General features: G+C 43.6%; 1 long non-coding RNA gene and 1 pseudogene across 1 annotated transcript; one reads left to right on the forward strand and one right to left on the reverse strand.

The window, feature by feature from the left end:
- Window positions 1-3,880: 3,880 nt before the first annotated feature.
- Window positions 3,881-140,329, reverse strand: LOC131397946 (elongation factor 2-like; annotated as a pseudogene).
- A 2,870-nt stretch (window positions 140,330-143,199) lies between these two features.
- On the forward strand, window positions 143,200-148,035 carry LOC131396714 (uncharacterized). The gene is made up of 2 exons (XR_009216673.1): window positions 143,200-143,712; window positions 146,829-148,035. It is a non-coding gene; the product is annotated as an uncharacterized LOC131396714 (long non-coding RNA).
- Window positions 148,036-288,358: the final 140,323 nt, after the last annotated feature.

The following is a 288,358-nucleotide window of genomic DNA, read 5'->3' on the forward strand; positions in this document are numbered from 1 at the left end:
CTGTCCCTTTCTTCTTCTGTTGTTCTCATCACTTGTGATTTGATGGATTTATTTTGTATTATGTTTGGGTTCCTTTCTCTTCATATTTTGTGTATTTATTGTAGATTTTTGGTTTGTGATTACCATGAGGTTCATATATAATAAGTTATGTAAATAGCAATGTATATTAAGTTAATGGTCTCTTAAGTTTGACCTCTTACTAAAAGCCCTACGCTTTTATACTCCCCCACATTTTATGTTTTTGATATCATATTTTACCTCTTTTTTGTGTGTTTTTAACCTCTTATCATGAAATGGACATTTTTAATACTTTAATCTTTTGACCTTCAAACTAGCTTTAGGAGTGGTTGATCCACTACCTTTACTGCATATTTGCCTTTACCAGTGACATTTTGTCTTTGATATTTTTCTTTTTCCTATTTGTGGTCTTTTCTTTTCCATTTAAATAAATCCTTTAACATTTCTTTTAAGGCCAGTTTATTGGTGATAAACTCCTGTAGTGTTTGCTTTTCTGGAAAACTCTTTATCTTTCCTTCCATTCTGAATTGTAACCTTGATGGGTAGACAATTCTTGACTGTAAAATTTTTCCTTTCAGCCCTTTCAATATATCATTCCACTCTCTTCTAGCCTGTAAGATTCTAGCTAGCTGAGAATTTAGCTGATAGCCTTATGGGGATTCCTTTGTATATAACGTTACTCCTCTCTTGCAGCTTTTAGGATTCTCTCTTTATCTTTAATTCTTGACATTTTAATTATGAGGTGCCTTGGTGTGGGCCTGTTGGGGTTCATCTTGTTTGGTGCTTCCTTTTTTTGTGTGTCTGTATATCTGTTTCCATCCTCAGGTTCAGTAAGTTTTCAGCTGTTGTTTCTTAGAATATGTTCTCTGCCCTTTAGTCTGTCTTCTCATTCTGGGACACCTATAATATGGATGTTAGTATGCTTGATGTTGTCCCAGAGGTCCCTTAGACTGTCCTCATTCTTTTAAATTCTTTTTCTGTTCAGTTTGAGTGATTTCCTCTACTCTCATCTAGATTGCCATCATCTACTCTGCTACTGATTCTCCCTAGTGAATTTTTCATTTCATATTGTATTCTTCAGTTCTGACTGGTTCTTTTTTTATGTTTTCAAATTCTTTGCTGAAGTTCTCACTGTGTTCATCTATTCTTCTCCCAAGATCAGAGAGCATCCTTATGACTATTAGTTTGTACTCTTTATTGGGTAGATTGTTTATCTCTGTTTCGTTTAGTTCTTTTTCTGAGGATTTGTTCTGTTCCCTTATTTGGAACATATTCGTTTGTTTCTTCATTTTGCCTATTTGTCTGTGCTTATATCTATGTATTAGGTAGATCAGCTATATCTATCAATCTTGGAAATGTGACGTTATATCAGAGATGCCTTATGGGGCCCAGCAATGTGCTCCCCTCTTGTCACCTGTGCCAATGATCTAGGAGTGTCCCGTGTGTGGGCTATGTGTGCCCTTCTGTTGTGGTGGTGTTGCCTTTGCTGCAGGCAATGCTGGCCCCCAGACCAGTTGGTCATAAGATTCAGCCATGCGTAGCTGTTACAGTCATTTTTTTGGGGGGGGGCAAGCCCCAGCACAACTGGCGGAGGGGTCTAACGGCACACAGCTATAGGTTTTTTGCTGCTAAGCAAGTCAGGCCCCAGTGTGCTGGTTGCTGGGCTCACAGTTGCTGCAGGCCTTTGGTGCAGCTCCCTGCAGTGTGGGGCTTATGTTGGCTCTCTCAGGAGCACAGATGTGTGGGGCCAGCCCTAGGCAGAGCATTGCACAATTGTTTCAGGCACTGCAAGGGGGAACAGATCCTCTGTGTGATTCTTTGAGATGGCCAGCAGTACAAGTCTGCTGTGCCAACACACCCCACTCCTCATGGTCTCACGTGATTTGCCAGTGCAGGCCTTCATGCACTGGGGCATTTCATGCCCCTTTGTTGTCGATCCACTTGCCCTGCTTCAGAGGTCTCACAAACCCTGCCTACATGGGCCCACAAGTTCACTGTGGGCTCATTGGTGGGCAGGGCCAGTCCAGAGGTGGGCTGCTTGCCTTGGCTGTGCTTGATTGCCTTGAGTGCTCTAGTGGGCAAGGCAGACTCCTGCACTAATAGGCTAGAGGAAAAAATCCAATAGCAGTTGCCAGTGTCTGTGTCAGCACGACTGAACTAGGTCACAATAATGGCTGCTGCCAGTGTCTCAGTCCATGGGGTGGGGGTGCCCAGCCGCCTCTTGCTTCTCCAGATGCACTCCAAGCTTAGTAAGAAAGTCTCTTTTACCGAAGGAATATGCATTTTTCTTTCTGGTGTTTTTATGTTGGTTTCTGCAGGGTGAATCTGTGTGTGGGCCCTGTAAGAGCAGGTTTTCCTTTCTTTCATTTCCTTTCTGAAATTCAGTAGTTTTTCTGTGTGGATTCCCTGTTGGTTTTCAAAGCCAGTAAAGCCAGCTATTATGGGATCTTGTCTCAGATGTGCTGAATCTAAGAGCTGGGATGCCTAGTGTGGCATAGATCCCTTGCTCCTCCAGAAAAAGCTCTATAGCTTTGAGACATGAAGCTCTGAGGCTAAGATGTGTTTTTTTCCTCAGCAAAGGTGCATGTATTTCTGCCTCCTCCACCCCGTCAGTGTTGTCCGTTGTTGCGGTTTTGTTAAATCCAGTTTCCAGATCTCTCTCTAGGGAAATTGTTCCACCCGTAGTTGTAGACTTGTTGTGTCCATGGGACGAGGTGAGTTCAGAGTCCTCATATGTCACTATCCTCTCCTACAATTGTTTTTAAATACTTCTCTACCTGCGTTACAGAAAGTCCACCACATTCATCACTGATATAGCGCTCTTCTCAACTAGCTAACAATAAGCATTCATACAAACGTCTTTTTTACAAGTGTTCTTAAATAATTTTCTACATGCTTTGCAGAATCTGTCCCATACATTCACTGGTATAACACTGTTTTCAGCTTAGCAAGCAAGCAGCATTCTTACAAATATCTTTTTTATAAATTGTATTAAACAGTTCTCTATAAGCATTACCGATGTCCCACACATCCCTTCACTGATATAACACTGTTTTTTCACATTGCAAGCAACTAGTATTCCTACAAACATTATTTACAAGTGTTCTTAAATACTTTTCTACATGCATTACAGAATAACCGTCACAACCACTCTTTGAAATAATGCTGTTCTCAGAGTAGCAAGGCAGTAGCATTTATAGAAACATGTATATTAAAATTCTAATTAAATTTCTCTGTATGTTTTACAGAATAACCATTACATCCATTCACCGATAGATCACTGTTGTCAAAGTAGTAAGCAAGTATCATTTTACAGACATCTTTATTATAATTGTTCTATACACTTCCCTACTTGCATTGCATCACGTCCCTTACATTCACTCACTGATAAAACACTTTTCTCAATTTTTATATCTCTTATTGTGTGTATTTTCAAAAACTCTGAACATTTGAGTCTTTCTGAAAATAAAAAATAAAAGTATTAGGTGTCCCATCTCCACTCCCTCACTCCCACTGGCCAAATAAATCCCTGCCAAGAGGGCTTTCTTCTGCATCTGAAATATTGAAATAAATATTTTTAAAAAAGTGCCATCAATTGTTAATGTTGAGTGCTGGCATGGTGTGGGCCCCAAAAACCTGTCAAGAAGAGCTCACTGTGTGTGGACACTGTCATGGTCTGTGATGAGAATATGAGGATATGTTACTATTGTCAAACATCTGCCAGCTGTGAGTGATGTGCTGAGTCATGCCCAGGGTGGAGGGTGCCTACAATTTGTCCAGGGCTAGGTTGCCATCCTTCAGTTCTTTACACTGTGGGTCTCTTCCTTGAACTGGCTGGAGTGGCTGGTACTTTGAAGGGGAATCAAGGCACGATCTGCCTGTGGTCAAATACACAGTGGAGGAAGGCCTAGTCACCCACGATGGACCTCAGATTTGCAGTTAAACCAAAAACTCATTGACTGGCAGATTGGCCTTCATGACAAACCTAGGGGAGCCGGCCACCTGGGACTACTAGCCCACTTCCTGTTCAGGACACCATAGATGCCACCAATGACTTGTTCGGGACACTGGATCTTCATAAAGCAGATGGGTTCCATGAGCCAGGGCTGGGCAGTCAGCACACTGGTGTAGAGGCAGTGTTAGGCCATGAGGATGATCTGGTTGTCCCCAGAGTGGATAATGTCCATGTGCAGTGTCACATCATAGACATTGAAGCACACATTCTGCATGTTCTCCTCACACAGTGCCCCCTCTTTGGTAGCCACTGGAAGCCAGCCACCACGCCGTACTTGATCTCATTAAGGTGATGTTTATGAAGATACAGGGCCCAAAGCACCAAATCTTGTGGGTCTCTGCCACATCCCATTCATACTTCTCAGCCAAGTAGCAAGCTCTCTACTGAGCTCCTAGCAGGCAAACACCTTGCCCTTGTCTATGTTCTTGGCCATGCCATTGGGGAAAGTTTGTGCCTTCATGTATGATCAAGATTTTGTTGTTCAATCATCTTCATACAAGAAGATGTTTGTTCTTTTTGGGGGACTTTGACAGGCAGAGCATGTTTGACTCTTTGCTGATGGTCTCACAGTATGAGATAATCAGGTCAGATTTCTTGATGGGAATGCAGGTGTGGTTCTCCTCCAGGTCCTTCAGGCAGGTCTCCAGGTGCAGCTTGCCAGCCTCCATGATGACATGCTCCTCTGACTCCTTGATGACGTACTGCACCATGGGGTCTGACTTGGACAGTTGTTTTAGCCCCTACACCTGCTTGGGCAGGCTGGCCAGGTTCTTGGCCTTCATGGCAACCCTAATGACAGAGTTCACGCTGAACATAACTACCAAGCATGTTATGGGTGGCAATGGTGCCTGTCTTCACTAGGAACTGGTTGACACCAACTAGGCCTATGGTGTACCCACAAGGCATGTCCTCTATGGGCTCCATGTAACAGCCTATAATCAAGGTTGTTCTTTGCATTGGTTTCAGGTACGGGTCCTACTTCTTCCTGGTTGTGTATTTAGGCCCCATAATCCTGACCTTCAAGCCAGTAGGCCCATCCCTGAAAAGACCCAGTTGAAGGCATAGAACTGACTCTTGTTAGAGGTCAGCCCCGTTTTGAAAATGTACATTGTAAGGGGGCCTTTGGAGTCACAGCTTTTAATGTCCATGGCAGCCTTATAATCCAGGGACCCTTCATACAGGAGCTCAAAGTGGTACTTCTGGGCCATCGCAAGAGAGGGCAGATGGATGGTGATCACATGCAGCAGGGCATCCCAGGTGACAGCCAGCAGCACACCACAGACTTTGGAAAAGTTTGCCTTCTTTATCCTTATCTTCACTGTCAAATCGATGTCCAGTTTTTCAATCAGTTTTGCCATCTCCTCTTTCCTGAAATTCAGATAGTATCAAAGGCTTGAAGATAAGGTCCAAGATGAACTAGTAGAACATCTGGGGCAGCTTCTTCCCCTCAGTGCTGGTGGTGGGCTTACTTAATTTGTCCTTGGCTGGATCAAAGTGCCAGACACCCCACAGCTTCTTTATCATGCCCTCAACTTTCTTGGCCTGCTCAGCAGGCCCAGCTGGCCCTTGCCCTTGGTGGTAAACTTGGCCATGTACATCTCAGCAAATTGCTTCAGGATGAAGGCACAACTGTGGAGGCCAGACCCAAAGCCGACAGTACTGAGAACAGGGTTAATTATGATGTTGCCAATGGGGCCACTCTTGCACTCCTTGTAGGTGGGTATGGTGATGTTGAAATTCTCCAGGATGCACTGAAGGTCTAGTAGAGCTCCTCAGTCTCCCTTGAGCAGGGTCCAATTCATCTGTTCATCATCAGCACAGGCTTGATCTGCTAAGCAAGGGCCTGCCACAGCACCATCTCCTTCTGCACGCACACACCTGACACACAGTCCACCACCACCAACACACTGTAGATAACGTGGAGGGTGGTTGTTACAACTGAGAAGTTCATGCACCCAGGGTAGTCGATAAGGTTGATGAGAAAGCCAGAGCCATCCTTACTTTGCTTGATAAAGTTCAAGTTATTTTCTGAGAGCTCACAGAAGAGGTAGATAGCCATTGACTTGATGGTGGTCCAGTGCTCCTGCTCACCCTTCCAAGTATCAGTAAATCATGTCTCCACTCCCAGGAAAGAGGCAGTAATATGGGCCTTTCACACTGGGGAGCTCATCTGCATGGACTTGCCATGGTCCATGTGTGTAATGACTGTGATGAGAAAACAGCTATTTTGAGTTGCTGCCTATATGTTTTACAGTATGATAACCTTGCTCACACCCAGAGTCTGGACATTTAGATAAGAATTCAAACTTAGGATTCCTGCCCAAGTTCTTGCTCTGCTTTTTCCAGGGCATCTTTTAAAATAAACACATAGAGTTGAGTCTGCAAAAAGTTAGTTACCACCACCCCAATCACCTTATAAGTAATAGGTGCTTGCTACCCCGCTGTCTATCTCTTGCTTGCTCATGACCTGGGACAGGAGACTACCCTTCCCCCGACTCTTGTGCTCTGTTTCTGAGGTATGTAAGTAATAAATCTTGTGACTTTACTTTCTTAGTGTGAGTGTATTGAAACTGCACCTCAATCAAAACAGCTGTGGGATTTTCATTTCCCCAAAGTGGAGCTTGGATGCTGAGGAAACTACCTGCCAACCCCGTGTTGATGGCATGTGCCCCCTCATTCAGCAGTTTATAACCTGCATATGTTTACTTTAACACACCAGCCACAGGCTCATCAACACAATGACAGACGTGTTTCAGATGCTGGCCTTCTTGTATATAATGGCCTCGATATGGTTGACTTTGAAGTTCTTTATGGTGAGAGATAGAAGTGGATTCCCCCTGGCAGCAATGAAGCCAGAGGACTGCAAGTAGCATTCTTAAAAACATCTTTTTCACAAATGTTCTTAGTCACATTTCTACATACATTACAGAACGTGCCTTACCTCAATCTACTGATATAACAGTTTTCAACATCACAAGCAAGTGGCGTTCTTACAAACATCTTTTTTACAAGTGCTCTTAAACAAGATGCATTACAGAATGTCCCTCAAAACATTCACTGATACAGTACTGTTCTCAAAGTAGCAAGCAAATAGCTTTTATAGAAACATCTATATTACAATTGTTCTTAAACACTACTATAGTTGCATTACAGAATGTCCCTCACATCCATTCACTCACATAACACTTTTCTCAATGTAGCAAGCAAGTAGTGTTTATAGAAACATCTATATTACATTTGTTCTTAAACATTTACTTTTGTTTCATTAGAGATTGCAAAGTGATGTTATTCTTTATTAATTAGCTGTAATATTTTAAAAGTAGTAACTTTCCATCATCAGCTATTTGGTTATCCTGAGGTATATTTCACATAGGAAGCAGGACAGATGATTGGTTCTTTGCATTTAGTTAATAATTTTTAGCATTATGTGTTGGTTCTTCGGCATCCCCTAATGGTGACCAATAAGCTGGTTTTTAATATTTTTTATTTTTAGAAACATTTAAAAACGTATATGATGGCTTTAGATATTATGAAAATATTAGTTGAATTTGATGCTCAAATTATTCTATCTTTAATTAGTTGAGAGTCCCTTCAAGTGGCTTTTCAGTTCTTTTGATACAACCCCAGCAGACTTTGATAATTTCTTTGATTTTCTGAAAGAAAAAATCTTGTACATTTATTGCCCCAGACCTAGAATCAGCAATTTCTCCTATATACCATAGTTTCCTATGGTTGTAAATGCCACTTGCAGACACTGGGAGGAATAAGGGTGCCTATTGCTATAGTATTGATCATTATTTCTAAATTCTTCTAAGGATAAAAGGAGGAAATGCACATTTTTATTTTTTCCAGTTTTATTGAGATATAATTGACATAGAGCACAGTATAAGTTAAAGACATACAGCATAATGACTTGACTTACATATATTGTGAAATGATTACCACAATAAGTTTGGTTAGCATCCATCATCATACATATGATATATGTGTGTGTGTATATATATATATGTGTGTGTGAGTGTGTGAGAAAAACGTTTTTTTCTTGTGGTAAAGTCAGCTGGATTTACTCTTTCATCAAGTTTCAAATATACCATAAGCAGTGTTAACTATAATCATCATATTGTGTATTGCATCCCTAATACTCATTTATCTTATAACTGGGAGTTTGTACCTTTTGACTACCTTCATCCAATCCCTCCATTGCCCACCTTCACCCCTGGTAACCACTCTTTTTCTATGAGATTGCTTTTTTTAAGATTCCACATGTACGTGAAATCATACAGTATTTGTCTTTCTCTGTCTGCCTTATTTCACTTAGCATAATGACCTCAATGTTGTCACAAATGGCAGAATTTCCTTCTTTTATGGAAGAATAATATTTCATTTCATATATATATATATATATATATATATATGTGGTATATATACCATATACCACAATTCTTTATCTATTCATCTGTCAATGGACACTTAGATTGCTTCCACATCTTGACTATTGTAGATAATGCTGCTATGAATATAGGGGTACAAATATTTTTTCAACATAGTGTTTTTGTTTCCTTCAAATATATTCCCAGAAGCAGAATTGTGAGATCATATGGTAGTATTATTTTTAACTTTTTGAGGTAATTCCATACTGTTTTCCAAAGTGGCTGTACCAATTTAACAGTGCATAAGGGTTCTCTTATCTCCATATCTTCACCAGTATTTGTTATCTCTAGTCTTTTTGATGATAGCCTTTCTAACAGACATGAAGTGGTATCTCATTGAGGTTTTAGTTTGCATTTCCTTAATGGTTAGTGAAGTTGAGCACCTTTTCGTGTGCCTAGTGGCCAATTATATATTTTCTTGGGAAAAATGTCTGTTCAGGCCCTCTGCCCATTTTTCCATTGGATTATTTATTTTTTTACTATTGAGATGTATGAATTCTTTATATATTTTGGAGATTAATCCCTTACCAGATATATGGTTTGAAAATATTTTTTCCCATTCCGTAGGTTTTTTCATTTTGTTAATGATTTCCTTTGTTGTGCGTATGCTGTCTAGTTTTCTGTAGTCCCACTTTTTTATTTTTGATTTTTTTGCTTGTGCTTTAGGTGTCATCACCATAAAGTCATTGCCAAAACCCTTATCAAGGAGCTTTTTTCCTATGTTTTCTTCTAAGAGTTTTATGATTTCCAGTCTTACATTTAAGTCTTTAATCCATTTTGAGTTAATGTTTGTAAGCAGTGTAAGATAGAGATCTAGTTTCTTTTTTTTTACCCGTGAATATTCAAATTTTCCAGCACTGTTTCTTGAAGAGACTGTCTTTTCTCCAATGAGTATTCTTGGTTCCCTTGTCAAATATTAGTTGACTGTATATCTATGGGTTTATTTCTGGGCTCTTGATTCTGTTCCATTGGTCTACAGGTATGTTTTTATGCCACTACCCTACTGTATTGATTAATATAGCTTTATAATAGAGCTTGAAATTAGAAAGTGCTATGCCTCCTGCTTTGTTCTTCTTTCTCAAGATTGTTTTGGCTATTCAGGGTCTTTTGTGGTTCCATATAATTTTAGGGTTTCTTTTCTAGGTCTCTAACAAAATACCGTTGGAATCATTATATTGAATCTATTATGTTGAATTTACACTGAATTTATAGACAGCTCTAGGTATTATGGATATTTTAACCATGTTAATTTTTCCAAATCCAGGAACATGAAAACCTGTTCATTTATTTGTAATTTCTTCAATATTGTTCATCACTGTCTTGTAGTTTCCAGTGTAGATATTTTATAGCTCCTTGGTTAAATTTATTCCTAAATATTTTACTGTTTTAAAAACTATTCTAAATGGGATCATTTTCTTTATTATCTTTTAGGATATACATTCTTAGTGTACAGAAATGCAACTATATTTTTTTATAATGCAAATTTACTGAATTTGTTTATAGTTACAACAGTGTTTTGGTAGAACCTTTAGAGTGTTCAGTGTATAATACCATTTTATCAACAAACAGAGATAGTTTTACTTTTTCTTTTTAGGTTGGAATGCCATTGATATCTTTTCCTCGCTAAATAACTCTGGATAGGAATTCCATCAATAAACTGAATAAAAGTGACAAGAGTGGACACCTTTCTGTTGTTTTTTATTTTAGACAAAAATCTTTTTGATAGCCTCTTATCCACATTAGCCTAAGTAGGTTCCATTCCTTTCTTCATCCCCTTCTATGTTTTTGTTGTCAAAGATTATTCTTTTGTATGTTGTGAGTTTGTGACTAAATTGAAGTGTTTATAGTTATTTTTTATGCTTTCTTTCCCTTTATCTTTTATGTTATAATTGTTAGCTAGCCTATTCTGATAGAAAGTTGCAATTTTCTGATTCTGTCTGTCTATTTATCCCCTTGCTTGAGGGCTCCCTTCATCATTTCTTTAAGGCAGGTCTAGTGGTGATCAACTCCCTCAGCTTTTGTTTGTCTGGGAAAGCTTTTACTTCTCTGTCATATCTGAAGGATAATTTTGCTGGATAGAGTATTCTTGGCTAATAGTTTTTGTCTTTCAGTATTTTGAATATTTCATTCTGTTCTCTCCTAGCCTGTAAGGTTTCTGCTGAGAAATCTGCCAAAAGAACATACAGTGGAGAAAGGAAATTCTCTTCAATAAATGGTGTTGGGAAAACGGGACAGCCGCATGCAAAAGAATGAAAGTAGACCACTATCTTACACCATACACAAAAATTAACTCAAAATGGATTAAAGACTTGAAAGTAAGACCTGAAACCATAAAAATCCTAGAAGAAAATATAGGCAGTACACTCTTTAACATTGGTCTTAATATTTTTTTGACTACCATGTCTACTAAGGCATGGGAAACAAAAGAAAAATTAACACATGGGACTACATCAGAATAAAAATCTTCTGAAAGGCAAAGGAAACCATGAACAAAATGGGAGAAAATATTTGCAAATCATATATACGACAAGGGATTAATTTCCAAAATAAATAAAGAACTCATACAACTCAACAACAAGAAATGAACAACTTGATCAAAAAATGGGCAGAGGATACAAATAAACATTTTTCTGAAGAATATATATGGATGACCAATAGGCACATGAAAAGATGTTCAACATCACTAATTATTAGAGACATGGAAATCAAAACTGCAATGAGATATCACCTCACACCTGTCAGAATGGCCATAACAAATAAGACAAGAATAACAAGTGTTGGAGAGGATGTGGAGAGAAGGAAACTCTTATACACTGCTGGTGGGAATGCAACTGGTGCAGCCACTATGAAAAACAGTATGGTGATTTCTCAAAAAACTAAAAATAGAACTACCATATGCTCCAGCTACTCCACTACTGGTTATTTATACAAAGAACATAAAATCAACAATACAAAGAGATTTATGCCCCCCTATATTCATTACAGGAGTATTCACAATAGCCAAGATATGGAAGCAACCCAAGTGCTCACCTATTGATGAACAGATAAAGAAGACATGGTATACATGTACAATGAAATACTACTCAGCCATAAAAAAGGCAAAATCATCCCATTTGCAACAACATGGATGGACCTTGAGAGTATTATATTAAGTGAGATAAGCCCGACTGAGAAAGACAAACACCATATGATTTCACTCATATGTGGAAGATAAACAAACACATGGATAAAGAGAACAGATTAGTGGTTTCCAGAGGGGAAGGGGGTTGGGGAGGGCAAAAGTGGTTAAGGGGTACATATGTAGAGCGACGGATAAATCTAGACTACTGGTGGTGAACACAATGCAGCCTACACAGAAACTGATATATAATGATGTACACCTGAAATTTATTCTTAATTTTTTGAGAAATCTCCATACTGTTTTCCATAGTGGCTGCACCACTTTGCACACCCACTGGCAGTATATGAGAGTTTCCTTCTCTCCACATCCTCTGCAACACTTATTGTTTCTTGTCTTGTTAGTTATAGCCATTCTGACAGGTGTGAGGTGATATCTCATTGCAGTTTTGATTTGCATTTCCCTAATAATTAGTGATGTTCAACATCTTTTCATATGTCTGTTGGCCATCTGTATATCTTCTTTTGAAAAATGTTTATTTGTATCCTCTGCCCATTTTTTGATCAAGTTGTTCATTTTGCTGTTGTTGAGTTCTATGTGTTCTTTATATATTTTGGAAATTAATCCCTTGTTGTATATATGATTTGCAAATATTTTCTACCATTTGATGGGCTGTCTTTTCATTTTGTTCATGGTTTCCTTTGCCTTGCAGAAGTTTTCAGTCTGATGTAATCCACACCCAGGATCCGAACCGGCAAACCCTGGGCCACTGAAACAGAATGCACGATCTTAACGTGCGCCACTGGGCCGGCCTCATCTTTAATCCATTTTAAATTAATTTTTGTGCATGGTGTACGATAATGGTCTACTTTCATTCTTTTGCATGTGGCTGTCCAGTTTTCCCAGCACCATTTATTGAGGAGAATTTCCTTTCTCTATTGTATGTTCTTGGCTCCTTTGTCAAAGATTTACTGTCCATAGATGTGTGGGTTTATTTCTTGGCTCTCATTTATGATCCGTTGATCTGTGTGCCAGTACCATGCCATTTTCATTACTATAGCTTTGTAATATATTTTGAAATCAGGGAGTGTGTGATATCTCCAGGTTTGTTTATTTCCTCTGGAATAGCTTTGGGATCTTTTGTTGTTCCATACAAATTTTAGAGTTCTTTGTTCTATTTTTACGAAAAATGTCTTTGGGGCTTTGATAGGGATTGCATTAAATCTGTAGATTGATTTAGAAAGCATGGACATTTTAACTATATTAACTTTTCCAATCCATGAGCACAGACTATCTTTCCATTTCTTTCTGTCTTCTTCAATTTCTTTCAACAATATTTAATATGTTTCAACATTTCTTGTAAAGTAGGTCTAGTGGTGATGAACTCTCTCAGCTTTTATTTGTCTGGGAAAACTTTTATTTCTCCATCAGATCTGAAGGAGAATTTGCTGGATAGAGTATTCTTAGCTGATAGTTTTTGTCTTTCAGTATTTTGAGTATATCGTTCCACTCTCTTCTAGCCTACAGGGTTTCTTTGAGAAATCCACTGTAAGCCTGATGGGGGTTTCTTTGTAGGTTATTTTCTCTTATCTGCTCTCCTTAATGTTTTTTCTTTGTCATTGACTTTTGACAGTTTTAATATTATATGCCTTGGAGAAGGTCTTTTTAAATTGAGGTAATTAGATCTATTAGCTTCATGTACTTGTAAGTCCAGTTCTTTCACCAGGTTTGGGAATTTCTCAGCTATTATTTCTTTGAAAAAGTTCTCTGCTCCCTTTTCCCTCTCTTCTCTTTCTGGGACACTTATAATCCTTACATTACTCTTCCTAATTGAGTTGAATATTTCTGAAAGAATTTCTTCACTTTTTAAGAATCTTAGTTCTCTCTCCGCCTCCACCTGAATCATTTCTAGATTTCTATCTTTGAGCTCACTAACTCTCTCCTCCATAAGGCCTGCTCTATTTTCAATGCTTTCTGAATTCTTTTTCATCTCATTAGTGGTGTTCTTCATCTCCAGAATTTCTGTTTGTTTTTTTTTCTTTTAGAGTTTCAATACATTTGGTGAAGCATTCCTGTTCATTAATTTTATTCCTAAGCTTATTGAACTGTCTTCTGAGTTTTCTTGTAACTCATCGAGTTTCTTTATGACAGCTATTGTGAATTCTCTGTCAGCTAGATTGTAATCTTTTGTGATTTCAAATTTGGTTTCTAGAGGGCTGTCCTTCTGCTCCCATTCTTCTGTGTTACTGTAGTGCTTCACGGTGTTTGATGAATTGATCCTATGCTGGTGCATTTATGGTAGTAACCACCTTTCTTATTTGGGTATGGCTTTGGTTACATTTGTTCTGAGCTGCTTCTGGTTCTATTTGAGAGCCTGCACTTTCCACCCTCCACTGCCTCTGCCAGAGGTGTGGTCAGTGCCCTCCTTGTGCCTCTGAGGTTGCTGGTGCCTTGCTTCTTACAACATCCCTGAAGTCTCAGGTCTCACAACAAGTGTTACCAGACTCAAGCACTTCTGCTGCTTACAGGGTTTCCTGGGTCTCATATTCTCCCACTGGCTGTCTATGGGCTCTCCACAGGCTTGGATGCTCCTGTCCTGTGCACCACCTGCACTGCTGCCCTGCGATGTCTGGGGTGCTGGTTGTGCTGCTGCTGGGTTCATGGGTGTCACTGTCACTGCTGGGGGCATCAGGACCTGGGAACCTGTGTCCAGCCCCTGCTGCTGGTGGAGCTGGTGTTAGGAGTGCCAGCACCAGGGGTACCTCTGGTCTCTGGTGCTGGCTGGTGTGTTTTGAGAACTCAGATCAGGGCACTTTGTCCCAACCAGGAAAATCCAAGTTTTGTATACTGTCCTCACTGTTGGAAAGACTTGGTCACTGCCGGGGGATATAGAGTAGGTGCTCACACTGAATCTGCTAGGAGATGGGCAGAAAGCAAGCTGCACCTGCCTTCTTTGCCCCTCCTGTGACTTGCAGGCTGGGTCCACTCACAGGCAGGCAGGGACCAAGCTGGACCCATCTTTTCTGCCCCTTCTCTGACCACTCGTGGGCATGTGGGCCAGTGTGTGGCTCTGTGCCCCAGATCGCTGCTGCCAGGGCAGGGTGGAGGGGACTGTTCCCCCAGTTCCACTGCCTCCTGGGGGTCCAGTCCACCCGCCATCAGATGTATAGATCATGGATCTCTTAGGCATCCTGTTGTGCTGTGTGGGGAATCGTCTGTTGGCCAACGGATGTCCAGCTGGTTGTAACTTAGAGGGGAGAGACAAAGGAACAACTCCCTCCGCCATGATGCTGGCGTCACTCTCTAATTTCTTCATGTGTGTTTATTGCTATAAACTTTCTTCTCAGAACTTCTTTTGCTGTTTCCCATAAGATTTGAAATATACTTTAATTTTCATTTATTTTGAGATTTTTTTATTTCTCTTGATTTCTTCTTTGAGCCATTTTGTGTTTAGAGGTGTGCTTTTTGGTTTCCACATATATGTAGATCTCACTTTCTTCTCGTTATTGATTTCTAGTTTCATACCACTGTGGTCAGAAAAGATAGATGGTATGACTTCAATCTTCTTAAATTTGCTAAGATTTGTTTTGTGTCCTATCATATAATTTATCCTGGAGTATGTTCTGTGTGCACTTCAGAAGAATGTGTATTCTGTAGCTGTTGGATGGAATATTCTATATATTTCTGTTAAGTCAACTTGTTCTAAAGGATTGTTCAATTCAATTTAAACATTTCCCTGTTGATTTTCTGCCTGAATGACATATCCATTGCTGATAGTGGGATATTGAAGTCCTCTACTATTATTTTATTGTTGTTTATATTTTCTGTAGGTTCTGTTAGTTATTGCTTAATATATTTCAATTATTGGGTGTTAGGAGTGTATATATTTATGATTACTATATATTCTTGATGCATATACCCCTTGATAATTATATAATGACTTTCTTTTTCTCTTGTTACCATTTTTGGATTGAATTCTATTTTGTCTGATATAAGTATGACTATGCCTGCCTTCTCTTGGTTTCCATTTGCTTGGACTTTTATCTTTCATTTCTTCATTGTGAGCTTGTGTGCATCTTTAGCACTGATTGAGTCTTCTGTAGGCAGCATGTAGTTGAATCTTGTTTTTTTTTTTTTTTTTTTTTTTTTTTTTTGTGAGGAGATCAGCCCTGAGCTAACATCCGCCAATCCTCCTCTTTTTTTGCTGAGGAAGACGGCCCTGGGCTAACATCGGTGCCTATCTTCCTCCACTTTATATGGGACGCCGCCACAGCATGGCTTGCCAAGCAGTGCGTCGGTGCGCGCCCGGGATCCGAACCAGCGAACCCCGGGCCGCCGCAGCGGAGCGCGCGCACCCAACCGCTTGCGCCACCCGGCCGGCCCCTGAATCTTGTTTTTTAATCCATCCAGTCATTCTGTGTCTTTTGATTGGTGAATTCAATCCATTTACATTTAGGTTGATTATTTATATGTAAGGACTTGATAGTGTCATTTTATCTTTTGCTTTCTGGCTATTTTGTATCTTCATTGATTCTTTTTCATTTTGTTATGTCTACCTTTGTAAACCGGTGGTTTTCCCTGGTTATTTGCTTTATCTCCCCTTTTTTATATTTTATGTCTAAGCTCTAGATTTTGGGGTAGAACTTTCAGTTACCAATATAGCAGTTTTGAATGCAACTTATAAGTGGCATTCTAAGAAACATCTTTATTACAAGTTTTCTTAAACATTTCAGTATAAAACGGGTATTACTTCCAATCACTGATATATTACTGTTTTCAATGTAGCTTAAAAGTAGTGTTCTTAGAGTCATATTTATTACAAGTTTTTGTATGCTTCACTAAAATGCATTTCATATTCAGTATAACTTACACTCAATGATATAACTGTTTTCAGCACAGGTGAAAATAGCTGTGTTTCTTAGAAACATCTTAATTACAAGAATTCTTAAACACTTTACTATATGTTTATAGAATGATTACTTTGACTCATTGATATAACACTCATTTTGTACTGAACTCTTATTTCAAGTAGTGTTCTTTTTTGTTGTTGGTGGTGAGGAAGATTGGCCCTGAGCTAACATCTGTCGCCAATCCTCCTCTTTTTGCTGAGGAAGATTGGCCCTGGGCTAACATCCGTGCCCATTTTCCTCTATTTTATTTGTGGGACACCTGCCCCAGCATCACTTGATAAGCGATGTGTAGGTCTACACCCAGGATCCAAACCCGTGAACCCTGGGCCGCCAAAGTGGAGCACGTGAACTTAACCACTATGCCACCAGGCCAGCCCCTGCAAGTAGTGTTCTTAGAAATCTCTTTATTACAAATATTCTCAAACAATTTACTATATGCATTACAGGATGAAGATCACTTCCATTTACTTATATAAACCTGTTACCAATGAAGCTCTAGGTAGCATTCTTAAAAACATCTCTACACAAGTGATGTATATATTTTACTACACGCATTACAGAATGAGTGTAATTTCTATTTATTTTTATGACAATATTCTCATTGCAGCTTGAGATTAGTGTTATTAGAAACATCATTATCATAAGTTCCCTTAATCACTTTACATGCATTCCAGATTGGGCATCACTTCAATTTACGTAGATAACCTTATTCTCAATGCTGCTTGAAAGTAATGTTCTTAGAAATCACTTTACTACAAGCATTTTAAAATACTTCGTGATATACATTACAGAACAGGTAGAACTTTTATTTACTATTGTAACTCTATACTAAATGCAGCATAAAAATATCATTCTTAGAAATATCTTTACTGTAAGTGTATATAAACACTTCACAATATGCATTACAGATTTATTATTTTCATTCACTAATATAACACTGTCCTTGAACCAGCTTCCAAATAGCATTCTTAGAACTTTTGTATTACAGGTGTTCTTAAACATTTGATTGCATGAATTACCAATTTAGTATGACCTCCATTCACTTTTATAAGATTTTTCTCAACACAGCATGTAAGTAGCTTTCCTAGAAACATTGTTATTACAAGTTTACTTGAAACTTCACTTCATGTGTTACTGAATGGGTATAACTACCATTCCTTGGTATAACAATGTCTTCAAATATTCTGTAAATAGAGATCTTTAAAACATCTTTATACAACTCTTCTTAAACACTTCAGAGCATAAATTACAGAATGGGTCTAGCTTTCATTCATTGATATAAAACTGTTCTCAATGCAGCTTCAAAGTAGACCTCTTAGAAATATATTAATTACAAGTGTTTGTAATCACATCAAAACATCCTTTAGAGAATGAGTATCATACTCATTCACTGATATAACACTGTCCTACAGGCAGCTTTCAGGTAGCAACTTGGAAATGCCTTTATTACAAGCATTCTTATACACTTCACTACATGCATTACAGGATGAGATTAACTTTCACACAGTGATATAAAACTGTTCTCAAGCCAGTTTGAAAATAATATTCTTAGAAACATCTTTATTACAATTTTCTTAGACAATTCACCACGTGCATTACAGAATGTGCATTACTTCCATTAACTGATAAAACGCTCTTCTCATTACAGATTGACAAAACAATCCTAGTACACCATTATTACAATTGTAAACACCACTACATGCATTACAGTAGGTCTATAACTTCCCTGCACTTACATAACACTGTTTTCAGTGCAGCTTCCAAATAGATTTCTCAAAAACCGTTTAATTAAAGTGTTCTTGAGTATTCTCTACAAGCATTAGAGAATGGATATAACATTCATTTACTGAGATAACAGACTTTTCATTGCAGATTGCAAGGAGTGGACTTAGAACATTATTATTCAAGTATTTTAAACATTTTATTACATACATTGCAAAATAAATATTAATTCCATTATTTGAACAAATCTGGTCTCAACTCAGCTTTCTAGTAATGTTCTTAAAAGCATCATTACCACATGTTCTTAAGCACTTCACTACATGCATTACAGAAAGAATATCACATCCATTTCCTTATGTAACACTATTACCAAAAAAGTTTGCAAGTAGTGTTGTTAGAATCTTCTCAGTTACAAATTTTATCAACTACTTCTTTATGTACCTTGTAAGTAGTTTTTACAAATAGCTTTTTCAAAGTTTTCTTAACCATTTCACCAAAGGCATTTCAGAATGTGCATAATATCTCTTCATTTATATAGCAATTCTCAGAAAGCAGCTTGCAAGTAGTCTCTTAGAAACATCTTTTTACTAGTGTTTTTAAACACTTCACTATATGCATTACAGAATGGATATTATTTCCATTCACTTACATGAACCTCTCCACAATGCAGCTTGCAAATAACATTCTTAGGAACATCTTTAGCACATGTGTCCTTAACAATTCACTACATGTTTCATAAAATGAGCATCAGTTCATTCACTGATATAACTTTTTTATTATTTTATTGGTGCCATATTGGTTTACAACATTGTGTAAATTTCAGGTGTACATCACTATATTTCAGTTTCTTTACAGACTGCGTCATACTCACCACTAACAATCCAGTTTTTATCCATCAACCATACATATGTGCCCTGTTACCCCTTTTGCCTTCTCCTCATCACTTTTTCCTCTGGTAACCACTAATAAATTCTCCTTATCTATGTGCCTCTTTGTTTATCTTCCATATAGGATTGAAATATAACATGATATTTGTCTTTCTCTGTCTGACTTATTTTGCTCAGCATAATACCCACAAGGTCCATCCATGTTGTGGCACAATTTTGTGTTTTTTATGGATGAGTAGTATTCCATGGTGTATATATGCCACATCTTATTTATCAATTCACCCATTAATAGGCCCTTGGTTGCTTCCACATCTTGGCTATTGTGAATAATGCTGCAGTGAACATAAGGGTGCATATATCTTTTGGAATTGTTGATTTCATGTTCTTTAGATAAGTACCCAGTAGTGGGATAGCTGGATCATATGGTATTTCTATTTTTAATTTTTTGAGAAGTCTCCATACTGTTTTCCACAGTGGCTGCACCAGTTTGCATTCCCATCAGTAGTGTATGATGGTTCCCTTTTTTGCACTTCCTCTCCAACACTTTTTATTTCTTGTCTTATTAATTATAGCTACATGGATTAAATACTTGAATGTAATCCTGAAACCATAAAGATCTTGGAAGAAAATATTGACAGTTCACTCTTTGACATTGATTTCAGCAGTATCTTTTCAAATACATGTCTACTCAGGCAAAGGAAACAAAAGAAAAAAATAAACAGGAATATATCAGACTAAAAAGCTTCTGCAAGGCAAAGGAAACCATCCACAAAATGAAACAACAACCCACCAAATAGGAGAAAATTTGTGCAAATTGATCTGGTGTCAAGATGGTGGCATAGGTGGACTCTGAACTCACTCACCTATTCCCACAGACACAACAAATTTACAACTACTCTTGGGACAGTTACCCCTGAGAGAGAACTGAAAACTGGATAAAGAGAACCCCTGCAATGCTGACTGAGGTAGAAGAGGCAGAAATTCATTCCTGGAGAGGAAAAAGGCACCTTCTAGCCATGGTGCTTTATGGCTGGCTGGGACAACATTAAGCTACGAAGGCTTTCCTGGAGGAGTGTGGGATCTGTGTGGGAGAGATTTACCACAATAAGTAGCTTTTGGACTCAGCATAACCCGGACAAGTGTCATAATATCTGGCTTTGCTATCTATTAACCATGACAGGGAATACCCCCAGAAAAGCTATCATACTGAAGGGGAAAAAAAGCCTGCTCCTAAAGAGCCCATGATTCACCTGTTTTGGAAAGCAACCTAAAATCATCAGAAAGAAAGGTGACAGAACTTTGCTGAAAAAAGGCTCACTTGATAGGCTCTGGGCACATCTCAGTGAGAGGTGAGACCTCCCCAGGGAGTAAGACAGCATCAGGCACTATTCTGACCTAATACAGGTGTGCTGACACAGATGCTGGCAGGTACCCTTGGAGTTCTTCCTTGGTCTGTTAGTGCAGGGTCTGCCCCACCCACTAGAGGACCAATTTAATCCAGCTCAGCCAGGTCAGGCAGCCTGCTCTAGGGATTGGCTCCACTTAACAACAATCCCTCAGGCAAATTGTGGGCCCACATAGGCAGGGTGCCTGGAACCTATGCAGAGGGGCGAGTGAGTCCACCTCTGTGGCCAGGGGGTGCATGAGGGGTGGGCCTGCATTGGTAGAGTGTGTGGGGCCTCTGTAGTGGGGGACTGGGTCTTCTTCAGTGGGTCAGGGCATGTGCATGGCACAGGAATATGTGGACAGTGGCTGTGGTCATGCAAGCAGTGGAGTTCATTAACTGCAGCAGACTGGTGCTTTTCAAACAGACTCATAAGAGATCAGCCCCACCTTCCAAAGTCTGAAACTATTGGGTACTCCCATGCCTGGGCTCAGCCTAATCCAACTGAACGATTGAAAACTGACAACAGACTTGCAGGTCAGAGACCGACAGCAATTTTAAGCCGCTTATTCTAGCAACCAGCCATGCTGGGGGCCTACTTACTTAACAGAAAAACTGCAACAGGAGTGCGCTATTAGACCTTGCAGCCAACTGTGCTGGGGCACCCTACACCCTATAAGGTGACTGAAGTGTCCATAACAACCACATGCAGCTGAGCATTACAACCAGCTGGCCAGGGTGACAGCTCAGCATCCCAGAGCATGTGCAACAATAGTAACCCTGCCACAACAGAAGGACACACATAGCCCACACAGGGGACACTCCTGGAACATTTGGAATTGGTGAGAAGAGGGAAGCACACTGCGGGGCTCATAAGGCATCTCTTATGTAGAAGATCTTTCCAAGACCAGGAGACGTAGCTGACCTACCTAATACATAGATAAATGCACAGAGAGAGAGGCAAAATGAACAGGCAAAGGAATATGTTCCAAGTAAAGGAACAAGACAAAAAACCCAGAAAAAGAACTAAATGAAACAGAGATTAACAATCTATCTGACAAAGAGTACAAACTAATAGTCATAAGGATGCTCACTGATCTGGGGAAAAGAATGGATGAATTCAGTGAGAACTTCAACAAAGAATTGAAAAATAAAATAAAGAACTGAAAAATTAAAAATGGAAATGAAGAATTCACTAGAGATACTCAATAGCAGAGTAGATGATACAGAAGAACAGATCAGCGAGCTGGATGAAACACTAGAGGAAATCACCCAAGCTGAACAGATAAAAGAAAGAAGAATTAGAAAGAAAGAATGTCCCAGAATCTAAAGGACCTCTGGGACAACATCGAGTGCACTAACATCCATGTTATCGGTGTCCCAGAAGGAGAAGAGAGAAATAAAGAGGCAAAGAATCTATTTGAAGAAATAATAGCTGAAAACTTTCCTAATCTAAGGAAGGAAACAGACATCCAGGTACAGGAAGCACAGAGAGCACTAAACAAGATAAACCCAAAGAGGCACACAGCAAGAGACATTAAAATTAAAATGTCAGGAAATAAGGATAAAGAGAGAATCCTAAAAGCTGCAAGAGAAAGGCAACAAGTTACATACAAAGGAAACCCCATAAGGCTGATAGCCATAAGGCTATCAGCTGACTTCTCAGCAGAAACTTTACAGGCAAGAAGGGAGTGGAATGATATATTTAAAGTGCCAAAAGGGAAAAACCTACAGCCAAGAACATTCTACCGAGCAAGGTTATCATTCAGAATGGAAGGAGAAATAAAGAGTTTTCCAGACAAGCAAAAATGAAAGGATTTTATCACCAAGAAACTACGCTTACAAGAAATGCTATAGGGACTTATTTAAGGGGGAAAGAAAGGACCACAAATAGGAATAAGAAAATTATCCAAAAAAAAAAAAAAACAATAAAAACACTGGTAAAGGCAAATATAGTAAACGTACCAGTTTAACCACCTATGAAGCTAACATGAATGTCAAAAGACAAAAGTACTAAAATTATCTATTTCCATGATAAGAGGGTAATGGATACCCATGCACAAAAAAGAGGTTAAATGTGATATCAAAAGCATAAAATGTGGGAGGATGGGAGTAAAAGAGTAAAGCTTTCAGCAAGAGGTCAAACTTAAGAGGCCTGCAACTTAATATAGATTGTTATTTAAGAAGGTTATTATATACGAACCTCATGGTAATCACAAACCAGAAACCTATCATAAATACAGAAAAAATTATGAGGAAGGAACCGAAACATAATACTAAAGAAAGCCATAAAACCACAAGGGAAGAGAGCAAGAGAAGGAGAAAGGAACAGAGAAGAACTACTAAAACACCCAGAAAGAAAGTAATACAATGACTATAAATACATTTTTATCCATAGCTAATTTAAATGCTAATGGACTAAACTCTCCAATCAAAAGGCATATGGTGGCTGATTGGATACAAAAACAAGACTGATATATATGCTGCATACAAGAGACACACTTCAGACCTAAAGCACTCACAAACTGAAAGTGAAGGGATGCGAAAAGATACTCCATGCAAATGATGATGAAAAGTAAGCTGTGGTAGCAATACTTATATCAGAGCAAATAGACTTTAAAACAAAAACTGTAACAGGAGACAGAGAAGGGCACTATATAATGAAAGGGAACAATCCAACAAGAGGATATAACACTTATAAATATCTATGCACCCAACATAGGAAGACCTAAATATATAGAGCAATTATTAACAGACAAAAAGAAGAAATAGACAGGGACACAATAATAGTAGGGGACTTTAACACTCCACTTACGCCAATCATCCAAACAGAAGATCAGTAAGGAAACATTGGCCTTAAATGACACATTAGACCAGATGGATTTAGTAGATGTATACAAAACGTTCCATCCATGAACCACAGAATACACATTCTTTTCTAATGCAAATGGAACAGTCTCCCAGATAGATCAGATAGAAGGCCACAAAACAAGTCTCAATAAATTTAAGATGATCGAAATAATACCAAGAACCTTTTCTGACCTCAATGGTACGAAACTAGAAACCACCTATGGGAAGAACATTGGAAAAGCACCAATATATAGAGATTAAACAAAATGCTATTGAAAAACCATTAGGTCAATCAAGAAATCACAGGAGGAATCAAAAAATACCTGGTGACAACTGAAAATGAAAATAAAACATGCCAAAATTTATGGGATACAGCAAAAGTAGTTCTAAGAGAGAAGTTTCTAGCAATATAAGCCTAGCTCAACAAACAAGAAAAATCTCAAATAAACAATATAACAGTCCACCTAAAGGAATTGGAAAAAGAAAAAATAAAGCCCAAAATTAGTAGAAGGAAGGACATAACAAAAATCAGAGCAAAAATAAATGAAATAGAGACTAAAACAACAATAGAAAATATCAATGAAACTAAGAGCTGACTCTTTGAAAATTAAAAAAAAAAAACTGACAATTTTTTTAGCTACAGTCACCAAGAAAAAAAGAGAGAAGGCTCAAATAAATAAAGTCAGAAATGAAAGAGGAGAAATTACAATGGACAACTCATAAATACAAAAGATTATAAGAGAATACTATGAAAAGCTATACGCCAACAAATTGGATAATCTAGAAGTAATGGATAAATTCTTAGACTCATACAACGTTCTAAAACTGAATCGAGAATAAATAGAGAATTTGAATAGACCAATCATCAGTTTGGAAATTGAAACAGTAATCAAAAATCTCCCGAAAAATAACAGTCCAGGACCAGACAGATTCCCTGGTGAAATCTACCAAACTTTCAAAGAAGACTTAATACCTATCCTTCTCAAAAACTTCCAAAAAAATTGAAGAGGAGGGGAAGCTTCCTAACTCATTCTACATGGCCAATATTACCCTGATACCAAAACAGGACAAGGACAACACACAAAAAGAAAATTACAGGCCAATATCACAGATGAACACCAATGCAAAAATCCTCAACAAATACTAGCAAATTGAATACAACAATACGTTAAAAAGATCATACAATATGATTAAGTGAGATTTATCCCAGGGATGCAGGGATGCTTCAACATCTGCATATCAATCAATGTGATACACCACATTAACAAAATGAAGGATAAAAACTGCATGATATCTTGATGCAGAGAAACCATTTGACAAGATACAGCATCTATTTATGATAAAAACTGAATAAAATGGGTAGAAGGAAAGTACCTCAACCTAATAAAGGCAATGTGTGATAAACCCACAGCTAATATCATACTCAATGTAGAAAAACTGAATGCTATCCCTTTAAGAACAGGAGCCAGACAAGGATGCCCACTTTTGTCACTCTTATTTATTGGTAGTCTTAGCCAGAGCAAGCAGGCAAGAAAAAGAAATAAAAATGATCCAAATTGGAAAGGAAGAAGTGAAACTATCACTTTTTTGGGGATGACATGATTTTATATATAGAAAACCCTAAAGAATCACCAAAAAACTTTTAGAAATAATAAATGAATATGGTAAAGTTGCAGCATTCAAAATCAACATACAAAAATCAGTTGCATTTCTGTACACTAACAACGAAGTAGAAGAAAGAGAAATTAAGAATACCATCCCATTTACAACGGCAACAAAAAGAATAAAATACCTAGAAATAAACTTAACCAAAGAAGTGAAAGACCTGTACACTGAAAACTATAAAATATTATTGAAAGAAATTGAAGAAGACACAAAGAAATGGAAAGATACTCTATGCTCTTGGATTGGAAGAATTATCATAGTTAAAATGTCCATACTTCCTAAAGTAATGTACAGATTCAATGCAATCCATATTAAATTTTCAACAATATTTTTCACAGAAATAGAACAAAGAATCCTAAAATTTATATGGAACAACAAAAGACCCTGAATAGCCAAAGGAATCCTGAGAAAAATGAACAAAGCTGGAGATCTCACACTCCCTGATTTCAACATATACTACAAAGCTATAGTAACCAAAACAGCATGGTACTGGCACAAAAACAGACACACAGATCAATGGAACAGAAATGAGAGCTCAGAAATAAACCCACACATCTATGGACAGCTAATTTGTGACAAGGGAGCCACGAGCATACAATGGAGAAAGGAGAGTCTCACCAATAAATGGTTTTGGGAAAACTGGACAGCCACATGCAAAAGAATGAAAGTAGACCATTATCTTACACCATAAACAAATATTAACTCCAAATGGATTAAAGACTTGAATGTAAGACCTGAAACCTTGAAATTTCTTAAGAAAATATAGGCAGTACGCTCTTTGACATCAGTCTTAGCAGCATATTTTCAAGTACCATGTCTGACCGGGCAAGAGAAACAATAGAAAAAATAAACAAATGGGTCTACATCAAACTAAAAAGCTTCTGCACAGGAAAGGAAACCATCAACAAAACAAAAAGACAACCTAACAATTGGGAGAAGATATTTGCAAACCATATATCTCATAAGGGGTTAATCTCCAAAATATATAAAGAACTCATACATCTCAACAACAAAAAAAACCAACCATCCAATTAAAAAATGGGCGAAAGATCTGAACAGACATTTCTCCAAAGAAGATATACAGATGGCCAACAGGCACATGAAAAGATATTCAGCATCATTAATTCTCAGGCAAATGCAAATCAGAACTACAGTGAGATATCACCTCACTCCTGTCAGGATGGCTATAATTAACAAGACAGGAAACAACAAGTGTTGGAGAGGCTGTGAAGAGAAAGGAACTCTCATACACTGCTGGTGGGAGTGCAAACTAGTGGAGCCACTATGCAAAACGGTATGGAGATTCATCAAAAAATTAAGAATAGAACGAGCATACAATATACCCATTCCACTTCTGGGTATTTACCCAAAGAACATGAAAACATGAATGAGTAAGATACATGCACCCCTATGTTCATTGCAGCCTTATTCACAATAGCCAAGACTTGGAAGCAACCTAGTTGCCTATCAAGGGACAAATGGGTAAAGAAGGCATGGTATATACACAATAGAATACTACTCAGCCATACAAAAATGATGAAATCTATCCATTTGTGACAACATGGATGGACCTTGAGGATATTATGCTAAGTGAAATATCAGATGGATAATGTCAAATACCACATGATCTCACTCATAAGTAGAAGATAAAAACAACAACAAACAATCACATAGAGACTGAGATTGGATTGGTGTTTACCAGAGGGGAAGCGGGGAGGGAGGAGAGCAAGAGGAATAATTAGGCACCTGTGTGTGGCGATAGATTATAATTAGTGAACAGATTGTATAGATTGTAAGTAGAGGTGAACATCATGTAATCTACACAGAAATTGAAATATAACGATGTACACCTGAAATTTATATAATCTTATAAACCAATGTTACTGCAATAAAAACAATAAAATAAAGATTCAAAAAAATACATTTCCAGCCAAAACAAAACAAAACAAAACAAACATTTGCTAGGTAAAGCCCTAGGGTGAGCTATGGTTCAACAAAAGAAAACAAGGGAACTGAAATATAGAAGTTTATTACTCACAGGTCTTGGGGGAGATACACAGAAAGCCTCGAGGGGCCACATGGTGAGGTCAAGGCATGGTGCAGGCAGAGAGAGCACAGCAGGGTCTGAGGCCCATGCCTTTATTAGGGTCCAAGGGTGGAGTGCTTTGGAGTTCCTGGGTGAAAGTTGGATTGGTCAATTCCAGCCCCAATAAGTGGGGTTTTCATAAGCTTTGCGGAAGTCTTATCTAAGGGGCACACAAGGAGAGGTCCCTGGGAGGCGAGGGAGAGTGATTATCACAAAGGCGGTTGAGGGAGTCATATAAGAAACTTACATTTGCTTGTGACTCTGTGGACTGTTATCTCAGGCTCATGCTCATGGGAGAAGCTAGTGTCAGTTCAAGACACCAGCAGGCTGCTTGGCCACACAAAACGGATGCCAAGGCGGCAATATGGATTAGTTTAGCTCAACTCGCAACACTATTGCACCAGTAGAACTCCTAGTGCTTGAGTCTTTACAGTATAACGTGTAGAGAACAGCGTGGTGAACACATCTGTCCACTGAAGGGACACTGTGCTCAACTTCATATGCAAGTAGCACTCTAAGAACCATCTACTATGCATCTGTCATTAAATACTGTCCTACATACAAAACTGTGTTGTGAATATGAACATTCACTGAAATGACGCTGTTCTCAATTTCCCATGCAAGAAGCACTCGGAGACATTTTGCATACAAGTGTCTCAATTTCTTCGTTTTTCATGCAGAAAACTGTGGTGGATACATTGTTCACTGAAATGACACTCTAAGAAACATGTTTTATACTTGTTTCTTTAACAATTTCTCACATGCAAAATAGTGTGTAGTGCAGATTCATTCACTGAAATAGCAATGTTTTCAACTTTGCACTCTTAAAATCATCATGTATATATGTGTGTTTCAACATTGTTTTATATAACACTGTTCTCAATATTTTGCCCATGAAGTACACTTAGAAACCTTAGTTATAAATACGTCCTTTAAAAGTGTCCTACATGCCAAATTGTGAAGATTATAATCATATCTTGAAATGACACTGTTTTCAATTTAGCATGCTAAGTGGTTCTCTATGAAACATCTTTTATGCAAGTGTGTTTAAACATTATTTTGCATGTAGGTACTCTGTGGTGGACACATTTATTCACAAAAAAGACAGTGTTTGTGTGCAAGTTACCTTCTTAGAAATATCTTTTAAATGTATATTTAAATGGTGTTATACACAGAGAACAGTGTATTGAATATATTCATTCACTGAAGCACAGTGTTCTGTGATTGATGTGCAGGTAGTATTATTAAAATTGTCTATTATGCAGTGACTGTAATTAGTAAATTACATTTAGAACATGTAGTGAACACATTCATTTACTGATTTAATGCTGTTTTCAACTTTTCATGCAAGAAGCACTCTTAAAAACATCTTTTAGACATGTGTCTTTAAACTGTTTTACCTAGAGAACAGTATGGTGGACATTCATTGAAATGGCAGTGTCTCCAGCATCTTGTGAAAGTAGCACTCTGAGAAACATCTTTTACCCAGGCGTTTTGAGACAGTGTCTTACATGTAGAACACGGTATCCATTCAAGGTCCACAGAAGTCAGCAAGCCTGTTATCTTAAGCATGGCACGCATAAGTCCTCCTGGGTCCCTTGGTAGATGGAGCTAGTGGCAGGACCAAGGTGAAAAATAGCTGTAGCAGAGTCCACAGAGGGTTGGGGCTGTTTCCAAGTCCATAGCTGGGATCACATTTAGTGAGCCTGCCACCTGGTTGCAGGCTTGCCTTCTCAAAATGGAACCCATCGTGCTCCACTTGGGTTTCACAACCTCCTACCTGGATCCAAAATCTCCCACAAAGGCACTTTTATTTGTAGCTGGCTGCCAAATTATTGTTGCTGTGAGGGGATATGAGCAGGGATCCACCTTTTCCACAATCCTGCTGACAAAGAATAAAAATTAAAATATAAAAGTATTAAAATAAGTATAGTTATAATCATTTATTACTGGATACACAATATAAAAATGTATAAAGTATTGCATCAATAGTATAAAATGTAAGTAGGGAGAAGTAAAAGCACAAAGTTTTTGTATGTAATTGAAGTTAAGTTGTTATCAGCTAAATAAACTGTTATTACAATAAGAAGCCTTATGTAAATTTCATAGTAACCACAAAAAAATTATGGTAGATACACAAAATATAAAGAGAAAGGAATCAAAACATATTAATATAAAAAATATTATCACTTTACATCTGATAGGATGGTTATTATCAAAAAGACAAGATATAACAAGTGTTGGCAAAGGAACGGAGAAAATGGAACGCTTGTACACTATTGACGGGAATGTAAATTGGCAGAGCCACTATGATAAACAGTATGGAGTTTCCTCAAAAAATTAAAAATAGAACTACCATATGATCCAGCAATCCCACTTCTTGGTACATATCCAAAGGAAATGAAATCAGTATCTCAAAGTGATGTCTTCATCTCCGTGTTTATTGCAGCATTATTCACAATAGCTGAGATATACAAACAATCTAAGTGTCTGTCATTGACTGAATGGATAAAGAATATGTTTTGGGGGCCGGCCCCGTGGCTTAGCAGTTAAGTGCGCGTGGTCCGCTACTGGCGGCCCGGGGTCGGATGCCAGGCACGCACCATGCACCACTTGTCTGGCCATGCTGAGGTGGCGTCCCACTTACAGCAACTAGCAGGATGTGCAAATACGACATACAACTATCTACTGGGGCTTTAGGGAGAAAAAAGGGAAAAAAAGGAGGAGGATCGGCAATAGATGTTAGCTCAGGGCTGGTCTTCCTCAGCAAAGAGAGGAGGATTGGTAATAGATGTCAGCTCAGGGCTGATCTTCCTCACAAAAAAGAAAAAATACTGGAACAAAGATGTAGCCAACTTTCTTCAGTCTTTTAAAAAAAAAAAGAAAATGTTTTGTATATATTTAAAAATATATAAATAAAATGGGACATTATCTAGTCATAAAAAAGTAAATTCTGGGATTAGCAACAATATGGATAAACTTGGAGACATTATGCTTCGTGAAAAAAGCCTAACATAAAAAAACAAATACGGTATTATCACACATATGTGGAATCTAACATAGTTGAACTCTTAGATTCAATGGAATCAGAGAGTAGAACAGTGGTTTCCAGGGACTATTGGGTGGCAAAAATAGGGAGATATTAGGCAATAGGTGCAAAATTTTAACCATAAGATGGAAAGTTTTGGGGATTTAATGTACCCATAGTTAATAATACTGTATTGTATACTTGAAATTTGCTAAGAGAGTAGATCTTAAGTGTTCTAACCACACACACACAAAAATAGTACCTAAGTGAGGTAATGATTGTGGTAACTAAATTTATTGTGATAATCATTTTACAATGTATACATATATTAAGACATCACATCACACACCTTAAAAATGAAAAATAAATGATTATGAAGACACATATAGACACATAGGCTCATATCTACACACCTATTACTATTGCCAAAAACTAGAATACTGACAACAGATCTACAGTAACACTAGATGACTTCAACACCCCTCTTTCCATAATGGATAGAAAAACAAGTCAGATGATAAATAGGGAAAGAAAACTTTAATAACACTGTAGACCACTTGGACCTCACAGACGCACAGAGGACAATGCACCTGACAACAACACAATACATATTTTTCTCCAGTTCACATGAATTTTCTCCAGGATAGGCCTAATGTAATGTTAGAACACAAAACTTAATTTGCCTCACAATCAAATAAATGCCACTAAAAACTGTATCTCTCACAAACGTAAACACAGTGTAACATATATCACGAAGCATGACGTCCTACACACAGCATCACACCATTAAACCCGGTGTCTTATACACAAACCACTAACCCAGTGTCTTAGGCACACACACCCAAACACCATGTTACATACTGATCAATAAACACAGTGCTGTGACACATGATCACACACCACTAACCACACTGTCTCCACCACATCAGTAACTGCAGCATACACATCCACAAATCACTAACCACTGAGCCACACACACACTCATGTGCTACACACAGCCTCACACACATATCACTACAAAATGTCACATGAACGTAATGGAACACAATGTCTTAAACACATATTCACAACACTAAATAAGCTGTATCTTGCACACAGCACTAAACAGTGTGACTCACACTACTCTGCCACAAACACAGGAGTAAGCACAGTGTCTCATATACGTTTCACTTATCAAGTGTGACACACACACACACCAATAAATACCGTGCATAAACACACTCGCTTCACTAACCAGACGTCTTACACATATCGCTAAATTCTGTGTTGTGTGAACATCACTAACACAGTGTGAAATGCTCGTCATGAGATACTGTCTTGTGTGTCTCCACCACTAAACACATTATATTGTACCGATCGTCAAAGAGAGGGCATCACATATTACACAGGGTCAAACAATTGCTGCACACACTCATCCACAGCATCAGTGTCTCATACCCCCATCACTAGTGTGCCTCACACACATCACTAACCACAGTTTCACCCATACATCATTAACACAGTCATGTAACACACTCAGTCTACAATCCACCATACCTTTCACATGTTACTAAACGTGCCACAGACACAACATTCAAATCAGTGTCATATGCACATCACTAAAGAGAAGATCTCAGAAAAACATTCCCATAACTAACCACAGTGCCTCATACATATCATCAAACAGGGGTAACACATATCACTACAGAGTCGTACACACATTACTAATACACACACTTACAAGGCACTAAACATACCCACAGCCAAAAAGAGAGTCTTACACACACATTACTAAACACAACGTCACGCACACACACACCTTTAACACAGTGTGGCACATACATCACTAGCCTACTGTCTCACACACAGCACTAAACACAGTGTCTCACACACCCATCACTAATCACAGTGTTGTCACACACACTCTCATACTACTAAACATGATGACTCAAACATATCACTAAACTGTATGTCACACACATTTAACTAAAGTGTATCACAAACACATCACTAAGTGCACTATCCCATGTGTATCAGTAAACACAGGGTCATTTACATATGAGTAAATACAATGTCTCAAAAATATGTCGTGATAAGTGTGGTCACACATGCCACTAAATACAGTACCTCATACACACACTGAAGACAGTGTCACGCAAGTCACCAAAATCATTGACATACATATTGCTAAAGTCAATTTCACTACATCACTAAAAACAGTGTTACACAAATAAGTAAACAGTATCTCATACAAAATCACCCTCGATATAGTCAGTCTCACACACATCACTAAACACAATGTACCTGACACATACACACCATTAAATATAGTTTGTCACACATGCATCACTAAACACACTGTCTCACATACATCAGTAAACAGTGTCCATCACACGAGTGAATACATTTGACACATAAACATATCTTAACACACTGACACACATGCCAGAAAACAGAGTGACCCATACACATACCTGAACCAGTTACATACACAGAACGTTAGCACTACTAAACACTGTGGTTCCCACACATATCTATAAAGACAATGTCAAAAACACAACATTAAAGAGAACTCCATACGGATGTTACTAAACATAAGACAACATCACACACACACATACTTGCACCACTAAACACATTGTTTCACAAGCACATGTCTATAGAAAATGTCCCAGACACAAATCACTAACAATAGTGATGCACACACATCACTAAACATAAGTTTGCAGCCATATCACTAAACACAGTTTTGCACACACACCCCATAAAAAATTACCAATCACATCATCACACCAATAAACTGTGTTTTACACACACATAAACAAAAATAGTGTCACATCAATGAAAAAACATCACTCAACAGTGTTTCACACATCGCTAAATTCAGGCTCACATACGTCGCAACACAGTAAACACACAAAATTCAGTTTCTCATACACATGTTTACACCTTTAAACACAACGTGTCACGTACACAACACTGTGGACAATATCAAACACATCACTATATGCAGTGTCTACCCCAAAATTCACACAACTTATAACCACTTTTCACAAAAGTATCACAAAATTAGTCTATCATACATCATTAAACAGTACCTTACACTAGCACGTTCATACTTCTAAGTTTGTCTCACACACCACACTAAAGTGTCACAAACACATCAATAAACACAGTGCCATGTGCACATCACATGTGCACAAACCCAGTGTCTCTCACACACATAAATAATACATTATTAAATATATATACAACTAAACACAATATCTTACACACACATCAATAAACCCTGTCACATACATGCACATCTCTAAATGTACTATCTCACAAACACTCACATCACTAAACAGTGATGCACACATCAGTAAAAATAGTGTCTCACAAATCATTAACACATAAACACATAAAACACTAAACACAATGTTTAAGAGTTTATGAGTGTCCACTGACAGACACTCTCAGCACCTAACTTGCATCTTAAAACACACACCAAAAAATACAGTGCCTCACACACTTATACCATTAGTCATAATGTCTCACAGACACATCAATAAACACAGTGTTATTTACACAAGAGTAAACACAATGACTTACACACAAACATCACCAAATCCATTGTGACACACACAAAGACAAACTTACACAAGTAAATAGAGGGTCACTCATATAACTAAACCTAGTGACATACACACAAACCTTAACACCAGTACAAACAGTGTCTCACAGATATATCATTAAAGATAGTATCACGAAATCATCACTAAAGACAATGTTACACATATCACTAAACACAATGTCTGATACACTCACACCACTAAACAGCATGACTCACACATCACTAAATACAATGGTACATGCTCATCACTAAACACAGTATCTCAGACACACATGCACAGCACTAAACCCAGTGCAGTACCCATCAATAAACACATATCACACACCTTAATGAGAGTCACATGTCATCCAACACAGTGTTTCTCACATACACTTTCCTTCCACTAAACCTAGTGTCTCACACATTCATCACTAAATGCAGCATTCAAGGAGAGGTTTCAGTGTGCACACATTGAGTGAGTTAGGAATGGGTATGAAGATGTGAATAACTGAGTGTGTAAGGAATAAAATTTGAATGATGTTGAGTTAGTGTTGTATGAAGGTAAATGCAATTGTAGAAATGATAGATCAATGGCACATGGTAAATGTGCATATGGTGGGACAAATGGTGTAAGAAAGTTGTGCAAAAAAAAAGAATATGAATAGAAAAGAGTTTCCATGAAGGAGAAAATTAGGATGGAAACAACTGTGTGTGTTAGAAATGGAGTTTAAATAGAACATTTCTGGTATGCATTAGGGTATATTTAAATGAACATAATGTGTATACAGGGAGTGGAAGACAGTAAACTAAAGACTGAGCACAGCATGCTTGAGCAAGGAGTTGAAGTTCAATTGTACAGTCAATGTGCACTGACTGTTGATTGGCATACAGTGGGTGTGTAAAGAGTAGAGGTTGGATGGTGCAAAATAATAATGCACAGTGTTTGTTGAATCACACTCAGTGCCTGTATATTTAATATACAGTATATATTAATATATTAATATACAATATTTAATGATACAGACATTAAATATAGTCATATTTAAATGGCATAGAGTGGTTGTACAATGAATAAATTTTAGATAATTTAGAATGAGTTAAGTTTTTGAAATTGGATCATAAATTGAACATAGAAGGATTGACGAGGATGGCACAGGCTCTTGCAAGAGAAAGTGAATGGTGCAAGAGGAATTTGCAATGTGTATTTGTTAGATATCACATAGTTGTTTTGCAAGAAGTGATAGTTGAATGGCACAAAGAGGATGTGTGAGGACTTAATTTGGATGCAATGAGAATGTGCAAAGATTGGGATTTAAATCTCACATTGAAGATGTGCAAGGAATGGTAGATAAATGACACAGAGCACGTATGCAATGAGTGGCAGTTGTTGCTAACTGGTTGAGCAAAAAGTGGTTGTTGAATTGCAGCCAGGGTTCACACAAAGTGTGATAGTTGAATGGCACAGAGTAGCTGTAAAAAAGTGTATGAGGAATAAAAGAAAATGGTTTTGCATGAAGTTCAAGTTAAAATGCACAAGTGGGTGAACACAAACTGATAGGTTCATGGCCTAAAGTGGACATGCCAAAAGCTGTATGTTGAATGGTACAAATTGGGTGAGCAAGGTGTTGAAGTTTAATCACATGAAGTATTTGTCCAAAGAGTGATATTTAGATGACAAAAAGTAGTGTTGCAGGAAGTAGAGGATGTTTACTGCAGAATGGGTGAACAAAGAGAATAAGTTGAACTGCACATAGTGAGTTCAAGGTGCACGTTCACAGGGTGCATGTGCAAGTCGTGGTAGCTGGGTGATGCAAAATGCATGTGCAAGAAGTGGTGGTTGAATAACACACAGTGCATGAAAAAGGAGTGATATTTGAATAGGAAAGAGTTTTGTGTAAAAAAAGAAATTGGAATGACGAAGTTAGAGTTGTGGAACAGGGATTGGAATCACACAAATTCATGTGCTAAGAATTACAGTAGAATGGCAAGGGCGAGTGTAAAGACTAGTAAATAGTACAGGGAATGTGTGCAAGGATTTGAGTTTGAATATTACAGATTGAGTATGTGAGGAATGAGTTAGGATAAAACTAAGTGAGAGTGCAAGAAGTGCAGTTTTATCACACATTATGGGTGGGCTATGAGGCATATATAAATGGTACAGAGTACGTGTAAAAGGCATGGGAATTGGATAGTGCAGAATCGTCAAGCAACAGTTGAAGTTCAATTGTGCAAAGTAGGTCTGCAAGAGGTAGAATTTGATGGCTTAGTGTGGTTTTTCAATGGGCTTCTGTTGAATAAAATAGAGATGACAAAATGTATCAAAGTTGAACAGAGCACATTAAATATACAGGGAGTGTAATTAGGGGACCACACAGTGGATGTTCAAGGAGCAGTTGGCATAGAATGAGTGTTCAAGGAGTGAAAGTTAGTGCAGAATGAGAGTGCATGGGTTGAAATTGAAATTCATACATGAAAAGACAAAGATTGTTAAGAGAATCACACAATCAGATGTATAAGGGATGAATTTATATGGTGAAGAAGAGATGTGCAAGGAGTAGTCACTGCATAATACATAATGACTATGCAATGAGTGTTAGTTGAATGACACAAAGTGGATGTGCAAGTGTGTGTTGAACTGTGCAGAATGGGTGCACCAAGGTCTGTGGTTGACTTACACACAGTGAGTGTATACTGAATGATTTAAGAATAATATAGAGCAAGTGAGTAATGATTAAAAGATGGATGGTGCTGAATGGGTGTATGAGGATGAGTTGTTGAGTGCACAAGTTGAGTGACTAGGAGGTTGTATTTGAGTTACATAAAGTGAGTGTGTGTAACAAATGAAATTTGACTGGCATAAAATAGGTGTAGGAAGGGAAGTTGAATTGCATCAATTGGTGTTGAGGGAGTGATACTTCAATGACACAGAAAGGGTTTGTAAGTGGTGGGCAAACTGCACAGGAAAGGTTTGGAAAAGGTGAAATCTGAATATAAGAGAGTGGCTGTGCAAGGAATGATTTAGGATTTAAAAAGTGCTGTGTGTGTAGGAAGTGGGATTTGAATGCCACACTTTTGGTGTGCAATGAAGAATAATTTAATGGAACAGACCATGTGTATAGTGAATGAAAAATGGATAGTGAGGAATAACTAAGCAAGAAGTTGAAGTCAGTTGTACAGAAAGTGTGTACACTGAGTGATCAATGAATGGCATACAGCAAGTGTACAATGAGTGAAAGTTGGATGGTGCAAAGTAGGTATGCAAATACTGTTTGGTAGATCACACACATGGCTGCTCAATGAGTCCTATTTGAACGACATACAGTAGTGTGAAAGGAATGAGATTTGGATGGTGCATAATGAGCGTGCAAATGCTTGGAATTTGCTTATACAGTTAGTCAATGAGTAATGACTGGATAATGTCATCAATTTGTGCAAAGAAGAAAATGTGAATTGCACAGAAGGGGTATTCATGGAGTGTTTGTTCAATGGCACACATTTGTTGCAGAAGGGTTAATATTGAATGGAGACAAATGTTTGTAAAGAGTTTCATTTGAATCTCACACTTTGGGAGTGCAAGAAGTGGTAGCTTAATAGCACAGATTGTGTGTAAAATTAGTGGCAAATGGATGTTGAAAAATAGGTTCACATGGAGTGGGTGTTGAATTTCAATGTCTTTTCAAAGTGTGATAATTGAGTAGCATAAAGTGGGTTTGCAGGGAATGTAGGAGGAATTGAGCAGAATGGTTAATCCTGAATTTGAAGTTGATTAGTACACAGTGGGTGTGCAAGGACTGAAAACTTAAAGGTCTAGTGTTGGTGTGCAACGAGTGTATGTTGCATAGTGCAGAATAAACAAACAAGGTGTTGATGTTGAATCAAATACAGTGGGTGTCCAAGAAGTGACAGCTGAATAGCACACAGTGGTTTTGCAGGAAGTGGAAGATGTTTGGAACACAATGGGTGAATAAGTAGATGAAGTTAAATTGCACTCATTGGTTCTTCACTGAGTGATTGCTGTAAGAGACAGCAGTGTGTGATGAGTGAAAGTTGGATGGCCAGAATGCATGCACAAAGAGAAGCCATTGAATCACACTCATCAAGTAAAAGAGGAATTATATTTGAATAGGACAGAGTGAGTGTGCAAGAATGGAATTTGAATGGTATAAAATGGGAGTTGTAGGAGGGAGATTCAACTTGGAGATTGGAGATTCAAATCTGTGTGAATCTGAATTACACAGGTTAGTGTACTAGGAGTGATAGTTGAAAAGTAAGGGTAGATATGTAAGAGGGTATGGAGAGCACAGAAATATGTGCAAAGAGTTGAATTTGAATACCAGATTGGATGTGAAATGAATTAGGATGGAACCAAATGAGAGTGCAAAGTATGGAGTTTGCATCACACACTCTGGGTAGGCAATGAGGGATATTTAAATGACACAGAGCATGTGCAAAATGCATGGCAATTGGATAATGCAGAATGATTGAATAAGAAGTTTAACTTTTTCATAGTGGGTGTGCAGAGCAATAGTTGTATGACACATAACTAGTGTTCAAAAAGTGTATGTGGAATGGTGCAGAATGGGTGAACAATGATTTGAATATGCTCACATACAGTGAGTATCTAAGAGGTGATAGTTGACTGGTGTACACTGAGTAATTGCAGAATGGCATAGAGAAGGTGTTCAAAGAATGAACCATTGGACAGTGAAAAAGGTATGCAAAAGTGTCTAATCTCACACAGTAACTGTACCAATAGTGACAGTACAATTTACAGAGTAAGTGTGCAAGGATGAATTCAGAGGTGGCTGAGTGTGTGCAGAGTATGATTTGAACATATCACTATGAGTTGAAGGGATTGATAGTTAAATGGCACAACATGTACATGAAAAGTGAGAATAAGAGGTTGCAGACTCGGTGTTTAAATACTTGTTGAATCACAACCAATGACTGTGCAAGGTGTGATACTGGAATGGCATGAGTGGCTTTGAAAGGAATTTGTGTGGAATCAAGTAGAATGATTAAGCATATAGTTGAAGTTGAATTGCGCAGAGTTAGTGTGTAAAGACTTATAGGATAATGGCCCAATGTGGGTGTGTAAGAAGTGTATGGTGAGTGATGTAAAATGGGTGAATAAGGATTTGTAGATGAATAATATACTGTGTATGTTCAAGGAGTCAAAGTCGAATAGCACAAAGAGGTTTTTGCAGAAAGTGAAAGATGTTTGGTGCAGAGTCAGTGAACAAAGAAAATAAGTTTAATTGCACACAGTGGGTGTGCACTAAGTAACTGCTAAATGGCACAGAGTGTGCAGTGATTGGAAGTTTCATGGTGCAGAATGAATGTGCGATGAGTGGCTATTAAATCACGCATAGTAAAAGAGAAAGAAATCTTAGTATTTTAATAACTGAGAGTGCATGTGCAAAGAATTGAATTTGAATGTCAGAGAGTTGCAGTTGTAGGAGGAGAATTTAATTAAACAGATTTTTGTGCTGGGAAGCATAATTGAATGTCATCAAGCATGTTTCCAAGAGGGGAGGTGAATGAAACAAGAAAAAATGTGTGCATGGAGTAAAATTTAAATAGCACAGAGTAGGAGTGCATAGATTGATTCAGGATGGAGCCACGTGAGAATGTAATTGAATCACACAATACGGATGGGCAATGAGGGATACTTGAATGGCACAGAGCATGTGAACAAGAGAGGATATTGTAGAATGTAGAGTGATTGAGCAAGGAGCTGAAATTCAATCGTACACAGTGGTTGAACAATGAGTGACAGTTGAATGAAAGTATGTGGTCAATAAGTGGAAATGAAAGACATGGAATGGATGCAATAGAGTGAAAATTGATGCAAAGTGGGTGTTATAGGAGTGGTTAATGTATCACATACAGTGAACAAGAAAGGATCAAAAGTTGAATAGCACAGCCAGATGTAGGAGGAGTGGAATTTAGATGATGTTGAAAAAATGTGCAAGGCATAGTTGTTGAATATCATAAAGATGGGTGTGCAAGCAGGCGATTGCAGAATGGTTGATCAAGGAGGCAAATTATATGTTACTGGCAGGTTATACAACAGGTGAGGTTGAATTTCACAACGTGGATGAACAAAGAGTGGAATTATAATCACACAGAGAGGGTAGGAGTATGTGGAAGTTGGATTGCACAGAGCTGTTTTGCAATGAATGAAAATAGAATGACAAGTAGTGGGTGCTAAAAGACTGGGAATTGAGTGGAACACAAAATGGGCACAGAGAATGAGTATACAAAGAATTTGATATGAATTATGCAGTGTTGATGTAGTAACCGGAAATCAGATTCACAAAAGTTGGTAAGCAAGAATTTGTAGGTGAATGGCACAGCCGGATTTTCAAGGGATAGAATTTGAATGATGCAGAATGCACGTGCCAGGACTGCTGGTTGACTCATATAAGTGGTTTGCAGAATTTCAGTGGTGAAAAATGGGCATGAATGAGTGGTTGATTGTACATATTAGAGTAGAAAGAGTAATAATTGAAAGACAGGTGGGTATGCAAGGAGGGTATGTTGAATACTGCAGAACGGGTGAACAGGGATTTGAAGTTGAATTGTACACAATGGTTGTACAGGAGTGATAACTGAATGTTACAGAGTGAGTGCACAAGAAGTGTATGTTCAATGGTGTACTTTGGTGGAACAAGGTAAAGAAGTTGAATCTCACAAGTTGGGTGTGCAAAGAAGAGAATTTTAATCACATTGAGTGGGCATGTAATAGGTTGGAGTTGAATAGCACAGGCCAGATGATTGTGCAAGGAGTGACAGGTGAATGGCACGGTGTGGGTGTGCATGGAGTGGAAGTTTAACAGTACAAAGTGAATGCAAAATGTGTGGGTGTTCAATCACAGAATATGAATGGCATTTAAAGGATATCCAAGCATTAGAGATTGACATGTTAAAGAGTGAGTGTCAAGGAATGTAATTCGAATGGCACAGAATGTGCCATTGAGTGGAAATTGAGTAATGCAGAGTTTTCATGGAGTGAAGGGTCAACTCTTGAATGGAGTTATAATTAAGAGACATGCAAATATAGCTCCTTTCCACCTATTCATTCCTATATCTTTCTCTCAGCTTTTCCTTACTTCTTGCACTTTTTCATTCTATCTTTCTCTCTTCCACTATTTTTCTTCACAACTTTCCCTTGCCTAACCAGTCCTCAACACTTGGGTAAAACCAGAAACTTAAACTGTTGACCTAAATACTTCTGTTGTCACAGGTGATTATTATAGTGGTTCAAAGACCGTCTTTTCCTACGGTAGGCAATACGAGACATGGCCAGGAGGAACAATGGCTGGCTGCTTCCACACTGATAGATCCAAGAGATTGTATTATGGAAGTATTATGGAAGATGACACCTCTCTTCTCATTATTTAACATGGTTTATCAAAAATCAAGAAAAATAAACCTTCCTGTTTCCATTAAATTATAAGTTTGAAGAGCATTTAAATTTTTTAAACTTTAATTAAAATCTGAGATTAAAAGCTTTCATGTCCCATAAATTGTTTCTTAGTCAATAATTATCTTAGTAGCATTAGCACCAACTACAGAAGGGAGAAAGCTTCAGAGGAATCAGCACTTTGGCAAGTCGTGGGCCAGACACCTTGAGTCAGAACAGCCGGCAGGACAATTCCTCTTGAGGCCGTAATATGACAACACGTACCTCTGTGCCTTTTTGTGTTAACCTCCACTGTGCTCTCTGTCAGCCTTCTCTCTCAAGCAAAGTGACAACTGGTAACTGACTTGCTTTGAAAAATAATCCCGTCAGCTTTGTCCAGGTGTCATAAGTGGGTCCACATCTGAGCACATGTAAACTGCAAAGAGCCATAAAATGTAAGATATGAGGTATTCCTTTGTCCACCAGGGCTTTCTAAGCAACTAGTGGGCCCTGGCCAAGAGTCAATCCAGAGGTGAATGCACTCCAGCTATCTGAGGCTTACAGACTAGAGAAAAATAAGATACAAATTTAATTCATATGTAAGAAAAAAAGTCTTCGACTCCTAAATGGATAGAGATGGAGGGTTTGGGGAGGTTAAAGAGAAAGAAGTGGTTCCATTTTTGAGAACATGTAAAGCTTCATTGAAAAGGGAGCATTTGATTCAGAGTCAAGATTAGTGATGATTAGAAATATATTATTATTTTATTAATTATAATATTAATAAAATATGGACAGTAGCATCCACAATTAGGTATTTAATCAGTTAACTATTTCATGCACAATACTAAGGGCTTAATATGCGTTTATTTCTCACAACAGTCCTGTCAAACAGTGCAATTATTATCCTTACTTTACACACAAGTCCACAAATTTCAGAGTAACTATCCCAGGCCAAACAGCCAGTAAGTGGCAGATATGTAAGGAGAGTCTAATTTGTATGGTTATAAAGTCTATGCCCTCTAATCATTTCAAGGTAGGCATTTATCTCCAGATCACACATTCCCATCTTAGAGGTGAAGAAAAAAAGTAGCTCATTCAAGGTCCCATGCTGGCAAGAAGCACAACCAGATTTTGAACCTGAGTCTGTTTGACTCCACAACCCATCCTCTTAACTGTTCTCATATGCTGTATTATTTGTGGTTATTGCTGTGAGTACAGTTAGAAAGGTGTCTATGGGGTCTCTGGACTAACCCAGGTCTCTAGGAGTCCCTGCTCTTCAGTAGAGAGAGTGGGCTCAATTGCTATTTTCATCGGTTCCCTGCAGGATCAGCCACATCTTTCAGAGCAGAGCCAGGATGGGCTGCTGCCAACAGGCCGGGCTTCCAGAGAGAGGAGAGAAATAGAAGCCCCATCTATAGGGTCTACTCATGTCCAGCCAGCTGTGGCCAAAATCATCTGACCACTGCAGGAGAGAGAACCAAAAAATGTTTCTGTGGCATTATTCCTCCCTGCCTTTGTCCAAAGAAGCTTGGATGGAGGGTAGGTAGGGGGAAGCCAAGGGCTTCTCTCTCCTGACCTTCCAGTGATTCTGTGGTTAATAAAGTGCCAGAAGTCCTTTCAGAATTATTTATTCCAACTGTTCAGGAGTGAGCGGGGATCTGAAGAGTAAAAGGGAGAGGGTGTCAGGAATTTACTCCCATGAGCAAGGCAGAATGGAGCCTGAGTACATCATTGAATTAACCTTCAGCCCCGGGAACAACTAGCTGGGAGCTGAAAGGTGTCAGGGTTTTTTCAGAGAATTACCTGGCTACTGTGACATGATTGGCCTCATTGTCCCTGAGAGAGGACTGGATATCCCAACCGATAAAGATAGAACTGGATAAAACTTTGTTTTGTTTGAAGGTCCTCCAGAAAAAGCCACTTTTTCCAGTCATTGTTGAAAATTATTCACGATCACTTTTTACTTTAGTTACCTCACTTATGGAGGTCTAATGGAAAGTTGTTGGATGCGGAAGGCCCTGGGGTTCTCAAATAGCCAGTCAATGAGAAAGTTTTAAGTTGAAACATGAAAAAGATACAGGAAATTGGGCTGCATAGACTCAGATACCAGAAGTTTGGGGAGTTTTCTAAATATAATTTAAAAAATAAATTTCTAGCTGAAAATTTATTTTAATATTTGCATCTTTCTGCAGTGTGTGTCTGTGTGTGTGTGTGGTGTGCATAAGAGGAAGCACCCACTTAATTGAGACTACTAGTTAATAGTGTACTTACTGTGCATCACAAAATTACACCTGCATCACGGACATTTTGGAAGTTAAATTACTCAGCCCAGTGGATAACACAGTGCCAGGCACAGAGAGATTAACAGATTAGGGCCCAGCACACTTCCTGACACACGCCTACTTCATCACAGAGTAGACTTCCCAGACTCACTTCACTTTTCTCTCCATCTGTTAGACGTGTGATGGTTAATTAGATGTTTGCTGTCTGAGATGGGGTCCTGAACCCACTCTTCAATTTGCCACAACAGCTACCCAGGCTTCGTCTCTATGCGCAGCTGAAGGAACAGCTATCAAGAGAGATAAGACATCCAGCTCTGACAATTATGCGGAAGCACAAAATGACATCTTCCTGACCAGGGGAGAGATTTCAGGAACTGAATACTGCCTGCCAGTTCTCAGCAAAATTGGACAGCACAAAATTGGTCTTAGACATCCTGCTTTGCAAAGCCCTCGACTCCCACATCCCTTTCTGTTCCAGAACGTCTCCCTTAACCCAAACATGACCATGGTCTTCAAAGGCAGGCAGCTCCACTTCACTATATATCAGAAAATTATTTTCACCAAAGTTCTGTTCCAATAGCCATTTTGCTCATCTTTGTAATATCTTGTAACTAGTAAATATAACATTAAAGCTATAACCTGAGTAGTGACGTCAGCATCATGGCAGAAGAAGTCAAAGTCATTCCTTTTTTCTCTCCCTTTTGATTTACAACTAATTGGACATCCATAACCAAATAAAAAGCACCTCTGTACAGCACAGCAAGACACGTGAGGGATTCATCCATCTGTGCCCCCAAAAGTGGGTGGATTGGACTTCAAAGGACACTGTGGAGCCAGGGAGAGATGGCGGAGGAAGTGGTGGCAGAGGCAGTGGCAGTCAGGGCATAGCGGGCCAGCACAACGTCGCTGGCAAAAGAGATGCAGAGTGAAGGTGGTAGGTGGGGGTCTATCTGGGCTGCCTGTCCTTCAGCTGGAGGGGCCTGTTGCTCTCTCTGAGGAGAGATCACAGTGACAGCAGGGAGGAAAAGAAAGTGAAAGCAGACAGAACTAAAAGAACATGTTTCCAGCTGTCTGCCCCAAGATTCTGGCAAGAGGACCACCCACAGACTCTAGGATCTCCCCAACTTGAGGATCCCCTACCAGGCTGTGGGCACACCCAAAGCCCCAAGTGCTCAGCACACACCTCTTCCCACTGCTGCCACTCTTTTTTCATATTTCTTTCCACCAGTTTTTTTTATGCACTCAATCTCAAACTTAGCAGTGAGTAAACTCTAGTAAGAGAAACCAAAAACTTGTGCTACAGTGCCACCTTCTGGAAAACCAAAGGAAGCCTCCTAATTACCAAGTGGTTGAACCTTTATTTCTTTCTTTTTTTTTTAATTGAGGTAACATTGGTTTATAACGTTATATAAATTTCAGGTGTACAGGTGTACATAATTATATTTTGATTTCTGTGTAGACTACGTCACGTTCACCACCTGAAGACTAATTACCAACCATCACCTTACACGTGTCCTGTCACCCCTTTTGCCCTCCTCCCTCCCCCTTCTCTTCTGTTAACCACTGATCTAATTTCTGTATCTATGTCTTAGTTAGTGGTGGTTGTTGTTGTTTTTATCTTCTACTTATGAGTGAGATCATACGGTATTTGACTTTCTCCATCTGACATTTCACTTAGCATAATACCATCAAGGTCCATCCATGTTGTCACAAATGGCAACATTTCATCTTTTTTATAGCTGAGTAGTATTCCATTGTGTATATATACCACACCTTCCTTATCGATTCATCCATTAACTGGCACTTAGGTTGTTGCCAAGTCTTGGCTATTGTAAATAATGCTGCAATGAACATAAGGGTGCTTATATCTTTATGTGTTCATGTTTTTGTGTTCTTTTGTGTTCTGGATCCAGCAATGGAATAGCTGGATCATATGGTAGTTCTATTCTTAATTTTTTGAGGACTCTTCATACTTTTTCCATAGTGGCTGCACTAGTTTACATTTCTACCAGCAGGATATGGGAGTTTTCTTTTCTCCACATCCTCTCCAATACTTGTTATTTCTTGTCTTGTTAATTATAGCCATTCTGACGGGTGTGAGGTGATATCTCATTGTGGTTTTGATTTGTGTTTCCCAATAATTAGTGATGTTGACCATCTTTTCATGTGCCTACTGACCATTTGTATATCTTCTTTGGAAAAACGTCTGTTCAGATCCTCTGCCGGCCCTGGTTGAGCTGGATTAAATTGATGCTGTAGTGGGTGGGACAAACCCCTGCACTAACAGGCCAGGGAAGAACTGCAATGGCATCTGCCAGTATCTGTGCCAGCACACCTGTACTAGGTCACAGTAATGGCTGCCGCCAGTGTCTCAGTCCCTGGGAAGGTGGTTCCAGCTGCCTCTTGCCTCTCTGAGATGCACTCGGAGCTTATCAAGCAAGTATCTTACCATAGGACTGTTCACCTTTCTTTCTGGTGATTTTGTGTTGGTTTCTGGAACAGATGAATTTGTGCATGGGCCTTTAAGAGCAGGCTTTTCTTTCTCTGAAGTTCGATAGCTTTTCTGGGGGTATTCACTGTTGGTTTTAATAGCCAGCAAAGCCGGATATTATGACACACATCTCAGTTGTGCTAAGTTCAAAAGCTGCTTATTGCGGCAAAGCTCTCCCACTCAAATCCCCCACTCCTCCAGGAAAAACTTCACATTAAGACTGCTCCTGACGGTGAAGTGCCACAGTGAGAATGTGGCCTTTTCTTCTCTAGAAAGATATTTCTGCATCTTCCACATCAGTCAGTGCTGTCCCTTGTGGTGGGGGTTCTTTTTATCCAGTTTCCAGTTCTCGCTCAGAGGTAATTGTTCCACAGGTAGTTGTAGATTTGTTGTGTCCATGGGAGGAAGGGAGTTCAGAGTCCTCCCATGCTGCCATCTTCCAGGCAATCCATTGAACCTTTAGAGTCAAAATAAACAAAGCCTTACCTAAATAAGAAAGGTGTTTTCTGCCTCAAATGTGGTGGCAGAGACAGTTTTTATCAAACGTTATGAAAAATCATGGCGATACAGTATCACAAAAGGAAATGACAATTTTCTAGCAACTGAACCCAAAGACACACAATATTTCAATCTAACAGATAAAAAATTCAAAATAGCTGTTGTGGAGAAATTCAACAAGCTACAAACTCAGAAAGGCAATGCAACAATCACAGGAATAAAATTAATGAACAGAGAGAGAGTACTTTACCAAAGAGATTGAAATTCTAAAAAAGAACCAAACTGAAATTCTGGAGCTGAAGAACTCAACAAATGACATAAAGAATGTACTAGAAAGTGTTAGAAATAGAGCAAATCAGATAGAAGAGAGAATAAGTGAGCTCGAGGATAGGAATATAGAAGTGTTTCAGGTGGAAGAGGAGAGAGAACTAAGATTTAGAAAGTGAAGAAATCCTACAAGAACTATCAGACTCCATTAGAAGAGCCAACATAAGATTAATGGGTATACCATAAGGAGAAGAGAGGGAGAAGGAAACAGAGAGAATATTTAAAGATATAATAGCTAAGAACTTCCTAAACCTGAGGAAGGACCTGGATATATAAGACCATAAAGCTAATGGAACACCTTATTATCTCAAAGCAAAAAGACCTTCTCCAAGACATATTAAAACTGTCAAAACTCAATGATAAACAAATAATTTTAAATGCAGCTAGGCAAAAAAATGACGGTAACCTACAAAGGAACTCTCGTTAGGCTATCAGCAAATTTCTCAGCAGATACACTACAGGTCAGGAAAAAGTGGAATGACATATTCAAAGTATTGAAAGATAAAATCGTCAGCCAAGAATACTCTAGTTATCAAAGTTAACCTTCAGAAATGAAGATAAATAAAGGCTTTCTCAGACAAACAAACCTGAGGGAGTTCACCACTAAGAAACAAAAAGGAGAAAGTGCGCAAAACTCTAATTAAGGTGATTAATACAGGCATCCCACACAGATATTGTGGTTTCAGTTCCAGACCACTGCAATAAAGTGAGTCATACAAATGTTTTGGTTTCCCAGTGCATATAAAAATTATATTTACACTACACTGTAGTCTATTAAGTGTGCAATAGCATTATGACTAAAAAAACAATGTACATACCTTAATTAAAAAATACTTCCAGAGCTAAGGAAGGGGTGTTGATCTTCATCACTCCTCCACATTAGATGGTCCTTTTTGCTGTTAGGGTTGAGTATCTTATTTAACTCTCAAAGCATACTGAAGATTGTGAGTCTGTGTCCATGCTTCTCAGCAGAAGAAATTCCACAAAAGAGCCCCCTCTCTGGCAAGGCTGATGGCCTGCAGGAGGTAAAGTAAGTCATTGAAGACCATGTAGTTGTAAACGAGGAAGCCAGGATGGGAACTGAGACAGTGTGATGACAGGGCCCAAACACTCAACCACAGAGCAGTGCCAACGCAGGCTGGATCTTGAATGTAAGGACTCTTAGCTGCATGCGAGAGGATTTAAAATACAGAATTTTAAATTCAGTGGTGTTTTTTGGTAGAATTCTGCTTTTTTATTTTCTTCTTTTAAAATGTTAAATTTTAGGGGTGATATCAGCATCATGGCAGAGTGAGTTGTTCCCTCTGTCTCTCCTCTCCAAGTTACAACTAAATGGACATTTATTAACCAGCAGAGGATTCCCTGCACAGCACAACAGGATGTCTGAGAGATCCACACAGCCATGCATCTGAAGGAGGGTAGAACTGGATCCCTGGGAGGTGGTGGAAATAGGTGAATGCCTCCCCAGCAGCAGTGATCTAGTTCACATGTCCTCACACAGCAGCTGGCACAACTGTAAGAGGAGACAGGGGCAACTCAGCCCACACAAATGCTTTTGAAGTTGTAGCACAGCTCGTGGAACACCCAATGTGCCATGGCAATCTCACCAGTGGAAACACTCTACACTGAGCGGTGGCAGCACAGCCCCTGTGAAGGCACCCACCTGCCAAGCACAGCACAGGCAAGAAGGCACCCTGCTGCTCAGAAGGCACCCTGCTTCTTGAGCACAGCAGCCCATGAGACCCACCAAGTTGTGGCTCAGCCCCCACGTAGGCATCCATGCCCCCTAGCGCAAAAGCTCAGCTGGTCCACTGCCAAGTGTAGTGACCAAACCTGTGCAAGAGTGACCTGTCTGCCAAGCACAGAGTCCCCACCTACAGTGTGTGACCAATCTGCCCAGTGCAGAGGCTCTGCCCACATGAGCACAACCTGCAGAGTGGCTGCAGCCAGCCCATGTAAATTCACAGCAGCACCAGCGACACAACCTCCAGCAGATGGGGAAGGATCAGAAAACACAGCTCCTGCTCTCCCCCAGCAGTGGCAGCTGGAATCTCTGACCTGATACTACCATAGATGCACCAGCAAAGTATCAATTCATCAAACACCATGAAGAACTACAGTAACACTTCAGAGCAGAAGGAAAATGACAAGTCTCCAGAAAGCAATCCTGGAGTCACAGAAATTTACAATCTAAATGACAGAGAACTCAAAATAGTTGTCATAAAGAAACTTAATGAGTTACATGAAACTCAGAAAGACAGTTCAATGAACTCAGGAATAAAATTAATGAGCAGAAGGAATACTTCACCAAAGAGATTGCAACTCTAAAAAATGAATAAATAAATAAACAGAAATTTTGGATATGAAGAACACAATTAATGAGATAAAAATAATCTAGGAAATGTAAAGAATAGAGCTGATGTTATGGAGGACAGAATTAGTGAATTAGAGGACAGAAATATAGAAATACTGTAGATAGAAGAGGGGAGAGAACTAAGATTTTTTTTAAAATGAAGAAATTCTTTGAGAAATATCCAACTGAGTTAGGAAAAGCAATATAAGTATTATAGGTATTCCAGAGAGAGAAGACAGTGAGAAAGTTGCAGAGAGCTTGTTTAAAGAAATAATAGCTGAGAACTTCTCAAACCTGGGAAAGGAACTGGACTTACAAGTATACAAAGCAAATAGAACTCCTAATTATATTAATGAAAAAAGACCCTCACCAATTTTAAAACTGGAAAAATTCAATGACAAAGAAAAAATATCAAGGGCAACAAGAGAGAAGAAAATAACCTACAAAGGAATTCCTATCAGTCTGTCAGAGGATTTCTGAGCTGAAACTTTACAGGCTAGGAGAGAATGATATTATATATTCAAAACACTGAAAGACAAAATCTTTCAGTGAAGAATACTCTATCTAGTGAAAATATCCTTCAGATATGATGGAGAAATAAAAGCTTTCCCAGATAAACAAAAGCTGAGGAGTTCATCACCACTACACATCCCTTACAAGAAATGATGAAGGAAGCCCTCCTACCTGAAACAAAAAGGCAAAAGTTTACAAAGATGTGAGTAAGGAGATACATAGACAGACAAAATCAGAAAATTTCAGCTCTCTACCAGAAAACAATTAATTAGCAAACACTTAATTATAACATAAAAGATAAAGTGAAGGAAAGCATAAAAATTAAATATAAACACTTCAATTTAGTTACAGACTTACAACACAAAAAATGAATTTGTGACAACAATAACTCAGAAGGGGAAGAAGGGATGGAACCTGCTTAGGCTAATGGAGATAAGAGGCTATCAGAAAATGGACCATATCATCTATGAGATACTTTATACAAACCTCATGGTAACCACTAAACAAAAAATCAGAGCAGAACCACAATTCATAAATAAAGAGTAAACTGAGAAAACCATCACAGAAAACCACCAAACTGAAATGGCATTCATAAATACAAGGGGAAAAAAAACAATGGGAATATGGAACACCCAGAGGGCAAGAGAAAAAATGGTAGTATTAAGACCTCATATATCAATAATCACTCTAAATGTAAATGGATTTAATTCTCCAATCAAAAGACAGAGTGTCTGGATCGATTAAAAAACAAGACCCAACAATATGCTGCCTCCAGGAAACACATCTCATCTCTGAAGACAAACATAGGCTCAGAGTGAATGGATGGAAGACTATACTCCAAGCAAATGGCAACCAAAACAAAGCAGATGTTGCCATACTTATATCAGACAAAGCAGACTTTAAGATAAAAAGGATAATGAGAGCCAAAGAGGGGCAGTTTATAATGATTAAAGGGACGTTCCACCAAGAAGAAGTAACATATATGAATATAGCCACCTAACACAAGAGCACCAAAGTATCTAAAGTAACTACTAACAGACCTAAAGGAAGAAATTGACAGCAACACAACAATAGTAGGGGACCTCAACACCCCGCTTACATCAGTGGATAGGTCATCCAGACAGAAAGTCAGCAAGGAAACAGTGGTGTTAAATGAAACACTAGATCACATTGATTTAATAGATATGTATAGAACACTCTATCCAAAAATAGCAAAATACACATTCTTCTCAAGCACATATGGAATATTCTCAAAGATAGACCATACGTTGGGAAAAAAGACAAGTCTGAATAAATTTAAGAAGATTGAAATCATATCAAGCATCCTTTCTGACCACAATACTATGAAACCAGAAATCAACAAGAAAAAAGCTGAGAAAGGCACAAATGTGTGAATATTAATCAACATGCTACTGAACAACCATGGATCAATGAAGAAATCAAAGGAGAAATAAAAAACTACCTGGAGACAAATGAAAATGAAAAAAAAATACCATCTTTTATGGAATGCAGAAAAAGCAGTGCCAGGAGGGAAATTTATAGCAATACAGGCCTACTCCAACAAATAAGAAAATTCTCAAAGAAGCAATCTTAAACTACACCTAACAGAACTAGAACAAGAAGAACAAATAAAGCCCAAAGTCAGCAAAAGGAGGGAAATAAAAAAAAATAGAGAAGAAATAAATGAAATACTGACTAAAAAAATAATAGAAAGTATCAATGAAACTAAGAGCTGATTCTTTGAGAAAATAAAGAAAATTGAAAACTGTTAGCCAGACTCACTAAGTGAAGAAGAGAGAAAGGGTAAATAAATAAAGTTAGAAATGAAAAAGGAGAAATTAAAATGGATATCACAAAAATATGAAGGATTATAAGAGAATACTATAAAAAATTATATGCCAACAAACTGGATAACCTAGAAGAAATGGACAAATTCTGAGACTCATACAAACTTCCCAAAACTGAGTCAAGAAGAAATAAAGAATCTGAATAGACCAATCACAAGTAAAGATATCAAAACGGTAATCAAAAACCTCCCAAAAAACAAAAGTCCTTGATCAGATGGCTTCTCTGGAGAATTCTACCAAACATTCAAAGAAGAGTTAATACCTAACCTTCTCAAACTGTTTTGAAAAATTGAGGAAGATGGAGTGCTTCCTAATCATTCTATGAGGTCAAGACAGAGATAACACAAGAAGGAAAATTAGGCCAATATCGTTGATAAACATAGATGCAAAAACCCTCAACAAAATATTGGCAAGTGGAACACAGCAATATACTGAAAGGATCATACATAATGATCAAGCGATATTTATACCAGGAATGCAGGGATGTTTCAACATCCACAAATGAATCAGTGTGATATATCACATTAATAAAATGACGAATAAAAATCACATGGTCATGTCAATAGATGCAGAGAAAGAATTTGACAAGACCCAACATCCATTTATGATAAAAACTGTAATAAAATTGCACATAGAAGGAAAGTACCTGAATCTAATAAAGGCCATATATAACAAACCTACAGCCAACATCATACTTAATGGTGAAAAACTAAAAGCCACCCCTCTGAGAACAGAGACAAGGGCGCAATCTCTTGCCACTCCTATTCAACAAAGTACTGGAATTTTTGGCCAGAACCATTAGGCAAGAAAAAGAAATTGGAAAGGAAAAAGGGAAATTCTTGCTGTTTGCAGATATAGAAAACCTTAAGGAATCCACCAGAAAACTCTTAGAACTAATCAACAACTATAACAAAATGGCAGGGTACAAAATCAACTTGCGAAAATCAGTAGCATTTCTGTATCCTAATAACAAAATAGCAGAAGGAGAAGTCAAGAATACAATCCCATTTACAATCACAACAAAAAGAATAAAATATCTAGGAATAAATTTAACCAAAGAGGTGAAAGACCTATACACTGAAAACAATAAGACATTATTGAAAGAAATTTAAGAAGATATAAAGAAGTGGAAATATATTCCATGCTCATGGATTGGAAGAATAATCATAGTTAAAATGTCCATACTATCTAAAGCAATCTATAGATTCAAGGCAATACCAATCAGAATCCCAATGACATTCTTCGTGGAAATAGAACAAAGAATCCTAAAATTTATATGGAACAAGAAAAGACCTTAAATAGCCAAAACAATCCTTAGAACAAAGAACAAAGCTGGAGACACCATAATCCCTGACTTCAATACATATTACAAAGCTATAGTCAAATCAGCATGGTACTGGCAGAAAAACAGATACACAGATCAATGGAGCAGAACTGAAAGCCCAGAAATAGAAACGCACATCTATGGACAGCTAATCTTTGACAAAGCAGTCAAGAGCATACAATGGAGAAAGGAAAGTCTCTTCAATAAATGGGGTGTTGGGAAAACTGGACAGCCACATACAAAACAATGAAAGTAGGCCATTATCTTACACCATACACAAAAATTAACTCAAAATAGATTAAAGACTTGGAGGAAAGACCTGAAATAAAACAATAAAACTTCTATAAGAAAAAAAAGGCAGTACACACTTTGATGTCAGTCTTAGAAGTATCTTTTTGAATACCGTGTCTACTCAGACAAGGGAAACAAAAGAAAAAATAAACTGATGAGACTACATCAGACTAAAAAGGCAAAGGAAACCATGAACAAAATGAAAACACAACCCACCAAATGGGAGAAAATATTTGCAAATTATGTCTGACAAGGGGTCAATTTCCAAAATATATAAAGAACACATACAACTCAACAAAAAAAAACCCAAACAAACCAATCCAAAAATGGGCAGAGGATATGAACAGACATTTCTCCAAAGAAGATATACAGATGGCCACAGGCACATAAAAAGATGTTCAATATTGCTAATAATTAGGGAAATGCAAATCAAAACCACAATGAGATATCACCTTACACATGTCAGAATGGCTATAATTAACAAGAAAAAAATAACAAATGTTGGAGAGGATGTGGAGAAAGCGAACCCTCATACACTGCTGGTGGAAATGCCAACTTGTGCAACCACTATGGAAAGAGTATGGGGATTTCTCAAGAAATTAAAATAGAAATACCATATGATCCAGCAATTCCCAATTCCACTACTGGGTCTTTAACCAAAGAACACGAAATCAGCAATAAAAAGAGATTTATGCACTCCTATGTTCATTTTAGCATTATTCACAATAGCCAAGATGTGGAAGCAACCCAAGTGCCCATCAACTGATGAGTGGATAAAGATGTTGTATGTATATACAATGGAATAATACTCAGCCATAAAGAAGACAAAATGGTCCCATTTGCAACAACATGGATGGACCTTGATGGTATTATTTTAAGCAAAATAATCCACACAGAGAAAGACAAATACTGTATGATTTCACTCGTATGTGGAAGATAAACAAACACAGGGATAAGCAGAACAGATTAGTGATTACTAGAGGGGAAGGGAGTGAGGGGTGGGCGAAAGGGGTAAAGCGGCACATATGTGTGGTAACGGATAAAAACTGTACTATTGGTGGTGACCACGATGTAGTCTATACAGAAACTGATAAGTAATAACGTACACCTGAAATTACACAGTGCTATAAACCATTATGACCTCAATAAAAGAATTTAAAAACATTAAAAAAACTTTATTGCTAAAAAATGTTAGCCATCATCTGAGCCTTCAGCAAGTCATAATCGTTTTGCTGGTGGAGGGTCTTGCCTTGATGTTGATGGTTGCTGACTGATCAGGGTGGTGGTTGCTGAAGGCTGGGGTGGCTGTGGCAATTTCTTAAAATAAGACAGTCATAGAGTTTGCCACTTGATCATCTCTCCGTTTCATGGACTATTCCTCTGTAGCATGCAATGATATTTGAGAGCACCCACAATAGAACATCTATCAAATTTGGAGTCAATCTTCTCAAACCCTGCCACTGCTTTATAAACTAAGTTTGTGTAATATTCTAAATCCTTTCCTGTCATTTCAACAATTTTCATGGCATTTTCATCAGAGTAGTTTCCGTTGTAAGAAACCACTTTCTTTCCTTATCCACAAGAAGCAGCTCCTCATCCATTAAAATTTTATCATGAGATTGCAGCAATTCAGTCAGATCTTCAGGATCTACTTCTAATTCTAGTCTCCATCTATAATTCTAGTTCTCTTGCTATTTCTACCACATCTGCATTTACTTCCTCCACTCAAGTCCTAAATCCCTCAAAGTCCTCCATGAGGGTTAAAATCAACTTCTTCCAAAAAAGAGCTGAAATAACCAGAAGACAAAAAATAAAATGGCAGTAGTAAATCTTTGCATATCAATAATGTCCCTAAATGTAAATCTCCACTAATCAAAAGGCACAGAGTGGCTGCATGGATTAAAAAAAAGAGCAAACTATGTGCTCCCCACGGGACACTTATTTCAGCTCTAAAGACATACATGTGCTCAAAATGAAAGAATAGAATATGATATTCCAAGCAAAAAGCAAACCAAAAGAAGGTGGGTGCAGCCATAATTATAACCAACAAAATAGACTGTAAGCCAAAAAGTATAACAAAAGACAAAGAAGGTCATCTTATAATGATAAAGAGTCAATGCATCAAAAAGGTATAGCAATTATAAATATATACACTGCCAACACCTGAGCACCAACATATGTTAAGCAAATACTAAGAGATCTTAAGTGAGATATAGACAACAATAAAATAATACTAGGGGATTTCAATACCCCACTATCAGCAATTCATAATTCATCAAGACAGAAAATCAACAAGGAAACTTTGGAATTAAAAAACACAGTAGAACAAATGGACTTAGCAGACATACAGAGAACATTCTGTCTAACAGCAACAAAATACACATTCTTCTCAAGTGCACATGGAACATTCTCCAGGGTAGATCATATGATAAGACACAAAAAAAAAATCTTAGCAAATTTAAGAAGAATCGAAATCTTGCCAGTTATCTTTTCTGACCATAATGATATGAAATTAGAAATCAACAAGAGGAAAGTGAAAAAATCTACAAATATGTGGAAACTAAACCTTACACTTCTAAACAACCAATGGGTCAAAGAAAAAATCAAAAGGGACATAAACTTTATCCCAAAACAAATTAAAATGAAAATACAACATATCAAATATTGTAGGATGCAGCAAAGCGTTTTTGAGAAGAAAGTTTGTAGCAATAAATGCATATATTAAGAAATTAGAAAGATCTCAAATAATGTAACTTTACACTTCAAGGAACTAGAAAAAAAAAGAACAAATTAAGCCCAAAGTTAGCAAAAGGAAGGAAATAGGAAAGATCAGAGTGAAAATAAGTGAAGAAGAGACCAGAAAAACAATAGAAAGGATCAATGAAACTAAGAGCTGGTGCTTCTAAAGATAAACAAATTTGATAAACCCTAAGCTAGACTAAGAAAAAAAAGAAAGAAGACTCAAATAAATAAAATTAGAAGTGAAAGAGACATTATAACTGATACTGCAGAAATATATAGAATCATAAGAGACTATTATGAACAATTATATGCCAATAAATTATGTAACCTAGAATAAATAAATAAATATCTAGAAACACACAACCTACCAAGACTGAATAAGGAAGAAATAGAAAATATTAGCAAATCAACAATGAGTAAAGAGATTGAATCAATAATCAAAAACCTCTCAACACAGAAAACCCTAGGACCAGACAGCTTCAATGGTAAATTCTACCAAACATTTAAAGAAGAATTATTGCCAGTTCTTCTCAAATTCTTCCAAATATTTAGATAATAGGGAACACTTCAAAATTCATTCCCTGAGATCAGCATTATCCTGATACCAAAGCCAGATAAGGACACTACAAAAAAAAGAAAATGATAGACAACATTCCTAATAAATATATATGCAAAATTTCTCAACAAAATATTAGCAAACCAAATTCAAGAACACATTAAAAGAATTATACATCATGGTCAAGTGAGATTTATCCCTGGGGTGCAAGGATGATTCAATATATACAAATCAATAAATGTAATACATCACATTAATAGAATGAAAGATAAAAATTATATGATCATCACAATAGATTAAGAAAAATCATTTGACAGAATATTACATCCTTTCATGATAAAAACCATTGACATATTTGGTATAGAAAAAACATGCCTAAACATAATAAAGACCACATATGACAATCCCACAGCTAACGTTATATTTAACTGAAAATTTTCCTTTCAGATCAGGAAAAAGACATAGATGCCCATTCTCTCCAATCCTATTTAAAATAGTACTGCTGTCCTAGCTAGAGCAATTTGACAAGACAAAGAAATAAAAGGCATCCAAACTGGAAAGAAAGAAGTGAAATTGTCATTATATGAGGATGATATGATTTTGTATATAGAAAATCCAAAAGACTAATTTCACTTAACATAATACCCTCCAGGTCCATCCATGTTGTTGCAAATATGACAATTTTGTCTTTTTTATGGTTAAGTAGTGTTCCATTGTATATATATATACCACATCTTCTTTATCCAATCATCAATCGAGGGACAAACTTAGGTTGCTTCCACATCTTGGCTATAGTGAATAATGCTGCAATGAATATAGGTGTGCATAAGCCTTTTTGGACTGTTGATTTCAGGCTCTTTGGATAGATACCCAGCAGAAATAGCTAGATCATATGGTTCTTCTATTTTTAATTTTTTGAGGAATCTCCATACTGTTTTCCATAGGGGCTGCACGAATCTGCATTCCTACCAGCAGTGAATAAGGGTTCTCTTTTCTCCACAACCTCTCCTACATTCATTATTTTTTGTCTTGTAAATTATAGCCATTCTAACGGGTGTAATATGATACCTTAGTGTTGTTTTGATTTGCATTTCCCTGAGGATTAGTGATGTTGAACATCTTTTCATGTACCTATTGGCCATCTGTGTACCTTCCTTGGAAAAATGTCTGTTCGTATCCTCTGCCCATTTTTTGATTGGGTTGTTTGCTTTTTGTTGTTCAGTTGTGTGACTTCTTTACATATTATGGGGAATAACCCCTTGTCAGGTATATGTTTTGCGAATACTTTCTGCCAGCTGGTGGGTTGTCTTTTCATTTTGATTCTGGTTTCATTTGCCTTGCAGAATCTCTTTAGTCTGATGAAGTCCCATTTGTTTAATTTTTCTTTTGTTTCCCTTGCCCGTGTAGGCATGGAATTCGAAAAGATTCCTCTATGACCAATGTCAAAGAGTGCACTGCCTATATTTTCTTCCAAGAGTTTTATAGTTTCAGGTCTTACCTTAAAGTCTTTGATCCATTTTGAGTTAATTTTTGTGTGTGGGGAAAGAAGATGGTCTACTTTCATGCTTTTGCGTGTGGCTGTCCAGTTTTCCCAGCACCGTTTATTGAATAGGCTTTCCTTTCTCCATTCTATGTTCTTAGCTCCTTTGTCAAAGATTAGCTGTCTGTAGATCTGTGGTTTTATTTCTCAGCTTTCAATTATGTTCCATTGATCTGTGTGTCTGTTTTCGTACCAGTACTATGCTGTTTTAATTATTATAGCTTTGTAGTATATTTTGAAGTCAGGGATTGTGATGCCTCTAGCTTTGTTCTTTTTTCTCAGGATTGCTTTTGGGCTATTTGGGGTCTTTTTTTTGGCCCATATGAATTTTATTATTCTTTGTTCTATTTATGTGAAGAATGTCATTGGGATTCTGATTGGGATTGCATTGAATTTGTAGATTGCTTTAGGTAGTATGGACATTTTAACTATGTTTATTTTTCCAATCCATGTGCATGGGATGTCTTTCCATTTCTTTATGACATCATCAATTTCTTTCAATAATGTCTTATAGTTTTGATTGCATAGTTCTTTCACTTCCTTGGTTATATATATTCCTAGATATTTTATTCTTTTGTTGCACTTGTAAATGGGATTCTCTTCTTGAGTTCTCTTTCTGTTAGTTTGTTATTAGGGTATAGAAATGCAACCGATTTTTCTAAGTTGATTCTGTACCATGCAACTTTGCTGTAGTTGTTGATTATTTCTAATAGTTTTCCAATGGATTCTTTAGGGTTTTCTACATATAAAATTATGTCATCTGCAAACATTGAGAGTTTCAATTCTTTGTTGCCTATTTGGATTCCTTTTATTCCTTTTTCTTGCCTAATTGCTCTGGCCAAAACCTCCAGTATGTTGAATGAGAGTGGCAACAGTGGGCACCCTTGTCTTGTTCCTGTTCTCAGAGGGATGGCTTTCAGTTTTTCCCTGTTGAGTACGATGTTGGCTGTGGGTTTGTCACATATAGCCTTTATTATGTTGAGGTATTTTCTTTCTAAACCCATTTTCTTGAGAGTTTTTATCAAAATGGATATTGTATCTTGCCAAATGCCTTCTCTGCATCTATTGAGATGATCATGTGGTTTTTATTCTTCATTTTGTTAATGTAGTGTATCACATTGTTTGATTTGTGGATGTTGAACCATCTCTGTGTCCCTGGTATAAATCCCACTTGATCATGGTGTATGATCTTTTTAATGTATTGCTGTATTAGGTTTGCCAATATTTTGTTGAGGATTTTTGCATCTATGTTCATCAGAAATATTGGCCTGTAATTTTCCTTCTTTGTATTGTCCATGTCTGGCTTTGGTATCAGGGTGATGTTGGTCTCATAGAATTCGTTAGGAAGTGTTCCGTCTTCCTCTATTTTTTGGAATAGTTTGATAAGGATAGATACTAAATCTTCTTTGAATGTTTGGTAAAATTCTCCAGAGAAGCCATCTGATCCTGGACTTTTATTTTTGGGGAGGTTTTTGATTACTGCTTCAATCTCTTTACTTGTGATTGGCCTATTCAGATTCTCTATTTCTTATTGATTCAATTTTGGGAGGTTGTATGAGTCTAAGAATTTATCCATTTCTTCTAGATTGTCCAATTTGTTAGCATATAGTTTTTTAGAGTATTCTCTTATAATCCTTTGTATTTCTGTAGTGTCCATTCTAATTTCTCCTCTTTCATTTCTAATTTTATTTATTTGAGCATTCGCTCTTTTTTTTCTTAGTGAGTCTGGCCAAAAGTTTGTCAATTTTGTTTATCTTCTCAAAGAACAAGCTCGTAGTTCATTGATCCTTTCTACTGTTTTTTTTAGTCTCCTTTTCATTTATTTCCACTCTAATTTTTATTTCCCTCCTTCTGCTGACTTTGAGCTTTGTTTTTTCTTCTTTTTCTAGTTCTGTTAGGTGTAGTTTAAGAATCCTTATTTGAGATTTTTCTTGTTTGTTGAGGTGGACCTTATTGCTATGAATTTCCCTTTTATAATCGCTTTTGCTGCATCCCATATGAGTTGATATGTTGTATTTTCATTTTCATTTGTCTCCAGGTATTTTTTAATTTCTACTTAATGTTTTTTCATTGATCCAATTGTTGTTTAGTAGCATAATGTTTAGTCTCCACATATATGTGAATAGCCAATTTCTTTTTTTTTTTTTTTTGCTGGTGAAGATTCATCCTCAGCTAACATCTGTTACCAATATTCCTCTTTTTTTCCCCTCCCCAGAGCCCCAGTGCATAGCTGTAATTTCAGTTGTAATTCCTTCTAGTTCTTCTATGTGTGCCACCATCACAGCATGGCTACTGACAGAGGAGTGGTGTGGTTCTGCTACTGGGAACCCAACCCAGGAAGTGAGAAAAACAAACTTTAACTACTAAGCCATCAACGCTAGCTCAATGAATAGCTAATTTTTGACAAGAGAGCCAAGAACATACAATGGAGAAAGGAAAGGCTCTTCTATAAATGGTGTTGGGAAAACTGGAAACCACATGAAAAAGAATAAGTAGACCATTATCTTACAACATACACTAAAATTAACTCAAAGTGGATTAAAAACTTGCATGTAAGACCTGAAACCATAAAACTCCCAGAAGAAAACATAGGCAATACACTCTTCAACATTGGTCTTAGCAACCTTTTTTTAAAGTACTATGTCTTACCAGACAAGGGAATCAAAAGAAAAGTAAACAAATGGGACTACATGAAAATAAAAAGCTTCTGCACAGCAATGGTGACCATCAACAAAATGAAAATACAGCCTATTTGTGTTGGGAGAAGATATTTGTAAATCATATATATGATAAGAGTTTAATGTCAAAAATATGTAAAGAACTCATACAACTGAAAAAGAATCCATTTAAAAAAATGGGCAAAGGATCTAAACAGATGTTTTTCAAAGAAGATACATAGGTGACCAACAGGCACCATAAAAGATGTTCAACATCACTAATTGTTAGGGAAATGCAAAGCAAAACTACAATGACATGCCGCTTCATGTCTGTCAAAATGGCCATAATTAACAACACAAGAAATAACAAGTTTTGGAGAGAATGTGGAGGAAAAGGTGCTCTTACACTGCTGGTGGGAATGTAAACCGGTACAGGTTTTATGGAAAATAACTTGCAGATTCCTCAAAAAGTTAAGAATAGAGGGGCTGGTCCAGTGGCGTAGTGGTTAGGTTCACCTGCTCTGCTTCAGTGGCCCGGGGTTCACAGGTTTGGATCCTGGGCACAGACCTACGCATCGCTCACTAAGCCATGCTGTGGCAGTGTCCCATATAAAAAAGAAAGGAAGATGAGCACAGATGTTAGCTCAGGGCCAATATTCCTCAGCAAAAGAGGAAAAGTGGCAACAAATATTAGCTTAGGGCTAATCTTCCTCATCAAAAAGAAAAAAAAGGTAAGAATAGAACTACCATGTGATCCAGCTATTTCGCTTCTGGATATGGTTCCAAAAAACACAAAAGCAAAAAGATATTTGTAGCCCTATGTTCACTGCATCATTATTCACAATATTCCAACTTAGGTTGGAAACAACCTAAGTGCCCATCAATGGATGACTGGATAAAGAAGATGTAGTATGTATACACAATGGAATACTACTCAGCCATAAAAAGATGGAATCTTGCCATTTATTATGATATGGATGGACCTTGAGGATATCATGCCAAGCCAAATAAGTCAGACAGAAAAAGTCAAATACTATATGTTTTCATTCATAAGTGCAAGGTAAAAACAACAACAACAAAGAAACACATAGGTATAGAGATTAGTTTGGTGGTTAGCAGAGGGAAAGCGGGAAGGGGGAGGGTGAAAGGAGCAACAGGGCACATGTGTGTGGTGATGGATGGTAATTAGTCTTTGGGCGGTGAACATGAAGTAGTCACACAGAAATCAAAATATGATTTATACCTGAAATTTCTATGACGTTTTAAAACAATGTTACCTCAATAAAAATGTAAAGTGAAAAAAAAGAAACTGTCTCATTCACAATAGCATCAAAAACAAAATACCTATGACTAAATTTAATCAAGGAAGTGAAAGATCTGTACAATGAAAACTACAAGACATTGGTGCAAAAAAGTAAAAAATACACAAACAACTGGAAAGACATCCCTTTCTCATGGACTGCAGGTATTAATATTGTTAAAATGTCCATACGACACAAAGCCATCTGTAGATTCAATACAATCCCTATCAAAATCCCAATGGCATTCCTCACAGAAATAGAAAAAAACACCAAAATTTTTATGGGCACACAAAAGATCCCAAATAGTCAAAGCAATCCTGAGAAAGATGAACAAAGCTGGAGATCTGTGATTTCTAACTATACTACAAAGCTACGATAATTAAAACAGTATGGTACTCTTTTAATAGTACACATAGACCAGAGTACAGAGCCCAGAATTAAACCCCTGCATATACAGCCCACTAACATGCAGCTAGGGAGCCAAGAACAACCAATGGGGAAAGGATAGTCTCTTCAATAAATGGTGTTGGGAAAACTGAACTATCATATACAGAACAATGAAATTGGACCCCTATCTTAGACTACCCACAAAAATTAACTTGAAATGGATCAAAGACTTAAGACCTGATACCACAAAACTCCTAGAAGAAAACATAGGGAGGAAGCTCCTCAACTTTGGTCTTGGCAATGATTTCTTTGATATGACACCAAAAACACAAATAACAAAGTAAAAATTAACAAGTGGGACTACATCAAACTGAAAATTTCTGTAGAGGTGCCGGCCCAGTGGCATAGTAATTAAGTAAGTGCATTCGGCTTTGGCTGCCCAGGTTCACCAGTTCAGATCCTGGGTGCAGACCTACTCACCACTTATCAAGCCATGCTGAGGCAGAACCCCACATAGAAGAGCTACAACTCTACAACTATGATACACAGCTATGTACTGGGGCTTTGGGGAAAAAAAAAGAAAAAGAGGAATATTGGCAGCAGATGTTATCCCAGGGCAAATCTTCCTCAAAAAAACCAAAAAATTTCTGTACAACAAAAGAAACAGTCAGCAAAATGAAAAGGTAACCTACAAAATGGGAGAAAATATTTGCAAACATTATATTATATTAGATAATGTATTAAAATCTAAAATATATAAAGAACTCATATAACTCAATAACAAAAACAATTGACAAATCAATTAAAAAATGGGCAGAAAATCTAAATAGAAATTTTTGCAAGGAGACTCCTAAAGAGTTTACAAGTTTGTGAAAAAATACTCAATATCACTAATCGTCAGGGAAATGCAACTCAAAACCGTAATGAGATATCACCTTACCTGTTAGAATGGCTATTATCAAAAAGACAAAAAATAGCAAGTGTTGGAGAGAATGTGAAGAAAAGTGACCCCTTGTGCCTTGTTGGTGGGAATATAAACTGTGCAGCCACTGTGTAAAATAGTATGGAGATTCCTCAAAAAATTAAAAATAGGATTAACATATGATCCAGCATTTCCACTTCTGGGTATCTATCTGAAGAATATGAAAACACTAATTCAAAAAGATATATGCATCCCTATGTTCATTGCAGCATTATTTACAACAGACAAGATATGGAAGAAAACCTAATTGGCCATCAATGGATGAATGGATAAAGAAGATGTGGAATATATACACAATGGAATATTACTTTAGCCATAAAAAAGAAGGAAATCTTGCCATTTGTGACAACATGGATGGACATTGGGGCTATTATGCTAAGCAAAATGTCACACAGAGAAAGATAAATACTATATAATTTCATTTATATGTGGAATCTAGAAAACACAATCAATGAACAAAAAAAATAAAACAAAAACAAACTCATAGATACAGAGAACAGATTGGTGTTTATCAGAGGGGAAGTTGGGGGGTGGGTGAATTGGGTGAAGGGGCTCAATTGTATGATGATGGATGGTAACTAGACTTATGATAGCGATCACTTTGTTGTGTAAACAAATATCGTATTACAATGTTGGACACTTGAAACTTATATAATGTTATATACCAATTTTACCTCAATAAAAAAAAATGGCTATCATCAAGAATACAAGTGATAAGTATTGGTAAGCATGTAGGCATTGGTAAGCATGTTTCAAAAGGAAACACTTGTACACTGCTAGTGGGAATGCAAACTGATTCAGTCACTATGGAAAACAATGTGGAGATTTCTCAAAAAATTAAGAATAAATTTACCACAAAATCCAGTGGTTCCACTTCTGGGCATATACCCAAAGGAAATAAAAACAAGATATCGAACAGATGGGTGCACTTCCATTTTTACTGCAGAATTATTCACAATAGCCAAGATATGGAAACAGCCTAAGTGTCCATCAGTGGATGAATGGATAAAGAAATATTATCCACACAATGGAATATTATTCAGCCATGAGGAATAAAGAAACCCTGCCATTTGTGACAATATGGATAGTCCCTGAAGATATTATGCTCAGTGAGATAAGTCAGAAAGAGGACAAGAGATACTGTATAATATTACTTATATTTGGAATCCAAAAAAATCTAAAAACTCATAAAATCAGAGAGTAAAATGGTAGTTACCAGGTGCTGAGGGGTGGGGGAATAGGAAATCTGTTGTTTAAGGGCACAAAAGTGCAATGAGTAGTGAATAAGTCCTAGAGATCTAATGCACAGTATAGTGAATATAGACAACAATGTTGTATGATAATCACCAAACTTGCTAAGAAACTAGATCTTAATTATTCTAACTACAAAAAAGAAATGATAATTATGTGAAGTGATAGAGGTGCTAACTATTCCTACAATGGCAATATAATTACAATATATAAAGGTATCAAATCAACATGTTGTACACTTTAAATTTACACAATGTTCTATGTTAGATATATTTCAACTGAAAAAAGACTCAGGCTTGGAGGGAAGGAGTAAGAGCAAATAGGAAAGGGGTTTTGACTCATGACCCCTTTGGTCTACTTAGTTGATCTACCTCCTTAGATCTACCTATAAATAGTTCTTATCTTTTATAGGAAAAGGAGATACCCAGGACCCAAACCAGGTCTCTACAGTGCCTTTCATACTTGGGTCAAAACATCGGGTAATAATAGAGTGACTTTGCTTTCCTTCGCTCTTTTGAACCTACAGGTCCTTCGAATCACTTTTGGAGAGGGGTGATCGGTTTAGAAAAGGATTCAGATATTCCTGTATCTTCCAGAAAGTATCACCTTAAAACAATCTAAACATTCATTATAACATTGGATTAAATAAACTATGGCTTATCCATACTATGGAATACAATACAACTATTTAAATAAAGAAGATATGTATGTATTGGATTGAGAAGAAGCCTATAATATATCATTAGGTGAAAAATATAATTTGCAACATAAAATATTTAATATTATCTATGTGCATTATAAAAATCCACAAGGTTCCACACCAAACTGTGAAAAGTCAACAATATTCACTTAAGGGGGTGGGAATGGTGGTTGATTGTGATAAAGGAAGTTTTACATTTTACTTTATATACATTTTGTTTAAATTTATTTGAGATATTTGAATAAATATTTCTTTTTAACTAAAAAAAAAACCTCAGAAAAAGTATTCTACTCCGGTCTCATGGTATAACCTCAGTAGGTAGACTGGGTAGGACTTGGTAACTGGTTTGTAAGAAGAGTGAGGATCCCAGGATACTTTTCAAGTTTGTATTTTGGGTGACTGGGTGGATACTGGTGCCAGTAATAGAACTAGAGAATATAGGAAGATAACAGTTTTGCAAGGCAACCTCAAGGTGTATAAAGGATATCCAGGTAGAGTTGTCCTACAAGCAAAGTACTCACATAAATTTGGAACTTAAGGTGGAGACTGGTTATTGAAAGACTCAAAGTGAGCTAAAGTGCAAGAGTACTACACTTAAGGACAATGTATAGAATAATTATTGAAATTAATAAACCCAATATGTTGAGGATGTTTTTTCACCTTAACAATAGTTTTTTTCTTTACTGAAAGATTTTCAACAGATCTCATTGAAATATTTCATCTCAGGTTCATTTGAAAATAGGACTCAATGTATAAAACATGCAAATCACAATAAAATTTTCAGAAATTCAGGGTATACTATCACGAACACCAAGGATTACAGACATTTTCAACTAGATGAAATGAATGAGATCCATTTTCTTGCTCAAACCACCCTGAAAACAAAAATGGTTTTAATGTCTGACTTCAGACACAACACTGGAATGCAAATGGCTTGCAAGGATCTTGGGTGAAGCATCCATTCTTTCATAATTCCTTATCAGCAGCATCTTGGCAAGCAGGAAGCTTTGGAATACCTGAAAACTGTGAAGTTAGCCTCTCCAGGTCTGTTTCCCACCATTCACTGTTATACTTTTTATGTCCTTGACATATAGAACAACTTAAACTTCACTGACATGCCATGTGTCCAAGGCTTTGGTTACTCCTGTCTTTCTGCTCCAAAAGTTCTCCCCCCTCATCTATACCTGAAGAGCATCTGGTCATCCTCCAAGGTCCAGTTTGGAATCCTGTCTCTGTAAGTCAGTAAAGTCTTCCCTAGTGGCCCTTTCTGCCACAAGCAACCTAAATTTTCTGCCTTCTCCATTAAGCTTTCTTAGCCCTCTGCAGTGTTTCAACAGTGACACTGACTTGACACTAACTGATTATCCGTTTCTCCTGATATACCACGGATCACAACCTCAAATGCCTATAGGGACCTGGCAGGTATTGTAAACCAGATGTAAGGGGAAAAAAGTGGTGCAAGAATAATGATAAATGGCAATTGACACTCAGACTCAAGTATCAGTGAGAAAAGGAGTGATGGGTTCTCTGGGGGAACTGGAGAGCACATGGCTCACCTAGAGAGAGCAGTTTTCTGTTGGTCCCAGATCAGTATTGCTAGGGAAAATATAAACCCTATATTGTCAGACCTTTAGGTATTTAAAGATGTTTGGATTTTTATGTGAAAATTTCCAATTTTAAAATAATATCTAATTCAAACTTAGAAAGAGAAAAATTTGATAGAAAACAAAGAGGGTTGAGATATAGCATTTGGGATGAGATACTGAGCTTCTTAGAGCCTGATCTGTTCAGAGGTTGTCACAAACCTGGAAGAACAGGTAACTGTAAGTATTTGATTGTGGTCAGTCTATGGGATGTACCTGGGTCCCTGAGCTATTCAGTCCTTTCTTAAGCTATAGCAGTCTGAGTGGTCCTGAGTCCAGGGAACTGAAGACTATGGCCTAGGGAATTTATCAGCCAAGGAGAGCACTGCCCATTCCGTGAGCTCTCACTGGGAACAGGACTTCTCTTCTTTAGTAAGTGGTCCTCCTATTCCTTTGAAAATAAGTTTGGGCTTCTCTCTCCAAACTTTCCCCTCAAAGGACACAGTGAATTCTCAAGGTGAGATTAGACCTGGCAGCTTGGTACACAATACATCAGAAGAATATTTTCCTACATTGGCTGGTGGAACTACTGAGTGCCACCAATTGTGTTTCTTTTCCCCATCTGTAAGTATTTGTTAGCAATGGTGTGTGATGTACAGGTCACTGGGGTCCTAAGTGTTGTTCTCAGCTTTGCCATTGACTCACTATACGACCTTGAACAGAAGACTTAGTCTCTCCAGTCTCAGAGTCTCCCATCTGGAAAACTGCAACAGATGTATTCTGCTGATCTTTCTGTACAGGCTTGTGGAGAGGACTAATGAGAGCTCCAATTAACCCATGGCATTTCTTAGAAGAAAGAAAGATGTTGGAAAAATGGCTTCACAAATATTACCTACTGAAGCGTAGGCAAAAGGCGGACTTCATCCATTGGAAATTGTCCCAGTACATCTCCTCCCATACTTACGGTTCTGGAGCTAATAGGGTTGCAAGAGGTAATATTACTGGTATTTTCAGATAAATGTCAAATAAAGGCATAACGTCTTCTTTGAGATTTCCCAAGGTCATCCATTCCCTTGGGCCGAGCAAGCTGGGTTGGCTGGCACTAAAGATGGGCTGACGGCTATACTTTTGTCCATCTAGTCTGGCAGAATCCACTATAACACACAAGTTGGAAAAAACTATCAGAACTAACCACCACATTCTGAATTTAATACTTCTTAGTAAAAGTTTTGGCCAGCAGATAGATATAGAGAAGAAAACTAGAAAGGATTTATTTTGCTGTACCTCAGAGATTACCAGGGGTTTCTACGCTATGTCACATGGAAATTGTCCTCTAAATGGATTCTAGCTTTGTGTGGTTAGGAAAGGCTCAGACTTAGATTAACTTTCTAAGTTAAGCCAACATGCAAATTCAACAGGAAAAAGAGAAAATTTAAATTGTGGGCAGTTCATAATTTGATGTTTATAGTACACTATAATTCTGATGTTGGGAAGACTTGAGAAATCATTAGATGCAATCCTCTGCGGATATGGGAAACCTTCGTTCAGTAACTCAGCTCGTGCATTGGACATGCTGTTTTTGTTGTTGTTGTCTGATTCTGCTTTGTTTTGTTCTTTGTTTTGCTTTTCTAGCACCTGCATTTTATTGTGTGTAACCTATGGTATGTGCCCTTACTGTAACTGCCAATCACAGAGTCACTGCCCCCAGCTGAGGAGGAGCACATGACCCAAGCCAGGCCGATAGTTCTCTCCCACAAAATGGGAATTCTAAGAGAATACAGTAACAGTCGTGGCTCTTTATTGGCTTCCATCTTTCCAAAGGTCTGGTCCCTTAGTCTTTGCTGTGATTTTGTAAGGCACCTTATGTATTTTCCATTCATTACCTTATTTTTAAAAAATTATCCTAAATTAGATCCTATTTTTGGCCTCCAAACACCCTAAATAATTGTCTTAGTCTGGGTCATCTAAGGCAAGTACTGACACGTAATTTGAGAGATGCAAGTCTGCAGTGATAAGGATAAAGAAAATGAAAGATGTGAAGCAAGAAAAGATATGAAGCCTGAAGCACACGGAGTGACATGTTGCTGTGTTCGTCATGGCTTCAAAATGAAACACAGAGGGCATAGCATGCCACTTGGGAGACAGATTTTCTTGGCGACTGAGAGTCTTCCACAGAAGTGAGAAATGAAGGGGCATTTATCTGACTGGCACAGTTGTATCTCTTATTTCTTATTCATCAAGTTTCACCCTATAAGGTGAACTTTGTTGCTAAGTGCTTTTCCTGGACCCTCAGAGAAACCAGATGCCACATTTCATGGTTTGACATTTCACTCAGGACTAGAAATAGAGAGGGGACTCAATGCATATGATGCCCCAAGGAAGAGAGAGAAAGAAGGAGGCTATCAAGAGAATCTGAAGTGTGTGTCCAATACTCTTATAGAACATACTTAAATGCAGTCCCCAATACTCACAAAATCAGCGTTCAAAAGTTTTTCTGAGTAGATGGTTTGCTATATGAACTTCATGAGGATGGTTTCCCTGCCTACACACACACTCCTGCAGCTAAATCAGTTAGGAAGATTCTCTGAACATATCTTCAAGCTCACTAATTTTTCTTTTTTTATGTCCAGAATACTGATGCTTCTATCAAGGGCATTCTTCATTTCTGTTACAATTAATAGCATTTCCTTTTGATTCTTTCTTAGACTTTCCATCTGTCTTCTTATATTATCAATTCATTCTTGCATATTGTCTACTTTGTCCATTAGAGTTCTTAACACATTAATGATAATTATTTTAAATTCCCTGCCTGATAATTCCAAAACCTATGTCATATCTGAGCCCATTTCTGATGCTTGCTTTGTGTCTTCAGGCTGTGTTTTATCTTGCTTTTTATTATGTCTTATAACTTTTTGTTGATGTATTTTTTTATTAATAGACTTTACTTTTTGGAGCAGTTTTAAGTTCACAGCAAAACTGAGTGAAAAGTGAAGATATTTCCCATATACTCCCTACTCCTACACATGCATAGCCTCCCCCATTATCAACATCACCCATCAGTGACACATTTGTTACAATTGATGAAGCTACACTGACACATCATCACCCAAAGACCACAGTTGTACTTTCTATGGGTTTTGACAAATGGCTAATGACATACGTCTGCCTTTGTAGTATCATACAGAGTAAACTGTTCTAAAAATCCCTTATGATCCACCTATTCATACCTCCCTCTCCCCTAACCCCTAGTGACCACTTATCTTTTTACTGTTGCCATAGTTTTGCCTTTTCCAGAATGGCATATACTGGAATGATACAGTATGTAATCTTTTCTGATTAGATTCTTTCACTTACTAATATGCGTTTGAGGTTCCTCAATATCTTTACAGCTTGATACTTCATCTCTTTTTAGCACTAAATAATATTCCATTGTCTGAATGTACCATCATTTATTTAGCCATTCACCTACTGAAAGATATCTTGTTTGCTTCCAAGTTTTGGCAATTATGAATAAATCTGCTATAAGCTGCCACATGCATGTTGTTCTGTGAACATAAGTTTTCAACTCCTTTGGGAAAATATCAAGGAATGTGATTGTTGGATCATACAGTAAGAGTAGATGTAGCGTTGTAAGAAACTTCCAGTCTTCCAAAGTGGCTGTACCATTTGGCTTTCCAACCAACAATGAATGAGAGTTATTGTTGCTCCACAACTTCATCAGCATTTGGTGTTGTCAGTATTCTGGCTTTTGGCCATTCTAATAGGTATTTAAGTTACCTCATTGTAATTTGAATTTCCTTGGTAAAGTCTGATGTGCAGCATCTTTTTATACGCCTATGTGTCATCTGTATATCTTCTTTGATGAGGTGTCTGTTCAGTTCCTTGGCCCATTTTTTATTCAGATTGTTTGTTTTCTTATTGTTGAGTTTCAAATTTCATTGTATATTTTAGATATCAGTCCTTTATCAGATATGTCTATTTAAAATATTCTCCCCCAGTATGTTACTTGTCTTTTCATTCTCTTGATGTTGTCTTTTGCAGAGCAGAAATTTTTAATTTTAATCAAGTCCAGCAGTTCTTTCTTTAATTGATCGTGCTTTTGGTGTTGGATCTAAAAAGTCATTGCCAAAACCAAGGTCTTCTAGGTTTTCTTATCTTATCTTCTAGGAGTTTTATAGTTTTGTATTTTACATTTAGATTCTTTTTTTTTTTTTTTTGGATTAAGTTGTGCAGTTGTTCCAGCATCATTTGTTGAAATGACTCTCTTAGCTCAACTGTATTGCTATTGCTCGTTGGTCAAAGACCAATTGACTATATTTATACAGGTATATTTCTGTGTTCTCTATACTGTTCCATTGATCTGTCTATTCTTTCACTGATACCACACTGGCTTGATTACCATAGCTTTATAGTAAGTCTTGAACTCAGGTAGTGTCAATCTTCCAACTTTGTTCTTCTCCTTCAATATTGTGTTGATTATTCTGAGTCTTTTCCCTCTCCATATAAACTTTAGAATCAGTTTGGTGCTATGCACAAAATAATTTGCTAGGGTTTTGATTGAGATTGCATTGAATCTAAATAACATGTTAGGAAGAACTGACATCATGACAATATTGAGTCTTCATATCCATGAACATGGAATATCTCTCCATTTGTTTAGTTCTACTTTGATTTCATTTATCAGAGTTTTGCAGTCTTCCTTATATAGATTTTGCACATATTTTATTAGAAATATATCTAACTATTTCATTTTTGGAGTGTTAATGCAAATAGTATTGTGTTTTTAATTTCAAATTCCACTTGTTCATTGCCTATATATAGGAAAGTGATGGGCTCTTGTAAATTAGCTTTATATCCTTCAATCTTGCTATACTTGCTTATCAGTTCCAGGAGAGTTTTTTTTTTTTTCTTTTTGTATATTCTTTAGTAGATTTTCTACATAGACAATCTTGTCATCTGCCAACAAAGACAATTTTATTTTATACTTCCCAATCTGTATACCTGTTTTTTCCTTCCCTTGTCTTATTGAATTAGCTAAAACTTTTAGTACAGTGTCGAAAATCAGTGGTGAGAGGTGACATTCTTGCCTTGTACCTGATCGTAGTGGGAAAACTTCTAGTTTCTCACCTGGAAGTATGATGTTAGCTGTAGGTTTTTGGTAGCTAACTTTCATCAAGTTGAGGAAGTATCCTTTGTTCCTAGTAAGCTGAAAGTTTTTATCATGAATGGGTGGTGGATTTGTGAAATACTTTCTCTGAATCTATTGATAAAATCATGTGTTTTTCCTCTTTAGCCTGTTGTTATCTTGGATTCTATTATTTGATTTTTGAAAGTTGAACCAGTCCTGCATACCTGAGATAAATCCCATTTGATTGTGGTGTATAATTCTTTTTATGTATTGTTGGATTCAACTTGATAAAATTTTTTGAGGATGTTTACATCTATGTTCATGACAGATACTGATCTGTAGTTTTATTTTCTTGTAATGTCTATGTCTGGTTTTGGTATTTAGGTAATTCTTGACTCAGAGTAATTTAGGAAGTATTCTCCCTCCTTCTATTTTTTGGAAGTATAACTTCTTCCTTAAATGTTTGGTAGAATTCACTAGCAAACCCATCTGGGCCTGGTGCTTTCTGTTTGGAAGCTTATTAATTATTGATTCAATTTCTTTAATAGTAATAGGCCTATTCAGATTGTCTATTTCTTTCATGAATTTTGGTAGATTGTATCTTTCACAGAATTGGTCCATTTCATCTAGATTATCAAATTTGTGGGCCTAGAATTGTTTATATTATTCCTTAATTATCCTTTTAATATCAACAAAATCTGTGGTGATGCCTCCTCTTTCATTTCTGTTATTAGTAATTTGTATCCTTTCTGTTTTTCTTAGTTAGCCTAGCTATACGCCTATTGATTTTATTGATCTTTCCAAAGAACCAGCTTTTGGTTTCATTGATTTTCTCTAAAAATTCCTGTTTTCAATTCCATTGATTTCGGTTCTAATTTTTATAACGTCTTTTCTTCTGCTTTCTTTGGATTTAATTTTTTTCTTTTTTTCCTCATTTTCTAAGGTAGAGAATGTAGATTATTGATTTTAGATCTTTCTTCCTTTCTGATATATGCACTCAATGCTATAAATTTCACTCTAAACATGGCTTCTGCTGCATTGCACAAGTTTTGATAAGCTGTGCTTTCATTTTCGCTGAGTTTGAAATATTTTTAAATTTCTCTTGAGATTTCTTCTTTTACCTATGTATTATTTAGAAGTGTGTTACTTAATTTCCACATACTTTGGGATTTTTCAGGTATCTTTCTGTTATAGATTTGTAGGTAAATTCCATTTTGATCTGAGAGCAAACTGTACCTATTTTAAATCTGTTAAGGTGTATTTCATGGCCCAGAATGTGGTCTATCTCAGGTAATCCTCCATGTGAGCTTGAGAAGAATGTGTGGTATGCCGTTGTGGGATGAAGTCGTCTATATGTGTCCATTATATTCAGTTGATAGATGGTGTTGTTGAATTCAATTGTCTCCTGACTGATGTTCTACATGCTGGATCTGTCCATCTTTGATAGCAGAGTGTTCAATTCTCCAACTAAATGGTGGATTCATCTATTTCTCCTTGCAGTTTTATTGGTTCTTGCATCATAGTTTGACAGTATGTCACTGGGCACATATACATTAAAGATTGTTATATCTTCTTGGAGAATTGACCTCTTTATCATTATGTAATGCCCCTCTTTATTCCTGACAACATTCCTTAGTCTGAAGTCGGCTTTGTCAAACGTTAATACAGCTACTTCCACTTTCTTTTGATTTATGTGAACATGGTGTTTCTTTTTCCATCCATTTACTATAAATCTATATGTTTCTTTATATTTAAAGTTGGTTTCTGGCAGACATCATATAGTTAGGTATTGTTTTTTAATCCACTCTGACAATCTCTGTCCTTAGTTGGTGCATTTAGACCATTGATGTTAAAGTGATTATTGATATAAATGGATTAATATCTATCATATTTGTTACCATTTTTTATTTTTTACCCTTGTTCTTTGTTCTTATTTTTGTCTTTCACTCTTTTTCTCCCTTATGTGGTTTTAAATGAGCATTTTACATGATTCCATTTTCTCACCTTTCTTAGCATATCAGTTATACTTTTTCTTTTTCCTTTTTCAGTGGTTGCTCTAGAGTTTGCAATATACATGTACAACTAATCCAAGTCCACTTTCAAATAACACTATACCACTTCATGGATAGTGAGAGTATCTTATAATAACAAAATAATCCTAATTCCTCCCTTCTGTATCTTGTATCCTTGCCTTTAACACTGGAAATATCTCACTCCAGTCTCTTCTTGCTGCATTGTTTCTAAGGAGAAGTCAGACATAATTCTTACGTTTATTCCTCTATAGGTAAGGTTTTTTCTTTCCCTCTTTTATCTTTGAGTTTCTGTAGTTTGAAAAGTATATGTCTACATGTAGTTCTTCTGGCATTTATCCTGTTTGGTGTTCTCTGACCTTCCTGGATCTGTGGCTTGGTGACTGACATTAATTTGGGGAAATTGTCAGTTATTGTTTCAAATATTTTTTCTATTCCCTTCTCTCTTCTCCTTCTGGTATTCCCATTACATATACGTTACACCTTTTTAGTTTTCACACAGTTTTCAGATATTTTGTTCTTTTTTTTCAGTCTTTTTTATCTTTGCTTTTCAGTTTTTGCAGTTTCTATTTAGATATACCCAAACTCAGAGATCCTTTTCTCAGCCATGTCTAGTCTACTAATAAGCCAATCAAAGGCATTCTTCATTTCTGTTGATTTCTTCAGTACTTTTGATTTCTAGCATTTCTTTGGGTTCTTTCTTAGAATTTCAATCTCTCTGGTTACAATGCCCATCGGTTCTTGCATGATGTCTACTTTGTTCATAACCCTTAGCATACCAGTCATAGTTGTCTTAAATTCTCAGTCTGATATTCCCAACATGCCTTTAATATGTTAGTCTGGTTCTGATGCTTGTGCTGTCTCTTCAAATTGAAGTTTTTGCCTTTTAATACATCTTGCAATTTTTTTCTCGATAGCTAAACATTATGTACTAGCTAAAAAGAGCTGCTGTAATCAGGCCTTTGGTAATGCGGTGGTAAGGTGTGCGGGGAGGGGCAGTGTGGTATAGTCCTGTGATAAGGTCTCAGTCTTTTAGTGAGCCTGTGCCTCTGGACTGTGAACTTGACACATGTTTCTTGGATTCACCCCCCTACAGTAGGGTATTTCCCTCCCCCCAGGTCAGTTAGGCTCTGATAAAACTCCATTAGGTTAGACTCTGGTTAAAGAGTATCTCCTGATAGCAGACCTTGCTAAGAAGAATAGAATATTCTGGAATATATCAAAATGGTTCATTTTCCCCTCCCACTGCCAGAAGCCTGAGGTTATATTTCTCTAATATTCACTGTGAGAACCTAATTGAGCTCCAGAAGGTAAAACTCACAGAAGTGTGGGGGCCTCCAGAGTGATTAGTCCCTTTGGAGTTTTTATCTTAGATTTGTTCACACTGAGCCTCCATCAATTTATATACTACAGTTTTCCCCACCCTGACACTAGCTGCTGCAGAGGTTTCTGCTGGTTGATTTCTGCTCCAAGAAGTTGTGATTTTCCGTATTCACCTGTTGGTCTCTCTAATTTTTTGAGCAGTAGTTTTCCCTGTGATCTCACTTCTCTTATGGGTCTAAGAAGAGTTGTTGGTTTTTTAGTTTGTTCAGTTTTTTTACTTCTTATTTGGATTGAGTGGTGACTTCTGAGCTTCTTACGTGTTGGACCAGGAATTGGAAGTCTGTTGATGTATTTTTGCTAATATAATTTTGATGATGTATTAGGTAATAAAAACTGAGGTACTTGACTCTTAATGTGAGGTTTTATGTTAATCTGGCTAGGAATTGGGCTGTGCTTCAATATTTCCTGTAGCTGTATGTGCCAGAGTTTTTGAATTCCCCTAGTGTCCTTGTTTTAGTCACCCCTGTTGTCTTTGGGCTTCCCTAAGTACTCCTCCCTAAATAGAGTTTGTGCCTCGCCCTTCTTTCATCTGTATTGATTATTAGTACGTCGGAGCTGTTGATGTGGTGGTAAGGTGTGGTCGATGGGAAGCATTCTACAATCTCATGGTTCACTCTCACTCTTTTAGTGGGCCTATGTCTCTGGGCTGTAAAATTCACAAGTGCTAGCTCCTCCACTCCTTTAGATGCTATATGAAACCTAGAAAGGAGTTGTGTCGGATAAATGTCCTTTCCCCTAACTGTGATAAGGCTCTCATAAATTCTTTCCCCCTAGAGAGTAGTCTATTTTTGTGGAAAATGCTCTGGGTGTATTTCAGAATGGTTACTTTTCCTCCCCTGGCCACCAGGGGATTTTTCTCAGGTCTTCACTATGAGAACCTGGTGGAGTTCCTGGACTTAAAACTCATAATAGTGTGGACTTCCCCTAAGACTGTGGTCCTAAGGAGTTTCTCCCTCTCATGCTAGTCCACAATCAGCCTTCAGCAATTCATCAGAATGACCATTTATGTGTTCCTACCAGATTATAGCTCTAGTGGCTTCTGATCCAAGTAAGCTGATCTTAGCTTTGACTTTCTGCATTTACCTGTCTCTCCAGATTTCAGGGAGGTGGTTTGCTCTGTGATCTCAACTTTCTGATGGGTCCAAAAAAAGTCATTGATTTTCAATTTGTTCAAATTTTATCTTGTTTTAAGGATGAGAGTGATGTCTTCCAAGCTTTTTACATGTTAGAGCTGAAATTGGAAGCCTCCTACTTTTTATTTAAAATTTTTTTTTTTACAAACTTTGGACTTACAATTACAAGCAATACAAATTACTAGGAAAACATCTTACCTCACAACAACTACTCAAGATAATGCAGTGTGTTTTTAACATTGTGATCATGAACTGTGTGCAGAGGAAATATATTTTATGATGTTCTCTTTGCAGGAAAACAAAGTGATGGAAAGGGATCAGCATAGAAATCTGAGCATCCATCCATGACGCTGATATCATTCCCACTGACAACTCTTTTCTGTTCAAAGAGCCAGCAGTGTGCTTAGTTGCTTTCTCTTATTTATGTGTTTGGCAAGAAATGAGAAGGAAAGGATTAGGTTTGCAAATTTTAACAATAAGCTAGAATGTTTATTCCCTTTGTGTCTGCATCTTATGATTAACTTAGTCATCAAATATGGAAAATTACTCTTTTTAGCTATTTTTATCCACTTTTTGACCACATTTATGTTTGGAGTCCTATTTTTATGTGAACGAGTTCTAAGTAATATTTAAACACTTCTTTTATTTTATGGATATAATTATAAGCTCTGTTTACTTAACAATGAAAGCAAGACCAATTCTCAGACTGTCTTGTCCGGGCCCCACAATGGAGCAGATATGAGATAGGTTTCAAGGGATTAAGCATCTTGGTTGTGCCCTGGATTGTGTAATTAAGCAGCACATCCTGAAGGTGGCTGTAATCACCACCTCTACCGGATGGCTTCTCATTAATTACAGCTCTGCTAATGGAGCACATTTTTCATTTAACTGCAACACCATGTGTTACAGCAGAATTTTAGTGCCCAGTGGAGAACACAGCTAACATTTCAGGAACTCTATCCAGAGACGAGGAGAAAATATTGGGTCCTTCTCAGAGAGGATGAACTCTCTCTTAACAACAATAAAAATGACCAATGGCTGCGTTTTGACAATCTGAAAGAAGTTGATTTGGGTAAGAAGGATGTTAGGCTGGAGACATAAAGTAAATGCTACAAGTTATACTCTGCTGGCTCTCCTTTCCCCTCTCTAGTTCTGGACTCAGGTTTTACTTTTTAAGGGTATATAATGAGAGGAGGTAGGAGGGGAGTTTGTACTGAACCGAGTGATCTTGCCTCCTGGTGAGTTAAATAGGACTCTACACCAGTGGAAGTTGTCTCACAAAGTAAAGTGTTTTGCAGCAAATAGGGAGCCATGAGGAATCATTTCCAAAGTCATGGCATACCCGAACAAAGGGAAGCAGGAACTTTTATTTGGTTGGAAAACGACTATTCAAAAGGGAGAGGTGGGTATTCTCTTGCACAGGCTCAACTGGAGAACATGCTTCCACATAATGAGGCCTAAGCTCCTCCTGGAGAGATCTTTCCATTAAAAATAAGGCAAAGGTCATGAACATAGCCCTTGTGGTGAGGCTTGGTCAGTTTCTGGATGGTTGGTGATTATATCTCCTTAACATACAAAAGGGAAAGAAACAACTTGGAAAAAGTTAATTTCTTCCAAACCCATCTTAGAGTTTCTCAAGGCGCCTAGTCAGTGACAGAGTGACAGTTATTTTGGGAAAAAGAGCAAGTAATTAATTGTCGATAAGACTAATATCAAATGTATGTTTTCCACCTAATGACTGCGTAATCTCTTTTTTGGTTGAAAGAATCCTGAAAGAGAAAGCCAAGGCAGTGGTTTGGGGAAGAAGAATCTAACTACGCTAACTCTGTGTGCGTGCCATATGTCTTTAACCCTGTGCCCCAACTTCCATCTCATGCTCTTTTTCTACCCAGATGTCTCTTCTCTACTTGATCCTTTTCATGAAAATTTCTCCATTTCTGAGCTTCTATTGGAATCCATGGATTTATTCCCCCTAGACAAATGTAGAAGCTTTCCCTAGACAGTATTCTATCTCCCCTGCAGATATTGCTGAACTTCACATCCATTCAGGAGCTGTCAGATGGCAGGTGCTGGTCTTGTTAACCTACCAAGACCTCTTTAAGCTCCAGGATCATGAGCTATTCGAGCAAACAAGCTAGTTCTTTCTGGGATATAATAAACCTTCTATAGACCTTGTGGGAGATCAAGATTTGGCCACCCTGAAATCTATCTCTTTACCTTGGTTGTTTTCTCTGAGGACATTTGACCTCCCCCACTAACTGCCTAAAGAATTTGACATGGTAGCTCCTTCCTGGAATAGATCTATCATGATGGCTGTAAAGATAACATAGGGTAAATGTTATAATAGGAAAGGCACCAACAAGCCCCTCTTATCAGAAGTTCTGTCTCTCTGGCCACATTCTCTGGATGACCCTGCGAAGAGTTGCCAGACAATCATTTACATTTATAAGGGAAATCTCCATTTGTAAAGGTATCTCCCTCTCTGTTTGGAGAAGAGAGGGGGATGAGCTCATTTCTAGTGACTTATCAATGTGGAAGGTGAGGCCTTGAGCTGCATAATAACCTTACTCTTGTTTACTGTGCTTTAGTGGTAATCTCCTGTAACTGAGTCCCCCCACCCCCAAAATCCTCCTTTGTCATTGACTGAAAATGATATTTAGGACGAGAATTTCTGCTATTGTGTTGAGAAATGCAGTGTCCCTGCTTTCTCCCATGTATACATGTTATTAAACTTGGTATTATTTTCTCCTGCTAACCTGTCTTGTTGATTATTTGGCCAGCCAGAAGAACCTTAAGGGAAAGGGCAGAGGGAGATTCTCCCTCTTCCCCCGACAACCTCATATTATTTGAAGAGTTCTGTGTTTTCCAGAATTTAGGGTTTTGTATAACCACAGAAGGTCAAAATAAAAGATTTTGTCAAGCCTTCTTCCACTTCCATTTTACAGAGGTGAGAACTGGGGCTCAGAGAGGAGTTTCCCTAAAATCAAAGGGCAAATCCGAGGGGCCTGAGCACCAGCCCTAAGGCTCAGGCTCAGTGCTCACGCAACTTTCCCACACATCCCAGGACAGGGAGCCACTCCTACAAATGTGGGTGCCTCAGTCTCAAAAACAATATTCTGTTGTTCTTTCTGGGCATCCATGTTCCTGGACAGCCAAATAGTCATATACACTTTTAGGATGACTGGCACTCTTTTCCTGTTAAAGAACCACCCCCTAATGGATGTGGCAGATATCACTTCCAGATGAAAGCCTGGATACCTGGGTGAGATTTTGAGATCAACATCTAATAAGCGGTAGGTAAGGGCTCCAGGCACATGTGGGTTCCATTCTTGCTTCTCTTAGCTCTGATATAACAGAAAATTTTATTTAATTTTGCCAATCTTCACACTGGTAAACAAGGATAATAATAACAGGGATGTCTGTCTTGAGGATAATATGGAATATCATATGTAGAATACTTGGCAAGATGTCCAACACACAGTCAGGAGTAAATAAAGTAAACTATTGCTTTAGTTATCTTGTGTGAATTATCTGAATTTGAGTTATCTGACTAAAATGATCGGCCAGGTGAGTACCTGATGATGAAGCTCATTGATCCCATGAATTACAATTCTTCCAAACATCTCTAGGATGAAAGCATTCTTCTTCAAGACTACCACTCATTTCTTTGATGCTTATCCAACATTTATTTAGCACCTACCACATACTTCCCCATTAGGTGACATGACATTGCAGAGCTCAAATGAGCGTGCAGAAGAGGAACTTATAGGATCAAGAGACTAAGGGAAGAGCTTTCTTATGAAATCACACTGAACAGGTGAGTTTTCTTCAGTCTGGAAAGACGATGATCCAGAATGGACATCAATAAACAAATAAATAGAGTTACCATTTTTTGAACTCAGTATCTGCCAAGAAATGTGTTCAAGTTTTAGCTCCATTAAGAATTTAACCCTCACAAGATTCCTGTAAAGTAAGTAGTGTTATTAGTAGTCCCAGATTTCAGTTTAGGAGACAGCGGCTCCAAAGGAGTTGTCTTGTCCAAGAGCAGGAAAATAATGTGGAAGAACAGGTTCAGTGAAACTAGGGGATTCTATGGAGTTAAAACCAAAATTGATTTTTGTTTCATACAAAGAACAGCAAATAGATGACTTTCATTATTCTGAAGATAAGTATCAATTCTTGTGGATGAAAGATACATGTATGCTACTAAGGGAAATGGAGACAACAATGATGAATCAAAGAGAAGGAGATATGGCTTTCAATAATGAGCTTTTGAGAACTAATTAGTCTCAACCTAATTGGTGGGTTATGGGTAGTTGGTGTGGGTTTGGAGGCCATTCTCCAAATTCAGAATTCAGTGGCCATAAACAGCTCCGGACCTCCTATCCCATCAAGCTATCACATTCTGTCCATTTTTTATCCAGGGTCCAGCACGGGGTGGCAGGAGTGGCTGCTTTCCACATCTATGAGGGATGATGTGTCTGCTGCTGGAGTCACCTCTGTGATCTCTATCTCCCAGAGCCAGGTTCACCATCTCTGAAAGGGAGGCCACATCATGCTGAGATGAGCCAGAATGATGAGACCTTCCCATCAAACCAGAAAGTCCCACAGATACAATCTCAGTTTTCAAGCAGATTGATGGTATTAATTCTGCTGCAACTATAGCCATCTCTACTGATAGTGAGAGTAAATCATCATTACCTGATCATTCATCACAGCATGATACCAACTTCCCCCTTCCCACTTTTCCTGTTTTCAGCTGGGCTCTAACAAACTCTCATGCAGTCTGGGCAGCTTCCAGTTGATTCCATATACTTCTGGAAAAGCAGGTTAATAAATCTTTCCTATTACTCCTGAACCTTACAAGGCTTCTTTTCCTGTAGTAGGTTGGGAAATATCCCAGTGCAAAACAGAGTTGAGCTCCTCTCCAAGAACTCCTCACAGGAGCATACGATAGTACTCAAGAAGAGAAGTGTTAGACTAAATAAGAAATAATGCTGATGTCTGCCCTGGTGGACTTACTTAAGCCTTTGGGAAAATATATTCTTATAATTCCCAGGGTGGTAGACGGAGTAAGGAAAATAACAGGATACAGAGAGATGGAAATGTTGCTGCAGATCCCAAATAATTCTGTACTCATAAAACAAATCCGAATGGAATGTGATATTGCTATTAAGAACTAAATGATCTCAGCAATGGCCTAAAGTGCTAATAATATATTACAAATTACACATTTGGAGGGCGGGTGAAATGCAAGAATTATCTTCTCTTAAGTCCTTGCTGGGTCAAGGCAGACAGACCCCTAGACAACTGTTAAAGGTTAGGGTCTGTGTCAGAAAATCAGCACAACCACTTTTGACGTACGAGTTTATTGTTTGGAATCCTCTGCAGAAGATCTATTTCATGCTTCCCTCCTCTGTGATATGCACAGGCACAAGACATGCATCTTATTTTGTCAGCAGTAAGCTACCAATGCCTGGTATTTTCTCCACCTTTCCATTCAAATATTCATAGTACCATAAAGAAAGATTTAAAGGTTCTAGAGCAATGGAGATTTAGAATATTGATGAATTCATTAAATTTAGAATTAAATTTAGAAATTTAGAATAATGTTCAATAATTAAGGATCAGATCAAGCATTTAGTTAAGACAGCATAGCAAATTAGGAAAAAGATGATAAGAAGTTTTAGTCCACCTGTTTCTACCTAGTTCTTTTCTCACAGATAGAAAATCGTAACAACCTGTGGGATAGGAACCCCTGCCCCATACTCAGTGAAGAGGGACATAACTATTTCATCACCCCACCCCTGCTGTTTCAGTCCAGCACTCCAATTCCCAGAAATACAGTAGAAAAAGAGAGAAAACAGATGGGGGAGGCGCATTTTAGAGCCTAGATGTAAGCAATGCTGGAGGGAGCTTGGAAAAGCTATGGGAATGGTGCGCTCTGTTTAGAGTTTATTCTCTCTTTCCAGCAATAAGCTAACCACACTTTTAGTTAAAATTATACTCATTGGTATAAATTCTCTCTTAAAGCAAGCAAATTTACTCCTATTAGAAGACTGAAATTGCTAGAAAAACAACTAGCAAGGATGCACGTTAACCCAGTTATTCTTGTCATGAAATACATAAAAAATAATCATATTTGTGGCTCACTCTGGGGTAATTTTTTGAGACTACTCTGTGAGCGGAGGCAATGTCTGAACTTGCCTGGACACTGTAAGGGCTCCTCTAAATATCGTTTGATTCAAGAAGGAAATAAAAACTGCATTTCTAGTTTATTCAGAACCTGACAAAAACGTGAACATTATGTATCTAATTCTATGTATACAGGGAATTAATTACATAGTTAAGACTTTCCTCCAGGAAAAATTGGTATAAATGTATTTCCAGTAGTTAATAATTGTATAAATGTAGATGCAAAACTTTAAAATATTAACAAGTAAAACAGTATATTAAAAGAATCAATATATTGAAAGAATACTATGTTATCCCCCAAAATTCAAAAATTATTTCACAATAAGGACACGATAAATGTTAGGTATTATGCTAAAAGATTTCCTAATATGTGCTGGACACTGGTATAAGTACCTCATTTGTGTTAACTCATTTAAAATTCGAAACAGCCCTAAACAATGATGGTGTTCTTATTTCCATTGAACAAATAAAGGAACAGAAACACAAAAAGTTTGAATATCTTGTCTAAGTTACATAGCACAGAGGTTGTGAACAATAACCTAATAAAAATCATTTTTATTTATTTATTGTCAATAACTTGCCAAAAGGCCCTGGACAAAACTTTAACACCTATTCTTAATACACTTGATGAAATTAGTCTTGGAAGGATACTTCTACAGTAGAGACTCTAAGTACACACCAAATTCTCACATGTTCCTCTGTACTTTCTATTCCCCATGTACTCAATTCTGGACGATAGGATTAAGTGCAAGTGGTAAATCACCCATGCATGAGCTTTTCTTGCTCTCTCTTCCCTGCCAGATGACCTCTGAGACCTGTGATCCGGTGATATGACTGCAGGAGAGTGAATGGCCTGGCTGACGCTGACTGCTCATGAGTGAGAAATTTGATCTTCATTTCGCTAAGCCACTGAGATTTCAGGAGCTTTTGTGTTTTAACAGCCAGAGCTAATTTTCCAGACAAGGACAGTAGAAAAATATTGCAATCAAACAATACAACATAAAAATAAAGACTATATCAAACCAATATTCAATAGTGTTATAAATGGGAAACATGAATAGCAGTAACAAGATAAAGATGCTGACTATTTTGCAGGGTATCAAGTGAAATAAACAAAAATAATTCTGAAGATTACTTTTGTCGCAGTTATAACCAACTAGAAAACATATAGAGAAAAAGAATCCCAATTTATTAACAGTAACAAGCGTGTAGAATATTTATGAAAAGCTAACAAAAACGCCTATGTCTAAGATGGAATATAATAGTAGAAGATGTTATTATACTGGATATAAGTGGAAATGGGAATAAAGAAACATACTGTAGGGGCCAGCCCCGTGGCACAAGCGATTAAGTGCGCGTGCTCCGCTGCAGTGGCCCGCGGTTCACCGGTTCGGATCCCGGGTGCATTCCGACGCACCACTTGTGCCATGCTGTGGCGGCGTCCCATATAAAGTGGAGGAAGATGGGCATGGATGTTAGCCCAGGGCCAGTCTTCCTCAGCAAAAGGAGGAGGATTGGCAGATGTTAGCTCAGGGCCGATCTTCCTCACAAAAAAAAGAGAAACATGCTATATCAGTCAGGGTCTCAGCAGGAAACAAGTGGCACATTCTAGCGGGATATTTGAGGAAACTTTAATAAAGGGACTAATTATAGTGCTGGAAAAGTAAAGACAAACAAAAACGTAAGGGATGGTGAAGCACTCTGGGGCTAGCAACAATAGGAAGCTGTTACCAACTCTAGGCCGATAGGGAAATGAGGAAAAAGCAATTTCGAAAATCTGGAGAGAGCTGAGGAATGCAGCTGACACAGAGACCTGCTATCGAGGGAGCTGGCAAGGGAAGCTCACTCCCCTCCCACCTGCCGGGGTCTTGCCAGAGCTGCCCACCGGCTGAACCCAACGGGAAGCCAGAGGGCGAGGGAGCCTGTGGATGTATTCGTAAAAATTAACCTGCTGGGCACACAGCAAGATGGAAAAGTGGAAAAAATGAACCTGGAGGGGTAAATGGAGATAGAGCACCATACATTTCCCTAAATGGGAAATTGAATGAAAAAATGTCAACTCTCCCAGATTAATTTATAGATTTAATATTATTTCAATTACAATACTAATAAGAATTGAGGAAATTTTATGAAGTAATTCTTAAATTCATCTGGAAGAATAAAGAGATGAGATAGGAAAATACCAGTAGTAATAATAATAATATAACTGAATGATGATGGGGAATCTTCTTTTACAGATACTTACATAAAATAATCAAAGTCATTGGTACAAGTTTAACTACACACACGCACTCACATACACACAAGCAAATTAATGACATTCAGTGAAGGACTCCGTCTCTATCACAATCATCTAGCAGGGATGACTAGATCAGGGTGTATAAAACAGGCACTAACCTAGAGAAATCTGGGAAGGCTAGACACTTTTTGGACTGCTACTTGGACTTCAGTGGACATATACTCACATTCCACATTATGTATAAGACATTGCTCTTTTCACCATGTTAGGCTCCGACTGTAGGGAAGATCTATTTCTGACACGTGGGAAATCCATGCCGCAGCCTGTAGTACGGGAAACAAGTTTCAGGGATTTTCCTTCAGCAGCATCTCTGCCCACATTGTGATTTCATTCCGTGGCTCTCTCTTCTCAAATCTACCTTTCTTCTAACTGATGTTCCCCATGATGGATTCAGATAAAGTTGGGTCTCGTAGGACAAGATTCCCTCATGAACGCAGCACTAATTTCTCCTCCTGTCACATCTTCACACACATAAAGCGGGAGCCCCAACACAGCGTCCTCCACATTGCTGCCCAGCGAGATTCTTCATCAACCCTCCCTGACGACTGGGCCATCAAGTGTTTCACAGACGGATGGGAGAGGCAGGCCACTCACAGCTACTGGGCTTGGTGCACCTTCTTTTTCTATTATTTCTGTTCCCTTTCTTTGCAGTCTCTTCACTCTAATTGAATTGATCCCATAAGTCACATCTCTTTTTTGAGTATAGCTCAAAAATAGCTTAATGAGGTCAAAGTTGTTAGTGCTCTGAATGGAGAGGTGTTTGAAAGCTGCAGAAGCGCATGCTTCTTCTCTTAAAGTTACTGCACTGCTATTCTGATGGGCAGACAGTGCCTGAACTGTAGTCTAGACTAGATTTCAAGACAGAATGCAGAGGAATTAGGAAATTTAAGTATTTTGGTGTCTCTTCAAAGGAACAAGGATGTCATGTGACACAACTCTGGAGGGTGTGGCTCATATTGCATTTTACGTACATAGCAAACTTAGAGCAGGGCACCCAGGAGGGGCTCGCATTCCCTTAGAAAAAAACATGAAAAGGAGCAACTTTTCTTTTATTATTTGTATAAGACTCAACATACACTCCAAAAAATTCCACTTGGGATCTGCTGAACAGAGATTGTTTCTGCGATATTAGAGGAAACGTGTAGCAATATATTGTCACCATGTGTGCGGAGGGGAGCTGTAGGTATGTATACATCCTGACGCCGTAGTAGAGATTTTAAGCTTGGCTTCTGCTTTGTCGACCTCTGGGATTCAGCCACCTCTGAGCATATCCAGAAAATGTATGCTAAGTCCTATGGAATTACAATTACATGAAGATTTAAGAACCTTCTGGGAAAGGAGCAGTCCTAAAAGAAGAAGGCATCACGTGCAGCCAGCTTGAATCAGCTGTGAAGGGTTTGCCAACACAAGTGGGAAATAATTCTGAATACAGACTGGAGTCCAGACCCTGAGAAATGGTTTTGGGTCCTAGGGAGAGAGCAAGGGATATGAGTAAGAACCACAAGATCTATGTCACGAGCATCATACGAGATATGGGGGCATAAGCAATACTAACGTGAAGCCCGAGGAGCAGAGAGGGACACAGAGAAAATGAACTCATTGATTTGGCCACAGACTACCCCAGAACCGCGGTTGCACCAGGGATCCAGCATTCTAGTGATGAGTGAAGTGATGAAAATGAAGCAGCAGGTAGGAGAGCTGTTTGTCTCAAAAGAGACAACTTATAGAGACTCCCAGGAATATTAGGGGACCTTCCAAGGAGCTGGACCACATGAGCATGTGGTGACATGAGCCAGGAAGTCAATGCCTTTACTGTGAGCGTGACCCAGCCTGTACCAACAGGCTGGCCTGACCCTGCAGAAACGTGGGATTCACTAGAGAAAGCACTCTTTTCATTGAACGCTAAAAGGAACGGGGAAACAGGTGTCAAGACCTCAGAGGTGTGGAGGTGAGAGCCGGGAGAGTCAGAAATGTGTTAGAAAGTGTACCCCACATCCCCCAGCCTTTAGCCAACACTACTTGTCTTGGGACGTTAAACAATAAAGGCAAATGGTATCTTACTCTGGTCCTCTGACCCACTATTCTTGTACCATATTTAAATACTATCAATGCCACTGCTGATATAGGCAGGGAAAAATGAGAAACTCCTGTTGTAGAGAGTAAACCTGCTCTGTGTAATGCATCTCAGAGACATTTATTACAGTCATCACCGTAGGACACTAATGGAGAGCAAGGGAATCTAAACTCGGAGTTACTTGAACACTGTTTCCCTAGGATACAGAATATCACTTTCTCCTTCATGTTACTTGTTCTCTCTTTGACCTCCTGGCTCCCAACTCTGCCGCTGTATAACCTGATATGGTTATTTGACATCTGTTAGATTCAGAGCATCCTGCTAGGCACTATGCAAAAAGAGAGAAATAATCCACAGCCCCTGTTCTTAAGGAGACCCCTTTTTAGGAAAGGAAAAGACGTGACCGCAAACTCTATGAGAACAAAGGCTAAGCACATTGTATTTGTTGAGGTGTTCTCAGCATACGGCACAGGGCCTGAAACATGGTGGGACTCTACAAACTTTTAGTTATTCACTCAAAATTAAATTGAAATAATAAGATGACCTCGATATCAAGAGATGAAAGGTTGAATGAGTCCAGGAGAGGGAGAAACTAACTTTCTAGGGTGTGTGTGTGTCGATAGGGGGTGAGGGAGTGGACGGATACTGGCAACTGAGGGGCAGACCTGGGGCTGGAACATGGGCGTCCTCATTCATGATTAATTGTCCTTTCCCATACACTGTGCCACCCTGGGTTTGAACTTAGGGGTGGGGGGATTAGTAACGGTGACCCACTCTCAGGTACCTCAAGGCTCTCTGCTTTCTGTGGTGGCAGTGCGGACCAGTCTCCAGGTGAGGGGCTTGCTGCATGAAGCCCCCATGTAGTGGTTTAACCTCCTCAGTGGGTGGGCTTCATGTGAGTAATGAAGAGGGCACACATTTTAAAATCAGCAACTTGTATCAATGACTCCTCTCCTTTGAATGTGGTGTTAGCACCTTATGTCCAGACAATTTTCCCGGGGAAGTCCGAGTCAGGCCGTCTGGAAAGTGGTGGTCACTGAGGTGCTAGGCTGGGACTTGCTTGGAGCTGTTACAGTGGCAGAGTATACATCTGGAGCTGCCACCAACTTCCCTGCCATGACCGTGGCCCCCTTTTGTGCAGAAGGGAGGTGAGGTCTCCTGGTCACTAAGCACCGTCAGCTCCAGGGCGAGCTCCCCTCTGGGCATGGAGGGAGAACCTGGACTCAGCGGGGCAGGAGTCCATCTCTGCTCCTGGGCTCTCACCGCGAATTTTCCCTACGGGGAATGATTTAGACATTTTCACCCGGATCAGTATCTGGCCATCCCAGGCTCCCTGAATGTCTGACACATTCCCCTCACAAGGGCTGAGGCGACAGTGGGGTCTGATGTCCTCATTTCCCATGCGTTCATGACGCATGGAAGTTTCCGTTTACAGAAACCCGCCATGCTCTGTGCTGGTTCTCATGAGGACGGATCCTCTAGCCCTGCCTTAGGTGCGCTTGCTCTGCAGCACCTGGAGATGAGGGAGGCCTGATACTGTTGCTTCTACCTTCGTGGCCCCAGAATGGTTTTCCACTGTGCTGAGTGGAGGCCAACTGGACAGAACCATTTCTTTTCTGTAAGTGCTTTGGAATGAAGGTTTCAAGAATCCAGACCCTCTCGCTTTGGCTCCAGGCTGCCTTTTTAGAGCTACTAGTCACCCAATTGATGGCAGATCTATAACTGGCACAGCAGCCTGTGTCTGGGCTCTGCTATATTTATTCAGTAAACGTTCTGTAAAATCATGTTATGAAATCAAAACAAGATCTTAATAAATCACTGTGTATGAGATTTACCAACAGGATTAGGAAGACATTTCTGAGGGCAGAAATCGTGCCCATTTCCCAAAGGTGGGCCTTGCTTGGCACCATTGAATGCTGCTCCTCAGTCCCTGGGGTGGCTGAGAGCTCTGCAGCTCCACAGCTTGGAAGGGCTGTTCTGGGAGTGATGCTAGTTGTGAAACGATCCTTAAATATTGTTTGTTGTCAAGCTCTCAACCCTGTTCCAGAATATGCCCAGTTCCTGCCCCCTTTCTCATCCCACTGCTCATGCTATAGTTCAGGTTTTCATAACTTGATTATTGTAACAGCTTCCTTTACTAATCTCCCTTCATGATACCTCATTTGCTCTGACGTATTGCACACGCACTGCCGTCACAATACACTTCCCAAAAGTCTGCTCCAATCACCCTCTGGGCCAGACACCTTCCATTTGGTTCTCCAGACCCCCTGCCCACCCTTCTCCACCTTTCTCTGTGTCCTGCATGCTGGCCCACATGGGACACATCAGAGGTCTCCCCTGTCCTCTCTCTGGGTTGAATTTAGCCAACTAGGGGGCTTGGGGCTGGCAGGAGATCCAAGTGAGGGAGGAGAATGAAGTTAGGATATTTATTCTCCCACTGCTTTTCTGCATGGTCATCACAGGCTGGTTGTCTCCCTCCAGTGAAGGTCACAGCTCCTCTGAAAGAGGCTTTCTCTCCAGGATACTCTCCTCTGGTTCTGAAAATAACGCCCTCTCCAAATTCCTTTGGGCCTAGGCCTGCCACTAGCCCCAGGTTACCATACTATCTGTGAAGCTATTGAACACTTGGCCCCCACACTATTACTAGTCCCTTATTAAATCATCCTCTTGGGGCCGGCCTGGTGGTGTAGTGGTTAAGTTCACGTGTTCCGCTTTCACGGCCCAGGGCTCGCAAGTTCAGATCCCAGGCGTGGACCTACACACTGCTCATCAAGCCATGCTGTGGCAGCATCCCACATACAAAATAGAGGAAGTTGGGCACGGATATTAGCTCAGGGACAATCTTCCTCAGCAAAAAGAGGAAGATTGGCCACAGATGTTAGCTCAGGGCCAGTCTTCCTCACCAAAATATACATATATACATAAAAAGAAAAAAAAATCTCCCTCTGCGTATTCTAATTTCATCACCATCCTTGTCCTGCCCCAGACTAACACTGACTTTTCTAAAAGCATCTAGAGCTTCTCATTCCACTCACAAGATTTCATTCCCTCTTCTTACCAACAGGCATCTTTTTCACAATATACGTCATATCCTTAAACCATTTGCAACATTATTTAATATCCTTCTTTACATCTACTCCTCTTTTACTTCAATAACTATCTTTTAAAAGGAAATTATAACTACCATAAACAGAAAACTACTATTATGTTCCACAAATGAAATATAACCATAAATATACATACAGACATGCATCGCTTAACGATGGGGATACATTCTGAGAAATGCATTGTTAGGTGAGTTCATCATTGTGCGAACATCACAGAGTGTACTTACACAAATCTAGATGGTATAGCCTACTACACACCTAGGCTGTATGGTACTCATCTTATGAGACCACTGTCATAGATGTGGTCCATTGTTGACCAAAATGTCATTATGTGGGGCATGACTATAAAATATCAAATATACAAAGCTGTCCTATCACATTCGTTGTATTGTTGCTTAAGGCTCTAAGTCTGAGGCCTGCTCTCATTTGGTAAAAGGGGAGATTAACAAATGCTAGGACAATATTAAAGGCACCCTCCTTGGTATAAAAAGGGACTAGGAATGAATCACATTATGTTAAAGTTACCTACTTTTCACTTCTGTGCTCTCTTATGCGATGTTCATAAACCTGTAAAATTCTGTGGCACCCCACCAGTGATCTCCATCCCATGCTTTGGGAAACACTGCCTCACTGGATAGAACAAGTCGATTTGTGAGGCCTTGAAGGTCATCCCCTGCTGCGCCTGAGCCAGCCTTCCCGCCTTCCTTTCCCACTAATCAGCCTTGAGTCCTGTGCTGCAGCTGAGTTAAACCACGTGACATCCTCCACACCCTCCTCTGGATTGCCTCCCTCTTACCTGTTCACAATGATGTCCCAAAGCTATTCACCTTGCAAGGCCTGCCCAGGGGTCACCTTCTCTTTCCAGCTTCCTCTGCTCCCCAGCTGAACCTTGCTTCTGCCTGGCCTGTGCTTGAAAAGCACATCATGGTTCCTCCCTCCTGTGGCCTAGGTCTCCCTAAGTTGAGCTGGGGTTTTCTTGTGCTTCCCATCTGTCTCCTGCCACATTGTAATCCTGAACCAGGGTGAAAAAGTAACAGGAGAAGTTGAAAACTAAGTGAATTGAAGCTCTAACTAGCTGGTAAATAGATTCTTGCTTCCTTTGCTGGCAAAATAAACCACCAAGAACTTTACCTGAGTCTCCGGGACAACCCACTTCTGGACCCATCTCTGCCCACTGAACATTACAGAATGCTCCATTCATTGTTTTGGTAAGTTTCCTGCTATTATTTAAGGAACATCAGCCAACAAACATAGGAGGAGGCCTAGACAAGGAGCTCCCAGGGCTGAGATTTAGTCCTACACCGATGACCTTCCACATCAGTGTAAGTGGGCCACTATCTCATCTGCTTTGGGCTTCAGGGTCTCTACTGACTCATATGAAATCCATCACCCAGAGACCTGCCATCTGCAGACAGCACAACAAGGGGCTCTAGAGGCCCACTGCTGGGGTTCAAACTGACTCAGCCCTTCACGAACTGCATGATTCTTGGAAAGGTCCTTCAACGCTCTGGGTCTCAGTTTTCTCAACTCTAAAGTGAGCCTAATAAGAGTGCCTATCTCAGTAGGTGGGAATTAAGTAATTTAATACACATCAAGTGCTTGGGGCAGTATTTAACACACAGTGTGCGTTCCGTGTGGGATCTAATCAGATGGAGGAAGAGGAGAAAGAGCAGGAAGACCCGACACGCACCAGCGTCTCCTTCCTCGATAAGAACAGTCCTCGGTCAGCCCACAACCACCCAGAAGATGACTCCTTATGTGTCAGAGCTGGTCTCCTAAGAAGGCAGAGAGCTCCTGAGGACCTGGGTGTTATAACTCTGCCCCCACCACAATCACCATTTTCTCCTTCTGGCACCTTCTGGTGGGATATCCCCATACTCAAAGTCAAATACAGAGTGGTATCGTGTCTTGGAAAAGAAACAAAGGAAGAACCTGGCTCCTGGGTGGCCAGCCCCTGGCTCCTGCAGACTGGACAGTCACCCTTCAGCTGTGCATGTACCGCTTACTTCACTTTTGTGTTACACGGCCCATTGTATGATTTTAATCATTCTGCTTTCAGCAAATATGAGCTGAGCACCACCATGGCTGGGTGCTCTGCTGGGTATGGGGGACACGTTGGTGAGAAAGCAGACATGGTTTCCGCTCTCATCAGGCTCACTGCTGTCGGGAGGCCTGTCCTGACTGGACTGTGGTCTTCTGGAGAGCAGGACAGGGTCCAGGTGATCTCAGTGTCTCCTGAGCCTCTCCAGTGCTTGCGAACACAGCGGTGCCACGCCTACATCTTAGGACACAGGCAGCATGGACGGCAGCCAGGGGTCGGCAGTAGGTGGAGCCTCACCATGAGCGAGAGACCCCCCAGGAGTGCTGAAGTGAGTCTGATGTGGTCTTGCCAGGCATCCCTCAGCATGTCAGCTGGCTGGGCCTGCGCCCCAGTGTCTGCTGCCCAAGGAGTACGGCTTAAAGCCCAGGCTGACCCAGAGCCGGGTGCCAGGGGAGAACGAAGGTGGCAGAGCCCAGGCCTTCAGAGCTGTGAACTAGACCCCTCTTGATGGGGCGTGGGAGGCTATGGAGCGGGTGTGCTGTGTTCCTGCCTGCTTGGTGTGGCAGGTAAGACTCAGGTCACCTCCACTGGTCTCAGTGTCAGTCAGGGTCTGATCTAGCAAGCAGAGTCCACTCGAAGTGTGTCTAACAGAGAAAATTTAAGGCAAGGCATTAATTACACAGGTGATAGGTGAGCTGAGAAGCCAACAGGGGACAGTGAGGAAACCAGAGATGAGCAAGCCAGGAAGTTACACCACCCCAGGGCTGAGGGGAGAAGGCTGGGGAGCTCCGGGGCCCAGGTCACTGGCAGAAGCTCAAAGCACAGCAGGTCTGTCCAACGGGAGTGGGGGCTGTGGACGGGGTAGAGCTGCTGCTGGATCCCCTCCCCTACCAAGGAAGAGAGAGAGGAGGAGAGACCCTGTGCCTCTCTGTCCTCACTGCAAACTCTCACTGCAGTCTCCTGCTGGTTGGCCCCAGGTGGAGGCCAGCTCACACCAGAGCCGGGAGCTCAGGCTGCAGGTGTTAGTCCTCTTTCATGCAAAGCAGAGCCGGGGAAGAGCAAGAAATGGCTCTGGGAGCAAACAGCCCTGAACCAGGACAATCTGTGTGTGACGATGAGGGTGGAGCCATTAGCGTGGTTGCATCCCAGGCTAAGAGGGGCAAGCTGTGCCTCCAGGCTCTGGGGAAAGGAGAGACTTACTCCTGAGTGGGGAGGGCCTTACCCTTTGAGATCACCTTGGTGAATTCAAGGAGTTGGTGGGCACCCTGATGCTTCATTCTGGTGGCCTGAGAATTCTTTCAACTGTCTGTCATCCAGGATCTCCAGCTCACAGGACCAGAGTTTTGCACATGTTCAAACTCACTGCCTCCTATTTAGATCCTCAAGGGGTTCTGGATGTGTTACTATGGAAAAATTCCCAAGATATAGGTTTTGAGTGGAAAATAAGGTGTAGGCCAGTGTATTTTACATTATCCTGTTGAAAAGCACAGAGTAAACTCAAGAAATATTCTACAAAATGCTAATGGCAGTATCACTATGGGATGTCCACAAATGACTGTGTATGTCTGGAAGTGGGTGGTGAGGTGGAGGCAGAGAGGAGGACTTGCACTGTGTACAGATATTTAGCACTGCTCCAAGCTCGGGAGAAAAGTCAGGGCTCTGTCCATAGCCTTCTCTAATACTGCTTTCTCCTGGGGGGCTGAGGGACTTTGAGAAGTCATTTATTTCCTATAAGCTGAAGGTACAATGTTCTGAGGCCCCCATGCCAAAATGTCTTGTTGATGAGAAATTTGTACCTAATAACAATATGGAATGAGGTGAAGCACCCAGGAAAAAGGAGGAAAGTTGGAGAATTTCTCATATTTCAGGGAAAGGGGGAGGTTGATTGCTAATGGATGAGTTGTGGGGACTGGGAACATTGACAAAGGGGGAATGGCTGAGTGGCTTCTAGAGGTCTAAGACATGACCAACTAGTCTGAAGTTATCACCAAACTTTCTAGAAGCCCTCTCCCCACCCAGGACTGAGACAAACATATGTCTTATTCAAAATGTACACCAGTGGGAAAATGGGCTTCATTTGGAAATGACTTTTGCACACAGAGGGAGCCTGTCCCCTGGGTGATGAGACCACAGGCAGAGGAATGTGATGTGTCACCAAGCAGAGCAGGCCTCTCAGTGAGCTCTGCATCGGCTGTGGTCCCAATAGGAAAGAGCACGCTCAAATTAGGATCATCTGAGGGAAGTTCAGGTAAAAGAGGAAAACTACACAGGTGGCGGGTATGGGGACAACACAGGCTGTGCAGGGACCCTGGCCAGCGGGTGCAGCCTGGTGAGCACCCTGGTTGGAAGGGACAAGAGGAGGCTGGTGACAGAACCTGGGAGCACAGGTCCCTAGAGGGGAGCACAGACCTTTTGTCGAAGGGCAGAGCCATCCCAGGGACTCCACAGGAGAGAACCCTCCTCTTCTCACAACTGCCTGCTTCCTGCCAGACTCCTTGTGGTTGAACCCAGGACTCAGGGCCTGTGGTAGGACGCAAACCAGGGGTGGAGGGGCAGGGACGGTGGGGAGTGGAGAGTGAGCACGGAGGTGTGAGTAGAAGGTAGCCAGATAGTTCCTGACAGAGGGCTGGCACCTTGACCCTTTGGGGGAGGCCAAGGATCTCCCCCAGGTGTATTATGGAGACACCTGGAGAGGAGCACGCCACCGGGGAGGACGTGAGTAACTCCAGGTGGGATGCTTACGCTCTTGCTACGGGGAAGATTCACTGATTCCACTTTCAGTGGGATCACGTTCCCGACGCCAGAGGGAGGAGGACAGGGCAGTTGAGGGGGAGCGGCTGCTGCTCACACGTGCATCAGTCCGCACGCTCCCTGGGCGCCTGAAGACAGAGCTCTTATTGATCATCAGTCCTGAGCGCTCAGACACAGAAAGTCCAAGTTCACCTTGCCTCCTGGGGTTCTGATTGTTTGCTGGGTTCTACAAAGAGCTTTGCTTTACCCAGGTCTTCTCTCCAAAGATGTCCTCCCCTCTTTCCCTTTCTTACATTCCCTCTCTCTCTTCTCCTTATCATATACTTCTTTATTTTCCTTCTTTCAGTCTGACGGCTGTGACTAATCTTGCTGAAACACAGGTCTGCTGTGCCTCTTCCTGTCTCTACCTTCACTCCCCTGTAGAGGGTAATTCGACATCTAGTGCACTGCAAATGCAAATTGCACACCCATCGCGAGAGCACCCATTTGCCCCTAAGGAACAACTACCACTGCCTCCGTGGGCCTGACGGCTCTTCTCTCACTGGCTACTGACCTCTCAGTTCTCCTTGCCCACCGCCGTGTCTCGCCTATGCACATGGACACATCCAGCCAACCTGCAGGCCCCGAATGCCGCTTGTGTCTTCACCCGGCTGCTCCCGGCCAGAAGTTTCCCGCCGTAGAGCTCTTCTTCCTCATTCTCCCACCAGGAGCCTTTGTTGTTGTTGCTTCCATCCTTTAAACCTAGCCCAAATACTATTTCCTCCACGAAATCTTCACTTAGCTCCTGTCTTGGTGTTTTCTCAGCATTGTGTATTAATCATTCTCTCCTCCATATTTGCAATTCCTTCCATTTTCTCTATGTCAGTTAGGGATGCCAGCATCTTCCGAGGATTCTTAACCAGAAAATGAAAGCAGAGAGCTATCTTTGCCATCCAGATTTTGCTGCTTTAGCCCTCTAAATATTTCTCAAATCCGTCTCCCTCTCTGTCCCTGCCATCCTCGTCCTACTGCAGATGCGTGTCATTTCTCTCCTGGACCCTTTCAACAGCCTGGTAATTGGTTTCCATGCCTCCAGTCTTTCTCCTCTCCAATCTATTTTCCACTCTGCACTCTTCCCATCTGTCTACAACACACATCTGACCTTGTCCCTCCCCTGTTTGAAAACCTTTCACCTGCAGGATAAAGCCCAAGTGCCGCAGTCTGGAGACGGCCCCAGCCCTGTGCAGCCTCATTGTTCGCCATCTCTCCTTCTACTTCTCCCTCCTGCGTGCGGATATTCAGCGCAAGCCAGAATATGCTACGCCTCTCCGCCCCTTTGTCCCCTGGCACACGCAGTTCTCTCTGCATAAAATGCCTCCCACTCCCTGTCTCCTCTTCCTGACACACACACACACACGCACACACACGTGTGCACACACACACACCGAGTCTTGGCTTTGTGCTCCTTCTCAGTCTTCAAAACCCACTTCTACTCTCTTTCCATTTTTCATTCGTATCCGGCAGTATTTAGCACAGGGATCTGCAAACTGCAGCCTGCAGGCCAAATCTAGGCTAACGGCTGGACTTTTTTTAAGTCAAGTTCAATTGAAACAGAGCCCTAGCATTCACTTACATGTTGTCTAGGGCTGCTCTTGTGCTACAATGGCAGAGTTGAGTAGTTGCAACAGAGAACATAAACGTTTACTATACAGCCCTTCACAGGACACATTTGCCAATCCTCATCCAGCACATTACAAATGCACACAATTTTATGACCCAGTCATTCTCTCTATATATGTATGTATATTTGGAGACACCTTAGAAATATAATTTTGAGTGAAAAGCAAGTTTCACAGTGAAAAACCACACCACAGATACACTGTATGTACATGTAACATCACACATACACTTGTATATACAAACATACGCATGATACAGAGTATTACAAATAGGCTGGAAAGATGCACATTAAGTACATGACTGTGGTTTCCTCTGGACAGGGGAAAGGAGAGGGTACTCGGGCTGCTTGTAAAGGGCTGTAGCCTTGTTTTCACTTTATTTCTTTAAAAAAAACTGGATGTAAATATGACAAAATATAACATCTGATAATTTTGGATGGTGGAAATAAGAGCACTTATTATCCTACTTTTGTACTTTAATAATTTCAAAGTTCTCAACATGAACACAAAACCCTCTTCACATGACATCTGCCTCCAGCCCTTACTCTGTTCCTTCATTTCTCTGTGGAGATAACAGGCCCTGTCCCATGCTGTATCTGTTCTTTCCACACGCTTTGAAATACAATATGATTAAAGCAACGACCACTAGAGTCATTGTGTGTTTGTCTTCCTCACTGAGGGCAAGGACATGCCATAGTGTGCGTTTAAATATGAATTATATCTACCTTTCTTATGGTGAGAACCAAACTTTATTTTGGTCAATTGTTGATTAATTTTTTTGGCATCTCCTGATTTAGCCAAGAGCTCTTTGAGGCTAGGGTTGCCTGCAGTCTGGCGTCCAGCTGTCAAGGAAGGTGTAGTTGAGAGATCTGGGTCCCGGGCTTGGCTCAGGACAGCCAAGTAGAGGCATAATGTCCCCAGTAGAGGCATAACGATGTTTTAACTTCCATGACTGACCCAGGTGAGGATGGACAGAAGGTAGATGTGATTAATAAACTGGAAAACAAGGAACTTGGAGAAAACAATAGAGGACATCAGATAGTTTTTACCCAAAGGAGAGCCTAAAAGTTGGGTGCATGAACCCTGCCACCCACCCGGTACTTTTCCCTCCTCTCTGGCCACCGTTTCTCTGCTTTCCTTACTGGTTCCTCCTCCTTACATGGCCATTAACCATTATCGTAAGGAGGTGGTTCTCAAAGTGTGATCCCCAGATCAGCAGTGTCAGCATCACCTGGGACCCTATTAGAAACAAAATGCTTGAATCAGAAGAATCAACCCCCTGAATCAGGAAGTCTCTGTCCGGGGCCCAGCACTCTGGGTGTTGCCACGTCTCCAGCAGGCTGCTCTGATGCACCCTCTCTGAGAACCACTGCTACACAGTTGGCTCCTGAGCCCATCCTCTCCACTGACTACTCTGGTCTCTTATCTGGGCAAGTGCGTGGTCTCCCAAGAAATCCATTACTAGCCACAAAATGAAGATCCCTAAATTCAGATCTCTAGCACAGACTCACCCTGAAGTCCAGCCTGTGCCTGTGGCCCCTGACTCAGCATCTCTGCTTTGATGTCCCAGTGGCTCTGCTCACCGCTGTGTCCTGGGGCTGCTTGTGCCCCAAATCTAGCCCTTAATCTTACTGAATGACACCATCATCCATCTGTCTGTATGACTAATCTGGAAACCTCTGCTGTTTGCTCATCCTGCTCCCTTCCTTTACTTCATTCCCCACCAATCCCCTGCTACTTTATCTTCTAAACATCTGTCGTGTGCATCCACACCCATGATATGCCCACTGCACTGCTGACAGAGGGATCTTCAGACATACAAATGGATCCCGACCACCCACTTAAGTGTGACCCCACCAGACCTTGCCCAGTCTGGCCCTGCTACCTCTGATGACAGCACCCCCTTGGTCTTTGAAGCCCAGACACACTGCTAGGCTGGTCGGAGGGGCCAGCCTCTGCCCGTCGCGGGGTGTCTGTGCATGCTGTCCCTCCCCTGGAGTTCTCCTCACTCCTGTCCTCCTGCACCTACTTCCTTTATAGTAGGAAAGGTTAGAAAAGCGTTTTCTCATCTTTCCTCGCTCTGCTTTAGGATAGTCTTCTCGAGGAGCCCTCCTGTGTGGGCGTGCACTCTCTCTTACTCATCTGTTGCTGTGTAACAAGTTACCACAAGCTGAGAGGACAGGACCGTTTACGGGCTCGCTCTTCTCTTAGGTCAGAGTCTGGGCACAGTGTGGCTGGGTTCTCTGAGCAGGGGCTCAGGATGCTATAATCCAGGTGTTGGCCAGGTGTTTGCTCCGGAGGCTCTAAGAAAAGAATCTGCTTCCAACTTCCTTCAGAGTTGGCCAAACTCAATTCCTTGTGGTTGTAGGGCTGAGACCTCTTTTTCCTTTCTAGCTGTCAGCCAGGCTGTGCTGTCAGATCCTAGAGGCTGTCCACATTCCTTGCCACCTGGTCCCCTCCATCTTCAAATCCAACAACAAAGAATCTCCCTCACATCAAATTCCTCTCATGCTTCCCATCTTTATTTCCAGGAAGAACCCATTTCCTTTTAAGGATTCACCTGATTAGATCAGGCCCACCTGGGATAATCCTTGTATTTTAAGATCAACTGACTTGAGCGCTTAATTACATCACAACAGCAAATGGAATCTTATTTGATGGAGTCGCTTGGAGAAGGTGTGTGCGCTGGGGTGGGGACCTTAGTGGCCATCTGAGCGGCAGTCCGTTCACGCCAGTCTCCTCACTGGCTTGCTAGCTTCCGCTGAGCCGTCCTTCCGGGGCCCGGCACTCCTGTCCCTGTCCCTGCCCACATGGTCATGTCTGCCTAGAGCGCCCCTGCTCTCTTTGCATGATGCCCTCGTGGGTCCCTCTGCTGGTGTCGGTCTCTCCTCCTTTGTGCCCAAAAAACGCTTTTCTCGCCTAGGACGGCATGCTCACCCTGTTGAGGTTGGAGTCAGTGTCGCTCAGCTCATCAGCCCTCGTCAGCTGGGGTGCAGGGCGGGGAGCACGGCTCATCTCCTGCTGCCTGGCCCCATGGCACCCTGGCCGTGGAGGGTAAAGATTAGATTTTCAATAAAGTTACACAGTGAAGTGAAGGAAATTGAACCAAGGAACAACCAGACTGAATACTGAGAGGAGCTGAGAGACCAAGTGGGATGAGAGGAGGGAAGGGAAACGGAGGACTGATGGAGGGAGAAGAGCCCACGTGGGCCCCGGGCCCCTGCTCATCCACACGGCCTCTTCCCCACTCACAAAACCTGGAGGGACTTAGTGCTGCATGGGGTCGCATCGCCTCACCGTGGGCCACCGAAACCACTGATGTGGACAAAATGCCCAGGGTGGGGGCGAAGGGGCCATGCTTAATGGGGAGACCAGCCCATCCTCTCCTGCAACATTAATTCATTATCTCACAAAGGAGTCGGGCAGTCAACAGAAAAGATAGAGGTAAATTCTAAAAATTGTCATGCACAATAAAATCCGGACCTTTTAAAGCTGGTATACATCTTAGCTCAAGTTCAAGCTGTGAGAGCAGAGAGAAGAGAGGAAACGGCCCATGACACAGAAATTATCCAAGAAAATGTGAGTGGCATTTTACAGATTTGAGTTCAGAGAGGGACGGTGGTTCAGTTCAGGGTGGACCGGGCAAGTTTTCCCCTGGGATGCTCTCGGGCGGGCCTGAGGACAGGATCAGTGAGAATGCTGGGAGGACCCTCATCATGCTGATAGGAATCCACACAGCAGGGGCAGGAGGAGGCTCACACAGGGACGAGGACTGGGAGGCAGATGCAGGGCAGGCCCTGCAGCCAGCACCACGTCCCCTGTGCCTCTCTAGTGTCTGTATCACCTCAAAGGAGAACAGCCAAGGCCTGAGTTCAGTGGTCCCCAGGCGTTCATGCCTCTTTCCTGTAGTGATTGTGTGTGAGAGGAAGGCAGGCTGTGGCATCGAGCAGGAGGCGGGTTCGGGGAAGGCGGAATGTAACATCGAGCAGGAGGCAGGGTGTATGGGGAAAGTGGGCTGTGGCATCGAGCAGGAGGCGGGTGCGGGGGAAGGCAGCACTGGCATGAAGGGAGCTGGGCAGGGAGTGTGAGACCTGAGGTCCACACTTGGCTGAGGAACTCCAAGTGGGTAAATAACAAAACAACGGGGCAGAGTCAAAGACAACTGGACCTTTTACTGTCCCAGACCATCTCTATTGCTATGGGGTAGTGTCCGTGAACTTTTAAATTTTTAATCCCAAAGGTAAAATCCTAGTGGAAAAGGTACGGGACTACTGAAACGTCTACTTTGGGCTGCCTTTTCCCAGGTCAGTGTGGTGATCACAACAGCCCCTCGAATCTCTGTGCCGCTGTTTACAGACAGAGAGGAAGCAGCCTGGGCGCTTGCCGCCTCGCCGAGGCCTCGCCGGAGGCCTGTTGCCCCGTTGGGTGGTCCCGCAGCCACAGCAGATTCATTACCTGGGGAAAATTGCTTCTCAGGTTCTAATGTGCCCTGTGGGCATGCATGGGGACCTGGACCCCAGACACTGCTTAAAACTGATCATAAAATACTTAGAGCTGGAGATATTACTTTGAAAATTCTTCAGAATGTACACCTTTATTCAGAAAAGGGCTCCGAGACTGCTCATGAGGGCAGTGATTGAGCAGGTTTTCGTTATAGGGGATTTCCTCTGTGATGGTCAGTTACCACCCTAAATTAGAGTGTAAAGTCAGCTTCCAGGGAGAGAGGAAGGGAAGTCTGAATCAGCGGATTCGGGACACAAATAAACAAATATTAAAGTGGTGGCTTGTGGTTATCAAAACCAGGCCCCAGCAACGGGACCTGCCAAATAGCATTGACATTAGGGCCGATGCGATTTCTTTCTGTTTTGTTTTGTTTGTTTTTACAAAACTAGTGTAATGACTTAGTAATAGCTGGAATTACTGAATGCTTCTATGTGCCAGGCACTACACTCGATTATTTATGGGGACTGACTTGCTCAACTGTCAAAATAAACTTATAAGGTGGCCCTATTAACAGACTGGGAAACTGAGGCAAAGAGCCAGAAGCCTTTCATTTAGACCAGGTCTCACAAACCAGCAGCCCAGAGGCAATTTGGGATCAAAGACGTTTTTAATTTTTGCCAAAATAACAATGCTTTATTGTTTTGTGTGTGTTTATGTGTGTGTGTGTGTGTATTTATTTCTGTTTCAATGCCTTCGAGCAGGGCATGAATGGTCCAGTTTGTCACAAGCCCCACTTGTCCCTAATGTCTTGCACCTTGCCCCCGGCCCACATTTACTCTACCTGCCTGGCCCCTGAAGACATGCAAGTTGTGAAACTGGCTCGGCCCACTCTGTAACGCGGTCAACCAGGGGGAGGGTCTTAGGGAGACTCTGGGATTTAGCTCTGCCACAGCCAGGGGCTCCCCTGTCTCCTCCACCCTCCCTCAGACCTCTGCAGAGTTTGCCTTTGGGAGGTGGCTCAGGTCAGGCTCACAGGGCAGACGCTGAGATGAAAGTGTGAGAGGGGCAAGATTTGTGTCAGAGATGAATGACTGAAGGAAGCAGAAGCAGCAGAAGTAGCAGAGAAAGGCATCAGATGGCAGCTTGTGCCCAGGGAACCTCAGCCAGGCCAGCGGGGGCAGAGCCCTGAGTTGTCACCTCAGGCTGCCGGATGCCCTTGCTTTGCTGAGTCAGTGGAGGCCTGGAGGCGGGCAGCTCCAGGAAGGTCCTGACTTGAAAGGGCAGCGGCCTGCTGACCACACAGCTGGTGTCCCGGCAGCGAGCCCTCCCTCGAAGGGGCATCTGGGAAGTGCACATCCATGCGGGACACAGAAAGGCATTTCCAACTCCAGTTTTAGTTGATATTAGTTCCAGGTCTCTCTGGTGCGCATACTGGCAAGAGCAGCCTGACGAGTCTTGGTCTGAGTGTGCGGAGGAGCCGCCTGGGTCAGGAGCGCACCTGGGGGAGGCTGACGGTGGAGAGAACTGGCCCCACATTCGCCTGACAAGGAGGAGCTCTGAGGATGGACGTCCCCCAGTGATCTTTCTATGTAAAAGATGCCATGCACACACATCCGTTTTCCATTCCAGAGCCCCAACATGTTCCACAGGGCACAGCCAGCTCCCTGTAGTGTGGACATGAGGAGTGGGGAGGCTTTGTCGAGTACGTTGGGACAAGTCAGATGGTAGCCGTGGACTAGGCTGGGCCAGCACGCGAAGGGTGGCCGAGAAGCATCATGAGAACAGAGCGCATTTCAGGGAGCAGCTCTTTCTCAGCATTTCTACAAAATTCTACTTTTGACTGTCATTATACCAACTGCTTCTAGCAAGGTCCTTGGGACTCAACTAGCTTTGAAAAGAGAGCACAAGCCAGACGCTATTTGCACAGAAATCATTCTGGATGCAATTCGACTCGCACTGTAAATGACACAAATGGGAGAACAAGGAGGGAGGGAAGCAGGGTGGTTAGCCCTGCCCCTAGACTCTGGGCCTGGAGCAGGTGGAGAACGCTTTGATCCCTGGAAGACAAGAGGGGCTGAAGCAGGACTGGAAAGCACGTGAGGCTGGAAGGGACCATCCAAAGGGCACCTCCTCCAGCCTCCTCATCGCCACCAGAGGCCAGGCATCTCCATGCCTTCTGAGGACGCTGCCCACGGATGGCAAAGCCCTCTGTTTCTGGGGCCTGGGGTGCTTAGTGTCTACTTCTGCTCCTCTGTGATCAAGTAACTCCAGCTTTCTTTGGAGAAACCCGCTTCTCCTCATTCCTAGCAGCATGTTTTGTGGAGTTTTGTCCTGCCCCCAGTGCCAGTGGAGGGACTTGATCACTTATACTAGTTGGCTGTCCCCATGTTTCAGCCATAGCAGAATGTGTGCAGAGGGAAACCATGCTAAGCTAGTCCAGTTAGAGGTACCTCACCATCTTTTCTGAGACTGTCAGATCATAGACCTCTCCTCTACTTCTAGACAAGGAAGGCCCCGGCCTTTAGAGCACTGGCAGCAAGCTTGCAATCACAAAGGGAGTCAACCTTCGAATGCAACTGGCAACATGGGAAGCAGGAGAGAAAAAGGGGAAAACTGAGTCCTTATTGCGTTCCTGAATCAAGCCTGACCTGAAGGCCTTTACCGCTGTACTGTTCTGTTACACAATCCAATCAATGCCTTTATCGTTTATGCCAGTTTGAGCTGAGTGTTCTGAAAGCTCGTAATTATCACAACTGAAAGCCATCACAAGACTTCTACTGTGTGGTAGCAGCCAGCATTTTGAATGTCTAAGCCAGTTTCCTTAACATCCTGAATATTTTATTTTCAACGCTAAACACTCCCAAGTCTTTCAGAGGTTCTGGGTCACATCGCCATCTGATTACACTTGATGGCATCCCCTTATAAGTGCCAGCTTCTTCTTGCTGGGCCCCTTTATTTTCTCTCACAGGTGGACCTGGCTGTAGTTGTCCAGTTTTCCACCTGAGTCTGACACAGACAAAACACAGGCACATGTGCCTTCCAGTCGATGCATCGTGGACACAAGGCTCGGACTGGGTTTTGACCCAGCCGTCTTGGCTGAGGCTTTGTCTGGGCAGGACAGATCTCACATGTCGGCCCTGGGCAGCATGTGGATCAGAGGAGTCTTTGACCAGTCCAGGGGTGGGGGGTGTTGCTGTGAAAGCCCCCAGCTGCTGTGAGGAGAGCTCTGTGAGAAGCCTCCCTCCGTGTGTTGCTGCACAGTGAGGGTACCACTGAGCGCCCCGGCACAGGCTCGAGACGGGCCAGCATTCTGGAAAATGTCATTGCTCCTGGAGAGCAGCAGCGGGCTTGCCCTCTGTCTCAGCTAGAGGCAGGTGTACCATTTTGCTCACCAGGACAACAGGCGCTCCTGAGCCATGCTTTCCAGGCTCTGTCCCTGCACCCTCCCTCACGCTGCGGGTTCACACCCAGGCCCTCAGCAGCTGCTCACAGCGGGCTGCAGAAGAGCCAGGCCTTCCTTACTCTCTCAGCCTCCACCACCCACTGACTCTCCTGGTGCCATGCCCTGGCCCATCTGGTTTCTGCCCCTGTGACCTTTCTGATTTAAACAGCCCCTTCCCTGCCCCGACCACACAGGCCAATTGATTGAGCTTAAGCATGCATTGACTGCTCAGGCTCATCCCACCCTCTCTGAGCCCCGTTCCCTGTGCTGCTGCCTTGCTCCACCCTGAGCGCCTGGCAACTGCCTTGTGCAGGTCTAGTCACCCAGGGAGATGAGAGCTCCATGAGCTGCGTGGTCAGCCCATTGCAGGTGCTGCAGAAGATGCAGAGCTGCAGCCCGGGCTGCTGTCACTTGGAGCATCTATGTCAGGGCCAGGACAGAGCATGCTCTGGGGGCCAGGGGTCACACCCCCAGTGGAGGGGGATGTCACTCACAAGGTGTTGTTCCTGGTGTCTTCATAGGGCTGTGTGTGTATCACGTCTCATTTCATTCTACAGGAATATTGGCCACTCTGGATGAGCCCCGGGGAAACCCGGCAGGATTTGTAGCATTTCCAGACTGTTCTCAGGCACACTAGTTCTACTGAATACTCTAAAAATAGAGGGGGTGTGAGAGTGAGTTATCAAAACATTTGGAAACACTTCATAGTCTATTCCCTCTTTGAGATTCCTACAGTAAAGAAATCAAGTTAACTTTGTTTAACCCAGAGTTTCATAAATTTAATTGGCCATGAAACCCTCCCTTTTGTGGAATATCCGTCAATATCCTGCAGAAGTATCCGTAAAACGTAGTTTGGGAAACACTAGTCTGGCTTCCTCTTTAGGAGAGCACACCTCTTCCGTGATATCTTCAGACAACCATGATGTTGTGAACTGGCATGCCTTCCAATTCAATTCAATAAACATTTATTAAGCACCTACTGGGTACAGGCATTGTGATAGATGGTGTGGGGGAAGATAGACAAAGAATGCTTCTATGAAACAGAAAAGTCAAGAAGAAAAACAGCTCTAGAACAAGGTAAATTATTTTTGTTAATAGATTAAGTGCCATAAAATAGATACAGATAGACTGTCATAAGAGTCAAAGTAAAAGAGAAAAGAAATGCATCCAGCTAGAATAATCAGAGTAGGCTGCTATGCTGAGATCCGAACACATCTATCCAACTGCCTGTGTGACATCTCTGCTTGGGTATTTCAAACCAAACTCACGGGCCCCACCCCACAAACCTGTGTTGTTCCCACGTCCCGTCTCTCAGAAGAGTACCACCGCCACCTGCCCACAGGCTGGACTCCCCGGAGTCTTCCTTGTCTCTGCCTGCCTGCCCACAGGTACATGTTTTCATAGTGTCCTTTCCTTTCCAACACTTGTAGCATGGCCTTATTTCACACCTCTTTATGTGTTCATTTAATTAGTGTTGACCTCCTCCACTATTTGGAAATACGCATGTAATTGTTCTTGTGATGTCGTCTCAGAACTGGTTTAATGCCTGGCACCTAGTTAAGTCCCAAGTAAAGGATGTTGCATGAATGCCTGAAGGAGTAAATGAACATGTGGGCTAGTTTTAGAGCTCCCTCTTGATTGAAAGAGCTACAACACGTAAAAATGGAGGAAATGCACACTCAGAGCGGAAGGAATCAGGGGAGGAGAGGCACCGACTCTGGTTAGCCTTGGAGTATTAGAATCCAGTTTCTCCTAGAGCCAATGTGGTATCCCTGACTGGATCCTGGAACAGAAAATGGATTTCAGTGGAAAAATGAGTGAAATCCCAATAAAGTCTGTAGTTTACTTGTTAGTAATGTGCCAACGTTAATTTTTCAGTCGTGACAGACACACATGGTAATACAAGACGTCAACATTATGAGAAGCTGAGTGAGGGTTGAATGGAAACTCTCTGTACTATCTTTGCAACTCTCTGTAAATCTAAAATTTTTGTAAAATTGAACATCTATTTTGAAGTCAAGTTTCTCTTTGCTCTATATGTAACAGAGACCATTCCAGTCTAAGTAAAGTAGACCGTATCGATCATGACCAACGTTAGAGCTTTAGTCCTACAGCTCCTTGGAATTAATCAAAGTGACGAGCCTAAGGTGTTGCTGTAGGTGGGGAAGTGGGATCCGTTGGGCCACACAGGCCTCGGGGAATGCCTGGAGCATGTGTCTGACACGCGAGGTTCAGGACAGTGGAGCTCCTCTGCTCTTTCCAGGACTTATCCCAGCTGTGCCCTTGCCAGAAGCTGGGCGTGGGGACCTGCTCTGCAGGCCCTTTCCGGCTGAGAGCTAGCTCCAAGTCCCAGCGCCCTGACCTTGGACCCAGGCTTTCTCTCCCAGCCTCACCCTGGGGCACACTGATGGTATCCTGCCCGGATCCCCTCAGATCCCTTCCACCAGCTAGGTGTGCCCTCCGTCCTCGCCTTTCGGGACCCTCCTCAGGGGACTGCCTGTGGGTGTGGGAGCTGCCCACCCACCCCACTCCCAGATGGAACAGCCGGTGATTAGACCACAAAGCTCAGCCCCTTCCCTTCCCGGAGGACGGACTGGGAGGTGTGAGTCATGCCTCAGAGCCCCCCGGATCAGTCCGTGGCTGGGATCCCCTGAAATCTCCCACTTGCTTGGCTTCTTTCCCTTCCACGTCCTGCTGCTTCTACACCTGGTACTGGTCTGTGTGTGTTTGTGTTGGTTTATTTGTTTTGAGCATTTCCTTAATCAATCCTTGGTTTAGGGTCCACTTCTGGGAAAACCAGATTGCAGACGCTGAGGCAGTGTGGCTAGAAGAGCTAAGTGTTAGCGTCAGAAGACCTCCCCTCAGACCCTCGCTCTCACACTCACCAGCTGTGTGACCTTGAGACGGCGTTCCCGCCTCTCGTCTCTGTAAAGCGAGGATAACCACACCTGCGCCCCACTGACTATGGCACTTACACAAGACGATGGACGCCAGAGGCTGGCGCCCTTCCCCAGTCTCCTGGGACGGTGCAACTCCCGGGCAGCCTGGGCCCCTTTGCTGCAGGAAAGCTGTGGCTGTGGCCTCAGAGGAGCTCCCTGTGTGTCTCGGTCAATAGCGGATATTAGCAAATGCTTAGCCAAGTGTTCTGACTGCGTTTTCTCCCACGTTCACCACCATAAAAAGCCAACAGCAGAATAAATTGCCCATCTGCTGCCATCAATCACGAGTACAGTCTTTGCCAACTGTAGCACAAGGCAAATACGGTAATGACAAAATCCATAGCAGGAAGATAACAGAGTGATGGCTGGGACTTGCCTCTCTCCACAGTCCTTGCCCACGATCTAGTATCTAAATGCTCAGTAAGTGACCAAAGCATCAACGCATCGCCTGCTGTTTTGCAGGCTGGCTGCTGTGAGCCTTGAGCCTCGGGGCCTCTGGGGGTGCAGGCTGGACAGTTCTGGGGTAGAGGGCCATGAGAGGAGGAAGAGTGGGGCCTGGTCATGGGCCAAGTTCCCCGTACCATTGAGAGCCTAGAAGTGGAACCCTCCCATTCTTAGGGGGTGGAGAGAGCCACCAGAAGGAATAAGACAAGAATATACGAGAGTGGTTCAGTATTTTTAAGTTTGCCAAGTACTTACACATGTATAAGTTTAAAATAACTTTTTTTCTAGTGTCAAAAAAGATAGAAATTTTGACAAATACAAAAACTCAAAGAAGAAAATTCCAGTAATGTATGATTTCATTGTCTCAAAAACAGCCACCAATAAAATATTGTTCTATATCCTTAAGACTTTCTCTCCTTGATATAAGTACAGGCACAAAAATATACAAAAATAAGATCATACTATGTTGTCCAACTGTGATTTTACTTCTGTGTGTATGTGTACGTTTTATGTATTTATGTAGGTATAGTTATAAAATATGTACAACCCTATTAGTAATATATGTTAAACCATTATTTAAGAGTTCCATGCTATTTTATTATAGGAATGTACCTTGGCTTATTTAAGAAATTCCCTACTGTTGGCCATTGAGTTATTTCACTTTTATGCAATTATGAATAGCACTTTAAAAACAAGGTTGTTCATCAAAGTTTGTCACATCCCTGATTAGCTCTTTAGTATCAAATCCTAGAAGAGCAATTACTAGGTCAAGGGTATAAACATGTTAAGATTTTTGATACATATTGCCAAGTCGCCCTTCAGAAAGTTTTACCCGTCGCATCACCACCACAGGAGTGTGTGTGTATCCGTTTCCCTGCATCCCAACCCACACTGAGTTACCTTTAAAAAGAAAATGAAACTTTGCCAGTTTAACGGGTAAAAATAATACTTTATTATTCCACTTTGTATTAAGTAATTTCACCAACAAGATAATGTTGGTTCGTTCATTATCAGCTCCGTCTGACAGATGAGGAAATGAAGCTTAGAGAGACTGAATTGCTAGCCCAGCATCACATAATAAGTAAATGGTAAAACAAGGTGTATGAGGGTGAAGCATATGCTTCTTGACTCTAAAATCTCTGTTACAGCAGAGTAGTTTCCATTAAAACTTTTTAATAAACTACCAAATCATGCATTTACAAATGACACATTTGAGTTTAATGAAAAAGATTTTCGTAATAAAGAGTCTGAAAAAAGAACAATATAAATATAGCCACAAGAATATGTCTCTTCTGCTCTTAGTTAATAAAACTTGTCTTTGTTCTGGGAGACAGGATGTGTGCACCTGTTCATGTGTGTATGTGTGTGCATGCACGTAGGGGGCTCTGTCATGAGCTAAGAGCACAGAAAGGGCCCTCGTCCTTTCTCCACTGCTCACTGGTACCTCTATTCATAATTATAAGCAGAGCCTTCCATGTCACATACAGGGCTATAGCTAGAGCAGCCAGTGTCCCTGATGACATTCTTTCCACACATATTTCTTAAACAATTGTGCTTGTCATTGGGGATAGAATTGTCAACATAGTAGGAATAGACACTTTCCTCATTGAGCTTTTGTCTAGTTGAGGGGACAAGAAGACCAGATACTGATATATCATGATTTGTACACTACCCTGGGTAATCAGTAAAGGATCAATGACACGGAGGGATATTTACATGAAGCAAATGTAAGTAAGCCAAAGAACTGTCTTAAAGAGGGTGTCTGAATTATTCAATAGTAAGCTAAAATGAATCAGATGAGTGAGAAGCTAATACATCTCCTATGTTGAATTCAGCAAGTCCTATAGGATCACAAGTACAATTAGTGTACAAGTAACTGCACAAGTACAATTAAAACTCGTGTTTTATTCCCTGTTTACTGTTCAAACTAACCTGACTTTGCTGATTTACACAGCAAGTTGCACCTTGATTAGCAATCATTAAGTGGTCATTAACGAATGGCATTACTGTTTTAATTTCTCCAAGTCTGTTTGAATATCACAGCAAGGAGTTGAGATCAGTCAACACATATTTGCATATCCTCTAGAAAGCAAGATATGAAGCAGAGTTAACCGTACTTTGAAAATGGAAGTCTGAAGAGAACGCTCATCCCCAAGTTTACGCTGGAATCCTGGTAAATCTCACCTCTCACCAACGCTTGGCGAGGGACCTTGAGAAAAGTAGGGGATTAGGGTTTGTTGGCTTCAGTTGAATCTCCAGCCTTTCAGAAGTAGTTGAGTAACAGAGATTTCGTGTAAAACTCCTATTGTGTATGGGTAACGTCAGCCACCCTGCACAGACCCGAGAGATCTGTTGGGAATCGGGAACAACCTAAACTCCTGCAGACAGCTCTCACAGGTAGTCTATTTTCTCTTTTAATTATTTTATTGAGATCATATCAGCTTATAATATTAGGTAAATTTCAGGTGTACATTATTATATATCAGTTTCTGTGTAAACTGCATCATGTTCACCACCAATAGTCTAGTTTTTACCCATCACCATATGTATATGCCCCTTTACCCCTTTCTCCCTCCCCCACCCCCTTCCCCTCAGGTAACCACTAATCTGTTCAACTTATCCATGTGTTTGTTTATCTTCCACATATGAGTGAAATCATACAGTGCTTGTCTGGCTTATTTCACTTAGCATAATACCCTCAGGGTCCATCCGTGTTGTTGCAAATGGGATGATTTTATCTTTTTTATGGGTGAGTAGTATTTCATTGTATATGTATACCACATCTTCTTTATCCATTCATCCATCAATGGACACTCGGGTTAATTCTACGTCTTGGCTATTGTAACTAATGCTGCAATGAACATAGGGGTGCATATATCTCTTTGAATGGTTGATTTCGTGTTCTTTGGATAAACACCCAGTAGTGGGATAGCTGGGTTGTTAAGTCTATTTCTTACCGAAGTTGAGCAGATCCTAATGACAATCTGGCTCTTCTGGCAGTTTAGACTCACAGGATCTCGTCTACTCACATTCCTCAAGCTCTCCCTCTTGTCCCCTCTTTCCTTACAGCTCGTTCCCTTCCTACCACATCCTGCCTGTCCTTCAGCACCGCCCTGCAGGGTTCTTTCAACAGATGCACCAGACTGCAGCCCAGCCCTGAGCGTCAAGGCAACAGCAAAGGGGCTCTTATGGGAGATAGGAAAGGGGTGAATAAGGCCGGGAGGGAAGGCCTTTTTGCCCCCCAATTATCCCAATGCTCAGCTTTTCTATCAAAGCAGCCACATTTAAGAAAGATCCTTACCACACGCGTGTGCTCCAGGAGGCAGGCAGGCATGTGAGGGTTTGTTCCACCATCATATCCCTCCCATGCTTGCACAGGGCCTGCCACATGCAGTAGTCACTCAGTATATTTCTGCTGAATGAGTGAATGATTGAATGAGTGAGTGAATATGTGCTCTCTTCCACTGGGGCCCTGGGGCCTCAGGAAACTGCTGTTGCCTCTGTGCTCCAGGATCCCCCACATTCAATGTTGTCATTGGCATTCCAGCTGTTTAATAAGCCCCTCGACTTGGAAGCAATGGGATGCCCCGCTCCCAAGGGAGGTCACGATTTAAGATTATGGAAGTGATTCGCTTGTTGAAGAGAGCTAGAGTCTTCTAAATTTGAAGTCCAATTTGAAAGATTGAAGCGCTCTTAAAAATGTGAAGCACTACCAATAATTTCCAGCTGGGGTCTACTCCACTTCCCGGAGCCCGCCACTCCTCCCAGCAGGCCGAAGCATTTACACCACAAAATAAGGATGCAACTCAACAGCTCTGGGAGCTGTTGAAGAGGAGGCATGTCGAATGTGTCATGAAGATGGAACAAGTTGTCATGTTTCTTCATAGGATAAGCAATTTCCTCTGCTCCCTGGCTTCACTGTGAAAAGAGAAATCAGCAGGGTCTCCAACATGAAAAAGGCTACGACCTCAAGTTCCGGGACCTGGGCACGAGAGAGGGCACATGTCGCCAGCGTGTGGGCTGCCCGCTCCTCCAGGGTAGAGTTTTCATCCAGGGACGTTTTGTCTCGTTGAGAAGTCAAGTGAGGAGGTGGGGAAGTGCACAGGCTGCACAGAACCCTGGTTCCACCATTTACTAGCCACTTGACTTGAGAAAATTGCTTCCTCTCTCTGAGTCAAGTTTTCTTTATCCATAAGTTGTAGATATGAATACCAGTCTCTTATTGTTGCTGTAAATTATCTCACATATTAAAAGATCAGGCACATAGAAGACTCAGAATGTCCCTGTCATTTCAGCTCAGCAGTCACTTCCTCCAGGAAGGGTTTTCTGCCCCACGTATGTCCCCAAAGCCACTTAATTCACCTGGTCTCACCAGCTTCCCTCTTGCCCTTGCCCCTGTGGCCAGGCCATGAGCATCACTGAGGTGAGAACAGAAGCCCGTGTCTGTCTATGCACAGCCGTGCTCTGGGACACAGCCCAGTCCTGGCAGAGGACGGCGCTCACTGAGTGTTTACTCAGTGAGCGCCTCAGCAAGTCCAGAGCCCGCAGTCCACAAGCCCGGGTGTGGCCCCCTCCCTGTGTCTTTGTGCAGAAGTCTTCTGCTCCTCCTGATGCTGCTCCTCTGCCTTTCTTCAACTTCTGGTAAGGAACTGAAAGCCTATTGTATTTCAACCTATTTTCCTTCTGTCTTTGATTACCGTAATTTCACTGTAAGAAAAGCAGAACTTATTTTGAATTCAGATTAAATTTATATGAAAACATAAACGGAATTTAAGGCAAGGGTAATCAACCCTTCAGGACTCACTTGTTTTCACAATACGTGCCTCCTGACCCCACTTCGGGCGTTTTCCAACAACACCATCATCTCCACACCACTGCCGCCTCCCTCCTCCAGCCTCACACAGGAGGGGCTGCTCTTTCAGGAAAAGAGTAACCATCTCTAATGGTCCCGTTTTGAGCTTTCCTCTTACATTCAGCATGATCAGAGGCGTTTGATCAAGGGAACCGGAATCGCTGGGATCCTTCGCCCCATCTGTTCAGCCCCTGAGTCCTCGGAAGAGCGATTTCAGTTGTAAAGAGCATCATGGTGAAGGTGGCGAGCTACCAGGTCCTCAGCTACTGTTCCCCATGTTGTGCAGGACTGCGGAGCAAGGACGGCCCAAGGCAGTCTAGAGAAACACTGTGTGTACACGGGGAGAAGGGGGTTGGGGAAGGAAGGTCTCATCCCGGCATTCAGGGCTTCCCACTGCATCCCCTCCCTCTGTCCAGGAGGACCGGGGCCTCTGACCGTAGAGAAAGGACGAGGCGCTCATATGGGCAGTCTCCTGTGGCTGTCTTGTCCTCTCCCCTGCTGCTCCTCAGCCTTCCCCCACCCCCCACCATGCCTTGGCCTCTGCAGCTTTTCACACTGAGGGGGCCCATGTTGCCCTCTGTGCCTGTTGAAACCTGACCTCAAAGCCAAGCCTGAGCCCCTCCTGGAGGAATATTTCCCGGGCCTCCTGGGGGTCCCTCACAGGTCTCACCGCAGTGTGTTTCATTGTCTGTTTAGGAGGCTGTGCCCTGTGAAACTGGAGCACCTCTGTCTTCCCAGTTCCCCTGCACCAGCAGAGAGTATGTCACAGAATAGGTGCCCCACCACTTACCAGCTCCAGGATCTAAGCTACACAAAAGATCTTCAGGAACTTGAGGTTCCATAACTATAAACAGAACAATAAGAATACGTGTCACATGGGATTCTTATGAAGGTTAAAGAGAAATAATACATGCAACCTGATGTACTCTAAAAGTGTGCACTGAGATTTACAAGGATGTCAATTTACAATATTGTTTTAGTGTTGTTCTGAAGAGCCGAAAATTGGAAACAAAGCAAAAATGTCACCAAAACAGAATTGGTTAAATGGATTTTGATTAAATCCTAAAGTAAAATCTTATGCAGCTGTTAAAAAGAATGATGTTTCTCCCCAGTCTTCGTCATGGTCCAAACTTAATTGCATTTCACAAAAGAGGAAACAGTAATTAAGAAGATAATGCTAATCTTCAAAATAGGAGATTTGCAATGTTTTCTAAAGTTCAAGCCCGTTGTGGGAAATTCTAAACTCATATACACTATGCATAAGTCAGTAACATATGATTCAATCATTCATCAAATTCATTTGTGCATTTATCAGACACTGCAGAGAAGGCCATCAAATCCCACACTGGTAGAAGGTGGTAAATTAGAACGTCTTCTCATATTTATGATGTGCATGATAATTTGCATAGTCTCCTCCCTTAATCTCCTTCGAGCCTCTCAGTTACCCTAGGGGTTAAGAAGAGGAGAATTTTTGTCTCAGAGGTTTCTTTGTTGGCTAATGGCCTGGCCCTCTCTCGTCAGCCCTCACACTCGTGAATCTCTGCAGCTTTCCCAGGAGGCTGCCCGTCGCACCCTGAGCTCAGCTGAATTGTGGGACTAACCCAGATCCCTTTTCTGTGATTGCCAAGCACGGGCAGCTGGCAAACAGAACTTTCCGTCACGGGCTTTGGTGTTGCCTCATCCATGGCTCCATTCCAAGCCCCTACCCATGTTTTGCTTTCCCTTTCTCAACAATGTCTCATTGGCGTCATGTCGCTGCGTCATCTGTGGCCTCGGAGCCCCTTAGCTGCTTTCAGGGCAGGTGGCTACAGCTCAGCCTGCTGACTCCTTTACCTGTTTATACCCTAACGGCTAAAAAGGACTTTCTCTGACTAGAATGGAAGACACTTGTCCTGGGGAGCTTTGGGGCTCTGGACAGAACTGGGTGACAGCAGCAGAAACGATGGGGCAGTTTCTTCAGAGCCTGTCACCACAACCGTGGAGAAACCTCCCATGGGGATTACATTTCCTGGAGGGAATGTTCCAGGCCCAGAGCTGTTAGGACCTTCCTAGCTAAAGATATGTAACTGTGAGGAAAAAAACAACAGTTAATTAATTAGAAAATGAACTGTATCGAGTTGGGTTTGTAACTAATCTGCTGTTTTAATCCTGTGAAAACACCTCTTCCCCAGGTGAACTAGCTTTAGCGATAAATAGGCCAACTTTTTGTGGTGGAATGAGTCTATCAGGAGGCAAACAGCTTCCACATTTAGGGCCTCCTCAGCTGAAAACACCCCCCAGTGGCCAGCCGTGTTGCCTGAACTGCAGAGTCTCCAAAGGACCTGGATTCTCCTGCCTTAGGGCAATGATTCTTAAATCGCTGACACATAAAGACCCCTTAGGGTGTAATTAAAAACATAGATGTGCAAACTCTACACCCCAGACAGAAGACTGGCGGGTTTGGGGTGGGATTCAGGAATCAGCACGTTAACAAGTGGCGCTGGGACCCTATTCTCAAACCCTCCTGTGGCGTTTCGCTCAGCCATCAGTGGACAATCTCTCTTCTAAGACATAGAGAGGACAGTGCGGTGTCCACCGGATCCAGGGCTTTCAAACCTTCTCCTGGGCGCTTGAGAACTGCTGGTCTCCCCAGAAACCTGTGGAAGCCCCAGGAGGTCCTAACTAGACCTGGCTGAACCCTGATTTTGTTTGTGAAATTCATTCCAAATCCCACTTTTACTTTCAACCCCAAATTGCTCCACACTTTTTACCCTCTGTATTTGTTCCCAGGTACATTCAGGGGCTTTCCCTTCACACAACTATCTGCTATTTATAGATGGAACATTCGCTGTGTTGATTGTAATTCTAACATGGATCCAAGAGAGGAAAAAGATTAAAGTTCTGCGTTGTGCAGAACTATCCATGCCAGCCCGCAGCAGTGTGGGATCGTTGTATTTGATTGGAAGGACATGATGCTTTTGCACTGTGTCTCATCGTCACCTATGAAAGCACTGCGGAGCCTCTCCCTCCTCCCCACAAACACACCCCCACGCTCCCGATTTACTCCTCTTCACATATTTCAGGCTTAAAGAAGCAAGCGCTTTTAAATTCTATATAAACTGACGAAATAGAGCCCAAGTGAGGGCCCACGGGGCTCTTCTGTGAGTAAAGCGATACAGATTGAGTGCTCTGACTCGGTGGAAGCTCAGGGAATATGCTAAAGTGGCAATGCCACCAGCTCTGCAGTTAGACAGACCTGAATGCAAACCCGGACCCTCCGCCACTCTGTTTACTCATTTATAGAACCGGTGCCATTGCACCCATCTCTTTGTCTTGTGAGAGTTAAGGGAAATGAGGTGTGTGAAACTCCTGGAATATAGGAAGCCTCCAAAGGATGAATTTCCCTAACTGCTGGCAATCTGAGCCTGGATGGGGCTGCTGCTGGCTGAAGTTACGAGTGAGAGGCACACAGCAAGTCCCAAGCAGGAGAACTACAGTCTACATTGTAAACCTGCTCGGAAGCCTGAGCTTCAGGGAGGCAGGGTGGCTCAGTGATTCAGAGCTCTGCCTCTACTTAGATGTGTATCCCTGGATGAGTCTCTTTGGGGACTCTGGGGTGGCCTCACCCACATCAGTTCCTCCCCACCCCCACTCTGTGGCACCCATGTGGCTTGGGAGGGAGGCGGGTTTCATGCGCATGTGATCTCTGCAGGTGCACAGAGCCCCTTAGTTTAATATTCTGCTGTGGCCTTCTTGAAGTTCTTTACATTTTTATCCTTGAACTTGTGTTTTGTAAATGAAGTTCAGTGGGACAATGCAGCATGCCTGTGAGCAGAGGAAATACGACAGTGAGCAGCAGGCACACGTGTGGGCTCAGCCAGCAGGCGCCATGGGCAGTGGGCGATTGGTCCACTACATAGCTGGCCTGGCTGCCTGGTGCGTACGCCTGGGGCAGTCTGGGGCACCACAGTCCCCAGGGGTAGTCAGGGCCAGGGCCAGATTAGTGGTGACAATGGTGGCAGGAGAGCAGAAGCATCAGTGGTAACGGAGCCACAGCCACCCCAACAGAGAGGAGGGGCTCTGCATGGAGACGGTGCTGGGACCATCGAGTTTGTCCATCCATCCCTGGAGCCCACCCCAGCAGCATCTGCACAACATTGAACATTTGGCCTGAGAGCCGGAACAGGAACTTCCAGTGCTCAGGCAGTAGATTTTGTCAGTAAATTGTTACAAAACAAAAGTGTGCACATGGACATTGCAATCAAGCATGTCAGGGATTTATTAGAATTCTTCAAAGAACTCTAGGTGAAATTTTAAAGCTTTGAAGTTTTGAAAACCCCTACAATGTTGCAAAGATATCCACAGGCTTAGAAATGGAACTTAAAATTAAAGATGTTCACATTAGCATAAAAGAGCACCATTTCCATATGATGTTTCATATAAAGTATCTCCTAATGAGGGAGATAATTTGAAAGTTTTTTATAATTGAAGAAAATGGTAGAATATAAAAACAGACATTTTGAATTATACACAAATCGTAAGATGACTTTCGTTTTCTTGCTTGGTCTCCCATAAGGCACAGGGATGTCAGAGGAAGCACTAAAATGACATGTATGAATTGACATTTATAACGAACCTCAGAGTTACACACAGTTGATTTGTATGAAAAGTTAATCTTTTTAGAAAAAATTGTGCCACAGAATCATCGGCTTTTAGATGCACTAAATAATTTTTCAGAAGTCTATCTTAATGTTATTGCAGCCTATAAAATATTCTTAACAGCTCTACTAAGAACTGAATTAGCAGAAAAATTCTTTTCAAAATTAAACTTGTCAAAAATTATTTGTGATCTTGCATTTCATGTTGATTCCAATTATATCAATTGGAAATGTAGTTGCTAAAAGTGAAATTTCTGATGACCTAATAAGTAAACTTGCAAAAAAGTGAGCTAGAAAAATCTTCAATGAAAATATCACACTGATAAATTATTATTATTTTTTATATTATGCCCAGCCCTGGTGGTCCAGTGGTTAAGACTGGGCACTCTCACTGCTGCAGTCTGGGTTCATTTCTGGTTAGGAACCACGTCACTCATCAATCAGTTATACTGTGGTGGCTGCGTGTTCCTGTGACGCTGAAAGCTATGCCATCGGTATCGCAAATACCAGCAGGGTGACCCGTGGTGGACAGGTTTCAGCAGAGCTTCCAGACTAAGACAGAGGAAGAAGGACCTGGCCACCCACTTCTGAAAAACTTGGCCACAAGAACCCTGGGAACAGCAGCAGAGCATCTTCTGACAGAGCTCCGGAAGATGAGAGGATGGTGCAAAAGACCAAGCAGGGCTCCACTGTGCTGTATGTACACAGGGTCACTAGGAGTCGGAATCCACTCGACGGCACTAATGACAAATTATATTATATAAAATTATGGCACAAAAATATGATTTTTTGTGATTCGTAAATTTGTATTGTTGAGTATCATTATTACTCCATTATGCTTTATAAATAACATTATTTTTAAAGGATAAGTCTTTATATTTTAGGACATGTAACAGCATTCTTCTCTGCTTTTCTAATGTGGGAAAATACACATAGCATAAAATTTATTAGTAGTAACATATTTTTTCCTGCTTTTTATAAGGGGTGCTGGATTTTTATTTTACATGAGGACTTCAAATAATTTAGCTAAAATAATATAGCAAGTCTTGTTGCATTTTTATGAATTACCTCCTGCCCCCTCCAAGCCCTAATACGAAGGGCCAATCACTAACATTTGATTGCTCTTGAGTTTCAACCATTCAGCCCTGGAAATGAAAGTGCATTTTTTAGGCAACAAGGTCTGGCCCACGAGAAATGGTCCATCAGAATCAGATGCCTGTCCCAACCCTGCTTTTCCTGGGGGAACATACATGCCTGTTCACAGTGGGGATGGAATCTTATGTTTGGGATCCAAGTCTGAATCAGCGGCACCGTAGAATCCTGTGAGCAGAGCTGCCAAGTCGGACCTTGGCGAGCCCCTTGGCCTCTGCGCCACAAATCCTCCTACTGCCTTCCAGACTTCTCCAACGTCCCCTTCCCCTAGAATTCTGAGGGCAATCCTGCAGCCCAGAAATTCCCATCTGCCAAGAGGCTGAAACCGAAGGCCTGGCCTTTCCAAAGGATGCTGCCCTTCGGTGGCAGATGGTGAGGGCTGGCGGCCTTCATGGCCGAGCTGGGCAGTGGGCACTCCACCACACGGGGCCCTGCAGAGGGCCGGGCTGGGTGGGCCCAAGTGTGTGCCCAGATGTCAGGTAACAGAAGGATTCCACGGTCCAAGCCATCAAAGAAAGGGCGTGTAACGCGGTGCTTCTTGAGGGTCCATCATGCACGTAGCATAGCAAATCTGCGAAGTTCGAGCGAGGAGCCCAGTGCCTCCTGGTATTAGTTGGCCACAAGGCCTTGATCCTCAGAACTCCTAGCAGCTCTTGCGACCAGGGCTCCACAGTGTGCTCTGGACCTGTGTGGGCATGTCCTCTCCTCCTCCCCCCGACTTTGGAACAGATGGAGCTTTTCCAAGACTATTTCAATTTGTCAATCTCATGTCAAATTTTTCATTGTGTATTTTTTCAATTAAGTTAATTGAATTGAAAAGTCCCATTATATGAAGAAGAGAGTTCTACTTTCCCAACTGCTTCACGACTTTCAACCACAAAGGCACTCTCTTCCTCTCTTTGGTTTGACTTTAAACACTGTTTGCTAAGCATTTTTAATTGTCCTAATATAAAAGCAGCGCAACTGATTTCCCATACTATGAAAACGTTTAGAACCTGCTGTGCATGTGTGTTTATTTATTTGTAACTTTTTAAGCTCTAGCAAGAACCTTATCTTTTTCCCCTTAAATCCCTTTAAAGTCTTCAGCCTCCCTGAGTGAAGCTGGCCACAACCCCGGACTCAGTCTACTTACTTGTAATTATCTTCAGGTGCAAAAGAATTCCTAATGCTTCAAATTCTTTTTCTACTGTATTGAAGTAAATAGACGTAATTTACTGTTGAAAGCACTCCTGCTCTGCCGGTTTGGTGGGTGGGAGCTGGCATTTGGGATATTGTGTAATGTATAATGCGTCTGAAATGAGCGGTTCTGATCCAGTCAGCATCAAAGGCAATTTCACTTGTAGGGCAGAAGGCTTGCAAATTAAGTTGCATATCTTCACGAAGGCAAGGAAGGGCATAAACTGTGGACATATTGATTTGGATTCTGCTTTTTGTAGAAATTGTTTTGGATGTGTATTCAGAAACATATTTTCTCCGAGACAGAACCCTATATTTTCTGGCAGAGAGATGTTTGAAAGACGTCTTTGGTAAGGATTGTTTTTCAGATGTTATGGAAATAAAATCAATAGGGGCTAATTTCTGCTTGTCACTTTCTATGAATGTTGCCTGATGGGGCTGCAGACCAGCCACAAAATGAGGCTGGGACTGCTGCTCCCTGTTTCTCCGTTCTTTCCTCTCCAGCCCAGGAGATGCAGAATGGCTCTGCCCAAAGGGAGGTCCAAAGGTGGGGCTTGCTCAGAAACGACAAGCTGGGGAAGTTATTCTTTGGCCAAGAGGTGAAGAGGAAATAGTTAGGAAGTGGAACGGTTATACACAGGCTGCCAGGAGAAGATGGAAGAGAAAGCTGCCGTCTACAAGAAAGCAACGTTATTGGGGGTGGCCCAGTGGCGTAGCGGTTACGTTCATGTGCTCCGCTTCCGTGGCTCCGAGTTAGCGGGTTCGGAACCCTGGCGCGCACCGACGCACGGCTTGTCAAACCATGGTGTGGCGGCGTCCCACATAAAGTAGAGGAAGATGGGCACGGATGTTAGCCTAGGGTCAGTCTTCCTCAGGAAAAAGAGGAGGATTGGCATGGATGTTAGCTCAGGGCTGATCTTCCTCACACACACACACAAAAAAAACCAACGTTATTGAATTGGAGGGTGCCAACTGCAAGATGCAAGAATGTGTGAATTTACCTGGAAATCTCACTGACCCGGGGCCAGTTGCCTGCCCACTTCAGGAAACAGCACATGCTCTGTCTCTCTGGCCTCAGCACCTCCTCCTTCTGGCCCTTGCTTGCCTCAGTTGATTTCAGGAATCAAATTCCAGACCATTAGGAGTAAATTACTCAAAGTTGTTGCCCATGGAGTCCTTTCTTCCTCCTGAGAAAACAACTGGTTTGCACAAATTCACTTAAAACTCATGCCAATGTCAGTCCTTCGGAGCGCTCTCCCGCCCAGCTCTTCCCACACACTAGGTAAGGAAACTGAGGCCTGCCAACCTCTCTCAGCAGGGTGCCTGTTCTTCGTACCATGAGCTGAACCTTGAGGACCAAGTCACTGGCCTCATAAGTCCTCAGGTGGACGCCAGCCACTTATTCCCATGAAGAACCGTACAACATCTGCTACCAACCAGGAGTCGAGGCCTCAACGCACTGCTGGATGCCCTCCGGGGCCCCACCCCAGTCCAGGCTGCGTCCCTCTCGGACCTTCTGTGCTGCCAGGCCTGTCACTGCAGGCCCCTGTACCGGGGCTTCCTCCCTTCTGGCTTCTTATCTGGTGTCAACAAGGGAAGGCCCTGTCAAGCGCTGCAACGGCTGGGCGAGAGCGGCGAAGGTGCTTCTTTTTGTAATCCGGCCCTGCTTTAGACCCACGTTTCTGGCCGTGGCTGATTCCTCCATGACCACAGCTCTGGTGGGACAGTCTCTTCTCAATGCGTCAAGCTCTCCCTGGGCTCTAGTGACTCCATTCCTCCCTGTAAGCCTTCATCCCAAGGGATGGGGCACTTTGTGGCTAGTCTCCAGCTGCTTCAGCATCTCTTGTCAGTTCTCTTAGCCCTACCCACAACACTGTAAGTTGTCCCTCATTCAATTCTCTTCTCTTGAACCCCCTGGGGTGCATTCTGTTTCCTGTCTATATCCTGCCTGATAGAAACCTGCAGTCTAAGTTCAGTATAGATAAGGAACCCTGGAGGTTTAAGTGGTCAGGGAGGTCTTCCTGGGAAGGATGGAGCTTGAGCTATTCCTTGAAGGATTTGATGAGGGTGTAAAGAATTCCAGACAATGTGAAAACTGAGAGGAGAATAGCTTGTATCTGTCTGGACTTAGTTAGTTTTATGCCATTTGCAACTAAACAACTTGGCTTAAGTAAAAATTTATTGGTTCCTATAACTAAAAATCTAGGGGTTTCAGGTATGGCTGGATCCAGGAACTTAAACAAAATTATAAGACTCAGTTTCTTTTCACATCTTAGCTGTTTCTTCCTTGCTGGGTTTATTCTCTGGCAAGCTCTTTCTCTTTGATGCAGAATTGACCACAAGAATCTCTAGCATATTCCATCCTATTAGCTCACAGTCTCAGTAGAAGCAGAATGCTTTTTCTTTTAATACCCAAGACAACCTCTCCCAAAGGATCCCACTGGCTCTATTTGGGTCAGATGCGCACACACACGTACACATACACGCCTGTACATGCATGCTCATATGGCCAATCACTGTGTCCAGGAGAGTGGCCCTGGTCAGGCAGTAGGGGCCTTTGGATTAAGTATGCCACCATGCTGGAAAAGGGTAGCTTCCAGAAGGAAGGGATGTGGGACAGGCAAACAAAAGGTCACAGATGTCCACTTAGATCGCAACTTCTCCACCTACCTGGGCTCAAAACCACCCCAGGCCCATGGAATGATGCTCAAAAAGACACTCTCAATAAGCTGCCCCTGAATCCGAACGTGGGCTCTAACAGAAGAGTTTGCTTGAGATGCCACAACTTGGAGAAGCACTTTGCTGAGAGAACGTCCTCTGCCTCCTGAGACCACCTCTAAAGCTTTCAGTCCACATGCCTGCTTGATGCAGCAGACCACAGTTCAGTTCTGGACGTCAGAGAGCTGAAAGTGATGACAGAAGATCACACCTTCCTCCCACTCCCACCCTGCCAGTCACTCCCTCCCTCCCACTGGAGGGAGACAAGGCTAATAGCAGTCTTTTTGTTTCGAAAACAATTTAAAAACTTGTGTTAGCATTTGGCCTAGGACCACAGCCAAATGACCTTCCTGAGCTTCATCTCCTTGATTTGATTTTAATTGTCTTTGTCCTTAACCAGTCACCCAGTGACTTCCCAGAAGGTAGACTGTGACTTCCTGGAACGTTTGTACTTTTACAAATTTATCTTATTGGTAGCTTTGAAAGCAGGGCAACTGCCTTAGAACAGCAGACCATTCAGCCCACCGTGCAGACACAGAGGTGCCAGCTTCTGGGGAATTCCCCGGAACATTCTCACAGGGAAGGAACGCCCGTGTGCTGTGGTGCAGAGAGGTAGAGAGTGAGAAGGAGCAAATGGCACACAGGTGAGAAAGTTAAGAGTCTGTTTCTAAGATGCCATGGCTTCACGGGGCACTTTTCCAGGTGATCTCAGGAGACGGCAGGTCTGGAGCCACGTGTCTGTCCAATGATCAGCTCGACGCCCGACTTTATACGCCAGCATCCCCCTTGGACTCTTTCTTGGCCAATTCAGCATCGTTACTTCCCCCGTGAAATCGGAATCCTGCTGTCGGCCCGTCTTGGGGCCGTGTGTCCCGACCCCGCCGGGAATCCCAGGCTGGGGTCACGGAGTGCCCTTACCAACAAGCCAGAAAAGTCAGAGCACACCAGGGATTTGTGGCATGTGGAGCTAGAAACCCATGACCCGGAGAATTCTCAAGGCAGGTCCAGGGTGGGGCCTCGCCCACCGAGGAAGAGCGCGTGTGGGAGTGATTTCTAGTGCACCAGAGAAGAGCTGAGGGACATCTGCACGCTGGCTCCGGGCCAGCCCCACACCGGCCCTCAGAGGGGACCCGTGAGAGAATAAACAGAGACTCGGCTGGTCCCCGAGTGCTGCCAGGACCTCCCACTCTCTTTAAATCTCCCCTACTCTTTGACGTAGGCTCTGATTTCCATTTTAAAAAGGAGGAAACTGAGGCTTGTAAAAGTAGAGGAATTTGAGACTACACTGCTGATTAGTGGGAGCATCAGGATTTGAACCCACATTTTGTTACTCCAAATCCTGAGAGCCTGACTGCTGTATTTGACTCCTGTTACAATCTCCTGAACAAGGCAATTTCCGAGCAAGGCAATCTCTGCCTAATACACAGAGCGCTGGTGGTAGGTATGAAAAATTTGATTAACCAGAATATTTACCAAATGGGCACTTGTGGTTAATGAAGACCTTCTTTGAAGATTGGGGTGGGAGGGAGGGTAGTAACCATAACCATACTAGCCAACCTCTGTGAAGGTGTATGAGGCTGGATCACAGCTCTCCAAAGACATCCATGTCCTAGTCCCTAGAAGCTGTGAATATGCTACATTATGTAGTGAAAGGAATTCTGCAGACACGATTAAGTGCAGTAACAGATGTGATTAAGTTCATGATCTTGGGACGGGGAATTATCCTGAATTATTTGAGCGGGCACAGTGCAATCACAAAGGTCCTTGTAAGAGGGAGGCAAGAGGCTCAGAGTCAGAGAAGGAGAAGGGATGATGGGCACAGAGTCAGTGAAGGAGACGTGATGATGCTCTGCTGTCTGCTGGCTTTGAAGACGAAGGATGGGGCCACGAGCCAAGCAATGTGGGAAGCCTCTAGAAGCTGGGGAAGGCAAGGAAAGGGATTGTCCCCTGGAGCCTCCAGAAGGAACCAGCCCTGCTGACACCTTGACTTTAGACTGAAGAGCCTGATTTTGGACTTCAGACCTCCATAACTATAAGATGATGCATTTGTGTTATGTTAAGCTGGTAAACTTGTAGTACTATATTACACAGCAAGAGAAACCAGTACAATGTGCTTGTAAACTGTCATGTACAAATGAATCATCCAGGACATAGTTACAATGTGGATTCTTATACACAGGCCCGCAGTGGGGCCGAAGGTCCTGTGTTTCCAACAAGCTCGCCTGCGATTCAGAAGACGCTGCTCCATTGATCATGCTTTGAGGAGGAGGGCTTTACACGATGGCATCTCCCTTAATCATCATAGTGACTACAAAGTAGTCTTTAGTTTCCATGTTACAGTTGAGGAAATTGAGACTGAGAGTTGAAGTACCTGGTCCAAGGCCAAGCAGACAGCAAACTGCGCAGCATGGAATTGAATTTGATTTTGTCAGGTTTTAACACAAGTGCTCTTTCCACCGAGTTCAAAAACTCTTCTCTGGGGTAAAACTGAAGGAGGGTTTGGGATCTGGGTGGTCCTCATTGGACGGTAACAGTGGGTCAGAGTGTGAGCTGTACACTTTCCTGGCTTATGGATATGATTACTCCTTCACACATGAGAAAAACTGAGGCCAAACGTGCTTAATTTGCCTCCAGTAAAGGCTGTGCCTAATTTAACCATGTGAATTCAAGTCCACCTTTGGGTTTGCGGGATTATATTAGCTATAAAGAAGAGCACTGTGGGGTTTTTTAATCCTGCAATGTCTTGCCATAAGACATTACTCATTTGCCCTGTAACAAACAACACGAGGTGACTTGTCTGTGAAGCTCATCACACTTGTACTGACTTATATCTCTCACTTCTTTACCAGATCATCACCTGTGTGAGTCAGGAACTGTGTGGCTTGCTTCACTGCTGCCTTCCCAGGGGAGATTTGCACCATGCCCGAGACATAATAAGAAAATATGTGGATGGATGGATGGGTGTACAGGTGGGCTTTCCCCTCAGCTAGATCAAAAGCTGGCTTGAGAGCATACAGCCACCGTTTCCCCATGTCTTTGAGATCTTCTTTGGGAAACACCAAGTGTAAGCCTTTGTATTTGACATCAGAAGTTTAAGCCCTGGACCTGCCACTTCATTCAGGAGTAACTACAGCCATGTAACTATAGCCATGTGGTTGTGCTTCTCTGAGCCTTAGTTTCCTCCGCTGTCAATCAGAGCTGCAAATGAGAGGAGGATAGGAAAGTACTTTAAAAGCTCTAAAGCAATACGGAAGCCCAAGTAAAAACTCCCTCTAGTGTTTTGTCTGCAGTGAGGCAGCATCGAATGTTGATTGATTTTAAGGTTGGCCCCTTCCCTGCCTGAGTTGGTATAGCCCACTGAACATTCCTGATTCTTTCTCTAACACTGGCATCTCTAAACAATTTTGATTCAAAGAGAAGAACTTGAGGAATGAGCAACATTCGAGGCAGAAGGGGGCTACCCAGGTTTGTATCCCCAGTCTTGCCTTACTAAATTGTTGCCGTGGGAAAAGTCACCCATACACTGAGCCTTGGTCTCATCGTACATTTCAGGGGATAAGAGCAAGGCCCGTCTCACCAGACCATTTCTGTGCAGCGCTTAGCACCACAGCTGGGACAGGCGGCGGTAGGCAAACGGCGGCAGTTGTCAGTTGGCTGAGGAAAGCAGTGACTCCTCCTTGATTGAGGGAGGTCTAGGTCTGCCTCCATTTCTGTTGCTCGTTTCCCCATCTGGTCTGAGCTCAGCTGCCCTAAGGAAATCCAAGGCCCAACACCCTCTAGAATTCCCTAGCTCCCTGTTCGCATAAACCCAATTTAAGGATTATTTTGGGGGCTGGGGGGGAGCAGACACAAAATGTATCCTTTTATTTCTGCCTTAGTAGAACTGATGACGGCAAACAGAAAATCAGACATTTCTTTATTAATGGAGAAAGAAATAATCAAAACATTGAAAACCAGCCCTACAGGAAGTTTACCAAAAATGAGCTCTCTGGGAACAAAGTGGGACGTCCTTTTCCTCCGCCTGAACCAAAAACATGCTGTTCCTCTGCAGTTCCCTGTGAGCAAAAAGCCCGACAGAAAGAGACGACCAGGTGGGTTCTGAACAGTGATTCCCTCTATTTCATTGCAAGGAAAAACTTAGTTTTTGTTTGACACTTACGATTGGACTTTTTATGCAATGGCAGCCTCCCCCGTGGTTAACTCCCCCACCCCCACATCCCACATCTAGAGCACATGTTTGTTCTTCTGTGAGGGGTCCCGAGGGCACACTTATTGTCAGGTCGGTATCTCCTGCCCTGACTTCCCTTTGCCAACATACACTTCTAAAACATTAGATCTCACACTTGGTTGTAGCATTTGCAATTTGACAGTCTTGCTGCTTTCATCTACGGACAGCTAGCTTGCTGGTTTTATTTTGCACTTTATCTTTCTTCCAATCAATAAAGCTATATAACTAGTGTTTAAGATACTACGGTAGATACTGAGGCTGGCAGACAGTACATGCAAATCAATTTTTAATTATGGCTTTAATTTTATATGATGCCATTTAGTTTTATTAGATGTATTAAAGTGAAGCTGTCAGATCACAGGATCTACTGCAGGGGCCAGGGCAAGACACGTCCCAGGGCCGCCCGCAGGTGTGTGACATCATTAAACAGGTCATAATCAGGTGGCATTGCAATGTGCATATTGTGCACACTAACATCACGTATGCCTGAGCGGCTCGAGCGGCTTCCTCACCGGCAGCATCTGAGTTAGGGAAGCCGCGGCGCTCAGGGCCGCTCAGAGACCACATGGGACAGTGGACGGCGAGCTGACCGAAACCCAGCCTTGCCACCAACTTGTCCTATGTTAAGTATGTTATTTTGCTTTTCTGAGCCTCAGATTCTGCATGAGTAAAATGAGGATTGTGTCAGTTGGTCTTCTTGGGGAAAAATTAAAAGCAATTAAAACTCAGCCAGGACTATTGGCATTAATCTCCCTGCCCCTGGAAATTAAAAAAAAAAAAAGGGAAAGGAGAAGAGAACAGAGAACAAGGAGTATAAAGGATACTGTTGGTGTTTTGCCTGCATCCTCAAGGATCCCTCCCCCTGACTTCCGTTTTCTTTAGCTTCCAGCAGCTGGAGCCCTGCCTCAGGCTAGAGCCAAGTGACCTTCCAGAGCAGAGACTGGAAGGGGGTTCATGCCCCACCCACGGTCTCCCGGGGCTACTCATGTTCCAGAGCCTCCTCAGAATCTTCCCCTCTGGGTCCTGCTTCTCCTGCTTCCTGTGGGGTTCTCCAGAGGGGACTGTCTTACTACATCCCTTGCACACACATCCGCAACTCAGTATATGAGGAAAAAGAGACCTAAGACAGGGAAAGAGAACTGAGGAGCAGAGCGTGTCACAGGCCAGAGAACTCTTGACGCCACCGCAGAGTGAAGGGCAGGGGTACCTCACACCCAGATTTCTTCATCAATTGTCATGTGCGCGTGTGTGTATATGTGTGTACAGAATATTAAAGACTGTTTCCTGTTGTAGCAGGCTTTGACACTCCTGAAAAAGGACCTAAGTGGGATAGAACGGCATTAGGATAACATCTGACTTCTCACAGAAACGGTATTGTCAGAGGGAAGCTGTATTCCTGTGCAAGAACAACTTGCCTGAATTTCCAGAACTGGCCACAAATGCTACATGTAGGCAACCATTAGTCAAATAGAAAGGGCTCACCTTCGTAGAAAATAGAATGCGGAGCTTCCTAAAGTGGAATATAAATCAATTGAGCAGAGCACTGTAATAACCAATGGCATAAAATCGTATTGAATGTGTTTCAAAAGGGCAGAGAAATGTGCAAAGTTGCTTAATGTCTTAATTTCTTCTTTGTTTTCATTGCCATGAGGCAGAAGGAACATTCTTCAGACTTGTGGAATTTGGAAGGCCTTCTCAAGAGAGTTTTGACGGGCATTTTGGGGCAGACGGGAGGCTGCTTGAGTGACACTGATCCCAGGAGTTTGGGTCTGCTGCCTTCTCTCTGGATTTCCCCCAATCCAGGCCACAGGCCATTTTCTCCAAGAAGCCTCTTTTCTCTTAGAACAAAGGACCCCCTGCCGTGCTCCCTCCCAGCCTTATTTGCACTGTTCTTGTGGCACTTATTTCCTTATATTAATTGGCTGGATAAATGTGTGTGTCTCTCAAATGAAACTCTTTTCCATTTGTCCATGCACTGAATACATGGATCCTGGGCACCTTCGACGTGCAGACTGTTCTTCTGAGCATGCTGCCCTGTTTGTTGAGCACCCACTGTGTGTCCACGCTCTTCTCAGCACAGGGAGATCAGAGGTGAACAAGGCACCAAGGCCCTGTCTGGGAACCTGTAGTCTATTGAGGGGAGAAAGTCAGTAAAAGAAATAATTCCTGGTACTGATAAGGTTCCCCCAAAAATGAATCAAAGCGATGTGATAGGAGATGGGGACAGGGGTTCAGGGACAGTTTGAGGAGTGGACACTGTAACTGAGAAGGAACCAGCCCTGAGAAGGTGGTGGAAGTATGAGCCGGGGAGAAGAAAAAGCAATTGAGCTGAGAAAGTTCCTGAAACAGAGAGAAGGCCGGCGTGGCTGACGCGTGGCGGGCAAGGTGGAAGCTGGTAGGAAATAAGGCCAAGAAGATGGGCAGGGGCCAGACCGGCAGGATCTTGTGGATGGGAGGAGGATTCTGCATTTCATTCAGCTGGACAAATAGGCCCTGTGCCAGGGGATGGTGCTGGGACCTCCTTTTTGTGTTCTCTGCATGATCCATCCTCCGGCGATGACCGGAATGTGTGTCTGCGTACTCGGGGTTCTTTAAGTTCTGTGAATCAGCAGGTGAGTGCGTGTCAGAGGGCAGACCACCCCTTCAAGCTGGCAACATTCTCCTGGCTGGAGCTTTGGGCTGAGACCTATGGCTTCCCCCATCAGAAGACCCCCCACCATACACAGGGCCTCCATCCTAGCCTCACCCCAGGCACGGCACTATCCTCCCCAGCCCCGCCCTCTGGGTCACAGTTTCCCAGATTCATACCCTAACCTCTTTCTCTCCTGTTTCTTCACCTCTAAGGCAGCGGCTGTATCCCGCCAGCTCCCACCCCAGGTGCACAGCGAGCACACACTAAATCAAAGCCCTGTGCAGGCTGGGTGAGCGGCATGGACAAGCAAAGAGACTCAGGCAGGAGCCATGGAGTCGGGGAGGGGAGAGCCTGGCCGCAGGGGGCAGCTGCTGGCCACTTGGCCCGACCAACCCGGCACTGGCAAAACACCTGATTTTTCATGAAGAGCTAGAAATCCGTGTTATTACATGAACTTCTTTGTTCGTAAATATTGATAATTAATTCACATTTTAACACTGTGTGGGTCAAATATGTCTATTAGCCAAGGAATAATAGCAAACACAAAGCAATTACGGAGTGCAGGCGCTCTGGCAAGCATGTCCCTATGTATTAATTTATGTAAGCCTGTGAATCCTATTAGGCCCCAATTTTACTCCCACTTTCTAGGTGAAAAAACCCAAGTACAGAGGGATTATGTAACTTGTCTAAAGCCATTGAGAGAGTAACTGAGGCGCTGGGCTCTGAAGGAAGCTGTGTGGCTCAAAAGCCAAACTCTGTGTGCAGGTCAAATATGGACAGCTTCTGGGCCTGGCCTGATGGCGTGGTGGTTAAGTGTGCATGCTCCCTTCTGAGGCCTGCGGTTCGCAGGTTCAGATCCCGGACACGCACCAACGCACCACTTGTCTAGCCATGCTGTGGCGGCGCACCATATAAAGTAGAGGAAGATGGTCACAGATGTTAGCCCAGGGTCAATCTTCCTCAGCAAAAAGAGGAGGATTGGCATCGGATGTTAGCTCAGGGCTGATCTTCCTCACAAAGAAAAAAAAAAATATGGACAGCTTCTGTCAACAGTGCTGCAGGCCTGCCTGGTCCCTGTAAGTGAGCTCTGATACCTCTCTATGCCCCTGTCATCTGCTAGGGAGATCAGCCTGAAGACCAGAGCTGGCTGATGCTGCTGAGCAGGAGAATCTCATGAGAGGGGGGCAGCTTCCCTTTGCACATTCAAGCCTCCAGGGGCTGAGGGAGGCGGTGTCCATTCCCCTGGCATCTGTGCTGTTGCAGAGAGGCGGTGCAGCAGAAGGGGCCCTGAGGTCGTCACGGGCCCCGTCATGCACCAGCAGTGTGACCCTGGGCTGTAGGATGCTAGGAAGACAGGACTGGGGTCCAACTCCAGGCTCTGCATCCTTTGTGTTCCTCGGGGAGCTAAGTCACCTCCCTGAAGCTCCCTTCCTTATTGATAAACGAACATAATGATGTTTGCCTTGCAGGATGGTTTTACAGGGAAGAGAAGACACTAGCTGGGATGAGAGAGGCCAGCCCTGCGCTCGCAGGGCCCTGGCAGTGAGCGTCTTTAACTTTTGTACCGTAGGTGGCGCTCTTGCCCTGCCCTCCTCCGCCCGGAACACGATGCTGGAGCTGGAGGCTCAGCACAGCACTGGGCTGGTAGGTGACACTGACTGATGCTGAGCTGTGGTTCTGTGTGGGTTAGGAGACCCCTGCAGCTCTGTGATCTCATCTGCGAATGGGCATGAGTGCGTCACAGCTCTCTCAGGCTCCAGGACTCACGGAATTCCTGAGACAGGCCGCTGGGCACGGTGCCCGCACACCCCGGGACACACAAGGGCGTCCCAGGCCTTGGCAGCCAGAGCCCATCACTTCACAAGCAAGGCCGGTGTCAGGCAGAGACGCTTCCTCTAACGGTGTGCGGCTCTGACACGGCTGCTTGGACTCGTCCTTCACTCTGGAACCACTCTCAGTGACGAGCATTTCTGCACAACTTCTTGTGGTTGACACAATGCTGACTTGAATACAGCTAATTTTGAAAGGAAAGGATTATAGGAGGATGTGTTTCCTCCCTCAGGGCATCCTGAGCAGGGGCGTGACCCTGCTGCTGACCTAACAGGTTGGGGCAAGGTGGAATTCCTGGGAGTGGGGGGGTGGGGCATAGTGAGTCTGGAATCATTGCTGCCCATCCCCAGCTGCTGGGCCAGACTCCACCCAAACCAACACACCTGAGCCCACACACCTGCGCCACATGCCCCGTGTGTGGCACTGGCCCTGGGAGAGGCATCCACACACACCTTTCCCATCTGGTCAGGCAGTGTCTTCTGGGCGTGGCTCCATGCCCGCCCCTGTGCTAGACACAGGCTGGGGAGCAGAAGGGCACAGCCCTCTTACGTGGGCAGCTCCCCCGGGGGGCAGATACTTAACGGGTAAAATCAAGGCCACTGGCCAGACTTTCCGCTGCGAGGGAGAGAGAGGCCGGGTAATCACACGGGCTTCCCTGCCAGGTTATAAACTCCTCAAAGCAAACTCCTACTTTATCCATCTTCGCGGGAGTAACCAGAGCTGAGGGCATAATAGATGCCCAATAAAAATCCATTGATTAAAAATGCAAGTATACAACAATGCAAAGGAATTCTAAATTTACAAATCCCAACACATGAAATTACCAGAATAAAGATAGTTTATAAAAGGAACCTTCACTTGTTCAGATCATTTGCCACATGGTGCCTGTAAATAATCATTGCTCTCACATAATGTTAAAAAAGGGGGTGGTAGCTATAAAGGCCTTCAGGAGCCTGGAAACTGCAAACGAAGTTGCCCTTCCATAAGGTGGGTTGTCAAAACCATGGTGGGATTTAACAAAAATTTATACAAATTCTCTTGCTGTGAAACAAGGCGCCAGCCCTCTGGGGGAGCCCTGCCGCCTCAGCGGCTTTTTGGTCCAATCAGCCAAAAAAGTGGCCACAGCCAAGTCATTCTGGAGGAAATCACGGCCCCCAAGTGCAGAGCAGGGAACCCAGCAGGCCGGCAGTGACCTTCTGGCTGGGCGGGGTCCAAGGCTGCTGGGTCCCCGGGACTCGGCAGGGGCCGCTCAAGCCACGAGCTTTGGGCACATTTACCAAACTGGCGCCTGCTCGGTAATGGGGAAGAGGCCAGGTTGCCAGGCCTCCTCTCTCCAGAGAAGGTCGTGAAGGAGTCCGATAGTTTCATACTGGGAAGAGAAACAGAGAGTGTGGACTTAACAAAAAGTTAAAAGCCCTGATGAACGCCGCAGAATTGAGCAATTAGGAACACATGAATGGCTGCATTAGAAATGACAGTAATCATTATTCTTTGAATTTATACAACTTATATAACTTTGCATTTCACACAGATTATCTCATTAATTTTCATCTTTAATAATTTAAAACTGAGTTTGGGTGCATGTGAGTTTTCAGTGAAGCTTCATAACCAGGATAGGCTACTTCCACAGGACAGTGGAGGCCTTGGCAGGGCCACTGTAAAGATCTATCCCAAACTGCAGCAAAGAAATAGCATAGAGGGAAAAAATGGGCCACCACTCCCCATCCCCCTTACCAAACACCAGGAACCACCTTGCCCTCTCTGGGCTCCCGCAGGCTTGGCTAGAATTTGTCTTTCCCCAAACCCTCCGACTCTGACACAAGCTCTGCACGTGCGCCTCTCACACCCGAGGGACCTCTGAGAGATCCGGGGCTTGTCCTTCACCTTAGAGCCTCTGGTGCCCAGTTCAATACTCAATAAGTGGACACAGTCATGGCTAATGAGTGAGTACTGATGTAAGGAACGCCTTGCACTGGGCAGTAGTTTCTCCATTCAGGTTCGTAAGCTACACACTCCCAACATGACGGTGTTTTCCCGAGATCAGCAACCGTGTGTCGTTCTTCCCTTTTCGCCTGTCTCTACACTTGATAAAGTGACTGACAGATGCCCAATAAATTTCTGTTGGATTAACTCAAATTTGCTTCAGGCTTTGAACAGCAGCTATGAGAGAACAGCAGAAAGAGACACATTTAGGGGCCTCTATCTTCCTTGTGGACCCAAGATGGTCTTGGTTTATATTTCCCCCAAAACAGGGCTTGAGACAGGGATTTGAGTGCAGGAGGTTTAACTGGAGGCAAGTAGGCAGGGAGGGGAAGGCAGCCAGTAAGGGACCACTGTAGGCAACTGGTACTGAATCCACTGGGCAACGCTGGGAGACAGTATAGACACACACTCAGAGGTACTCCACCCAAAGGACTGGGAGACAGTGTAGACACACACACAGAGGTACCCCACCTGAGGGGCAAGGGAGCTGAGGTATTCATCCACCAACTCCTGTCAGTCGTTTTTGGGCTGCTCCCAGTTGATTGCCCAGCACTTTGAACCTGATACCGTCCAGACAGCCAGAGAAAGTCTTCAGGCAAAAGAACGCAGGTCCTCCCTGTTGGGGATCAGTCCAGAGCACACAGAAATGGGGGGTTCAGACCAGAGCACACAGAAATGGGGGGTCAGACCAGAGCACACAGAAATGGGGGCTCAGACCAGAGCACACAGAAATGGGGGGTCAGACCAGAGCACACAGAAATGGTGAGCACTGCAGAGAGGGGAGCAAGCACCGATGGCACCCGCTATAACTGCTCCTCAAATACGGAGCCAAGTGATGGACGGGGTGCAGAGCTTGACCACCAGTACTGGATTCCCATTCTGTGTCCCAGTTCTTGGGATTTTACCCCTCTCTCTGCTGCCCCAAAACAAACGCAGGACTCTCTGTCATTCTCTGGAGCCAGAGTTTCATGACAGGAGTGAAAAACCCTGCCAGGCTCTGTGTGGAGAGGGGACCAGCGGCTCAGGGCCCAGGAGCCCTGTCTTGCATCTCAGCTCTGCCTCTCATTAGCTGTGTGGTTGGATGAATGGTTCACCCTCTCTGGGTCTCTGTCAAGCACAGTCTGCATGGTATGTAAAAACCCTCCCTTCTCGCTCTGGGACGCTTAGCAGACTGTATGGTTCCCTTTTCTGGATGGCAGTCTTTTTTTTTCCATTGATAGTTTTTGAGCCATTACATAAGTAATATATAATATATATTCATTGTAGCACCACTAGAAAAAAGTAGATAGGTAAATAACCCATAATCTTACGGTACAGAGAAAACTACCATAAACTTGTTGGTGTACAATCTTCATAGACACACACGTGCACACACACACACACACTCAACATTAGCGAGTAGGCTACAATGTTCCAAAACCTATTCTAGGCTCTTGAGTCACCAATGTGAACAAAGCAGACAGGCCGCTGGCATTCCACTGGAGGCCACAGAAAATAAACACACAAATGCGAATTTCACACAATAATGCTACCAAAAAAAGTGATATGATGAGACAGATATAATTTTCAGTCAAATAAGAGGTGATATTCTACTATTCTCCTTAGAAAAGGGGGTAGATTTTACGATAAGCTGAAAATAAGACAACTCTAGCAAGAGTTAATTGGCCTTTGGCATTCAGGATATATTACAACGGTATTTCAAAAAATTTTTATTCCTGTTTTTCTCAAATAAACTCAAAAATATAGATCTATGCGTCGTTTGCCAAAACGCTGCTGAACATAAGGACAAACCAACTTAAGGGGACATTTTACCACTTAAGGTTAGAAACATCCCAGATTAAAACAGCAGGAGTGTGTGAAACATGATCTGCACACTTTAATTGAGTGACCTTGACCTGTTGTTTCCCAAGTACCTGCCACCACCAGCGGCAGGCTCTTAGTTATTCTCTTTTTCACAATTATTTAACGGCTCTCTCTGCATGAAACTCTCCTCTGTCGTCATTTCCGGTCCTGGCTCGAATATGGCCTTGTCAGAGAGGCCCTTCCTGACGAGTGTATATGAGCAGCCCCTCTCCGCACACCCCATTTCTCCTCACAGCCCTTACCCCTTTGTTTGCCGCTTGCCCGCAGCTGTAGACTCCACGGTTGCTGTGTCTCAGGAACCGAGAACATTCCCTGGCACATAGCAAACACTCAACAATGATTTCTGTTGTTACTGTTTGAGGGACAGTGGGTGTTTCAGGTCAGGGGAAGGAGGTCACGTCAGGCTGAAGGAGGTTAAGAAAGGCCTCTGTGGCATGTCAACATCTGAGCTAAAACCCAAATGACAAGAAGGAGACACCCACACGAAGGTCTAGCTACGGGATTGGCAAACTTTTCCCGTAAAGCACAATAGAGTAAATGTTTTAGCCTTTGTGGGCTACACAGGATCTCTGTCATATCTTCTCCTTAAAAAAAACCCTAAATATATGAAAATGTTGTTAGCTCCTGAGCTGTACAAGAACAAGCTGTGGGTCACAGTTGGCTGACCTTATCTACAGGGAAAGCATCCCGGGTTGGGGAGCAGCTAGCGCAAAGGCCTTAAGTGGTTGCGCTTGGAAGACTGACCAAGCAGAAGGCCAGTGTGGCTACCACACAGCGACCAGTGTGCATCGAGAGAGTGGGAGGAGAGACACCTGAAGAAGTAGGAGGGCCCAGACAAACAGGACTTGTAGGTCATAGGAAGGCATTTCTACTGGATTCTAAGTGCAGTGGGAAGCCACTGGAGGATTTTCAGCAAGGGGATGAGGTGATGTGATTTATGTCTTACAAATGATCTCTCTGGCTGCTGTTTGGAGGACGGCATATGGCAGGAAGAGGAAGGCCAGCGGGCGCAGGGAGGGGTCAAGCAGGAGGCAGGTGAGAGGTGAAGGAGCCATGGTGAAGGAGAGCCGTGACCAGACTTGGGACACAGGTGACCTACAAGGTAATTTTTCAACCTGTTTCTTTTCACTTAAGAATAGTTTCCTGTGACACTTTGTTATCCTTTTTCACATTCTTAAAGACAAAAGACTTTTGTCTTTTAAAATAATAGTACTATGTTTTAAAACAATAGTACTATTATTTATTTTAGTCATCTCTAAAAGGCAGACGTTGAGGTTGTTCCCAATTCTTCGATATTGGGAATAATCCCCCACCAGGGCTTGATTTGTTCAGTCTCTCCGCCTCACCAAGAGAGTCTCTCTAAAATGGTGTCTAGTGGTCTCTGAGGCCTCCCACATTTTCTCTGTTTCAGGAAGAACCAGAAGAGCAAGTAAATCACGCTTCCTGTCTCATGACCTCTCCCGGGGCGCAGAGTCCTCCACAGTCCTCATCAGCATCCTTGTCGGCACGCTTTCCCTTCTCACTCCCCTAATCCTCCCGTCTTTTGCTGCTCTCATCTCTTCCTAAATTCTTATCTCCCCCAATCAAGCTCATTTTGCTACCTGGGGCATCACTTTCTCCCCAAATCTGGAGTAACAGCAAACTAGAGCACACGCAGGTTAGGTGGACTTGAGAGCCCACAACCCGGCTCTCCCCGGCAACGGCCCCTCCCTCCACCCCCTCAAGTGGTCCTTCCCGCTGATTCGCTCTCCTCTGTCACGTGGCCCTACCCTCTCCCCCACAATTGGCTCCATCCTGCGACTGGGTCTCCCTTCCCGTGACTGTCTCTCCTCTGTGATTGGCCCACCCAGTGACTGTCTCTCCTCTGTGATTGGCCCACCCAGTGACAGTCTCTCCTCTGTGATTGGCCCACCCAGTGACTGTCTCTCCTCTGTGATTGGCCCACCCAGTAACCTCTCTCCTCTGTTATTGGTCCACCCAGTGACCGACTCTCCTCTGATTGGCTTTCCCGTGGGAGATGGCCCTCCCCACCGCACGTTGCCCTTCATCATTGTGTGGCCCTTCCCAGTGACTGTCCCTCTTCTGTGACTGGTCCACCCCGGTGACTGCCCCTCCCCCACTGGAGTTCCCAGTCCGGATCCGTAAGGACGTCAGAGAGGGTCCTCACGCTGCTTCAGGCAGGAAACCATGAGCAGCAGTTCCACTAGTCGCAGGCTGGGAGCGGCGGCGGGGAGGGAAACCCAGGCTGCGGCCCGCCTTCCTGCAGGGAGGCGGAGAGGGCGCGCCTCCCCCGGAAACCGCGCGGGGCCTCCCGGCCGGAACCCCGGGGGCACGGCCCTCCTCTGGAGGAGGCAGGCGGGAGGAGAGGGAGTCCCGGTTCTCTGGGCGGCTGGCGTCGAGTCTCTCCCTCTCTTCCTCCTGTGTTTCTTCCCTGTTCCCCTTCTCACTCACTCTCGCTTTCGCATTCACTGCCCTCAGTAGAGAGCAGTGGGCTGGGCTCAAGGGAGCCGAGGGGAAGCAAGAGACGCGACATTCTAACGGTCCCTGAGATGGGACTATGAGCCCCAGCCCCCCAAGAAAGGCAATGGAAATCCCAGAAAGGTTGGGGAATCCTGAGTCAGGACTTATGCTCATTTCTTTGTGAACACACACATCCCTGGTATGGGATCTCCCCAAAACCAAGAAGATAGTGACCTGGAATGTTAGGGTCGACACAGTGGTCCCTCAGAGCCCAGGCTGGGCAGAACTGGTGGCCCCTGACAGCCCAGAGTGTGCACACAGGAGGTCGTCCCTCCCGCTCAGGCCTGCGCTGACACCACAGTCCCACATGGCCCAGGATGGTGCTGACGGGTTCGTCCCTCAGACCCCAGGTCTGGGAAGACACCACAGCTCCTGCAGGCCAGGGCTGTGCACATGCTGTACTCCCTGCAACCCGGGTCGGTGCAGACACTGCCTCCCTCCCAGGCCGCTAGGGGGCAGAAACAGAGGCCCCATGGCTCACAAGAGGGCAGACACTGAAGGACCTCACGCTCAAGACCAGGGCCTGGAGGGAAGAGAAAGTGGCTACAAGAGGCCTTGTTAACAGGCCTTGTTAACACAACAGAGGGCTGCTCAGCTCTCTGACCCAGAGCTCCAGGCATTCAGAACATATGCACAGTGCCTGAGGACCAATGAGAACCGGACTGCTCCGCAGATGTCCATGTGGACGGAGGCTGCCCAAGGATAAAACCCCCTCCTCGTCCACACGAATGTTTCAAAGTCAGACGAGCCTTGCATATTTAGATGCTACTCTGGGGAGAAGAAAACTTCTGGATTAAATTTACCTGGAGTTAACGACAATGATCATTTCTGCAAAGGTTATGTTATAGAAAAATATATTAACACCTTTGTGCACACTTGGATTTTAAAGAATTAAAATAACCAACTTTCCACGTTTTCCTTGGTTCCATAATCCTTTGCCTCCATGTTAGGAGGTCATGCTGGGAACGTGTAGAGAAGGATGCTCTGAATGTGCTTTTGTGCTACCCTTTCACAGAACTGTTCCCGTTGCCGGGAAATTTGGGCTGTTCAGCCCTCAGTACCCAAAGGAAAACCGTGCACAGAAGTCAACCTCGCTGTCCCCCTTTCAGCCTCCCTACGAGGTCTTCACGGAGGACCTCAGGCAGCGTGGGTTCACGTGAGATGGAAGCTTGATTTCCCCCCACAGGTGTTTCTTTGACGGCCTGTTTCCGCCGGGAAGCCCAGTCCTCGTCTCCACCTGTGACAAGAGAGCCCTCCGTGCTGCCGGCTGCTCTCACTGCTCCTTCCTTCTCCGGGTGTAGACAGACACAGTGGGTTTGCGTGCTACGAAACAGTGACAGGCCTGGGAAAATCAGTTAGCTAGGAGCAAGGGCAACAGTAATCATGGCCACCACTAAGCTCTTAGCGTGCACCAGCGCCACTCAAGCGACTCTTGCGCACTGTCTCCCTGTATCTTAACGCAACGAGACAGGGATTATTCTCTTCTTCGCTTGACAAACGAGTAAGAGGCAGGGAGAGGTCAACCCACTCGCTCCCACAGGACTGCTCAGCGTCAGATCAGGAGGTGAGAGCAGGTTGTTGCCTCTGCAGATCTTGCACTGACTGAGGGGCTGCAGCAGGCTTCACCCCTCACCCTCACACCTCGGCGACTTCAGAGAATCGCAGGAGCCTCCAGAGGACGAAATTCGGCCTGCACAGGGGGTGGCAGGGGTGGGGAGGGGTTGTGAGCAGCCTGGAAGGGACCCTGTGAGTGGTGTGTGTGTGCCTTCCTTTCCACAAGCGGGTAACTTGGTCTCCTTTCTTGTTTTGTTTTTTAATTTGAAATAACACCATGCAGTTGGCAAAGCCTTTGGGGAGAACCGTTTTATTACTTTTTCCAAATATACTGTGAAAAAGTTGCTGACCCAGAGCTCTGTAGCAGGAAGGATGTGCAAGGTCTTTTAGGAAGGGGTGGGTGGCCCCTGGGACTGAGAGAAGGGCCTCCAGAACGGGCTTCAGTGAGAGGTTGATGCTCACGGTTTTGTTTTCTCCCAGACAGTGTCAACACATCAGAGAAAGAGTGAGCGTTTTTCATGAACTGTGTTTGAACTTCGTGATGCTGTTCACAAGGGGAGCCTCTGAGCCCCGATGGGGGTCATGCTGCCCCCACGAAGCGTTTACTGAGCCTCACGTGCCACAGGGTCATACGTTCCTCGTTTGGGGCCTTCACCGCTCCCATCTTTGCCATCTACGTCCTTCTCTCCAGGGTGTTTTCTGGAGAGGCAGGAGCTGGGGGTCTCTTTCTTTTGCTTGACCCTCAGCATCTAGCAGTGATTGGTCTGTGGTCAGTTCTAGTAGTCACTTGTTGTCTATTAATGCCTGTCTGAGTCCCAAATCTTGGTCTTTAAATGGGAATAAGAATACATGTACACCCGTCAGGGATGTTGGGAGGATTAAAGATAATGTACATAAAGCATTCATCACATTGCCTTGTATGGAGTAGGCAATTAATTAATGGTGACTACTATAGTGTGTTCCAGAAATAAACAGTTGCAAATGGAACTCGAGTTGTTTTCCTTCGGGGAGGGGGATTCTGTCTCCTGGAACTCTACAGAGGTCAGTCATCTGTGTCGCCATTTAACTTTCTCATCGATCCTAATCCACCCGCTGATGAGACCTTCTGGTGATGCTGCCCTGGAAGGTGTAATTAAAATTAAAGGAAAGCAAAACAAAACAAATACATCAGCGAGTTGAGAAGTGTGGGCTGGAAGCAGCAAGGAAATAGGTTGGAAATGCAAAAGGGCTGTGCTAAAATCGTCTCCACACCCAGAAGAAAGAGAAATTACCTGCGACCTACGGGTTTTCTGAGAAACGGTGAAGGCAGTGTGGGAGGAGTGCTGGGGAAGACCCTCGGACCCAGGCAAGTCGGGTCTGCCAGGAAGCTTCGAGATGTCTGTGTCCAAACCTCCCATCGTGCGTGGAAGCCACGTTGGGGTCAGAGAGGTCGAGGGACTCGTCTAAGGTGTCAGAGGCGGTAACAGCTGTTGTTTTGTGTTGTTGTGTTGTGCTGTGTTATTCTACCTTCCAGGCTACATTTTTATTCTTCCGGGAAAGCTCCCCCCCCCCACAGTTACTTCACGTGCCCAGCTAGGCTCCAGGACCCTCTGGTTCCAGGGACATTGCACATGACCCAGGCCTGGCCAGTCAGCCCTTCCAATGCCCCCGAGAAGGTGATTAATTCATGGCATGTCATGTGATCCAAGCTGGTCCAGTGAGAATGGCACCCAGGATGAGTGTGGGCCTACTGGGAGTAACAGTGTTTTTCCACTGAACTGATGCTGGGGGGACATGAAGGTGGGACACTTAAAAAAGTCATTTAACCACCAGGTGGAGCCTGAGAATAAAACGCCAGGGAGGAAAGCAGAGCCAAGAGAAACTGGATTCCAGTGACTTTTTTTTAAGTGGCTGGATCACACCATACCTGAAGATAACATACTTGTTGAGTTTTTCAGTTATGTAAGGCAATACATTCCCTCTATTCTTGGCCAGTTTGTGGTGAGTTTTCTTTCACTTTCAACACTAAGAGTTCTGAGACACCAGGTCTCAGTGGGAAATACACAGATTGGTTCACTCAGCGTCTGTTCCTGCCTCTTTTTAGTGGGTATTCCTTGACTGCAGGAGTGGGGGTGGGGAGCTAAACGCTCCACTTCCAAGACTCCTCATAGCTAGGACACTTTCCTGTGGGACTTGACTGGCAGTCAAGGTAAATGGGGAAAGAAATGAGGCATCTGTCTTGCTTGTGCAGATATGGCAGCTGTCGGGGCGCTTCTTTATCCCCATACCTCTGCCAAGTGGTGAGACCTGGAGATAGTGCTCAGGAAGAGACATGCTGATCTCCCCCCTGGCTCACTGTTGCAGAAGTAGCCAACAGTCCCTCTGGTGAGCCACTCCTGCAGCGATGTTCTGGGTGTCGGCCCTGTAGAGCCTGCCCCTCTGGGCCTCCTAGGGATCTTGTAAGCACCTTGTTCCCAGTATTCAATCCCTTTCTGCTTGAAATAGCTAGGATGGTTTCTGCCTCCTGCAACAGAACCTGACTGATCCACCAGGAGCCCTGCCTCCGGACAGGCCCTTGCTCTCCGTGCTCAGGAAGTGCAGCCTGGGCTCTCCCTGACCCAGGGCATTGCCACCTGGACTCCCAGAAGTGTGGATGGACTGTTGGTGATGCCTGGCTCCCAGCTGATCCTGATTTGGGGTGGGGGAAGGAGACAGGGTGTGGAGAGGGATGCAAGGGGGATAAATGAGCTGAACCGGAGGAGAGAAAATGCAGTCATGGGCATTGCACACTCGCCCAGAGAGGGCCTCCTTAGGGTTTGGGATGAACAGCATTTGAGCCCTTCTGTGCAAAGTCCACAGGGATATCTTAAGGGCAGATTTATCCAGGGGTCTTTGTGGTGTGGGGCAGTCCCGCTCCAGGGGAGGGAAAGGGATTATTGGTTGCTTCTCAGAAGTCACACACCAGGATCCCTGTTATAACAGAACCAATGACCTCACGATTTTACACTCAGCAGTTGGAGCCACCGGCCCCCATACCGTATAGCTATGAGCACAGCTCAAGGCATCCTCCAAGTTTCTGGATCTTAAGTCTTCTCAGATAGAAGGCTTTTTTCCTGAGATTAAATATAGGGCACTGAGTTCTCATAGCGTAGTTGGGTCCCAATATTTAGCACTGCATTTACATATGAGTTCAAACCCCAAATAAGATCCCCTGAGTATAAAGATTCTACAGATGCACTGAGTCAAAGCTCCGTCTGACCCCCTGCTAGCACGCCTGCTCAGACTCTGGAGCAAGGGGCCCAAAGTATGGTCCTGGCACCACAGCATCAGCATCACCATGGAACTTGTTAAAATGCAAATTCTCAAGCCCCTCCCCACACCTACCACAATTATTGTGGTAATTGACTTGAAGCAAAGCATGTACCACATCTAGCCCAGAGCCTGCAGCACACGGCTGACGCTCCCCGGGCCTGTGTCTCCTTAGGTCTTTGCCCACACTGTGGCCTCTGTCTGCACGGACTCTTTCTCCTGCGGCCTGAGGGACCTATGCTTAGCTTTCACATTTTAACTCAAGCATGCCTTTGCCTATTTGCCCCTGAACTCTTTTTTTATCTTCTTCCCTCCTGGTACCGGCCCCTCCCTCTGCTGAGCCTCCAGCCTGTCCTGAGCAGACGGGTCCCTCCTTGTTTGCGTGTCTGGAGGAGCTGTTGCTGTGGCCAGTCTAGAATCCACTCCCCCTTCTCCGGTTCATGGCATCTTGTGGTACTTTGGGAAATGTCTCTGCCTCAGTCTCAGTCCATTTAGTTTGGATGAAATTGACCCTACACCTCTGTCAACAGCATATCACCCAGATCTGGCTGATCTTAGTGCACTAGATGGCCACAGCAGTTGACTCACAGGTGGACATGTGACATAAATGGGTCCAAGGAGGGTTAGTCTACAAACTTTAGCTTGAAATATTGGGAAATAGAGGCTCATTTTTGTCTGGGGGGAGGAAGCTAAGTTAGTATAATAAGAAAAATTCTGTCAAACACAAAGCAAACTTCCAAGGAAGCAGAGGGGAGTGATGGCGAGAACTTCCTGGCTGGCATTTTTTGAACACCCAAATCAGTCAGTGCCTGCAATCAGACCCTGCGAATTGAGACTTTTTGGTTTTCGTTTATTAGTTTCCACTGTGGGAGATCAAGATTTGGCTGCCCTGAAATATATCTCTTTACCTTGATTGTTTTCTCTGAGGGACATTTGACCTCCCCCACTAACTGCCTAAAGAATTTGACATGGTGGCTCCTTCCTGGAACAGATCTTCTATCATGATGGCTGTAAAGATAATGTAGGATAGATGTTACAATAGGAAAGGCACGAAGCCCCTTTTATCAAAAACTCTGTCTCTCCCTGACCACATTATCTATAGATGACCCTGAAAAGAATTGTCCTCCTGCCCTCTGAAGTCCCAGGCCACTACCCACCCCCAACATGTTCCTCGCCTTTAGCTGCAATACTTAAGCAAGCAGCTTAGACAGAGGGGCGAGTTGCTCATTTCTGAGTTTCTCCCATGTATACATGTTATTAAACTTGGTATTATTTTCTCCTGCTAACCTGTCTTGTTAATTATTTGGCCAGCCATAAGAACCTTAAGGGAAAGGGCAGAGGGAGATTCTCCCTCTTCCCCTGACAGTTTTGGCGTAGTCGCCAGGAGCCACACTGGCTGGCAAGTTGCCTTCTCCGGCTGGAAGACCTGCCTTCTCCCTGGACTACTGCAGATGATGAGATACGGGAACGCCTGACGAAAGCCGGCAAAAAGGTAAGACTTCTTACCACGTCAGCCTCCCGGAATCTCTATCTGCGGGGTCCGATGGAAGGAAATGGTGAGAATTTTTTCTCTTTCTAAATGTAGATTGGCAGGAGAAAATATTTGGGAAACTAGTTTCTTGTGCTTTTAGTGACTCTGGTAAATTTGGTAGAGTACTCTTGGTTTTGATCTTGATCCCTTTTCCTCCCAGAGTAGTCTCTGTCTTGTTCTGTGTCCTGAGAACTTGGCTTTATGACTGGTGAGAATATTCTCCTTGGTCTCCACCATACGGAAGGTGCATTTACCAGAGTGCACCTTGGTGGCCAGTCGAGTAGACTGGGGTTCCGAACTGTCTCTTTGTCTGGCTGTGCCAAGCTCTCAGGGGAGTTTGTCATAAAGGGCCCAGTCCATAAGGGCTTTTGTCATCTTAACCTTCGTTGCTTGTTAGTGCTGGAAAAATCCCATTCCAGTATCGCCTGCCCGGTGTCACAGATTAGCGGGTCTGTGACTGGAGGCGTCCCACACTATTGTGGGAGACCGGAGACACCGTTTTCACTACACCATCCTTACCGCCTGTGCAACGAAGGTCTTTACTTTCTCTGAATATCTTTGGGAGTGAATTCTGTGGATCATGGGGGCTACATCATCTGCGGCCTCACCAGGGACACCTCTTGCGTCCATGGTAGATTTATTCTAAGCGTGGAAAGTTACCTCCGGGTCTTTCCTTAAAAAGGCTTATTGGATCGAGTCACTATTGGAATAAATATACAAATGAAGATCCTACTCGTCAATGGCCAGACGACGGATCCTTTGAATTGGGAAAACTTCTAAATTGGGGGGAAAAAAATGTTTTGAGAGCTCTCACATAATTATTTATTTGGTACCTAAGAATTAAGGCCAGAAAAAGGAAGGGAAAAATTTGAATAGCCTTAAGACCTTGACTCAGGTTACAATTGAATTGAGAACATGTAAAAGTGTAAGTGTTGATAAGATTATAAAGGTTGGAATGTTTGAGCTAATTTTATATAAAGAGGTTACATCAACTTTGCCTGAGTATGTTTTAAAATGTCTGACTGGGAATGCTTCCCTTGTCCAAAATTAGAAGATCAAGACCTATTGATAAAAATCTTAATGAAAACTATGTCTAAAGGTATAAGAGGTGATGAAATTTTGTAGAAAAAAAAACTGATGTTATTTCTATTACAGAATTAGTTAACAAAAATAGTAATTTAAATGATGGCTAATTTTATCTAATGTCTTATGAAGTCTTGTAGGCAATCTAAATAATTATTGGGAATAAGTAACTAAATAGTTGTGAAAAAGATGAATGTTGGATGAACTTTAAACAATAATTATGTGTTATGGTGGTTACAGCTTCCAAACTCTTTTTGGTGACTTAAAACTTTAGAGTTTTGCTAAATTTTATGATAAAAATTCACTGAGTATCATCATTTCCAAATAACATAAGATATTAGACATTGATTGCTAAATGTACGTTTGTCTACTTTTGGCTTTTCATTACATGAAAACTAAAAGGTGTTTTGGGTCTATTGATAAACATGTGTTTTATTAAAAGATTGTACTATAAAGTAACATATTTCTAGAAGTTATGAAGTGTTTATAAATTTTCCAAGCCACAAGATACTAATGTAAAAGAAAGTTTATAATTGTTTACTTAGTTTTTACTTACAAATTAAGGTTTCTAAGGGTTAAAATTTCTAATTAGTATATGTGATTGAAGCTACTAAAAATTAAGAAAAATATGTCTGTGTACAGGGAAAGTAAGATGTATAAAGAAGGTACAAAGAATGGAAATATTTTGTTTGGTTAAGAAAGATAAATTTGTCCTCAAGTACTAGGAGGGAAAAGAAAGACACGGGACAAATTCTGAATGTAAAAAGAAAGTTATAGATTTGTGGAAGAGGAATTCTGGAAAAGGAGTTTTTGCATGGTCAAGTTGGCTAAGATTGAAATGAATTTAATTAAGTAAATGAGTTTTAATATCAGAAGTAAACTGGTACAAAATTATAATTTAGTCTTATTTCTCTTAAAAGGATAATTTTCTTGAACTTGATAAAGAGGTTATAAAAGATTTTTCTTTACCTTTGAGTAAGTCTACCTAAAAGACAAAAAAATCTATGTTTTGTTAAAATAATTTCCTGTGTTCAAAAGACTAAAGTCTCTCTATTAAGGCTTTTTGGACTGTTAATGCTCTGTTTGCTTTGACTTTTTATATTTTTGACAAGCTCCCCAAAATTCATATCTTAAATAAAGTCTTTTTTTTACTTTTTTACTTTGAGAATTTTCAAAGGGCCTGGAACTTCTCAAAGAAATTTGCTCTCTCCCTATAAGGAGGAAGATACTAAACTTATTAGGCTTATTCAGTATGTTAAATTACATGGAAAGCATTGTCAGACAAGTGATGATAAGCCTGCTTAGGTGATATTTTGTGGGTAAATGTTATTGATATAGGTGTTTTAAAATTGTATAACATTACTGAAATTCTGATCTGTCCTGGTTATCAGTCATAATTCTGGTTATTATTTTAAAGTGTTGTATGTCACAAAATTAACCAAATTTCTCTGTCAATTGCCATTTTGAGGTCTTGTTGTTTACAGACTTATTTCTTTGCTCTAATGCTTTTGCAAAATGTTTCAACTTCAGAAAAATTCATGGAAAAGACTCTGACATTTACACTGAAGTACAGGCTTCTGACAAACTTTCTGATCATAAAACTGAACTTGGTAAGAAATTACAGAAATCTGATGGAGAGACTGATAACTTCATGAAGCTGCTACCAAAAAGATTGGGATCAAGAATGGATTACAGAGGACTGAACGAACTGATAAGGATGATTATAATTTTTATGATTTTTCATTTGAAGTATTGCTGAATTTTTAATGTTTTGTTTTTTCAGATTTAAGGAAAACTTTTTCTCTTTTCTCCTGAGCTAGCTATAACATAACAATTTGGTAAATGATACTTTTGTAAGTAAAATTGAAATATTTATCTTTTTCTCTCTATCTGATCCCTCGAATTTGGAAACTCTTAGTAAGTGAGTATTGTTATTTTCATGGCAATATAGTTATTTGCATAAGTTCAATAAGAATCTGTTCTCCTTATAACAGGACACAATTGGAAACACTGGTTATATTACCAAGGCTGTGACTGGAACATCATATTTGCCATATAACCATACAGCTTTTGAGGAATGAAGATTGGACTTTATGGAATAAAGCCACGTGGAAATATTGGCCTGGTATCTTATGTTCCAAGCAGCACTTAGCAGGATAAGTAAAGAATGTCACTTATCTGGCAGGTACAAGGAACCTCGAAATATTTTGGGGGAACCTCGGAAGAGAGGAATTCACCCAAATCTGTAGGTATTACAGGCGAAGTTTGATGACAAAAATCCTTGGCTTGGCTTTCCTGGCCTCAAGAGGCCTTTGAAGTTCAATCTGAGATTTCTTATAAAAAGTTCCAGCAAAGCAGATTTAAAAGAGCCTATGTGATCAATTGTTATTCTTGCTGTACTTATGTAAATAATTGGGCCAACTCTATTGGAACTAGACTTATTTTGCAAACTAGTTTCAATTTTGCTATCTTAATAAAAATGAGGGTGATTTTAGAGAGAAAAAATTATATTTCAGTAAAAACTATTTCAGTATAAATTTGCAGATATTAGATCCTAGTTTTGTTAATTGTCTTTTGAGGTTTTCGTTTTATGTCTGTTGACTGGACTGGATCCTGATTTCTTCTAGTCTCCTGAAATATCTGGCTACAGATGTCCAAACTAACATTTTTGATTTTTTCCATCATTTTCATTTGGAATCACTGAAAACTAAACCTGCCCTTTTTCCTGAAGCCTTACAAACTGAAGCTGATGGACTTGATATAAACTTAAGAGATGACCTGACGACACCATCAGAGACATTTTAAACTGCAGAAGATACTTTGACGCTGACATCTAAAAATCTTCTTAACTGGCTGTCCTCTGACCTCAGAAACTGGTTTACAATTTGCTCCAACCATTAACCTTGTTTTTCTTTTGTTTACATAGAAATGCTTCTATTAAATACTTGATTGCTTGCTTCCACAACATAGGCGTAACCTTGAGAGCCCACCTGCATCACCACCTTCCAAAAGGAACTTAATTGAACTGATCTATTATCAGGACTAAGAAATGTGTTCAGTGAGATGAAACAATCTACCAACCCAGCTTCTGGACTATGAAACTTCTTTAAGTTTCAAAAGGACTGTGAAACTTTTAGTTTCAAAGGCGGGACTGTGGGAGATCAAGATTTGGCCACCCTGAAATATATCTCTTTACCTTGATTGTTTTCTCTGAAGGACATTTGACCTCCCCCACTAACTGCCTAAAGAATTTGACATGGTGGCTCTTCCCTCGACACCACATATCAGGGTGAATTTGGTTTTTACCGTTTGCAAAAGAAAGGGTCCTTGGCTTTTGTGACCCCATTAAGGGACCTTCTTTGCACTTGCCTTACCAGTGCCAGGTTCCTGCGAGGTGCGTGGGCCGTGGTGGGCTCCCACGAAGTATTGACTGACTGGATAAATATGACAGGGAGCAGCGGGCCGAGTTTCCTTCCTCTGTGCACCTGCTCTTGAGCCCCTCTTCGCCTCTTCAGCATGCATTTACTAGGCACCTCCCATGGGCCAGACAGCTCTCCACTGGGCAGTTTGCCTCACTGGGCCCTTCCTCCCTGCCCACCAGAGCCCTCACTGTGCCTGTGAGCTCTCCTCATAGGGTGGGCAGAAATGTCTACACCCTGAGAGCCGGGCAAAGGCCGCATGACTCCCTTGGCTGAAAGCCTTTCAGCTCAGGTGGCCAAGCCAAGCTGCTGTCTGCTGACCGTACTCCCCGGTGGGGAACACTTTTGTCAAAATGTCCCTTTGAAACTGGCTCTGTGTGCCCCCAACATGAATAAATTCTCTCATGTAAATGGGATTAACCAGCCCATCATCCAAAGGACATTTGTCAGTCAGGTGGCCAAGTGACCGGTGGCCAGCCTGCTGGTGACGCTTGGAGGAGAAGACTCCCCAGAAAATAGCCTCTTCTCTCCATCGAGTCCCTTTAGATTAGGATTCTTCTACCCAGGAGACTTTGATTCAAGCTTTCAAGCAGTGCAGGATTGCAGCTGGACGCAGGAAGTCTGCCCCGGCTGGACTCTGAGTGGCCCCTGGGGGGACAGCGTGAACCGTGCCTCTTCCTGCCTGAGGAAGGTCAGGGCTCTGTTCCCGATGGTTTTGCAGGGCCCTCCCAGGCGTCACTTGTCCAGCGGGTCCCACAGTGAGTCCCTGGCACAGCCTGGACCTGAAACCCAGGCTCTGGGCCCCTGAGCGGTGCCCTCCACCCTATTGTCACGTGACGGAGGGATGGAAGGAGGGAGAAGACGGGGTGAGGCTGAGAGAGCGGAGAGGGTGAGAGGAAAGGACATCAGTAATGCTCCAGACCCTTCTTGAAAGCCTCTGGTAAACCGTCGAGCCCCGGTGGGGAGGCGCTCAAGCCCACGGGACACACAGTGCCTGGAGGCTGGATCAGCAGGCCCTCTTCCCTCCACTCCCCGTGGACGTGGTGCCGCAGCATCAAGGGCAGGCTCTTGCCTCAGACGAGCTTAGGGACAATCCCGGTGGAACCGTCTCCTTGCACGTGTGAGGCCCGAGGCCCGGGGGAGTAAGAGGTGTGCGGAAGAGGCAGAAGTGGGAGCCGACCTGGAACTGGGATCTGCAGCCCCCCGGCCACCACTCCGGGTGAGCGTGTGACGGCCGGCCTCTGCCGCAGGAGCTGCCCCGCGCAGCGTTCCGGCGCGCCGGCGGCTGCACACGGCCCGGAGGCGGGGCAGCGAGTGGTCCTGTGGCGCCCCCTGGTGGGCACGGGCCGCACGCTGTTACAGCCCCCTCTGCCGCGGCGCCGCGTCCGCAAGGCCGGGAGCCGGCTGGGTGTCCCCGCTCCCCGCTGCGCCGGGCGCCCCTCCCCGGGCTGGCCGTGAGGCTCTCCCGACCTCCGCGTCCTTCCCTTCCGGCGCCGAGCCGCGCGGGTCCAGACAGCTGCGGGCAGCGCGTCTACTCGGTCCGGGTGGGACGCCCCCCGGGGAGGGGCGCGGCTCTTGGTCGTGGTCTCCTCACCACTGACGCCTGCGCCTGGCGCAGGGCCTGGCTATAGGGGAACTGAGTGGTTCTTAAAGGGGGGCGGGGGGCAGGGAGGCCAGAACGCTCGCCTCGGGCGTCTTTGACCGCCCACCACACCCGAAGGAGGGCCGCCGCAGAGCAGCGTTGGTCCTGGCTGCACGGCGGTGGGTGGAGGCGCTCTCTCCAGGACCTCGCTCCGTCAGACTCACCTCCGAGGTCCGCGGCCTCGTCCCCGCGCGGTCCTGGCTCCCGTCCGGGTCTGCAGCGAGCGCGGCGACAGGCGCCCCGTTCCTCCTTCCATATCATCCTTTGGGTCTTGCTTTCAGATTCAGCCAAGTTTTCTTTCATTAATTCATTCACTCATTTAGCAAACATTTACCAAACGACTTTACATATCATACCTTTGGGTAGGTGATGTTGAAAACGAGATAAATAAAATACAGTGCTGCACTGGAGGAACAGCAGTCTCTGGGGAGCGGGAGCAGGACTCGAGGAAGGGAGACCAGTTAACAATATTCACAGGCCAGGGCGTAGTGGGGAGCTTTTGAAATCCGGCGAGTACTGGGAGTGAAGTCAGGGCTGGATTTGAGCAGGATGGCTGTCAGACAGACCTAGGGGCCCTTGCCTCTGGATTTATGATGGCATTTTCCGTGTGTTTCCATAGGCCATGGGGCCTAGAGATCTGGTGTCCTGTTCGTTGTGATGAAACCCCAGTGGTCCTGGTTATGTTAGAGAGAATTCCTGAGAGTCACGAGGAAGGACGTGTGTTCTGGCTGCGTCAAGATCCAGCTGGCCTGCGCTGGACGTTTTGACAGTCATCTGTGCTGTCACAAGGGAAGTTTCCTTGAGGAGAGGTGAGGGCAGGGTTCATGATCTTTGCCTTCCGAGCAAATGCACCAGAGAATGTTCTAACAGGCAAAGAAAGTACAATTAATGAAATTAAATTTGGGGAAGAAAGATGAGCCTGCTAATGATTAATGTTCAGCTTAATAGATAGCAGGACATGCTGAGTTGAGAAGTCGCCCAGAGGGTTCCAGTCTGATGCCCAGGAAAAGGAAGAACACTGGAAGAAAGGATTTCTGCGCCACTGCCTTCCCCAGCTTGTCTCTGGGGAAACACAATTATTAATTGCTCTGAAATATCAGTTGCTTCGCTTCAGAGTAGCCACATCCTCGGCTGTTTTCTGACTCCACCCCGCAAAAAATAAATAACTTGCATTGTAAAAACTGACTTGTGTTTGAAATCGAATTTGGGGCCTGGCACCCACCTCGTCTCTGCACTAGCTCTGGACAAAGAGATTCAAGTCAGCACGTGTAGACAGTCCTGCTGCCCCCTGCGCATGCGCCCAGGGACAGCACAGACAAGCACAAGACTAGGGAGGCAGGGTCTGCGAGGGGCTCGAGAGGAGAGGACTGAGCTAGCCCAGGTCTCCACTGAGGCGGTGCCCACAGGCCAGAGGAGGAGCCATGTCTTCCTGGAGGGACTGGCTCTGGGCTCAGAGCCTTGGGGAAGGGGTAGCTGGGTCTGCCGCTCTTTCTTTTCCAGGCACAAGTGGCAGGTAGGAAAAGACTGCTGCCACTGGCTCCCCCTTTGGGACACATGGCCTCCTTCCTTCTAGTCTTGTCCTTTAGGTTCATGGAGGCCCCCGTGTGTGCCAGGCCCTGGGGTGGGGAGGAAGAGGAACAGCTGAGGACGCTAGCTCCGGCCCCTGCAGTTCACAGGAGGCCCCTGGGGCGTCTGGGAAGTGGACAGCTGGGACATAAAACGCCGAGAGAACTCAGAGACGGCAGGTACAATGGCACGGTGCAGGGGAGGGGACATCTGTGTGACAGCCGAATAATCCCCCTATTTTGGACTCCGTTGTATTTAACTCTGCAGTCTTTAAATAATGTAATCTCTAGGACTCTGCGGCTTCCCAAAATCCTATTGACCTGTGAGTCGGATAAGAATTGATCTCATTTGTGTCTGAATGAGTGAATGTTGTCTGTGCAAGCAGCAGACTTCAGGGCCAGGGTATCCAGCATAATAAAAGCAAATGCGTGCTTTGTGGGTACAGATGGGTGCAGAGCAGCCCGGCCTCCCTCTCCTGTGGGGCCCGGGGTGAGGGGAGCGCATGCCTGAGAGGCCTCAGCCAGGCGCTCAGCGCTTGTTTGCTGAGCACCTCGTGACCTTGCTGGCAGTGTGTCTGATCGGCATTTCCCCGTGACTGAATATTTCGTCATGGCAGCAGGAGAGCATTCCAGCAGTGGACAGCTCTATTTTAAGGCTCGGGTTTTGTTCTGTCTTTCCTGTGAGGCAGCCCTCTGGCAGGCTTGAGCATCTCTCACTGACAGCCACCCTTTGCATAATGTTAAGCAGGTGTCTGATCCTTGCTGGAAGGCAGGGGAATGCAGTGAAAAAGGAGAGAGTTGAGAGGCTGTGTTCCTTGGGGTGAAGGCAGCTTCTGCACCGCTGGGGATCCATCTGCCAAGTCAAGGTGATGCCCTCTTGCATCTCTCTACGGGGGGTGTGTGTGTGCAAGTGCATGCACACACACACATATATCATAAAGATAGCATCCTGGTCTCCCATCACCCGCCCAAAGCAGCCCTCCTCCACCCCAGCTAACTAGCTCATTGACTCACCCTCCCTGGTCAGGATCTCTGCTCGCTTCTCTGTGCCAGGGGCAGCCTGCCCGCTTCCAGGCCTCCTTTTTCCTTCTCTTGACTTTATTCCTTCAAAACTGAATGGAATGAGTCCTTCTTATAGGTTAGTCCCAGCTCTTCTATGAGCGGGCACTGTGGTCCTTGGCAGGCTGCCTCATTAGCCCAGCTCTGTTTCCTCATCTGCGACAATATCCCCCCTCAGGGGGATGTGGTGGGAGATGCTGTGTGCCCAGAGCCCCCTCAGAGGGCCAGCTACTCTTGTCCTTCAGGCTCGTTTGAGGCATTACAAGTCCTCTGTTACACACCCATTGTTCATAATCTAAGGGATAGTATTATGCAGGCAGAGCTCCTGGATCCTGGGTAAAGAAAACTGGCCTGTTTTGACTCCCCTCTCCCTCCACAGCTCTTGCCCTTCCAGGGTTGGGGGCGTGGCAGGAAGCCAACCTAGTAGACTGAACACCTCCTGGAATATGCTTCTCCTAACCAAGTGCCTTGAAGAGGACTCCCACCCTTTAGGGACACAACCCTAGTGGGGCTTTCTTACCAGCCTGCTCCTCGGCATAGTGGCTGTCCACAGAGGGGCCCTTGAGCCATGTGGGCCAATCAGAGAACTTCTCTGGGATATTTTAGATGGCGTTGATGGTAAAGAACGTGATCTTTGTGCTGCCAATCAACATGTTCATCTTCAGGTGGGAGCCAGCCTGGGGGGATAAGGCTGTCCTCAGAGAAGCAGAGAGGAAGAGCAGGTGGTGTGCTCCTGGTCATGCTTCGGTCCCCGAGCCCTTCTCCACTGCCATTTGCTTGTGTGGACCTGTCCACATCCCTTTTGGACCACAAGGACCAGGAGGAGGTAGGGCATAGACTCTGAGGGAAGTATAGAGCAGGGCATAGTTGGAAAAAAACTACAGGATTTGGTAACATGCTTTGTAATTGATCCCAACGGAAGGTGAACTTGAAAAAAAACAAAAATACACACACAATAAAAGAACATGACCTGTGTCAGTGCTCTTGTGGAAACGGAAGAACAGGAAAGCGAGGCTGGCTGAGAGCCCCTTCATCCACAGGTAGACCCCTGAGATGTTTAGAACGTTGCCCCCGACCCATCCTGCTGTTTGCGTGTCCTCTGTGGGTTCCAGGGTGAGCCGCAAAACAAAATGGCGAAGCAGGTTCCAGTGAACTTGGAAAATGTTATTATCTTCATTAGCCAAGACACCAAATGGGAGAAAATCGGGCTTCTCTATGTCGCTTCCAACGAGAACGTTTTGACCCAGATTTCTCCACAATGTGCAGCAAGAAGGAAAGCCTTTGAGGCATTCTTGCTCTGGATTCGAGAATTCTTCCTGAAATCTGGGCTAAATGGCACCTCTGGGTGTTTTTCTGCTTCTTCAGACTTCCTGGCTTGAAACCAACATTTCACCTGCAAAGATCCCAAATATCTAACTTTGATCTCCCACGGGATAGTAAGCCCGTTTGAGAACCCAAAACAAAGACAAACAAACCAACCCTAAGAGTAAGCAAAATACGGGCAATAGCAGAGACACCCTAAAATCGTTATATAGGTGTAGTCACAAGATGGCGGCCCCTTGCTGAGTCCAGTCCTGCAGCGCTTGAAAGAAACGGTATTGAAGGCCTTTAGACTGGGCAGGTGGCCCCGATTCTGCCCACACCATGCTGCTCCCTGTTGTCTTAGCCTGGTAGCTTGGCTCCTGCAGACATTTGAGTATGAGAGTGCTGAATTCTGGACCACTGAAAGGGACAAGAGAAAAATCCAAGTGTAGCTGTCAGAGTATTCAATTCAGTGCTCACATAAATGATGTAATATCTAGAGTGGGTGTGGGTCGGGGGAGAATTCTACTGTATTTCTATTTACCTTCCAAGTTCACTCAATTGAATTTAAATATGAGTCTCTATAATACTAATTCGTGAGAGCAGCCCCCATTTTACAGATGAGGAAAACTGGGGCTCCAACTGTTGCAGCCCTCAGGCTGGACACAGCTGTCTAACTCCTGTTGTGTTCTTCTGTTTGGTGCTTCTGCTGCAGGGGTTGGGGGAGAGGGCTTCAAGGGGGATTAGAGATCTGTTTGCACAAAGTGCCTTAAAGGAAGGGTCACTAGAGTACAATGTAGACTCTAGGGAATTTTTTTTTTTTTTTTTTTTTTGGTGAGGAAGGTCAGCCCTGAGCTAACATCTGCCAATCTTCTTTTTTTTTGCTGAGGAGGACTGGTCCTGGGCTAACATCCATGCCTATCTTCCTCCACTTTGTATGGGACACTGCCACAGCATGGCTTGCCAAGCAGTGCGTCGGTGCATGCCCGGGATCCGAACCAGCGAACCCTGTGCCGCCGCAGTGGAGTGAGTGCACTTAACCACTTGTGCCACTGGGCCAGCCCCCAGGGAATTTTTTAAAAAATGGGTTCAGCAGCCCACAAGTGTTAAGGTGAGGAAGCAGCAAGCTGCTGACTGTATTTTGAACAGAAATCATACAACTTCTGAAAATAAATTATGTTGCTCTAATGGGGCTTAGCTATGGGTTGATCTGATTTGATCTCCCTTTGACTGGCCGTGAGCTTCAGCCTGCTGGGTGCAGAGTCACGGCACACACCGGACCCCACACCTCCCTCAGGCCTGCTGCTTGGGACGTCACTGGATACTTTGGATACATGACCTGGATCAGGTAAAAGCTGCCATGGGGAGAGGGAGAAATTCAGGATCGAGAAAAGTGAAGGTGCCCTGTTGTGGGTTTGCCACAAGAGGTGGATGCAGACAGGTGTCGGGTTTGCAGGCACCACCACGGCCTTGGGAACAATACCCAAGTGCCCCCCGGAACGTCTCCACACTGAACTCGGATTGGCCTCACATTCTTTCTGGGACTTAGAGCCGGAGTTAGAGACTCGGGTAGGAAGGGGAGCTCTGGGACAGCAGAGACAAATACTGCCAACTTTATAACTCGATTGAGAGTCAGCTCAGAGAGCAGAAGGCTGAGCAGAGGCAGAAGTGTGGCAGCTGTCACTAGCAGTGAGCATCTACAGGGAAGATCTGGTGGGAAAGAGGCTGTAAGGAGCTAACCAGAGTGGCCAGGCCTCCTGGCAGGATAGCGAGGACTCCAACGTGAGGCTTGTGATTTTCCCAGCAGCCCTGGTGAGTAGCCAGGTCAGTGCCCGGAAGGAGCAACAGAGGGCCCAGATTCCTGCTGCCCAGTCTGGAGGACCACGCCTCTGGTCTGGGGTGGGGAGTGTCCCTGAGGCCCGGGGAGCATGATGCAGATATGCCTCCTGTCCAAGAGGACTCTGACAGGTACAAGCCAAGAGCCAGGGAATAATTCTACGAGGAGCCAATGCATGCCTTAGCTGGCTCTCAGGAAACACTGATGTCCTTGACAAGGCCTGTCTTCTCCAGGAGTGACTCAGGGAGCACTGAAGTGCGCAGATATGCACCAAGTCCGTCTAGTCTTCCAAGGGGGCCACTGGGGCCCGAGTTAGGCAAGGGGCAGGTGACTTGTGCTTCTGGAACCCCCGATCACTACTGTTGGGATTTAAGAGGACTCAGCCCAATCCACCCACATGGCAAGCAGCTCTGCTCACAAATCTATTAAGCTCCAAATGCGTTTTTCCAGCAGAGCACACAGAGGCCATTTCTAAATAACTGCTTAATTTATATAATCAGTCCTATTACTGTTTTCTAAGATAAAGTCAGGCTGGGAAGGCTGGTTGAGTGCCTGTGTGTCTGGCATCTAGCCGGGCATTCCGGCAGCATGGACTTGCTATGTCTGCTTGCAGGGCCCAACCTGGCTCTTGATGGAATGTTCACCTGGTATAGAGGGAAGGGAGGCCACACAGTGTAGAGTGCAGAGGGCAAGTCCTCCATGAGGTGGAGGGGACAGGGCTTGGAGTGGAGGTGCTCTCCAAGTGGGCAGGGGCTAAGAGCATGGAGGGGAGGCTGTCTCAGGCTGCACAGAATGAAGGAACACAGCAGCACACAGGACCAGGCGGGCTTTCTGGATCAAATGCTTAGGCTTCAGATGGACCCATCTTTTGGGGGGCATTGGGAATCGGGCAGAGTAGAGAGGCAGTGGGGTAATTATGTCAGAGCATATGAACAAAGAGACAAAGTGGCCATCTGTGCTGAGTTTTGGCAGAGAAGACTTGGAAAGGATTTGAGTTAATACATTATAAACAATGAGTTTTCAGAGATTGTTCCAGGCAGTCTCTGCTGATGCTTCTCGTGGGAGGAAGACATCTCCAACCACATTTCACAGCCAGGCTGCAACTTCATCACATCAACAGCTGGAATCTCACCAGGCAGCAAATGTGCAAGGAAGTTTGTGGAGGTGCTTTGGGGATTCAGTCCTTTGGAGTTGCCGTCCAGGAGATGACCACACTGGAAAGTCCTGCTGTGTCTGCTGGGCTTCTGTAAGCGTCGCCTGAGAGCAGGCACGTGCTTCCACACTCCGCGTCGCAACTGGGATTTCAGGTCAGTGGCTGTGGTCGTTCGCCTTCCCTCAGCATGCATTTCTGTCCCTAAGCTCCCACTTCCCGGAAACAAGCCATCAGGACAAATCTAGAGAGTTTGCAGCCAAGACTACACTGCTTGATATTTGTAAGCAAAAAAATATGTGACAGGTATTAAATAGTGGCTATTTGAGGAAATGATAATAAATATCTTTGGCAGCGTAAGGCTGGTTGGTGACTGCTTGAGTCTTGATGGCTGAGACTCTGTCAGCCTTTCCATTATGAAACCAATTTTTCAGGGTTTATAACTTGGAAGTAAAAATGTGCTCCAGGCAGAAACCTGGCACATGAGGTCTCTGTCCAGAAAGAGGGACTTGAGCAGATTTGTTCAGATGAATTTGAGAGTTGTAAAGGGAAGCTGTCCTGTGCGTGCAGATGGGTCTGGCGCTGCGACAAATTGCCCAATTTTGACTCCAAGGAAGCTCACACTGGGGGAAAGGTTAGGGAAAACTTTACCCAGACAGTGCCGCCTGGGGCTGTTTGCCTGGCAGGGCCAATAGGTGAGTTGAATGCTGAGTATTTGCCCAGTGGTTTTTGGACAGTTAGAGATGGGGTGCTTTCCCCATAGAAGGAGCTCAGGTGATCTGAGCCTAGGACTGGGCCCAGCTTCCTGACCAGAGGGAATTCATCCAGGCTGGTTTCCAAAGGCTGCTCAGTGCTGAGTGTCTGTCCGACGTTATGAGCCAAATTCATTCTTCTAAGTCATGCAGGCACCAAAAAATCACTCAGCGTAATAAATGGGCACCCAAATGGGGAACCCTAGTTCTCCATCATCAGATGTCTCCATTCTATTTCCCAAAGACCTTGATAACAAGATTAGCTAGATTCTTGTCCAAATGCAATTTTCAAGGTCTAGAAAATACTCAAATGAAATGAAATCTCATCCTCTTTAATAAGACCATCAGTATCACTAATAGGCCAACAGTGTCTTTCTGATAGAACTCTTGACTCAACAGTGGACATGGATGCCATTCTCATCGATTGTTTATAATTAGAGTGTGGAGAGATAAATGGCAGTAAGCTAAGGCAGTGTTAATGCTTTTAGGGAACTCTCAGTTCCAAGAGACAGAGTCTAAATTCTTAGAGGGGTTTGGTTGGGAACCTCCATAGCTGGAGCATCCCAGGGATCAGTTTAGCAGCTTAAAAATGTTTTGTCTAATTTCTTTCCCATGGGAAATTTGGAAAATATAGAAGGAAAAGGATTAAACAATAAAAGGTACTACATCCTCTGTCCATCAACTATATCTAGCCAATGGTAGCATTTTTTAAACTTCCATCCAATTATTTCTCAGTGATACAGGTCCAAATGTTTTACAAATTTGGGATTATAGTGTATATTTCTATATTCTGCCTTACTTATTTAGCATTATATTAGGTTCATATTCCTATCTCAGATGTCCTTAGAAAGTGACCGTTTAAAAATTAACCCTATACTACTCCCCTGAATGGATTTAAATATTATATTTCTGGACATGTTATTTTTTGCAATTATAAAGAATGCATTGATGACATTTTTACATGCAAATATTTTCCTATACTTCTGGTTATTTCCTTATAATATGCTCTTGGAAGCTTCTTAAAATGACTGTGTCAAAGGATGAACCTGTTACAAATTGCCTTTATGCAAAGTCAGGGATGGGCCCCACTGTCTACAGCATAAAATGCTTCTGCTCCCCCTGGCAAGCAGAGGGTCTGGGAAGCAGAGATGAAGTTCTAGGTGGGTTAACGTGCTCAGTGCCTCTTTTATCCCTTTCTCTTGTGGAGGTGAGAATACCACAATAGTACTTGTAGTTCACTTTTATTGAGCACTGGCTGTGTGCCAGGCACTAAACGAGCTACTTTTTCTGATGGGATTTTTCACAACCTTGTGAAGAAAGCACTGCTTCCTCTGGATTAGTTGGCAGTATCTGTTCCCAGTTCTTCCTGCCCCCCCTTTTCCTGCCTCAGTTTACTGAGCACGAGGCACGTGTCCCCACGAGGCCTTGGACGTATGACTTGGGTGGCTAGTGTGATAGGAACAGATACACCAGAGGCTTTAAATCTGCTTGTGGAGTTTCTTTTTTTCTTTTTTCCCCCACAGATAATTATTTGTGAGTTTATTAGGAGTTCGAAAGGAAAAGAAAGAATTCCATTAATGTTGTATGATGAGAAGTCGCTGTTGTTAATTGCCGTTTGAGGCGTTACTGGCTCCATCTCCAGTTCTACCCGGCCAGCAGAATACATGGCGAGTGCATTTGCTTCTCGCAGGGCTGGGTGACCAGCCGTGATCCCCAGGTCAGCCGTCTCTTGAAGGTGGTTTTCTCTAGAGAACAGATGCCACTGATGGACATGGGAGCATCTGCAATCACAATGGCTGTCTCTGGGAGGCTTAGCAAAACAGGCTGTCCTTTGCTCTAGATCAAGATATACTAGACCTCATAAGGATTAGGAAATTCCTTAAGTGGAGAGATGTGCAAGCTGGGTGGTCACTGTAGGATATGGCAAGGGAGACCTGATCTTCCTCTTGAGTGAGTTGCTGTTTATTTGAAAGACAGCACCAGAGTTTGACAGCACACTTTTTGGATGTGCCCCTTTAGGACCATCTGCCTGGTCCTATCTGCTCTGGGGTATTTTGTTAGTTTTTTGTTTGGTGGCGTTTATGCTCGCCATCTTCCACTTCTGCACTCAGCCATGAGAAGAGTATGCCCCAGCTGGCCATTAGTCCCAGAATAAGGAGACATTTGGGGCATACTCAAACCCAAATCTCTCTCTGGAACTAAGCCAGCCAGTCAGCCAGGCCATAGCTGACCTACACACCCATGAGTGAGACGTAAATGATTGTTATTGTAAGCCCCCGAGATTTGGGGGATGTTTGTTACACAGCATTATTACAACAAAACCTGATTAGAGCAGTTTTGCTTGCCAGTAAGGAGAATGAAACTCAGGAAAATGAAGTAACTTGATCAAAATCACACTGGAATAAATGGAAGAGCCCTGATTCGGTCTCAAGTGAGCCCTAGTGCCGGAGGTAGTATTTCAAAGTGGTTAGTGCACATGAGCAGTTAGCGCACACAAGCATGGCACGATAATCTCTGTCTGTCGGCTGGCGTTCTAGACAGCTGTGGACCCAGGATCCACAGGGAGTTGTGGATAGAGACCTGCTGTCACAGACTAGGTGGTGGGGTCAGAGCAGAGCCAGAGCAAAGCTCCAGCAAAGCAGCGTGCTCAAGAGGACTGGCCCGCTTAACTCGTGTATTACAAGGACCAACTCATTCAGAATTTGTGAAAACTAACACCCAAGTTTGATGCTTCATGCACAAAAAAATTCATATTTATGAGCATGAGCAAGGGAATCACACTGCTTGGTTTTGAACTCCAGTTCCATTGCTTACTAGCTTTTAGACTTTAGGTAATTTATGGAACAGCTCTTTGTCTCAGTTCCTTTATCTGTAAAATGAGATAACAAGAATACCTTTCTCACTCAAACGATGTGAAGATTAAACGAAATGATGTTTATAATCATTTATAATACATTGAAGAGTGCTTGGCGTACAGTAAGCACTCAAAACTATTACCTACTAATTTTATTATCCACCCTCCATAGCCTAGGGGACCTAATGTAAAGCACTGGCTGCCTTGGCTTATTTTTCCTGTTAATTGAACAAATTAACAGTGCTATGGTTAAGGTAGGAGGGTTTCTGGACATAAATCAGCCATATTTCTTTAAAGTTGTGCCCCTTTGGTCATTAGTTAAGGTTGGACATATGTATTGGTAATTGGTACATTTGGGGACTTTGTCAATAAGCAAGATGTTTAAAATCATATTTTAATCTCATCTTCAATTTTGCCTTTGTCAAAAATCTCTATGATCCAGTTGCATAGAGTGCAATATTGATGCACGTTGGAACTTCCATCTGCCCCTTTCTCCTTAACTCCACCAGTGAAAACATCTCATTTGCATATCTTGCAAAAGTTTTATATTAAAAGTTTCAGGGCCTTAAAAATTAGTACACAAAGAAAGAAAGAAACACATTCTGGCCCGGATATTTATGTGATATGGACACATGGCAGTGACCAGAGTGCCAAAGTCGTCTAGGAGTTAGCAGAGCTGCCAGCAGGTTAGTTCACAGACGGTCTTTGGGAATCTGGGATCCAGCCAAAGGCCAGCGTGCTCTGCTGGAGAGAGAGTCGGGTAAATTGGCTAGCTTTGCTGATTGAGTCAGATGCTTGGCCCCACTGTGTGTTAGTTTTTGAGTTGTTCTGAATGGATGATGCCACTTCCTGCTGACTTGAGCTTGGCTGGGTGCCTTTCTCTTCCTCGCTACATGCTTCATCAGCTGCTGGGTGCTGGAACTCAGCCACAGGGCCCTCCATGAACCAAACCTGGTGCACTCCTGGTGGCACATGAAGTAAGAGGTGTGGAGGGGAGCCACAGCAAGTAAGGCCCTAGAAGTCAAGTACAAGGTTGGTGTCCACTACCTGCTTATAAAGAAGAGAAGAAAATCTCCCAGTTGATTGTTATCCTCTTGAAGCCAGAGGCTCTGTGACTGTCGTCTCTATGTCTGTTTGCCCTGCCTGTGCCCACCGCAGCGCTTATTACACAACAGGTCCTCAGTTAGTGTCTGCCTTTCTCCCTTTCCAAGACGGATCAGTGAGCTGCCTTTAGTGCTGCTTAGAGAGAACCGAATAATTACAGAATCTCTGAGTAGAAAGAGACCTCCGATGGTAGCTATTGCATGTCTTCCAAAACGTATTTGACCAGCCTCCATTTGCACGCTCCTCATGTGAGAGAGCTCACTACGTGCTGATGCAACTAATTCCACTGATGGATAGCTCTGCGTGTTTAAAAGTTCTTTATTATACTGAGTGGAAATTTGCCTACTCTTCAGCAATGTGAAGGACAGAAGATGTCAGAGGCCCTGTAGACAGACATGTCCCTTGCTTCCTCCCCCAATCGTTGTTGTTACAGGGGAGTCCTTGCACAATAGAATGGACCTGGGTGGGACTTGGGATTACTGAAGACATGTGCTTCTAGTTTTGTTAGCAGGAAGAAGTTTGGTCTCCAATTATTTCACTGTGAGGTCAAGAGTACTTGAAGCCTGAGTAGTTATAAAAATGACCCGATGTAGTAATATCACCAAATGCAAAGTTTGGGATAAATATTTCAGATCCTCCCAAATAAATCATTTACTATGATCACCTTCTCAGTGATCATGGAACAAGATGATGAGCTTTTCTTAATGAAGTATTTCATATAAATATCTTTCCATTTATCTTAGTGTTGGCTGCTATGTGCACTGAATGGCAAATGCGGTACTAGATGTGCAAATCCTGGGATGAACCCCTCTCCCTGTGTCAGAGGGCAGGAGCAGAGAGGCTTTCCCCTGTCGGCTGCAGAAGCCTCAGCCACGAGCAGTGCCTGCCCATTCTGACCCTGTACCATAGTATCGAGGGTGGCTTTGACTTTGGTTGTACCGGGTTCCCAGAGCCCCTTATTCGAGGAGTTTGATGGGAGCTGGAGGAAGCGTTAACTGGTGAGATGAAAAGTGGTGAACATTCAACACAATTTGAAATTGAACTTTTAGGCTTGTGAGGTAATCTGGATCAGTTTCCAGAATAGGTCATGGCATGAGACATGTGCTCCAATGAATTAAAAGCATTTTGGAGAGGGCAGTAATGTAGCAAGGCTGGGGACTCTCAAGGGTCCCCTCCCCACACTTTTAATCATCAAACATGTTAAGTCTTAGAAATTGGATCACCAGATTCATGAAAGCTTTATATAAAATGCGTATCTCAGGTCAGGCTGATCTAATTTAAATACCCTAGTATTTGGCATTCTCCACTTGACATTGTAAAGACTAATGTAATGCAGCCAAGATTAAAATAGCAGAATGACATGGAACGATTGCACCTGGAATATATTAAAAATCACATGTGTTCTGAGGTTACACATTTAATTTGAAACATCTGTATTCCCTGTTCATAATATCTCTGCAACTAGCTGCTCTGCTGTATTTATATTAAATAAGTAAATCTAAATGAGTCAAAGTGCTCCTTTGCCTTCTCCAGAATTTCACTGTTCCTTTTTTCTTTTTTTTTTTAAGATTCTACCCCCACCAAAAGGAAATCCATACAGGATGTGGAGGAAATTGTGCTTCTCAACTTGGTTCCCAATCCCACATAAGATGGCAGCATCACGTTCCATTAGATCCCAGCTCTGCAGAAAGCAGTAGACTAGGAAGGCCTGTGCTGGACTCAGGGCCGGAGGAGGCAGAACAGAGGGTGACCTTCCCTCGCGTCTCTGCAGGTTTCACAGGGGGCCGTGTGACATGTGCGCCACCCTCGGCAGATGCTGCCCCAGCATCTGCCCTCCACGGAGAGGACCAATGAGTTCTCCCCAGCTGAGGGATGTTTACAGAGCCAGGCTGACCACGATGTTGCCCACTGTTAGGTGAGTACCGGTGCAGGAGCTGGGGAATAACCTTGCCCATTCCCAGCGACCAGTAGCATCAACAGTCAACCAGAAGCTAAAGCCTGCAGCCAGATGGTGGCTTCTTTTTTACCTTCACTTCCCTACTGTCCCCATATCCCAGTCAACTTCACCTCCCTAAGGCATTACTCTGATCATGCCCCTCCTCTGTTTCAGACCCTCCGGAGGCTCCACTTTGCCCCTACAATGAACTGGAGCATCCTCTCCTCTAAGACCCACCCTCCTCTCGGCCTTTCTCTTGCCACCCTCCTCCATCGCGTGGTTCTCTCCAGGCACACAGGCCTGCCGTCAGCACCTCAGATGCTCACGTGTGTCAGGCCTTCTCTCGGCCTGGAACTTTCTTCCTCACTCTTGGCCGTGCGAGTTCCAGTTCACCCTCAGGCCTCTGCTTACGCGGGTTCTGCAGTCAGCAAACACTTCTGTAGTATTCTTGTGCCAGGCCTCCTTCTAAGCCCTTTACCACTATTAAGTCATTAATGCTCCTAACAAGCTGGGAAGTAGGAACTATTATTTTTATTGTAGCCTCCATTTTACAGATAGGGGAAATTGCCCAGGATATGCAGAGAATAAGTGGCCAGCCAGCCTTCGAGCTCCAGCTGTCCCTCTGCTATGCTGCCTCTCCTGCCTTCTTCATGGCAGTGTCTTCTGATGACCTTCACACCCCTGCCCTCCACTGGCCAGGCCCTCTGCACCCTCCCATAGACCCGATCCTTTTACTTCACAACGCTGATCCCAGTTTGTAATTTTATAGTCATCACTGCGATTACTATTTCAAGTGTGTCTCTCCTGCTAAGTGGTTTGCTTCTTGTGGGCGGAGGCTCATCTGTTTAGCTCCCCACTGTGTGCGTCCCCGCAGCCCAGCAGAGCCTCTGGCCTGTATTTAGTGACTGAGCTGAGTGTCTGTCCTTCTACTGGGTGGACATCCTGCTAGCTGAGGCGGGATGAGGCAGCGCTATTGAATGGTTCCCTCCCCAGGGCTCTGCACATCCCGGCTCACCTCACCTGACCCAGGAGCTGGGGGGGACAGAGAGACAAGCTGCTGGCCTTGGAGGGTGTTCCGTGTTCTCATGGTCTGGAGAGGGAGGTGAGCTAACCCAGCATAGTAAGCACCAGAGACAGCAGCAGCTGCCCACTTGGGGGTCCTCCATTTGCGCATCTAACTGCTGAGTCTTCCCTTTGAGAATAACAGAAATTAGCAGAGCAATGGGGAGACAGAGAAAAAGAGGGACAGAGGGTTCTTTCCAAAATTCTTTATCGCTACACTGTTTTTAAAAGCAATCCCTGACTGCACTCTTCTGGCCCGCTAATGGAGAGTGAGTCTGTTTTGCCACAATATGGGCCATTGGGGGACAAATAAGCCATTTCCACTGCCTGACACTAAGAGAAACCTTCCTGCAAAAGATGTGCTAGTGCCAGTATGCAACTGCCTGGGGTATAAATGCAGTTGCACTGACAGCAGCTTTGCGAAGGGCATATCGGGGAGGCTGTTAGGCCCCTGGGAGCCGGCAGCAATCTCCCCATGTAGACATCTCAGAGACAGCTCTCCAGAGATGCTTTAAGTTCAGATCTCAGTTCTACCACTGACTAGGGCTCGCTTTCGTCTCTATGTCTTCACAAATTGTGGAAAATGACACTTTCCTCCCAGAAATGTGGGCAACTTAAAAGAGACTGAACTTGGGAAACCATTTAATACACAGTTCACTCTTTCTCTCACCCAGTGTCAACAACTGGGCTGAACATTGTACATACACTTGGTAGATACCGAGCAGGTCTCACTTTATAGGCGACATCCAGACATCTATGAGACCAGATTCTTCTTTCTGCCTTGCTTGCATAAGCCCTTTTGAGCCAAGGATTGGACTTGACAATTTGCTGGGTCGCAGCTCCCATCCCTGTCCCCTGCGGGACACTGTGACATTCAGCCGGCTGCTAGTCAACCTCCCTTGGGATGATACTTCTTGATCGCTCTTTGTTGAATGGCATTCACCTGCTCTAGCTCCTTGAGATCAGGCAGGATGTGGTCAGCTCCTAGCTCTAGGAGGATACCTGAAGCCCATGCCTGGCCATCAGTGACCTTCATTTCCCAGGCACCATGCCTGATTCATCTTTGGACAAGTGACAGAGTTCGACCTGACAAACTGGTGGGAACCACTGGAAAATATTCTCTCTCTTTTGTCTAAATTTGCTTAGCTGGTGAAATAGAAGCCTGGAACTGCTGGATGCTCCCATGTCACTAGAGCTCCTGAGAAAGGAGCCGCATGAAGGAAGCAGAGGCAGGAGATGGAGCGATGGCATCTGAGGTCCTGGAGTTAGATCTACTTCTCAACCTGGCAGTTAATTAAACATGTGGATTCCTTTCTTTGGTTAACTAGTTTTAGGTTGACTCTTGCTCCCAAAATAGTCTTAATACATCTTTTCTCTCATTTGTTGTTTCTTAATCAGTAAGTTTTACTGTCTGCAAGAGTCTATCCTGGGTGTGTGTCAAAGTCAGGGAGGATGAAGACACTGTCCCTGCCATTGAGGAACTTACAGTCTAGTGGAAGAGGGATGACTGGTCCCCAGTCAGCATGGCAGAAGGCACCATGCAGTGAGTTTCCTAGGCCAAATGTGGGAAAATATGAATGGGGGAAGCCAGAGAGGGGCACTCGGTGAGAGCCTTTCAGGCAACAGAATGAAGTTGTGCTTGAGCTGGGCCTCCTTCCTGAACTCCATGCTGGGCCTGTTCTGGGCCTTTGCAGGGGTTGTCTGGGATGCTCCCACATCCTTTCTCCCACCTTTGGACTCCATGGATCCCACCCCCAATGTCACTGGATGGGCAAGGAATCACTCAGCTCCAGGAATAGGCAGCATCAAAAAGAAGAGAGGGCATTAGGATAGTAAGTTAAACTTTTGTGGTTCTGGATGTTTGTCCCTCTGACCTTCCAGAGAGGAATGTAGTCAAGATTGGATGGGACAAACACTGTAAACTTTCTGAGGACAGAGTCAATACCTTCTCCTTTCTCTCCTGTGGTGCCTAACAGTAGGACACACACATGCACAATGCTTTTAATAAACGTTCATTGACTCATTTGTTTAAAACTCTGTGACAATTCTCAAATGATTGCACCATGCCATAAATAGGCCAGAGATCTGAAAGGAAAAGGAAAATAAAATTTCGGTGTTTTTCCAGATGTGGATTGTTAGAAGAGAGACTGTATAACACAGTGGCTAAGTCTGTCACCAAATGTTTTGGATTTAAATTTTCACTTCTTCACTTACTCGCCATGTGACCTCAGGCAAGTTACTTCGTCTCTATGTGCCTCGGTTTCCCCATCTCTACCCTGGGAATAATCATAGTCCCTATCTCATAGAGTAGCAGTGTGTATTAAATGATGCAATGCATGTGAATTGTTAAGAGTAGTGCCTGGCCCATGATAAGCATCATGCATGTGTCAGCTATTGCTACTATTATTATTATAGAAGGAGAGAAGGAGAGTACTATGAAAGATGGAACCCAGGAGTACCAAGGCATCAAGTCTTAAATGATGACTGTCATTGATTTGGGGAAGCATTAGTTTGTAGAATGGAAAAAGTCTCTGGTCAACTTTTTATAGTGAGGAGACTGAGGCACAGATAGGGAAAGTGTCTTACCCAAAGTCACACAGCGAGATCATGGCTGACCATAGAAAATACCAGATCTCCGACTTCCGGTCTAGAGCTCTTCCTGGTCCACCTCTCTGGGCTCTTAGCTCTCATATCTGACCACCAACCAAGTGTGCATGGCTGTCAACACTAGACCTTCCCAACAGAAACCTGGACCCAGACCCCACAGCAGGTGTCCCCTGGTAGGACAGCAGTCCATGCACAGAGGTGGACTGAGAGGGGTGCAGGGCTGTCTTGAGAAGGCGAGAAGAACTTTCACCAGCATATCAATCTGCCGGTTGCCGAGGCGGTTTCCTCTGTTCCCCTGGAAAATGTGCGCTTAGTGTTTATGCAGCTTTGAAGCAATTATTTCACAAGAAAGAAAATCTCTTGATCACATTCCTTAATGTTTTCTAAGTGAATGTCTGGTATTTAGTGGCTAAGCAAATTTACTTTTCTATAATGAACAGAGTGGACGATTGGAAAACATTTAATACACTGAGGTATGGGTGCACGCTGTCCAGAGGATTATTTAACTCACAGTTTAAACTCTCATTTTTTTTCAAAAGGCAAATAGATTTCCATTTAACAGAGAGCTTAGGATTAACTGCTTTGTTCCCATTAAAATCTAACTAAATATGTGGATTGTGTGCTTTTGCTTATGTGCTCTGCCAGCATATATAGATAGACTTTTCCTGGTGTTGAATGTCCTTGCCATTTGCCAGGATCCCCCTTTAGTGGAGATCACTCTGCACTGGTGCAGGCCAGTGGGGTGGGCCTGAATGGAAATTCAGTTCGTGAGTGCCACTGAGTCAGACAAAAACCTGTATCTGCTATTGCAGTCAGGTTATCAGGGTTTTTGAAACTGAGCCCACATAAGTGCATCTTAACATTGTCTTGATAGCAGGCAACAGAAGACAAACCTTGACTCTCTTGACAAACTGACAAAAAGAATTTATTAGAAGAATTTGGAATGGGAAAAAGAGTTTGAGCAACCAGGACTTAGGAAGATGGGGAGGCAGTGGGGGGACAGGACAGCTGTGGGGTTCTCAGCAGTCAGAGTTTATGGACTTTCTACAGGACCCACTGCAGCGACTATAAGTCCTTATGTTTCAAATTCAGGAGAGAGAAAACTTGAGTCGCCCAGCTTGAGGCAGACACCTGCCACTGGGTAGACCAGCTGAGACCAGGACCCAGAGGCGTGGCCACTGGAGCATTCCCAACAGGAGGGAAACTGTTGTGAGCTAAGCAGCAGCCCCAAATGCATTCATTGATCTAAGATGGAGATGTAACCCCAAACCTTTCTTTTTTTTTTTTTTAATTTTTTGTTTATTGCAGTAACATTGGTTTATAACATTGTAAAAATTTCAGGTGTACATCATTATACTTCTATTTCTGCATAGATTACATCATGTTCACCACCCAAATACTAATTACAACCCATCACCACATACGTGTGCCAAATTATCCCTTTCACCCTCCTCCCTCCCCCCTTCCCCTCTGCTAACCACCAATCCAATCTCTGTCCCTATGTGTTTGTTTATTGTTGTTATTATCTACTACTTAATGAAGGAAATCATACGGTATTTGACCTTCTCCCTCTGACTTATTTCCCTTTGCATTATACCCTCAATGTCCATCCATGTTGTCACAAATGGCTGGATTTCATCGTTTCTTATGGCTGGTAGTATTCCATTGTGTATATATACCACAGCTTCTTTATCCATTCGTCCCTTGATGGGCACTTAGGTTGCTTCCAAGTCTTGGCTATTGTGAATAACGCTGCAATGAACACAGGGGTGCATGTACCTTTACAAATTGGTGTTTTCAAGTTCTTTGGATAAATACCCAACAGTGGAATATCTGGATCATATGGTAGTTCTATCCTTGATTTTTTGAGGAATCTCCCTACTGTTTTCCATAGTGGCTGCACCAGTTTGCACTCCCACCAGCAGTGTATGAGTTCCCTTCTCTCCACATCCTCTCCAACACATGTTGTTTCCTGTCTTGTTAATTATAGCCATTCTGACGGACGTGAGGTGATATCTCATTGTAGTTTTGATTTGCATTTCCCTGATAGTTAGTGATGTTGAACACCTTTTCATGTGTCTGTTGGCCATCTGTATATCTTCTTTGGAGAAATGTCTATTCAGGTCTTTTGCCCATTTTTTAATTGGGTTGTTAGTTTTTTTGTTGTTGAGATGCATGAGTTCTTTATATATTTTGGAGATTAAGCCCTTATCAGATGTATGGTTTGCAAATATCTTCTCCCAATTGTTAGGTTGCCTTTTCGTTTTGTTGATGGTTTCCTTTGCTGTACAGAAGCTTTTTAGTTTGATGTAGTCCCATTTGTTTATTTTTTCTATTGTTTCTCTTGCCCGGTCAGACATGGTGCTTGAAAAGATGTTGCTAAGACAGATGTCGAAGAGCGTACTGCCTATGTTTTCTTCTAGAAGTTTCATAGTTTCAGGTCTTACATTCAAGTCTTTAATCCATTTGGAGTTAATTTTTGTGTATGGTGTAAGGTAAGGGTCTACTTTCATTGTTTTGCATGTGGCTATCCAGTTTTCCCAACACCATTTGTTGAAGAGACTTTCTTTTCCCCATTGTATGTTCTTGGCTCCTTTGTCAAAGATTAGCCGTCCATAGATGTGTGGGTTTATTTCTGGGCTTTCGATTCTATTCCACTGATCTGTGTGTCTGTTTTTGTGCCAGTACCATGCTGGTTTGGTTACTATAGCTTTGTAGTATATTTTGATATCAGGGAGTGTGATACCTCCAGCTTTGTTCTTTTTTCTCAGGATTCCTTTAGCTATTCGGGGTCTTTTGTTGTTCCATATAAATTTTAGGATTCTTTGTTCTATTTCCGTGAAAAATGTTGTTGGAACTTTGATAGGGATTGCATTGAATCTATAGATTGCTTTAGGAAGTATGGACATCTTAACTATGTTAATTCTTCCAATCCAAGAGCACGGAATATCTTTCCATTTCTTTGTGTCGTCTTCAATTTCTTTCAGAAATGTTTTATAGTTTTCAGTGTACAGATCTTTCACCTCTTTGGTTAAGTTTATTCCTAGGTATTTTATTCTTTTTGTTGCAATTGTAAATGGGATTATATTCTTAATTTCTCTTTCTGCTACTTTGTTGTTAGTGTACAGAAATGCAACTGATTTTTGTATGTTGATTTTGTATCCTGCAACTTTACCATATTCGTTTATTACTTCTAAAAGTTTTCTGGTGGATTCTTTAGGGTTTTCTATATATAAAATCATGTCATCTGCAAATAGTGACAGTTTCACTTCTTCCTTTCCAATTTGGATCCCTTTTATTTCTTTCTCTTGCCTGATTGCTCTGGCTAGGACTTCCAGTACTATGTTGAATAGGAGTGGTGACAGTGGGCATCCTTGTCTGGTTCCCGTTCTTAGAGGGATAGGTTTCAGTTTTTCACCATTGAGGATGATATTAGCTGTGGGTTTGTCATATACGGCCTTTATTATGTTGAGGTACTTTCCTTCTATACCCATTTTATTCAGAATTTTTATCATAAATGGATGCTGTATCTTGTCAAATGCTTTCTCTGCATCTATTGAGATGATCATGTGATTTTTATTCTTCATTTTATTAATGTGGTGTATTACGTTGATTGATTTGTGAATGTTAAACCATCCCTGCATACCTGGAATAAATCCCACTTGATCATGGTGTATAATCTTTTTAACGTATTGTTGTATGTGATTTGCTAGTATTTTGTTGAGGATTTTTGCATCGATGTTCATCAGTGATATTGGCCTGTAATTTTCTTTTTTTGTCTTGTCCTTGTCTGGTTTTGGTATCAGGGTAATGTCAGCTTCATAGAAGGAGTTAGGGAGCTTCCCCCCCTCCTCAATTTTTTGGAAGAGTTTGAGAAGGATAGGTATTAAGTCTTCTTTGAATGTTTGGTAGAATTCACCAGGGAAGCCGTCTGGTACTGGGCTTTTATTTTTGGGGAGGTTTGTGATTACTGTTTCGATCTCCTTACTGGTGATTGGTCTATTCAAATTCTCTACTTCTTCTTGATCCAGTTTTGGAAGGTTGTATGATTCTAAGAATTTATCCATTTCTTCCAGATTGTCGAATTGGTTGGCATATAGCTTTTCATAGTATTCTCTTATAATCTTTTGTATTTCTGAGGTGTCTATTGTAACCTCTCCTCTTTCATTTCTGATTTTACTTATTTGTGCCTTCTCTCTTTTTTTCTTGGTGAGTCTAGCTAAAGATTTGTCAATTTTGTTGATCTTTTCAAAGAAGCAGCTCTTGGTTTTATTAATTTTTTCTATTTTTTTTTGGTCTCTATTTCATTTATTTCTGCTCTGATTTTTATTATTTCCCTTCTTCTACTGATTTTGGGCTTTGTTTAATTCTTCTTTTTCCAGTTCCTTTAGGTGCATTGTTAGATTGTTTATTTGAGATTTTTCTAGTTTGTTGAGATAGGCCTGTATTGCTATAAACTTCCCTCTTAGAACCACTTTTGCTGTATCCCATAAGTTCTGGCATGTCGTATTTTCATTTTCATTTGTCTCCAGGTATTTTTTGATTTCTTCTTTGATTTCTTCGTTAACCCAGTCATTGTCCAGTAGCATTTTGTTTAATCTCCACGTATTTGTGGCTTTTCTGATTTCCTTCCTATAGTTGATTTCTAGTTTCATACCGTTGTGGTCAGAAAAGATGCTTGGTATTATTTCAATCTTCTTAAATTTATGGAGACTTGTTTTGTGGCCTAATATGTGATCAATCCTGGAGAATGGTCCATGTGCATTTGAAAAGAACGTGTATTCTTCGGTTTTTGGATGGAATGCTCTGTATATATCTACTAGGTCCATCTGTTCTAGTGTGTCGTTTAAGGCCAATGTTTCCTTATTGATCTTCTGTTTGGATGATCTATCCGTTGGTGTAAGTGGAGTGTTAAAGTCTCCTACTATTATTGTGTTACTGTCTATTTCTGTTTTTATGTCTGTTAATAATTGTTTTATATATTTAGGTGCACCTACATTGGGTGTGTAGATATTTACAAGTGTTATATCCTCTTGTTGGATTGTTCCCTTGATCATTATGTAATGCCCTTCTTTGTCTCTTTTTACAGTTTTTGTTTTAAAGTCTATTTTGTCTGATATGAGTACTGCTACCCCAGCTTTCTTTTCATTGCCATTTGCGTGGAGTATCTTTTTCCATCCCTTCACTTTCAGTTTGTGAGTGTCTTTAGGTCTGAAGTGTGTCTCTTGTATGCAGCATATATGTGGGTCTTGTTTTTTTATCCAGTCAGCCACCCTATGCCTTTTAATTGGAGCATTTAGTCCATTGACGTTTAAAGTGGCTATTGATAAGTATGTACTTACTGCCATTTTTTAACTTTTTTTTTTCTCAGTGTTTTAGTAGTCCTTCTTTGTTCCTTTCTTCTTCTATACAGAATTGATGGTCACTTTAGTTTGACCTCTGTCTGAAAGCTGTACTCTTTAACTCCTCTCCTCTCTCATGTTTTTGATATCATATCTAACCTCTCTTTTGTGCATTTGTATCCATTATGTTCTTATCATGGAAATAGATAATTTTTCCTATTTGTGGTCTTCTCTTTTCCCCTTAAATCAGTCCCTTTAACATTTCTTGTAGCATTGGTTTCTTGGTGACAAACTCCTTTAATTTTTGCTTGTCTGGGAAATTTTTGATCTCTCCTTCCATTTTGAATGATAACCTTGCTGGGTAGAGTATTCTTGGCTGTAAGTTTTTTTCCTTTTAGCACTTTAAATATATCGTGCCATTCTCTTCTAGCCTGTAAGGTTTCTGCTGAGAAGTCAGATGATAGCCTCATGGGGTTTCCTTTGTATGTAACTTGACATTCTCTTGCAGCTTTTAGGATTCTCTCTTTATCTTTAACTCTGGACATTTTGATTATGATGTGTCTTGGTGTGGGCCTCTTTGGGTTTATCTTGTTTGGGGCTCTCTGTGCTTCCTGTACCTGGATGTCTGTTTCCTTCCTTAGGTTAGGGAAGTTTTCATCTATTATTTCTTGAAATAGATTCTCCGCCCCCTTGTCTCGCTCTACTCCTTCTGGGACACGTATAACACGGATGTTAGTACGCTTGATGTTGTCCCAGAGGTCCCTTAGACTGTCCTCACTCTTTTTAATTCTTTTCTCTTTTACTTGTTCAGCTTGGGTAATATCTTTTAGTCTTTCGTCCAGCTCACAGATCCGTTCTTCTGTATCCTCTACTCTGCTTTTGAGTCCCTCTAATGAACTTTTCATTTCCAGTATTGTATTCTTCATATCTGATTGGTTCTTTTTTATATCTTCCATTTCTTTGTTGACATTCTCACTGAGTTCATCTATTCTTCTCCCCAGATCAGTGAGCATCCTTAACACTCTTAGTTTGAACTCTCTGTCAGGTAGGTTGCTCATTTCTGTTTCACTTAGTTCCTTTTCTGGGGTTTTGTCCTGTTCCCTTCCTTGGAATGTATTCTTTTGCCTCCTCATTTTGCCTCTTTCCCTGTGCTTGTGTCTACGTATTAGGTAGGTCAGCTACGTCTCCTGCTCTTGGATAGGTGACCTTATGTAAGTGATGCCTTAGGAGGGTTCCAATGTTCTTCCCTCAGTTCTCAATGTTCCAGGGGTGACCCCTATGTGGGCTACGTGTGTCCTTCTGTTGTGGCCTGTTTGCTCTCCCTGTAGGCACCCAGGGAGGCCAAGTTATGCTCCTGGCCAGCTGTTGTAATGCTCAGCTGCTTGTAGTTGTTGTGAGCCCTTCAGTCTCTTTATCAGGTGTGGGGAGCCCCAGCACAGTTGGCTGCAAGTTCTAATACCACATTTGTGTTGCAGTATTTCTTTTAAGTGAGTAGGCCCCCAGCGTGGCAGGTTGTTAGGCTCAGGGCCTTACAATTGCTGTAAGCCTCTAGCCTATTAGGTCTCTTGTCAGCTCTCTGAGGATTGCAGCTGGGTGGGGCTGGCCTCTGGCACAGGAGCACCCAATTGTTTCAGGCTTTGGAAGGTGGGGCCAACCCCCCATGTGGGTCTTTGAGAAGCACAAGTCTTCTGCAGCTGACAAGCCCTGCCGCCCACAGGTCCACACACACAGTCAACACAGTCCTATCCCGTGTGCGTGCCCCGACCTCCTGAAGCAGACCCAGTCTCTCCACGGCGGAAGCCCCACACACTCCGCCACCGCCCCACACTCTCCACCTGCTCCTTGTGCACACCCTGCCCCACTAAAGTCGGCTCAGTTGCCAGGCTGCAGAGAATCCAGTCACCAATCTATGCAGGCCCACACATTGCCTGAGGGCTTGCTGTTGGGTGGGGCCAGTCTCTAGGGTGGGCTGCCTGCCCTGGCTGCACTGGATTAAATCAGGGCTCTAGCGGGTGGGGCAGACCTGGGCTAGCAGGCCTCAGGGAGAACTCCAATGGCGTCTATGTCAGCATGCCCACACCAGGCCACAACAATGGCCGCCGCCAATGTCCCAGTCCCTGGAGAGATCTCACCTCTCACGGAGATGCACTCAAGGCCTATTAGGTGAGTCTCTTTTCACCACAGCACTGCGCACCTTTCTTTCTGGTGATTTTAGGATGCTTTCTGAAAAGGGTGAGTTTGTGCACGGGCCCTTTAAGAGCCGGATTTAGTTTCTTTGTGAACCAGCTTTTCTTGGGGTTCTCCCCAATGTTTTAGTAGCAGGCACTGTCAGATATTATGCCACTCATTTCGATTGTGCTGGGTCCACAAAATGCCCACAGCGGGGGCGTTCCCCGGCTCAGGGCCCCGCGCCTCCAGGGAGGCTGCGTACCTGTGAGCTGCTCCCGGGTGGCCGTGAAGCTGGCGGCTTGTGAAGGCGGCATCCTTCCTCTCCAGAAGGGAGTCTCTGCCTTTTCCACCTCAGTTAGGATTGTCCGTTGTTGCAGGAGTTCCTCTTATCCAGTTTTCAGTTCTGTCTCAGGGGTAATTTTTCCACAAGTAGTTGTAAATTGCCTGTGTCCAGGGAGCAGGTGAGTTCCGAGTCTGCTTACGCCGCCATCTTGAGTTCCATCCCAAACCTTTCTAAATGTTGAGTTGTCGGCCCCCTGGAACAGACACTGTCAGCGGCCCGCCGACCTTTCCTGCACCTAACCCCTGTGCTCCCCAGTCCAGTGCCTGTGCAGACTCCACACCCCCCTCGGGTGCAATGACTCCAGTGTCTCCGTCTGTCCCAGAATCCCCAGTGGAGTGAGCCCCGGGTGCCCCCAGCAGGGACCTGCTCATGAACTCATTCTACAACAGCCTCCTCCCTCTTCTTGATCATCTCCCCCTCCTCTACCAGCGCTTTCAGGGGTCACCTCGCAAGCAAACCACTTCGCCTAAACCCTTGTGTCAGGGTCTGCTCCTGGGAAAGCCCAGCCTAAGACACATTCTCGTTCAAGGAACACACCAATCTCCTTTTGATTGGTGGCTGTTTTCCTTTGATGGACTTGATCGCTATCTTGCTCCAGAGGAAGTCTGGCAGTCCGTTGCTTTTCTAGCTCCAGCGTGATGGGGGAAGCCTGGTGGCTAAAGAAACGCCCTGGCACCATGACTAGCCACTGAGATAGTCACAGTCCCTGTGTTTGAAGAGGCTGTCTGCGGTGCTCACAGTCAGCCCTGTAGCTCACTGTCCACGGGATTGATTGTCTTAGGTCTGTGGACCATGCCTCTCCAACTGCGTGATGAGCTGCCTGAAGCCAGCGATCACAGCTTCTCTTTCTTTTCTCTCCCCCACAGGACAAAATAGAGGGATGGGTACATTGAAGGTGCTCAAAGGAGATGTGTTGCTTGATTAAAGAACAAAGGGGTGGACAGGCCTAACAATTTCCAGAGTTCCATAGGCCAGAGGGGTTCCTGTTCTAGATGCCAGTGATGATCTAGATAGTTTTGAGAGGGCTGTTGCAGGCATGTCAGTCTGCCCTTATCCCCTGACAATTACTATTTCTATGTAAAGGCTTCTTACTGCAAATACCAGTGACTCTTGCAGCAGAGGTCTGTTTAATCCTGCACACGAGGCCAGGGAGTATGTGTCCCGCGGAGCAGCCCTCCCCCAGTGATAAATGGGATATAGTGAGTAAACACTCTGGAGTCCCCGTCTCTCAGGCAGAGCAGATCTCTGGTGTGTTCCACAGCATCTGCAAAGGGAATCCAACAGGCCTGAGCCCAGTTTCCCCTAACACAGCCTGCTCTTTCACACACCCTGTACTAGCTTCCTTCCCTTCCTGTCTTCTCAGTTTTCTCCTCCTCCTTCCCAGAGTTACCACTAGCACCCAAATCTTCATCATAAGATCTGCTTCTGGGTTAATCTAAGACAAAGGAGGACTGGTTACTGTATGTGCAGAAAGTTCCTTCAGAGTTTAAGAAATGACTAAGGGAAATTTAGTATCAGTATACATTTATATTGGATTAAATTTATCCACTATGTGGACCACCTTCTGTTTTCTTTTTCTTTTTTTTTTCTTTTCGTCTTCCAGAACATGTGTGCCTCTATTCATGCAGAACATTATTTTACAAGATAGAAAATATTTTCCCAGGCTAGTGTAAATCATTATTGAACAATGGAGCCCCTTCTCTAGTCATCTTTCCCGTGTCACCTGGTCAGGCTCAGATAAACGGCCTATTTTAGAGGCGTGTGGAACTGGATGAATCATGATGGTGTCCTGGGAATATGGCAGCCCCAGTGTGTGAGTGATGGAGCATCTGTGAGCGTGGCCTCCTGATGGGCTCCTTGAGGGGAGGGCTTCGTCGTGATTGAAGCCTGTCCTGCCGCGAGTCTGGTAGCTCTGTGGGCACACATCCAGTTGCCCAGGCCTGGGTTTAGATGATAACATTTTCCTCATGGTCTCTTTTCTCACTTGCGGCAGGAGCAAGCCGTCCAAAATCCAACTAGTGGGGACTTAAGTAGCATAAGTCTCTTAATCTCACTTCCAGTCTGTGGGTATTGAGTCTCGTTTGCTGAAGTGGACACTGCTGCTGTTCACCCTTCTCTCAAGTTGGGATTGGATGAGTTTACTAAGGGAGGACCTATTTGGAGATGGTATTGGATGTGTTTTAGTTGTTTTATAGCTGCAAAGCCTTGAATGACTTCACTTAACAGCAGTTCTCAAACTTATGGAATCACTTTCAGATTTGATAAGAAGCCTGTAGTCTCCCCCCAGAAAAATACACTTAGGGCCACAGTCAAAATTCTGCACACAACATCAAAAGGTGGCTAGACTCACCAAGCCCGTCCATGGACTCACCAGTGGCCGGTGGGTCTCCAGCCAAGACCCTCATATCTATCACTGGTTAGTGACTGTGGTAGTTTTGAGAGTGGAGACTCAGCCTGAGTCATCCTCCTGAGCAGCAGGACGTAGAGTCCGTCTGATGACAAGCATTGCATCTGTGAGGATGCTATGCAGAGAATGTCACATACTAGCCTGCAGAAAAATTCAGTGTGAAACATTGGGTACGAATGCTAAACTTGAACAACAAGTCCAAAGACCCCCTCTGGCCAAGTTTCAAAAACTTTAAATTCAAGAAATAGAACTTTAAATTTAAGAACTGTATGTATTAATGTTCTTCCAGGTTAGAAGGATATTGGCATCACTGATTGTGTTTGTCTTTTTTTAATTCTCATAACGTATGTTTATTTTTCTTCCAGATTTTTTGTGTGTGTGTGTGTGAGGAAGATCTGCCCTGAGCGATCTGCCAATCCTCCTCTTTTTGCTGAGGAAGACTGGCCCTGGGCTAACATCCATGCCCATGTTCCTCCACTTTATATGGGATGCCGCCACAGCATGGCCTGACAAGTGGTATATTGGTGCGCGCCCGGGATCCGAACCTGCGAACCCCGGGCCGCCGTAGCAGAGTACGCACACTCAACCACTTGCGCCACCGGGCTGGCCCCTCTTCCAGATTTTAATGTAATACAATAGTAAGTTTTATATACCTTACTTAGAGTATTTGGAAATATACATTGTTTTATAAGATCACATTAATTTCATCCATAACTCCACCACTCAGAGGCTAACTCTGAATAATTTGATGTTCTTCGCTCTCATCATTTACTATGCATATATTCATATGGTTTTTATTAATTTACTTACTATATTATTTGTTTTTCACGTCATCAGATATTATCTATAGAACCATATTTGAAGATTATATAACTTTTCTTACTGTGTTAAACTATTCTCCTTTTGTTAGAAGATTCAGAATGTTCACAATTTCCTCCTCTTCATATTACTCTCGGTGCTCAACTCTTCTGAGAATGTCTCCTTGACACCGTGACGGGATCCTGAGCTTCCTGGAATCACCTCCCCAGTAATCACTTGCCCTTGAACCCTGGCCTCTCAAGCGGCTTATCAGAGAATTAATTTTTTCCCAAACAAATGTAGTCTTTCCCCTGAAAGGAATGCTGGTCGTGTGACTTTGTTGCTTGTTACAAGCCTTCTGTCTGGTTGAGTCCTCACAGCAGCCCGATGAGGCAGGCAGGCAGGCCTCATCACTACTTGTTGGCGAAGATGCCAGGACCCAGAGAGGTCGTGTCCCTTTCTGAAGGCCACACGGAGAGTTCTCAAGACCTGATCTCAGCTCTGCCTTGCTCCAGGCCTATTTTCTCACCAGCTTTCCTCTGCTCCTGGCCCAGGTGGTCCTCTCCTCCCCTCTGTGTGTTGCTGGGTGTGCTGCCCCCCGGTTCTGCTTTCCAGAGGGTCCGAGCTTGGCCAGTCACGCAAAGCGCAGCTGGTTGACTGCTCGCTGCCTGAAGCGCGGAGCTTCTTTTCTGAGTGAGGATAATAAATGTCTGTAAAATGAATTTCCATGTACCAGTTGTCTAATTAATGACACATGATCTGCGTAGGAGGAAATGTGTCCTCCGGGGCTAACCTCAGACTCTGTACATCTCCTCTTGGGCCTCCTGGATGAAAGTAACTGGGGCTGGGAGGGGAAAACTGACAGTTTAAAGCCAATTTTCATTCTTGAACTGATTGATCAGGAATCTGTCTCTGTGCTTACTCATCCGGGTCCCAAAACACGCACACACATACACACACACACGCACACAATCATGCCATGCTCACCTTGGGGCAGCTGCACTCCAGGCCACAGTGCAGGGCGTGAGTATTCAATGCAGCCACCCATTCAAACAGTGCAGGCGGGGAGACTTGACTCATGGACTACCTCCCAGGTCCAGATGATGAAGGAGACACGCCAACTCAGGCCAGAGCTGCCACTTATGCAGCTTTCCCACCTTGAGTGTCTTTCCTTTACTGTGTTTCTGTGACTTTGGCCCCCCGCACCAACAGGGCAGAACAAGAGGGAAAGCAGGGTTTTGGAAGTAGCTTTCCCTACCCCGCACCCATCTCCTTGGTGCATTCATCCCAGGACCCACACCCAGAGGCCTGGAACTCTGAGATCCGGGAGGGCTGACATGGAGACCCCAGACCGCCGCTGCTTTAATGTTAATAAATTAGTGGTCCAGGCACTGACATGGGTACTTTACAGATATTAACTTATTTAATTCTAGTTGAAATGTGTAGCCTATCCCCTGCAAAACAAGTACAGAGAGGTCAAGTAATGTGGCCACATGACACAGCTTGGGCACACAGGTTGTCAGTGAGCGTATTGCTCTTCTGCCTTGGAGTGGAAGGGAGGAGTGTCCTGGTTCCTCTTGCCCGCCGACCCTCTCGCTCACCAACCAACTTTCCAAGGCTCCATTTTACCAACATGTATCCTCGGGACACAGACTGGAAGTCATTTGGACAAATAGATTACAGTGGCCTGCTCAAATGAAAAAGGGTAGAATAACCCAAGGTATGTTGAGAGCCAGCTCAACGTCAGATATTGCGCTCATCCAGCTTGGCTTGTGTAGCCCTTAGAACAATGCAGCCAGGAGGGAGAAGGAGGAAACGATGCTTACTGAGCAGATATGGATATGATGTGCCAAGCTTTCTACTGCATGTGAGTTAACTCTTTGGTCTATGCCAGGGATTGGTAAACCATAGCCTGTGGACCATATCCGGCCTGCTACCTGCTTTTGTAAATATTATTGGAACACAGCGACACCCATTCATTTATTTGTTGTCTATGGCTGCTTTCACATTACAATGGCAGAGTCGAGTGATTGGGACAAAGTCTATGTGGCCAGGAAAACTTAAAATGTCTACTATTTAGTCCTTTCAAAAAATGTTTGGCAAACCCTGATCTACGCAATCCTCCTAATAACCTTGCAAGGTGGTTGTTAATTTTATAGATGAAGAGATGAAGTTCAGAGAAGTTAAAGAACTAGATCAAGGTCACTCAGGCCATGGCAAAGCCATGATCTACAGCTCTGAGTGGCTGCTTCTCAGGCTGAATGATACGGCAGCGCTGGTGTTTCTCAAGGCATGGGGGCTGCCCCCCGTGTGTTTCAGAAAGAGTGAGTAACCACAGGCTTGCTCATCTAGTCAGCACCCTGCTAGCCGGGAGCTAGATGGAGCAGCCCAGCTGCTGCTGACTCTGTTCTGCACGCTCCCTCCTCTTGCCTGTCCCAGCCGGTGTCTCGTTCTGCCACCGCCAAGAGTACGACTACTCTTGCACATGGCTGTCTTGTTAGCCAGCGGGCACAGTAACACATTCCGTCGTGTTCAGTATAAGACATGAGAGTCTATAGAGTCACTTCAGAAATTGCCAAGAATAAAAGCAATGATTCAATGTTTGGCCGCCTCTTTTTTTTTTTTTTTTTTTTTGTAATTTTTTTTCCCCCATAGCCCCAGTAGATAGTTGTATGTCATAGTTGCACATTCTTCTAGTTGCTGTATGTGGGATGTGGCCTCAGCATGGCCAGAGAAGCAGTGCGTCGGTGCGCGCCCGGGATCTGAACCCGGGCCGCCAGCATCGGAGCACACGCACTTAACCGCTAAGCCACGGGGCCGGCCCTGGCCGCCTCTTTTTTACTTCCTTAGAGAGGACAGTGTTGATTTTGTGCTGTCTCCATGAACAGCACATGCAGGACCTTCAACAGGCTAATTTGAAGAAGAGCCACAATTGCAAGCAGACGTGAGTCCTGGCTCCGCCCCGGCACCTCTCACGTGAGCTCCTGACACTCAGATGTGATCAGGGAACCCCGGCGTCACCGCTGACGAGAAGCACCAAGCTTGCCTCTTCATCTTCACCTCCTCCTCTTGCCTGGACTCCGGAAGAGCGCCCCGCCTCTGCCTCCTCCCTCCAGGCTCATCTCCTCCACCTTCTCGGCTTCAGCTTTGCTCAGCGGAGTGCTGCAGTCAGCTGTGAGATGTATTGACATAATTTGATACTAAAAATAGTACCAAAGTGTATATGTTTAGAAATTATTTGCTTGCTTCCTCTTTTTTTTTTTTGGACTTCTGCTGAAGCACAACATATATACAGAAAAGTGCACAAATCACTAGGATATAGCTTCTTTAATTTTCACAGACCGAGCACATCTGTATAACCAGAATTCAGACTAAGGAACAGAATACGATCAGCTCCCAGGAAGCCTCTAGTCGCTATTCCCAAGAAGAACAGCTACCCTGACTTTCTCCTGACTTTCATCACCACTGATTAGTTTGCTGCTCTTGATCTTCTTGGAAGTGGAATCATTAAGTGCTCTGGTGTCTGGCTTTGGTTCCTTCAACATAACGTTGGTGAGATTCATCCAGATTTTGGTGTATAATTGTAGATCATTCATTCTCATTTTTGTCCAGTATGAATATACTGCAATTTATCTGTCCATTCTATGGTTGATGACCGTTTGAATAGTTTCCAGATTTTGCTATTATAATTTGTGCTGCTTATGAATGTTGTTATGTGCTGTTGGTATGCATAACTTTACATTTCTGTCAGGCGTATATCTAAGAATGTCATGGTTGGGTCATGCTGTAGGCATACATTGACTTTAGAAGGTACTAACAGATGGTTTTCTAAAGTGGCTGTAGCAGCATGGACGTGAGCACTATCCCACTAGCAGTGCCTAAGAGTTACAGTTTATCTCATATTCCCATCAAACTTCGTAACTCAGTTTTTTAAAAATTATTATTTTAGAAAGATCCAAGATTTTTGTTATAATAATACCTCTCTTACTACTTTTACCTCTCTAATTTTTTTAAGAAAAGAAAGCTGGATTAGAGAAATTTTTTTCAGGTTATGTACTGTTTTTGAGTGTGTTATCTCATGCCTGGGCAAAGCCCCTAGTGAGTACCTATTTGCTGTAGTTGACAAAATAACAAATTATGGCTATGTTCTCCCTTTTGGCAGAAACCTTTGATATCATCAAAACACACCTGCTCTCAAATGTCATCCACTGCCGGGCCTCCCAGGACCTGGCCACACGTAATTTATCAGCCTCCTGTCTCACATCTCCCTTCCATACGCCTGGGGCTTCAGATAGACACAAGTGGACAGCTCACGCCCAGCCTTCGTCTGCCTCAAGCCTCGCGTTCATGAGGCCCCTTCACCATATTTGCCGTAATTACATACCAGCCATATGCCTACTCACTTAAAACTTCGAAAACAAAATTTGAGTTATCGTGTGTATGATATGCTGGTTACCTATTTTTCTAAAATATTTGAAAACAAACACATAGCTATTAAAATGTTTCTGTCTCTGCATTGCCCCAGATCTTCACATTGGCTGACATGGTTCTAGCCACAGTTGCTGCTGCTCCCTGGCTTGGAGCCATCACCATAGGCCACGGATCCTCCGAGATGGCTGTTCCTGGTCCTCGGTTGCTCACAAGCACGCTCTAAGAGCATCTCACCCCCACCTGCTGTCTGTACCTCCGACTCCCGCCCTGGGGTTTCCCTGTTGCTGCTGAAGCATGAGATCCTGAGAAATGCACTCAGCAGTCCCACGTGGGAAGGGGGGCCACCATAGGGAAGCGGCGGGAGCTAACGCCCATGGGAGTAAAATTTAGACAGATCGGACGGAGACAGCAACCTATGGCTAAATCTTCCCCCCTTGCCCCCTTACTCCCCTCCCCCACACTGAGTCAGAGACACAGCAGTTCCCTGTGTCCTCCCCAAATACTTTCTTTGAGACTGAGCCATCACCTGTTGCCCAGCTACATTCAGCTCAGTGACACTCCCACTAACTACGAATGAGGCAGACATGGCTCTCCCTGCACTAGCTTCAATCCGGCCTCCCTGGGATGCTCTCCCAGCAAAGTGTCAGCGAAGGAGCTTCTGCCTCATCTTGCTTCCTGGGGAACTTGGGCTAAAACAAGTGTACTGTCTAAAATCATCTCCTGTCCCGCCGGGTGGAGGCATAACTCTTTGTCAATGCTCCCTTGGTCTTTCCTGTTGCCCCATGGTACCCCCTCCCTCAAGAGCACCACTCTTTTTTTTTTTTAAGGATTTTATTGAGGTCATATTGGCTTATAACATTGTGTGAATTTCAGGTGTACACTATTATGGCCACCTTCCCTGGAGGTGCAGCTGCCCTCTGCCACCATCTCTGAGATGCGCTTCCTTGAGCCTCCTCTCCTCCAGCCTGGGAGTGACCCACCTCAGTGTCCCTAGTCCTGACTCTGTACCTCCCTTGGGGCTCTCAGCCCTTTCTCCCTTGCATGTAAATAGCTACAGTCCATGCCCTACTTCCCTTATAGATGTGATCTTCTTTATAGCAGGACAAAGTTAAGCTTTACCACTTTCTTTTTATCCACAGATACTGCTAGAGGAAGCAGTAAGTTACCGAGAGGAAGAACATGTTTATTGTATCTGTAACAAGGGGACACGCTATTTAAAACCACACCGGCCTTCTAGGGAAGATGGGTCCCGTCGCCTGGGAGGTCTTTGTGTTCGGTTTAGGAATGTGATGAGTTTTGATCTGCACAGGTCAGCCTGAAGCCAAGCTGGGGGCTAGCTGTCTCAGAGCAGGTGCCTGAAACTGAGTTTCCGCAGGAGCAGACCATGCAAGGAGGAAAGAGTGCAAACGGTCTGTCTAGAAGGTGATCCCAGCAGATACCATTGTGGGGGGTGAGAAACGAGAGATGGGAGGAGACGAAGCCAAGAAAAGGTGCATTATCAGTTGGGTTATCATCATGGGCAGCAGGGTTCAATACCCTGGAGAACTGGGGGGGCAGTGTAGAACATGCCGCAGTGGGGTCACAGCTGGGGACGAGGGGCTGGGGTATTCAGCCAGCAACTGCCCTCCGTCATCGGTTGAGGGCTGCATCCCGCTTGCGCAGGCATGGTCAGAAACGAAAATCCCTCAGACGAGGAGTGGCAGGGGTCTGTCAACAGGGTCTGCCTTCAGAGAGGTGCAGCAGGGCACCCACAGCCCCCACGTCCTTTGGCGCCACTACCATCGTTATTGTCTTATGGTGAACACACAGCTCAGCAAAGTGGAATCCCACCCTCAGAAGCCTCGCTGACCATCCAGGGCACAAATGTGGGCATCCAGGGGCACATGCTTCCCTACCTGGTGCTGACAGAGATGCCTTAGGGACAACAGGACAGGGAACCCCTTCCTGGGTTCAGACAGGCTGACGCATTCTTCCTTTGCATGTGCCAGAGCCTTTCGTTCAGCTCCACAGAGCTTCCTCTGGAAGATCCTAACCTCCCTACCTTGTATGTGCTTCTACTAATTTCTGGGAAAGAAAAAGCATCCTGCTCATCTTGAATACCTGCTAGCGCCCATCGGAGGCCCAGCAAGATGAACGAGCCCGCTGCCCCAGTCTGCAGAGCTGCTGTCCCTGCTGGGCTGGGCAGTGATGGGGGACAGGCTGACGAATCTCCTCCTGGCCTTAAAGAGGAACTCATTCCGTCTCCAGGCCAAAGGCTAGCTCACCCTAACTGAAAACTGAAACACCCCACAAAGATGATTAAGTCAGGACTTCATTTCAATGGGACCCTGCCATGGGCCCTGAAACAAGCCCATTGCCTTCTCTCAGTAGAGAGAAGATCAGGTCTCCAGAGGCTGGACACTGGCTGAATCGGAGCTCTGATGCATGTAGCTTTGAAAGTCTAGGGGAGGACATCTAGAAACAACGGTTCATGTTTGCACAGCTTCAGAGGTTGCCAGGGGCTTTTATATGACAATCACTGTGTTAGCTGAAATGGTGTCCCCATCCTTTTCTTTTTTTTTTTTTTTTGCTGAGGAAGATTCACCCTGAGCTAACATTTGTGCCAGTCTTCCTCTGTTTTGTATGTGGGTAGCTGCCACAGCATGGCCACTGACAAGTAGTATAGGTCCATGCCCAGGAACCGAACCTGGGCCACTGAAGCGGAGTGTACTGAACTTAACCACTAGGTCACCAGGCCAGCCCCCTCCCTATCCTTTCTCAACTGCAGACAGTCAGTATGTCAATGCTGGACATTTCCTATAGAACTAGACTCCTCCTTCCTTCTCAGGCTGTATGGGCCCTACTCCCAGGCTCTACTCCCAGGATGCCAGCAATGATTGTCAGATGGATTAGGCCTCGTGCTGAGGACAAATGGCACAAATGCGGCTGCTCCCTTCCCTCTCCCCCAGGGCAGGCACCATTAATCAATCCAAGCTTGGAAACAGACTCCCCCTCATCCTTCTCAAGGCACTATTCTAGGCAGCCACGATCAATCAATCAAATTATGTGGTTAAATTGTATTCCTGCTTTGTTTCTGTGCTGAGACTGGTACCTGTAATGAGCATCACGGGACCTCTGCCCCACATGGCCTCTTTCCCGCATGTGCTATATACATGTATTCACAAGAAGGATTTATCCATTGGTTCATTGGATGAATATCTTTTATTAAACATTTGCTGTGTGCCAGGGGCAGTGCTAAGAGGATGAGTATTCAAAGGGAGTGAATGTAAGGTCAAAGTTGCTCGCTGGGAGAAGGCTACCAAGATCAGCCCCGTTACTGGACCTGCAGAGAGGGCTTCATTTACAGGGCTAGGGTCCCCAGCGCACATCATAGCCACCCTCCAGGTGGTGAGTTTTGCTGATGGAAAAGCAGGAGTCCTGGGAGGTGAGGAGGAGTGGGAGCAGGTAGGAGGAAGAAGGAAGTCAACCAGAGACTGATGGAGCCAAACTGTGAGTTCTTTATCATCTCTTATTTGTCAATAACTTCCCGGGCCAGATCCAAGACTGTGATGGAAGATAGGAACAAACCGGACCTTGTTGGGAGGAGTGAGGAGGCTAGTCACACCCATTTCCCCAGTCAGCTACCCGAGCTCTTGGGGAAGCAGCACAGGTCTCTTCACACAGGGGTGAGGAGATCACTAGGTCAAGAGCTGACACCTGCACCAAGAGCGGCCATCCAGAGCTAGCCAGCAGCCTAGGAGGGGCCACTACAAGGGGCTGTGCTCAAGTGGGGGGGGAGGTATGTAAGGGAGCCAATCAGTCCATCGCTCTGGGACCTGGACCTGAGCACACAGAAAGGACTGGCCAGTCCTTTCTGGCCTTGCCAGTCCTGGCAAGCTATAAGAAGAAGAGGGAGTAGCTAGTGCCTAGGACATTGTAGTTCCAGAAGGTCTTCTGGGTGCGCCTCTAGTCTGCCTGTGCCCTCTCAGTCACCACCCACTTCTTAAAGTGACTTATTCCTTGTTACCATAGGAATCACCCAAACACAAGGATGATGAGTCTAGGAACCAATTCATGAGAGTCATTGTTGAAGGATCTGGGAACTTTCACCCAGAATTTGAGGGTTGCCATCTAGCACCCGGCAGGCTGTCTTGGGAAGAAAATGAGATGGAGAGAGAGACAAGGAGTGTGTGTGGGGGGGTGCTGTAAACCACACACCGGCAGCGCTCTCTGAACCCATCGACTCAGCATCCTATAACAGTCTTGCAAAGTATTATCAATAAGTGCTGTTTCTCTACCTCAAAAAGTGAGGCTTAGAGAGCCATTCAATCCACATGGCTGCTCCAGGATCCAAATTCTGCTGGTGATTCCAGATCAGAAGGAAACCAGATGCCATCAAGTTAAATGCTCTCGCTGGGTCCTGTCTACCTCATTCTGTATGCTGTTGTTCCCACAGTGTCTGACACCAAGCCTATATCTAGAAAATGCCCAATAAATGTCAAGGAAATGAAGAAGGTAAAAGAAGTCAAGATCTTTGGGTAGGAAACGTTGGAGGGAAGGAGGAAGAGGGTGAGTCAATAGGTGGCATCCGTTCTGGTGACGAGTGGCTTTCTGAGGGGCTTCACCTCACACTGGAGAGAGGCTCCTGTTGGGGTCCCCTCATGCTTCCTGGACCCTGCCGCCATCTGGGTGCACACTAGCTCTGTGTGTGCAGTCACTCCCCGCAGCCTGCACCAGTCTCTATGTTAGTGGCCGTGACTGCCCTTGTCTCTCTGTACTGAGGGCTGGCGGCGCCTCAGAACTTACCCTCCCCAGGGTCTGCCTTTCACTACCGATGACAAGGGACTGAAAATGTTCCTTTGCCTCTGATCTGGACAGCCCTCAGGTGTATGTCCAGGACTGCCTTTTGGAATTTGGCCCCGTCTCCCAGGGCCTTTTCTTGTTGCTGCATCCTTGTTTTTCCTTTCCTCCCCGCCCCACTTTCCCACAAACAAACCATGTTCAGACAGATCCTCACGTTAAGGTCTTCTGCTGGGGGATCCAACCTAAGATGAGAGCCTCTTTAGAAACTTCCCTTCAAGGGCTGAAGCCTTCCAATAACTTCTCTTCCTGGCATGTCTGAGCTTTGGTAGAACCTGAGGCTCAAGTTCAAATCCTGAGCAAGTTTTTAAAGATTTCTCTCCCCCTTCTCCAGTTGCCAGCCTCTAGTGCCTGAGTATTGGCGGTAGGGCTTGTATTTTTAAACCCTTTGCTCAAAACTTTTCCAGGAAGTTGCCAAAATGCTCTTCTTCAAAGTATTTCACCACCTGCCTTGGAAAATTCTAATCTGGAAAATTCGGGATAAAGTAGACATGAAAATAGAACATTTATGGGTTCGTAGAAGAATAACAGCAATTAGCATTGATTTAGCACATCCGGAATGCCAGGCACTGTGGTCAATTCTATTTGTGAGCTGCCACATTTACTCCTGCTGCAATCCTGCGAAGAAAGTATTACCACACACCTCCCTTTTGTAGGTGAGGAGGAGACTGGACTCCAACCACTAAGAAATCCATCACAGGACACACAGAGTCCAGTAAAAGAGGCACTGCAGCTGGCAAATCCCTTCTTCTGGGAGTGGGCAATGGCCATGCCTGGGCAGGGCTAAAAGAAGTTAGCAAGCTCCCCCAGGGGTGGCTGATTCTGATGCCTGCCTGTCAAGACAGATTGGAGCAGAAGACAGAAGCATTAGTAGATGAGGAGATAGGAGCCTGCCTCTCAGCAGTCAACACAAAATCCCCATGTGCTCAGAAGTCCCTTCTGGGACCCCACCTCCCACCCCAATAAGAAAAGAAAAGGAGATTGGGTAAGGTGCCTCCACCTTGGAGAAGGCTAAACTTGCCCACACAAAACCAAAGAGCAATTTCAATTGAAGCTAAGATGACCACATTAGTGGGGTGAAAAAAAGTACAAACAAGCCCAGAATGGGCTCCAACAGCAAGCAGCAAGATTTACGTAGCTACCATTTATCGGGCACTGACTATGTACCAGGCATTGCGCTCAGCCCTTTCTCTTATTTAAGCCTCACAGCAGCTCAGGCATATATTTCATTCTTACTTCCAGGCAGCCATATAGAATATAGGAAGGTCTGGGTAAATTAAGATCTTTGCCCAAGGTCAACCAGCTTCTTAAGTGGGGGACCTCAGCCTGGAACTGAGCTGTTTCTGACTGTGCTCTTAACCACATGCCATATCAGCAGTGAAGGAAGGTTTCTGGGAAGCTACGGAGCTTGAGTTGGTTAAGGGGACTCTCCCCAGGTGGGCCTGGCATGTCCTGCCCTTGACCCTGTCCAGAGAGGAGAGTGGAAGAGGCATGACTCAGCGCCTGCTGACTTGGCCAGCCTCATGCAGCCTCTATTGCCCTCTCTCCGGCTGGTCCCGTGCCATGTCATGATTACCACCTTCCTGTCATCATCACTGTGCTAATAAATAACACATGAATAATTCAAAAAGCAAACTTTGAGGCTCCGGCTCTTGGGGAGCTGCTAAAGATAGCTCACCCCCACAGCCCAGGGAACTGCTCAAGGAGAGCAAGAGGCACACGCGGAGGAAGCGTCCATTTCTCCAAGCCGGTTATGTTTTATGCCTCCAAATGGATTTGGAGTCTCCTTCTCATCTGTGACCGTCCTCTTGAGCTGTAAGCCAGCGATGAAAGGAACGGTGTTGGATGACACTAACCTCCACTTCGAGGCAGGTAGCTGATTGTTCTCTTTTTTCCAGATGAGACCTGCCTGGGCCTGGATGGGCCTGGGAGGAGTTGCTGGTGGCGATGACCAGGTGCTCATCAGAGAGAGAAACCTCTGGGAGGCCACCTGTGTGGTCATGGGTGGCCCCTGTGGCCTCTCCTCTGAGGGGGAAGCATCCAGCAGAAGCTGTGTTTTATGGAACAAGAAGCCCTGCAAAGAAGCCCCGGGGGATTTTATGCTCCCCAGTAACCAGCGCATTAGGGTGACTAACCAGCCTGGTGTACCCAGGAATGTTCCAGTGTTAACCCTGAGAGTCCCGCATCTCAGGAAACCTCTCAAACTCAGGCAGGCCAGGTGGTGAGCCCAAGGTCATTCAAGCCTTGTGGATGAGTAAATGTCCAGAGCGGAAATCTGTTCTTCAGGGAAGATTTTGACTTAAAATCTTAAAACAAAACCAAACCCAGCCATTCTCAATGCTCATGAGAGTGCATGAGGTGGACATTCACCCACTGCTGCTGGAATGTGATTTGTATGTACCAGGCATCTTAAAAATGTGTGAGCCTTTTCCTGAGAAACTTCCTTGAATGGCTCTCTTAAGAAGTTAACAGAAACTGTGACACAAATCTTGGTAGTAAAAGTTTCTCATGTTCCTCAAAATATTATAAAAGCAAAAAAGATAGGAAACAGATCATTGATCAAAATAAAAAATGACGGGCCGGCCTGGTGGCATAGTGGTTAATTTCGCATCTTCCGCTTTGGTGGCTTGGGGTTTGCCGGTTTGGATCCTGGGCGCAGACCTATACATCGCTCATCAAGCCATGCTGAGGCAGCGTCCCACATAGAGGCACTAGAAGGACCTACAACTAGAATACACAGTATGTACTGGGGCTTTGGGGAGAAAAAAGAAAAGGAGGAAGATTGGCAACAGGAAGTTAGCACAGGGCCCATCTTCCTCAAAAAAAATAATAAATAAAATAAAATAAATAAATAAAAAATGATTACAATCATAGTCCTTCCATTCCTGAGCAGTGTTTTTCAGTTAATAAACACCTTGTTTACTATACCTATGTCTTGACTCTTTCTCCTGTTGCTGAATAAACTGTACACATAGTATGATCCCAAATTTATAAACAAATATTGAAAATATACACATACACTTGTTAATATGTTAGAAAAAGACTAGGAGAAAAATACATCAAAAAAGAAATGTTTTAAAGACTGCCTCCTCAAGATGACTTTGCTGTTTTAAAAGAAACCGTACCTTTCCTTATCCTGTAAGTGATACTGAAATTCCAGTGGAAAGAATTCTCAGTTCAATGTTGAGAAATTCCTTAACTATGAGCAAATGCAAACTCTGAAACCTAATAAAAAATGTTGACACTACTATATATTTCTGAAACAATTAGAGTTTCTGGAGTGCCTTCACTCACATAATTGTGAGAGGGGATGAATGGAACAGATTTTATTATTTCCAATTCACAAACGAGGAAACCACAACTCAGAGAGGTCCAGAGGTCTGCCCCAGGTGGCAGCCACTCACAGGGGAGATCTCAGCCAGATGAGACTCACAGGGGCAGAACTCAGGTGTCCTAACACCTGGCCTCATGCCCTCTGTGATTCAGGTGGCCTTTTCAGACTTTGAGGACAGACACCCCTTCTAGAAAACTCAGCTAAAATCTTCCACTGAGAGATGGTGTGTCTGGCTTGCCCACCACAGTATGCATTTTTGCCTGTTAGTCCAGCATAATGATTAGTATCACCCTTTTTACTTTCAGGAATAGTCCACTGTGGAAATTAGAATATCTTATCTCCTTTTAGGGGCATATCAGTCCTCTTCGAATTTCTGTCAGGAGATCACAAAGCCACCTTTACAGTGCAGGGTGTATGGGCAAGCCATCTCCCAGCCTTGTGGCTGGTGTGTGAGTCTCCAGCTTGGAGCTCTGGGTGTCACTCTGAGTGGATTTTCTCCCTTCAGCTGTGTCACTGTGAAGAGAAGATACCGCAAAGAACAGAACTCAGGAACGGAGAACAAATATGACAGAGGGCAGCTGTGTTGGGAGGCTTAGCAGGGCCACCAAAGTGCCTGCTGTGTGCTGAAAGATCCCAAGTGTGTCCTGATTTCTCATCTGTCCTTTCAACAGTCACACATTCAACAAATGATTATTGAGGACCAGCTAACTACCAGGCTTGGGCACAGAGGAAAGATCAAAGAAAAGGTCCCTGTGCTCATGGTCCTAATATCCTGGCAGAGATGCAGGTCACATCCCTGTGGGGAAGGATGACCTTAGCCAGGGGGCAAAGGCGCACATGAGTTACAACAGTTGAGTCTCATCCACCGAGAGAAGCAGCAAACTGCGGCCACACGAGCACCAAAACTTGATCTGAGACCAGTTTTTAAAAGTTCTCTTAATCCTAAAGTTTTCAAATGGAAACAGGAAAACTCTCCTCCTGTAGGCTTTCCAGCTCACTACCCAAGAGACTTGAGTACTTCTATTAAGGCAACTAGAAGCCCACCTTAGCCTTGAAGGGTGACCCCTGCCCAATATGTGGCCTGTCTTTCGTTTGTCACTAATGCAACCCAACAGAACAGGCTATGGGGAGAAACAGGGACTTACTTATACAGGGCTGCCCTCTGGTAAAAGGGAAACACAGCACTCGAAATAAAGCAAAAGGCCCCAGAGGGCCCTGAGAGCCCAGCAGAACTGAGAGAGGCCTTCAACTTTCCAAATGAACGTTACAACTGGGTCCAGGTGGAACAGCGCCCTGCAGCAAGGAGCAGTGTGTATGCCAGTGAGAGGACCCAGCTGCCAAGAGCTGTCCCAATGGCTTCCTTCCTGAGTCATCCTCTCTCTCCCATCCACGTTAGGGTGAGAAAATACACACCTTGGCCTTGATTCTCAGAACAAATTCCTCTGTACAGAAGGGTTTGCTTCCAAGTCTAGAATCTCAGCACGGGGTTGAGACATTTCATGAAGTACTCTCTGCCATTGTCCACAGAGTGCTTTCACCTTCTCACTCCACTGTGGAGGGACGGTGGGATGGGGAGGAGAGAAGCTGGGGTCACACTGACAGGGAACGGATGAGCAGGGCTGCCAGGAGCCATGTGCCCCAGCCTCATAGAGTCTCCAGTCGTTAGTCTCTTAGGAGCAATAGAGAACTGGAAAGGGCAGGTGAGGCTGAGAAGGGGTTGGAAACAGGGGAGTTCTTTGGAAGTCTGTGCCACCAGTAGCCACTGCTCCCATCTACCACTCCCAGAGGAGGACACTCAGGGAGACAGCATTCTTCCACACAGGACCCAAAGGGACTGTTCTCTAAAGACACTAAAAAAAAATATGTGGGGAACATGAAGGCATTTCGTGTGAATGACGGTATCCCAGAGTGAAGCCCTCCTCATTCTGTTGTGGTCTGAAGCCTGATGCTAGCATTCTTCCCACACCACACAGAGCTCCTATTCAGACACTGTACAAATGAGAGGCCACCCAAGGATCATCACACGTATGAGGAGCGTCAGCAAGATGGAAGGGAAAGACCAAAATAGACAAATGGAAAACATGACCCCAAGGGAAGCAGACAATTTCGGGAACAGAAAACTTAAAAAGAAAAGAAGACAAAATTCCTAATACATTCAATAAGATTCAAAAAGATTTATAACCATAAAACAAAAAGAAAAATTTAAGTTGGTAAATTAAATACAAACAACAAGAAGGAATGGAAAGTAAAGCTGAGATAATCTTCCAGAATAAAGATAAAAAAGACCAAAAAAAAAAAAAAGAGAGAGAAACAATCCAGAAGATCTAACATCTAATAGAAGCCCCAGAAGAAGAGAATAGAGAAAACAGATGAGATGAAATTATCAAATAAATGCTAGAAGAGACGTTCTCAGAGCTGAAGGACTTGAGTTTCAGGTGAAGGGCCTACGGCAAGCCCACCAAGACCCCATGCCTGGACACACTCTCACGAGAGATAAGGAGAGCATCCTGAATGCTTCCAGAAGGGCACAAGAGTATTCACCTATGGAGTATGGAATGAAAAGGAAATGATATTTTTCATGAGTAACTGTGAATGTTAGAAAACTAAAAAAAAAAAAAAAAAAAAAAAACCCAGTATATATTTTGAAAGAGTGTGTAGAAATAAAGTAGTTAGACATTAAAAACATTAGAATGTTTTTTCGAGACAAAGGGGAATGAAAATGTGAAACCTGAATAAAGGGAAGAAATGAAGGAAAATAAGGAGAAAAAGGGAAGGAGAGAAGGAAGAAGGGAAAGGGAAAGACCATGTATGTGTGTGAAATTATTTTTATATGTCTTCCACCAAAACAAAAAAAAGAATACGAGAAAGAGGAAGACATGGAGCTCCTGGAAATAGTGGATTCCATGCAAGAGAGTAGAAAAGGAGCCTCTCTTGTTCCTTCTTTTGGCTCCTTCCTTCTTTCAATAGTCACATGATAATCTATCATCTTGACCTACCATAAATTCTTTTTTTTGATATTTAAGTTTTTTCTACTTTTTCAGCATTTAAGATTATGTGGTGGTGAAAATCTTTGTGAATGGAGCTGTTTTCTTTTCTTGAATTACTCCGGAAGACAAATGAGCAGGATTGGTGTAATCAAGTCAAAGGACATGAATGTTATATAGTTTTGGTTCATCACTTGTCACACTGCTTTCAGAAAAGGTGTCAACATACTGTTTCCACAGTCAAGTTTCTCAACCTCTTTCAGCCTCAATTTCCTGGTCTATAGAATGGGAACAATAATAGTTTCTACCCCATAGGGCTGTGAGGACCAAATGAAATGAAGCATGCAAAGTATTTACCAATTTTTAGTGGCTTAATAATGCTAGATATGAAATAAATAATGTGCAGGGGCCGGCCTGGTGGTGTAATGGCTAAGTTTACGGGCTCCACTTTGGCAGCCCAGGCTTTGCCGGTTCAGATCCTGGGCGCAGACATACGCACTGCTTGTCGGGCCGTGCTGTGACAGGCATCCCATATACAAAGTGGAGGAGGATGGGCACAGTTGCTGGCTCAGGGCCAATCTTCTTCAGCAAAAAGTGGAAGACTGGCAACAGATGTTAGCTCATGGCCAATCTTCCTCACACAATAAATAAATAAATAAATAAATAAATAAATAAATAAATAAATAAATAAATAAATGTGCAGCAGCCCTGGAGGGTTTGCAACAGAAGCACAGAGGGCCCTGGAAGAGGGGAATGAAACAAAACACCAGGCTAAAAAATAAATAACAAGGACAGGATAAAGATTTTATTGTTATTATTTATTTTTCTTTGAGTTTTTAACTGTCCTTTAAAAAAATATGTCTTGTGACTTTAAGTCTAAATATGAAACAAGCCAAAATGAAACATGATTTTAAGCAATTAATGAAGAGCAAAGAAAGAAAGTCCATTTGACCTTCCCGTTAGGAGCATTCGATTCTGGCTCAGGAGTAATGTCACACTTCTTCTGGAGACAAAATGCAATCCTGCTCTTAGTAGCACAACACTTGATTGAACAAGTAATTTATTCATTTATCTTTTCACTTGTTGTCTGCTCCCGCCCAGCCCTGAGAAGACTTTGCCTGTCTTGTTCATCACTGCAACTTCAGCACCTAGAACACCGCCCAGCCTTTTAAGACAATGAACGGATAAATGAATGAGCACTTACGCAGTCTTAATAATATAAACGTTGTTTATTAGGGTTCAATAATGTGAACACTGTTGGACAAAAAGATTATTAAAATGTTAATAACCTTCAGAGATAAAAGAAATGTAGCCGACAGAAGACGGAACATGCAGCAGTGAGGATGGAGCAGGTGAAGAGGGAGAGGAGATGTGGGGGTTGCTAAGATTCTCATCCAGAGAGTAGACAGTGAAGTGTTACCACAACAAGTAATAAAGTTTAAATATATTATTTAAAGTTAAATTATGTCAAGTTCTTGGCTATTATAAATAATGCTGCTATGAATATTTGTGTACATGTTTTTGCACAAACGTATCTTTTAATTTCATTTGGTAAATTCTTAGAAATGGAAATGTCTAGAAAAGACAAATTTATAGGGACAGAAGACAGAGCAGTGGTTGGCTATGGCTGAGGGTGAGACGGGGTTTTGACTGTAAATGGACATGAGAAATTTTCTAGGGTTTTGGAAATGTTCTAAAACTAGATCATGGTGATGGTTACACAACTCTAAATTTACCAGAGTCATTGAATTATACATGTACAATGTTATGGTATATAAATTATATCTCACTAAAGTTGTTTTAAAAATATAATAAGTAAAGCTTCTAGAAGAAAATCATACGGGGATATCCTTGTGACTTGAGTGTAGGCAAACGTTCCACAGAATGTAATAATCATAAATGGAAAAATTAATTTTAATCAAAATTAAAATCTTCTGCTCATCAAAAGACATAAGTAAGGAAATGAGTAGGCAAGCCATAGACTGGAAGAAAATATTTGCAAAATATATATTTGACAAAGACCTCACTCTCCTACAACTCAGAAATAAAAAGACAAACCCATTTTTTTTTAATGGGCAAAAGATTTGACCACAAACTTCACAAAAAAATCAACAAATGCCAATAAACACATGAAAAACTACTTAACATCATTAGTCATTAGTTGCAGAGAAATGCAAATTAAAACTAAAATGAGATACCATTACACACCTATCAGAAAAGCTAAAATTTAAAAGACTAACAATGTCAACTATTGGTGAAGATATTGAGCAACTAGAACTCACAGACATTATTAGTGGAAACATAAAATGGTACATACACTTTGGAAAAAAGTTCTGGTGGTTTCTTCTAAAGTTAAACATACACTTACTCTAGGACTCAGCAATACCACTCCTAGGCATATGCCTGAGAGAAATAAAAACATGTCTGCAAAAAAACACTTGTACAAGAACGTTTGTAGCAACTTTATTCATGATGACCAAAAGATGGGAAAAAACCAGGAGTCTCTCAGTAAGAGAATAGATAAATAACCAGGAGAGATTACTGATAAAGGCAATGCCATGAGCCAATCTCAAAAACATTAGGCTGAGTGAAAAAAAAGCTTTTGATAAAGCAATATTTATGGTATGGATTCATTTTATGTGAATTATAGAACAGGAAAAACTAATCTGTGATGGAAAAAGTCTAAGCAGTTGTTGCCTCCAATGGTTGGAGTGGGGCGGAGATTGACAGGAAGAGACACAAAGAAACACTCTAGGGCAATGTAGTGCTCTATTCTTCGACAAAGGAATGTGCATTTATCAAAACTCATAGAAGGGCACACTTAAGACTTGTTCATTTCATTTTATGTAAATTTTACTTCATGATGAGAAAGAAAAAAGGGACTGTAAACAAATATTAAACTCTGGATCAATACTATATGATGAAGTGTTCGGAGGTGGAGCGTACTGACATCTCAACTTACTTTGAAACACATTCAAAAATAAGATGGAGTAATAGATGGTTATAGGCATGGATAAATGGATAGATATGTGATAAAGCAAGTGTAGTAAAATGTTAATTGCAGAATCTAAGTGATGTGAATATGGGTGTTCATTGCAAAATTCTTTCAAGTTTTGTGTATGTTTGAAAAGTGTCATAAAATTTTGGAAAAAATGTAATCAATGGAAGAACCAAAATAATTTAACTATGAAATACGGCGAAGAGGAAAAGGGAGGCCTGGAGGGGAGCTAAATCCTTATTTCATTTTAGAGAGTCCGTAGATATTGTCTAAATTTAACCAGTTAAGAAATAGATGTATGTTCACATTATTTAGAGCAACAGAGGAAAAGAATGGAGAAAAGCAAATAGAAACAGCTTAAAGAAATCATCTCTGAGACACGAGATGAATGGGCGTGTGCATTAAACTTGCCTTTCATAACAACATATTCTTTCTCTTTCTTTTTTTTTTTTTTTTTTTACCATACAACGCTTTACTTTCATCAAAAGAATGCACAGAAAATGTCTCTGAGCCCACAGACACATTTATCAGCTGAAGGACTGCTGGACACCTTAGCCCAAAGCTCTTTGCCCACTCTGCGGGGCTGGAGTGATGGATGATGCTGAGGAGTGTCACCACTGGAAGGAATTCAGGATCAGAGCCACTTTCATCTTGTGTCAAGAGTCTGAACTCCATGGCTGCCTGGTATCTACCAAAAGAGCACAGCTGAATGTGTTCAGATTAATCCCAGAATGGACTATCCTTGGAGTGAGGAAGACAAGTGCTCATAGGCAAAGTACACATACCTTGGGTTTTAATTGATTCCCAAAGTTCTTCCTTCACTTCCAAAATAAAATATATTAAACAACATGGCAATTTGGAAGTTAATAATCATCTCAATGGAGATAGATGTGAATAATCAAAGTGCATTGCACTTGATCCTAACAGTAGATTTAACCATATTACAGTGGAAAATATTGACTCTCCTCTGAACTGTCTGCTTCTACACTTATTTGATTGAGGTCTGTGTTGAACAGCTGCTTTCTGCCACCTGCTCTGCAGCACTAAAAGCTAGAGATTCTTTGGTTATGAAGTTTCCTACGTCCAGTGCTTCGGGTTGAGGATGGCTACCTTCAATACAGACCAGGAACTTCATTTCCATGGGCAGTCACCATTTATCCATGCACCCATCCATCCATCTGCCCATCCGTCCTTCCATCTGCCCATCTATTTATCCAACGAGTACTAATTAAATACTGAATATGGGTCTCATTTATTCTAGGAGATCAAAAAATTTCTGTGGAGAAAATAGACAACATCCCTGTCCTTGCATAGCTTAATTTCATTTATTAAGAGGCAGTATAATTACTTGCTTGAATGCCATGAAGGAAATTATTAGGACTACCTAAGTGGGTGAGATATGTTGGCAAGAGAAAGCCTTTTTGGCGAGGTAGGATTTTAGGTGTACCAGAAGGTTAAGAATTCAGCTACGAGGAGAACATGAGGTAGTCTATTCCAGGGAAGGAAAAGCAAGAACAAAGCTTTGAGGTGAGAAAGAACTTGGTGTGTTTGAGAAACCAAATGAAGTCCATAATGGCTGGATTTTAGAGTGGTATGAGATCAGATGGAGCAGGAGGTTGAGGACAGACCACACAGGGCCAAGTATGTCATGGTAAAGAATTTGGATTTTATTCTCATTTAAATGAGAAACTAAGAAAGGATTTTAAGGAAGAAAGTGATAACAAGAATTTATATTTTAAAAAGATGATTCTAGTTGCTCTGTGGAGAATGAACTGTAAGAGGGTGTGAATGAAAACTGAGGACTCTTTTAGTTATTGAGGGAGCAGCCATGGTGGCCTGAAAGCAGGTGGTGGAGGAGATCATGATTCAAGATGCTATTGCCCCCTAGTTTTCCAATTCTTTTTGCCCAAAACTGCCAGTACTGTGGCTTTGGGGTTGACGTTCCTCTGTGTGGTGCTTCTTTCAGTGAAACCCCCTCCAGTGTTCTCTGGGACTACTCTGGAAGGAGGGTTTAGGCTGCAACATCTTTAGGTGACAAAATAGCTTGCTTGGGACTAAATCTTGGCTGAAGGACACTTCATCCTTATTCAGAAAGTGTCCTGACGCCTTCTATAGACAATCTCATTTCAAAGGAGCCACCTGGGGCCTTCGCCTCCTCTGATCAGATGCTGGGCCCTCTCCATCTGTCTCTGCTTTTGTCTCCTGGCCACAGTCTTGGGCAGGCCTGCTCCAGAGACTTACTGCTCATGGTCCCTAAAACAAGATACATCCCTTTTCCAAGAGTTCTAGCAAAAGTTACGGGATTGGCCCTCATTAGACTGACCTATTTAACAGGCCCATTTCTCAGCAACCAGAGATGGTACGGCTATTGTCTAGGCTTGTGTCAACAGTCAACCACTCCAGCCAGTGCATGTGGGATGGAGTCGGGCACCTGAGCCACATTGTTGGAGACTGACAGGAGGTTGATTCTTCAAGGAAAATGAAGATGCTGATACTAGCAGAAGGCAAAATAGATGCCTGGCAGGGGAAAACAATGAGATTCCCCAAAGTATCTTTCAAGAGTGGCTCACAAGTTCTCTCTTCCAGGCAGTGTTCTTTATCCTGCCCCAGGAAGTATGCTCACCTCCTTGGAGAGCCTGGCTTGGTCAGTGTAGTTGACTTTGCCATCAAGGGGAGATACAGACAGCTGTCAGTGATGGCAGGCCTGATCTTTCAGGGAAGTCTTGGCAGAGGAGGATGATGAACTTAAGTCACGGTCTTATTGCCTGAAGAAGTAGTATGGAGTTATTTATTCAAAACATAATTTTCAGTATCTGTCCTGTGCCAGGAACTATGCTACATGCTCAGGACCCAATGGTCAATCATACTCACGTTGTAAAGAGTCCTTATCTAGTCTCATGAACAGAGCATGATACAGGCATCGATGGGCAGTCGGTCAGAGTTGCGAGTAAACACATGACAGCAAAGCATGTAAGTGTTGATCTGGGAGACGTTGCAAAGTCAGTGATAAAAAGGAGGCTCTGTTCCCAGAGCCCTCACAAACATTCTGTTCATAAGCTGTGCTTCTGACCATGTCACTGGTTTGCTCACACCCCTCTGTAGCTTCCCTTGCCCACAGAAATAAAACTCGATCTTCTTACCATGGGCTCCATGACCACTGGGATCCACTCCAAACTGAGGTTCCCCTGCATCACTGATGCCATCCTCTTTGCCTGGAACAGATTCTTGGCCTGTGCAAATTCTACTCACTTCTCAAGACTCAGCTGTAAGAAGCCCTAGTCCCCCAGGCAAAACCCTATTGTATTGCCTCCTGCCTCAGTGTTTCTATAATCTTTTGCTTACACCTCCACTGTCACACACACTTACCATTGCCTGCATTACTGTGGGGTCTGTGCTTATTTGATTCTCTCCCCAGATCACGAGCCACTTGAGGGCAGGGGCTGGCCCCACAAAACCCTGCTCCAGACTCTGAGAACACAGAGAATGCTCTCACAAAACCCTCTCTGGGCTTAATTTCCTTATGTTTCTCTTCAGCACCGCTTCCTAATGTGTTAAGCCTAAATAGCCAAGATACTGAAGGAGGCCATGATCTTTTTCTTTCCAGAAAGTTTTTCTTGGGCTATGGATCTCTTAAGTATGGAAAGCTGTCTTGTCACAGTGGCAAACCTTTCTACGACTACTGGTTGGCATCCAATTAATTCAACAGAAACTTGCAATCAGCTGCCAGAGTACTCCCTGCTTCTGTCTTATTGCCGCTCATGCTGAGGGTTCACCACCAGCACCAATGTGCTGGTTTGGGGCAAAACAGAACTAGAGACCAGCGCTGTCACTCTCTTCAGACTAACCATTGTCCTCAGTCACTGTGTGAGGTGGGAGAGTGGAAGGGAAGGAAAGGGGAGGGTGTGTGGCTTTCCTTTCCTGACAGCAATCCTAAGATTTCTATAATTTCTGCAGAGTTACTAGTTAATACTAGATTGTCACCCTGTATTTACTTTAAAATGCCCAAATTGCACTCAGATGATGCAGTCCTCCTGAATCAAATTATACTGGATATATTGTAGCAGTCAATATTCAGGCTCTAATTTGAAAAGACATCATTAAGGGTAATATTTATGGTACCCTGTTCCTAATAAGTAGGTGCTGGGCTGAACAGCTCTGAAGAACGCTTACTGGATTGTAGGGTTAAACTCTTGGTGGAGCGGGGAGAGAAGGGAGCCAAGGGGAGGTGAACAAGAGCACACCTGCGCTTCAGCGATTCACTCACTGTTATCTGGTCCATTAAGGTTTTACTGGTGAAAATACTTATCTTTGACAGCCAGAGAGCCTTCTGGAAAAAAAATTTGGGTGATTGATGAATTTTCAACAAAAAGAGCAAGCTAAGAGACGATGACAGTGGAATGTACATTTCTGCTTGTGGGAGGTTTAAGGTTTCAATTCACACACCAGATCCTACTGATTAAAAATGGCTTCTTAAATTCTTGTGTTGAAACAGATTACAAAGATTCTTTTGAATACACTGGGCAAATGCACCATGATCTGCTAGTGATGTCTGCCATGGGTGTAGAATGGATAGATGAAGGCACAAAGAAATTTGAATACTTCATTGAGCAACAAAGACTCTTAATCCACCAAGAGAGCTTATGAGAACAGAAAAATACCCCTCAATTATAAATTCATCTCCAAAACAATTTATGTTTGGTGTGTGAAAGAGGCAGATGGTTTTTACTGAGGTTGCTCAGATGATAGGAGATAATTCTGGAGTTTCTGGTAGTCATCTTTCCACCAAGAGGAGAGAAGCTACCTGAAAATGAGGACAATCCAAAGTTAGAGCAAGAAATGGAAAGACTAACTTCTGTTGACATCCTTCCTTAATCTGGATCTAGCTATGCTAGTCGGGAATGTCTACCCTTGGACTTCTGTTATGTGAGCCAATTTTTCCCCCTGTTTACTTAAGCCAGTATGAACTAAAGTTATGTTATTTGCAACCCAAAGTGTCCTAATAGGTTTATAGGAAAAGCCTAGAGGGGAATATCTTTTAAGAAGATCACTTAATTTCTTTTGGCTTTGAGTGGTCTTATCTGTCAATGGAAAATAATAAACTTTTCTGTATTTGTTTAATAGGATTACTGTAGACACCAGCTGAGATAACAGATATTAAAGTTCTTTGAAAATGTATGTGGAAGTTTCAAAATTAAATTCTAAGGGTGTGTGTATGTGTGTGTGTGTGTGTGTGTGATTGTGTGTCTTAAAGAAGAGAACAAGGTGATGTGTATGTCAGAAAATGAGGTAGATAATCCATTACCTTTGGTTTTTTATTTTGGAAACCCTGATCCATAAAAATATGCTGTTGTGTTATTCTTGCCCAAAGCTAGCAAATTATATTTTTCTTGTATTTCTTTTGTCATATTTTTCTTTCTTATTTTTTCATTGTATTTTCCCCAAATTTTTGTTATAAAAAATTTAAAACATCTTAAAAAGTTGCAAGAATTTTACAATGGACATCTGTATACCCAGAGTCTACCATTAACATTTTTGTTAATTATTTTATTGGGGTCATATTGGCTTACAGCATTGCGTAAACGTCAGAAGAACAACACTATATTTCAGTATCTGCATAGACTGCATTGCATTCACCACCAACAGTCCAGTTTTTATCTGTCACCATACATTTGTGCCCCTTTCCCCTTTTCGCCTTCCCCCCATTCTCTTCTTCTCTGGTAACCACTAATCTATTCCCCTTATCTATGTGTTTGTTTATCTTCCACATATGAGTGAAATCATACGGTATTTGTCTTTCTCTGTCTGACGTTTCGCTCAGCATAATACCTTCAAGGTCCATCCATGTTGTTGCTAATGGCACAATTTTGTCTTTTTCATGGATGAGTAGTATTCCATTGTATGTATATACCACCTCTTCTTTATCCACTCATCTATTAATAGGCATTTGCTTTGCTTCCACATCTTGGCTATTGTGAATAATGATACAATGAACATAGGGGTGCACATATCTTTTTAAATTATTGATTTCTTGTCTTTTGGATAAATACCCAGTAGTTGAATAGCTGGATCATATAGTATTTCTATTTTTAATTTTTTGAGAAATCTCCATTCTGTTTTCCATAGTGGCTGCACCAGTTTGCAGCCTACCAGCAATGTATGAGAAAGCTAGCAAATTCTTTTCTTTGTTAGATCTGCTTTTCCAAAGAAGTTTTCTATGTGATTGAACACTTTAATTACATAGTTTTTTACAGTGTCCTGAAACTTTGTCTGGACTTAGGGATTTCTTCATGTTGCCTGCAATGCCCTCCCTATATAGCACTCTAAAATAAATTCTCTGTGGACCTGGCTCTTCCATTGATTTTGAGTGTCTTATTTAAGACCTAGGTAGCTCTCTGTGACTCCAATGTATTTTAACAGAGCTGCTGGACTTACAACGCTGGAAAGCCTTCTCTAGCTCTTCAGGTTTATGAGTGCCCTGTTCCATTCCCCAACCCTGCTACAGTTTCCATCATTCAGCTTCTGTGTGGCATTTACCCCTGAAAGTTCTGGCACCTTTCTAAGCTGCCCACTTGGCTGAGGTTGTGTCCCAGGAGTGGAGCAGAGCATACTGTGTTTCTGCCCCATCACCAAGGAGTCTTCTGGTTTGAGTGTCAAGGATCAAGCCTATAGATTACAACCACAAAAGGGTCATCTAATTATTCAGGAAGCCAATCGTCATGGGTGCTTTTATTCTACTCTTGGTTTAAATCTTATTCTTCAGATATGGCTCCTTTGAAAAATCACCAGTCCCAAGAAAATAGCCCAAATATCTTTTAAGATCAATCCCTTCTTTCATTCAAACAGAAGACAAGGTAACTCCTTTCCCAAATAATGGAAATTCCAGTGTCTCTAAGGATTCTGAGAGGGATTTCAGTTCTCATAGTTACCGCCAACTCCTCTGGTTGGTATTACATTTACTTTTACACCATGCTTTTGGGAAAACTTTTCCTCTTGCTTATGAAATTCACTTGCCGGGCACCATCCTGATTCTTCTGGGCAGTGGCAACTCAAAGCCGTGTGCCGTAGACTCTCCTGAAGGTTCAGAGCAATGGAGGGGATTATACTGTAGCCACCTCAGCAAACAACCCAAGTTTGAGTTTTGATGTTTCTGCCCTTAAAATTCTCTCAGCCATTTCTACTCTCATAACCATGTCAGATTTCATTCAGCCTTCTGCTCTGTTGCTGGACCTCTTCTCTCTACTTTGATCTTCAACCTCACTGTAGCTCACTCATGCCAGTCCCATGAATTCCTATTCAAGTATTGCTTAGAGTAATTTAGTGTGCTCTCTCTCTCTCTTTCGCCCCACCCTCTCTCTTTTTTCCTCTTTCATTTTGTTTATATATTCCTCATTTTGTTCATACAGCAGCATACCCTGGCCCATCCTGGGCTCAAAGGGCTTTCATATGATTGTCAAATGGCGCTCCTGAAATGGAGAGTTCTCTATAATTTCCCCCTCCCCGAGGGGCATTGTGCACTCAGCTCTTGAAATAAATTATTTCATTCTCATCATTACTCCCACAAATAGTATGCAGCAATTTAATGGGTAACATATGAGAAAGTATTAGGGAAATGGCCTGACTCTCATTAAATCTAGAAAATGCTAGCTATTATTATTGACAAAGTAGATGTTTAGTATATATTGGATCAGTGAATGAATGAATGAGTGAATAAATGAATGAACTAACAAATGAATGAATGAACAAATGACAGAACAAATTGATCATGGACCTGGGAATTCTAGAGTCCAAGAGTGCTTCGGGAAGATCGGGAAGATAATCTCTCTCATCTCTCCTTAGTTGCATTGACTCTTCTTGCTGAGGTTGCAGAAAGGCTTTCAATAGCCAAGTGAAAAAGGGAAATATGTTTGGTTAGTCCCATTTTGCAGATGAAAAAGCTGAGGACTAGAAATTTGACCTTCACAAAAGCATGCAGCTAGTAAGATTCTAGGCAGGCTGAGAAATGCTCACAGTGTGGGCTCTGGAGTAAAGCTACTTGGGTTCACATCCCAGGTGTAGCACATTAACACGTGGCCTTTGGCAAATTATCATACTTCTCTGTATCTCAATGTCCTTAGAGGCAAAACGGTGATTACAATAGTACCTACCTCTTAGTGGCGTTGGGTGGTTAAATAAAAGTATCCACATGGATTGTATGGCATTTCCTCTGCCCAGATACTAAGCATGCCATGATTGTTTCACCGCCTGGTTGAGGCTCTGCCATTGTAAGGACTCCTTTACCATGCTTTCTCCCCCGCTCCTCATCCTTCTTATTACTAGCGAGTAGGTCCATCCTGCGTCATTACAGGAAATGTTCTCTCTCTCCCTAGGAGACTAGCCCAGGTGTTCTATATTATGGGCCTGTCCAACATTATTTTTTTTTTTCAGTTATTTTATTGAGGTCATAATGGTTTATAATATTGTGTAATTTCAGGTGTACATTATTATTTATCAGTTTCTGTCTAGACTGCATCACGCTCACCACAAATATTCTAGCATTCTTATCACTTAGAATTGTCCTTCTATGAACCAAACTTTTGAGATCTGACAGTGTTATGGACCATCCCTTCAAAATTCATGTGTTAAAGTCTTAATACTCAGAACCTCAGAATGTTACTGTATTTGGAGATAAGGTCTTTAAAGAGATAATTAAGTTAAAATGAGGTCATTAGAGTCAGCCCTAATCCAATATGACTGGTGTCCTTATAAGAAGAGAAAATTTGGGCACAGATAGTATAAAGGGAAGACCACGTGAAGACTCAGGGGGAAGATGGTCGTCTACCAGCCAAACAGAGATACCTCAGCAGAAACAAACCCTGTTGATGCCTTAACCTTGGACTTCAAGCCTCTAGAACTGTAAGAAAATTAATTTGTTGTTTAAGCCATGCAGTCTGTGGTACCTTGTTTTGGCAGCCTGAGCAGAGTAATACAGACAGCAGAGGGCCAGACCTCTCCTTTCAAAAGTTGATGCAGGAAACAGAAACGTAAATGTTGTGGGAATGCCATTGGATGGTCAGAGTTTTATTCTGCGGTTGTAATTCATGGCAGAATCTTCCATAGGCTTACAGGAATAACAACAGAGAACTCTCAAATCGTATATTTCAAAATGAGCTCTGTAGAAAACCACTAAGAAAGCTGCTCTGAAAAAAAGATGAAAAAATAAAATTTCCAAGAACACTGAATTTGGGAAGGTTTACCTCATCCTCTCTTTAAGAATCATAATGCGTATTAAAGACTTTAAAGTCTTAGAGAAAAACAAACCAGAAATATATTGTTAGAAAAGACTGTAAATGTTTTTTTTCTGATTAACAGTCTTTAGCCTCTAGCTGAACTAGTGTATCATGAAACATACTTTCTGAAAGTCTTATTTAATGGTCCCTGCATCATGCAAAGAATCACCTCAGAAGCAAGCTGAATGTGTGCTGAGAAGTGGAAACACCCCGTGTGTGGGCAGCATGTTGCAGGACCACACGAAGCCGCACGGAGATGCAGGTCAGTCGTGGATGGAGCACATTCTCGTAATGGGTACATGCCTTGACACCAGCTCACATCTGTCCAGAGAAGGGAAATTGTAAGCTTTGTGTGTCAGGCTTTGTTCATGTCTGTTGCCAGAGTTAATACAGTAACTGCTTAATTATTGGTGGCTGGGAATACCTGGAGCTCTACTCACACATTCATATGTCTTACCTTTCTCAATAGGAGCCCAAAGACGGACAAACTCATTTTATTTATTTATTTTTTTTTTTTGTGAGGAAGATCAGCCCTGAGCTAACATCCATGCTAATCCTCCTCTTTTTGCTGAGGAAGACTGGCTCTGAGCTAACATCTATTGCCAATCCTCCTCCTTTTTTTTCCCCAAAGCCCCAGTAGATAGTTGTATGTCATAGCTGCACATCCTTCTAGTTGCTGTATGTGGGACGCCGCCTCAGCATGGCCGGAGAAGCGGTGCGTCCATGTGCGCCCGGGATCCGAACCGGGGCCACCAGTAGCAGAGCCCGCACACTTAACCGCTAAGCCACGGGGCCGGCCCTAGACAAACTCGTTTTAAAAGGGGCCCATGTGTTGGAAGAAGGAATGTAGAAGAAAGAGACTGGAGTAACAGGCTGGGGCTAGATGGTGAAAAGACTTGGCTTCCCCCGTGGAGGCTGGCGTGCTCCTGCCGTAATGTGGAGACGACAAAGATCACTAAGAGATGGGATCTACCTCCAAAAGTCATTTTCTTTAAGAAACACATTCTGGCATCTAACTAAAGATAATGGTACAAAGAGAAGAAACTGGAAGCAAGGGAACTAGAAAGCACTTATAATACAGAGTCCCGACCCAAATGATTTGGGCCAGATATGGGGGATAAGGAAAAATCCAGGGATGAACAGGCACTTTGTGGCGTGGCAGGCCAGAAGGGAAGGATGCAATGTCCATCACTTGATCAGGGAGACAAAGGGAGGCAGGGGTTGGAGGAAGAGAGGACTTCTATGTTACATGCTTAATGCTTGAAAATTACAGTGAGAAACCCACTTGCTAGATCTGCCTTTTTTTATCTTTGTTATTCCACAGCATAGATTCTGTTATACAAACGATCACCAGGATGGTTCTGTGATGCTCTAAGCCAGAAAGTGACTGGAAATTCCAGCCAGTGAACATCTTTTGGCAAAGTCCTACCTCGAAGAAGGGATTCCTGCCTGGCGCATTCTGCCTGACTCAGCTCTGTGTTTGGAGCAGGTCAGAACTGCAGAGCCTTTGAGGATGCGCTGCTTGCAGGCAGGGCTCAGCACACATCCTGCCCTGGCCTCCTCACCTGACCAGATTACGTCGACTTTGAGACACTTCCTGGACCTAATATGTTTTAAAACTTGAAGTGAGTCTTTTGGGATTGACAGTGATGGAAAGATTCTAAAGAAGGGAATTTATTTTTCTAATAGATATATTGGAACATCTTGGTTGAAAAGAGTAATTCAAAGAGCACAGTTTACATTCCAAGTGCCTTTGCAATCACTGGGTATAGTCAACTGCTCATGCCCTCTGACAGGTGGGATTTAGGAACCTGGGTAACACATGAATCTACGCACGTCAGAACTCCCGGCAGTCACTGATAACTCGGCCTTGACTGGGGCAAAGTGTGCCCTTGAGAGAGAGGGGAAAATAACATTGGGCATGGTTAACCTATGTGAGAAAAATTTTAAGACATAATGTGAAAATCAGTGCTGCAAATGATAGCCCTTCTCATCAGTGCATTGAGGTAGGCTCCGCAGGCCTCCGTTAGCCCCACCTTCACTGGCCTTGCGTTTAACTATTCTGCGTAGTTTAAAGCCAGCAGAATGAAACAACGCTTCTTTTCAAAAACTGTCTAATTTGAAATTCAGCAATCCAGACTGGCCTCCTCAGCCCCCGAGCAGCGCGGGTGAGGAGTCGGAAGAGTTTGCGAGGACAATGGCGTCTTGAATGACCCAGAGGAACACTCCAGCTTGTGTTTAGGCAAGAAGTTTCTGCACGTTCCTCCCCCACGTTTCTTTCCTGTGAGGGCTTTAGAGAGGTAGCGTGATGGACTCCGTGCAAAATGTTTTCAAAAGTTGTGTTAATGTAAAAATTTCTTTGGTGGCTTAAATTTCTATTTACCTTTTGTGACATGATTAAAAAAACTCATTATCTTCCTCTCCCACAATCTCAGCGGCGGAAAGGAGATAAGGCAGGTCCCATGCGAAGTGATGGCTGGGTATGCTGCTGCGTTATCTCACGTGCCCCTTTAACAAATACAGTCTTTAACATGCAGTAACACTCGCAATCTAAGTGCTGGGTGATAAGAATAATTGTATTCATTACACAGTTGAATACAGGAACATATTTCTGAAATAATTTTCCTTGTCTAGAATTACACAGAATTCCGCTGAGTGGCACATTCAAGTGCATTTTTATTAGAAGGGTTCCAACACACTATTCAGTGGCAGAGAGACTTCATGTTTAATTTAATTTCTCAGAACCAGGGTATTGTTGAGAAAGGCATCAGACAACCACTGAGTGCTGGTTAGCAGGAACATCTCATTAATTATGGTTCATGTTTTCAGGCCCAGCAACCAACAAGCTCTTATTGAGACACTCTTGTTCAGGAATGGGCACTAAGGCACTTCAGGATTCCAATAAGCACACGTTTCCTGCCTCCTGTCTCCCTGTATTTGGTTACAGAGGTGGCATAAACTTTTGTACCGAGACTGGATAAAAATCAGCTTCGGACAGACCCTCACTCTCCCATCTACTTGGGTCCAGGACTTGGGTGTAGAGTGGAATCAAGAGTTTTGTAACAAGTTTTCCCAGTGTGGGGAATTCTCCTTTTCTTATTGGGTTTTTGCATAGACAGTGATCTGAAAAACAATTTAATACATTAGAAGGTCTTAAAAGACTGCCATAAGCACCTACAACAGAGAGAACAATTTAGGGGTACTGATGCTGAGCTGTAGTGGGTTGAATTAGTTCCTAAAAAGATATGCCCACATCCTAATCCCAGAACCTATGCATCTGTCCTTATTGGGAAGGCCTTGTAGATGTCATTAACTTAAGGATCTCAAGATAAGTAGATCATCCTGGATTGACTGGTAGGCCCTAAATTCAAGGATAAATGTCCTTTACAAAAGATGCACAAAGAAAAGAAACAGAGAGAAGAGGTGAAACCACGTTAAAAATGGAGCTGGAAATTGGAGTAATGCTGTCACAAGCCAAGGAACTCTGGAACCACCAGAATCTGGAGAAGCAAAGGAAGATTCTCCCCTAAAGCCTTTGGAGAGATTGCGGCCCTGCCCACTCTTTCATTTTGGACATCTGATCTCCAGACTGTGAGAGAATAAATTTCTGTTGTTTTAAGCCAACATAATAATTTGTGATAGCAGCCTCAGGAAATTGATACATGATTTTATCTCTAAGCCTGGTACAAACTTCTCGTCTTTGTTTCTCTTGGAGCTTAGGCACATCACGGCACATGAATACCACACCCTACACACTACTCATTACGTACTCCAAAGCTGGGAGGGCTGAGTCTATAAGTATAATTAGAGAATCAGAGGATGTCAGGGCTGGAAGGCGCCTTCGTCTCCTCTTAAAGGGAGGTTATTGGAGAAGCTACTCCCTTGGACCTTAATTCTAGGCTTCATCCTACCAGTCACTGGCTGGGTGCTCTTTCAAGAAGCTGGTGCATGTTTTCTTCCAGATTCCCCTAGCTTGATTTAGAAAATTCTTGTGATCTGGCCCCAAATTGCCTCCCTCTCTAGCCTCACCTTCTACCCCCACTCTTAGCCCTCTAGCTGCAGGAACTTTTCTGAACCTGCACTGTCCTCAGCCATTCATATGCTGTTCACTACACTAGGCCAAGAGAGGGACAAAATGTCCTTTAAAACCCAGATTGCCTGTCCACAGACCTTTTTCTGATCCCCCAGGTGGGTATCACTCTTCACCTGCTCCCTCGATGTATTGTTTATTGCTCTGTCACCACTGATCACATTACAGAACTCCTTGTAAGGCCTGTAAGGTCCCCAACCTTCCTCTCTAGACTTACTGCTCATCCCTTTCCACTCTAGTCCCCCAAATTCACCGTGACCTCTACTGCCAAAGGGTCTTTGCACACACTGTCCTTTCCCTGAAGGCCTCCTTGCTTACACAACTCCATTAAAGCCTTAAACCATAGTTGAGATGTTCCACTTCTTTGTTGAGATTGTTTGCTTGATGTCTGTGTCCTCACTGGGCACTGGACATGGATTATGTCTGATTGTGCTCTACTATAGAGCCCAGCACATAGTATGTCTAACAAAGGAATTATGGGTGATTGCGTGGTTAGTTTATAAGGATCCTCTTCCATGATTCTATGAGTTCCCCAAAGATAGGGAGTGTTTAATTTTATATCTCTAGTACTTAGCCCAGAGCTTGTGTTCAAGAACTATTTGAGGAGCATTCATTGAATAATTCATTAAAGCGTTTATTGAATAGGTGAATTAAATTCTCCCTTTCTGGACTATAGTTTTCTTATTTAGAAAATTTGGGAGTTAGACTACATCAGCAACTCTTACACTTATTTTTTTAAACCCTTGGTCGCTTAACGTGGGAGGGGAAAAAAAGCATGTTCTTCTTAAGCTAACTAGCGCCACTTGCTAATGAAAAATATAGCAACAAAATAATGACAAATAATCAGGTAGTAGTACAATCATTTAAAATATTAACCTATGTTTTCTTTTTGGCTGGTAATTCTTTCTTTACTTTTTGCCTTCCCTTCCCACTCCATTTTTCCCTCCTAATTTCCTGATTCAAACTAGACCAGAGGTGTTCATTGCCTTAGGGAAAGATTGCTACAACAGAAAGGCAAAGAGAGAGGCTGGCCCCCCGTGGCTTAGCGGTTAAGTGCGCGCGCTCCGCTACTGGCGGCCCAGGTTCGGATCCTGGGCGCGCACCGACGCACCGCTTCTCCCGCCATGCTGAGGCTGCGCCCCACATACAGCACAACTAGAAGGATGTGCAACTACGACATACAACTATCTACTGGGGCATTGGGGGAAAAAAAGGAGGAGGATTGGCAATAGATGTTAGCTCAGAGCCGGTCTTCCTCAGCAAAAAGAGGAGGATTAGCATGGATGTTAGCTCAGGGCTGATCTTCCTCACACACACACAAAAAAAGAGAGAGTACATACTATCAAGAAAATAAAATTGAAAAACTTTAAAAAAAAAAAAAAAAGAAACGCAAAGAGAAAGAAGAGTCAATTCTCACCTCTCAACTTCAAATCAAACTGTTGAGACCAATGGCTGGGTGTCACCAGGGGATCTGCAGGAAGCAGACAGACAGAGAACTGAAATTTAGGAGAATTTAACAAGGGGGCTATTTACGAAGGAGTGGGCAATGTGTAGGAAGACCACAATGTGTAGGGAGATGCATAGCAAGTAGCGCCAGGATGCCTTTACCACTCTCAGCCTGAAGGGGTGAGTGAAAGGAGAGAGCCTTGCAGAGAGAGCTGCTTGGCAGGAGCAGAGATACTCAGTCAAGGGACCTAGGCAGCCTACAGGGCCCTGGCAGAGGTGGAGCTGGGAGGAGAAATACCCAACTCCATGCTCTTTCTTCCCTTGGATCCTGCTCTGGCTCTTTTTTGCCCAAATCCACCTGGGAACAAGAGGGCAAGGGAGCCCACTGATATAGCCCATACAGGGCAGTGTCCCAGAGCACAGAGGTGAAGGTTGGACAGAAGACATCCAGAACAGACAAATGCTGGTTTCAGAGAATCAAGTTTAAAAGGACTATCAGCCAAAAGTTTATGCCATAACAATAAATTTGAAAAAAAAAAAACGAGTGCTCTCAGGACCAGTTTTTCCTGCTCCTCCCCTGTCTCAGTCCCTCAGAATAAAGACCTTTGGGACTAGGGCAAAGAAATGTGGAGGGAAAGTAAGGCAACACGATGGTGGGGACATGGTGCCCATTGAAGGCTCTGTCTTATCCTTCAGGTTGAGTTCCTTAGGATGAGGACTTGAAGCCCTCGAGAAGTTCCCAGAGCTGAGAGTTTCAGGCATCTGTGCTACTTTCCAGGGGAGCCTGGGGAAGCAGCAAGTCTCCCGGGGGCCTCCAGCACCAGCACCATGTGGCAGATTAGAGCTGAATGGCTGTGTGCAGTCCAACTATGAGGCCCCAGAGAGCCCCTACACTGCTTCCTGCAGGCCACTCAGTGCGGGAGAGCCTCTTTAAATTCATGTGTCCTCACTGGCACACGCCCCAAGAGGTGCAGAGGTTGCTGAGACCAGAGGCTAGTGGGTCACGGAGGTCATCTCAGTGGAGTGGACATTCATTGACAACTACGCTCAGAACCCAGAGTCAGTGGGATACACTGGCTTCCTGAAACTTAGCCACAACCTCGCTGAGGAGGGAGGGAGACCCACAAAGTGATCAAGTTTACTCTCATGTGACTAAAGTTATGTTTCAGCTGTTGTAGAAATGGGAAGTCCAGACAGAAACCACGTTCAACTACAGAAGAGTAAAGCTTCCTTTCTTTTACGTAACCTAAGTTGTGGCCCGTGCAACAGGTGCCTCCTCAGCTGGATCAGGCGAATCCGTTCACGGCCCAAGGTCTCAGACCACACGCGGAAAAACATGAGCATAAGAGTGAGGTTTCAAAGAGAGGGGACATTTCCTTGATCCCCCGACCCTTTCCTCTGTCATTTAGCTTTTACTGGAAATATAGGTCAGGGGAAAAGATTATAACTCCAAATGACCTTGAGAAGTTATCACCCAGATGATAGAGAAACTCATAGAACAAAATATGCCGTTCAAACCATTCCATTCCCTGGCCCCCTTCAGCAAGGAAATCTCGCTCATGGCTCTGCTGGTGTCTGGCTTTAGATCCCCACCTTGAGATCCCAGTTCCTGGGCCACTTAAGCCAGCTGAAAATGAAGCATGAGGCTATTGGCTTCACACCTGAAGCTCCCCCTACAAGCATCTTAGAGACTGACACAATCTTCTCACCAAATGAGCACGCACTCCTAATGCATTTCACCTGAGTTGCAAGGGGTCGGAGTTCAGACTGCCAGGGAGTAATAGAATGTTAGAAGTGGAAGATCACTTAGGGCTTAAAAATGAGTTAGTTCAGATAAGGAAATTGAGACCCAAGGAGAGAAAATTATTTCCCAAAGGTCACCTAACAGGTTAAACAGAAATTGCACTAGAAACCAGGCCTTCTGACTGCAAGGCCAAGGTCTTTCCCTTCAGCTACTCTGTGCTCCCCACCACCAGTTAGGAAGTGTGGCTGACACACCCCACTGACTGACACTCTGCACGCTCTGTATGTCCCAGGCCACGTGACAGGCACTGGGGATAAAAAGATGAGGAAAACAGACCTGGCCTCTGTCTTCAAGGTGCATATACCTGCCTGCATTGGACTCAATCAATAGTCCTGACTCTGTCTATGTGAAGTAGCCGTGTATTGGAAAAGCCGTCTTTCTTAGCAAACTGAGACACAGGGGCCAGTGGTCTGAATGCCATCTGCGAGAAAATGTGAAACACCATCAGCTTTGAACTTTCCACCCCCTGGCTAAAACCAGTGGACAGTTTATCACCACCTAAGTGAAACGTTTTTCAGTGAGGGGCTGGAATGATGAGTGAGCCATCACAGATGTAAGCCTTGGCACCAGTAGTGACAGATGATGGATAGACTTGATTCCACCCAGGCTGCCGTCTAGTAGATTTTTCAGACAGTTATTTAATAGAAAATTTTAAAAGATCTGGTGGGAGGGAGGCTTCAGTGTTAATCCAAGAGGCCAGCTAACATAAAAAGCTCTGATAGCCAATGAGGACTACGTTCTGAAGACTCAACCACCATGTTTCCCCTCCCACCCGCACGTTTCCACAGGTCCTGCAAGTTCTCTGCACCCAGTGGGGCAGGCAGCCAGGGCCTTCCACACGGAAAGGCGCCCAGATGCATCAGAGCAAAATCAGGCAATTTGGGCTTTTGAGCTTCAAAACAATCTTTGGAAACCAGGAGTTTTGATTCGTAGGAATCTAAAGTCTGAAGAACTTATACCATAAGTTTATTCCCATGCCGGGTTGACTAAGAAAAGTCAATAGAGAGCCAGGCTTTCAGACAAAATAAAGTTCCTGCGCGTGAAGTGGGTATGTAGTGAGAGGAGGGGCATGACAAAGAGGAGCAGTGTGGGGGAGTCTTGGAGGGAGCGACCGAGGACCACATGGGCAGAACAGAAGAGTTAACGCGGACAGTCTCCACACCCATGCCCCGCCCCACTAAAGGCACTCCCTAAACCTTGTCGCATGGTCCTGTAGGAATAGGTGGGGCCTGAAGACTCTCCAGGCACCATCAGAGCCAGCACCACACAGTGCTGGGCAAGCCTGTTGCTTTCCTTCTAGGCACTGGCATTTAAGGAGGACATCCCAGAGGGACAGAAGACCCTCTGTCACTGTGGATTGTCTAGCGGGAATGACACTTGTCTGTCCCAAGACTTCCTTCAGACTTGCCAACTTTTATTGTCTGAGCAACCTACTGTGTTTGGGAAAGGCTGGTGGGCTACAGCCGGTGTTGGTGAGGCTGACAGCCAACCAGCAGCATCGTTCAGCAGACCCTTTGTCAGCTTCTCCTTCTCAGCAGATTCAATCCTGTGTCCACGGCCTGACCCCACACACCCAGCACATCAGTTTGCGTCTTTCACTTTTCTTTGGGCACAGAGGAGACCATCTGGCAGGAGAAAAAGGCTTGTCAAAGATTGTGATATGGAGTTCACAGGTATAACGACCAGTTGGTCCACATTCTGATGTAGAACCTGAATACAAGGAGACCAGCTAGGACTGTCAGAAGCAGGACGACCTTCATTGAAGATGAAGACAGATGTAGCCAGGTGACAGGGAGAACATTCCAGGCAGAGGCTAGGGAGTTGGAATGATCATGGAGCATACATGTTCAGAAGAGATCCCACTGGAAAATCCCCCACACACCAAATAATTACTTCCTCCTCTGAGGAAGATCAGCCTCAGCAGAGGGGCACCATGAGGGCTTGTCCCCAGCCAGAATAGCCACATATTCAAGAGGACATGTATTTATAGAGAAAAGGACTAGGGAGGTGAAATATAAAACCAGCTACCCTGTCATTTATGCAGCAACTAGAGTGATGTCATTTAGAAGGAAACCAGAGCATTCTATCCGATCCCTAAGTATATCCTTCAAAAGCTTCTCTTTGCAGTTTAGGTAAGATATAAACTTCTTACTGACCGTATAAAACCACCATGTCCACTCTCTTCCCTTAGTCCCCAGCCTCACTTCTTCCACTCCCCGCTCTCTAGCTTGAAGATCCTCAGCATCTTTAACAAGCTAATCACTAACTTCTTTGCCATGTGGGCCTTGCACACGCTCTTGCCTCTCCTTGGAACTCTTCTCTACCGCCCACCCCTGCCATGCCTGCCCCGGTTAATTCTCATCTGCCTTTTAGGTCTTTGCGTGAAGGTCACTCCCTCGAAGAAAGCTTTCCTGACTTTCCAGTCTAGCTGATTATTGCTAATGAATAATTTTCCTGCATGGCACTTACCAAATTCCCTAAGCATGCTTTCACTTGTGTGCTTACATGTTTAGTGTCTGTGTCCCACCAGCTTCACAAAGGCGGGCAGAATTTGACTGTGGCTGATTTCAAAGACCCCTCTGCTACCCCTTTATCACCCTACTAACTCTCCCTGAAGGAATGGAAGGGAAAGGAAGGGGACAGCAAGAGGTGCGAAGCAAGCTGAGGTGGGAGGAGGCCACCCGTAAGCACTTTGACCTGCCCCAGCAGGAGGCACGCTGTGGCAGGGAGCTCAGAGATGAGGCAGCGTACCAGGTATGGGCTTCCCGGGGGTCCTGGGATGTCACTCAGCCTTCGCCCTTGCCCATCCACAGCCCTGCTTAGAATAGAGCTGAACGGCTCCCTTATGAGGCAGGAGCCCATAGCCCCATTTACCAGAGAAGCAAACAAACGTGAGCGAGGGGAGACCTGGAGTGGCAAGCACGTTCAGGGTGATTGCAAAGCCTGCGCGCTTTGCAACAACACGGTGCCTTACAAAAGAAGGTGGTGATGCGAGCTGCTGCCAGCAGCACTGCGAAAAAGGCAGTGCTGTGAGATGGAGAGTTATAGAGACAGACAGACTTACAGATAGACAGACAATATTCCCTTTGCTGCCACCCAGGACGTTGACATTTCCTCCCAGACCAGTTCCCAAATCCTTCTGCTCCCTGTAGCTCTATTGTCTTGTGGCTTACCTCTTCTCTAGTCTCTGCGTTTCATTAATTCCTTATCACCTGTCCCTCAGCTCTAATCTAGGACTTTGTGAGGACAACTAATTAAAGTCAGAAGGTTCTTGGAAAGAGATATTGACCCGAAATTCAGCCTTTTTTCCTCAATAGGATCAATCTTCAGGTACTGGTCAAAGGGACACGTATTTAAAAACATGTCCAGCTAATCAGCTCTTCAGATGTGTTCTCGAAATCTCATTAGCTGTTTGTGAATTCTAACTGCATGTCCTGCTTACCTGCCTAAGAAAAGCATGCCTGACAGAGCTACACATCGGGATCACAGCTTGTATGAGGAATTTGTTGCAGTAAAAGGAAAAGAGAGACAGAGAAAAATACTTATATAGCCAGCCTCAGGCAGCATAGGAGAAGGAACTCACCCAAAGCTGAAACAGACCCCCCAGCATATACATTGTAATAATAGGTCAGTACACATTGTCTATTGTATAAATGCTGATGTAGGAGCTTTGAGATTACCTGACTAACACGCAGGTAGAGAGACCAGGGTTCTGAGAGGGTACAAGAACGTGCTCAGTCTCGATGCAGCTGCTCCATTGCAGAGCCAGGACTGGACTTCAGGGCCTCTGACACCAGGTATGTTCTGTCCAAGACAGGCAGCAGTTTCTCAGGAGAGAAGTTGAGAGAAGAAACCAGTCATCTTCCTGTCTGGCCCAGAACTCCACAGCAGCTCCCTATCGCTTTTGTAAAGAGAACAAAGAGAAAGACGTAAGTTTACCCTGGCTTGATGAGAGACAGGAGGACACAAAGAATTCGGGGCTTGAGAGCGTCTGTCACTAACAACACTAATAACCAATAACAACAGCCTGCTTTTACTGAGTGCTAGCTGTGTCCAGCTGTGGTTCTTCTCGCTTTACATGTACGAGCTCATTTACAAATGAAGTATTGGCGGCTGGGAAATGTCAAGTGGCTGGTCTAAGATCACACAGCTGGTCAAGGTTTGAGCCAGAATTCTAGGTTTAGTCCTGTTTTGCAAAACAATTCTTTAATGCCTCAACAGACAAGGTGCAAATTAATTTGAATTAAGCTGAGTGATTTGTTTCTTGTTCTTTACAAAGATTTATTTGGATGCCAAGCTTGTGTCTGACCTTTGCCAGGAGCTAGAGGAGATGCAGATAATGGGACAAAAGAGAAGCATATGGCACACTGGCATAGCTCCCACTTGTCAGCCAGGTGGGAGCTATGGGAGTAAAAGCTCCCACTTGTTAGACAGGTGCGGTTGTGTTCTGCCTCATTAAGAAAAGTTACTTAAACTCCTTGATCAAAAGCTTTTTCATCTTTAAAATGGGGATAAAACAGTACCCACCTCTTAGGGTTGTGAGAAATCTCGGGTTGGTCCATACAAATTTTCCAGAACATGCCAGGCATCTGGGGGTGAGTCAAGCCCATTCATGAGGTACTCAATCATCATGAATAAAGTGTCAGTGATGATGACTAATGAAGACGCTGCTGCTGCTGCTGACGGAGACGATGATGACAGTGATGATAAAAGTGGTGGTGACGATGTTACTGCTGCTGCTGCTGCTGATGTGATGCTAGTGATGAAGCAAAAGATTATGGCCTTGACAGGTCAGTAACTGGCCAGCATGGTCAGGTCTCTTCTTCCTGGAGGAGATTTTACCCAGCAGCTATTTGGCAATATCTAGAGACATTTTTGGTTGTCACAACTGTGAAGAGTGTGGGGTGTGCTACTGGCATCTAGAGGGTGGGGTCCAGGAATGCTGTTAATTACCCTACAATGCACAGGACAGCCTCCACAATAAAGAATTAGCAGGCCCAAAGAAAACATACAAAAGGCCACCAGGTATATGAAAATGTGCTCAACATCACTCATCATCAGGGAAATGTAGATCAAAACCACAGTGAGATATCACCTCACGCCTGTTAGGATGGGTATTATCACAAAAACGAAAGACGTGTGGGCGAGGATGTGGAGAAATCGGAACTCGTATTTTTGGTGGAACATAGAATGGTGCAGCTACTGTGGAAAACAGCACAAAGTTTCCTCAAAAAACTAAAAACAGAGCTATCATATAATCTAGCAATCCCATTTCTTGGTAAATATCCAAAAGAATTGATATCAGGATCTTGAAAAGATATTTTCACCCCCATGTTCAATACAACCTTATTCACAATAGCCAAGATATGGAAACAACTCAAATGCCCATCAACAGATGAAAGGATAGAGAAAATGTGGTATATACACATGGAGTATTATTCAGCCTTAAAAAAAGAGAAAATCCTACGATTTGCAACAACATGGATGAACCTAGAGGATATTATGCTAAGTGAAATAAGCCAGTCACAGACAGACAAATCCTGCATGATTCCACCCAGATGAGCTATCTAAAGTAGCCGAACTTGTAGAAGCAGAGAATAGAGTGGTGGTTGCCAGGGCCTGAGGGAAGGAGGAGATGAGGAGTGGGTTGCTCAATGGGTTTAAAGTTTCAGTTTTCAAATGCGACTAAGTTCCAGAGATCTGCTGCACAACATAGTGCCTATGGCTAACAATAGAGTATCGTACATGTTAAAATGTGCTGAGAGGCTAGAGCTCGTGTTAAGTGTACTTATCACACCAAAAAACTACAGAAGAATACAAAGAAATTTTTGGAGGTAATGGATATGTTTAGTATCTTGATTGTGGTGATGGTATAATAGACACATGCATATGTTCAAACTCATCAAGATGTATTCATTAATACCACCACACACCGATTAGAATGGCCAAAATCTGGAACACTGACAAGACCAAATGCTGGCAAGGGTGTGGAGGAGTAGGAACTCTCATTCATTGCTAGTGGATATACAAAATGGTATAGCTACCTTAGAAGACAATTTGGTAGTCTCTTACAAAACTAAACATATTCTTACCATACAATCCAGCAGTCATGCTCCTTGGTATTTGCCCAAAGGAATCGAAAATTTGCATTCACACAAAAACCTACACACAGATGTTTATAGCAGTTTTATTCATCATTGCCAAAACCCAGAAGCAACCAAGAAGTCCTTCAGCAGGTGAGTGGATAATTAAACCATGGTACATCCAGACAGTGGAATATTTCTCAGTGCTAAAAAGAAGTGAGCTATCAGGCCATGAAAAATCATAGAGGAACTGTAAATGAGTTGTCACTTAGTGAAAGAAGCCAATCTGAGAAGGCTACATACTGTATGATTCCAACTATATGACATTCTGGAACAGGCAAAACTACAGAGACAGTAAAAAGATCGGTAGTTGCCAGGAGTTGGAGGTAGGGGGAGAGGGACGAGCAGGTAGAGCACACAGGATTTTTAGGGCAAGTACTCTCTGTGACATCATAATGATGGATATATATCACTATACATTTGTCCAGATCCATAGAATAGACACCACCAAGAGTGAACCCTGAGATCAACTATGGACTCTGGTGGTGACGCTGTGTCAGTGGAGGTTCATCACTTGTAACAGATGTGCCTCTCTGATGGGGGGTATTGATGATGGGGGAGGTTATGCATGTGTGGGGGTGGGGAGCATATGGGAAATCTCTGTACCTTCCTCTCAATTTTGCTGTGAACCTAAAACTGTTCTTTAAAAAATGTCTTTAAAAATAGGTATACATTAAATATGCATAATATTTTGTAAAATGAAAAAAAGGAATTAAATATGAACAGTGCTAAGGTTGAGAAACTCTAGTCTAGGATGAGATGTCTAAATACTGGAAGTGAGAGATGGAAACTTCCATTAACCGACAGCTTGACACCACCCTTTCAGCTACTGCCTTGAATTGTACAGGAGTCTGTGCTACAAAATGAGGGAGGAGAGTCCCTGAAGGTGGGGAAGGCTGTGATGAAGGCTCTCTCGTGAGTCAGGACCGAAAGGCCATCCCCCCGCCACACATACAAACGACAGCCTGGTGGACCTGTGTCTCCGGCCCCTCCAGGTCCCCTGTTGGAAACTGTACCCTGGTTGTGGAGATGGGCAGAGGGCACCTGGCGGGCGTGATGTCCCACCACTGAGGCTCTGATGCTGTAATGGGATATACTAGGCGGGGGGGCAGGGAGGAGAGCCACCAATAAATGAAAGAATAATGGAACATTGATCAGCTCTTTATCACAGCAGGGAGCTGCTTCGCTGAGCCCCAACTCTGTCAGGCAGACCTTGATTAAACCTGTGCAACTGCCTGGATGGATGGCCCTGTTTAGCTCCCGTCAGCAACTCTGCCAGAAGGGAAGAGGCACAGGCGAAATGGTGAGTGGGCCCAGTGCCCTCAGCTGGGCGTTCGGTGGGCTGGTGCCCTCTTCCCTCCACCACAGCTGGTTGCAAATTCCAGACTCAGGGCAAAAGTTTATTTTTCCCTGGAGGAGGGGCTGGTTGTGGGTGAGAGAGTGGGGAAGGCCAGATGTACTGGGAAAGTCCTGTTGTTTTCCTCACCCTGAGGCCCAGGACATTTGCGTGGTCTGGCTGCAGTGCAAGGTGACACTGTAAGTCCTCCCCAAGTTCCAAATGCCTCCAGCAAGGAGAAAGGGCTCAACTTGGTGACGAAAACTTCTCTGTCTTTTTTATCATTGAGGATTCTCTCGGATGGCCTGTGAGTTTTCTATTGCAGAAGCAAAAACACTTTTCTTAAAACATGAGGGGTTGTGGGTTCTCTTCTGCCCAAGATCACTGTGCAACGTTAAAGGAGTCACATCTCACGGGTTCTGAGTCCTCTGCTGCCAAACGCAGACGATAAAGCCAGTCTCTGTGGATGGAGTTGTTATGAGCACAAATGAAGATGAATGTTAAAAACATGATGAAAAATTAAGCCATGAGGGAAAGCTAGCTGCTGAACCTAGGAGAGGGAGAGCACTCTGTGGACAAGGTCTGCTCCGTAATCCTGACTGGGGCCCCCGTGCCTCACACTGTGCCACAGGTAGAGTAGTAAAGAGAAGGGAAACCCACACAAAGGTGTGAGATACCGTCCCAGCCGCCTCCCCAGGAAGTAAATTGTGTCCTGGAGGGCACTTCGCTGAGCAGGTGACAAGGATGGAGATGCAGGAGTCGGGGAGCTGGGGCAGAGCTGAATTGCTCTACAAGAGAAAGAGAAAGAAATGAGAAATCAGGTGTTGGAGAACATTGCAGGAGGGTGTGGGGCTGTGGGAAATGTAGTGGCGGGTGGGTGGGTAGGAGGATGGGGGAAGTGATGGTGGCTGCCATGTCTACAGGGCGGGTTATGAAGTTGTCTGATAGGTGGTGAGTGACATAGACCCTCTTCTGGGTCTCCCTGTGAAGCTTTTGGTAAACATGTGGCTTGCTACTGCTTTGTGAAGGGGGATCACATTTGAGGGTTTCAAAGTTGGCCTAAAGTTAGATCCAAGGGTGCCCATGAGAGACCTGCCACATGCAGGCTGCCCTACAAGAAAGCATGCGTTCCTTTCTGCGGCTGATCTGGGACCTTCCACTCCCCGACTAGAGTCCATAGTCTGACAGTGCCAGGCACGAGGTTGTGCTCTACAACTGACCCCAGTCCCCATCCAGTTATTTACTCTCGTTTCCTCCCAAATGTTACTATACCACCCTGGAGAAGATGAGGCAGAGAAGGGGCAGGCTGGAGAGAGAATCCCAAATACAACTCTAAATCTACATCAGGTTTTCCCTTTAACCAAACCTATTTGGTATTCAGCAGAAATGTTGAGTCTAGTGTTTGACATAATTTAACAGTGTGCATTAATGACTATAATTTTCCCCTGTAGTCAAGATACTGAGAAAATGAGGAGTGTTTCCTCTACATCACACAGAACGGTAACCAGGGCAGACTGCACGCGGCAGCGAAGGAGGGGCCGTGAGGGCCGACAGTTTGTCATCAGCTTCAGATACACGCCGCACTCCACAGTTTAGAAAGTTCTTTTACATCTGTTACGTCTTTTTATCTTCACAACACGCTGTGTGGTTGACACTATCGTCCCCATCGTGCGGATGCTGACACTGCAGCCAGAGAGGTTAGAAGTTAGCAGTGCTTTGTGTCCAGACAGAAAATGCAGATTTTTAAGTTCAATTTTTTAAATGTAATATTTGGGGTGGGTGAGGTGGGGTGGAGGGCGGAGGGGCAGTCGGCTAGCCCAGAAGATTCACAAGACCCTCTCGTTTCCCTTTCCTACACGTTCTCATCTCAGGAGACCGTTCTAGCTGGTTCTCGCTCATCTCTCGGAGTCCTGTTTGGGTGGGGTGGGGGAGAGGCAGGCTGTCCACTAAAGTTCTAGCTTTCCCTTTCATTGCATAGAGTTGTTTCTGGAAAGTGCCTGCCCAGAGAGAGGCCACACTTCCCAGTCTCCCTTGCACTTAGGCCAGGCCACATGATGAAGTCTCACCAGTGGAATGCAAGCAGAAGCAATAAATGTCACTGACAGGACCAGGGAAGTGAGAACTCCGCGTGCCTTCTCCGTGTTTCCTCTTCCCTTCCCTCGGAGGGGATGCAGAAGGTTCTGAGACCCAGAGGTTGGTGGAGACACAAGCTGGAAGGAGCCTGTGGGGAGGAAAGCCATATTAGACCATTAGGTGCCTGAGACAAAAAGTTCTATTTTGTTAAATCCTTGGATACAGGGATTTATTTGTTAAAGCAGCAAGTGCCACCCTGACTGAAACAGGTCTCACAGCTTGCTGGGAATGTGGAAATAACTGGTACCTATTGCTTTAGGGTTCCTACCAAAACCGAAACAGAGGAATACCATTTTGAAAAATGAACCCTAATTTTAACATTCTTTCATCCATGAGTAGGCCCTGCATTAAGAAAATATGAATTTAAATAATAATAATTTTATTTAGGGTGAGAATATATTATTACCTATCACAGGATATTTTGTTTTATATATTAACTCACCCAGGTGAATAAAAATTACAGTGAAAAAATATACATCTATGACTGTGTTCTGAACTACACAACAGTGGTGTGTGTGTGTGTTAAAGTATGCGTGTTTGGGGGTGTGCCACCTTTGAAAATACAGAACTGTGGGGTCTGGATTGTCCATTGTCATAAGTTGAACCCCCAACTTTTTCTTTTGGAAAAAATGTGAATTTTGTGACTCAGGGCTTCTCTAACTTTCCTATGTCTAACTTCCATAAATCATATGTTGATAGAATTAAACCTTTAACAATCTGGATCCAGTTAGCAAGCATGAGGAGCTCTCAGGGTGTGGTACTGCCCACCTCCCAAGGGTTCAGTTTGGTATACCACACTGTGTGTGCAACTCTTTGTCTGTTTGTAATTTTTTGCTTTAAAAAAATAAATTAGAATAGGAAAATGAAATTGCTGATACTAGGAAAAAAACATAGGTCCCAAAAATGTAATATAATTAAGGCCAAGATAGAATTTATCAAATGCGATCATTTTTCAAATGGTGTGAATCTCCGTCTCAAATGGACTTTCAAATATGGTTGAATTACAAAGGAAAAGAACAAGATTAAATGCAATGTTTTAAATATATTGTGCCTAAGAGTCACAACATATTTAGATGTATTGCAGTATTTTTCAATCTCTGGCAATGGAACACATAACCGCCCATCCACCACCACCACCAAAAGTGTAATACTATTGATTATTTTCAGATGTCTTTCATGCATGTTTTCAAGAACATGTTATTTACAAAAAGTAGATGTTTCAAATGTGTTTCACCCTTTCCTGTGGGCTCCCGGAGGCCAGTGCCACTGTAGCGCTGTGTTCACAGCTGTGCAGGCCCCGAGGGTCTCAGCGTACTCTTTGCCCGCTGCCCACTCGTTGGCTGGTGTTAGACGGCTACTCTACTGAGCTTGTCCTTTGGTCCAGGCGTTTTAAAACTCCACTACCCTTGTTCAGTATGAATTTGTAATCTGTGTCAAATCTTTTTGTTGTGTGGTGAGGTGGAGGACACACGGGGGCCAGAGAAAAGTCTGAGCTCACGTCAGGCAGCACGTCAGGGCTGTGATTACGGGAAGATACCCCTTGCCACCCGGCCATCATGCAGAGGAGGAGAAGCAGATAATCGGTGTGCGGTGAGACCACCACACGGCACAGGGTGTCCAGCTGCCCTGGAGACCTGGGAGGAGCGGTGCAAACCTGCAAATAGCCAAGTGTTCACAGACAGCAAAACTCAGAGTGTCCCTAACAGTGACACCTGTAGGTGGAGTCTGAGGTGTCTAGTTCAGCTGACAGAGGAGCATGCGTTTACTTCCTCTTCCTCTAGAAAACCGCAGTAAAGAGGTATAAAAGGGAACAAATTCATGCAAGGACTGGGGTGGAATGGGGAATGTCAGAGGAGGGAGAACTGTGAGGAGTTTCTGAAATATCAAACGTGGATGGTATTCTGCTCATAGCTAACACTGAAGAAGGGTCTGCGGGAGGTGGGAGCTCTCTTTTGGGGGGTTAAGGAAAAAAGCCATTCCAGAACCAGTGGGTACAGAGATTTTAAAAACAATAGGCCAAAATATAAATATTTACCTGAAGAAATACTTGGTGAATGGCTAAGCAAGTTGATCCCCCCTAAAAGATGCATATAGGAAGGGAGTTTACACCAAGATATTGAGTTATCTTCTTGTAAGTGGCAGCTGGCCCCGCTGAGTAGCATCCTCTTGTGGCCCCTCCTATGGGCTTATAGGATGAGGTCCGTACAGCCCGCAGGCCTGCCCACCCCCACCCCTCCAGGTAGATCCTGCCAGTGGACGAGGTGTACCCATCTACCCAGAGCTCACAATCAACCTTCTTCAGGAGGGAGGCCAGAAATAATATAGAAAACCCGTAGTTCCCTTTTATGTGTAGTTTTGAACAACTGATATTCGCCAGCTACTCAAGGGTAAACAGCAGCACAGAGAGACCAAAACGAAGAGTGGTTCTGGCTAGCGCTCACTAAGCACTTGGTGCCAGGCACTTTTCTGAAGATTTTGCAGATATTAAGTTATGTAATCCTCACATGCTCTCTTTGAGCTCTTTTTTTACAAACGAGGAAACCAAGGTACAAAAGCCAGGTGATTTGTCCTAGGTCAAAAAACTAGTGAATGCCAGAATTCACACCCAGGTTCTTAACCACTGCAGTTTCCTGTCTCTCATGATCAATGAAACATGTGGCCCTGGAGGAGACAGAGCAAATTGAAGGGAAATAAATTTAGATTTAAGTGTTCTCACCACACCAAGAAAAAAAAAGAAAGAAAGAAACTATGTGAGATGATGGATGTGTAAATTAACCTGATTTTGATAATCATTTCACAATATATACATATATCAAACCATCGAGTTGTACACCTTAAATACACATGATTCTTATTTGTCAACTATACCTCAATGAAGCTAAGCAAAAATAAAAGGATTTTAAATAATTTCCTCAGAGAAATTCAAGAAGATGTCACATTTATAAAAAAAAATTAGAAAAAAAAAGAGCAAGTTGTTATATAAAAGAAATAATATGAAAACAAGAACAAATCATTGGGAACTAAAAGTATGATGGCCAAAATAAAAAATGTAATTAAAAGTCTAAATAGTCAACAAATGTTCCAACATATAAAGCAAAAAACAAAGAGATAGAAAAGAAAAAGAATTTCAAGAAGCCTGGGGCCGGCCTGGTGGTGTAGTGATTAAGTTTGTGTGCTCCGCTGCGGCGGTCCGGAGTTCACAGTTTCAGATCCCGGGCATGCACTGACGCACCACTTATCAAGCCATGCTGTGGCAGACATCCTACGTATGAAGTAGAGGAAGATGGGCCCAGATGTTAGCCCAATCTTCCTCAGCAAAAAGAGGAGGATTGGCATCAGATGTTAGCTTAGGGCTAATGTTCCACACTAAAAAAAAAAAAAGAATCCTAGAAAATCAATCCATCTAGAGGGCCAGACCAATCTAATAAATGTTCTAGAAAGAGAGAATAGAAGTGGTTAGAGAAGATGCAAATAAGAGAAAAAGGAGAAGACTGTTTCCTGGAACTGACGGCTATCCAGAGTTTTCAGATTTAAGTGTCCACTGATTTCTTGGTAACATGAGTATAAAGTTATCTACACACAAACTTAGCCCCATGAAATTTCAAAACACCAAATGTCAAGAGAAGGTTATTAAACTTCCAGAAATGAACCAAAAAATTCAGACTGGCACATAAACCTTTCATTGGCACTACTAGGCACAAGAAGGCGGAGACACAATGCCCTGTGGCCCCAGAGGCCAACCTCCATGGAGTCCCTTGCCCTCTGGCTTTCAGTTGGGTGTTAAGAAGGAAGGCACAGCAGGAGCCTGAAGAGGAGAAGGAGAAGGGAGTCCAGAGATCTAGCTTCCCAGCGTGCGCCCTGTCATATAACCGTACATTGTCTGTGTCTCTGCTCAAGACCCCAGCTCCTCTCAGGAAGCCTTCCCCATTGATCTACCCTGTCTCGGGGCCTAGAGTGGAAATAGCTCCCTGCTCTTGCTGGCCCTGGAGTACTCCACTATCCCTTTAATTTTCCTAAATCTTCCCCACATCTTGTAGTAATCTCTTTATCCAGCTTTCCTCAGTTACACAGTTTGGCTGGACCTTCTGTTTTCAGCACAATAGATAAACTCTGATAGAGAGTACAGAATTTCAAACCTAGAGATGAATACTCTCCCAAACTATCGACACAAGATATAGAGATTTATGTATATTATGTATGGTTATAAAAGGATACTAAAAGGATAATTATAACTAAAAGGATAATTAAAAATAAATTATAATTTTAAGAAAATTTATGAGGAAGAGATGAGAGGGGACTACAGTAGTGTATGAAATAAATTGTCTTCTGTATTAAAGAGAAAGAGTATAAGAATTTATACATTTAGAGTAAGTGGCCAGCAATGACAATGCTAAAATATTACACAATAATCCTAGAGTTCCTTTGTGCAAAGTTGTGGTTGTGCGTTGGTAGTGCATTCTTAACCCACAGAAATGACAAGATGTGTACAACCACCCTCTATCCTTTAGATACTTGGCTATTTCACTTCTCACATAAGCTTCCTTTGTCCCTAGATTAATTATTTCAAAGTGGTTGGATTATCTTCCTAGGATATGTAGTATGCTAACAGTCATTACTAAAATTTTGTAAAATAGTAACTTTTGAGTCTACTGCCTGAAGCATGGCCATGAGAGTTGATCAAAAGATGCCATGGGCAGGTAGTAATTTGTTTTCATAAAAGGGAACAGAAGTCCAGAAAGCTCTTACACCTCAACTCATTCGAGGGCACACCTGCTGAGTATTGTACAGAGGATCCCAAAGCTAAGAGCCACCACAACATCCTAGCATCCTCCTGGCCCATCAGCCGTGAGCGCCATTCAAAGAGTTTTCCCTCCACCTTCCAGACTTCCTTTGCACCAGCGATGTCACTGCTGGGCGATTCTGTATTAGTTAAACACACATTGCTGTGTTATTAGCTCCAGATTTTGGATGGCATCTTTGAGCATGTCTGATTTATTTTTCCTCTTTTGAATAATCAACTTCATTGTGATAAGGGCTCAAATTTGTCGCAATATGTCTTATCTCCATGGAAATTAAAAAAGAATCCAATCACAGAATCAAAATTTCAGAAATGTACCCAACATATGGAAATGGCAAAGCACAAAGTTGGTGGTCCTGCCTAGTGCACTATTTGAACTAGGAAGGAAGAGGAAACTGGTTCGATAACTGGTTTCAGGAGAGAATACAAAGGAAGAGGCAGATATGATGATAGGTGCAGTTCTCTTTTTAATATAAGGAAATTACACACATACGCTACATATATATATATATGTACCCAGTCCATTTTTTTCACAGTGAAAATTTTCTTTTATTGAGCTTTGTATATGAAATCATGCCAGTGAAAAAATTAAAAATGAAAAATAAATGTTATAGAAAAAAATAGAAAAAAGTAATGGATTAATGGTTTTTAATTTTTAAATTTTTTTTCAATTATTTTATTGAGATTATAATGATTTATAACATTGTGTAATTTCATATGTACAAAATAGAAACACCATTCCATTTTTTTAAGTAAATGGTAGCATACTATGCACATTACTGTTTTTTTTAATCTCTTAAATATATCCTGGAGATCATTCCATATAGTGTATAAAGACTTCTTTCATTTTGCCTTTTCTATATGCATAGTTTCTTGATGTAACCACAGAATTGATAAAGGAAAATTTCTCTTTATAGACACATCCCAGCTAACAATGAAGCATGATGGATTAGAATATCCCCATTCGTAACCTCCTGTGGAGTGAGAGATCTTGGCACGATCCTCAACGGCTGCTAACAACACGCAAAGGGAGACAATGAGATACTACGGGCATCCTGGCAACATCATCTCTGAAGTAGTCTTGCCAAAAAACATCAAACCTGAACCTGACCAACCATCCGGATTTAATTACCAATACGTAGAAAAGCAGGGGACAGTGAGCATGTTAAATGGCACCATGCGGGTATAATCACAAAATCCAGATTGTTGGAAACTCTCCAGGACAAAAAAAGTGCAGTTTCTTCAACAAAAACACATCAATAATGACATCAACAGCCAAAAAAAAAATTAAAGAATTGCAATAAATAACACAGAGAGATGGAAAATGTAAATTAAAAGAAATATAAAAGATTTATCAGCCAATCACATGCCTGGATCAATTTTGGATCCATATTCAAACTATTTAAATGTGAAAAGCATGCATGTGACAGTCGAGAAAATGTGAACTCTAACCTGATGTTTGATGTTATTAAGGAATTATTGTTAATATTTTGAGGTGTGAAAGTTGTATTGTGGTTATAATTATCAAAACAAGTCTTTTTTATTTGGTAGATACAGACTGAAATGTTTATAGATAAAATGGTAGAAATCTGAAGTTGTCTCAACATAATCTGGGGCAGAATATGGGAAGTCAGACCGAATAGAGATGAAATAAGATTATCCATTCCTCAGTAACTGGTGAAACTGGGTGATTGGTACATGAGAGCTTAACGTACTAAGTCTCCCTGTTTTTGTATAAATAAATTAAATAAACCAATATACCCCATTTGTTCTTTGCTAGAATAATATCTCATGTCATTTGGGCAGCTTGACATCCCCTAAGATATATTGTGCACAGCAAGAGAATGACATGGTAGAGGACATTTTGGTACAGGACATGGCACAGGACATACAGGTCCCAGGACACAGGACATATTTGTGATACTTTTCACCCTCATCTCGTTGAAGATGTCATTGGGTACAGAATCCTCAGGAGGCAAGAAATCCTTTCTCGAAAGGATAATAAACATTTCCAGTTAATGTAAGGGAAGATATGATTGACGAGGACCCTATAAAGATAGTATACGTCTGTACAGTCCTCATAGCTGCTTACCTGTTCTAAACTTCCAAATATCACTAGAAGTTTAGGACATTCTCCTGAGGGTTTGTTGTAAGGGGATTTTTCCTAAATAAGGAGTGCAAGCAGCAAGGAACAGCCCACCTAATTGGAGACAAAATGAAGGGTATCAATCTTCCCCAGCATTTAAAGAAAACGAAACAAAAACACCACTCTGCACACCTGGGGGACTCATACAGGGGAATACACACAGCTCCCAACTTTCTTGAGTTCCGAGGGGAATTAGGTTTGGAGAGAGGAACAGGGAGAGGAGCTCTTCCTGGATCTTCTGATGCTCACAGCAAAGGGATCAAGGCATCTGAGTCAAGCATCGAGGTGTCTTTGAACAGAAGGACGAAATGAGGATGTGACAGGGTTTCCATAAAGCCCAAGAAATTTTGAGAGAAAGAACAGAGTGCCCCTTGCCAAACAGACTGAGCTGAGTGCGTGGAGCCCTGATGGGCAAGGAGCACAGAAAGCAACACCTGTCTGAAATTTCAGACAGTCGCGCTGCCCTTTGTGGATGTAGACCTGGTGCTCCCCGTAAACCTCTGCACCCAGAGTCAACTGGCTGAGGCAATTGATCCAACACAAGGCATGTTAGCCCCCTTCTCCAGGCACCAACTACATCCTATGCAGTAGGGTTCTCACTGCCATCTAACAGCCAAGGAGACAGCACCGTTTCCACATGTGCTTTTGTCCCTTGGGTCACTCTAGGACCATCATGACCATTTATCTATCTTTTCTATGCAGACCACGCTTACATCACTAGATCAGAGGCAGAGGAGAACTCTGACAACTACTTCTTTGACCTCTGGCCCTGGAATCAAGCAACCCTGGAACTCCAAAACCTGGAGCAATGCAGATTTTGTCATGGATGGAGGATTAACAGCTCTTAACATCTGATCCCAAGGCCCCAGAATTCCCGCTATGTTCCCACAACTCTGAGTCTATTCCTGCCACAGGGATAGATAAACAAGCATGAATAGTGGACAGACCAGTTTCCCAAAAGGCCAGTAAGCCCCAGGGCTGATATGATGAGCAGACAGTATGGTCCATGCCGCGGAGCCCTAGACAAACCAGATCTAATCCTCAACCACTTTCCTTATGGATAATTGGACCCAATAGGACCATTCCAAATCATTTTTCTCTTTTCAGTTATCCTTCAGTTTCATCCAAAGGGTCAGTTTAGGGCATAATTAAGTCAATTACTTTCTGAAAGATCATCATGACAACCATTGCCGAGAATGAGAGCAGGTCCCACTCAAGCTGTGGGAATTACTAGCTTGTCAGTCTCAAGGCTCATGGAAACAAAGGATCGAAAAGATAGAGGGATTCAGTTGTTCACCTAGTCATTCACTTATTCTTTTACTGTGTGTGTGTGTGTGTGTGTGTGTGTGTGTGTGTGTGTGTGTGTGTGAAATCTGTTATGAGCCAGAGAGCAGGATCTGAAGATATAGTGGTGAACAGAACAGTCTTATTCCCTGCCTTCACAGGGCATACAGCTTAATGGAAAACACAGAGTGAATTCAATAATTGCACCAGTAAATATACTGCTACAGATGGAGGAAGATTATGAGATGTGATGTACAGCAGAGCCCTATTTTATATTGTGGAGACCAGGAAGGTCTTTTTGAAGCTCAGACTAGTGGGATGAACAGGAGTCAGCCAGACCAAGAGGGGTAAATGCATCTTCCAAGCTGGCCTTGACACAAACTGCCCTTTCCTGGGAGCTGAAAAGCACACAGTGTGGCCAGAGACCATTATGTGACAAGAAGACGGACGTGAGATGAGACCTGAAAAGTGGGTGCGCCAGAGCAGGCGGAACCTTGTTGACAAGCATGTAGTGACAGACTAAGAGAGGAATGTGGTGTAGCAGAGCGAGCATGAGTCGAGCAGAGGAACAGAAGCTGGCATCAGGGTATCTGGACTCTGGACCCACTGGCCAGGCTGTGCTCTCCTTTCATGTGCGTCCACCAGGGGTTTGCAGGGCCTGGGCCGAGGGGTTAAGGTGCACTGCAAGTGTGGCCCCTGGCTGCAGCTCAAGTTATGGAACTGAGGAAGGGAGACGAAAATCGGAACGAAATGGGACAAAGACTTTGAAGACCAAAGCCCCTGGGGTGTTTCTCAAACAAACTCCAGATGCCGAAACGGGTTTTTACACCACACACCAACTACACCGCAGTGAATCTCTGAGCCACCCAGATCCACTCGGCAGTTCCAGCTGCCCCAGCTCCGGCCACACGCCAAGGCTCCGTTCTCATAGATGTAGAGCTCCAGCTTCCAGTGCCTGTCGCCTCATCCCTAACAGCCCGAGGGGCTCAGCCTCCCCTGGGAAGTGTTCGGGGCTGTACACGGCCCACACTGCACTGCTAGAGCAGTCCTAGTGCCTGGTTTGGCTCCACTGGATTCATGGAAGCTTTGATTTCCCTAATGGCTGCCCAGATGCAGGGAGGTAGTTATCCCAACCTAGACTGATGGAGGCATTGACGGCACAGAGGTGGACTTTGACCAGCGAGAGACAGGAAGTAGAAAGAAGTCAGAAGATAAACTGCTTGACCTTCCCCCCCAAGGACAGGCTGTCCTGACTCAGTGTCTTCACAGGCCCCTGCAGATGCCCCATGAGACTGAGCAACCAGCGGGGCCTCTGGAGAATCGAGGTTGGCTTGGCACCGGGTCACCGTTTGTGTGCTGGCCCTCCATCCCTGGCTCGCTCGCTGGGACTGCTCCCCCCACAAAGCATTAACATGTCAGCCGTGCTTGGGCTCCTTTCCCGGTGAAGACGCCGACGCGTGGCTGCCTGGGAAGTGTGTTGAAAGGGAATCCAGCTGAACCCAGACCTGGTGAACAGGAGTGCTGTGATCAGTGACAGAGGTCAACCGCAGGTGTGAGCAGAGGGGCCAGTGTCGTCACCTCTGAACCAGAACCTTCTATGGTTCGCGTCGGCCGACACCAGCCATCCCTCAACATTCCTGGGAGCACAGATGAGGTGAAACCAAACTTGCCTCCAAGCTGGAAACGCACAATCACAAGGAAACATTTGATCCTGGGAAGATATAACTAAGAGCACATTAGGTAATCCTCTGTGGCCTCAACAAGCACTATGGCAGAGGCAGAAAACAAAACCGTGGATAAAATGGCTTCATGGATAGTAATAGTAGTAATACTGTTATTGTGTGCCAGGCACCGTAGTAAGATCTTCACGTGTTCAATCTCATTTAGTCATCATAACAGTGTTACAAGGCACATGCACTTATAAAACCTAATTTTACAGATGAGGAAACAGACCCAGAGAGATTAACTAGCCCAAGGTCACACAGCTAAGAAGTAGCAAAGTCAGGCTTCGGGCCCAGGCAGTCTGGGTCCAGGGTCCATACCCCTAAGTGGAATACTGTGCTGCTTGGTGGAGCTCTCTGCTAGAAGACAAGGCCTGACTTCCAGGCAGAGATGAGCATCACAGAGATCATATGCCTCTTCCGGGAGGCTAACGCCAAGGAGGGAGATTAGGCTTTCCTCTAGCTTGTCCCTTCCATGACTCTTGGGGTCAGAACCCTGAGTCAGAGAGAGCGATGCTGACCAAGGCAGAGAAGCAAGCTGTAGGCATATTTGTAGGCTGTTCTTATGCTAGAAATCAAAGGACAATTACCTCCCATATGCCTTAGAAGTGCTGCTCCACTCCACATCACGTATTCTGGGATATTCTGAGGCATCTTCCAACGCTTTATTACCTGTTTCCAAAGTCCAATGGATGTCATTCCCACAGACCCTTTACTAGCAGTGGCTCCAGTAGGAGAGGAAAAGTCTAGGTCCTGATAGAGGGTGGCCTGAGACATCTCTAAGGAGTAACTCTTTCAGAGAAATAATCTCTACAAATATAAGGTCAGAATTAGTGTCTTTTTTTTTTCATGAGGAAGGTTGTCCCTGAGCTAACAGCTGTGCCAGTCTTCCTCTATTTTGTATGTGGGTTGCCTCCACAGCACGGCTTGATGTGTGGTGTGTAGGTCCAGGCCCCGGATCTGAACCCACGAGCCCCAAGCCACAGAAGTGGAGTTTGTGAACTTAACCACCACACCACCGGGCTGGCCCCCAGAATTAGTATCTTAGCGTGAGTTAAGATAGAGGAAGGGCTAGTACCTTACCACGCGGACGCCAGCACCTTCCAGATGCAGAGACCAAGGTGGGCTCCCCACAGCATGGCCAACTTGCCAGGCTGAAGACAGACAACCTTGCCATGGGGAGGGGCTTTAGATGGTTAAGTCCCTGCCTCCACTGTTGCTTATTAACACGGGAGTCTGATTAGAGATTAGATTCTCTGAGAGAGCTTCAACTTAAATAATTTAAGAACTTTTGCTGTATAACCGTTGCAAAACAATTACATGAAGATTAACTAGCAAATTCCCGAAACAGTAGTAAACAGCAAAGTAGTTTAACTAAAACCATTATCTCCAAAATCTGAACGTTAACAACAGTTGTAGCCCAGGGAGGAATATGAGGGAAGCCCAGAGGGAGGAGAAGGAGGAGAACGTCCTTCAACAGCAGCACTTAGCCTGCCCGCGCCTCCCGCTGCTGTCCTGGCCATTACTCTGGAGAACTCTCTGGCCACTGCGTCCTGAAGGTCCCAGGTTCCTCCTATCGGCCTCTGTGGCTGTGGCCTTGAGACCCACTGCAGACAAACCTGCTACAATCAGCCTGCCACCAACAAGAGGCCTTTAATCTTTGAGAGAGAGAGGCAGCAGGTGGAGTAGACAATAAGACTTTCTAGTGGGAAATTCATAACATTTGGAATTGTCAGAAAACATCTGTAACAAGGATTCTTGTCTTTCAGAGGACACTGATAAATTTTATTCCAACCCAGACCCCTCATCACAGACTCTGAATGAAGAGTTTGGCAAAGAGACACAATTTCAGTGAAATTTAACAGTAGTGCTATTTAGCGAGTGCAGACACCGGGTCCAGTCATCTCCTTCATGAACTCACAAGGTCACAGGAAACTCACAGAGCCACAGCACCTTTATTCTTAAGCAGACTTAACTCGCTTAGCCTAGGACATGGGGAGCCTGCTCTTTCCCACTCTGGGCCCATTTATTTTCCTCTCTACCACACAGATCCCTGTGGTGGTGCAACAAGGGGAAACGTTTACCCCATTTAAGGCAGAGACTTGCATCCCTCTGCGAGCCTGGCCTGAATTACAGCACAGACTTGACAATGATTGATTTCTCCAGAATACTCCAGCAGAGGACCCCCAGTGCAGAGAACCCTTGCCCTCCCCTGGGACAGCCGCTGTCCGTGCAGCTCCACACCGACACCAGCTGCTGTGCAGGGCTGGCCTGGAGTCCCTGAGGAGCGGAGACGGCTGTCCCTCCCCCACCCCTTCTAGCCCCTGATTTAGACACGCTGTCATAGGGGAGTGGCTGAGAAGCCACCTTCTGCTCACTGTACCCATGCCCTGCAGGCTGCCTCCCCCTCCCAGGGATTCAGGGGCTGACACGGTTGTGTGTCCTCTTCCCGACAGGACGAGGCCGGCCCCACCAGCAGAGTCACCAGGTCTCCTGCAGCCTGGCTCCTTATTCTGCTGCACTCCAAAAATTATGCAAATCACAGCTATTAGTGTAACAGCTTCTGCAGATTTCAGAAGGAAAAGGGAAAAAAACGCTACCACAAAATCCCTGTGCTTGGTTAAAAGACCATGAATTTCCCCATTCTCCTCACTCACTCTTGTCAATGTGATATTGATGCATCTGAAGCCTGTTTTTTAGTCATGTGAATATCTATAAAAGAGACATCAGTCAGTCAGCAGAAACCTCTGGAACTGCAACTAAGAGAATAGGGAAAGCCCAACATGAGCCAGGAAGGAGGGAAGTGGGGGAAGGTCTAGCTGGAGGTGCTGCCCCGGAAGGCCGGGGGGGGCTGGCTTCAGAGGACCCAGGAGGGGAGCAGGGCTCTCTCTGCCTGACCGGGAACAAATTCAGCCCCAAGCCCCATCTGAGCGCCCTGCTGTCCTCTCAGGGTGCCTCGCTCCCCTTTTCATTCATCCCACCCACTAGACAGGAAGCTTCCTGAGGGCGGGAGCTGTGTCAAGTCACGGTCCCCTCCACAGCCCTGAACAACGTGCCCGCACAGAGCTGGGGCCTGGGGAGTGCACAGGGAAATCCGGCACCTGTGGGTGCCTTCACTACAGTGAGTCAACAGGCCGGATCAGTCACAGTCCCTGAAGGACAGAGGGCACATCAACATCAGAGGTTCAATAATGTGAAATCTACAGAAGTCTGGGTGGAGCTGTGACCACACAGGCCTGGAGGGACGAGGGGAAGAAGTGATCTCCAGGTCTCAGGAGGAGGAGTTCTGTGGATACACTGCCTGGGGAGGAGGACTCAGGCAGCCAGAGGCAGCCCTGCAAGGAGGAAGCAGGAGAGAGAAATGCTCTGAGTCCCCGCTCCCTCCCTCTGCTCTCCTCCAAGGGCTCCCTGTGAGCAGAGGGCCAGGAAGCCAGTTGATGACATCCATTCAGAGGCACCTAGCAAGGTGGAGGAGCTCCTAGGGGCCAGCTCTGGGCAGGCCCCCTTGGGGATCCCCTGTAAGGTTAAGAAGGGGGGCACAGCAGATCGCCAGTGCCCTGGGTCACACCCCGCCCTCAGCTCACCTCTAAGTAGAGTTCCACGCCAGCCTGTTCCCCTGGCGCTGGCGCTGCCTCACCTCGAAGTCGACCCGCTTTCTGCCCCAGGGCTTGGTCTGCCTTCTTGAGAGAACTCTAAGTCCACGCTACGGGGCAGCCCAGAAATGTGGGCCTAACATCCCCGGGGACAGGCCCCAAGCAAGAGGAAATAAATTATCCTGCTTCCCATCTGTCAGGTGGACAATTCTGGAAGGCATTCTGTTCACGTCCTGGGAGGTCCTGGTGGACTTGAACCCTGTGGTCCACAGTGGCAGCGATGACTGTGCCCTTCCTCGTCTTGCTTTCCTCACACTCTCACTCCTGCTTCCGGTAGTCACCTCCCAAATAAACAATCCGAGGCCCTGCTTTTCGGGGAACTCAACTCAGATGGACTAGTTGATGAATGGCGCCGGAGCAGCAGATCACCCGCATAAAGAAATATTACAACGGATTGCCGCCTCGTGCCGCACACAAACATCAAGTCCTGATGGGTTAAAGACTTCAGTGTAAGAGGCCAAAGCTTGAAATGTTTAGGAGCATATATTTATGACCTCGGAGTAGGGAAAGTTTCCTTAAATGAGACACAAAAACTGCTAACCATAAAAAAATGAATAACTATGATGATATTATAGTTAAAAACTTCAGTTTATCAAAAGACACCATAAATAAAGTGAAAAGGCAAGCTACAAACTACAGAAGGTATATGCGACGCATGAAACAGCCTAAGAAAAATCAACAAGGGGAAGAAGTAGTTTTAAAACATAGGTCACAGAAGAGGATACATAAAAGGCCATAATTATATGAAAAGATTCTCAACCAATTATTAATTAGAAAAACGCAAATTAAGACCAAAAGTGATTATTAAGTAGGGCAATCAAGCACAGCAATTGAAAACAAGGCCAAAATATCTGGTGGGACGAGACCCTGGCCTCACTGTGGCTCGCCAGGCGCTCTTGCTGGCACTCCTTTCCCACTCTGTGTGCTAGAGCTTCCTCACGCATACAGCAGGGCTAACAGCAGTTCCCACCTCACAAGGCCACCGTGTTACATGAAGGAAAATGTGCAGAGCAGTCAGCACAGTGCTTCACACACAGGAAACTCGCAAACTACAGTCACGCGTCCGAGAAATGCGTCGTCAGGCAATTTCATGTTCGTGCGAACATCATAGTGTATTTAGACAAACCTAGGTGGTGTATCCCACTACACACCTAAGCTGTGTGGTACTAGTCTCATGGGACCACTGTCACATGCGGTCCCTCATTGACCGAAACGTCGTTACGGTGCATGACTCTATTTGCAAAAACAATTCCTAGGCTACTTGTGGATCGAGTACAGAATTGAGGGTCTTTATTTTGTGGGACCCAAAATAATGCCTTTAGGTAGCGCTTGGGTAACCTACACAGGAAGGAACAGTTTCTGCAGGCAGTGGGTGTATTTACCATATTGCAGCCTTAAACAGAGAAGAAGGGATTAGCTGGATATAAGTCACTGTGATTGAAGATACCTGAGAATAAGTTTGTATTTGACCCAGAGTGACTCCAGGGCTGCTGTCCTGGGACTACAGCAGAAATCCGGGGAAAAGCTAGGGTTCTGGAGTTGACGTCTTCCTCCATCACTTGCATCCACAAAGGGAGGGCAACGGCAGGGCCTGGGCAGCTGGAGAGGAGTGTCAGGCAGCCCATCCTGCAGCGGCCCAGGGGTTAAGACCTTCCCTGGCAGGTGGCTGTGCTGAAGGCAGAGCAGAGCAGCTCCCTGGGGGTCTCCTAAGGACTCGAAATGGAAAATGAAGATACATTCACGGCCTGAGATAATTCTAGCAACAATATTCATATGGACATTAAATGCCTCAACATCAAGAAAACTCTGTGAGAGAAAGTAACGCTGGACTGGGGTCTGGATTCCAGATCTATCTTCCACTAGGCTACTCTGGGACACCTGCCTTATCTTTACATTCGGGAGAATCATCGTTAGCACTTCAGGGGGTTGTGCTGAGGCTCCACAGAAGCAGCCAACATACGCTGAGCGTGGACCAGATGCCAGACTCTGCGCTAAAGAATTAACGTGCATGTTCCGATTCAACCCAAAGAACAGCCCTGCGAGGGAAACCGCCAGGAACGGAAGAGTTTCAGGGTCAGGAAGTGGTAGTGGTGCTCAGACCCAGACTCAATGAAATCACCTTTGAGGAGGAGCTGGATAAGATCAGAGGATTTTTTCCAAAGTTGGGTCCAAGTGCGCTCACGAGAACAGGCCTTCCTGCTAAGATGAAAACAAAGCAGCGCCCCTTGGGGTTTTGAGGCAGAGCCCAAGCAAGCCTGTGCACGCTGGGAGGGGACCCTGGGTAGGACAGGGAGGTGTTCGGCCACCCAGCCCTCCCACCCTGCACACGGGGCAGTACAAGCTTGGGAGGCCCCTGCCTCTAAGACTTCCTCACAGCGCTGGGGCAGGCAGGGGTGCTTCCTCTAGGGTCTGCAGGCTCTACAGGCTCTGCAGGCTCTATGTCTTCTGGGGCCTCGTGGTTCAAGCCATGAGCCTGTTCCACCTGGGTCTCCACCTCACCCTGACCCTGTGGCTCAGGTGAAACCTACAGTCAAGGTCAAAGGCAAGTGTTCACACTCACCCCTCATTGAGACGAAGGAGAAAAACACCAGGAATGTGTGTGTGTGGCTCTAGTTTAAAGTGGTAGCCTGGATCTGAGGCAGCTTGTAAAATGGGGGCCCATATCTCTCTGGAGATAATAATCATAAGCATGCTAATCCTTATATAGCAGTCACTACTGGTCTGGCACTGTTCTGAGCATTCCTCATGTAGTAATCCATTTACTTCTCCCAATAAGACTATGAGCTGGTGCTATTTTTACCCTGATTTGGCTGATGGAGAAATAACGGCAGAGAGAGAATTAGTATTTATCCAAGATTACATAACTGACAAGTGGCAGGGCTGACATTCGAGCCCACAAAGTGTGGCTCCAGAGGCCCTTACCTGACATGGCAGAAGTGACAGGGGCAAGGTGGGGAGGCTAATTTTAATTGTGCTTGTTGTGAATGGACTTTTCACCAAAATTGTAAGCGTTCAATTCAATGTAACAGGCACATACCTGCAGCCTGCTAGAGTGTTACGTACTGTAGAAGTAATAAGAGACAGTTCTCCCCTCAGGAGACTCAGGACAGTGGGCAGGCATGGTCATGGGATGACTCCAGGAACCCTCCTGAGAACTGGGGGCAGGCCTGGCTCCCAGTCCCAGGCCTCCAGAGCCCAGCACACTCCCTTCTCCTGAGAATGCCCTCCAAGGACAGGTTCTCTACCTGAGGAGTGGGCTGATCTCCAACCCCCGTCACACTACTGCCAGGCATGCACTCCTATTCTTACTGGGCGTGGCCCAGGACAGGCCAAGGAGCCTTCCTGGAGGTGAGAACTGAGGAGACTGCAATCGAAGGACATCAGGAGGGAAAGGAGGGATGTGGGGAGAGGCGGGGTGCAGTGAAGGACCAGTAGGGATGAAGAAGCATCAACTTTGAGAAGAGCATCTGGGACGGGCCCACTTGTTCATTCACGTCTTCAGTTAGTCAGCTCCCTACTGAACACACACTATGTTCTGAGTCCTGGGGATAAAATGGTAAAAACAAGTTACAAAAACAGGCAAGTCTCCTGCTTGCGTGAAGCTAACATTCCAGATAAGAAGACAGACAATAAGTGGCCATTCTTTAAGGGTCCAGCTTGCCATTGTCTTGTCTGCCTGCCTACCTTCCACATTTAGAAGCATACCTTGGAGATATTGTGGGTTCAGTTCCAGACCACTGTGATAAAGCAAGTACAGAAATAAAGTGAGTCACACAAACGTTTTGGTTTCCCAGTGCATATGAAAGTTATGTTTATACTATACTGTAGTCTATTAAGTGTGCAATAGCATTATGTCTAAAAAAATGTGCATACCTTAATTTAAAAATGTTTTCTTGTTAAAAATTATTAACCATTATGTGAGCCTTCAGTGAGTCCGAATCTTTTAGCTGGTGGAGAGTCTTGCTTCGATGTTGATGGTTGATGAATTCAGGGTGGTGGTGGCTGAAGGCTGGGGGCCATGGCAATTTCTTCAAATAAGACAACAAGGAAGTTTGCTGTATCAATTGACTCGTCCTTTCACAAATGATTTCTCTGTAGCATTTAATGCTGTTTGATAGAATTTAGCCCACAGTAGAGCTTCTTTCAAAATTGGAGTCAAGTCTGTCAAACCCTGCTGCTGCTTTATCAACTAAGTTTATGTCATATTCTAAATCCTTTTCTGTCATTTCAACAGTCTTCACAGAATCTTCACCAGGAGTAGACTCCATCTCAAGAAACCACTTTCTTTGCTTGTCCATAAGAAGCAACTCCTCATTTATTAAGTTTTATCACGAGATTGCAGCAATTCAGTCACTCCACTTCTAATTCTAGTTCTCTTGCTATTTCCTCCACATCTGCAGTTACTTCCTCCACTGAAGTCTTGAACCCCTCAAAGTCATCCACGAGGGTTGGAATCAACCTCTTCCAAACTCCTGTTATTGTTGATATTTTGACTTCTTCCCATGAATCACAAATGTTCTCAATGGCAACTAGAATGGAGAATCCTTTCCATGCTTTCAATTCCTTTTGCCCAGATGGTTCAGAAGAATCACTATCTATGGCAGCTATAGCCTTACAAATGTATTTCTTAGATAATAAGACTTGAAAGTTGAAAATGCTCTTTGTTCCGCTGGTTGCAGAATGGATGCTGTGTTAGCAGGCATGGAAACAACACTAATCTCACTCTACATCTTCATCAGCCCTCTTGGGTGACCAGGTGCGTTGTCAATGAGCAGTAATATTTTGAAAGGATCTTTCTTTCTGAGCAGTAGGTCTCTACAGTGGGCTTAAAATATTCAGTAAACCATGTTGTAAACAGATGTGCTGTCATCCAGGCTTGTTGTTCCATTTCTAGAGCACAGGGAGAGTAGATTTAGCATAATTCTTAAGGGCCCTAGGATTTTTGGAATGGTAAATGAGCATTGGGTTCAACTTAAAGTCACCAGCTGCATTAGCCACTAACAGGAGAGTCAGCCTGTCCTTTGAAGCTTTGAAGCCAGGCATTGACTTCTCCTCTCTAGGTATGAAAGTCCTAGCTGGCATCTTCTTCCAATATAGGGCTGTTTCATGTACACTGAAGATCTGTTGTTTACTGTACCCACCTATATTAATTATCTTAGCTAGATCTTCTGGATAACTTGCTGCAGCTTCTACATCAGCACTTGCTTCTTCTCCTTGTACTTTTACGTTATGGAGATGGCTTCTTTCCTTAAACCTCATGAATCAACCTCTGCTAGCTTCAAACTTTTCTTCTGAAGCTTCCTCATCTCTCTCAGCCTTCACAGAACTGAAGAGAGTTAGCACCTTGCTCTGGGTTAGGCCTTGGCTTAAGGGAATGTTGAGGCTGGTTTGATCTTCTATCCAGACGACTAAAACTTTCTCCATATCAGCAATAAGGCTGTTTCACGTTCATGTCATTTGTGTGTTCATTGGAGTACCACTTTTCATTTCCTTCAAGAGCTTTTCCTTTGCATTCACAACTTGGCTAACTGTTTGGCACAAGAGCCTAGATTTTGACCTACCTTGGCTTTTGACATGCCTTCCTCACTAATCTTAATCATTTCTAGCTTTTGATACAAAGTGAGAGACATGCAACTCTTCCTTTCACTTAAACACTTAGAGGCCATTATAGGGTTATTAATTCACCTAATTTTAATATTGTTGTATCTCAGAGAATAGAGAGGCCTGAGGAAAGGCAGAGAGGTGGGGGAATGGCCAGTTAGTGTAGCAGTGTGAACAGACACAACATTTATTCATTAAGTTTGTTGTCTTATATAGGCATGGTTCGTGGTGCCCCAAAATGATTACAATAGTAACATCAAAGATCACTGATCATAGATCACCATAGAAAATATAATAACAATGAAAAAGTTTGAGATACTGCGAGAATTACCAAAACATAACACAGAGACACAAAGTGAGTGAATGCTGTTGGAAAAATGGCGCCATAGACTTGCTCAAAACAGTGTTGCCACAAACCTTGAACGTGTGAAAAAGGGAAATATCTGCGAAGAGCAGTAATAGACTTGCTCAAAACAGTGTTGCCACAAACCTTGAACGTGTAAAAAAGGGAAATATCTGCGAAGAGCAGTAAAGCAAAGCAAAATAAAGTGAGATATGTCTGTATTCCTCTCTCTGGACATCTGTAGAAGACTACAACTCCCAGAATGCAACACAATAGGAAGCGAAGGGACGGGCAATCCTTTGATCTCTGAAGAAACATGTTAAAAAGGGAAAGAGACAAGAATAGCAGCAGGAACACGTTCTGCTGGGAAGCAAAATCTTTGATGTGCTGTGCTATTCAAAGAAATATTGCAATTTCATCTAACATACCTAAATATCTACTGGCTTCTAAGGAAAATTTACCTCTATGGAGCATACAACAGGCTGCAGATTAATTCCAGTGTTAGAAGTCATTCTGGCCAGGGCTTCTGGCTGAGACAGTTGAGTGAGCCCAGGAATCTAACTGCTGGTGATACTGGTAGTCAGCCAGTACCCCTCAGTACAGCTATGCTGGTTGATGAGGCAGATCGATCCTGTGTGGAGCCTGTGCCATACTGGATGTTAAATATGTTGAATATCACTCTGATTCTAGACTCCCAGGTCTCCATGGAAACGCTCAGTGAAATATATAGATATAGATACAGATACATAAATATGAAAATCTGAATGAGTACTAGAAACTAGGCAAGGTTTCATGCCTCCACTTGAACTTTAAGGAAATTCTACTATATAGTAAAATATGGAACCAGATATGAGAGTCACATAGGATTGACCCATGAGCCTTTCTCCTGAGACAGTACTAAGCGTAAAAAGCAAGGAGCACTAAGAAGACATCCCTTCTACACTGTTCCCAACACCAAGAGGCAAGGAAAGACCGTGCAGGGCCGAGTCCCCAGAACGCTGGGTTGTCAGGGACGTCTGCCCAGGATGAGAGTTGAAGGGTGAAGGGCTTTCAGCAGTGGGAATCCTGCCTCACCTTAAAGAAGGAATCAAAAGAAACTTGCTGGATCAGAGGAAAGACCCTACAGTATACGAGTAGAAAGATGAAAAGAAATGGCTTAGCACTAAAATAAATTTGGTGCCAGGAGCCAGATTTTCTTTTTCCAGAAGGCACTGCACCAATGGATCTGGAACAAGCTGTGGGAAGGAGCAGCATCTGAGCACACAGCAGAGTCCAGGCCTGGCGGGTGCTCAGTGGAGAGCCGGCCGACTGCACACAGGAATGAACGAGCAGGCCCGTCCCAGGTGCCCTTCTCGGAGTCACTACTTCTCCAACCTACTGTTCCTTCCTCCTCTCCTCCTCTCCTCCCGTGCCTCCTTTTCCTCTTGATGTTTCTTGGTTGCAGTGTCTCCTCAGTTCTCACCTCCAGCAGGGCTTTCTAGCATGTCCTGGCTTTAGAGCTTGTTGCTGTGGCCTCAAGAACTCATATTTTATGGTTCCTGGCTTCTTTCCTGACCACCCTCCGTCCTGCCACACCTGCCTCCTTGCCCGCCCTCAGCTCAGGGCCTTTGTACTTGCTCTGCCAGGAACACCATCACCCCAGTTAGTAGAGAGGTCACTTGCTCACTTCCTTAGACTTCTGCTCAAATGCCATCATAGGGAGGAACAGCAAACCTCCTACAACACTAGCACATGCCTCCCACCCACCCCGGTCCTTCTCTGTCCCTGTCTCTTTCATCTTCTTCAAAGCATTATTCACCACCCTCTGTTTCTAGTTTTAATTGCCTGTCTCCCTCCATCCAAATGTAAGCTCCGTCAGGGCAGGGCCTTGTTCTGTCACACTATAACTCGAGGTTCTAGAACAGTGCTCTCAAGTTTCTTACGGTTCTAGCTGTTGAATGAATAAGGTCAGCACTCAAGAAATGTTTGCTGAACAAGAGGATACACTGTAAATGGGCTGTGAGCCAACTCTTTGACAGCCCGTGACAAAACCACTCTGGACTTTAGGTCCAGGGAGGGAAAAACACAAATCCAGCACCTTATAGCAAGGTCCAGGGTCAGGAATATTGTTTCCCTAACGTGCTTTAAGCCAAATAACTGAACAGGAAAAGAACCAGAGAAAGCCACTCTGCTGCATGTTTCTGCCCATTTGAATGATGCTATTTGAATGTTAGATCTCCTTGAGTTAATAAAATGAAAACAGGGAAAATGAGGCAAAGGAAAGTAGACATGATGAACTAACCCAGGAGTCTCAATTCCCATATAAAAATAACTTGGAAGGTTAAAATAAACAGATGATGTAGAAGCAATATCAAAAAACTAAAAATCAAAACCTTTGCTGGGCCAAGAAAGACTCTAATCCACTGACTGAATGTGTTGACTGAGCACCAGATAAAAAGAGCAAGAAAAGGACACTGTCTAAACCAGGGATGGCAACTGTGTGGCCTATCCCCGGCCAGCTCTCTTTGAGAGGCGGCAGGAACCTTCAAGGTGGCCTCTGCGAGAAAAGAGGGCTGTGGTCAGCTCAGTGACTGGCAGGAGGACCACAGGGAGGAGGGCTGTGCTCAGCCGCACGTGTCCTTCTGGACCAAGTGGTATTTTAGGGTCTCAAGGAAAATGAAAATGCCCACAAGTGTCTAGACAGGACAATACCTATCTCAGTCTGTTTGGGCTGCCATAACAAAACACCGCAGACTGCGTAGCTTACAAGACAGAAATTTCTCTCTGTCTGGAGGCTGGAATTCCAAGATCACGTCAGCAAGGTAGATTTCATTCCGAGGCCCCTCCTCTTGGCTGGGCGGCGGCCCCCGTCTCCCTGTGTGCTCACGGGGCCTCTTGTGCACTGCAGAGACGGAGCGAGCTCTCTGGTGTCTTTCCCTCAAGGACACTAGTCCTATCAGATCAGGGCCCCAGCTTTTCGACTCATCTGACCTTAAGCAGTTCCTGAGAGTCCCCATCTCCAAATACAGCCCTGCTGGGGGTGAGGGCTTCAACACGTGAATCTGGGGGACACGCACATTCAGTGCGTAACAGTCCATGGACACCCAGGCAGGAAACAAAGACAGTTTTAAAGGAACAGAAATATTTCTGACTTCAGACTTCTCTGCAACACTGAACTCCAGGAGGCAACAGGGTCCTGGAGTCATGTCTTCTGAAAATTAAGAAAAAGAGCGAGAGACATAGTGGCAGGTATGTCTGAGTAGAACAGAAATGCAGTGCGATAAATGAAGAAAGTTAAATAAGACAAGCCTGTGGAAATCAGGAGAAATAAGGGAGATTAAATCAGAAAGTAACAAATTTGGAAGGGGAAACATTAACATTATTTAGTAAGTTTGAGAGTTGACCCTTTGAAGAACCCGATAAAATATAAATCTTTACACATCTAATTAAGAAAAGATAGAAATAAAGAAACTTGGAAATAAGAAAAGGGCATAACATATGCTGATAAAAGTAATTATAATTATGAGATAATATTATGCACAGTGATATGCTAATAAATTCCATCAACATGTAAAAATGTAATATTTAGTGAAAATAACAAATTAGGAAAAATAGCTCAAGAGGAAGTAACCATAACCATGCAAGAGACAGGAAAGTGCTGTCAACATGCTGTCTCACAGAGTACTCGGCCGCTGTGTGGCTTTACTGGGGAGTGATTTCTAGATGTTATGGAACAGATTTGTCTATGCTATAACATCAATAGCGGGATATAGAAGAAAATAAAAGGCCACTCAATTTATTTTGTGAAGAAATTATATTAACCAAATTGACTTGCTAGCACTCCCCAAAATATAGTTGTGGGAGGCTTTTCTTAACATAATGGCAAAGCAAGAAATTGTAAAGACAAGATGGGTAAGTTTACTTACGTAGAAAATGTAAAACCTTATATGAGAAAACACCATAGTGAAATTAAAAGGGAAATAGCAAACCAAAAAACATCTGTAGGAAATATAGCAAAGGATTCATTTTAAACATATTAAAAATTCTCTAACAACTAGAAAAATATTATATAACTGTAATAGAAAAGGACATTAAGAGATAACCTATACAAGAAACACAAATAAGCGTTAAACATGGAAAATAAAATGGTTCAAACTCACTGGAAGGCAAAGAATTGTAGGTTGAAATGAGACTGTCACATTTTTTGCCTATTAAAAAGGCATGGATGTAATGGCCTCTGCCGCGGGCAGCACTGTGCACTGACGATGGAAATGTGAACTGATGCAACACTTTTGGAAAAATGATGCAACAACATTTAGCAAGAGTTTTAAATATGTTCATACGCCCTTTGACCTAGAAATTCCACTGCTGGTGATGGATTCTAAAGAAATAGTCAAAAATGAGCAGAAAGCGTCCGTCCCTCCCAAGCCCGGCCTTGGGTTTTCCTCCTAACTCACGGGCATCCCGTCCTCCTGCTGACTCATCCTCCTCCACCTGATCTCGAAGGCTCGGAGACCCAGATCCGTACCTGGAGCTACTTTTTGTCCTCACTCCCTCCCTAAGGGATCTATTACTGTCCCATAATTTGAAAGGCCATCTACACTCTGATGACTTCCAAATTTATGTGTCCGGTCCCAGCTTCTCTGAGGTCCAGGCTTATCTATCTGACTGCCCACTAACCTCCACTTGAATATTTAATAAGCATCTCTGGCTTAGCTTCCAAATCAAAATCCTGGGTCCCCTTCCGAACCTGCCTCTCCCGTGTCCTACCTTCTCAGTAAACCGCACGGCAATTTACCCAACTGCTCAGACCAAAGGCCTACAGGTCAACGTCGAGGCCCCTCGTGTGAGTCTACACAGCACTGCCTTCACAGCAGAGCCTGAATACAGCCGCTGCTCACCAGCTCCTCTGTTACCGCCCACGTCCAGACATGGTCTCTCAGCCGGAGCGCCTCTCCAAGCTCCTGCGTGGCCTCCCTGCCTCCGCTGCAGCCAACTCTCCCCAACCACACACCTCCGTCTGCAGCCAGAGTGAGCTACTCAAAGACACGTCAGATCACGTGACTCCCGAGCTTCTTCCACACTTAGAATGAAATCTAAATTCTTTACACTGGCCCATGAGACATTTATCACATGGTCTCTGCTCACTTTACCAAGCTCCTCACATGCTATGCTCCCTCTGGCTCTCCCTACCTCAGCCGCATTGTCCTCACTGTCTTTTCAGTGGCCCAAATCAGTCCCCACCTCAGGGCATTTGCACTTGCCTAGAATAATCGTTTCCTAGACTTAGCAAGTTGTACTTTACCTCCTCCAGGAGGACATTCCTGGCCATTTCGTCCAAATCGTTTCTCCCCTTTCCCCCTGTTTTCGTCACCCTCTAGTTGCTCATGCTGTTTTAGTTTTCTTCATAACACTGACCACAGCCCAAAGTTATACATTTTATATATCACCTCTTTCCTGTCTTGCCTCAGCTCCCTGAGGACAGGATCACATCAGACCATGTTGCCGTCACCGCTGGACTCCAGTGCCTGCACAGACTAGGCAGCAAACACTGGTGGGATGAAATCAACAGTAGTGAAAACCAAAAACTACCTTAATATCCAAAAATAGTGCAATATTTTTTAAATATTGAAATTTCCATGAGGCCATTAAAATCACATTTTCAGAAAAAGTTTGAAGAGAAGGAAAATTTTCACTGTTATACAAATAATGTGAAGTGAAAAAAAAACACAAGATGCAAAATTATATATTTTGGTGATCTCAATTTTGTGAAATTATCTATCCAGTAAGTTATTTAAAAATAAAGCAATACACTAAAATGGTTTATTGTTAGTGCTGACGAGTTGATTCCGACTCCTAGTGACTGTGTGCACAGCAGAGCAGAGCCCTGCCTGGGTCTTTCTGCACCGTCCTCTCACCTTCTGGCGCTGTATCAGACAATGCTCTGCTGCTGTTCCCAGGGTTTTCACGGCCAGTTTTTTCAGGAGTGGCAAGGTCCTTCTTCCTCGTCTGTCTTAGTCTGGAAGCTCTGCTGAAACCTGTCCACCATAGGGGACCCTCCTGGTATTTGAAATACTGGTAGCATAGCTTTCAGCATCACAGCAGCATGCAGCCGCCACAGTATGACAACTGACAGATGGGTGGTGTGGTTCCCTGGCCAGGAAACAAACCCGGGCCGTGGCTCCCTGGCCAGGAAACAAACCCCGGGCCGTGGCGGTGAGAGTGCCGAGTCTTAACTACTAGACTACCAGACTAAAATGGTAACAATGATTATATCTGTGCAATGAAATAACAGATAACTTTTTATGCTATTATTTATACTTTTGAATTTTTCAAATTTTATTGAAAGAAACTTTAATTGATAATTTAATTTTTTTTAGTTACATGCCACGAAATGAGAAAGAAAAGGATTCCTGCCAGAAATGTGTTTTAAGCAAGGAGCCATTTAAATTGCAGCCTAGTGTCCAGGGGACCTGCAGGAACCAGCCAGCTGACTGCCTGGCTATTGACCAGAAGGGAGCACCAAGGTGAGTGGAAGGGCTCTGGGGCTGGGGGCTGGGGGTGGCCTCTTTGACCAAGTGCTGGGCGGTGAGGAGGAGGAGCCTGGGGCTGGCCTGGGCTCTGGCACCAGGAGCTGTCCAGCATTCCCACCGTGGACCACAGACCTTAAGGACTGGATTGTATTTTCAAATCACCAAACTGGGACAGAAGATGTACATCATAGGTGCTTGACAAATGAGGATGTGAATGAGAGAGTGGAAGACTAACAGGGGAATTTACTCTGGCCTGTTGATAGTTCCTGAGTAGAACAATCCAGAAACAAGCAGTAGCAGGAAGCAGCAAATGCAGGCCTCTGCTCCATCCCCCTCAGGATGTCCTCTCTCTTCACAACCAGCATCTGCACCAGCGCTGCCTCATCCACTGCGCATGGAGGAGCGGGAAATGATTTCGACCTCTGCTGACAGGCCAGAAACAGGGTGAGCCTAGGCCTGAAACACAGAGGTGTTTTGTGCCAGGTAGGCACCTTCAGGAGCAGGGGGAGGAGGAGGAGGAGGAAGCAGAGGGGGAGAAGAAGGGGAATAGGAGGGGGGAAGGAGAGGAATCGGGGAGGAGGGGAGGATGGGTGTGGGGGTTGGGGCTGGATTCTGTGGGGTGAATGGTGTCTCCCACCCCCTTTTGCAGGGGAGAACTGAGGCTGTGGAGAGGAAGAGGGGTCACATAGCTGCACGAGGCGGAGCCGGCGTCTGACACGCCACAGCCGCAGGTGTGCTGAGGAAGACAGAGATGAGGGATGTGCGGGGAAGAGCAAGAACCTATAAAGGTCAAGAATGTTTCCAAACAGGAAATGGACAGACAGGGCAGGGCCGGGGGCTGACTGCCTAACCACAGAGTCTGCGTCCTTGCAGCCCCACAGCCCCAGGTATTTGTGTTTCTGCAGGGATTGGTGAAGCTTCTGGTTTCCAGATCCTGCTGCAGCCTCTGCCCACGCATTGCCACAGAAACTCGCCATCTGCAAGGTGCTCTGTGCAGACACCTAGACGTCACTATCCCCAAAAACCAAGCCGGCCAGCTGGGGCTTTGGGCAGTCCCAGACAGCTGGGCTTGCTGTTTCGATGAAAGGCCATTTGACAGAGACACAGGCCACCCCCGGTAGCATGCACAAAACGATGGGATTCATGAATATGCATCGAGTCCTCTTTCTAGAGACAATTGCTGCAGCAGTTACTGGAGCAGAACAGGCTGGGTGGGAAGGCAGCTCATCCCAGACATCCTTCTGCTTCACCGTAGGAAGTTGGTGGAAGGTTAGTAGCATTTCCTGCATCCCCAGGGCCTGGCCCTTAGCACCAGCAAGGCCCACGGAAGCCCTCTGGGCTCCACCATGTCCCTGGCCCCATCCCGCCTTGGTCAGGGCGGGAAATAGAGCCCAGCGGGGAGAAGTAGATTGCCTAAGGTCACACAGCAGTTCCTGCAGGGAGGGCCAAGGCCTCCACCACCAGGCCAGGAGGCTCCCATGTTGCCGGCTCCTGGGAGGAAATGGAAGTAGACCAGAATCTGGGCAGGAGCAAGCCCTTGGCACAGCTCAGCAGGCATTCAGAAACCCTGCTGGGGAAGGAAGGCCTTTCTAGCTCCCCCTGGGGCTGGGGTCAGAGAGCTGCAGTGCAGAGCTAGGCAAGGGGCTCCCCGGGGAGAGATCTGATGGGACTTCCCTTTGGCACCTGCCTCTGCCCCTTTGGTGCCCAGCCCTTTTGGGCTGCCTGCGGTTTCTTTCCATGGAGAGGGTAAGGCCTGACCAACACAGTCACGCTAAGCTACGAGTGTGTGTCGTCCTTCCCAGGTCAACTAGGCCTTTTAAGCAGAGGAGCCTAGAGATGTGGAGCGACAGAGCAAGAATAATGGGATTGGGATCAGGCATTCCACAGACCACCCAAATTGCACCACTAGTCCACTGGGGAGTGAATCTGCCCAAAGCCCCATGAGGCCACGGTGACAATACAGGCCTCGGCCTGACTCCTCATGCAGCCTCCATGTCTCAGTCAAAAGGAGCGAGCAGGAGGGCCTCCCAGTCAAGGCGGGAAGTCAGACATTTTCCAAAGTCAGGCATGCTGGGACAGCGGGATTCAGCTAGTGTCAGCATCCGCTGCCCTGTGCTCTGCAGTCCATAGAGAGTGACGGGCAGGGCTGGACCAGCTGTCAGGTGTTCACCTGTCATGACTCTCACGTTGAAGAGGCAAGGGAGAGTGGTTCCTCTGAAGGACTGGGCAGATACGAGGTCGCCGGAAGCAGCAAACCCCATTTCCCCCTGCTTTTGAAGGCGTCTGAGATAGATGCCTGGCTGAGAGGCTGAGTCATGCTGAGCACAAGGGCCACTCCTTTCTGAGCCCACTGTGAAGTGGAAATCCAAGCACACTTTGCAGGAGCAAATGACACTCTGCAAGCTCGAGGCTGGGAGAAGCCACCTGGAGTTTACAGGCATTCAGGAACCAGAGTGGACATGTGACTATCACTTATGTGAGCCTGTTGGGCACCAGGGCACTCACAGACCTAGATGTGAACCACTAGGTCTGCCACTTTGGACCATTTATCAACTCCTTGATCCTCAGTTTCCTCCTCTGTGAAATGGAGGTTAAGAATATTTATCTCACAGGGCTGTGGAAGGGATTAAATGTGACAATGACACAAACTGTCTCTTAGAGAACATTCTGTAAACAGGCAATTCTTTGTGGCACTTGTGGTTTTGGTTGCTATTGCTGAGCTGGGCAACAGGCATACAAAGATGAAAACTACTCAAGAAACTCAAGACTTCTAGGGGAGAGACACCTCCAGATAAATACCATAAAGCAGGACGGTGGCCAGAGTGAAGGGATCATCAAGGCAGAAATGAGAGGAGGGGAGCTCTCCAAAGGAGGTGGCTTCTGCACAGTCCTCAAGGATAAATAAAACTTCCATAGGACAAATGGAAAGGACATTTCAGAATGAGCAGGCATCATGGGCCACAGCACAGAGGGCTTTGAGTTGCAGCCTCTTACACATCTGTCACATATGGGTCTGCCATCTTCAACTGGGGCATAAAGAGCACGTCAGGCAGACAAAACAACCATTTCAACATAGAGTTGGAAATGCCACCACAGGGACCTCCAAGCCAGTCTAAGGAGGCCTGAGGACATGAAGAACTCCTTGGTTATCAGCCTTTTGTTGGTAGCTCCTGGAAGCTCTGGGAGCCTCCCCCAGCCACAGTACTTTGCCTGTAGCAGCCTATCTTGGAAAACCCACCAAGAAAACTACCTCTGTTTCTTCTGCTTTAATTCCCCTTCATATGGATACATCTGAGACGTGTCAGCCTTTTTCTTCTGAAATGGAGAGGATGATGGCGCAGGGGGTGGCAGAGTGTGAGTGTGTGCCTCCTGGAGGTGCAATGCAGGGAACCCCCCCGGGCTGAGGGCTATTCCCAGGCGTATGCATGCTCCACACATTCTCCTGTGGTGCTGAAATAGGATCCAGAACTTCCCTAGCTCTTAAAGGATGAGTCAGGGACGGGTTGGTGAAGTCCAACAGAGCACAATACCCCAGAGACCCACAGAACATGTGCCCCGTGGTGATTACAGTGGGGCTCTCTGCTGCAGGCTAACTTGAAGTTCACACAAGACAGCATCTCCTAGACTTTCACATGCCTACAATCCCCTGGGGTCTCTTCACAATGCAGATTCTGATTCAGTAGATCTGAGGTGGGCCCCGGCATTCTGCTCTTCTAACAAGATCTCACGTGATGCTGGGGATGCTGGTCTGCAGCTCACACTTGGAGCAGCAAAGCACAGGCCTCTCACTCTTGTAGCAGTTACTGAGTCTCTCCCCAGTGTTAGGTTCGACTCTAAGTATAGTCGGGAGCCAAACAGGCAAAGACCCTTGCCCTCCAGGAGCATCTTGTAGATGTGGGGAAGATAACAATAAAGAAGTAAACAAATCTACAAGAGAACATCACAGAGTGATAAGTTCTTTGGAGAAAACACAGAGGGAGAATAACAGAGAAGGATTTGGGTGATAATAGTGGAAGTGCTTTAGGCTAGCTGATCCGGGAAGGGTGCCTGAAGAGGGAATTAATAGAAGGGAGAAGGAGCCACCGAGAGAGCCCTGGTGGGAGAGCATCGGAGACAGGGAGGAGCAGATGCAAGGGCCCTGCGCTATCAACAAGCCTGGGTCTCTCAAGGAGAGCAAACTCAAGACAGAGTCATCCCCCAGGCCACAGCTTTTTCCTTGGATTCAGCCACTTCTCCTTGGTTGTGAGCTTCTGTTCATCGGGTTAAATTAACCAAGTCCCTGATCTTCCACAGCTTAGAATAATTTCTGATCCTCTTCTAGAACCTCGCTCCATTCTGGGGTCCTCGGGAAACTTTTCCAAGGGTGATAGTGTGGTGGGGAAGACGTGACAATGACTCAGTGACAAAGAATGGCTGAAATACAGTCTGGCCCATTTGGGGAAAGAGTTGGAGTTAATGTCTGTAAAACCTAGAGAAATTAGCTGGGGCTCCAATCTGTGTTGAAAAGTGATACCTATTGATATGGGGTTGAAAGAGCATGTTGAGTGCATGATGCCTGATGTAAATTCATGACAAATGGATTGAAAAGGGATGCTGATACATACGAGATGGCTTAGAGTGAAGCATGGTGACCAATAAACCAAACCTGTGATGTAGCCCGCGTCTTTACCCACTCTGCTGCATTGTTTCCTCCTCCCGTTCGTCCTAACAACATTCTCCCACCCCGTGTTTCACCACCTTTCACTGGGCAGCAGTGGACATGTTAGTCTAGGGTTTATTGGGACTTCTGCCACCTTCTGCTGCCTGGAGTCTGTACCTGACACATTTTGTGCCACACACCACATACACTCGTGGGCCACTTTTTGTTTTGGCCACTGCACTGCAGTGCAAACTGACCTCTCCCAGCCTCAGTTGTGCTGGGCATTTTTCTCTGCCTGAGAGCTTCTCAGCCACCATTGCACAGGAGTCTCAAAAGAACCTACTTGGTCATTCTGATGCACATGCCAATCCAAGGTGTGAGAGAACTAGCACCGTATGTGACAGCCCTTGACCACTGGGACATGGGCTAGTGGATGAACATGCCTCTCTTCTGCCCCAGGCAGGCAATTCTGAGGTGACTTCTACATGGCTCCCCAAAGGGTCCTAGCATGATTGAGCCCAGTTAACAGGGTCAAGTCAAGAAGGCACCCCCCATATCGACTTGCGTTCTGTCCTTTTTCCACTCTTCTCAGTGCCCTACTTCTGTTCACTGAAATCACTTCCAAAAAACAACCTCCTACACATAAGTCCTTGTCCCAGGCTCTGTTTTCTGGAAGGAAAGGAAGCTAAGACAGAAGGACCTAACCAATAGTAACTGAGCCTTGCCACAGGTGATCCTCTCCCTCTGATGTCAAGACTGGGGTTCACTGCCCTGTCCCTTTTGTGGGTGGTCAAGGCGAGGAGTTGCGTTAGCTCAGTGGGGCCGTTCCCCTCCCTCACTCCCACCTGAGAGTTCACATGTCAAGGACTCCTCTATGGATCTTCCAGGTGGAGGAACAGCTCCTGAACTGAGGAGAGGTGTTCGACTCTCTGATCCCTTCTCAGGGCTTTGGAATCTGGAAATTGTGCTCCCCTTGCTCAGCCACACCCCCTTGGTGGTCATGCTGAAGGCCTTCCCACAACCTTTCTCAAATAGAGACAAAGGCAAAGGGTCTGTGCTCTCCTGGCATCTCCCCTCCCCCAAACGCCCTCTGACCTGCCTCTGAGAAGGGGCAATGCAGACACCATATACGATGAGGGAAATGAAGAGAAGGCAGTGACCTCGGAGAGCTGGTTGTTTCAAAGACAAAGCAGAGAAAATATAAGCTGTGCCTGGATCATCACCAGACAGCAAGAAAGTGTTAAAAACAAACAAGAACGACAAAAATACATATGTGTGTATATGCATTTCTAAAGGACACAGGACTCACACTGAAAGAGTTCCCAATGGCCAATGTTGGAACAACTTGAGCAAAATATATAACTATAGTATTGAATTATAACCCAAAGGATAATATAATTGCCCATGAGTCCATACAGACTAAACAAGTAACTGAATGAATACACAAATGAGGGAGAAGCAGCAATTCTTCTTCACAGAAGAATTCTAATTAACAAATATAGAAAAAATGAGGGAAATAGAAAATCATCAATAGTACATCAGTTAGTACAGAGTAATAATTCCATGGCCAAGATATACTGATGGATATTAAAATGAATGGGCAAAAACTTAAGCAGAAACAGGATATTTACATAGTATCCAAGCATCTGCCCTGAAATATTTAGTGATTTCAAAGAGAAAAATTGTACGTTTGCAGCACAGAATCCTTGTGGCTACCACCTTAGCCAAGCAATGAAGTCACCAGCAGTAATAAGATGTGTAACTTCATGGACCCCTAGTATGATGCACGGAGAAGGGCACATTACCTCCGTGGGATCCTTCTCAATAAAGCAGAATCTAAATCTAATACATAGAAAACGTCAGACAAACCCAGATGGAGGACAATCTACAAAATAACTTACCGGTCCTCTTCAAACCTTTCAAAGTCAAGAAAGACAAGGAAAGATAGAGGAACTGCCACAGATTGAAGAGGACTGGGGGAACAGGATGACTAAATAAAATGTGGGAGCCTGGATCAGATCCTGGAACAGAAAAAGACTGTCAGAGGAACAACGTGAAATCCAAATAAGTTTTGTCCTTTGGTTCCTGGCACAGTACCGAGGTTGACATCTTCATGTTGATGAATGTTCTATGGCCGTGTAAAAAGTTAACACAAGGGGAAGCTGGGTCAAGGGTATTGAGAATTCTCTACACTCTTTTGGCAACTCTTTGGTAACTTTAAAGTTATCTCAATATTAAAAAATATATATTAACTGTGAAAAAATAAAAAAAGAAGGGAGGAGAGAAAAGTGATATAAGTGTGGACAATCCTATTTGCCATTCCACTCCGCAAGCCTAAGATAAGAGAGCCAATCTGCTGCTCGCTGTCCTCTTTTCCTGGACCTCTGAAAGACAGTGGAGGGCAGTGGTCCTCAGACTGTTGTACACATCAAAATCACCTGGAGGACAGTTAGAACAAAGCCTGGGCTTAACCCGAGGGGTTCCTGATTCAATGGGCTCCTAGGTGACGCTGATGCTGCTGGTCCCAGGACCACACCTGGAGTTTGCCCCCCATCTCCATCCCCAAGGGGCAGAAAGCTGGGGTATTCGTCACCCAATTGCCCTCCATCATTGGCAGAGGGCAGCTCTCAGGGTGGGTGACTCCCCAGCACTCGTGGCCTGCCTCTGTGTGGGTGGAAAGAAGGCTCTCAGGCAGAGACTCGAGCACTGGCAATGAGATAGTATGAGCATGTGTGGGAACAGTCAGTGCTGAGGGGTGTGGGCAGGACACCGGCACCGTTTGTTAGGGTATCCTACACCAAGATTCCCGCAGACAAAGGAGATAGAGGATACCTCCTCCCTCCATTCTGCATCCCTTCTTGGAAACTCACAGATTTCATCAGCATAGTAAAGGTTCTGAGAAGTCCTGAAATAAAGACATTCTTTGAACTCAATATTTCCAAAATCTCTTTGAACTTCTTTTCAAAGAAAGTTTGGGAATTGCTATTCTAAGACCAGGCTTTGGCAACTAAGCCTCACAGTCCCAGTGTGACCTCCCGCTTGCTTGTGTAAATGAAGTTTCCTTGGAGCACAGCCACACCCATTCATTCACAGGCTGTCTAGGGCTGCTTTGGCACCGCAACCGCAAAGGTGGGTGGTTGTGACGGAGACATGATGGTCCACAAGCCTACAGCATTTATGACCTGGCCCTTGGCAGAGAAGGTTGACAGAGCCCCTCTAAACTAACTCTTTCCTCCCCATTTTACAGACAGTAAACTGTGGCCCAGAGAGGGAAAGTGCCTTCCCCAAGGTCACTGAGCAGATCATGGCATGCTGGGACAAGAACACTGGGCTCCTGATTCCTGTGCTCTTTCTAGCAGCCCCTTCCCCTTTCCACAGCTCTGCCTCATAGTCCTTCTTCATCTCCTGGTCGCTACTCTCTTGGCTTGCCAATGTAAGCGATGATGGATTCTCCAGAAAGAAATCCACATACTTCTGTTTAAAGGCTCCCCTACATGACACTGGACCACTCACTCACCACGTCTTTTTGATGGGCCAGGCATATTTTAGGCCTGGAGATGCCGTGGGAAGTAAGAACTGGCATGGCTCTGTCCTGTTTGGAGACTAGTCGAGAAAGGGAGTAAAAAGCTGTCCTTTAAAAAACAAGTGTGTACTGTCTATGCTGGGTGCTTTTGAGACAATGACAAGAGAGGGAGAGGTTGGGGTGGCTGGTTGGGGTTAGATGACCATGGGAGCTCTCTGCAAGGAGTGACATTCAAGCGAAGACATTGTGTGAAGATCTGAGGGAACAGCATCTCAGGCGGGACGAATGGCAAGTCAATGGCTTGAGATGGGAGCATCTATGGCTGGAGCCTCGTGGGAGGGGATGGAGGTAGTATTGGAGGCAGGGACCAAGGTAGGGCCTTGTAGGCCATGATCAGGAATTTGGATTACATTCTGAGTAAAATGAGAAGCTCATGAGTCTGGGAACCATTCCCAGGAAATAGGTTCTGAAATCCTGATATAGGTGTAAGCTTCTCCATGGACACTTCTGGTCACCAAGACCTAGATTATGCAAGAAAAGGCACATGTCTTGGCCCGGCAAATGCTCCAGGGATGGGTTAAACTTGCACATGTCTACACCATAGATGAAGCAACACGTGCTGTCCTTAGCATGCTCCTCCATCCCAGCGTGCCCAAGACAGTCCCCGTTTGCATCTATTGCCCTGGCATTGCTTACTAAGAGCGCCCCCTTTCCCTCCTACCAGAGTCTCAGTTTGAGTGATGAATTATACCATCACCGTAAGGATACCTATTGCTTCCATGTAATGTAAGCCTTGGCTCATGAAGTCTGTTACTCTGGGTCAACGGTTTATTCTACCTTGAAATATAAATTCCTTACAATTAATGGAAAACATCGCATATTGATGTCTTGTTTCTCCCATGGTACTCTGTATTCCCAGAGGACAGAACATGTGTTTATCAGTCCATTTATGTAAGAGCATTTGCCAGGTCTAACATGAAAATAATACGTAGGCACATTACAGCTCACAAGTTAGGTCATTTAGTCTTCACAAGAAAACTGCTGGGAGGGTCGAGAGTTATTTCCCTTTTATGGATGGGAGAAGTAAAGCAACTGGGCAAGATCTCACGGCCAGTAAATATCAGAATTAGAACTTGAACTTGGGTGGGCCTAGCCCCGCACCCAAGCATCTTTCTATACCCCCACCCTGCAGCTTAAGGCCTGGCTGACCTCTCTTCTAGGGCAGGTACTGACAGCCTAATAAGACAGAGGAGAAGACACAGTAACCTTTCCTGTCTGGGCTTTGCAAATATAAAGCACCTTGTAACGGCTGAATAATAACAGCCGTCGGCGTTGGCGGGTGATCAGGATGTGGTAGGGCTGTTGACGGCGCAGAGATTTTTATGACTATCTCCTAATGTGTGTCAGGTTGGATGTAATACCCTGTAATGTCAGAGCTTATGCACCTCGCTCGAGGCAGGCACACAGGGCACATGCCACTGAGCGCTCTTGGCACACGTTCAAGCCCAAGCTGTCAGGGCTTCTGAACAGCAGCCGCTGGCGGGTACACACAGAAAGTGCGAGTCTCCCCAGGGACTGACCAGTGAGCTGTGGGAGCCACACCTGGGGCCTTCACCAGCACCACATAGCCTCAGGGTGGCTTGTAAGGTAATTTGTTGCCCTGTCAGGGACAGAGCAATGGCTCCTGTGGAACCCCAAGGACTCCAGAGTCCTCGCCTTTCCTCAGGAAGGTCTCCCTCCCTCAAGAGACAGGCTTAGAGCCGCTCCTGCCAAACCCGGTTCTGGTCCTGGCTCAGACTCAAGCCATCTGGGTGACCTTGGGCAGGTCCCCAGGCAGGAGGAGTCGCTGGAGAGAGCGTGGTTCAAGTACTGCCAAGGATCACTTCTCAGTGCCTCTGAGGCCCAGACTCTTGCCTGTAAGCCCTGGTGGTAGTGACCACCTTGCAGGGCTGCTGTGTAGATGAAACACCCAGGGGTTTGCACACAGTGGGTGCTCAGAACAGCGGCCGCTCTCATTAGCATCATCATCATCACCATCGCCCTCTCCCCTTAGAGGCTGTAGCTGTAAAAGGGCAGAAGGTGGACGTGGATGGGACTCAACACGTCAACCTTCTGCATCTCTGTCCTGGGACACGGTAGGGCCAGTGGGACTCCAAGCAGAGAAGGCAAAGCAGGAGTGCTAACTCCATCTGGAAGGTCTCCCTGGGCCCAGCACTTCTCGTTTTGTGCACCACGCAATTACTCAAGTAATTAGGAGCAGGAGTAAATGGAACTAGGAAGCCTGGAAAAATGATATTCCAGCCCCTCCCCCCTGCTCTCAGCAAAAGCTGTTTATTATTGCCAGTGGGGGCGCACATCCGAGGGCAGACCTTCATTTCCCCATTCCTAATTTTTACTTATTTTTTTTTTACTTTTTGTTAGGAAAATTTTCAAACACTCTCAGAAGTAGAGAAAATAATACGATAAGCCCTCACTTTCAACAATTATCACCATTTTGCCATTCTTTTTTCCTCTGCCCCATACACATACATTTTTAGGGCAAATCACCAACATCATGTAATTTCACCCATTTCATCCTTGTTAGTGTACAGGGAAGAGTCGGGGCTGGAGGGGCAGGGGTGGACGAGGCTGCTCCAGGACTCAGAGGACTGGTCCCTGGATAGGGCCTGGGCCCAGGGCCTCAGAAACTGCTATTCACACACAGACTTGGAGGAGGCTGCACTGGAATCTGCCTTGGAATCTAGGGATACAAGTTTCAAGACGGGTGATTTCTCAGGATAAAAAGCACCCAAGCATTTCTGGGAACAGCTAGGGTCTCATGTCCCTATAACACCAGTGTGGAGGACATCATGGAGTCCTAGAAATGTCCAGGTGTCTGGAGGCACATCCACTCATAAGCAAGGGAGATGATATGACCATCTCCTAGGGCTCTCCAGCAGCAGCTTTGGAGAATGGCATCACCAGACGGAAGCAAGAAGCTGAAGGCAGCCACTTCTCCAGCCTCCGCCTTCCAGCTCTCATGCTGCCAAATGTAGACCCTGCTAGCTCTTTCCACAGAAGTGAGCTTGCAGGAGGAACTTGCAGGGAAAGCCTGGCACACAGAGAGAAGAACAGCCAGCTTCAAAAAGGTGAAAATATGGCCAAAAAAAAAAAAAATGGGTCTTCACAAAAGAAAACAAGGTGTGCCCATTTTACAGATGAGGAAGACAAGCCTCAGAGAAGAATACTGCTCAGAATAACAGTTAGAAAATGGCACTGGCAGCTCTAATCACTCTCCTTCCTCATCCTTTCTTCCTAGCTCAAAGTTAGCCCCCCAAATTGGGAGGCTTACTTTGGAAACATTTTCCAGTGGCTGATTCAGTAATCAACTTGGTTTGAGCTCCGTCAAAGGCAGTGCTGGGAACATCGAGTCAGGACTTCTTCCAGTGTCCAGCCTGTAGGGAGAAAGAGAATGCTCAAAGCTCAGACGTGCAAATGAGCATTTGGACTAATTTCCTCCACAGTGTTGGCCTCCAGGAGAATCCTTTATTCCCTGGAGAAACGCATTCTTGTTTCTGCTTAATTGGTGAAAAAGGAGGAAAGATTTTTCCAGATACCAAGCCTAGGAATAAAAGTCTCCATGGAAAAGGCACTTTTCTAGAAGCCAATGTTGGCTAAACAAATGTTCCACTCACCCAAAGGAATGGACACAGAGTTTCCTAACTCCAAACCGTGAGAGCTAACGGGTCTCCTCTACCTTCATTGCTCACCTTCCTTCCACCCAGGCCCACGCCTCAAGCAAGGTCTAGGATGGTCTCAGGAGGGTTCCAAGGATGTGAGCGGGAAAGCGGGCAGCAGGCTCTCCTCTAAGATAGAAGAGCCAGCTGTGATGGACTGAAGTGCATGCTTAGACACAAGGCCCTGTGCTGGCCTGGGGAGAAGGGAACACAAGCTCTGCAGCCCTGACTTTCAGGGGGCCCAGGGCCTCAAGAAGGACTAAGATGCATACACGAAGGCAATGAGGCATTGCTCAGGTGGCTCAGGGAAGACAGGCCGGGAGCTCTGGGTGCTGCCTTCCAGGGGAATTTCTAATACTTTGGGTGCCCCAGGCCCCCGAGGGGACCCTTTGGTCTTAAATGAAAAGCCCAGGCTTCAGCTCTGTGCACCCAGTGACTTTTGCTAGGCTGGCTGGATGACCAATACGTAGTAAGTCTTGACCGGGCTGGTCCGCTACAGTGCTCCACCTTGCCTGCCTTCTCTTGTGCTCCTCATCTTGCCGAGGCCTCACGCCTCTCAGAACCCTCACACTCGTGACTGGCTCAGGCAGCGGCCGTCCACTCCTGCTGAAGGCTCTTAAGCTCAAGTCTTCAGAGCTGCTGATAATCTGGCAATTAACCTCCAGGCTGGAGGAATACTGTTTGAATCCTTTGATAAAGCCTGGCATGCCTCAGCACTATCTCCTTTTGTTTTCAATCACCCTGACACTGCAGAGGCAGCTGGAGAGTGATGTGTATGTTAATAACGCTTGCAGAGTGAGGCCAAGTAATACAGCTACCAGTGCCTGAGGTTGAGTTTCCAGTTACTGCTTATAACTGGGTCACTATTTTTAGTTAGAAGCTCTAGTCAAAAATGTCAAACAGGGAAAATGAATGTGAATTTGGCTGAGAGGAAAGAACCAGGGGTGGGCTTTCCATTCCATCTCTCTTTACTCACCCTGGGTCCTAGAAAAAGCACTTCCCAGCTCTGGGCCTCAGAATTTCCCACTTGAATGTCAATTGGACATTCTATGAATCAAAGACCAGCAACAACCAAGGGACAAGGGACCCAGCCGCATGAAGCCAACCACCCTGCTGCAAAGTTCTTGCAGGTGTCTATAATGCTAGGGTTTGCAACAAGTTCTCCCATCCTTGCCCATGAGAAGCAGAAAAGGAAAATACTCACCAGAGTCACATCCTACACAGAGTTTGATTCTAATGTCAGCACATGAGGCAAGAATCATACACAGTCAGAATTCGCCATAGTAAGTTGCCCTGGAAGAGACTCATCTACCACTGCTCCATCCACCAGCCCAGCCCAGGGTTCACCTCCAGCCTCAGGACCACCAATGTCCTTCCATTAAACACCTGAGGAAAGAGTTGCCTTGCTCTTAGGAGACATGCTATATGAAAAAATAGCATTCTTAAGGTATTATCAGAGCTTAGCTGACCTAGGGAAGCAAAATACTCAAGTCCAGCTGGCTCTAGCTGTCCATGTGGGAAAAGGGAAATACTCAACTCCAGCCCCTTCTGGCCATTCTGTTCCACCTAAAGAGAGAGAAAAAAATTTAGAAAGACTTGTGAAGTTCACAGCCCAGAGGCATATGCTCATTAAAAGACTGAGACCTAATCACAGTGTCACCCATACATATCCCTGGTACATGTATTCTTAACAGAGAAACTTAGCTTTGCCCCACAGCTGACATTTTCCTTTGAGATGTTCTTCAGTTACACTTCAAAGAACCCACAGCTGCAAACCAGGCTAAGCCAGCTCTAGCCCAACCACAGGAGCAGCACCTGTGCAGAAGGACCTGGAGGCTCCCTGGAGTCACCTTTGCTCATTACCATGCTAGGGTCCCTGCCGGGGGCAAGGGTGAAGGCACCCTGCTAGGCACATTTGGTGCCGTGCGCAAAGGAGTTCCAGTTCCGAGGACCATGCACACACCAACCATATCTGGAAGTCACCACCCCTTTCCCAGACCATGATGACACCACGACCCCTTGCCCTTTAGAAGTTCCCCATTTCCCTGTCTTCAGGGAGAAGGTGTTCTTAGAGCATGAGCTCTCCCTCCTCCATTCCTTGATCAATGAATAAAGTTTCTGCTCTGCTTTTCTGAATGTGGTCTCGTTCCATTGGCATAAGCAACTCCAGGCAAAAGGACCCACAGGTGGGTCACTGGTCCCTTAGGGCTCGGTAACAATAGGACTATAGAATGCTCCCCTTCCCCCAACATCATCACTACATTACTAAAGGCCTATTTACAGCAGTTCCTTACACCTGGTACATCATGTCTGTACATCACGGCTATCGATAAAAAATTACAAGACATACCAAAAGGCAAAAACACAATTTGATGAGATAGGAGCAAGCATTAGAACCAGACATGGAATTATCAGACCAGGAATTCAAAATAACTATGATTGATATGCTAAGGGGTCCAATTGATAAAGAAGACAGCACATAAGAACAGATCAGCAATGCAAGCAGAGAGATAGAAATCCTAAGAAATAACCAAAAAGAAATGCTAGAGATACAGAAACACTGTAACAGATATGAAGAACACCTTTGATAGGCTTATTAGTAGACTGGACACAACTGAGGAGAGAATCTCTAAGCTAGAGGATATATCAATGGAATCTTTAAAAACTAAAAAGCAGAGAGAACAAAGACAAAAACAAAAACAGAATATCCAAAGAATGTGGATATTATACAACTACAAAAGGTATAACGTATGAATAATTGGTATGCCAGAAAGAGAAGAAAGAGAGAAAGGAACAGAAGAAATATTTGAAACAATAATGACTGAGAATTTCCCCATAATTAACATCAGACACCAAAGCACAGATCCAGGAAGTTCAGAGAACACCAAGCAGGATAAATGTCAAACAAACTTCATCTTGGCATATTTAGAAAATCAAAGATAAAGAAAAAATCCTGAAAGAAGCCAGAAGAAAAAACACCTTACCTATCCATAGAGGAACAAAGATAAGAATCACGTTTGACTTCTCCACAGAAGCCATGCAAGCAAGAAGAAAGAGAAATATTTAAAGTGTTAAGAGAAAAAAATCCGCCAAACTAAAGTTCTGTACCTTGTGAAATTATCCTTCACCATCAGGAAGTAAAGACTTTCTCAGACAAATAAAAATTGAGGGAATTTGTTGCCAATAGGCCTACCTTGCAAGAAATGTTAAAAGAAGTTCTTTAGAGACAAGGAAAATAATATAGGTCATACATTTAGATCTAAATAAAGAAAGAGCATAGGAAAGGAATAAGTGAAGGTAAAATAAAAACTTTTATTTTTCTTATTCTTAATTGATCTAACAGATAACAATGTTCAAAATAATAACAGCAAAACTATATTCGATAATGTATGCTTACGTATATATAGTGTGTGAGGGGGGCTTATGTACGCTTATATATAGGTGAAATGAATAACAGCAATGATACAAGGGATGGGAGAAAAGAACTAGAATTATTTTGTTATTATAAGGTACTCACACAACCCGTGAATTGGTATAGTGTTATTTAAAAGTAGACATGAATTGAAAGCCCAGAAATCAAGCCACACATCTATGGATGGTTACTCTTTGACAAATGAGCCAAAAATATACAATGGAGAAAGGAAAGTCTCTTCAATAAATGGTGTTGGGAAAACTGGACAGCCACATGCAAAAGAATGAAAGTAGACCATTATCTTGCACCATACACAAAAATTAACTCAAAATGGGTTAAAGATTTGAATGTAAGACCTGAAACCATAAAACTCCTGGAAGAAAATATAGGCAGTACACTATTTGACACTGGTCTTAGCAGCATCTTTTCAAATACTATGTATACTCAGGCAAGGGAAACAAAAGAAAAAATAAACAAACGGAACTACGTCAGACTAAAACAATTCTTCAAGGTAAAGGAAACCATGAACAAAACGAAAAGACAACTCACCAATTGGGAGAAAATATTTGCAAATCATATATCCGACAAGGGGTTAATTTGCAAAAAATTACACATATTATAAACCATTATGATCTCAATAAAATTATTGAAAAAATAAACAACAAAAAGAATAGAAATAGACATGGATTAGTTATAAATGTATATTGCAAACTCTAGGACAACCGCTAAAAAAGGCTTAACAAGGAGTATAACTGATATGCTAAGAAAGGAAGGAAAATGGAATCATGTAAAATGCTGAATTGAAATCACACAAGGCATAAAAAAATGAAAAACAAAAATAGGAACAAAGAACAATGGCAACAAATAGAAAACAATAATGAATATGGTAGCTATTAACCCCGGTAATCAATAATCACTTTGAATGTCCATGGTCTAAATGCACCAAATAAAATACAGAGATTCTCAGAGTGGATCAAAAAACATGACCCAACTATAAGTTGTCTAAGAAACCAACTTTAAACATAAAGACACATATAGATTAAAAGTAAATGGATGGAGGAAAGTACACTGTGCTAACACTAATCGAAAGAGAGCAGGAGTAGCTATACTAACTACAGAAAGAGCTGACTTCAAAGTAAGGAAAGTTATCAGGGTAAAAAAGGGCATTGTAGAATGATAAAGGGGTTGATTCTCCAAGAAGATATAACAACTCTTAATGTGGATACACCTAACAACAGAGTATCAAAGTAGATGAGGTAAAACCTGATAGAACTGCGAGGGGAAATAGATGAATGCACTATCAGAGCTGGAGACTTCAGCATCCCTGTCTCAGAAATGGACAGATCCAGCAGGCAGAAAATCAGTAGGCACATAGTTGAACTCAGCAACACTATCAATTAACAGGTTATAATTGACATTTATCAACTACTTCATCCAAAAACACCAGACTACACACACTTCTCAAGCTCACATGGAACATTCACCAAGATTGACCACATTCTGGGCCATAAATCGTACTTACAAATTTAAAAGAAAGGAAATCATACAATGTCTGCTCTCAGACCACAATGGAATTAAACTAGAAATTAATAACAGAAAGATACCTGGAAAATCCCAAAATATATGGAGATTGAACAACACACTTCTAAATAACACACAGGTCAAAGAAGAAATCTCAAGATAAATTTTAAAATATTAGGACTAAAAGAAAATGAAAATATAATTTATCAAAATTTGTAGGATGCAGCTAAAGCAGTAGCTAGAGGGAAATTTACAGCATTGAATGCATATAGTAGGAAAAAAGAAAGATCTAAAATCAATAATATAAGCTTCTACCTTAGAAAACTAGAAAAAGAAGAGAAAACTAAATCCAAATTAAGGAGAAGAAAATAAAAAGAATTAGGGCACACATCAATGAAATTGAAAACAGGAAATCTATAAAAAGAATCAACAAAACTAAAAGCTGTTCTTTTGAAAAGATCAATAAAATAGATAACCCCCTAGCCAGGTTCACTAAGAAAAAAAGACAGAAGATACATATTACTAGTATCAGAAATGAAAGGGGGGACATCACTATAGATTCCATGGACATTAAAAGACAATAAAGGAAGATTATTGAACAACTCTCTGCCCACAGATTTAGTAGTCTAGATGAAATGAAACAAAACTCACATAAGAAGAAATAGATAATATGAATAGACCTACATCTATTAAAGAAATTAAATCCATAATTAATAACCTTCCAAAACAGAAAGCACTAGGCCCAGATGGGTTCACTGGTCAATTCTACCAAGCATTTAGGAATAATTCCCTACAATCTCTTCTAGAAGAAAGAAGCAGTGGGAATACTTCCTGACTCACTCCATGAAGCCAGTATTACCCTAATATCAAAATCAGACAAAGACATCACAAGAAAAGAAAACTACAGGCCAATATTTCTCATGAACATACATATAAAAATCCTCAGCAAAATTTTAGCAAATCAAATCTAAAAAGTATAAAAAGAATTATGCACCATGACCAATAAAGTTGGATTTATCCCAGACCTGCAAGGCTGGTTCAACATTCAAAAATCAATTAACGTAATCCATCACATCAATAAACTAAAAAAAAAAAAAAAAATCACATGATCACATCACTAGTGCAGAAAAAGCATTTGAGAAATCCAACATACATTCATGATAAAAACTCTCAGTAAACTAGGAATACAGGAGAACTTCCTCAACTTGATAAAGGATATCTACAAAAAACCTACAGCTAACATCATGCTTAATGGTGAGAAAACCAAAGCTTTCCCACTAAGATCAGCTACAAGGTAGGAATGTCCCCTCTCACCACTCCTTTCCAACATCATACTGGAAGTCCTTGCTAATGCAATAAGGCAAGCAAAGGAAATAAAAAGTATGCAGATTTTGAAGGAAGTAATTAAGCTGTCTTTGTTTGCAGATGACATGATCATCTATGTAGAAAATCTGAAAGAACTGCCAACAAAACTCATTGAACTAATCAGCAATTACCACAAGGTAGCAGGATACAATGTTTATATACAAAAGTCAATTGCTGTCCTATATACCAACAATGAACAAGTATAAATTCATATTAAAAACACAATACAATTTACATTAGCAGCTCCCAAAATAAAACATTTAGTTATAAATCAAAGTATACATAAGATCTGTGTGAAGAAAACTACAAAACTCTGATGAAAGAAATCAAAGAATTAAATAATTGGAGATATAGCTCATGTTCATGGCTAGGAAAACTCAACATTGTCAAGATGTCAGTTCTTCTCAGCTTGATCTGTATATTCAATGCAATCCCAATCAAAATCTCAGCAAGTTCTTCTTTAGATATTGACAAACTGATTCTAAAGTTTATATGGAGAGGCAAAAGACTCAGAATAGCCAACACAATATTGAAGGAGAAGAACAAAATTGGAGGACTGATACTGCCCTCCTTCAAGAGTTACTATAAAGCTACAGTAATCAAGACAGTCTGCTACTGGCAAAAAATAGACAGATTAATGGAACAGAATAGAGAGTGAAGAAATAGACCAACATAAATATAGTTACCTGATCTTTGACAAAGGAGCAAGGCATACAATGAAGCAAAGATAGTTGCTTCAACAAACCGTGCTGGAACAGCTAGACTTCCACAAGAAAAAAAAAGGAATCTCGACATAGATCTCACAATTCTTTACAAAAGTTAACTCACAATGTAGCCTAGATCTAAATGTAAAATTTGAAGCTTTAAAACACCTAGAAGATAGCATGAAAGAAAACCTACATGACCTTGGTTGTCTTGATGCCTTTTTGGATAGAACACCAAAGTGACGATCCATGAAAGAAATCATTGATAAGCTGGACTTCATTAAAATTAAAAACTTCTGCTCTGCAAAAGACAATTTCAAGAGAATTAGAAGACAAACCACAGACTTGGAGAAAATATTTGCAAAAGATATATTTGATAAGGGATTAATATCCAAAATATACAAACAATTCTTAAAATTTGACAAAAAGAAAACAAACAACCCAAATAAAAAATGAGCCAAAGAAGTTAGTAGACATCTCACCAAAGAAGATACACAGATCACAAATAAGCATGCAGAAAGATGCTCAAAATTATATGTCATCAGGAAAATGCAAATTAATACAGTAATGAGATACCACTACACACCTATTAGAATGGCTAAAATCCGAAACACTGACAGCAAACGGGGGCGAGGGTGTGGAGCAACAGACACATTGCCGGTTGACATGCATAATAGTGTTCTACTTTGGAAGACAGTTTCCAGATGATCCGGTAATCCCACTTCTTGGTATTTACACAAAGGATATGAAAACTTATGTCCACACAAAACCTGCACACAGATGTTTATAGCAGCGTTGTTCATAATCGCCAAACCTTGGAAGCAACCAAGATGTCCCTCAGTAGGTGAATGATAAGTGAAATGTGGTACATCCAGACAATAGAATATTATTCAGCACTAAAAAGAAACGAGTTGTCAAGTTATGAAAAGACATGGAAGAAAAGTAAATGCACATTATTAACTGAAAGAAGTCAATCTGAGAAGGCTATATACTGTATGATTCCCACCGTATGATACTCCAAAAAGGCAAAATATGGAGATAATTAAAAAGATCAGTGGTTACCAGGGCTTGGCAGGTCAGGGGGAGGCAGATGAATAGGCAGAGTACAGAGGATTTTTAGGGCAGTGAAAACACTCTGTAAGATATTATAACGATGGATATATGTCATTATATATTTGTCCAAACCCACTGAAGGTACAACACCAAGAGTGAACCCTTAGGTAAACAACAGACGCGGGGTGATTATGATGTGTCAATGTAGGTTCATGTTTAGTAACAAATGTACCATTCTACTGAGGGATGTTGATAACCGGGGAGGCTATGCATGTACGGGGGCAGGGAGTATATGGGAAATCTCAATTTTATTGTAAACATAAAACTGCTCTAAAAAAAAGTCTTAAAAAAAGTAACACCTTAATTCTAGAGATCCTCATGCAATTAAAGATGTGAGGGATGTGAGACTTAGAAGAAAGACCAGCCAAGGCAAGTCCCCCATCTTCTGGTCTCATTGATAGAGCTATGGGCAGAAATGCCTCCATGGCTTGAATGCTTGGATGGGAATTCTCTGTCTCTCTCTCTTTCTCTTTCTCTCTCTGTCCTCAAAGTGGAATTCTCATAAAATACATATGATGTGATGCCTACATATGCTCCAAATTTCATACTTATTAACTCTCATGTATAACATTTATGCTCCAGGTGGTGACTAAAATGTTACCTTGGGGCAGTCCCATCCTCGCCTGACTCAATGAAGAGCCAGGTAGAGAAAAGATTTAGCCATAAAAACGTTGAACTATAATGTGAAGAAATTATACACACATCTGAAATCAGTTATTTGATGATCAGAGAACTTAGTCAAATGTGTTTCTTCCATCAGAAATCTGGCCATGGTCAATTTGTAGTATTAAGAAATAAGACAAGGCTATGAGAGGTGACTGCAGTAAATGAGGTTATTATGTCCCTGTTTCTGCCTATAACTGTTTGTAAAAGTTTCTTGACTCAGGTCTGGACGGAAATGTGACTCCCATGATGCAGGAAATAACACACGGTCATCACATGTCTTATCATGCTGCCAGCCAAAGGTCTTTGGTGAATTTATTCACCCCAAAACCCCAGGAGCCACAGCTAGGGTAGGGAATGGGTCCCGGTGTAACTTTCCCATGTTTCTTTCTCCTGTCCTATAGCTTCCCCACTCCACCCCCTTCCCCTGTCACCAGCCTGCAGGCATGCAGAGAGAAGTCAGCTGAAGATCCCATCTGCTGGGGGGGTCCCGGGATCCTGGCCACACATGTAGAACAGCCTCTACTCTCTGAGCAGTACTGTGAGCCACACACAGCCTTAGGCCTCTTAGCAAAAAGGCCAGTTGGTCAAAATTACATCATAGCGCTCCGGCAACTTCCTCTCCACCTCATTCCTCGAGAGCTTGATCCTCCTACAGCCTGAGGGGCAGCTCTCCGCATCAGGTGAGGCTTCCCAGTCACAGCCCAGTGGATATCTTCAGGCTAGGCCACATAGCTTCTCTCTCTGAGGGATGTGGAACTGGACACAGTGATACAGGCCAGGAACAGGCAGGCCCAGGGCCACGCAGGCCTGACCCGAGACTTGCAGATGGGAGCTCCAGGATGCCTGTGCAGAAGGGGGAGAATGAAACAGAGGTACAGAGCAGAGGGGAGAGAGAGGAGGGGACGGGAAGGGAAGGAGGAAGAGAGAGAGATACGGAGCTGCTAACGACCAAGGCTCCTGGCAGATTCCTGGCTCTCAGCTCTCAATTCTCATGAGAACCCTCTTTCCCTTGGGTGTGTTTATTTAATTAATAAATTATTGGGGGTTACCACATGCCAGGTCCTGTTCTAGGGCCAGGTGTACAGTAGTCCCTGTCTTCAAGGGGCTTCCTTTCTGGTGGGTTTTGTGAGATACATTAATTCCTTTTAATAAATCTCTCTTTACTTGAGTGAGCCCAAGTGGGTTTCTGTTTCCTGCACCCGAGAGGTCTTGCGCCAAGGCCAGGTTAGTGTGCGTTTTCCTGTTCTGCAGATGACGACCCAAAGCTCCGAACAGCCGAAATAAGCAGCAGAGGCAGAGAGGGGCTTTGAAGGCAGCGCACCAGATTGGAAGCTCCGGCATTTTGCACTGTTCCCATTGCCTCCCAAGTGACGAAGCCATTCATCCTGCCAGAGGACTTCAGGGTTCTGCCCCCACAGGGAACCCCCGGGGTCAACAGCAAAGACCCCAAGGAGTGCATACAGAAAGAGCTCAGCTCATAGCAGCATGCTCTCAGAGGCTTTTATGTACCTTTTGACATTGGATTCTCACAGCAGCCTTGCTGGAGCCACGGCACAGGCATTAGCTCACTTTTACGCTTGAAGACACCCTGAACGAGGAACTGCCAAGTGACCTGCCCAGGGTCACAGAGTTGGTGAAGAAGGAGCCAAGGCTCTAGCCAAGACTCCTGGTCTGTGCTCTTTTCACTACCCAGCAATGACGTTAAATCTCCATCAACCATTTTCCTTCATCTCATCGTATGACCCCCTTCTCTCCTTGGGCTATTTGTCATTTCTTGATGGCCCAATCTCTACCCACAAACTGCCACCCAGCTTCTCAACTCTTTCCCACCCCCTACCCATCTTCACTGAACTCGAGCTCCTTCCTGTCCTGCTCACACTCTCTCTCAACATGTCCAAAACCAAACACTTTATTGTGCCCCTCAACCACTTCTTCCAGGAGCATCGAATCTCAGTAAGTATCACCACCTCTACCCCAATGACCAGGCTAAACCCTGGGGTCAACCTTGGCTTCAATGTTGCTCCACTCCATTGGCAACATGTCAACATCAAGTGCAAAATTGCTGTCCAGTCCAACCACTTCCATTGCTGTGACTGCAGCCTAGTCCTGTCTCAGCAGGATGACTGTAGTGGCCTCCAGACTGCCTTTCTGCTTCCTTAATTGTGTCTCCAGGATCTATTATGTAAACTGCAGCCAGAGGTCTCTCCATACATCCTTTGGATAAAAGCCAGATGCAGCAGAAACTCTAGGCCAGTGTTCTCCAAAGTCTGGCCCAACAACCAGCTCAGCAGAATCACCCAGAGCTCTTGTTAAAATGCTGATTCCCAGGCCCTGAGCCTAACCCTCCAAGTCAGAGTTGCTAAGAAAGGGGCCAGGGATTGTCATTTAACCAGCTGCCAGATGATTTTTATGTACACTAAATGTTGAGAACCTTTGAGCATTCTGACAGGTGAAGAGGAAGTTACTTGGAAGGCATGGGCTGGGAGCTGCCCTAGGTCCCTTTAGCTGCTGAATGGAGCCAAAATCTAAGCTCTAGGGTGGGGGCTGAGAAGTAGCTGAGGGTCAGGGGCCCAGCACCAAAGACCTGGCTTTGCCACTTCCTAGATATGGGGCCTTAGGCTGTGTCGTTCTCCCCTGGAACCCCAAGCTCCTTGTAACAAAATGAGATAATGACACCTACCTGGCAAGGCTGTTGTGAGGATTAATACCTTTGCAGTTTACCCAGCACTTAGCACAGGTGCTAAATGCCTCACAAATGTAGGAGATTATGGTAATTAGTGATGTCTTCCTGAAACATCAGTTATTTTCTGGTTTGTGGATTTACATAACTTGAAGGCCAAATGGGGCTCCTGTTGTGGAATGTTTGTCTTGTTCCCAAGTAACATTATTCTCGTTACCCTCTCCTTACACACTCAGACCTAACACACATATATACACATACATATGTATACATATACCCACCTAACACACACACACGCACACCCCCAACACATATATATACACACATACATACATACATAGACCCATCTAACTCACACAAACACAAACACATACACATTCAGACACACCCACACACACCAGGCTTCATCAACATTCCTGGATATTATCCTTTTTCTATCCCCCAGCGCTGTTCACTGTCTTATCCATGAGGAATTCTTTTGCCTCCACCCTATCTTGAAAGCCTTTTCAAATACAGCTCAAGTCCCAACTCATGTTCTCTCTCCTCCATGAAGCTTTCTCAAGATTAGAACTTCGTGGCAGACCCAACTCTGCTCCCCCACTGTACAGGGAAGCCCCCAAATCACAACCCTGTCTTAGTCCCTTCTAGGCCACCATGTCTGGCCCATAAAAAGGGCTTGGCCAGTGTCTGACGGGTGAATGAAGAGCTTACACTTCTTCCTTCTCTCCAACTCAATTAGGGAACAGAGAAAATACTATCTTCCCCTTTCTGGGGCTTCCTAACTGCTGTTAGTGATGCCACCCAATTGGGAATTTTCTGGCTTAGTTCTGGTGAAAATAGCTGACTTTAGCTCAGTGTTGGGCTCTAAATAAACGTTGTTTTTATTATTATTATTATTATTTTTAGGTGGGGAGGGGTATTTATTTTTCAATCAACTTTTTGAAGTATGATTTACATATAGTAGATTGCCTCCACTTGAAGGGTACAATTTAATGATTTTGACAGACGTAGGCATCCTTGAAACTATTGCCACAATCAATCTACCAAACCATTGCATCAGCCCTAAAAGACTCCTCATGCCCTGAAGTGTCTCTTTTAAATGGCAGAATCAACAGAGACTCTCAAAGGTCACGAGGTGAGGAAGGAGGAGCCTGGGTTTGCCTCCTGGCTGGTCCTTCCAAGGCAAGAAACAGGCTAACTGATGACAAAGCCTCAGTACACATTTATCCAGGCAGCAGTTACACAGCAGAACTTTCCAAAATAACGAAACAACATCACATCTACACTGTCCAACACGGCGGCCACTAGCCACACGTGACTACTGAGCAATTGAAATGTGGTAGGTGCAACTGAGGGATTAAATGTTTAATTTAATTTAATTAATTTACATAGCCACAAGGGCCAGCGGCTACCATATTGGACAGCACAGGAGACATAAATCAACAGGACATCTTTATGGAAGCCCCACTGTGTGCTCTACTCCAAAGGGGATCATGTGGGAAGAGAGGCCAGGGTCTCTGCCACACAGGTTTGCAAGTCTCCTGGAGAGTCAGCTTGAAGGAAATAAAAAAGGCAAGAGGACACAAAAATGGTGCTAGATTGTGGTAGGCTACAAGCCTAAAAACCATTAATGGGTGAGACCAGAGAAAGACTGGGCTCTGCCCAGGCCACATGCTGTTTAGTGTCAGAGTTCAGTTTCAAACATGTATGTCCTCATTCCCAAGCCCTAGTCTGCTACACAAAGAACTGCGGGCCAGAGGCTGGGAAGGGCCTTGACACAGATAATAATGTTCCAGACTTTAAGAGAAGGCAAAGAACCACAGCATTTCCTCCTGCCCCGGTTCTCACCCCAGGAAATTCACTGCCACACAAAAATAGCCTTAGGAGTTTTCCTACCAAGACAGTACAAAGCTTTTAGATACATCAATATTAAAAACCATGGAGATCGCTAGAATTTTTTAAACTTGCAAAACTGAAACTCTATCCAAATAAAACAAAAACTGTACACTTAAAACTGGTTGAGAGGGGGCTGGCCCGGTGGTGTAGTGGTTAAGTTCGTGTGCTCCACTTCAGCAGCCCGGGGTTTGCAAATTCGGATCCCTGGTGCGGACCGATGCACCTCTTGTCAAGTCATGCTGTGGTGGTGTCCCATATAAAGTAGAGGAAGACAGGCACGAATGTTAGACCAGCGCCATTCTTCCTTAGCAAAAAGAGGAGGATTGGCAATGGATGTTAGCTCAGGGCTAATCTTCCTCACAAAAAAAAAAAAAATTGTTGAGAGGGTAAATTTTATATTATGTGTTTTGTTTTTTACCATAAGTTCTTTTAAAGGTTCTATGTGTGTGCTAATCCCCCTGACCTGGTGCCCTTCATGCCACTGGAGCCAGCATCATTGCACACCCATGAAACCAGTGCAGAACTGGCACTGCCATGTACCCCATCAGCTGGTACCCTTTTGCCAACTCGCAGGTAAATGTCTCTCCCCACCAAAGCCAGTCTATTAAGTCTGGAAGAGGTGACTCCTCCTTGAAATGCACAGACACCAATGCAAGACCATGTGGAACATGAAAAATCAGGGAAACATGACGCCACTAAAGGAACAAAAATAATTTCCAGTAATTGACCCCAGAGAAATGGAGATCTACGAATAACCTCACAAAGAATTAAAAATAATTGTTTTAAAGAAGCTCAACTCCAGAGAATGAGAAGATAAGCCCAGACTGGAGAACACATTTACAAAAGACACCTCTGATAAAGGTCTGTTATCCAAAATACACAAAGAACTCTAAAACTCAACAATAAAAAAAAACAAACAATCCAATCAAAAAATGGGCCAAAGACCTTAATAGACATCTCACCAAAAGAGATATAGACAGCAAATAAGCATGTGAAAAGATGCTCCACATCAAATGTCATCAGGAAATTGTAAATTAATGCAACAACGAGATAGCACTACTCACCTATTAGAATGGTTAAAATCTGGAACACTGACAGCACCAAATACTGGTGAGGATGTGGAGCAACAGGAACTCTCATTCACTGCTGGTGGGAACACAAAATGGTACAGCCACTTTGGAAGACAGTTTGACAGTTTCTAAAAAAACTAAAGATACTCTCACTATATGATCCAACAATTGAGCTCCTTTGTATTTACCCAAATGAATTGAAAACTTATGTCCACACAAAAACCTACACACAGATGTTTTAGTCATAATTGCCAAAACTTGGAAGCAACCAAGATGTCCTTCAATAGGTGAATGGACAAATAAATGGTGGTCCATCCAGATAATGGAATATTATTTAGCACTAAAAAGAAATGAGCTATCAAGCTATGAAAAGACATGGAGGAACCTTAAATACATACTACTAAGTGAAAGAAGCCAATCTGAGAATGCTACAAACTGGATGATTCCAACTATATAATATTCTGGAAAAGGCAAACTGTGGAGACAATAAAAAGATCAGTGGTTGCCAGGAGTTGGGAGTGGGGGAGTGGATAGGGAGAGCACAGAGGATATTTAGGGAAGTGAAAATACTCCATAGAATATTATAATGATGTTTATATGTCACTATATATTTGTCCAAAGCCATAGAATGTATAACACCAAGAGTGAAACCTAAGGTAAACTGTGGACACTAGGTGATTATAATGTGTCATTGTAGGTTCATCCTCGGTAAGAAATGGACCTTTCTAGTGAGTGATGAGTGATTTTATAACAGAGGAGGCTATGCATGTGTGGGGGCAGGGGGTATGTAGGGAATCTCTGTATCTTTCTCTCAATTTTGTTGTGAAATTAAAAGTGTTCTACAAAAATAGTCTTTAAAAAAGAAGAACCTTGGGTGAGCTACAAGAGAACACAGATGCACAAATCAATGAAATCAGGAAAATAATACATGAAAATAATGAAAAATTCAACAAAGAGATAGAAATCATAAAAAAGAACCAAACAGAAATTCTAAAGCTGAAGAATACAATGAATAAAATGAAAAATGCAATAGAAAGCTTCAAAGCGGACTCAGTCCAGCAGAAAAGGAATCAGCAAACTCAAAGATAGTTGAAGTTTTCTAGTCAGAAGAGAAAAAAGAATGAAAAAGAGTGAAGAATGTCTAAGGGATATGAGACACCCTTAAACGAACCAATACACATTATGAGATTCCCAGAAGGAGAAGAGAGCAAGAAAATAGCAGAAAGCTTATGTAATGAAAGAATGACTGAAAACTTCCCAAATCTGTGGAAGGAAATAGACATCCAGATTCAAGAATTCTAAAGAATCTCAAATAGGATGAATATAAAAGGTCTACACTGAGACAGGATAATTAAACTGTCAGAACTTTGAAAGCACAGAGGAAAGGGACTCATCAAATAGAAGGGAACCCCTATAAGACCATCACTGGATGTCTCAGCAGAAACCTAGTAGGCCAGGAGAGAGTGGGAGGATTCAAAGTACTGAAAGAGAAAAACTCAACTGAGAATACTATACCTGACAAAACCATCCTTTTAATAATGGAACAGAGATAAAATCTTTCCCTGACAAACACAAACTGAGAGAGTTCATTCACCACCACACCTTTCTCAAAAGAAATGTTTCAGGGAAGACTTCAAATTGAAACAAAAACACCCTGAACAACAACATGAAAGCACACATCTCAATGGAAACAGTAAATATACAAACACACAATAATGTAACACTGTAATAGTGGTAGGTAAATTACTTTTAACCCTAATATAAAAATTAAAAGAAAAAATGCACTAACAAACATGCAATATAAAAAGAAGTAAACTCTGACTACAAGAACAAAAAATGTGGGAAATGAGGGTGAAAGTGTAGAGTTTTTGCGTGCAATTGAAATTAAGTTGTCATTGACTTAAAATAGATGGTTAAAACTACAAAATATTTTACGCAAGCTTTGAGGTAACCACAAAGAAAAACCTATAATACACAAAAGATGAAGAGAAAAAAATCCAAGCACATCACTACAAAAAATCTTTCAATCACAAAGGAGGATAGCAAGAAAAGAAAACAGGGACAAAAATCTGCAACAGAAAGAAAACAAATAACAAATGGCAACAGTAATTCCTTACTTACAAATAATTACTTTAAAGGGAAACGGATTGAACAACCTAATCAAAACGCACAGAGTGGGCAAATGGATAAAGAAAAACCAAGACCCAGCCATACACTGTCTACAAATGACTCACTTGAGATTTAAGGGCACACATAGGCTGAAAATGAAGGGATAAAAAAAAATATTCCATGCAAATGATAACCAAAAGAAAGTAGTGGTGGCTATACTTATATCAGACAAAACTGACTTTAAGTCCAAAACTGTCTCTAGAGACAAAGAAGGTCATTACGTAACGAAAAAAGGGTCAATACAACAGAAAAAATATAACAATCATAAATATATACCACACAACATCAGAGCACCTAAATATATAAAGCAATATTGACAAATGTAAAGGGAGAAATTGACAGCAATGTAATAATTGTAGGAGACTTCAATATCCCATTTTCAATAATGGATAGAATATCCAGACAGAATATCAATAAGAAACAACCGACGTGAACAACATTGTAGAGCAAATGTAACAGATATATACAGAATTTCCACTCAACGTCAGAAGAATGCACATTCTTCTCAAGCACACACAGAACATTCTCCTCATTACAACACACTAGCTCACAAAACAAGTCTTAGCAAATTCAAGAAAATTTAAAACATTCCAAGTATATTTTTAGAGTACAATGGAAAGGAACTAGAAACGAATAATAGAAAGATAATGGAAAAATTCACAAATACATGGAAACTAAACAACACATTTGTGAACCACCATTGAGTCAAAGAGGAAAACAAAAGGGAATTTAAAATATATCTAGATAAAAATGAAAACAAAAACACAACATACCAAAACATATGGGATAGGATGCAGTAAAAGTAGTACTAAGTAGGAAGTTTATAGTGATAAATGCCTATCCTAAAAAAGAAAAAATATCTCAAATAAACAACTTAACTTTATACCTCAAGAAATTACAAAAAAAAAAAAAGAACAAACTAAACCCAAAGTAAGTAGAAGGAAAGAAATAATAAAGCAGAAATAAATCAAATAGAGAATAGAAAAAAATAAACAAAACTAAGAGTTGGCTTTTCGAAAAAGTAAGCAAAATTGGCAATCAGATAAACTAAGAAAAAAGAGAGAAGACTCTAATAAATAAAACAGAAATTAAAGAGGAGACATTACAACAGATGCCTCAGACACAAAAGAATCATAAGGGACTGTTATGAACAATTATATGCCAATGAAGTGGACAATCTAGAAGAAATGAACAAATTCCTAGAAACATACACCTTCCCAACACTGAATCAAGAAGAAATAGAAAGTATGACAGGTGAATAACCAATGAGGAGATAAAAGCAGTAATCCAAAGCGTCCCAACAGAAGAAAGCCAAGGACTAGATGCCTGCATAAGTGAATTCTGTCAAATATGCAAAGAAGCATTAACAGCAATCATTTCTAAACTCTTCCAAAAAACAGAAGAAGAGAGAACACCTAGAGGTGTTTAGAAAAAAAATGAGTTTAGAAACTCATTTTATGAGGCCAGCGTCACACTGACACCAAAGCCAGACAAACACACCACAAGACAAGAATTAACTACAGGCCAGTATCCCTGATGAACACAGATGCAAAAATCCTCAACGAAATACCAGCAGACCAAATTCGACAGGACATTGAAAGGATTATGCATAATGACCAAATGGATTCATCTCTTGGATGCAAGGATACAAATAATCAATATGATACATTATATCAACAGAATGAAAGATAAAAATTACATGATCACTCAACATATGCAGAAAAAGCATTTGACAAAATTCAACATCCTTTCCTGATAAAAACTCTCAACAATATAGATATAGAAGGAACTTACCTCAACACAATAAAGGCCATTTGTAGAAAGCCCATAGCTAATATCACAATCAATAGGGAAAAACTGAAAGCTTTTCCTCTAATATCCAGTACAAGACAAGGATGCCCACTCTCACCACTTCTATTCAACATAGTATTGGAAGTCCCAGCCAGAGTAATCAGGCAAGGGAAAAAAAAAAAAAAAAAAAAAACAGCCATCCAAATCAGAAAGGAATAAGTAAAATTATCGCTGTTCACCAATGACATGATCACATATGTAGAAAACTCTTAAGGCTCATCACAACGGCTATTAGAACTAATAAATGAATTGAATAAAGTTATAGGATACAAAGTGAACAAACAAAAATCAATAGTTTCGGGGCCGGCCTGGTGGCGTAGCGGTTAAGTGCACGCACTCCGCTGCAGCAGCCCAGGGTTCGCAGGTTCAGATCCCAGGTGTGAACCGACGCACTGCTTGTCAAGCCATGCTGTGGCAGCGTCTCATATAAAGTGGAGGAAGATGGGCACGGATGTTAGCCCAGGGCCAGTCTTCCTCAGCAAAAAGAGGAGGATTGGCAGATGTTAGCTCAGGGCTGATCTTCCTCACAAAAAAAAAAAAAAAGTAAAAAAGAAAATCAATAGTTTCTATACATAAACAACAAAGTGTGAAAAAAAATTGAGAAAACAATCTCATTTACAATAACATCAAAAAGAATAAAAATACGTTAATAAATAAATTTAACCAAAGAGGTGAAAGACTTACACACTGAAAATTATAAAATATTGATGAAGGAAATTGAAGAAGACACAGATAAATGGAAAGCCATCTCAGGTCCATGAACTAGAAAAATTAATATTGTTAAAATGTCCGTACTACCCAAAGTAATCTACAGATTCAATGCAATCTCTAACAAAATCCCAACAGCTTTCCTTACAGAAATAGAGAAAACAATCCTAAAATTCATAAGGAACCTCAAAAGACCCAGAACAGCTAAAGCAATCTTAAAGGAGAAGAACAAAATTAGAGGCATCACACTTCCTGATTTCGAAATATATTACAAAGGTATGGTAATCAAAATATAGTATGTATCAAAGTATGGTACTGGCGTAAAAACAGACATATAGTCCAATAGAACAGAATAAAAAGCCCATAAATAAACTCATGCATGTACAGTCAACTGATCTTCAACAAAGGTGCCAAGAACACACAATTGTTGTGTGAAAGGATAGTCTCTTCAATAAATGGGTTGGGAAACCTGTATATCCACATGCAGAAGAATGAAACTGAATTGGACTCTTATCTCTCATCATAAACAAAAATAGCTCAAAATTCATTAAAGACAAACATAAGACTTGAAACTGTAAAGCTACTAGAAGAAAACATAGTGGATAAGCTTCTTGATACGGGTCTTGACAATGCTTTTTTGGATTTGAAATCAAAAGCCTAGGCAACAAAAGCAAAAATAGACAAGTGGGATTACATCAAACTAAAAGGCTTCTGCACAGCAAAAGTAACAATCAATAGAGTGAAAAGACTACCTATGGAATGGGAGAAAAAATCAGCAAATTGTATATCTGATATGGGGTTAATGTCCAAAATACATAAGGAACTCCTACAACTCAATAGCCAATAAACAAATAACCCAATTAAAAAACGGCAGAGGAGGGGCCAGCCCAGTGGCCTAGCGGTGAAGTTCACACACTCTGCCCTAGTGGCCTGGGGTTCGCAGGTTTGAGTCCTGGGCGTGGACCGATGCACCGCTCATCAAACCATGCTGTGGTGGTGTCTGACATACAAAATAGAGGAAGACAGACATGGATGTTAGCTCAGAACCGATCTTCCTCAGGAAAAAGAGGAAGCTTGGCAATAGATGTTAGCTCAGGGCCAATCTTCCTCATCAAAAAAAAACAAATAAAATAAAATGGCAGAGGAACCGAATAGACATTTATCTAAAGAAGATGTACAAATGGCCCACAGGTACACGACACAGTGCTCAACATCACCAACCATCAGGGAAATGCAAATAAAAACCATAATGAGATATCACCTCACACTGTTAGGATGGCTATTATCAAAAAGACAGGAGATAATGTGTGGGAAAGGATGTGGAGAAAAGTGAACTCTTGTATACTGTTGTTGGGAGTATTATTCAGCTTTCAAAAAGAAGGAAATTCTGCCATTTGCGACAACAGGAATGAACCTAGAGGACATTATGCTAAGTGAAATAAGCTAGACACAGAAAGACAATACAGCATGATTTTACTTACATGTGGAATCTAAAATAATCGAACTCATCGAAGCAGAGTAGAATGGTGGTCGCAGGGGCTGGGGGAAGGGAAATGGGGAGATGTTGATCAGAGTACTAAGCTTCAGTTATGCAAGACGAATAAGTCCTAGAGACCTACCGTACAGCATGGTGACAATAGCTAACAATATTGTCTACTTGCAATTGGCTAAAAGGGTAGGTCTTAAGGGTTCTCAGCACACACACGCAGGAAGAAAAATAACTATGAGAGGTGATGGGATGTTAATTAGCTTGAATGTAGTGATTATTTCATAATAAATATGTATCAAGTTGTACACCTTAAACGTACACAATTTTTATTTATCAATTACACCTCAATAATACCTCAAAAAAGAAAAAGAAAGAATTTAAAAAGATAAAAAAGAAAATTACTTACATCTCTAAAGGAAATTGCAAATATTAAGAATGCTTTAATACAAGCAATGAAGGATGAGATAATATGACAAAAATATAAGATTAAAAGAGAAGTGGCAAAGGAAAGGCAAGAAATTAAGGGGGAAAAAACACTACTGGAGAACATGAAATAGCATATGAAGCAGTGAAAAGGAAGAGAGAATCAGAGAAAACAGAATCAGAGAAAACAAAATCCATAATGTAGAGGACAGGCTTGAGAAAATTACACAGAAATAAAAGGAAAAGATCAATAAAAAAAGAGAAAATGATGGATGTGAAGTAAAAGCAACAGAGATCCAATATACAGCTAATTAGTATGGCTGAAGAAAAAAACAAAATACTTGGAAAATAGAAAATTTTCAAATATGTTATGCTGACATTAGACTTCTGATTTGAAAAACACTGAAAATGGTAAAAATAACAGTTACGTATCCTCTTGAGGAAATGGAAAGTTAAGGTTAAGAACGACGAAGCCCCAGGCAGAAGCGTCCTGTCCCTGCGCTTACATCGCCACCCTTCTGCCACAGGACCACGGCCACGGCCCCACCTCTGCCCCCTGGGAACAATCCGGACGGCAGGGGCACGCTCATCCTTCTGACGTTTGCGGGTATAGCATCCAGTTCTCAGAACCCTTTCCCAGCCCTCCTCTATAAAGTATATCTTTGAAGTACTATCACTTCACCCTAATTACTTGTTTCTTGACAATTATCGCGGTGTATTTTTTTTTTAACTTTCAAAACATATCACGCTGTTGTTAATTATCTGCAACACGACTAGGATTTGAGCTCCGTGAGGACAGGGGCCACGTCTGTCCTACTCATCATTCAACTGTCCCTGCTGATAAGTGGCTGCGCTGGGGCGCAGACTCGGGCACCGGATCCCCGGGCCGGTCTTCACCATCGTGGTCCGCGCCCACCTTCGTTCCCTAGGGCTGCTGCAACCACGAACCACAGACGGGGCGGCTTCAACCGCAGACATGTTTCCTCACAGTTCTGGAGGCTGGACGTCCGGGATCCAGGAGCCGTGTGGGCAGGGCTGGCTCCCTCCGCGGACTGGCAGGGAAGGGTCTGTTCCAGGCCTCTCTCCTTGGTTCATAGATGGCAGCCGGCTTCTCCCTGTGTCTTCACGTTGTCTTCCCTCTGACCAGGTCTGTGCCCAGATTTCTCTTTCTCATAAGGACACCAGTCATACTGGATTAAGACCTGCCCTAATGACCTCATTTTAACTTTATTACCCTTATAAAGACCCTATCTCCAAATAAGGTCACGTTCTGAGGTACTGGGGCTCAGGACTTCAACACAGGGACTGGGGGGACTGGGGGGGACACAGTTCAGTCCACAATGGTGCTTTGCACAGGAGGAGCTCGGTAAACAGCCATTCCTCTTAGGGTGACAAACCTGCCAGCTCAGCCAGCAGGGAGGTCCCCACGTGCCTGGCCTGAGGCAGCTCCGAAGGCAGGCAGCAGGGGCACACAGACAGGAGCTCCCCAGAGAGGGCCGGAAGGCCACAGGGGGAGGCACGGACAGGCAGGTGGCTGCGTTAGGAAGGGGACTTGGCACAACGCGTGTGTTTTGGGGTCCTGAGTGGATGATCAGAGTTTTAAATAGGACTTTTAGAAAATATTCTCCTATCTTGGAAAGGCCTCTGGGTTTGTTTTAATCACTTCTCAAAGCTATGCTAGACATTCACTGCTCAGGACCCTCAGTTTAGCCTAATTAAAAAAAGTAATCACATCATATTAAAGATAATTTGATTGTTACTGAGACGCTAATTGAGTTGAATCGCTTATTGTAACAGACACATCAGATTGGCAAGGACGAAGCTCAGCTTCAACACAAACAGTGTTGATAGTAGAATTAAAAGATTTTCAGTGCAGTTAATCCAATACTAATTATTCTCTTAACATAAATTCCTGAGTAGGGAGGATACAATTATACCTCCAAACAATCATAAGAAAATAATTACTCCATACTCCACCTGAAGCAACGGGCCGTGGAAGCCCTGAGAAGGCTCTCCATGAGACATGAGACACGTGGCTCCTCCTCACTCAGAAACTTACCCCAGACACGAGACTGAAAAGAAGCTTCCCTAGGAACCGCAGCACTGCCTGGGCAGCACTATCTTAGGATGCTTTTCCCAAAGGGCCCTCCCGTCTCCCCACGCGACATCACTCCTGGGTGTACAGTGAACATAGCCACCCCAGCAGTGCCCCTCTCCCCAAAAGACCTCCTCAGACCACGATCTCCCATCCTTCCTGCTCCCCTCCTTGGCCACCCCACACACACACTTGTCCAGGTCTCTGCTTTCTCCCTCTTTGCCACTCCTGGACTGACAGCCTTCCTCTGCACTCCAGAGCCTGTGGTCTGCCATGTCAACCCTCTGTTGTGAAGACCCTGCCTTTCTGTCACACCCCCTCACCGGAAGCCTACTCCTGCATCAGTCAAACCCACTAAGTGATTTCAGGGGAACCTCCTACCCAGACCCCCCCAAGCTGCCCAGGGTTCTTGCTGCATCCCTGTATGAGTTAGGCTCTCCAGAGAAACAGAAACAATAGGAGATATATTTATGTCTACAAGTGATTTATTACAAAGTATTGGCTCATGTGATCGTGGAGGCTGAGAAGTCCCACAATCTGCCGTCTACAAGCTGAGACCCAGGAGAGCTGGTTGTGCAGTCTGAAGGCTTGAGAACCAGGAGCACTGAAGGCAGGAGAAGATCAATGTCCCACCTCAACAGCGAGCCAAAAAGCACCTTCACCCTTCTGCTGCCTTTCTGTTTTATTCAGGCCCTCAGAGGACTGGATGATGCCGCCCACATTGGGGAGGACCATCAGCTTTACTCAGTCCTCCGATTCAAACACTAGTCTCCTCCAGAAATACATGCACAGACACACCCGGAACATGCTGTTTAATCAGATATGTGGGCATCTCATGGCCCAGTCAAGTTGACACGTAAATTAACCACCACAATCCCTTCAGCTTTCTGCCCCCCGTGTCTCTGGAGTTGCCTGCAAACATGTAACCATGTGAAGCTCTTCTCCTTGAGTTTTGTCTCAAAGCAGCGCTTCCTCTCCTCCTCATTAAGGCTAACTCCTCCCTACTTGTTCCAATCCTCGCCCACCTCGACTCCTTTCCAACAGCTCCTAAATGAGCTTCAGGATCTTCCACCTTGAAAGCTACTCCACATCCGCCTCCAAGTCAAACCTTCAGAAGGGCTCCCTCCTTACCCACCTCCTACCTCACTACAGCCTGGCTGCTGTCCCCAGGTCTCTCCACAGGTAGCTCAAAGCCTCCTGCTCTTTCAGTAAAGACGCTGTCAGCATGCATGTAACTGGATCAGCATCTGCCCCAGAAGCTGGAATTCCACCCTCCTCCAGGAACCCCTGACCCCGCTGTCTCCTGCTTTGCCTCTTTCCTCTCTCTCACTTCCTCTGTGGCCTCCGAGTTTCATCTTCCCATAACTGTTCTGTGAAACTTGGTGATCATCAGCCTTCCATCCCCAGCCTCCCCCTTCTTCCTTATGGTGCTTTCCCTGGGTGATTCAATCCTTCCCCAAGGTTTTGAATATGCTGATGACACCCTGCTCTATAACTCTAGGCTGAATCTTTATCCTAAGCTCAGCTTGTAGGTCTCCTGTGCCACTGTATTCTCTCTCTCTTTCTCCCCTCTCTCTTCTCTCTCTCTCACACACACACACTCACACGCCACCAATTTTCTTCTGATATTTTCTAGTCTGAGATTGTGTTAGTTCATGTCCTTGGAGACACAGACACCAAAATGGGATTATGTGCAAGGATTTTATTAGAGGAAATACTTGTGAGAGAAAATGGGGAAGGAGTGGAAAAAGCTGGGAAAGTCATCAGACGATGATGCAAATCTGCCCCTAAGTGAAGAGAAGCAGGAGGAAGTTTGTTTTTGTTTTTTGTTTTTTTTTTGTGAGGAAGATCAGCCCTGAGCTGACATCCGTGCTAATCCTCCTCTTTTTGCTGAGGAAGACCGGCTCTGAGCTAACATCTATTGCCAATCTTCCTCCTTTTTTCTTCCCCAAAGCCCCAGTAGATAGTTGTATGTCATAGCTGCACATCCTTCTAGTTGCTGTATGTGGGACGCAGCCTCAGCATGGCCGGAGAAGCAGTGCGTCGGTGCGCGCCCGGGATCCGAACCCGGCCCGCCAGTAGTGGAGCGTGCGCACTCAACCACTAAGCCGCGGGGCCGGCTCCAGGAGGAAGTTTGGATGGGAGCGTACGAGACTGCAGTGCATTCTAGGGAGTGTCCAGCAAGCCACTGGGGAGTCCCCCAGCCAAAGTCACTTTAAAAGAAGTCCCAGCTCTTGCTTTCCTGGGGACTGTTGTGCCCTGGGATAACTGCCCGGCTCCAGCACTGGATGGGAGCAGCTCCTGGAAGCTTTGGAGCAAATACTGCTCAGAGCACAGCAACTAGTTCCAATTCTGTAGTTGGAGATCTGCTGGGCGCATTCTCATGGCCGCCACAGTGGCCTAACCTGCTGACATGGGAGGCTTCCTGAGGGGCCTCCCCGGGATGCCTGCTTGCCCACAGTGCTGAAATCTGACAGATTCTTTCTATAGTCATTGACTCTTCTCCTTCTTCACGTAGGGGAGATGTCTCCCTGGCCCTGGGCGAGCCAGGCTTAGACAAGCAGTGAGAAGACATAAACTTTTTAGGAAATGGGAGGTGGAGGGGGTGGATGGGCATCAATTAGAGCTGAGGGGTCATGGTAATGGGGGTGGGTGAGAAACGGGACCTAGCAACTGTGGTCTGATTAGATGCTGCTACCTTGATGCAGTGCTTAATCTTTGTATGATTTTCCAGACTGGCGTGTCTCAAACTTGACCATGCTGTGAGAATCATCCAAAGAGCTGGTTACCCACAGACTGCCGGGCCCTATTCCCAGAGATTCTTGGGAGGGGCCTGAGAATTTGCTTTTCTAACTAGCTCTCAGGTGATGCTGGCATCGCCAGCCCAGAGACCATACTACTCAAAGTATAATTTTGTTAAGAGCAATGTTTGACTCTCACCCTTTAACCTGGGCTGCTTCCTTTCTGGGAAGGAAACCTGCACTTTTGGGTGAAGGCCCAAGGATGTACCTGTTTGCCTTGGGGACCTACTGGCCAGACCTGGTCCTTCATCTCACCCCATGTAGCCCACTGCTCCCTTTGCAGATGCTTCTACTTGAGGGGAAGGAATGGGAAGAGGCACCAAGCCCACTCAAAGATGGAGGAGACCAATGCCCAACTCTGTCTTCTTCCTGTCACCTGTTGTGGTCATGTTTCATCTTGCCACCTACTGGGGCCTGCGGGAATTCCCTTGTCATTGGGATGGTCACCAAAGGCTTTATGAAGGATCCAAAGGGAATTCAGATGGTTGGAAGCAAAGTAATCCAGGCAAAGAAAACTGCATGTTTCCCAAGGCACATCCATGGTATAGTGAAGAAGGCATTCACGCTGGCGCCATGAGGTCCTGCTGGGAAAGAGAGAGCACCACTTATTGATACACAAAAGCACCAGGTCATGGAGACACTAGTCTGAGAGTCTGCCCTTTTCCCTGCAGGTTGTGGTTGCAGGTGTATGGGTGGCATAAGAAAAGCCATATGGGAAGGCCAGAGCTGGGGGGAGCACAGCACAGAATTGGCAAAAGAAGGAGGGCTGTTTGAAGGCTACCTCACCAGACTACATGTGAGCCAAAAACTAAGGCCATACAAGGGAAATAAAGAAGCAGAAATGAGGAATCTATAGGCCTGATAGGTGATGAGAGAACACATCTCTGATTTGATAATGAAAGTCAATGAGAAAATACAAGTCAATTTGCAGCTAATTTCTCAGGAGTGGAGATACCCTTATTCTGTTCTGCAACATCATTCCAAAGACAGGTCATGTGTAAGAAAAGAAAAAGAAAGTAATGTGATGATTTTAATGGAAGAGTCACCCATTCTGGAAAATAACACACTTGATACCCGACCTTTGGGTTCTAAGGAGGGACCCACTTTGCCAGCCTGCCATGGCATCACCCCTCTAAGACCATCAGTGGGAAGCGGCCTCCTCTTGGAGCCCAGCCTGGCAGTGCCAGGTGATGAGGACGAGGCAGGGCATTCAGTCTATTAGGGCTGCAGGGTCCCATTCTCCCTCTCAGATTCCCGTGGTCGATGTGGAAGCAGACGCAGGGACCTCCGGGGGGCTGGGGAGGTGGCGTCCAACCCAACAGCATGGGGAGGCTGGGTTTACACGGTCATGTGAACCAAGAGCCCAACATACCCCCCATGTGACACTGAGCCGCAATGTCCCGGCATTGGGCAGTGGGGCAGAGCATCTTGAAGCCGGAACCCTCCAGCTGCTGGCTTTCATCAATGCCTCCA

This window comes from Diceros bicornis, chromosome 34 (assembly GCF_020826845.1).
Source record: "Diceros bicornis minor isolate mBicDic1 chromosome 34, mDicBic1.mat.cur, whole genome shotgun sequence".
NCBI classification, from domain to species: domain Eukaryota; kingdom Metazoa; phylum Chordata; class Mammalia; order Perissodactyla; family Rhinocerotidae; genus Diceros; species Diceros bicornis.